Source organism: Suncus etruscus, chromosome 2, assembly GCF_024139225.1.
Source record: "Suncus etruscus isolate mSunEtr1 chromosome 2, mSunEtr1.pri.cur, whole genome shotgun sequence".
In the NCBI taxonomy this organism is placed as follows: Eukaryota; Metazoa; Chordata; class Mammalia; order Eulipotyphla; family Soricidae; genus Suncus; species Suncus etruscus.
The window spans coordinates 95,397,436-95,685,793 of record NC_064849.1 but is presented as its reverse complement, the minus strand read 5'-3'; the positions used below and the strand labels follow the sequence as shown (position 1 = coordinate 95,685,793).

The following is a 288,358-nucleotide window of genomic DNA, read 5'->3' as shown; positions in this document are numbered from 1 at the left end:
GTTGGGATCCTTTGGGTCTCTTGCATCTCAATGCCTGTCTTCATGAACTCTGGAAACTTTCTTTTTTTTTTTTTATTTAAACACCTTGATTACATACATGATTGTGTTTGGGTTTCAGTCATGTAAAGAACACCACCCATCACCAGTGCAACATTCCCATCACCAATGTCCCAAGTCTCCCTCCTCCCCGCCCGACCCCCGCCTGTACTCTAAGCAGGCTCTCCATTTCCCTCATACATTCTCATTATTAGGACAGTTCAAAATGTAGTTATTTCTCTAACTAAACTCATCACTCTTTGTGGTGAGCTTCCTGAGGTGAGCTGAAACTTTCTATCTATGATTGTGGGGAAGGGTTGGGCCACACCCAGCTGCACTTAAGGGTTACTCCTGCCTCTGCATTCAGAAATTACTCCTGGCAGGTTTGGGATACGGATGCAGGGGATCAAACCTGGAGAGGCTGCATGCAAGGCAAATGCCCACCCATGGTGCTATGGCTCTGGCCCCATTTCTTTATCACATTTCCTTCCTGCTCTCTAGGGACTCCAGTGATTCATATATTGTTCCTCTTGAACTTATCCCATAATTGACTGGTATACTTGTCATTTATTTTCAGGCTCTTCTATCTTCAGTTGTTTTCTTGAAGTTTTCTTCTTGATCTTTATACAAAACTGCTGTTAATCTGCTGCACAGAATGTCTTATCAGTTTTTTATATCTTCTACTATATTCTTCATTTATTATTGTAGAATTTTTCTCATTTTGACTCATGTTTTCTTCTGCTTTGCTAACTACCTGTGCTATTATTTCTTTGAATATATTGAATATCCTCATCATAGTGCCACTAAAGTCATTGTTGGAGGATTATCTCAGCTGGTTTTGTCTCCTCAGATGATACTGTTTTTTCTCATTGAATTTTGTGGGCTTCATGGTGTTTTCCTCATTGTTTTTTTAGTATGCCTGCTGTGTTGGAGGTGAGTCTTTGTTGTTAAACCTCAAAAATGCTAAGGGATTATGCTGGCGGTTGCTCTGTTTCTTCTCTGCCTATCTCCACCAACTGACAGTAAGTATAATTGTGAGCAGCAAGTAATTTGCTAAGTATATCTGTCATTGCCTTAGGAGCTGTGCTGTGGCCAGTTAATATAACACAAATTGGGTAAAGAGGCTGGAGGGACCAAGTTGGAAGGGAGACACTGTGTCTTGTGTTCTGAAAAAGGCCCAGTGATATAAGCCAGTGACTAGCCTCACCTGGAATGGTGGAACAATATAAACTAAATATTTTTAAAGACAACTCAAAATGTAAAATGGTGATGGTGGTGGTGATGGTGTGTGTGTGTGTGTGTGTGTGTGTGTGTGTGTGTGTGTGTGTGTGTGTGTGTGTGTGTGTGAGCACTTTCAGGTATGTTCTATCAGGACTCAAAAGTTAAGATATAAAAATAAGTTAACCAGGGCCTAGAGAGATAGCACAGTGGTGTTTGCCTTGCAAGCAGCCGATCCAGGACCAAAGGTGGTTGGTTCGAATCCCGGTGTCCCATATGCCCCCCCCTCGCCCCCCCCCCCCATGCCTGCCAGGAGCTATTTCTGAGCAGACAGCCAGGAGTAACCCCTGAGCACCTCTGGGTGTGGCCCAAAAAAAAGGTGACCACAATAAAGACCAGAAAACTAATCTTTGAAATAGAAAGATACTGGGGGCCGGAGAGATAGCATGGAGGTAAGGTGTTTGCCTTGCATGCAGAAAGTCGGTGGTTCAAATCCCAGCATCCCATATGGTCCCCCAAACCTGCCAGGAAGCGATTTCTGAGCATAGAGCCAGGTGTAACCCCTGAGTGCTGCCGGGTATGACCCAAAAACCAAAAAAAAAAAAAAAAAAAAATCAAAAGATACCTGAAACTGAGGATATACTCTCTTGACTTTATTATTTGGCTCCTCAACCTCAGAGAGTTTCCCACCAACTAGAATGCATTTTTGTGCTTCTTATTTTTATTTCCAGAGAGCAACTATTGTTAGGCCTACAGTGTGGTCTATAATGGGCCCTCTTAGTGTCCTGTGGAATAATCACTTATATCAAAGGAAACATGAGCAGAAAAGTTATACACACATTTGAATGATATCTATATGTATAGATAATTGTTACTTCTATGAAACATTAATAGTTTGTAGTATATTTAAATGTTTACTTTATCTTCATCAAAGTTCAAATAGAAAGCAAAAAATTTAATACCCCTGCATTAAAAGACATTTTATATAAGAATTTATATAAGCTCCCTTACTAAATTATTGTTAGGTACTGATATGGGAGTGGAAATATAATACAGTGGGTAATGTGCTTGCTTTGCAAGAGACAACCCAGGTTTGATCCTTGCACCACATGTGGTTCTCCTGAGCCCACCAGGAGTCATCCCTGAATGCAGTGCTGTTGTGTATGTAAACATTTTTATGGGATTATTATGTTACTAACCCTACCCTGATTGGTGATTGTGCCCTACCCTAGGGTGTGACCTGTCATTCTGCTCCCATCCTAGGGTGGTACCTGATTCTGCTCCCACCATTGGGTGGTATCTGATCCCACCATTGGGTGATACCTGATTCTGGGGCATAAAAGCAAGGGTCTGTCGAAGGTGAGGGTTTTTTCCCTAGGACCTATTCTTAGGCCTTTTGGCTTCAGCCTCTTTACAGAATAAAGAGCTGTTTTCTTCGGAAGCCTGACTGCCTGTTGGCTTTCTTCCCACCACTTTCACCTCAGAACTGCTGGCTGAACAGGGTAACAGATGCATGGTCCGAGCTGGAGGAGAAAGGCCTCATCCTCCATCCCTCCATCAGTCAACCTCATCAGGGGCTGATTTGCAACACAGTGCCAGGAGTAAGTCTTAGTCTAGCAAGGCATGGCCCCAAACCAAAATCAAATAAACAAACAAAAATAAACTATCAGTGTTGAGAGAGATGAAAGCAAATAGAAAATAATAAAACAATTCAGTACCTAAAAAGCTACTAGAACATCTATTCTGAAAGGCAAAACGAAGAGGATGTGACATAATTCATGAACCAGTCAGAATTTCTCAGCTGAGAATAGAAGCATAGGTAGCTGAGAGCTGTTTTGAAAGAAGCATTACTGCCCCTAGAGATATGACCGAGAAAGGAGTTATATAATCTTGGTTTTCCCTTCCTTCCCAATTTTCAGCCTCCTTTCAGACATGTTATTGACCTGATGATCTTCACCCGGGTACTTCATGCCATAGACAGCCAGGGCTTCCATAATAGATAACAGAGATTGTGTACTTTAAAATATAAAGGTTTCCCTCATAATTCTGGAAGCTAGGAAGACCAAGAGCAAGGTTCCAGATTGGTGCCAGTTTCTGGTAAGGATTTTCTCCCTGGCTTGCAGATGGATACTTTCTTACTATGTCTCTATAAGGGATGGGGAGAGAGAAAAAGATTTCTTCTTACAAGGCCTTAGACCTAATGGAATAAAATATTATAGCCTAGTCTTATCTCCACTACCTGCTTAAGGACCCTATCTCCAAGTAATGTATCACCTTAGGAACTAGATCTTCAACAAATGTACTTTCCAGGACACAACTTAGTCCTGGCATCTCAAAATGTGACTATTTAGCACTTCCATTCCACTGTGATACAGGAAGGGCAAGAAATAGGTCAGAATTCAATTTGACAAAGACAAACACATTCCACAACAGTACAAGGTATATATTATTATTATTCTTACTTTACAATTTAAGAGACAGAGGCCAAAGCCAGAGAGCACAGCGGTAGGGCATTTGCCTAGCACGTGGCCAACACAGGACAGACCCCAGTTCGAATCCCGATATCCCATATGGTCCCCCAAGCCTGCCAGGAGTGATTTCTGAGCACAGAGTCAGGAGTGATCCCTGAGAGATGGCGGGTGTGACCGAGAGAGAGAGAGAGAGAGAGAGAGAGAGAGAGAGAGAGAGAGTCAAAGACAGAGACAGAGACAGAGACAGAGAGACAGAGAGAGGTCAGTTACCTAAATTTGTTCAATGTCATTAGGAAACAATAGCATTAGATTCTAATCCAGGTTTTGTAATTCCAAATCTGACTGGCAATTGCTTCTATTGAGTCTTTACCATTTATTTCAACCCCTCTGGATCTGCTTCCTCTGAAGTCTTGTACCACTTATATTTTTCCTCTTGCAACTCATCAACAAGTATAAGATCTTATTTTAATGAAAAACATTATTTTTAGGAGTATTCTTCTATTTTCTTTCTCTCCAAGTGATTAAAAAATACATTAACAAGGCCGAAGTGGTGGCCCAAGCGGTAAGGCATCTGCCTTGCCTGCACTAGCCTAGGACAGACCATGGTTCAATCCCTCGGCATCCTATATGTTCCCCCAAGCCAGGAGTGATTCCTGAGCACATAGCCAGGAGTAACCCCTGAGCATCATTGCGTGTGGCCCCAAAAACAAACAAAAAATACATTAACATTAAGATACAGGTATCTAGCTCTACAAACAGCAACCATTACACTATCTAGGTACACATAGGTGCTAAAACCATATTTCAATTGATTGATTTTTTCCAACATTTGCTACAGTATTATTGAGATTATGTTATTTCTCATAAATAAAATATTTCACCTCTTTCACAAATTCCATAGTCTTTAAGCAAACTACTCACTAGAACATTTTTCATTGACTGAAGAAAATGATCTATAAAAATGTTGTGCTCTTGTCTCGCAGTCTGGCTTTTGCCAGCATGGAGGTGGCAGGAGAGATGGCTGACAGACAAGTACAATGCAGGGCTGAATAGATATACAGCATAAACGGTTATGAAATAAGCCACACCATGGGCTGGGCCAATAAAGATGTTATCTCTCTGGAAAAAATGTTGTCTATTTTGATGTATTGCCACAAAGTTTTGCTTATTGGTATAAATTTAAGACCTTTAAATACTTTCCAGTTTCCCTCTTTATTGAGTTATCTGTTAAGATTATCTTCTACCTTCTTCATTATTTATTATCATAGTGAAACCCCCATACTATTTTGTCATAACTTTCAGAGGTCACTATTGGTCATAGTATCCTTGGTAGATAGAATTTATAGAAAAATATGAGATTTCTTTGCACCTGAGGGTTAAATGATAAGGATATTTTTTTTTCAGTTGAGCAAACATTTGTTTAGCACCTAATAAGTGCAAGGCACTGTGCTAGGTGCCACAGGAAACACAAAGAGTGAACACAGATGGTCCCTGCCATGAGGAGCTCACAGTCTAGGAGGGGCAATTAAGAAACAGTCACAATCATCTTCAGTGACACCAGTCAACATGACAAGTGTCAAGCAAAACACATTCACTGAGGGGGCAGAAAACATGGAAGGGGTGCCTCTGGTTAGTGGTAGTGGGCAAGGGTACAGAGAGAACTTGGAGCTGGGACATCAAAGGGGGTAAAACTATTTCTAGCAAATAGGAAGTTATGAGGAATTGTGTATGGCTACCCTGCACATCTGATTATGACTATACAAAGTAGGCTGTCAAGTATGGCTGAAGAGTTGGACAGCCATGAAAACCACGCTTAGGGAATAAGCAACAGATACTCTGGTGGAGAAGGCCACCAAAGATCCAAAACAGACGTGATAAGGATTTTTTATTGTCACCATCTATGTTATAAAATACTTCAAGCATTTTAAAGTTATACGTACTATTATAATGGATATAATAATCTAATGAGCTATAAAATTAGATCATATTTTATAATATTTATATATAAAATATCAAAGTCTTATTACCTTTTACTTTGTCCAATTTTAACTGCCAGTTCCCAAATCTTGTCATGACTAGCACATGTTTTCATCAAGTATAACTCTCTTAAAAAGGTACCTGACAAGGGGCCGGAGCGATAGTGCAGCAGTAGGGTGTTTGCCTTTCACGCGACTGATCCAGGACAGACCTTGGTTCAATCCCCGGTGTCCCATATGGTTTCCCAAGCCAGGAGTGATTTCTGAGGGCATAACCTGAGCATCACCAGGTGTGGCCCAAAAACAAAAACAAAAAACAATGGTACCTGACAAGATGTCAGGCTGAGAGTGGAAGGTTTGGGAAGGTACCTGGGAACACTGGTAGAGGGAGGTTGACACTGGTTGTGGGGTGGAACTGGTGCTAGAACATTGTACTGTATTTTCTGGCATATAAAAGGACTGGGAGTATAAGGCGATCCCCTAATTTTGCAGTTAAGACATAGGTTTAGGCCTATATTCGCTGTATCAGACAGAACGTTCCTGCGCTGCAACTGTATCTTCCACAGTGAGCCAATCACAACAAGCAAAGGTTCAAAGGTCATACTGTAATAGACTTTCTCTCTGACTCTGGCCAATCTGAGCAGGCTTTTTACAGTGTAGAGTCTGGTCCAGAACATTGTCTAATTTGCATGCATAAAAAGCCTGCTTGGGATGGCTGAGTTAGAGACTTGGTCCGAGCAGCCTTGCAGTGATTGGTGCAGGATCGAGTTGGAAAATTCGTTTTGTGGCAATATTTAGACAATTTTCGTTTATCGGCATATTGAAACATTTTTCGGGATATACTCGGCATATAAGAAGACCCCCGATTTTCAGTTGACTTTTTTTTGTTTCAAAAGTCGTCTTATATGCCAGAAAATATGGTAAGTCTAAAACTCAACTAGGAATAACCTTGTAAGTCATATTGTTTTAATTAAAAAGAATTTAAGTTCTAACTCCCTGATCATCAACAAGTTTTCCTTCACATGGTTCCTCTGGTCCTCTGAAAAAACTCTTCATCTTCCTGAGCTCTCCAGAACAGTGAACCCCTGCTTCCTCTACATGTGCTACCATACACCTCATCGTTTTCAAGATTTCATACATTCCTTTCCCAATAGGTTCTTTGCTATGTGCCTTTATTCAAGGTGACAAACATTACTAGAGAAATAACATAATCAGGCTTAGTGGTTTTGTCTTTTCAGGGACAAGTTGTGTGTGTGTGTGTGTGTGTGTGTGTGTGTGTGTGTGTGTGTGTGTGTGTGTGTGTGTTTTGAGTGCTTGCTTTTTGTTCTTATTTTGGTAGAGATGATATCTCAGATTCTCCAAGTTTTCGGGAATATTGATGGTTTCAAAATACATGTTTTTTTTAAAAATGTATACACTCATAGTTTAAATTCTCAAGTAACATGAGACGTATAGAAGACAAAATAGGACTCCCTCCGGCCCTTTGTCTCTCCAGGAATAACTAGCGCTTCAATTTTCATTTGTCTCTTTCATGGAATTCTATTATACAAGTCAAGATAAGCAGGTTATCCCCAAATCTCAGTGGAAAACATAACAAAGATTTTTTTTTTTTTTTTTTTGGTTTTTGGGCCACACCCTGTGACGCTCAGGGGTTACTCCTGGCTATGCGCTCAGAAGTTGCTCCTGGCTTCTTGGGGGACCATATGGGACACCGGGGGATCGAACCGCGGTCCGTCCTAGGCTAGCGCAGGCAAGGCAGGCACCTTACCTCCAGCGCCACCGCCCGGCCCCCATAACAAAGATTTTTATTCTCTTTAAGGTTGATGTTTATGCAGCATTACATTTTAGTATCATCAGCTTAGCATGTAGCTTTAAAGAAGGAACAGCAGGAAGGTCACTCAAGATGTTTTGTTTCCTACCTGAACTCAAATTGGTCAGAAATAATCATACAGTGCAATTAACTGTGAAGAATAATATATGTGCCCACAATGCAGATGAGAGCCAGATATTAGCAAACACTAGTCACCTCCATCACCCATACATTTACACATTTGACAGTATTCACACTTTCTCTACTCTTTACTTGCTTTATTTACTTTCCAGCATATATTTGACATTATTGTCCCTTTATGTGACCATACTCTGGTGTCTTCTATTTAAGTGCTGATACTTAGGCCATTTCTCATCTTTAGCTATGATCAATAGTAGCTTTAAAAAATATTCTACAATAGAGGCTAGATCAATAGCATAGCAGTAGGGCACTTACGTTGCACTCAGCCAACCCAGGACAGACCTGGGTTCAATTCTTGGCATCCCATATGCTCCCCTGAGCCTGCCTGGAGCTATTTATGAGCACAGACCCAGGAGTGTCAGGCTGGGAGTGGACACACCCTGAGCGCTGCCAGGTGTGGCCCAAAAACAAACAAACATATAAACAAAAATATACAATAAGGGCTGAATAGATAGCACAGCAGTTAGGCTATTTGCCTTGCATGCAGCCAATCTAGGTTCAATCCCCAGCATCCTGTATGGTCCCATGAGACTGCTAGAAATGATTTCTTTTTTTCCCAATATCTTTTTTTCTTTATTTAAAAATCTTGATTACAAATATGATTGTGATGAGGTTTCGGTCATGTAAACAACACCCCCTTGACCAGTGCAACATTCCCACCACCAATATCCCAAATATCCCTCCATCCCACCCCACACCCACCTGTACTCCAGACAGGCTTTCCAGTTCCCTCATTCATTCACATGATTATGGTAGTTCTCTGTGTAGTTATTTCTATAGCTGTACTCACCACTTTGTGGTGAGCTTCATGGAGTGAGCTGGTGTTCCAGCCCTCCTCTCATTGTCTCTGAGGATTGTTACAAAAATGACTTTTATTTTTCTTAAAACCTATAGATGAGTGAGAGAGACTATACTGCGTCTCTCTCACTCTCCCTCTGAATTATTTCACTCAGCATGATAAACTCCATATTATACATCCATGTATAGGAAAATTTCATGACTTCATCTCTCCTGACAGCTATATAATATTCCATTGTGCATATGTACCACAGTTTCTTTAGCCATTTGTCTGTTGAAGAGCATCTTGGTTGTTTCCAGAGCCTGGCTATTGTGAATAGTGCTGCAATAAATATAGGTGTGAGGAAGGGGTTTTTGTATTGTATTCTTGTATTCCTAGGGTATATCCCTAGGAGAGGAATAGCTGGGCCAAATGGCAGCTCAATTTCCAGTTTTTGGAGGAATCTCCTTATCGCTTTCCATAGAGGTTGGACTAGACAGCATTCCCACCAGCAGTGGATAAGAGTTCCTTTCTCTACACATCCCCGCTAGCACTGATTGTTCTCATTCTTTGTGATGTGCGCCAATCTTTGTGGTGTGAGATGGTATCTCATTGTTGTTTTGATTTGCATCTCCCTGATGATCAGTGATGAGGAGCATTTTTTCATGTGCCTTTTGGCCATTTGTATTTCTTTTTTATTAAAATGTATATTCATTTCTTCTCCCCATTTTTTGATGGAATTAGATGTTTTTTTTTTCTTGTAAAGTTCTGTCAGTGCCCTGTATATTTTGGATATTAGCCCCTTATCTGATGGGTATTGGGTGAATAGTTTCTCCCACATGGTGGGTGGCTCTTATATTCTGGGCACTATTTCTTTTGAGGTGCAGAAACTTTTCAGCTTAATGTATTCCCATTTGTTTATCTCTGCTTCCACTTGTTTGGAGAGTGCAGTTTCCTCCTTGAAGATGCCTTTAGTCTCAATGTCATGCAGTGTTTTACCTACATGTTATTCTATATACCTTATGGTATCAGATCTGATATCTAGGTCTTTAATCCATTTGGATTTTACCTTCGTACATAATATTAACTGGGGGTCTATGTTCGCTTTATTTTGCAAGTGGCTAACCAGTTCTGCCAGCACCACTTGTTGAAGAGGTTTTCCCTGCTTCACTTAGGATTTCTTGCTCCTTTGTCAAAGATTAGGTGATTGTATGTCTGGGGAACATTGTCTGAGAACTCAAGCCTATTCCACTGATGTGAGGGTCTGTCTTTATTCCAATACCATGCTGGTTTGATAATTATTGCTTTGTAGTACAGTTTAAAGTTGGGGAAAGTAGGGCCCGGAGAGATAGCACAGTGGCATTTGCCTTGCAAGCAGCCGATCCAAGACCAAAGGTGGTTGGTTCGAATCCCGGTGTCCCATGTGGTCCCCCGTGCCTGCCAGGAGCTATTTCTGAGCAAACAGACAGGAGTAGCCCCTGAGCACCGCCGGATGTGGCCCAAAACCCCCCAAAAAAGTTGGGGAAAGTAATGCCTCCAATTTCCTTTTCCCTAGGAGTGCTTTAGCTATTTGAGGGTGTTTATTGTTCCTGATGAACTTCATAAGTGTTTGATCCACTTCTTTGAAGAATGTCATGGGTATCATTAGAGGGATCACATTAAATCTGTACAATACTTTGGGGAGTATTGCTATTTTAATGATGTTAATCTTGCCAATCCATGAGCAGGGTATGTGTTTCCATTTCCATGTGTCCTCTCTTATTTCTTGGAGTAGGGCTTTATAGTTTTCTTTGTATAGGTCCTTCACATCTTTGGTCAAGTTGACTCCAAGATATTTGAGTTTGTGTGGCACTATTGTGAATGGGGTAGACCTGTCAGTTTTTCCTTTAAGGCTGGTTTTTCATCTGTGAGGTTTCTGAACTGTTGTTTATCCATGAAACTATGTATCTTTCCTTCAAACCTGAACGTGAGTTGGGCTTGTTGCAGTATTCTCAGTGTGTCACCCATTTCATTCAGTCTTGTCACAATATCCCACCACTGTCTTCTGGCATTGAGAGTTTCTTGTGACATGCCTGCTGTAAGTCTTAGGGATGCTCCTTTGAATGTAATTTCCTTTTTTGATCTTGCTGTTTTCAGTATTCTATCTCTGTGGGATTTGTCATCATAACGAGGATGTGTCTTGGGGTGTTTTTCTTTGGGTCTCTTTTAGCTGGTATTCTTCAGGCATGCAGGATTTGATTGCATGTAGTCTTTAACTCTGGGAGTATCTCTTTGATGATGTCTTTGACAGTTGATTCTTCCTGGAGATCTCCTACCTGGGCCTCTGGGAGTCCAATGATTCTTATGTTGTTTCTGTTGAGTTTATAAAATACTTCTATTTTCATCTGTTCACATTCCTTGAGTACTTTTTCCATTGCCTGATTGTTTGTCTTAAGGTTCTTTTCCAATTTCTTCTGCTGTGTTGAGTTTTTCTGCATCTCATCTTCCAGCGCACCAATTCTGTCCTCAGCTGCTGTTACCCTGCTGGCGAGGCCATCCACTGAGGTTTTCATTTGAGCTACCATGTTTTTCAGATCTGTTATTTCAGTTTGGAGTTTTCTGATTTCTGTCTTTGTGTTCTGTTCAGATCAATCTATGCTTTCTTTGAGTTCTACAAACATCTTCCATATTGCTATTCTAAACTCCTTGTCTGAGAGGTTAATCAGATGGTTGTAATTTTTTAGGTCTTCCAAGCTATCGTCTTCATTCTCTGTGCATGGTGTTTGCCTGCGGGGTTTCCCCATTGTCACTCTTCTAGTGTGATTTTTTTTCTGCGTGTTGTGGTGGGGTTCATTGGTTAGAAAGAGTGCGCAGCCGCAAAGCAAAGTGGAGTGGCCATGCTTTTCTGGAGCCTTTGGGAGAGCTATTTTTCTGGGCCCTTTTCAGCCCACTCCCAAGAGGTTCAGGAAACAGGACAGTGGAAAAACACACACAGGCAACACTTTCAGTTTCTCACAGTCGGGAACCACTGGGCAGGTGTAGATATTCCCAGCCTGATGTCACAAACAAGGGACTTTCCTTTCTGCAGAATACTGCAGATAGCCGGTTTTCATGGTCAGACACAGTTCCTTGGCATTCCAGCCTTTGGATGAGCCTCTGGGAGAGCTATTTTTCTGGGCCCTTTTCGGCCCACTCCCAAGAGGCTCAGGAGACAGGACAGTGGAAAAACACACAGGCAACACTTAAGGTTTCTCACAGTTGGGAAGCACTGAGCGGGTGTAGATATATCTAGAAATGATTTCTGAGTGCAGAGCCAGAAGTAACCCCTGAGCACCACCAGGTGTGGCCCAAAATTAAAAAAAAATTCTACACTGACATGCATAAGACCTTACTATATACATTAACATTGTTTAAAACATATTATACATTTTAATGTAGTTGGCACTCATAGGCAATAATATTGAGACATATCATAATGTGTCTTATAGATACCTCATTTACAGTGGGTGCCTATTCAAACCAAGGCATTAAGCCCCAGAATTTGCCTAATTGAAATGTTTAATGTACCCACAAACAAAAGTATCCCATTAGTAAAATTTGTGAATCATATAATATTTACAGTTTAAATTCTTTCTGATATTTCCAGACTTTCTGAACTTTCTGTTGGCCTTTCAAATCTATTCTGAGGTAATATGTCCCATACAGGTTTCTGGAAACTTTTTGACAGTTCAAAATAGCAGCACATTTTCTTGTTCTCAAACACTGCTGCATGAATACACAGAAGCACGAGGAAATTTAATGCCTCTAAAACCATTCAGAACCAAGGGGTGCCAACTGATAATTGAATCTCTCTTTTAATTCCCCAGGTAGAAATTTCTGCAAAAGATTTCCAACACTCCTCTAATGCCACAGAATTGAATAGCAGTTGCCCAAAACAACAGCTCACTGAAAAGTATATCTTTGCATTGACTTTTATTCTCTTTCATTTTTCTGTTCCTCTCTCTTGCTCCCCACAATTACTTCCAAATCCAGTAGGCCCTTGACAAGCACAGATTTGAATTGCACAGGCACACTTATAAAAATACAGTTGGTCCTACATAGCTTTGATTCTGCATTTACAGTTGGTTAAACCCATGACTATATAACCTCAACTAAAAGGAACTGGAGTTTCCTTGGAGTTTGGTATCCATAGGGTGGACTTAGGAAATTTGGTCCTGAAACCAATCCTTCCATACAAAGAGACAGCTATAATCTTTTTTTTTTTTTTTTTTTTTTTTTTTGGTGGAGAGCCTAACCTTGTCTCTTACTTTCTGACCCAGAGCTTCTCTGAAAGTATCAGAGTAATCTGCAGACATTCACAAGTACACAGCCCAGACATTTAGGGAATTAAATAATGTAGAGTCATTTTTGACCAAAATGGACTACTAACTAATGGATGAATGTTTATTGTCTCTTATGAGGACTTTTATTTTTTAGTGAAACAAGAAAATATTTTACTGAATGAAACTTGATTGGTAATTAAGGAGAGAAAGAGAGAATATGGGCGTCTCCAATGTGAAAAAAAAAAGCAAAGAAACAGAGACAAGTAAGCTAGATATGTATTCAGGAAGAACAAGAGTTTGAAGATCAAGAGTAGGAGGACAATTTAGAGATGCATTTCCTTAGGCCATTCAGAAGGCCATGTGGACAAGATTCTCTTAATGTACTTCACTTGAGAAAGTATTCTTACATAGACTTTCTCTCTGTTCACCCTCCTCCATCATTCTTGCTTTCTGAAATTATTTTTCAAATAAAACACCTAAAACAAACTTCTCTACTCTGATTATGGAGACATGGGCTAACACATTAATTTATCTTGAAAAAAAAAAAAGGTGTATTGGGCCAGGGATGTAACTAAGTGGTAGAGCACTTGCCTTGCATGTGTGAGGCCCTGGGTTTTATCTAAGTATCACACACATACACACACATGAATTGTGTGTTTGAGGGATGTAGTGATAGTACAGAGAGGGTAAGGCACTTGCCTTGCAGGGAGCCAACCCAGGTTCAATTTCTGCCATTCCATATTGTCTTCCCAGTACAGCCAGGAGTGATTCCTTGAGCTGAGAGCCAGGAGTAAACCAGAGCATCACTGGGTGTGGCCCAAAACATAAAGCAACAACAAGAATTGTACCACTTCCAGATTTCCACTAATAATATATGAAAGTTTATGCATCACTCCATTATCACCATCATAACTATCATAAATACATCACTGGTGGAGGGATTGGTATATAACCTCCCAAAGATACCTCAATAATTGCAACACTGTTGTGCACTCTGATACTGCAATAAAAATGTAATATCAGGTATGCCAATATTTGTACTAATATCACCAGGACTTTGTTCGAGTTAGTGCAGGCACTTCCCCTCCTGCCTTTTTATACTTCTGTAAGGTCTCAAAGTCAAATCCATGTCCCACAAATGCTGACCTCATGTTTGCATTCAGCCAGTTCCATAAGTTCACACTATTCTCAAAAGAGATGTATATTAAGCTGTGAAAAATCATGTGTACACTGGCCTTGCAATTGAAAACAGGCAAGCTTGGAAGGAGAGGTGGGCCAAGTCCACACCTTGTTGAAGCTTTGTCAGCTTTTTGTATCACTCACAATTGCATTTCACCAATAGCTCAACCTCACCACTTAACCATTGATACCTCCCAAGATGCCAAACTGACCCAATCTCCAGGTATGTTGGTATTCGGGCTGATATCATCAGAATTTTGTTGGAGTGAGTGCTGCCACCCTCTCTCACTCCAACTCTACACCCCACATATGCCAAAATATCAGCCTCAGAGCTTTTAATTTCTGGGCTGCACAGCTGCATGAGTGCCCATCCACAACTCTAAATTTTTCAATACTGTCATCCCAGTAGGAACACACCAATTTAGATGTCAACATAAATTCAAGGTCACCTAATGTTCAAAAACAGAGCAAATAACAGAAAGATTAACTAGCAACAAAAAGCTTAGTAAATTTTCTGACAATGATTTAATGACCTCATTGTAAAATACAATAATTGTTTACAAACTTTCTCTTTACTGTACATCTGTACACTCACTCCTATCAGATGATTTTTTTTTTTTTTTGGTTTTTGGGTCACACCCGGCAGAGCTCAGGGTTACTCCTGGCTCTACGCTCAGAAATCACTCCTAGCAGGCTTGGGGGGGCAGTGGGGGGAACCATATGGGATGCCAGGATTCGAACCACCGACTTTCTGCATGCAAGGCAAATGCCTTACCTCTATGCTATCTCTCCGGTCCCTCTTTACTGTACTTTAAAAAATTAATTTCATTATCACTTACCTGTAAACAAACAATATAAAATATATTATTTTGTGCCTGCCAAGAGAGCAGGTTTGGGAATGGGTGGAAATTCAGGAACAATGGTAAGGGAGTTTTACATTGTGGTGGGATTGGTGTTGGAAGGTGTGGCAGAAACAATTGTATTATGATCAACTGTAAAATATGGTCTTCAAATACTTTTTTTTTGTTTTTTTTTTTTTTTGGTCACACCCTGCAGTGCTCAGGGGTTACTCCTAGCTCTACACTCAGAAATTACTCCTGGCAGGCTCGGGGGACCATATGGGATGCCGGGATTCGAACCACCGTCCTTCTGCAGGCAAGGCAAATGCCCTACCTCCATGCTATCTCTCTGGCCCCTAAATAAATATTTTATAATTAAAAATAAATTAATTAAAGTGATATCACAAGTAATTTTTTCTTTTATTGACATTTTTAAAAATTTATTCAATCACCATGAAATTACAGTTATTCATGATTGGAGTTCAGTCATTGTTTCAACAACCATCTCTTCACCAGTGTCCACTTCCCTTCACCAGTCCCACCGTCAATTTGCCTCCCACCCATCAGTCAATACCTCAATAATTGCCAATCAAAGGGATACATTCTCTATATATAAGCTAATGGACTAATGGTTTATAGCTCATAGTTTTATGTATGTAATAAGTTTATAGCTTTTGCACTAATGGGTTATAGTTTAGTGGTTTATAATGCTGTTACTGATAGGGTTTTATAGATAACATTTTACCACCTTTCAGTACCACCTCCTCCTCCTCATTGAATGCTTCCCTCCATCATAGTCATGGCCTCCTCCTTGTCCTATTTACCTGCACTCTCAGGTGGCTTGTTTCCTACTAAATACCAGTTCTAATACTTTTTGCTTCTGTTGTCTTTGGGTATTCATTATTCTATGATCATGTTTCTTTTTATCCCCTATAAAAGAGATCATTCTGAGTCTCTCTCTTTCTAACTTCTCTCAGCATGATACTCCCCAGGTTCCTTCATGTAGCAGCAGATTGCATAACTTTATCTTCTTTTGGTCAAGTACAAGTAATATTTCTTACTTTTTGCCTAACCAAGAATCCTATATATAGTTATTATAGCTCTTATATTTTTAGTGAGTTTATACACATTTTTAAATGTTTAAAAATTATATTTTATGAATAGTTTGTTCCTGATTTAGGTGACATATTTTTGCATTACAAAACACTATAAAACTTAGATGCTTAACGTGACATTTTATCTTTTGTAATCCTGTGAGTTCATTGAGTCCAAATGTGGATATTTTACTTGAAAGCTTGATTGGGCTAAATATTGCTATAGGCTTCTTCTCTTATGTGTGTGGTGCTTCACTGATATCTTTATAGCTTTTGGGTGCTTATATACCTCTCCCTACAGCAGCCTTTCCATATAGCTATCTGGGGATCCTTCACAATATAGTTGATTCAATTAGATTTCTTACACAGCAGTTCTCTTCCTGAGGCTGGTAAGAAAGGGAGGAGCCACAGGTGTTCCATTTTATAACTTGATTTTAAAATATTCAACAATGATGTTTCATTTTATAATATTGACTTTTTTATAGCATCTTTATACATAAGGTAAATGATAAGGTGTCCATTTAGAGTCTCTTTTAAGATACATTATTTCTCTAAGTATGAAAGTAGTAGCTTTGAAATAAAATGTTCAATCATTGATAGCTTATAAGATGTCTGGTTATGGAAAAAATAGTAACAGTGTTATGAAAATATCAGAAAACTAGAAAACTATTCAAGAGAATTTAATGTCGTCTTAACTATGTTAAACACTATATATTTTGACAACTCCCAGATTTATAGTTCTATTCCAAGATCTGTGAATCTGAAGTTTAAAAGGTAGATCTTGGATAGAAATATAAAATTTTGACTCCCTGGTCAGTACTTCTTAGACCCAAATGTATCCACGACAATGGAAAGCCAGTGTATCAGGCAACTCAACAAGTCTGTTTGATCTTGGCACAGATTTATCACAGGGTAACTGTGACACATCCTGTTCATCATGGGAGCCTGCACCAATGTAGCATTGTAGCACCTACATTCACCTAAACATACCTGATTTTGAATATCTGGTGGCAATACTCTTAAAATCAATACACTTAAAATCAATGCTAGAGGCTTTGCCAAATACAACTGTTACACCACAAGTCTCTACCCAGATCTCCTGAACTTTGGCACCACAATTGTTACCAGACCTGGAAATCCCCTGCTAGGTACAAGGTCAGCTCACTGAACAGCTGTAGTACAGGAGACAAGTCCCTGATCATTGACTAGGCCAGATGGACTTTGACATCACATCTGCTACCCAACACCAGTAACTATGAACTTGGGTCAGAGTCTCGGTTACCTAGACCTGGGAGTGCTATAGCTGCTACAGGGCATTTGTGAAGGCAAATTACTACCAGTACTGCAAACTTAAAGGCACAACCAAAATCTCAAATGTGTGATCATAAACCCCAGGCCAACACCCAGGCTGGGCTTGAACTCACAATCTCCCTTGATTGTCTTCATGTAGCACCAGCTATAATGAAGAAACAAGAATTGACCTGTATCCACGTGTACTTCACACATACCAGAATTTTCTAAACTCCCTAAGGAAGACATCTAAGCAAAAATCTCATCAATATTCACTGAAACGAAGAGCTCAACGGATGAGAACTTTGATAAGAATCAAGAATGTATGAGGGAGGGGCTGGAGCAGTAGCACTAGAGGTAAAGTGCAAGTGCTAGCCTAGGGGGGACTGAGTTTCGATCCCCCGGCGTCTCATATGGTCACCCCAAGCCAGGAGGGATTTCTGAGCGCATAGCCAGGAGTAACCCCTGAGCGTCAAACGGGAGTGTCCCAATAAAAACAAACAACTAACAAAACAAAACAAAGAATGTATGAGAGAAAATACAAATTAAAAATCATGGGCCCGGAGAGATAGCACAGCGGTGTTTGCCTTGCAAGCAGCTGATCCAGGACCAAACGTGGTTGGTTCGAATCCCGGTGTCCCATATGGTCCCCCGTGCCTGCCAGGAGCTATTTCTGAGCACACAGCCAGGAGTAACCCCTGAGCACCGCCGGGTGTGACCCAAAAACCAAAAAAAAAAAAAAAAAAAAAAATCATTACGCTAAAGAGTACATTGTTGAATTAAAAAACACCACACCATGGCTCAAGAGAAGAAAAGAAGCTGACTATCCAATTTGTGAGCTCAAAGATTAGGTAGAGGAAATCAGAAAAGAACAGAGAGTTGAAGAGATAGCTGAAAGGACTGATGCACAGACTTTGCACAAGGAAACCCTAAGTTCAGTCCCTGGCATTCGTCTCCTGGGCACTGCCAGGAGATATACCTGAACAGTGATCTAAGAGAAACATTCTGACAACTGCTAGGTATGGCCTCCCCCTTCTTCGGGCCTCAACAAAAAAGAACAGGGAAAAATTGTAAAGGCTGAACAAAATGCCCATAAGATTATTCCAACAGTTTTCAGAGGAGTATCATTTGTTTTATATAGAATTCTAAAAGAAAGGGAAAGAGAAAAAGAAAGGAATTATTATCTGAAGAAATATAGTTGAGTATTTCTGTAGTTTGAGGAAAGAGATATACCCACATCTGGGAAGTCAAAAAAGTTCCAAACAAAATAAACCAAGATATGTTATAATTAAAATGACAATATCCAGAGAGACAGACTCCTAAAAGCAAAAGGGGAAAACAAAGAATCACAATAAAGGAATTCCTAGAAAACTTACAGTACTTTTGTTTCATGGGACTTTATAGGCCAAAAGAAATGGAAAGATACATTCAAAGGGTTGAGTAAAAAAGATGTGCACTCAGAGAGGCTACAGAGATAGCTGAGTGGGTAGGGAGCTTGCCTTCCATACAGCTAATCTAGGTTTAAAAGTAAGTCAAGAGTAAGGTATTGCCTGGTGTGCCATCTCAAAAAAAATGGGGGCCTTTAAAATTAAACCTCTTTTTTGCACACCCTTCAGCGGTCAGAAATCGCTCCTGGCAAGCTCAGGGTACTATATGGGATGCTGGGATTCAAACCACCATCCTGGATCATCAGCATGCAAGCCAAACGCCCTACCACTGTGCTATCTCTTTGGCCCTGTAACAAAGAATTTTCTATCCAACTTGATTATCACTCAAGAAACAAAAATTTTTTTTTAATTTTAAAATTATTTAAAAATATTTTGTTGTTATTAGTTCTTTTTTTTAATTAAGTAATTTCTTTATTTAAACACACATAGATAAGTGAGACTATTCTGTGTGTGTGTTTCTCTCTCCCTCTGACAAATTTCACTCAGCATAATAGATTTCATGTGTAGGAAAATTTCATGACTTCATCTCTCCTGACAGCTGCATAATATTTCATTGTTTATATATATACCAGTTTCTTTAGCCATTTATCTGGTTGGTGAAGGGCATCTTGGTTGTTTCCAGAGTCTGGCTATTGTAAAAAGTGCTGAGATGAATATAGGTGTGAGGAAGAGATTTTTGTATTGTACTTTTGTTTTCCTAGGGTATATCCCTAGGAGTGGTATAGCTGGATCAAATGGGAACTCAATTTCCAGCAAAAAGCAAAATATTAAGACAAAAAAAAAAGAAAGAAAGAAATTCATTGCCACTATACTGGTTCTGTGAGAAATATTAAATGATTTTTTTATTAAAGGCAAGGATATCCCACTCAAAAGTAATTATGCAAAAACCTTAAAATGGGGTCCTTCTGGGGCCGGAGAGATAGCACAATGGCGTTTGTCTTGCAGAACCTAACGTGGTTGGTTCGAATCCCGGTGTCCCATATGGTACCCTGTGCCTGCCAGGGGCTATTTCTGAGCAGATAACCAGGAGTAACCCCTGAGCACTGCCGGCTGTGGCCCAAAAACTAATAATAATAATAATAATAATAATAATAATAATAATAATAATAATAATAATAATAAATAAATAAATAAAATGGAGTCCTTCGATTTTTTGTTGTTATTGGGTTTTGTCAGTGTTATAGATCTTGTTAGTTCTTTCTCTGGTATACTGTTGCAAATATTTTCTTCCATTCAGTAGGGTACCTTTTCACTATACTTTGATTTTCTTTGCTGTATAGAGGTTTTTTAATTTGATCAACCCCTTTTGTTTGGTTTGGTTTGGTTTTTGTCATCTTTGACTCTGTGGTCATCTTGTGGAAGATACTTTGGCAATCAATTTCTCAGTGTTCACCAATGTTTTCTTCAACATATTTTATGAATTCTGGTCTAATCTTGAGATCTTTACTCACTATTTTATCTTTATGAATAATGTGAGGCATTCTGATGGTGGGGGCACAACAAGCAGGTATCAGGGATTACTCTATGCTCAGAGATCACTTTAAGTGTAACTCAAGGTTGGCCCTTCGCAAGGCAAGCATCTTGCCCACTGTAATAACTCTTCAGCCCCAATAAAAAGAAAGTAAAAGAAAATTGGAAAAAGGTTTCATTATCACCATTTAAATTTTTTTTTTTTTTTTTGTGGTTTTTGGGTCACACCCGGCAGTGCTCAGGGGTTATTTCTGGCTCCAGGCTCAGAAATTGCTCCTGGCAGGCACGGGGGACCATATGGGGCGCCGGGATTCGAACCGATGACCTCCTGCATGAAAGGCAAACGCCTTACCTCCACGCTATCTCTCCGGCCCCACCATTTAAATTTATAATACTGGTTGTAGTTCTGGAATTATGTGCATGAGATACTATTATTTATAGTATTGAAAACCACAAAATGTCCATCAATAACAATTTTTAAAATGAAAGAAAGACATCATAGTCAAACTATTTTGCTCTTACAAAACATTCAAGTGAGGGGCCTGGAGAGATAGCACAGCGGCGTTTGCCTTGCAAGCAGCCGATCCAGGACCAAAGGTGGTTGGTTCGAATCCCGGTGTCCCATATGGTCCCCCATGCCTGCCAGGAGCTATTTCTGAGCAGACAGCCAGGAGTAACCCCTGAGCACCGCCGGGTGTGACCCAAAAACCAAAACCAAAACAAAAAAACAGGGCCCGGAGAGATAGCACAGTGGTGCTTGCCCTTGCAAGCAGCCGATCCAGAACCTAAGGTGGTTGGTTCGAATCCCGGTGTCCCATATGGTCCCCCGTGCCTGCCAGGAGCTATTTCTGAGCAGACAGCCAGGAGTAGCCCCTGAGCACCGCCAGGTGTGACCCAAAACCAAAAAAAAAAAAAAAAAAAAAAAAACAACATTCAAGTGAGGAATATGTTTTCACCTCAGAAGATATTAAGCAGGAAAAATCAGTTAGAGGAATGTAGCATTTTAAGGATAATACTTGTCCTAAAATATCTGTAGAAACCTCAAAGCCTCAAAAATAAACAAAATTCCGTGGAAGTGGGGCAAGATCTGAAGGTTTGAGGTAAATTTTGTTCATTATTTTTTGATTCAATCTTTACAAAAAATATTTTTCTTTTGACTTACAGAACAAATAAAGCATGATCTTTGTTTCACATTTACATAGTCTCTTTTGTGTCTTATCCTTTGTGTCTTTCCTATTGCTGAAAACGATTTCTTCTTTGCATCTTAATGGTATATATTCGGGTCACAATACTTGGTGTTTAGCACTCACAAAATGGGTTCAGCTTCTGAACTAAAGATCAAGGACCTGTTTCTTTTCTTTCCTTATCTTCACCCTTCTACTTGTGATGACCACACACTCTTGCTCATGATATTCAATGCGATTGCACTTTTTATTTTATTCTTTGATCTCCTCCTAGCAGTGTGAGTGCCTCCAAGGCCTGAGCTCATGTGAATGCCATGCATGCACTCCAGTCCTTTGAGGGGGGATTGGAGAGTTATTATATTAATGAATACAAAGTTTCTGTTTGGAATTATAAAAAATTCTGGAAACAAAGGTAGTATAATAGTGATATGTGATGCACTTAATATCACAAAATTGTATGCCTCAAAATTTAAATTATAAGTGTTACAGCTCTTTTAGAATTTGTCTAGCAGGCTTTCTGGTTGCTACCAAAAGGGCCCCCCTAAAAAAATTAAATTATAACAGGTATATTTACAGCAATAGAGTATGCAAAAATAGGTTGAAAAAAAAACACAGTTACAATCTTTCTCTTTGTTATGTAAAACATGTTCACAATAAACTAAAGTTTTCTAATTTTGTTCAACTTTTTTTTGTTTTTTATTTTTTGAGCCACACCCAGCAGCTCTCAGAGATTATTCCTGATTCTGCACTCAGAAATTGTACCTGGCAGACTCAGGGGACCATATGGGATGCCCAGAATCTCATCACTCAACTTTACATACTATCTTTGGAAATGAGACAGAATTTTGTTAGCCTTATCTGAATTTGTGTTGTTGAAATAAAAATTCCAATGATCGTAAATATCAAAGTTATTGCACCTTAGAATCACAAGGCTTAACAAGAACTCATTAATATATTGGTCTCACAACTGATTGCGCTGGGGCCCCTTAGGACAGGGGTAAGGCAACCCTCCACCCCAGCCTTCTGAAGCCTCTATAGTTGCACACATATCCCATAATTGCCATCACATTAATAATCCATGTCATCACCTTTTCACTAATCTTTGCAGACACCTAGTCACCAAAAACTCTAAGTATGCCATTTTGGAAGCTAGGATTTCAGGTCTCTTTGAAATCAGAACAGGCTGCCTCTTCCTGCACCTTCATACTTCAGGAAGCCACTGCAGCCATGCCCACAATCCACAATCACCATGTCAACTCTGTCCTAGCTCCACAGATAAAATTCTGAACTGTGCAGTGGCATATGCAGCCATTGAATGACACCTCCCTATTTTTCAATACTGACATCTCAGTAGGAATGCACCAAATTAGATGTGAAATTATCATAGGAGCTACCTAAGCTCAACAAACAAAACCAACAACAGAATGCTCTACTAGCAACAAAGAGTTTAGTAAACCTTCAATGACATAATGATCCTATTAGAAGATATGAAAGTTTTCAAAAATAAAGTTTTTTCAATCATTTCATTACCATTTAGTTGTAGCAAGCATTATTAAGTAAATTTTTTTATATCTGCCAAGGGGCAGAGTTGGGGGAGGGTGAGAAACTGAAGTCAATGGTGGAGGGAATATTATACTGGTGGTTGGACTAGTGTTGGAATGTTGCATGCCAGAAATAATTGTATTAGGAGCAACTTTGTAAATCACAGTGTTTAGATAAGAAAACATATATTTAAAAATATTTTAAAATCACACAAGTCTTAAATGCATGTTCAGAGAGACCACTCTGAAGATGTCATTCAATAAAAATCTTTCCAGAAGTTTAGCATTTAGCTGGCCTTATTAGCACCATCTTTTCATCAGCCTTGCTTGTGGAAAAGTATTTTCGCCCAGTAGCAACAAGTCAAAGATAAAGCAGTCCACCACATTTTGTTTTGAATTTGATACCATGTTCTGTTGCCTGTTATCAGTTTGAAGTTATCAAATTATATTAATTAAATCAAAGGGGGCTAAAAAATTTAAAATATATATCTATATATAATTAAGTCAGCCAAATCATAGCTGTTACATTCCATGTTAGAGCTGTGTTCTGTGATTACATAGGCATAAGAGTTCTATTCTCTTCCAGCCTACCTCTATAGTATTTGGGCAAAATTTGCTTAGTGACAATTTTTCCATTGAGAATCTGGTTGTTTCATTCTTTTGAGGGGGACGGGTGTGGATGACATTTATCTATGCTCAGGAATTACCCCTAACCCTGGGATCAGGGATCACTCATGAACACTCAGAGGACCATATACAGAGCTAAGGAGTGATTCTGGGTCAGGAAATTCCTTGACTGCTATTCTCTCTCTCCAATTCAAATCTGATTGTTTTAATATATCAGGTATTAAATTAAAATCATACAAAAATTAAATTTTATCATTGATAAATTAAAATTTCTGCAGGTAAAATTTGAATTCAAATTATTCCTCTTATTAAAGTATTTTGACAACCTTATACTAATGCTAAGATTGGCTATTTTCTGACTGCAATGTTTACTTTAACAATATGAATTTTAAAAAGTTTATTTTAAATACTTTGTGGAGTTTGTGTTAGGGTGTGTGTGTGTGTGTGTGTGTGACAGGGTTGCTCCTGGTTCTGTGCTCAGAAATCACTCCTGGAAATGCTCAGAGATCCATATATGGTAGTCGGGATTAAACTGGAATTGGCCATGTATAAGGCAAGTACATTTACCCCTGTTTATCTCTCCAGTTCCAAAGATGGTTTTTAAATAAACAAAAATATTTTATAATTTATTGATTTGTTATTCATTATTACATTCATTTAAAAATTAGACTTTAAATAAATGCTTAACTTCTTTAGATTTATATATAATTTTTACATAGAAGACATATCAAAACTTAAAATTTACTTAGGTATCAATTTAGCTAAAGGAAACAATAGTTAGGAAAAACAAATTACAGCTTAATTTCCTAGACATTTTAGTAGTTGGATTTGTTTCCTTCAAACAATTCTTGAATTGTTTATTTAGTACTAAATAAATACTACTATTACTACTACTACTAATAATAAATAAAATAATAAGCAATAAAATAATATTATTCTTAAAGTTCTATCCAAAATATAAAAAGAACTGTCACGGGAAACAGCAAAAACCAGTATTGCAAAAGAGAGAGAGAGAGAGAGAGAGAGAGAGAGAGAGAGGAAGAGAGAGAGAGAGAGAGAAAGAGAGAGAGAGAGAGAGAGAGAGAGAGAGAGAGAGAGAGAGAGAAGATCCCCAATATTGCAAAGTTGTACTCTTAACTCTAATTTTCTCTTAATTTGTTTGTTAGTTTGTTCTAGGGTTGCACAGACAGTGATCAGGGCTACTCCCAACTTTGTGTTTAGGAGTCGATCCCAATTGTGCTCAGGGGACTGGGCCTCCTCCATGCAAAGCATCTGTTACAGTCCAGCAAACCATCACTCTCTCTGGTTCTGTTCTTTTCTTTTAAAATAAGAAACAGCCCCCTTACACACACACATACACACACACACACACACACACACACACACACACACACACACACACACACGCACACACACAAGAGTTTAGAATATACTACAGCACCAATCATGGGGGAAAAGAACTTTTTTATTGAACCAAAAGGATTTAATACATTGGGTTAATAACTACTTTGTTAACAGTCTATAAAATGCTGATAATTATATTTTCTTCCTAAAGATTATATTATTATTGTGCTAATCATAGAATATTTGTGTAGGAGTTCTGGCATATCTTAATAAGCAATACCCATTATTATTGTAAAGCAAATGTAGAAATGTTTGAATAAATCTTGTAAATAAGTCTTGATCTATTTTAAGAAAGTTTTTTTCCCTAGTTCTATAATGATTTTTACATTTCTCACTGAACACCTTGGTTGTTTTTTTTTTTTTAACTCCATAGTATAGTAAGACTTACCTTATTTTCCAGAGTATAAAACGACTGGGCATATAAGATGACCCCCTGCTTTTCCTGTCAAAATCTAGGGTTTGGGCTATATTTGCCATATAAGACTACATTTCTTTTAATGCACACCAAATGGAAATTCAAAAACATAAGAGAAAGAGTAGAACCCTCAAGGGTTAACAGTATATGTTTAATAAAGCTAGACTTTGGAGTACCAATATTTATCATTTGTAGTGATTGTGATCTTTTAATTGTGATCTACATTTTAATTGTGATCTACATTGAGAACAGGGAGAGGGGACTCCTCCAAGAGCAGCTCTCTGGGGGTGCAATAGTTAATAGGACAGCTAGAGGGAGACAAAGCACCTCCTCTGTGTCCCATAAAAGCTGAACAGAGGGGGCCTTGCATGCAGAAGAACAGTGGTTCGAATCCGGACATCCCATATGGTTCCCCAAGCCTGACAGTGTAGAGCCAGGAGTAATCCCTGAGTGCTGCTGGGTATGACCCCAAAAAGCAAAACAAAACAAAACAAAACAAAAAGGCTGAACAGAGGACTGAGCACGGGAAAGCTATATACCTGGCGGCTGGACAAGATGCGGTTCTCGGTAACTCATCTTATTTATGTGCTCTGAAAGATGAATCAGGACAAGCAGAGGACTGAGTGATGATGCCTGGCAGCTGGATGGAATGCAGTGGTAAGAAGAGAGCGGATCACTCAGATTCAGCATGCCCTATACTGGCTTATAAGACGATCCCGGACTTTTAAGAAGTCTTTTCATGGGTTAAAAAGTCATCTTATACAGTATTTAGAATTAGTGAAATGGTTCACATTACTAGAACTTCATTATCACCTAGTGACTACATTAGTTTTGTATAGTAAATACATAAAGTGCTAATCCAATTACATTTACACATTTAAGGTTATAATATTCTTACCTTATTGTTTTTATCTGCAGAGGATTTCTTATTTCATACCTAATTTCATACCTATTAATGAAATGTAATTCTTTCTTTTTTTTTTTTAAGTTTTTTTTGAGGGGGGGAGGGTTTAGGTCACACCCAGTGACACTCAGGGGTTACTCCTGGCTATGCGCTCAGAAATCGCTCCTGGCTTATGGTAGAAGAGTCTTTCGCTTTAGAATTCATGTTAGACCCAAGTCAAAAGGATTGTTGGACTTGTTCCCTCGGCTCCCCAGAGGCACCAATAATACATTGTGGCATTGTTATTCTTTTGCATAGGCACATTAAAATGGGAAAATACTACATATTCAAACAAGTTATTATCTAACAGAGACAGGAACACAAATTTTGTAATGCAGTTAGGCCTTCTATCCTGAACACTGGTATAATGACTTGGCTCAGGCCTCCGAAGAATGGGCATTCATTGCCCATACACCCCTGAACCATTGACCATATACGGAAACAACCACAATTGTCTACAGCATCATCAGGAGGCAAACCTCTACCAGGGGAGACCCTGCCTATACCCTGGCATTGAGTTTACTCCAAGGAGTGTTCCCTTGACACCCAGATGACTCAGCGACAGCAGCAACTTGCTTGCAGGGCAGGACGCTTCGCATCTGATGGTGAGGTGAAACTGGAGGATGCTTCACATCCTGACTTCGATGAAACAGAAACCAGAATCCTTCTCGCACAGAAACCAGAATCTTTAACTACATAAAACGGACAATAACAACAGCTAATGTGTGAAAAAATTTCTCTGTGTCCACAGAGAATGAATCAGGGGTTGGACAACCTAGGATGACTGGAGCCCAGAGTCAGTATTATGCCAGAGAACTTCAGGGATAAGGTCTCTTTGTATTTAGGACAAGGTTTTATTTTTCCATGTTACACATATTTTGCTGGGCCTATGAAAACAACAACACTTGCCACTCTCACACTTAATGCTGTATTTTTTTTTAACTCTTATACTTTTTTTTTTTTTAAAGAAGAGCTTACTAAAGTTTTTGCTGGTGTTTCAATGAATTTATTGTGAGCCAATAGTTTTAAAAAATATTCTTTCCTTTCTCTTCCATCTCTTTAGTTTTTCTTTCAACTTTTGTTATTTAAAAAAAAACATGTTGCTTTTAGTATTCCTAAAATGTACTAATATCAGTTATGTCAACTATGTAATGCATTTTCTTAATAATTAAATAAAAATAAATAAATCATTCCTGGCTTGAGGGACCATATGGAATGCCATGGGATTGAACTGCTATCTGTCCTAGCTTAACACGTACAAGGCAAACGCCTTACTGATTGTGCCACCTCTCCACCCCATCTTATTATTATTTTTAAATAAAATTGCATTGTATATAAAGGATATTTGAAGTGCACATATAAATCACTGATTAAAACTTATCTACATAGTACCCATGCTCAATATTTTTTATTTTGTTAGGAAGCCAAAAGTACTCTGAGATTATTCCTGGCTCTGTGCTCAGGAATCATTCATGGTAGTACTCCAAGGACCATCTTTTCAGCTCTGAAGAGTTTTAATGTGAAACTAACCTAATGAGGACAAAGTCATATTCATCCAAGATGAAGAAGGATCTACAAAATAGGTAGCTTGGACAGTTCTATGAGATCAAAGTCTTTAAAAACAGAAATGGCTGTTGAAACGTTCATATTAATAGGGACTGAGAAAATTGCCTATTAACTGTGGTGTGATATTTGAGAATGGATTCTGAAGCAACATTAAAAATTACTTATACTTGGGGCCGGAGAGGTGGCACTAGAGGTAAGGTGTCTGCCTTGCAAGTGCTAGCCAAGGAAGGACCACGGTTTGATCCCCTGGTGTCCCATATGGTCCCTCCAAGCCAGGGGCAATTTCTGAGAGCTTAGCCAGGAGTAACTCCTGAGCATCAAATGGGTGTGCCCCCCCCAAAAAAAAAACAAAAAAATTACTTATACTAGATATAGTAAAGCAATTGGCATCATTAAAAAATAGACTGCATGCCAGAACTTAATAATGAACTATGATAAATTTTTAAACTTATAATTGGTTTTCTTTTTTGAGAGGGGTTTGGGCCATAGCCAGAAGCGCTCAGAGGTTACTCCTGGCTCTGTGCTCAAAAATCACTCCTGGCAAATTCGAGGGACCATATGGGATGCCGAGGGTTCAACCCAGGTCAGTCCCACATCGATCGACGGTCAGTCCCAGATCAGTCCCAGGTCAGTCCCAGGTTAGTCCTAGTCCGGCCACTGTCCAAGGCAAACAATCTACTGCTGTGCTATAGCTCCAGTCTCTGGTTTTTATTCTGTAGAATATCCTTGTTCTAGAGAAGTGTGTTGAAGTATCAGAATGTCTGCAAGTAAGTTTTAAAAATTAAATAATGTAAGAAGAGCATATGGCAAAAGGTTAAGTTTGAAGCTATGTAAATACATACTGTTGCTTATTGTATTGTTATTTCAACTTTATCATAGTCTTAAAATGTTCAAAATATAAAATTGATAGCTAAAAAACTCAAAAGTACCCATTTTTAAAGTATACTAAATGTGGCGACAAATAAAAACCCACCTCTTCTCTCACACATGTCTTCCAATCTCCATGTCTCCAGTGGTACAAGTTGTCTGCAGCTAAATTGTCCTGTCATTGCCTGGGATTTCTGGTGTCATCCAGAAACCACTTACAACACAATAGATCCACTATTGATATAAACTTCCCTAAGAGGATTTCGTTCTCAAGTGCACTTAATTTATTTAGTTCAGACCACAGCAAATGTGCTTTTTTTTTTATTCTTTTACTGTTCAAACTTGAATTTTAATGTTATTTGAATAAAAATTAAAATTTTAAGGACTGGAGAGATAGCATGAAGGTAGTTCATTTGCCTTGCATGCAGAAGGATGGTGGTTCAAATCCCAGCATCCCATATGGTCCCCCGAGCCTGCCAGAAGTGATTTCTGAACATAGAGCCAGGAGTAACCCCTGAGTGCTGCCGGATGTGACCCAAAAACAAAAAAAAATTTTTTTATAAAACTTGGGGCTGGAGTACCGCTAGCAGGTAGGGTGTTTGCCTTGTACAGGGGTAACCCAGATTTGATTCCCAACATCCCTTATGGGCCTCTGGGCCTTCCAGGAGTGATTCCTCAGTACAGAGCCAGGAACAACATCTAAGCAGCACTCAATATGATCCAAAAACAAAAAAAATATTGTTCAATAAAATAAAGAACAGTTATTAAGGAAATTCTTTGCTTCTCAATGTTCTACTGCAAATTAAGGGAACTCATAGTATTGCAATGAGAATTATGTGTACAAATGTATGAAACTAGTTAAGAGTTTGACATTCAGTACATTTATCTATATTTCAGTTTGTGATAACTATTATTACCCTAACATTTATTTAAAGATTTCTACTCTGATCCAAATGACTTATATTATATATGTACCTAAAGAATATAAATAATATTATATAAATTCAAAGGCAATATTAAAGTACTATAAGTTATTGTAGCTAACTTTAACTTTTATTATATACTAACTTTAAACCTAAAATCTTTCTTAGGGGCCAACGAGACAGTACAGAGCGTAAGGTGCTTGCCTTGCATGCAGCAGGCCCGAGTCTGTTCTGCAGTGTTACATATGGTCCCTCAAGCTCACCAGGAATGATTCCTAAGTGCAGAGCCAGGAGTAACCCTTGAGCACTGCTGAATGTGGCCACAAAACAAAACAAAAACTACAATTTTTTTTGTTGTTGTTATTGTTTTGTTTTTGGGTCATATCCAATGGTGCTCAAAGTTTACTCCTGGCTCTGACTCAGAAATTGCTCCTGGCAGGCTCAGGGGACCACATGGGATGTCAGGGGTCAAACCCTGAAATGTCCTGGGTCAGCCGTGTGCAAGGCAAAAGCCCTAGCACTGTGATATCACTCCGGCCCTCCAAAACCAAAATATTTCTTAGAAAAGTTTTACTTCTGGGGTCAGAGAGATGGCATGGAGGTAAGGCGTTTACCTTTCATGCAGAAGGTCATTGGTTCGAATCCCAGCGTCCCATATGGTCCCCCATGCCTGCCAGGAGCAGTTTCTGAGCACAGAGCCAGGAAAAATCCCTGAGCACTGCCGGGTGTGACCCAAAAACCACAAAAAAAAAAAAAAAAAAGAAAAAGAAAAAAAAGTTTTACTTCTAACCTGCAGGCATAGTTTACAAGGTTTTTTTGTTTTTGTTTTTCTTGCATCCAATAGAAGTACTTAGAAGTAATAAGTACACTTCCAGATTGAAGTAAAGTGAAAGAAAGTAGAACATTTGTATAAAAATTGTGAGAGAGGGGTAGGAGCAATAGCGAAGTGGTAGAGTGTTTGCCTTGCACATGGTTGACCCATATCGGACCTCGGTTTGATCCCCCAGCGTCCCCGATAGTCCCCCAAGCCAGGAATAATTCCTGAGCATCACAGGGGGTGACCCAAAAGCCAAAAAAAATTTTGAGAGAGAGAAAATTGATTATATAAAAGAGGACAAATTGCTGGCAATGTAGTACTTAACTGACAAGAGAAGATGAGATTTTGCCTGTTTTGTTAATCTAAAAAGTAATATTTTCTTTCTTCAGGATATGAGAGAAGATATGGGAGGGGTGAAAAGAGAAAAGAAAGTATGAAAGCAAGCGGGAAAATAAATAGACTAGAAGAATATGAAACTATTCTTATAAATCACCAAGAATCCAATGAAGTTTATGATCATAAATTTAAATTGAGACCAAACATGTAATTCCAGAACTGTGTTCAATTGTGTGGGTGCCACCACCCAGAAGATTAATCAGGGTTGTGCTTTTGTTAAGGGAGTATGATGAAGTAAGAGAGAAGGGGAGAAGAGATATATATGGGCCATACAGTGGCAGTGCTCAGGAGTTACTCCTGACTCTGCACTCAGAAATTACCCCTGGCAGGCTCTGGGACCATATGGGAATGGAATGCTGGGAATGAATGAAACCAGGTCAGCTGTTTGTAATGCAAACCCACTTGCTATATCACTCAGGCCCTAGCAATACTTCTGGTTCTATTTGGGAGGAATAAAAAGTACTTGATCACGGTGTGTGAACTTTTTTTCCCCATTTATTTCTACATTTTATTTGTTTGTTTTCCCTTTGACTTTTTTTAAATGTAATATATCTATTGAGTTAGATACTTCTGTGGTTTCAGGAATCTGCTGAGACATTTGAAATATAACCCTCACAGAAAGGTGGGCTATTGCATTATTTATTTATTTATATTTATTTATTTATTTTTGGGTATTATTTTGGGTATTGCAGGGTATCACATCCAGCAGTACTCAGAGGTGACTCATGGCTCTGTACTCAGAAATTGCTCCTGGCAGGCTCAGGGGATCATATGGGATGTTGGGAATCAAACCTGGGTTGGCTAAGTGCAAGGGAAATGCCCTACCTGCTGTGCTATCTCACTCTAACCCCTCGTTCGTGTTTTTTAAGTAAGTAAAATTAAATCACTGTCATATGCACAGTTACAAAGTTGTTCATGATTGAGTTTCAGTCTTACAATGTACAATACCTTTAATCAGTGCATGTTTTATGCTTCTCTGTCTGTCTGTCTATCTGTCTATTTATATCTATTTTACCAAGTCATCTCTCACCTCGGGCACAATTGACCAGCATACAAATATAGTCAACTTTTTTTTAGGTCATTTCTACATGCACACTCCAACTCAGCACACCTCCCTACTATTCCCAAAAGCAATTCTAAACATAACTAAACATAAGTAGTTTTGAAACTAAGCTAGATATGATTAGTTGCCTCTCTATTGGCATTTCCCAACTACACATCAATTAAAATGTTGACTTCCTTTAGAATTTTCAGATAGTTGGCAGTTCTCCCAGATTAGAGCATGAACCATAGTTGGTATAAACCATAATTTAGTTTAATTCTTCTTTGCTAATATTCAATTTGACTGAGTTCTGATTAGTTCATTTTCATGAAATAGGGGAAGAGTATACCTGACAGTGCTCAGAAACTACTCCTGGCTCTGTGATTAGGAATATTTTCTGGTGGTGCTCAAGAGATTATATCTATTTCCAAGTATCAAGTCTAGGTTGATCACTTAACATCTGTACACTCATTCCTATCAGATTTTTTTTTTTTTTTGGTTTTTGGGTCACACCCAGCAGTGCTCAGGGATCCCTCCTGGCTCTACACTCAGAAATCACTCCTGGCAGGCTCGGGGGACTATATGGGATGCCAGGATTTGAACCACCATCCTTCTGTGTCTAAGGCAAACGCCCTACTGCTGTGCTTTCTCTCCAGCTCCCAGATGACTATTTTTTATCAACATAATATTAGAAATCTTCATGGTACAAGTTGGACAAGGATTTTGCTTCTTGATGATCCTTTCATTCTTTCTTGAATGTTTGAAAATGCAGTCTTCTTCCAACACAAAGGTTCTATACCTGGGACAACGTTCTGAGAATGACAGGAAAGAGTGAGCCTGGATCACAAAGCAGCATGACTAGAATCCTCAGTATACAAACTTCTTGTTTGTGAGAGAATTTTTTGTGTTGTTTTGGGGTCACACCTGGCAATGCTCAGGGTTTATTCCTGACTTTGCTCATTGGAATCACAGCTGGCAGTGCTCAGGGACCATGTGGGATTCCTGGAATTGAACCCAGATTGGCTGTGTGCAAGGCAAGCACCCTACCCCCTCTACTATCACTCTAGCTTAAATTTTCCAATTTTCTAAGGGAAGTTAAAAAACAAATAATTCATGGGAAATCTCTTAGTTTCTACATATTGACTTAGAAGAATTTCAAAAATGGCGTGGGTCAATAAAACACATTTTCAGGTTGGAATTCGACTTAAAAACCTAGAGTCGCCAAAATAGATATTTGTCTTCAAACGCAAATAAAAGAATAAAAGATTATTGAGATTTAACTGGGGATGGGAGAATCAGGCATGTTTTGAACATTATTCTAGTGCTTTATTTGTTGCCACTAAGCATTTAAGATTGGCTCTAATAGACTTAAAATATTGAATTATCCATTAACCTGGGAGAAGGACTAGAAAATTTTCACAAAAAAAACATAAGGTAAATGATAGTTAGAAATGATCACTCTGGACAAGAATTGGGTAGCTGGTAGCTGAAAGAAGGTAAAGTGATATGCATTATGCCCCTTCAGTAACAATACTGCAAACCATAAAACCTGAGAGAGAGAGAGAGAGAGAGAGAGAGAGAGAGAGAGAGAGAGAGAGAGAAGAAATATGTCTGCCATAGAATCAGGGGTGGGGGGGTGGGAGGGAAACTGTGGACATTGGTAGCGGGAAATGTTTACTGGTAAAGGATTGGATATTGGAACATTGAAACTCAATCATAAACAACTTTTTAACTATCTCACCATGAATTAAAAATATATTAATTAAAAAATAAGGTAATATTCAAGCAGAGAGTAGGCATAGGTAGAGATAGTAAATTGATAAGCTTAAAAAATAGTTAATCTTGGGGCCAGAGCGATAGCACAGTGGTAAGGCATTTGTCTTGCATGCGGCCAACACAGGAGGGACCCCAGTTCAAATCCGAACATGATTCCTTGAGCCTTCCAGGAGCAATTTCTGAGCACAGAGTCACAGTCAGTAGTTACCCCTGAGCACCACCAGTTGTGACCCCCCCCCCAAAAAAGGGGGGGTATTTCCACAAAGGTAAATGTAAATGAGCCATAGAGAATTTAGCATGTTTTCTCACTCAATAATGCATTTTCATATCAAACAAAATTCTTCTCTAGTACACAAAAGCCTAAATAATTATTGAATGTTATGTCAAGGTGTACTATTTGAAGGGTAATTTTAGTTTACAGGAGCAGTTTTAGTGAGAGAATCAGGCAAAGGGGCCCATATACAAAATCAACAGTTCAGGAGCTGAAGTTCCAAGCAAACAGAAGTCTAGAAATAGGAAGTCATATTATAGCCAAGTAGTATATACAACAGGCAACAAAGTAGATTGGCATCACCAGGTCTCAGAAGTCAACAAAACTTTGCCCTTTCTAACAGGATAACCTCTATCCACATGTACTAATGAACACTTGAAAACTGTCTACATTAAAACACATTTTGAATATAAAGTTGATACTAGATTTACACGAGATCATAAAATAAAAATGTACGGAGTTTTACATTAGTGATTTGACATTTTGATTACATATTGATATGAAAGTGGACATATAGATTGGGTTAAATAGAATACGTTGTTAAAATCCATTACATGTATTTTTATTCTATTTTCCACTTTTCCTTCTTAAATTTGCTCACTAGAAAATAGAAAATGACATGCATTTTGTAATTTTTTAATTTAATGTCTAGAGTGTAAAATATTAAGACAAGAGGAAAATGCCAATATTCAAGACCTCAAAGTCACCCTAATGATAAGTCATGCAGCTCACACTCTTCTGTATTTTCTGATAAAATGAGGAGGGAGTAAGGACGGTCTTAGTTTTTCAAACACAAGATAATATGTTGTTGAAAAAGAGAACTCTAGTTCTAGTTATTCTTATTAAAATAAAAGGAGAACAGCTATTTTAAATGTTCTTAAATTTGGGTGGGGTGACCTCCCTAATGGTGCTTTGAGGACCTGGGGGCTATTGCTAGTGATTTCCAAACAATCCTGTAATTAGTACAAGGGCCTGAAGATGCAGTAAGTGCTGCTGGGACCCTGCAGTGCTGTGGATTTTTGGGCCACTCTGACTATACTCAGGGACCTCCACAAGAGCACCCTAAGAAACTAAGTGGCCCTTGGGCTCAAACTGGGGTAGGCATGCTTGTTGGTTCACAACTTACAACTTGGTTCCATCCTGGTTTCTTTGTATCTGTTTACAACTTGGTTTTGCCCAAGACAGAGACTTTTCTACTTAACATTTTACATGTCTCAAGCAAACCTGGGCGGGACTGGATCAGGATAGGCCTTCTGTCCTTACTTTCCCACCCAGGGGTGGTCTCTGTACTCAATAAAAAACTGCAGTTCTGGCAAGCAGCTCTCGCTCTAGGCTTGAAGAGATTGCTACTCAGCCCAATTTCACTCTCAATTTTGTTTGGATTATTTCCTGCATTGACCCCTTTCTCCAGGTGGGCTTTCCCTGGTTGGAAACACGGCTTTGGGACCGTTGCACATGCTTTTAACCCCTATAGTATTATCAGAGTCCCCTTAATTTTTTAAAAACTTAATGCAACATTGGAAGGAATATAAACACCTCTGGTAGAACTCTAGGAACCATTTATTGTGCAGGGATTGAATCCAGGTCAGGCACATGCTAGACCTTACCCACTGTACTATCTATCCAGCCCCCTAAATTTCATCAATGCTACTTTTGAAACACATACAAATACTAACCCTTATCTCATTTCCCCAGTATCTATTAACCTCAACACCTTTATGCCTTTGGCCCCTCCAGTAACAGCCTGATTATTCTTTAATCTTTCACTCTGGTTCTTGAAACACAGCAGACATAGTGCTCCTTCTAAAAGTCATAACACCCCACCCCACCCCCATTTGTTGGAACCCCTTTCAGTGATAACAAATCTAAAAATTTAAAAGCCCCAGGCAATTCTGCCCCCTTGACTTTGAATTCAGTCTCTTTATCATTTTTCTTTTTGCAAAGTCTCATCTAGACTCTTTCCTTTCTCTCTTAGCATCTTCTCAGGGCCTTTGCACTCAGTTTTCCTGCCTTCGACTTTCTTTCTAGATGTCTGTGAAGGTCATTTTCTCTGCATTGGTGGTGCAGCTTAAGTATTATCTTCTCTAAGAAGCGCGCTCTCTCAACAACTTATCTAAGACTGCACTTGGTTTTTTCTCCTCCCTCTTCTTTTGATCTGCTGTATGTTTTTTTTTTTTTTCATTGCACCATCACCACCCACTATGTACATGTAATAGCTTAATCTTTTTATCCCCTCTTGCCCTGCTATGATGTAAGTTTCCAGGAGCATTGAGATAGTTCCCTTTTAGAAACTCTCTTTTTCCAGAAACAGAATTACTTTCTTGCTGTTCCTGAACATGCCAAGCTCTTACTCATCTTGGCCTGTACTCTTGTTTTCCTTCTGCTTGGAAAATGGTTCCCCAGACACTCACTCATGCAGCTCATTCCTCACTTCATTCATGTCTCTCCTAATATGCTAACTCTATACACAGGCCTTGTCCTGACCATCTGCCATCATTCTCCATCCTCTTTTTCCTTCACACTTATGGCACTTGTAATTCAATATTTATTCTTGTATTTATTGATTGCTTTTACCCACTAGAAATATGAGCCCTTTCTTGTTTGCTATGGCATCCCCAACATTTAATGTGGTTCTTCAATAAATATATTAGGTCTTCCATACATATTTGTTATGTAAATGAATAACTATAAGAAATGCCTTGAAAATAAATTTTTGGATGCATAGACACAGTGTATTCTCAACTATTTCTAATTTTTGAAGGTGACATCCTTAATAGATTTATTTTACTTTGAGCATCAAATAGAATAAGCTTTTGTATGGATACAACTTAAGCAATTTAAAATTAAAATAATATGGGGCCAGAGCAATATAGACTATGTAGTTATCACATCTAATCACTTAGCTACTTTTATTGGAAAATGCAATTGACCTATAGGAATTTGTGTGTTTATAGCAATAGGGCATTTGCCTTGCATGCAGCCAATATTGGACCAATGGTGGTTTGAATCCCTGCTCCCATATGGTTCCCGTGCCTGCCAGGAGCGATTTCTGAGCACAGAGCCAGGAGTAACCCCTGTGCGCTGCTGGGTGTGACCTCCCCCCCAGAAAAGAAAGAAAAGGGAAGAAAGAAAGAAAGAAAGAAAGAAAGAAAGAAAGAAAGAAAGAAAGAAAGAAAGAAAGAAAGAAAGAAAGAAAGAAAGAAAGAAAGAAAGAAAGAAAGAAAGAAAGAAAGAAAGAAAGAAAGAAAGAAAGAAAGAAATTTGTGTGTTTAAATGTAAGAAAGGGAAAAAAGAAGAAAGAAAAGGAGAAAGAAAGAAAGAAGGAAAGAAAGGGAAGAAGAAAGAGAGAGAAAGAAAAAAGAAATTTGTGTGTTTAAATGTAAGAAAGGGAGAAAAAAAGAAAGAAAAGGAGAAAGAAAAAAGAGAGAAAGAAAGAAGGAAAGAGGGCCCGGAGAGAGAGCACAGCAGCGTTTGCCTTGCAAGCAGTCGATCCAGGACCAAAGGTGGTTGGTTCGAATCCCGGTGTCCCATATGGTCCCCCGTGCCTGCCAGGAGCTATTTCTGAGCAGCCAGCCAGGAGTAACCCCTGAGCACCGCCGAGTGTGGCCCAAAAACCAAAAACCAAAAAAAAAAAAAAAAAAAAAAAAAAGAAAGAAGGAAAGAAAGGAAAGAAGAAAGAAAAAGAAAGAAAGCAGAAGAAAGAAAAGAGAAAGAAAGAAGAAAGAGAAAGAGAAAGAAAGACAGAAAAAAAAATTTGCAAGCAGCCGATCCAGGACCAAAGGTGGTTGGTTCAAATCCCGGTGTCCCATATGGTCCCTCGTGCCTGCCAGGAGCTATTTCTGAGCAGCCAGCCAGGAGTAACTCCTGAGCACCGCCGGGTGTGGCCCAAAAACCAAAAAGAAAAAAAAAAAAAGAAAAAAGAAAAAAAATTTGTATTTTTAAATGTAACTACTAGCCATAAGAGAAAATTTAAGCAACGTGTACAAGCAGGGATCAGACCAATAACACAGCGAGTAGGAAGTTTGCCTTACATGTGGTCTACCCTGGTTTGTTTTCCAGCATCCCATATGGTTCTCCGAGCCTGCCAGGAGTAATTTCTGAGTGCAGAGCCAGAAGTAACCCCTGAATACTACCAGGTGTGTTTCAAAAAGTAAAAAAAAAATGTGTACAAGCAATAGATGGTTTTCCAAATAAAAATATGTAAATAGCATAAAATGTCAGAAGATAAAATGTAAATAGACAAACAAAACTAAGTAAAATATTTTCTTTAATTAATAACAAAAGAAATTTTAAAAAAAGAAAAGAAAAAACTGGATTGTATATCAGTATGTATTGTATATAATTTTAAATAACTTATATAACTCATTGTTGTTGAGGAATTGATAGTCCTTTGTTTTGACGTTATGGTAATTTGCTTCCAAATTTTGGGGAGGTAATTTGAAGATAAGTACATGTGAGGGACTAGGCAGGATATATATGGTGGTCGGGAGAATGCTTTAGTAAAGGGTATAATGTTGGCATATTGCATGTATGAAAACCTATCATAAACAGTACTGCAAACCTAAAAAAAAATTTTTTTTTTGGTTTTTGGGCCACACCCGGTGGTGCTCAGGGGTTACTCCTGGTTGTCTGCTCAGAAATAGCTCCTGGCAGGCACGAGGGACCATATGGGACACCGGGATTCGAACCAACCACCTTTGGTCCTGGATCGGCTGCTTGCAAGGCAAACGCCGCTGTGCTATTTCTCCGGGCCTGCAAACCTAAAATTTAAAAAGAGAAAAAAAAATGTACCAAAGTTTCCCACATCCCTTCTTTGTTGCTGCTGGTATTTCCAGGTTGGGGAGTGGCATATGCTTGACTGTGATACTTACAGAGGTTGCACATCTGGTTTCAGTGCTAACATACTCGGCAAAGCTGCTTGAGTGGGTCTGTGTGCTCACATACATGCTTATACAAAAATCTTTGGTAATATTGCACTACATTAATTGTGGTGATTGCACATAGCTGTCTGTGCAACAGGAATCCCAAACTTATTGCAGCATTGGGGTCCTGGCAACAAAATTGCCAGGACCACATTCAGTATATGACTGGCACTAGGATGCAACTCATAGCCTACAAGGCAAGTGTCTTTTAACACTGAGCTATGGTTGGGCTTTAATATTAGTAATTATAGTTTATATTTATTTAGTCAATAAATTAATATTAAAATTGTTTTCTATTTAATAACTTAATAGTAAATTATTGATACATTAAAATATTAAATTTGAAGGCCGGAGAGATAGCACAGCAGTAAGGTGTTTGCCTTGCATTCAGAAGGACTGTGGTTCAAATCACGGCATCCCATATGGTCCCCCAAGCCTGCCGTGGGCAATCGATTTCTGAGCATAGGGCCAGGAGTAGCCCCTGAGCGCAGCTGGGTGTGACCCAAATACAAAAACAAAAAAAATTTAAATTTGGTTCAGGACTGCTGAACAACATTCTTTTACTTTTTCTTTTTGGTCTAGCAACTTAACTTCTTTAAATTTACTTGAAATATTCAAAATTGTGTATACAAACAAGTAGTCAAAGATGTATATGCAAAAATATTCTGTAATGTTATATATTATATTATAAAGATTGTAAAGCCTTTCATATAGCATGATTAACTTAAAAACCAACTGTTCAACTATAATACCCAGTCATGTAAAACAATAATGTAGACCCATATTTGATGGCATAAGATGTATAGAACACAGCAAAAGCAATATAAGTACCAAATAATTCAATCTATCAAATCAAATGTAAATGTGTTTATGTGCAGTATTAGATAATTGTTTAACAAAATTTTAGCAATGTTTATCCAAGTATGAAATTTCAGGTTATTTTATTCTTTGCCTTTGTGTAGTGTTTTGATTTCTTATATGTCAATCATGTGTTATAATTATAGTGAGAAAAACAGTCTCATTAAAAAGTATACTTCACATTTAACTTGTATATTTACCACTTTCCATTTAGAGAAATATCCATGAATTCACTAAATTACTATGGTTGTAAATTATGTTAAAAGTTAAGACTGCTTCATTGAAGTTGATAGTATTGTGATGCTAATGATGTCTTTTAAAATAGTATTCTCCTGTTTTCCTCATTTCCCGTTTAGAAATTCCAGAAGAGTACCAATTCTTCTTTGTTTTGGGGTCTCTGAGATACACCACACCGCCAGGTTTACTCCTGGCTCTGTGCTTCAGGAATCACTCACTCCTGGAGGTCTTGGCGGATTTTATGGGGTGCCAGATTCGGAACTGGGTCAGCCATACAAGGCTGGTGCCCTGCCTGCTGGCTCCAAGAGTCAATTCTTTACCTAAAAATGTATCTTTGGGCCAGAGCAATGGCTGTGTCCCATATGGTCCCCTAAGCCAGGAGCAATTTCTGACCATACCAGGAGTAACTCCTGAGCGTCACTGGGTGTGGCCCAAAATTCAAAAATAAATAAATAAAATGTATCTTTGTTGGGGCCCGAGAGATAGCTCACCTGTAGGGCGTTTGCCTTGCACGCAGTAAAGGACAGATGTTGGTTCGAATCCCAGCAACCCATATGGTCCCCAACCCCCACCGCAGCCTGCTAGGAGTGATTTCTGAGTAAAGAACCAGGAGTAACCCCTGAGGGTCTCAGGGTGTGACCCAAAAACCAAATATATATATGTATGTATGTATGTATGTATGTATGTATCTTTGCTCCAGACTATGAGCCCCTTGCTCTCCTTCCCTCAACACACATACACACATACACTGTCAGTCACATATTAGCCACAGCGCCTCACAGTCCCAAATAGCCACAGTTGCATGCGCTCACACACACAGAGCAGAGATAACCCACAAAGCCACGGAACACCTACACACACACGCAACCCTACTCAGTCACAAACAACCATAAAGACATATAAGATCTTTTTTATACACACAAATTCACACATACGTGGCAGGCACACACACACACACACACACACACACACACACACACACACACACACAGCCATTAGCAGAGCACAGTCACGTGCTGAGCACGAGGCCAGTCAGCTGCGCCATCCAATCAGATGCCGAGCAACGCCATCCAATTAGATGCCGAGCACGTGGCCTGCGACTGGGGTGCCATCCAATCAGATGTCGAGCAATGCCATCCAATTAGATGCGAGCACGTGGCCTGCGACTGAGGTGCCATCCAATCAGATGTCGAGCAATGCCATCCAATCAGATGCCGAGCACGTGGCAGTTGGCTTCGCCGCCCTGTCAGCTCCAGGCTCGTGCACTCGCCCAACGGTCGCCTGCTCTCGCTTCTGAGAGAAGCAGCCGCGTCCTTTCGCTCCACGTTCCATCCCAGAACTGCGCCACAACCCACTTAGTTTGTCGACAGACAGATCGATAGAATTCGAGGCCGCAAAGCAACAGGAGCCAAAAAGCAGGGATTCTTGAGGTGAACAGTTGACTTCAGCGGCTTTCCTAGCCTGCCGGGAGTGGGCTCCGAGGCGCAGTCTCAGGCCGCTAACTCAGGTAGGTTAGTGAGTGACTTCTCCCATGTGCCAGGATCCAATGTTCCAGCCCCAAGCAGGTTCTAGAAGGCCTCCCTCGAAGGGCTTGAGGGCCAGGCCGCATGGGCCTCACCTTCCAGAGCCCTTGGCGCCCTTTTGCCCCCTCAGGAAGAGGAGGTGTTCCTCTCAGCGTGCCCCCCCCCCATGGGGTCATCCCTCAGAGGTGGATGGGGAGGGACAGCGTGGGCTGAGGCGGGCTTGGGAGGTTCAGGGTGTTGAGGGAAGAAGATTCCGCTTCTGGGTAGCGAGGCCCGGAGTTCCACCCCTGTGGGGGAGAAGGGCGGGAAGGAAGGGAGAGAAAAGGTGAAGGGAAGAGAGAGACGAGAGGAGGCGGGAAGAAAGAAGACTGAGGGGCCCGAGAGAGAGGACGGAGGGAGGGCGTTTGCCCTGCATGCAGGAGGACGGTGGTTCGAATCCCGGGAGCCTGAGCGTAGGTAGAGCCAGGAGGAACCCCTGAGCGACTCCAACAAAAATAAATAGGAGGAGGAGGAGGAGGAGGAGGAAGAAGAAGAAGAGGAGGAGGAAATAATGAAGGGGAGAGAAAGGGGAGAAAGGAAAGAGAGGAAAGGGAGAAAGCGAAGAGAAGACGGACCAGAAGAGGAAAGAGGAGGGAAAGGGAGGCGGGAGGGGGCGAAGGGGAAGGAGAGCCCTCAGGAGTGCTTCCGAAGTGCAGAAGCAAAAGCGGTTCCTGAGCACCTCGGGGTGTGGCGCCCAATCCCCCCCCCCACACACACACACAAATTGGAAACGCATCCAGGGAGGGCCCCCAGTTTGGGTTCCCAAAGAAAAGGACGCGATATCCGCCCGAGTTTTGGTTCTCAGAGAAAAAAGGCGCAGTTCGCTGAGCCCGGGACCGGGAGCGCCCCCCCCCCCCCCAACCACCCTCCAGCTTGTCCTCCACGAGCGCTGGCCCGGAGCCCCGGTCGCTTGGGGAACTTCCAATCGCCGCCCGGTCCGGGGCTTCGGCGCGCAATTAGCTTCCACCGTACCTCGGGGTCTCTATCGCTCTGCAGTCGCTGCGGCGAAGCCCTTCGAGCAGCCAGGAAATTTTAAGACCCCTATACTAACTGCTGGCAGAGCCAATCTGAAAGACTAAGGGGGTGCTCGTACTCTTTTCCTTTATTTGAAGCAGCTGTAGTACCTCTAATGTTGGTGCGTGGCTGTGCATTGGGCGAGGGACCTCCCTACCTTCTTTATATTTCTTCCCCTTCCTTTCCTAGTCCCTTCTTCCCCTTCCCCCTTTTTTCTCCTCTCTCCTCTCCCCTTCTTTACTCTTGCCACCCCCATTCTCCCTCCATTCTTCCCACCACATCCTTCCTTTCTCCACTCCCCACCCTCTCTTCCCCATCTTCCTCGATACCTCTGTAATCTTTTCCAAGCCCCTCATTTCTCTCTCACCCTCACCTCTCCCTCTAATCTTTACTCTTCAGCCTGACTGGTACTGGTGCCAATTCAGGTTGACTGCTAGGGGGACCATGATGGAGCTGGGAGCCTGGAGTATGCTAGGCATGTGCTCTATCCCTCTGAACAAATTTCCTGGCTCTTCCTTGTTCTTTATCTGGGCCAAATCAAAATGAAAGACTTGAACAGTAGTTTTAAATTCTTTTAAGTCCACCGAAGTCTTAACAAAATTAATAATGCTTTTTCTTCTAGATCATATAATAAGCAGTAGCAAATAATGCTGCAGAAATAGAGCATTATGATAATTTGGGTGTAAGGAATTGTGCTTAAGCCCGTTTTTATTTTTGTGATAATGAACTGATATTAGGATTTAGTTTATCTTTACTTTTATATCTCTCTTTTTTTAATTACTTGGGTCATTATTTTGTGGGGGGTTTTGGCTTATTGGTTTGTTTTTGTTTTTGTTTTTGTTTTGGTTTTGGGGCCACACCCTGCGGTGCTCAGGAGTTACTCCTGGCTGGCTGCTCAGAAATAGCTCCTGGCAGGCACGGGGGACCATATGGGACACCGGAATTCGAACCAACCACCTTTGGTCCTGGATCGGCTGCTTGCAAGGCAAACGCCGCTGCGCTATCTCTCCGGGCCCGGCTTATTGGTTTTTTTGTTTTGTTTGTTTTGCTTTGTAGAGGGACTTCCAAACAGTGCTCAGGTGGCTGGGCTAATTCTTGGACCAACTGGAGGAAGGGGAAGCAAGGGAGACCAATTATTTTCAAATTATTTATTAGTGAAATTGATAAACTTTGTTTTACTATAGACAGAGCATTCATATCGTAGCAAATCTAAGGTTGTACTTGGTTTATATTTTTAAAAAATGAAAGTTTTGAAAGGTCTGTGAAAAAGTTACTGGTAAGGAAGGAATTAAATTATAGAGAAAAAAAGATTTAAATTTTTCAAGTGGTATTAAAGATTTTATTAAATACTGGTCTTTCATGGTTAAATATACATAAGTGCTTTGAGCTAGATGGTATTTTATATTTGAATGAAAATTTGAAATAGTTCAAATAATCACATTTACATAGAAATGATTATAAATAAGGCACTGCCAAAAACTTTTCAAGTCTGACTCCTTTCATTCATACCTTAGTGCAGGGGTCTCAAAGTTGCAGCCTGCATGCGGCCCTCCGTACAACATTTTGTGCCCCTGCCCTAGAGGATCTTTTTTTGTTTTGTTTTGTTTTAGTTGTTTGGGTCACACCCCCCAATGTTCAAGGCTTACTACTGACTTTGCACTCAAGGATCACCCCGACTTTGCCTCCTGCGGCCCCCAGGTAAATTGAGTTTGAGACCCCTGCCTTAGTGTCATATGTTAGCCATATCTATCATTTCAAATTTATAGACAATGAACCAGCGGCTTAGGAGAATGAGGTACCTTACTAAAAGAATTAAGTGATTATCTCAAGTTCTATCAATTACTTAATCAAATGTAAATGTTTTGAGGTGTTTGTTGATGAAAAATTATTTAATATAAAAATAAAAATTTTAATAAGGGTAAATGTTATATATGAAAACGTGACTTTTTAGGATGTATTGTTTGTAAACATGGGCTCAAATAATACTTAACAAATGTATTGAGTACCTTTTAAAACATTCAATGTTGATAAGCATGATAAATCTTTAAGAAGAAAATATTTTATTTCTGGATTATTTTGCATAACTATCGTTCTGTAAAATAATTTGACAAATACTTGGGATAGTGACTGAGATTAATTCGTGTTAAAATAGATTTAGTAAGAACAATACATTGTCAGACCTATTAAAAGTGATTTGCTCTGGCTGGAGTGGTGGCGCAAGTGGTAAGGTGTCTGCCTTGCCCACACTCGCCTAGAACAGACCGTGGTTTTATCCCCTGGCATCCCATATGGTCCCCCCAAACCAGGAGCAATTTTTGAGTGCATAGCCAGGAGTAACCCCTAAGTGTGGGTGTGGCCCAAAAACAAACAAAAAATGCGATTTGCTAAAAAGAATAATTCATTAAATGTATAGTGTACTACAGCCTGTTTCAATTTTTATAGACCATATATTTCCTTCCTAAAATCTAATTTCAATTAAAAGCTATAGGATTTTTCTTACACTATTGTGTGAAAGAGGAAATACATTAAATATTTTTGTTTTGTTTTGGGGCCACACCTGCCAGTGCTTAGGGCTTACTCCTCACCTGCATTCAGGGATCACTCATGGCAGGTGTAACTCTTAGTTTTTAATAGAATTATGATAATTCGGGGGTCATTCACTTAATAGAATGCCTAGCCCAGGTGTTACTGCTGAAACTCTTAAGAGTTAGAGGAAAAATACATTTTTTAATTGAGTAGACCCGAAAGAGAAAAGTGCACTTGCTTTAACATGCTGCTGACCCCAGTTGGATCCCTAGTCTTTTTTTTTTTTTTTTGGGGGGGGGCACACCCATCTGACGCTCAGGGGTTACTCCTGCTATGCGCTCAGAAATCGGCCCTGGCTTGGGGGGACCATATGGGACGCCGGGGGATCGAACCGCGGTCCATCCTACTCTAGCGCTTGCAAGGCAGACATCTTACCTCCAGCGCCACCTTCCTGGCCCCGGATCCCTAGTCTTGCAAGGTCCTCTTGGTCTTGCAGCATCCCTGAGCATTGCCAGGAGACATGAAGAGAGAAATATGTTCATATGTGACCCCAAAATCAAAATGCAGGATAAAATGTCCTGGAAAATGATAAGTGAAGACAGTTTGATTTATTATTACAAAAATGGGATTAGCTTATATCAGTAGGAATACTAGAATATAATGATTATATTTTATCACTAAACAAGGAAAAACGATTTTCTGTTCTTGTGAATATTATAACTTATTTTTGTGAATATTATAACTTATTTTTGTGAATATTATAACTTATTTTCCATGGGCCAGCGGCCTTTTTGTCCGGCCTAGGGTCAGGGGGGCCCGGACTTGGGTCACCCGACCCTCCTCTCCCCCATTCCTCCGGATCTCCAGGTGGGTTTCTGGGAGGAGCTGACGGGGCACCCTGGGTTTTCCCCACTCCCAGGCCGGGCCGGGACACTGGCCTAGGGTGGAGCTTAGGGGGTAGAGTTCGATCTGGTGGGTGGCAGATAGCTGCTCAGCTATACTCAGGCTGTCACTGGTAATTTCATACCAGTCTACATAGCGCCCCCGCGCGAATATTTGCTCCTTCCAACCATTACTACCCCAGATTTACCCTTCTTAACTTCAGTAACACATAGTTCTATTCTCTGACCTAAGACATACAGTATATCTAACAAATCACAGAACTATTTAGAAGGACACAAATTGAACACATATATCTTTTGAATTTTTTATTTTCTTTAACTGATGTAACTCTCTATATATTCTTCTACCATGATGTTTCTATTCACTTTTCATCTTGTCTATTCTTTGTAAGCTGTACAGTAAGGATTGTTGGTGGAACTGTCCCTCAGTTTGATGCCTATGATTGAACTATGTCATGGAAATTGCTGGTCTTGTTCCTATTGCCTCCAGATGCACCAATAACGCCCCATGGCATTGATCCTTGTTTGCATAGACACATTAAAATGGGAAAACACCATACATACAGATAAGTTCTTATCTAATAAATCTCAGTACAATGTACCTTACACCCTGAACATTGATATAATGACCTGGCACAGGCATCGGAAGAATGGGCATCCTCCATTCACGCCGGAACCAGGCAAGCTATCTACGAAACATCCAAGGTCTTTTACAGCAACAGCTGGAAGCAGTCTTCTACCAGGAAAGACACTATCAAGGGTCTGACATCGACCCCCTAAAAAGAGACTTCCGTTTACACTGAGAAGACTTGACAACATCAATGACCTGCTCTATAGGACATGGTTCTCTCTAGTGCCCCTTAAGTGTGAGGTGAAACGAGAGGAAGCTATGCACCATCCTGACTGCAATATGGGATATGCAGACTCCAGGATCTTTAATACAGAAGTATGATACCAACAACAGAGACTATGTGAGGAATGGAGGTGTATTGCCACTACAGACGATGACTCGAATTGGACAAACTAATTCGCCTGGAGCCTAGAGTCAGTCCTGTGCCAGGAAACTTCAGGGTTAGGGTCTCCTTGTATTTAGACCATAATTTGTCTTTCCATGTCCCTTATGTTTTGATGGGCCTATGCAAACAAATGCCACTTTAATACCATTTTTTATTATGTTCCCTTGACTCTAATTCTTAAGAAAAACAAGCCACTAAAACTTTTGAGGTTAACTTAAACTAGTTTGTATGTACATGGAACTAGAGAAATGTACTTTGCCCTCAATGTGTAAGGAGCTACATAAGTATAATGTCTTTAGATTATATTGTGTGCTGCTAAGAAATAGTATGTACTACAACTGGGGATTTGAGGGACAAGGAATTGTATTGTACATGGGTTCAGTTTTGTTTTTATTAATGCTCTTTGGCTGAAAGTTCAAGGCTGGGATATCGATGGGACTACCGAGAATTCTGTTTATGGGTGATTGGGCTTTCACTGTAACTTTACCCTGTCCTCTTCTTTACATCTTTGTTGTCATAATTAAAATAAAAAAAGAAATAAAAAAAAATTTCCAAATATTTTTAAGTTATAAAATTCTTTCTAATTCAAAACTATTATAAATCTTTTAGATTTTTTTTCTTATTTTACTGTCTGATTTTTAACTTTACCTGTTTAAAATAGCTAGAATTCAATATATTGAGATAAAGGAGACAGTAGATATTTTTCAAATTTCCAACCAGTTTATTTTTATTAAATTTTAATTTGTATTAAGATACTGTTATTTGGGGGCCGGAGAGATAGCATGGAGGTAAGGCGTTTGCCTTTCATGCAGAAGGACGGTGGTTTGAATCCCATATGGTCCCCTGTGCCTGCCAGGGCCGATTTCTGAGCCTAGAGCCAGGAGTAACCCTTGAGCACTGCCAGGTATGACCCCAAAACCAAAAAAAAAAAAAAAAAAGATACTGTTATTTATAATTTTATTGCGTTTTAGTCACACAGTGTCCCAGCACCACTGTCAACTCCTTTCTTTCTACCAGTGTGTCCAGTCAGTATAATTGAATTATTGTCTACTTGCCGTGACTAGTACATGCCAATTGTTTTTAACCTTATTTAAAGAAAATGCATCACATAGTTGATCATAATACATTTGTTTCCAGATAAGTTATTTTAAAAAATAGAAAGGAGCCAGAGTGGTGGTGTAAGTGGTAGGGCATTTGCCTTGCATGTGCTAACCTAGGACGGACCACGGTTCTATCCCATGGCGTCCCATATTGTCCCCCAAGCCAGGAGTGATTTCTGAGTGCATAGCCAGGAGTAACCCCTGAGTGTCACCGAGTATGGCCCAAAAACTAAAAAATAATAGAAAGAAAAAAATTTTAAGCAAAGAAAGAAAAAGTACAGTAGCAAGCATATTTGTGAAAATTAACTTATCTCCAATGACATCATTAATAATAGCAGAAGGTTTAAAAAGTTCTTGTTAGCTCTCCATTTTGTTAAACTGGTGTGTTCCTATAGGAATGAAAGTATCAAACAAATGAAGTTGTCCAGTAATTCAAAGCATTGCTACTGAAACTGAGGCCTTTGTGGGATGTGTTCTCAACTGCCAGAACTCCTGGAATAATGGGGAGAGATGCCTTTACTCACTCCAAATTTTGCCTTGGTGATATCAGCCAGAAACTGGCATACCTGAAATTTGGTCAGATTGGTGTCCCTGAAGGGAATCATTGAAGGATGGAGAGGTGAGGCCATTAGTAAAATGGTGATTCTGGATGATGATTCAGCAGGAATAGCTTCAGCAGGGTGGGAGTTTGACCTCTCCTCCTGAGGTTATACCTAGTTTTTATTTTATTTTTGGTTTTGGGCCACACCTGGCGGTGCTCAGGGCTTATACCTGGCGCTCAGAAATTGCTCTTGGCAGGGTAGGGGGACAATCTGGGATGTCGGAAATCAAACCCAGGCCTGTCCGTCAGCTGCATGCTAGGTAAATGCCCTACTGCTGTGCTATCTCTCTGGCCCTATACCAAGAGTTTACATTTTATTTTGTTTCTGGGTCACATCTGGCAGCCCTTGGGTTTCTCCTGACTCTGTGCTCAGAAGTCGCTCCTGGCAGGCTCTGGGGACCATATAGGATGCCGGGATTCGAACCAGGATCCGTTCTGTGTTGGCTGTGTGCAAGGCAAACAACTTACTGTTGTGCTATTGCTTCAGCCTCCCATTTTTTTGTTTTGTTTCTGGTACCAAGAGTTTTAAATGCAGTGGATTGTTAAATAGGTTTGGAGAATCTACTGAGATGATTACATATATTTTCTGATGTAACTGCTTCATATATTATATATTAAATTCAAATTTTTGCAGTTCTGTTATGACATTATAATTTACTTTAAATTCCTTATAATTATTTAAATTATTTAATTATAATTCCTTGATATGAATTACTATTTTAGTAGGAGATTTTGAAAATATTAGTTTTTTAATTGAATTACCATGAGATATAGTAGTTACAAGGTTGTTCATGATTGAATTTCAGTCATACAATGTCCAACACCCATTCCTTCACTGGGGCACATTTCCTGCCACCAATGTCTCCAATTTCCTTCATGCCTGCTTCTATGGCAAACATTCCCTCCCCCTCTCTTCTCACTTTAGGTTCTGTCTTAAGAAAGACATAGTCGGGGCTGGAGAGATAGCATGGAGGTAAGGCATTTGCCTTGCATGCAGGATGGTGGTTCGAATTTCGGCATCCTATATGGTCCCCTGAGTCTGCCAGGAGCGATTTCTGAGTGTGGAGCCAGGAATAAAACCTGAGCACTGCCAGGTGTGACCCAAAAAACCAAAAAAATAAGTAAATAAATAAATAAAAACAAAAAAAATCAAACAAAAAGACATGGTCATGTTTCAGTCTCATACTTTTATAGTGTAATAAAAAAGAACAGGGTAATTCTCAGTTACTTTTTTTTTCCTCAATTACTTTTAAGTTCTAAATATATTATAAGGCATGGAAACTCTCCATTCCATGAAAGTTTGAGATTATCTTTGGACTTTTAATAATTTTAATAACATTACTAGGTTGTTCTTGATCAATAATAAAAGTTTTAGATTTTAAGAAAAGGATGAGAAAATTATTCTTTGATAAATAATATTTTGGTATATTTCTATACAATTTATAAATTGGGATCAAATTTCATAAGCAATATTTTCCTTAAAAATCTCTTCAAATTATGAATTCTTTTTACTCATATATTCTACAATTTACCAGATGAGCTTATTTTGTCTTTACATTGTTGTGGTTTTTTTTGGGGGGGGCCACACCCGGCAGTCCTTAGAGGTTACTACTGGCTCTCTACATAGGAATTATTCTTGAAGGGCATGAGACCATACAGGATGCCAGGGACTGAACTCGGCTTGGCCACGTACAAGGCAAGCATCTTAATCCATTGAACACTGCTTCAGCCCCTCTTTTGTCTTGTTACATTTTGAATTTCACCTATGGTTTATCTTTATGAACATTTTTATCTACCAATTATTAAGTTATTCATATGTATCAAATATATATTCTCTGCTGATACTTTTTGTTTATTTTGGGGGGGGCACACCCAAAGGTGCTAGAAGTGTTGTGTCTGTTTTAAGTGGAACATACATTTAAACAGTAAAGATAGTCACAAATCAAATAGTTACACCATTGAATGTATACTTGCAAATTGGCATAGTGCTCAAAAAATAAAAAAAAAAAGGATTTATAGGATCTTTGGCTATAGCTAGTGTATTATCATTCAAAGCATTTTTAAGAGTATTGGAGCATGGACTTGCAATGTTTTTGTTTGCTTGTTTTCGCCACATCCTATTGTGCTCAGGGCTTAATAATGGCTCTACACATAGGGATCACTTCTAGCAGTGGAACATATAGGGTACTGGGGATTGAATCCTGGCCAGCCACATGCAAAGCAAATGTCCTATCCTCTGTACTATTGCCCTGGCCCCTAAAAATAAAAGGAATAGTGTCTTGTTGGATTAACCAGACCCTGCCCTATTCTTCACCTCAGGTCCCTCTCTATTCTCCACCCCAGGGCTCTCCCAATTCCTCACCCCCAGTCCCTTCCTATTCTCCACCCCAGGGAGTGGTCTAGCTTCTTTCTAGGTCTCAGGAAAATGCTCTTTCATTTCCAGCTTTCCTCTACTGAACTATCTGCTTCTTAGGAGCGGTAGGCTTGCATGTTGGAATTCCTGAACCTGTTTCACTTACTTCAGTATGTGTGGATTATTTCCTGCACTGGCATTTGCTTCCAGACCTGTCTCTCTCCAATGTCCTGGTTTGGAATATGAGGCTTCCATCATAGACTCAATCTTAGAAATATTATTGATACTGCTTCAGTGTTGGCATAAATAAGTAAAAGATTTAATAAATATCACTATGAAAGTAAAAATTTAATGATAGAACATTCAATAAAATGAGACTTTAAGGGCTTATCTTGCACTTGGTTAACCAGGGTTTGATTGCCAGAATCTCACATGGTCCCTCAGGCCCACCAGGAGTAATTCCTGAGTGCAGAGCCAGTTGTGACCTAAAAACCAAACACAAACACAAAATAAAAACAAGATTTTAATTTATTTTTGAAAATATATAAAATCCTTTAGAAGCTAGTAATAAATATACCTTTCTTAATCTAGTAGAAGGCAACTATAAATGCCACAAGTGAGTGCTATATTCGTTGCCACGTGCTGGGAAGTTTATTCTAAAATTTAAAGAAGCTTCATGAAACACTTGCAAAGCTGGTTTCAAGCCTATGAATTACTTAAACTGTTGCCTTTCCATGAACCTTTGGATCATTCTTTCAATCCTTAAAGAGAATCCAGCAAGATAGACTATTCTTGACGTGTTCATTTCATTGAAGTTTTTGTACTATATCCCTCATCCTCTTCTGGCTCATAGAATCTCATTTGATAGATCTGATGTGAATCTTATGGATTGTCTTTTGTATGTAAGTTCTTTTTTCCTTCTTGCTACTTGAAATATTTTGTATGTCTTTGGATTTTGTCATCCTGAACACATGTCTTGGAGTTTTCCTAATTGAGTTTATTTATGTTGGGACCCTTTGGCTTTTTTGTATTTGGCTGTCTATATTCCTGAACTCTGGGAAATTCTTATCTATAATTTTTTCACATTCATGGTTTTTAGGGACTTCAATAAAATAAAGACTTATATTGTTTTTCTTGAACTCATCCCATAGTTCTCTGGTGTACTTTTCATTTCAATTATTTTCTTCTGTTAGTTTTTAGAGATTTCCTCAATTTCATCTGGGAACTTCTTAATTTTTTCTTCAGATGCTGTTATTCTGCTATTTAGAGTTTATGATATAATACCATTCACCATACTAGTTTGCCATTTCTGCTTAGTTTTCTCATTTTAGCTCTACTTTCTTGTGCTTTGCTAATGACCTATGCTATCATTTCTATGATCTCATTAAACATACAGTTTTTGAGAGAGGGAGAGTAAAAGAGAAGAGAGATGGAGAGATCATAGGTTTTTAAGCAGGCAGCAGGGAATACTCCTAATGTACACATTTAAAAATAAAAAAAAAAAAAAAAAGGGGCCGGGCGGTGGCGCTAAAGGTAAGGTGCCTGCCTTGCCTTCGCTAGCCTTGGACGGACCGCGGTTCGATCCCCCGGTGTCCCATATGGTCCCCCAAGCCAGGAGCAACTTCTGAGCGCATAGGCAGGAGTAACCCCTGAGCGTTACCGGGTGTGGCCCAAAAACCAAAAATAAAATAAAATAAAATAAAAATATATAGATTTTGGGGCTGGAGAGATGGCACAGCAGCAGGGTGTTTGTCTTGCATGCAGCTGACCCATGACAGACCTCAGTTTAATTCCTGGCATCCCCTATGGTCCCCTGAGCCTTCCAGGAGCAATTATTGAGTGTAGAGCCAGTAGTAACCCGATTGCCGCCAGGTGTGGCTCCCAAACAAAATATATTTCACATATTTTCAATTCTCACTAATATTTTTGCCATGTGCATTGGTGTTCAGATGGCACTTTCAACATGTTTAGGTCACTATAAGATGCTGGAATTCAAACATACATGTGCTCCAACCTTTTAAATCATGTCTGTCCCCTTGTTAGGATTATTTAAAGTACCTAGGAAAGACATGGAAAGATAAAAAGACAGCTCAAGGGCTACTGTGCTTGCCTTGCATGCTGGAGTACCAAGTTTAATTCCTAGCACCATATGGCCCTTGAGAATAAGGAGCAACTCCCTCAGTCAATGTGCCATAAAAAGGCCCTGAGTACTGCTGATTATGGCCCAAAATAAAAAGTATTGTATTTTTATTGTTGTCACTCAAATGAAATGGATTTAATATATTTAATAGCCTTTTAAATGTCAATTAGACTTTTTGAAGAATTATATTGAGGATTTTTGTGATCTAAAATGGTTAGTAATCAAAGGGACACCACTTTGAGACTCTTTTAGTCATCTAAAACTAGATTGAACAGCTAGGACTATTATAACAATTTGCTGCAGATTAGATACAAATAGACATTTCTTATAGTTTTGGAGGTTGGGAAGTCCAAGATCAAGGAGCTAGCAAATTTTGTTCTTGGAAAGGGCCATTTTTCTGATCTGTAGGTGGCTAAATTCTTAGAAGCTTTAATATCTTTCTTTTTTTTTGTTTTTGTTTTTTGGGCCACATCTGGTGGTGCTCAGGGGTCACTCCTGGCTGTCTGCTCAGAAATAGCTCCTGGTAGGCACGGGGGACCATATGGGACACCGGGATTTGAACCAACCACCTTAGTTCCTGGATCAGCTGCTTGCAAGGCAAACACCACTGTGCTATCTCTCCGGGCCCTAATATCTCTTTCTTTTCTGGCAAGGATGCATATCACATCATATGGCCTCATAAACTCACCTAGACCTATTTATTATTTCTCAAATAACTATATCTCCTAATACCACCATAATGAGAGATAGGGCTTCAATATGTGTTTGAGAAAAGAACACATTCAGTCAATAGTTTATCTAACCAACATGATTATTGTTCTGCTTGGTGTTGCAAGTAAGATATCTTAATACACTGAATTTAAGACTAGTGAAAGAACAAAAGAGCTGATGAGTTAATTATAAAGTAACTTAGTTATTAATAGTCAAACAGGAACATGGGTATTGGGAAGAAGTTTCTTGGAGTGTGCATTCTCATACTAAATCAGAATTTTCATCTAACTATGTTCTTTTTATTGATATTGCAATGATTGAGGATCACACATATATGGTCGTGGTTGCATACTGTATTCATATGTTCACTGGGGATTGTACTCTTCAGTTTGAGTATATTGTTTGTAGTGTTTGCTGGAAACCTTCCACTTTGTGATACTTAAAGTGTTTGCCAGCAAGACTAGGGTGTGTGTGTCACATTTCTGGGTTCATACTATTTTAGTTGTGATTCTTGTTGGGGGTTATACCCTTTAACAGCAGTTCTTAGATATGACTTTCTATAATGGGGATCACAGACTACACAGCTGTCAGGCACAGATTTCCAAGATCATGCTCAATGTGCAATATTAGTATTTCTAAAAAATTTCATTAGGATAAATCAGACTGTTTCTGCTTAGAGACTTTAAAGTGATGTATATTTGTTTGATTGTTTTGGGCCTACACCAGAGATGCTTAGAGCTTACTTCTGGTTCTGCACTCTTGGTGGTATTTGTAGTGCCAGGGATTTAACTTAGATAGGCTATGTGAAAGGCAAATGCTCTCCCTCTGTACAATTACTCTGGCCCTTGTATTCAACTTTTTTAAAAGTATCTGTATTGTTAACATAACTAAAGGGGAACTATTTAAGCAAATTATATCTACCAAGAACTCTTAGTAGCCTTAGTATATTGAGGATGATTATATACAATGTACATTACTGTTCTGAAATTTCCAACATTGTTGCCAAATTCCTATATTTGAATGTTCCAATACTATTAATTTATGCTGTGTCCCCCCCCCAAGACTATGTACAGTGAATCTGAGGGTCACTTTTAGTAATTTAAATCTGAATTGTAAGATATGCCCTATATGTTCTTCTCTAAAATAGTTTTAAATTAATGTACTGTAATGTTTGCCCATTTAAAGTATATAACTCATTTACAGGTATTAGTTATTACTCAGCTTATAGAACATTCTCATTACCACCTAAAGAAACCTTTGCACTATCACTTCTTCTGTCTACTTATCACCCAACCCAAATCACCATTAAGCAGTTGTTAATCTACTTTCTATACCTATAGATTGCCCTATTCTGGGCTTCAGATGTATGAAACCATATAGTATATGATCTTTTGTGGATTTAGTAAAGTGATTCAAGATTAATTCATGTCACATGTCTATATCTCATTCATTTTTGTGGCTAAATAATATACCATTATATGGAAAGGCTACATAGTAACTTGTTTGCATAGCTAATGGACTGTTTAGGCTATTTCCAAGTTTTGGTGACATTTTAAAAAGAGATTTGGGGGGCCATACTCAGTGTTTTTCAGAAGCTCCTCCTGGCCTTGTTTTTACATGTCACTCCTGTTAGTGCCTGGGGAATCATCTGTGGTATGGGGATCAAATCACTGTTGACTGTAGGCTAAAAAAGTACCTTGATCCTTGGTCCCATTCTTAATAATGCCACTGTAAACATATGTGTAAAAGTCTGCATGGAGATACTGAGATCTCTAGACACAGAGGTCTGATTGTATCACTCAGGACAGAGCAGAAGTCTTCCAAACACCACAAAAGCACCACCGGGAGAGTAAATGATCCTGAACAGAGTCTATAGCTAATCCCATGACAATATACTCCAAGGACAGAGAAACCCCATATCTCTTAGGCCAAGTGAATTCCTTTTCGAATGACCCCAATATTTACTGTGCCAGGGCAGGAGGGAAAAAACAAAAAGCACAAAACATTGTTTATTTTTTATATATTATTTTTATCTTTATTTATTATTATTATTATTATTTTTACTTACCTATCTATTTTTGGTCGATTTCTCTGTTTGGGTGTGGTTATTGAAGTTGTTGTCCCCAGTTATACTTATTTTTTTCTCTTCTTTTCTTTTCTTTCTTTATGTGCTATGCCATGTTTCTTATTTCAAGACCATGGCGGGTTTTTTTGTTTGTTTTGTTTTTTTTGTTTTGTTTTGTGGTGCTTATCGTTATTGTTGGGGTCCTCACTGGATATTTGACACTTCTTTTTGTACTGGTGGAGTGTTTCACCTTCTTTTTTTCCTTTGTCTCTCAAATCGATGATGAGAGCCTCTAGAAGGATTCCGCCCATTTTCGGCATATTAGACTTTTACCCCAGTTTATTACTTTTCTCTTCTTCAAACAAAACCACGCAACTTGAACTAGCTAGTCCTGCCTCCCAGTTAAGGGGGGAAATAAGGGAGGCACCAAGACCAAACAGGTGCAAGACTACTAAGTAGTAGGCTAGATACAGAGGGGACCACATATTCTAGCAGCCCTGGGGTGAGGGAAGAGGATATGGGAGGTAGGACAAAAACAGAGGTGTAGGGAGGACAGTTTGGTGATGGGAATCCCCTGAGTTTATGTAAATATGTACCTAAAATATTATTGTCAACAATATTTAAGCCACTATGATCAAAATAAAAATTATATTAAAAAAAGTCTGCATGGATGAGTTTTCATTTCCCAAAGATGCATGCCTAAGAATAGAATTATGTGTCATATGATAACCATGTATTTAATAATTTGATGAACTGCCAGACTTTCTCAGAGTAGTTACTCTAAATTATACTTACAATAGCAGTGTATGAAGTTTCCATTTACACACATTTACCTATGCTTGTTATCTGATTTTTGAGTTTTACCTATCCTAATAGATATAAAGTGATATCCCATTGTAGTTTTGCTTTTCTTTGTATATTGAGCATTTTTTATACTGTGACAATTTGTATATTTCTCTTTGGAAAAAAAATCTAAATCTTCTGCCCATTTAAAAATTGTTATTTATAGGAGGATCTGATAATTCTAGATAAAATCCCTTATTAGATACAGGTTTTGAAAATATTTTCCCCAATTTTGTGGTCTTTTATCATCTTTCTTGATGGTATTCTTAGAAACAAAAAGGTTTTCAACTGGGAGGAAATTCTATATTTATGTTGCTCACGCTTTGGTGTCCTAAGAATCCTTTGATGAATCCAAGATCACAAATATTCCTGTTTTCTTCTAAGAGTTTTGTACTTTTTGCTTATATTTAGATAATTGATCTAACTTGAGTTAATTTTTACATATGAAATAAGTTGAGTCTAATTTCATTCTTCTTCAGGAGGCTCTCCAGATGGACAATGACTGTTGAGCATCTTTTTTTTTTTTTTTTTGGTATTTGGGTCACACCCGGCAGTGCTCAGGGGTCACTCCTGGCTCTACGCTCAGAAATCGGTCCTGGCAGGCTCAGGGGACCATATGGGATGCCAGGATTCGAACCACTGTCCTTTTGCATCTAAGGCAAACACCCTACTGCTATGCTATCTCTCTGGACCCAATGTTGAGCATCTCTTAGTTATTGGCCAGTTTGATGTATTGTATGAAAGCCTCATGGAATTTTAAGTCTTGATTTAATACTAGCAATTGGCCAATAATTACCTTTTATGAATAAAACATTAAACTATTTGTCACTATTGTTCCAGGATTCCTCTTTAGCCTCACTTCCTAGTTTGATTGATCATGTCTCTATCTGGAGCATTACATCTGTATTGTTAGTAAAATTTGCATCCTCTACTCCACTTACCTATCACTGGTTCTGTAAGTTTTAAATTCTAATATATGTTACATTATTAAATGTGCTTAGTCTAATTTTAGAACATGAACTATAAGAAACTTTTCTAGAATGGAGGGCCGGAGAGATAGCATGGAGGTGGTGCATTTGCCTTGCCTACAGAAGAACAATGGTTCAAATTCCGGCATCCCATATGGTCCCCCATGCCTGCCAAGAGTGATTTCTGAGCATAGAGCCAGGAGTAACCCCTGAGCGCTGCCAGGTGTGACCCAAAAACCAAAAAAAAAAAAAAAAAAGAAACCCCTAGAATGGACGATTTTTTCCCTCAGCTTGGAAAATTATCTTTTGCTAATGCTCAAATTTCAAAACTGCTTTGACGTTTTCCTCAAAATATTCTCTTTAGTACTTTCATAACACTTTTTTTTTTTTTTTTTTGGGTTTTGGGTCTACCCGGCAGCACTCAGGGATTACTCCTGGCTCTATGCTCAGAAATTGCCCCTGGCAGGCACAGGGGACCATATGGGAGGCCGGGATTCAAACCACCGTCCTTCTGCATGAAAGGCTAACGCCTTACCTCCATGCTATCTCTCAAGCCCCTTCATAACTTTTGATATAACAAGTCATATGTTATTTGAAAAACTAAGGTTTTTCAAATGTATTTAATATTTGAGTTGTGAGCTATGCATGTAAAAGAAAAAGATAAGGTTATTCATCAGCAATCAGTTTGTACATAGGTGCTGGGCTTACATGCTTGTTAAATGAAACAAAATTGTTTATAATAGCACCTGTGTATTCAAAGTAAACAACTTCTCCCTCAATTTTGCTTATAGGCCACATCCAGTGATGCTCAGTGCTTACTCCTTGCTCTGTACTTAAGGATCACTCCTGGTTTTGCTTGGAGGACTATATGGGATGCTGGGGATCAAACATGAATGGGCTGCATGCAAGACAAATATCCTATCTGCTGTATTCTTTCTAGGTCCTTCTCCAACTTGTATATACATTTCAAAATTAAGAAGCACAGTATCTTCTGGTACTGTTAAATACAATAAAGTCCCTAAAAGCATAGAGCATGAGACTCATTCACAGGTCATTCTTTTTTTTGAGGTGGGGAGGCACACCCATTTGATGCTCAGGGGTTAATCCTGGCTAAGCGCTCAGAAATTGCCCCTGGCTTGAGGGGACCATATGGGACACCAGGGGATCGAACCGCGGTCCTTCCTTGGCTAGCGCTTGCAAGGCAGATGCCTTACCTCTAGCGCCACCTCACCGGCCCCTCACAGGTCATTCTTAACTACATTTATCTAACATATTGAATAAAATAGTTGAGTTGTAGTTAGAATAGTTTGAAACTAGTTCCACGGTATTTCTTAAATAACTATATTTAACAAATATAGTATGTGTATATGTGTGTGTGCATAATTATACCTGATGAATGAATACCTGGCAGCATATAGGGGACCATGTATTTCCAGGTAATGAACTCATAATTCCTTATGCAAAGCATGAACTCCAGCCTATTGACCCACCTTTTTGGCTCCAAATATACAGCAGTTCTGAAAACAAAGTCCCAACCTGGAAATTGAGCTTCCATACGACCCAGCTATATCACTCCTAGGGATATACCCAAGGAACACAAAAATTCAAAAATCCCTTCCTCACACCTATATACATTGTTGCACTATTTACATTAGCCAGACTCCGGAAACAACCAAGATGCCCTTCAACAGATGAATGGCTAAAAAAACTGTGATACAAGCTCACTACCAAGAGTGGTGAGTGCAGTTATAGAAATAACTACGCTGAGAACTACCATAACCATGTAAATGAATGAGGGAACTGGAAAGCCTGTCTAGAGTACAGGTGGGGGTGGGGTGGGATGGAGGGAGATTTGGGACATTGGTGGTGGGAATGTTGCACTGGTGAAGGGGGGGTGTTCTTTACATGACAGAAACCTAATCACAATCATATTTGTAATCAAGATGCTTAAATAAAGTTATTATAAATTAAAAAAAACTGTGCTACATACCGTATTTGCCGGCATATAAGACGACCCTTCAACCCATGAAAAACTTCCTAAAAGTCGGGAGTCATATTATATGCTGGTATACGGTATGCTGAAAGTTGTTCCAGCTTCAGGGACGAGTGATCCACACCCCTCTTACTTTTAAGACTTTTAAGAAGTTTTTCATGGGTTAGTGTCGTCTTATATGCCGGCAAATATGGTATACACAATGGAATATTATGCAGCTGTCAAGAGAGATGAAGTCTGGAGTTGGATAGACTGGTATGCCTGGAACCCAGAGTCTGTCTTATGCCAATAAACTTCTGGGGTGAGTCCTTTTTGTAATCAGGTCAAGGATTTTTTTTTCCATTTTCTCCATTTTTCTGGACCCATGCAAACATTGGCAATTGCTACTATCACACCTTTACTATATTTTTTTACTCTTGTCCTTTAAGGAAAAAAATACAACTTACTGAACTTAAAAACAAATTACTGTAGTAGAATGCCTGTCTCGAATATAGGCATGTGGGAAGGGGGGGAGAGGGTAATGTTTCACTGGTGAAGGGGGGTGTTCTGGTTATGACTGTAACCCAAATATGATCATGTTACTTAAATAAAAAATATATTAAAAAAAGAGATGACGTCATGAAATTTTCCTATACATGGATGTACATGGAATCTATTATGCTGAGTGAAATAAGTCAGAGGGAGAGAGATAAACACAGAATTGTCAGAATACAAATATTCCCCTTTACATCAAGTAAGTTGTTTGCCACTTTGACAGTGAGAAATCTAAATACTGAAGAAAACCAATATTGTTGATTGTAGAATCAGGAATAATTTAATATCAAGAGAGCTACATAGAGAAGGGTGATTTAAAAAGAGATGCAGATGTTGATAGTATAAGATAGAACAGAAAAGTTAGTGGGACAGAGAACTAGTAGTGGGAACGGTACATGTAGCCTTGCATTTAGCCCACCTGAATTTGATCCTTGGCACCACATATGGTCCCCTGAACTATCCAGGAGTGTAGACCTGGGAGAATGGTAAGTCCTAAAATCCTGAGCACCACTGAGTGTAGCCCAAAAATGGTAACACTGGAATTCTGACTGTTAAATCATGATTTTATATTCACAAATCCCTAATTCTTCTATATTTGAACCTTCAGGAACTTTTCCTTCAACCCACTTAAATTTACTCGTGGAAGTCAGTGTCTTGCTGCTTTTCCTAATCTGTCACCATCTCTCAGCTGGAATAAGACAAGGTATGAGCTCTTTTATTTTTGTTTATTGGATTTTGATTTATGGCTATAGTTAGACTTAAAACCTTATTAAATAAAAACTAGACAAAACACAAAAACTTGTTATATATTTTAGACTGAAAATGTTGACTTTGATGGCAAGTTTAATAGTTCTTATTAGACTTCAATATAAATTAATCCATTTAAGGAAATGGTTCAGAGCAAAGCTATTGTCATTTTATTAATACAGTTTAAAAAGGATCATTACAGGGGCCAAAGTGATAGTACAGTGGGTAAGGTATTTGTTTTGTACATAGACCACCCAGTGGTCTCCTAAGCACTATCAGTAGTAATTACTGAGTACAAAGACAGGAGTAATACTTGAACATTTATCAGTATGCTCTCCCCCCAAAAACAAACCAAACAAAAAAGATCATTACAGCATTTTTCCATGAGTGCAAAAACGATAAAATTTTAAAGTATAATTTAAAAGGTCATGCTGTTTATAAAATTCTAATAGTCCCTATCCATCACAGTTTATATGTAAAAGTACAGTGTTTTTGGGCAAAAACACTTTTTTGTTTCTAAGAGTTGGTGAGAAGATAAGTAAATAAAGTTGGAGAGAAAGCAGGTAAAGCTCTTGCCTTGCACATGTAGCCTTGAGTTCAATGCACAGAACTGCAGATAGGCCCCAAGTACCACCAGAAGTCATCCATGACCACAGAGCCAGGATAATAAGCCCTGATGACAGCTGGGTATGACCCCAAAACAAAACAAAGTTTCCAACATGTTATTAAATGAATTTGATTTCTTGAATACCATTACTTGATTAATTTATTTTGTATCGGATTCAAACACAATACCATAAGTAATATTAAGTATGGCATTATAAAAGAACTGACCTCAGGTTTATAATCTACCTATTAGTGCAATTAAAATATTTAGTTCTGAGGCAGGAAAGAAAATACTTTGGATAAGGAGGTTGCCTTGCTCATGGATGACCTAAGTGATCCTAGCAACCCCATACTGCACTAAGCCCTGCTAGTAGTGATCCACGTGCAGAACCAGGAGTATAGGAATAAGCTCTGAGCACCAACAGATGTGAACCCCAAAATAAAAATAAAAACAAAAACAAAATATACACATATAAACCAAAACACTCCCCATCCCCCAAAACTAAAAAAAAACCAAACCCAACTAAAACACCCAAAAATAAAACTAGTAAATATTATCTCCTTGAATATCATGGTTTTGCAGATAGAATTTTCTATAACCATAGAAATTTATGACATATTTCAAAAATGTTTAAATATTTTGGGCTGCGGCAATAACTCAAATGGTGGAACACTTGCCTAGCATATGCAAAATACTAATTTGACCTATCACCATTTGCCCAGTCTCCAGCACTCTGAGGTATAGGTTGAGTAACAACCAAACCACTGCATGTTATCTTAGTGGCCTTAGAGTATTTTTAAGTATTGCCCTGGTAGTCTCCTAGTAAAACGGGGCACCAGCCCAATCCCTACAATTATACTTTGTGTATTCTCAGGAATGGCACCTATAAATTTTCTTTTTTAATTAAATTTTTATTAATAATTTAATCTAGCTCAGGAATCAGATAGTACAGTGGGTAGGACACTTGCCTTGCACACAGCTGGTCATCTTTTTGTAAATTATACCACGTGTTTGTTTATCTTTATTGATTTTGGGGCCACACCAAAAACGAGTGATGACCAGGAGGTTCTGCACTCAGAAATCGCTCCTGGCGGGCTCAGGGGACCACATGGGCTGCCAGGAATTGAACAGGGTTCACCCCAGTTCAGCTGCGTGCAAGGCAAATAAATGCCTTACTGTTGTGCTATCTCTCTCCCTCATTCCCCCTACCCCCCACTGGCCCCAGGCTCACCTGAGACTACCAGAAATGATTCCTGAGTCCAGGGTGGTCTCAGGTGCACTGGTGATGGTAAAAAAAAAAAAAAAAAAAAAAGACAAAACTAAATATCCAAGCCAAAGGCAACAACAGTGGAATCAAGAGACCCAAACTTTAAAAATCTACATTAAAAAAAAAAATCTACATTTAAAATGAGCCTTTATACTGGAAGGCTTGGGGGGGGGAGGGCTGTGGTATGGAATGTACTTGGTAAACATTGGTCGAGAGAGGTGTACAATGGTGGTGGGATTGGCCCTGATTCATTATATCTGATTTATTATTGTTGTATCATATATTCATTATGTATCAGATTATCAGAAGATATTAAATAAGTTATAAGTTAGCCACTAAATTCCTTCAAATAATTCTCACCAAAAGGGTAGTGGGAAACGTTCCAATTATTTTCCTGAAGCAAAATTGACATGTTTTAAATGTCCAACATTTGATATTTAAACATATTGTGAAATGAGCATCACAGTAAATCTGATATACACTATGACAGACTTTTATTTTATGACAAGAATTTTATTTTTGTGTGGCTTTTGGCTATATCTGGCTGTATTCAGGGATCATTCCTGATGGTGTTCAGGGGACCATATGTGTTGCCTTACCTTCTATCTCTTTGGCCCATTATAACTTTCAGATATATGGTAGTGTTATTAACTATAATCATTATGCTTTATATTATCATGCTTTACTTTGTAAATGAAAATTTGTTTATATATGATCCCCTTTACTTATTTTATCCATGCCCTACCACCTGCTCTCTAGAAAATTCCCATCTATTCTGCTACTATGAGCTTGATGTTTTATTTAGAATCCACATGTAAGTTAGATCATTTAATATTTGACTTTAACTTATTTCACCTAGTGTAATAAAAATCTAGTATAGGGGCTGGAGTGGTGGCACAGGCAGTAGGGCATTTGCCTTGCACACACTAACCTAGGACAGATAGCGATTCAATCCCCCAGCATCCCATAAGGTCCCCCAAGCCAGAAGCGATTTCTGAGCGTATAGCCAGGAGTAACCCAAGTGTGGCCCAAAAACAAACAAAAAAACTACTATAAGCTTATTTTTAATTAATTAATTAATTAATTTTGGTTTTTGGGTCACATCCAGCAGCACTCAGGAGTTACTCCTGGCTCTACACTCAGAAATCACTCCTGGCAGGCTCAGGGGACAATATGGGATGCCGGAATTCAAACCACCGTCCTCTGCATGCGAGGCAAATACCCTACATCCATGCTATCTCTCCAGCCCCTATTTTTAACTTATTTCATCTAGTGTAAATAAGATGCCCTCAAGATTCATCCATTCTTATATATAGCAAAATTTCATTGACTTTAATGGTTGCATATTCTTTATGACCTATTTTTAAAAGGAAAGTTACTTCCTTATATTACTTCACTATGTCATATTCCATTTCTTAGATTGTAAAAGTACATGTAAATTCAATATTGGTCAATCTATTTGTTTGCACCAACTTTAAATTTTTTAATTAAAATTTAGATATGGTCACAGTAATGTTTAAGTACCAACTTCATAATTTAAAATTTTATGTTTTAGAGTTTAAGTTAATTTGAAATAAAAATGCAATCAATAAGAAACTGGTCACCATCAAACTTGACTCATAAGTTTCACAGTGCTGAAGAACTACTTTCTATGATCTCTTCAGCTTAATTTACTTACATTTTTTATTTAAAATTTTTTACGTGACTTTCTGCTGCACTGTGGTATTTAAATCTTATCACTGGCTTTGCTCAGTGGCTTTTGATCACAGGCTTCATCAACTGTAGTAGAAATACAAATATATGGGCTAGTGCCATAACACTGCTGTAGGGCATTTTGCCTGGCAGGATGGACCTGGTTCGATCCTGGTGTTCCATATGGTCCCCCTAGCCAAAAGCGATTTCTGAGCACATAGCCCTGAGTGTCACTGGGTGTGGCCCAAAAACAAAAACAAAAATATTACTGTTTACATAGTTTACTTACTCAATATTTAAAATCATATTTCAGAATTCAGTCACATATTCTTTCTTGGGATGTCCTTAATTTGAATAGATTCTAAGATGCTTTGTTTGCTTCCTGCAAGGTAATTTTGACAGTTGTTACTTTATCCACATCTAATACATTTGGTAGTCTTTTTACTTGGCTTCTTGTATAGTAAGTGCAGAACACCTGCCACAACAGTCACTCAAAACAGGAAGTCATGTGGTCTTCCTTTGTACTCCTCTTTCAGAACTGACTTGTCTCCCTCTGGTGGTTAGTTATATAATTCTTTTATGTATCACATTAGCGAGATATTTGGTTGACTAACTTTGGTTCAATAATTTAGAAATTCTTGTTTGTCCTCTAGAAAATGTGTTAGCTAAGATTCAAAACAGCCTATTCCTTACATATCTGTAATTTAAAGATAGCCAGCATCATGTATTGGGAAACTTATAAGTGCTCTTAGACTTGCTAACATTTATTACTGATATCTATACTGAAATAAGGTAAAACAGTAAGAAAATAATTTTTACTTAAATGTCTATGCCTGATTTAAGTATAACTTAATTTTTACCTTCCTTTTACATTCTCTGAAATTTTCTTTAAATGTTCCCCTTTCAATTCTGTACACAATTCTAAGTATGTTTATTTATATATGTACATATATAGAATTAGTCAGCTAGTAATGAAAGTTCATTGAGATATTATTTACTTTGGCTTGAGGGAAAAACCGTATTGAAAATTTACTTTCAGAAGAAAGTGGAGTTCCTATCATTTTCAAGGAATGACTTGTTCTTTTAATTACTCTGCAAAGGTAGCTGTTGTTTGTATTATGAATGCTTAATAAACACCTGTTGCTAAGATTGAAGGGATGGTGGCACTAGACAGAAATACTTTCTATATATTTTATTCATTTTATAAGGAAATGAGAAAACATGATCTGTAGATTGAAAGGAACAAAAAAAACTATAAATGCTAATTACAACCTACTAAATTTATTCCAAGGTACGGGACCTAGTCTGTAGGAGATAATTTAAAGTGAGGCCCATAAGGTCTCCCTTATCTCTTATTACCTATTTTAGATTTCTTTTTAATGAATTTTGCAGTCTCTATTTTATAGACAAAATAATTTTAATCAGTATTGTTCCAGATTAGTATTAAAACAGTTGTATTTTATTGACTCACATTCAATATATGTGTAGGTTTCATTAGGTTAAGTTTTCATGGAGATTTATTATTCTAAATAGTTTTAAGTTAAAATTATTCATAAATACACTTAAAAACTATTTCAATACTTTACTCTGCAACGTACAGTGTAACTTAAAGTATTAACTCATAACTAGTCTTGATTTGAAAATAGGGCATACAGACATAAAAATGTGTAACAACATAAAATCCATAGGCTTATAATGAATGAGAAAATGAGAAAAATAATTAGAGGTGAAAGTAATGAAAGGAGAGCTGGAGCAATAGTGCAGTGGTGGGGCATTTGCCTTTCATGCAGCTGATCCAGGACTGACCTCAGTTTGATCTCCAGTGTCCCCTAAGCCAGGAGTGGTTTCTGAGCACATAGCCAGGAGTAACCCCTGAGAGTCACCGGGTGTGGCCCAAACCCCCCCCCCCAAAAAAAAGGAAATTAATGAAAGGACAAAGTTTTCTTTTTTTGGGAGGGGGGGCTTTTGGGCTTTTGGGTCACATCCAGCGGCCTTCAGGGTTACTCCTGGCTCTATGCTCGGAAATCGCTCTGGCAGGTCAGGATTTGAACCACAGTCCTTCTGCATGCAAGGCAAACACCCTACTTCCATGCTATCTCTCCAGCCCCAGGACAAAGTTCTTAACCATCAAGGTATCTAGGAGAAAAATAAATTATTTCCATTATAACAAAAATAGAAAAAATATGCTGAATTACCTTCATAAATACTTTTACAAATTAATTTACCTTGAAGTTATAAAATAGGTACATAATGTCATTTGATATTTTTGTAGCTTATTCTCAAATCAACATCAATAATTAACTTTTCATAAAAGTTTGAGATAAAATTTTATTCAAAGTAACTTATCTAAATATGAAAGTTTTAGAAGGTAGAAATAATCTCTGAAACATATATAACATATCCTTTACTTTTTCCAAACAGAGCTAATTTTATCACTAACAAAGTCTAGGGCTGGCTTAACTCTTGAAAATATTCATTTCTGTAATTTCATGACAAATGTATTTATCTTCAAGATAAATATTTTCCAATAAAGATAATTCAAAATTTGTCAACTATAATAATTTTGGTGATATTATATTGCTCTAATCTATTAAAAATAATTTATTGTATCTTCTGCAATCAACTGACCACTAGTTATGAATTGTCCAGGAATATCCCTGGCAAATCAAGCAATTCAGTACGTAAAAAAATTCTTGGAGGCAATTAATAAGTCAGATTAAAGGTTACTGAGATTCCCTACAGATTAAGACCAAACAACTCAAACATTAACAGTGAAAAATAATGACATAGTAAGTCAACTAAATTTGGACATACATGTTTTAAAATATAAGAACAGATGTGCTGAGGAAATGAACTTTTTTTTTTTTTTTTTGGTTTTTGGTTTTGGGGCCACACCCGGTGACGCTCAGGGGTTATTCCTGGCTATGTGCACAGAAATCCATCCTGGCTTGGGGGACCATATGAGACGCAGGGAGTGGGGGAAGGGAGGGATCAAACCGCAGTCCATCCTAGGCTGGGGCGGGCAAGGCTGACACCTTACCCCTTGCGCCACCACTCCGGCCCCATGAAATGAACTATTAAGAAAAAAATCCCACAATATAAAAACCAAGAAACCTGACAATGAAATAATGAAAATATTATTAAATTCTTAGAAAATCTCAAGTTAGATTTGTAAATTTAGGCAAGGAAACACTAATTGACCTAATTAAGAAATATTTTGATGTGCACAGAAACATCCTCAATGATTTGCAAAAAACGAGATAAACTACAAGATAGAACTGGATTCTCAGAGGTAGAGACTGTATGTTTTCATTCGCTTATTTACAGAAAATGCCTATAATACAGAACTCTAAGTAAATGAAAGAAATTGAAAAATAAAATAATCCAAGATGTAAATGAATGCTATAATAATGTCCAAACTTTCATCACCTGGACATGCAAAACTGTTTACCAGTATAATTTAAGTGGGAAGCTAATTGTTTGCTTAATCAAAATATTAGTCTTAATTAAAATATTGAATGATTATTGCGTAATCAAAATTAATAAGTTCTAAGCCATCTGTATTTTAAAGTTGTTGGATTTACAAAATGTCTAATCGTGTATCGCCAATTATAAAGTACCTCTCAAAACTTCAATATTTTATACTTGATTATATGTAATAACCTAACCAAACATTTATTGTAGATTTTGTATTGATTAACTCCCATTAATTTATTGGTATACCCGTGCTATCAGAAGTAAAAGGTAAATTAAAAGCTGACAACATATTCACACAAAGCCTGCCCTCAATTTTATTCAACTTTTTCTTTAAAAGGAAACTGTAAAAATAAATCCCACTAGCTTTTGCTTTTTGCATGACAGCATAATTGAGTAGTAATCAGCATGGTTCTATATACCTGGGCGCAGAAATTCATACTGTTTGATTCAATGTGTCAGGCACATGTGTAGGGCCCAATAAACACTTGCTGAATGAATTTTTCCAGTAATGTAGCTTTGGACTAATTCTTAGACTTTAGTAGTGAAATAGCATGTATTTTGGAAGAAAGTGGAAAGACAGGTTGAGGGCAGCAGTTTGTGCTTTGGAAATCTCAAAGTTAGTCCAATATGAATAGGATCATGTGGTCTACTAAAAGACTGCCCTCTGGCAAGCCCATCTAAAGAAACCTAGAAACATTTTTATCACTAGTTTATGGGCTTCTGCAAGAAAAATTTTTTTAAGTTCTGTAACATACAGAGACAGACTGGGTCCTTACAATGGTCACTCATTCATCATAAAGATTAAGCATTGTCAGGCATTATTCTCGGCTTTGGATAAAACACCAAGTAAGGGACGACTTTTAGCCCACCTGGAGTTTATGTTGTACAGGGGATATTGGATAAATGACGCACGTTGTATGCTTGAAGGATAAAATGGGAAAAGTTTGAGTGGCCCGCAGAAGCTAAAAAGTGATAAGAGCAAAGCCCAGGAGGTGAGGACCTGGCGAGAGCGCCCATCAAAGGTCCTATCATCGGCGAGGCCTGGGATAGGGAACCCCACCTGATGGAGCACCTAGGGCCGAGTGGTCAAGGTTCTGCCTTTGGAGAGCCTGGAGCAAAGGAATTGATCAGTATATACCCTAAGTAACTGTTGATGACAAACAAAAAAGCAAAACCCGAAAGCCGCAGGCAAAATTCCCACTTACTACTCACGTACTGGTGCACATAGAACTAACTAAACCATACAGCTAACGTAGAATTTAACCATATTGAGGGAAGAAAAACACAAATCGCGTCCTGTTTGAGTCAAATTTCGCTAACCTATTACCTTTTTTAAGCTTAAGATCAAAAATCCCCCTCTGACTCACTCATAAACATTGTATCAATACCTCCCTGTTACAGTACAATTACATGCCGCACGGTCAGGTACACACAACCACGTTTGTCCTCCAGTCTCGTCCAGTCACGTTCAAAGGGAGAGAGGGAAAAAGGTCTTGAAAAGGCGCCGGCATCTAGCCCCCCACCCCGCCTCCGCCCCGAGTCGGCGGGGGTCCAGCGGGGCGCACTCTCAGCTCCACCCCCGCTCGAGAGGGCGCAGGCCAGCTCGCTCCAGGCCTCTACCGGCCGCCAATTCACTCCAACAGCGTCGCCTACAGGCCTTCGTCCCGACAGGGAGGGACGAACCCAAATCACCGCCGACAAAAAGCAAGGCCCGACCAGATCGCATATTTCCAGAAATAGGTGCATCGCAATATACGATTCCAAATCAATCCGGCCAGGAAGCTTCTTCATCTCCAAGGGTTGCGTCCTTCCTCCGCAGAAATAATGCAGAGACAATAATGCGTAAAGAGCGACCTCACCAAAGGAGAAAAATAGTGTACGATACATCCATCCACCAGGTTGCAGGGACACCATTCAAAAAAATGCACCGTCGCCGTCGGATCCCGTGCGTCCCGCGCGAGGCTGCCACGGGCTCGGCTCCTTAGAGCTAGCCAGGACAAGCTGGGGCTGTCAGCGCGGCCTGCGAGTACCCAGTGCACACGACCACCGCGAAACCCGGACACCGCGGCGGTCGACCTCCGGGAAAATAGAGCCCGGGGAGGGCTCGCCCGGGCAGCAGCGCCGTCGCCATCGCCATCGCCGTCCCCAGCGGACCGACATTAAAAGGCCAAGGCAACATCCACGGCCACCCCGAGGCGAAGGGCGCCGGCCGGGCAGAGTGGCCGCCGCCCGGCTCCCAGCCCCGGGCGCAGTGCGGAGCCGAGCGGCGGAGGACGCGAGGCGAAGTGGCGGTGGCGGCGCGGCGGCGGCGGCGGCGGCGGTGGCGGAAGTGGAGTGGGGAAGAGGGGGTGGTTGTTAGTGTTTGGCGCCGGCGGAGGGAGTCATTCCTGCAGCTGCACTTCCGGTCGGCATTTTGTTCTGAGAGGGAGAGACGGAACGAGAGAGAGACACACACAGGGCTCCTTCCCCCCGCCCTCCCCCCCTCCCTCCGTCGGTACCGACTCACCCGACACCACCAAGCCGCAGGGAGGGACGCCCCCGCCGACTGGAGGATTGGTTCCCGGGCCGGCGGCGATGCCCCCCCGGTAGCTCGGGCCCCCGTCGGGTGTTTGTGAGTGTTTCTATGTGGGAGAAGGAGGAGGAGGAGGAAGAAGAAGCCGCGATTTGTCTTCTAGGCTGGTCTCCCCCCGGCTCTACATGTTCCCCGCACTGAGGAGACGGAAGAGGAGCCGTAGCCACCCCCCCACCCGGCCGGGATTATAGTCTCTCGCCACCGCGGCCTCGGCCTCCCCTCGGATTCAGACGCCGATTCGCCCAGGTAAATTCCTGCTCTTTATTGCGGCGGCGGCGGCGGCGGCGGCGGCGCCAGGTCCTCAGCGTCTCTCCTCTTCGCTCCCCTCCCCGCCGTTTCCTCGGCGGCCCCAGTCTCCTCCACGAGCGGGGCTAGAGTTCGCTCCTCCGGAGGCAGCCGCCCTGGGTGGCGGGGATTTTGCAGCCTCGCCCGGCCGGCTCTGGCGGCGGGGCTCCTGCCGGGCGGCCGGGGAGGCGTAGGCCCGGCCCGGCGGAGAGTGCAGGCCGCGGGCCAGCGGAATCACTTGAGCTCGGGGATTAGGAGAGCTCCGGGCTGAGCGGAGCTACTGCTGGTCGGTGACAGGCCTCGCCTGGGAGAAGAGCCGTAGCTAGTGAGGAGGCGGAAACAATACAACTAACAGCAAATGTGCCCTGAACGTCCCCATATTTACAACTTTCCCGGTCCGGGAGCGGGGAACGTCCCGGTGAAACAAACAACCCCCCTTCTTCCCCCTGTGACCCCATGAAGGGAGGAAGTAGTTTCAGTTAGTGAGGCAAATGTAAATACTCAGACACGGACCCAGTGGTGAATTCTAACTCGGTGTAAAACTTGTTTGGACGTTGGAAAGTTGATAAAGACTGGTTTCTTTCTTTTCTTTTTCTTGGAAAGAATTCAATTGTCCACATGAATATTTAATACAGAAAACCATAGTGTAGACACCGCATGCTAGTCACCTCTGCAGCTTTTATGTTGTTTGACAGTATGTATGCACATGGACTTTTATTCAGAAACAAGCATAAAGTACTTGACAGGTTTGCCCGGCCGCTTTATGTTGGTACGCGTTATATAAGGACAATATTAGGCGACGATACATAGAATTCTCAGGTACTCCCAGATCTAAACTTGTAGAAGCTCAACAAAATTTCAGATTTTAGAATTGGACGCTGAGATAGAGATAAAATTAATTTTCTTCACAAGGGTAGAAATTACGTTACGATTAAAACCCTTTGGAGGTTTAAAAAAAAGTAGAAAGTGCCATCCTTTCATGTCAGGGCAGATCTTCTTGAGGTCCCAGGATTGTCATTGGCTGTTTGTGTCCATGATGTTTGACTGTGTAATGAGAGAGGTGTCATTTTAATAGGTCAAATGTATCTGTAAATGTTGGAGAAAAATACTAGTTCTTTCTTAACAGCATGCATTTCCGAGTGAGTTAAGTGTTTTAAGAGTTTGTTTATGGAGGCGTTGATACTTTAGTTCATGTAGGGAAAGGAAATCAGTTTAAAAGTTTTTAGTCTTAAAAATCGCCTAGAAAAAGAAATGGGTAAGACTGTTTTTGCTACTTTGTCTAACATCCTCTAAAGAAAAACTCTCATTGGTGAATCTGAAGCAATACTGCTTAAAAAGTCTCTTGTTTTACGAGTGGGTGTTACATTGGTTCGATTTTTTTTTGTGTGTGTCTCATTAAATTATTACTGTCATTGTAAAATAAGTAACTTTTCTGAAGAATATTTTCAGGTTTGGCACTCTGGTTAAACCAAATTGTTCCATATTTCCTGCTCACGTATGGATAAATGTTTAAAAGAGTAAAGTTAATATAGCTGTCACGTACTCGGCATGTTTTTAATGCTATAAATCCGTGTAGTAGTCAGTAGCGTGTCCGTGATTTGTATTGGTCAGGGAGCAGTTTGAATTTTAAAAAGCCTGAAGCTCCTGCTGAGCCCCAATCCCGGCCTCCCTCCCTCCCACTAATCTCCCATTCCTGTCTTTGTGCTGCCTGCTCCTGTTAGACACTGTTTGCTACAGGGCCTCAGGCCTCCACTGGGTGGGGGGCATGCGGATGGGGTGTCTTATTTGGGGGGTTGGTAGGTGGATACTGAAGGGAGGAACATTTATTTAGAAAGAGGAGGGCTTAAGGGGGTGGCTTTGATATAAATGTGAAAAGTCTTTACGACTTTTATTTGGATAAAATACTGAGACATTATAGGGATAAACATATTTATATTGGTGGTGAAGAGTTCTGCATGAACTTAGTTTTTATCCACAGAGAAACTTATTTTAGAGTTAAAGGGAACTTTTGAATAGATGTTTGAAAAAAGCAACGTATTTGATCTGTTTACACCATGATTTGTGCTGTGTGTGAGATAGACTTAGAATTAAAGTAAACTAGTTTTTAATATATTTTAATAACTGTATATGTTTAGTAATCCACAAGTAATATATATAGGTTGTGCGATAACTTTCAGTAAGAAGCCTCTCAAAGTAGGTGGAAAAATATTTTAAAAAGAAGACTTTGTAAAATTCAATAAACTCATTTTAAATTTTGGTGATTTGAATGGAAGGAATTATTTTTGTTTGCTTATTGACTATTAATTGTCTGCGTTACCTTCTGAATTGGTGATAGTCACCACTAGCTAACCATGTACATCCTTCAGAAAAAAATCAGTGAAAGAAGATAGCCATATTATCTGGAGGAATATTTCCTAATAAACTAAGGGAAATTTTAACAACATGGTTTATTATTTCTTGAGCTTGCAAAGTTAAGGTTTACTTGAAAACTTTTAAATAGTGAATCAGTTAAATATTGAATAATTGAGTAAGTTAAGGATTCAACAGTTTGTTTCAAGTTATTTGAAAGCATATGAACCTGTGGTAGGGATCATTATAATGTCTACTTTTAAGAAGAACAAAATTGAATTTAAAGACAAATCTTTGGGGAATAAAAGTGAAAGTTTTCAGTGTTGTAAATCTAGTTTTGTTTTCTACAGTGATCATTAGTAAATTAAAAAAATGTGATAATTATATTGAGTCATACATGAAACTCTTTGGAGCTAGACTAACAACTAAAAATATCTACTTTCTAAGTCTTCCTAACTTAATTTCATATTTATTATAGAATTCATCATCAGTTTTCTTAGAAACATGTAAACCCTTCTGTGGTATAGTTTGGCCTGCCCTAATATGGTATTTTTACTTTCAAAATAAGACATAAAAATATTAGAAGAGTAAATAAAAACAATAAATTGATACGATTTTAACGTTCTATTGCTTATTAGTAAAACTATAAATTTTAAGTAATTCTGAAATTTTAAATTAGTATGTATTCAGCTTTATGTGAAATGATTGGCGAGAATGAGGTAAATTAAAAATTAATTTTAGAGAACGTAACTTCATTCTTATCACCTTTCTTTGCCACAAAATAAATTACTGACTAACTAGGAAGTTTATAGAACTTAAGTTAGCTTTGGTCATTTATGGCTCTATACTTAAGCAAATCTTTTTTTCTATTTTTTTATTTATCTCTTTTGTATTTTTAAATTGGTCCTATTTCAAGGTGACATGAGTTCATTGAAATATATATGTATATATACATATATATATTCTTATTTCCCTGTGAGATAATGACATGATTTTCATATTTTTAATGAAAAATTTGACACTCAGAGGTCATATGATTTCAGTAGATTTGTGTAGTAAGTGGAATTAATAAGTATTGCCTGACTTCTGTTTAGATTTTATTAGATTATGTTGCTTTAAGAAATGTTTGAGCTTTGGTCGTGAAATAAGGTGATACTCAGTGCTGTCACTGACTGATACCATTTTTGACTTTTTCAATGATTTGAGCCCAAAGTGCTTTCTCTCTTTGCTGTATTTGCTTTGTATGAAAGTAATACTCTAATAGTAAAACTTCTGGCCTTGTGTTTGACATTTGGTTGATGTTTGATTGAGTTTATTTACTTATGTCTCTTAAATATAAGTGGCTTAACTGGTATAGAAGTAAAGAGTAAATTTGTGAATGATAAAGATGGATTTTCTGAAAGTTTTTAAAATTATTCTATTAAAATCTGGAATTTGGGGCCTGAGAGATAGTACAGTGGTAGGGTGTTGATCTTGAATCTGGCTGGGCTGACCCAGGAGGCACCCAGTTTGATTCCTGGCATCCCATATGATCCCCCAGCCTGCCAGGGGTGATTTCTAAATGCAGAGCCAGTAGTAACCCCTGAGTGCCGCTGGGTGTGGCCCAAAACCCAATCAATCAAAATAAATAAAGTAAAAAAATAAAATCTGGAGTTTTAGTGTTTCTCATTGATTTAAAGTCAGTTAAAAAAAATCTCTAAGCTCTTCATTGTAATGTTAAATAAGGGGTCTTTTATTTGCTTAGAATTTTTGTTCTAGTAAATATAATGGAAGTGCTTTTACGTTTTTCTCTTGTGTTTTGGTGTAAATTTGGGGCCAATTTAAATTGAATGGAGGTTTTGTCAGGTCACATGTCTTTAGGAGTCCTTATGTTGAATCTCAAACTAATATTATTAAGAGAGATTATTTTTGATACATTGCCATTTGTACCTTTTAAGGGCTCATTATTCACCAGGAATTGTGTTAAGTACGTTACTGTGGTATTTTTACTTTCTTTACTTTCTTTAATATGCTCACAAAGTAAGTTAGTTTGCACAATTTACAGATTTGGAAACCAAGATACTAAAGGTTAGAAAATTGTCCAGTATCATATTGTTTAGTAAACGTTTGATAAGATTTTGGATTCCACGTTTCTAGTATAAGTGAAGTGACATAGTATACTTTGGATGCTTAAAAGGTTAGATACTTAAAAGTTATGTATTCAAGGAAATTGTGTGCTTAAGGCCAACGACTAAGAAAATTGAATCTGGGGTCCAGAGTCATAGCTTTGCACGTGGCCTACATGGATTCAGTCTCTGACTTCCCTCCCATATGGTTCCCTGAGCTCTCCAGGAGTGATTCCTGAGCTCAGAACCAGGAATAATCACTGAGCACTGCCCAGTGTGTTCTAAAACAAAACAAACCAAAAAATTTGAAACTATATATCTAGAATATAGTGGTTTTGAACTCAGAGTTTTACTGACATTTTAAATGTGAGTTTGTTGAATTTTTTCTTTTTCTTTTTTAATAAAAGCATATATGCCAGTTTAATAGTTGGTTGAATGTACAAATTAATATGCCTGGTAACATTTTTAATTCAAGTGTGTATATGGTCAGAAAATGTTTTGCACCTTTCAATACTATTAACCTCAGGGGAATTGTCTACTTATTCCAAATCTATCATCATTACGTAATTATGGAAATTCTAAATATCTTTAGAATCTTTGAGATAGACTTTTTAAAATCCTTAATGGTAAATCTTTAGGGTGGGGGTTGTCATAAGGATTAATTTATAAGGTAGTTTAGGAAAACAACTATTTCACAAACTTTGTTGCATATGAGACACTGTATGAGCACTTTTATATTAATATAGCAGTAATATGACTTTTTGTGAGTTATTTGTATGGGCCAGAATCTGTGGAAGGAGGTTTTGTTGTTGTTCTTCAAGGTATACTTTGAGTTTAGTTATACTGATGATTCTATATATAGAATATAGAATATATATATTCTATATATAGAATATAGAATAATGGTTAAGTGACTAATTCCAGGTCACCCTGTTAACAAGAGGAAGAAAATGGAGAAACAATTTCAAAGTTTTTATGCAATTTCTATGATTCTTTATTCATCAATCTGAACTACTACACTTTGTATCATGATTTAAACCTCTCAATTATTTAACAAGGTGTTAGTGTTCTCATTTAAAGACAAGGACATTAAGACTCATCTAAGAAATTTGTCCTGGATGACACATCTAGCAAGTGTTCAAGATACAATTTCAACCCCAAGACTTGTTTCCTTTCTACTTCCCTTTATCTCCCAGGACTTACAAATACAATTTTTGATAGGGAGTGTAGATTTGGTGGTGTTTATCTTTTAAAGTAGATTCTTCCTTTTTTTGTTCTTCGTTTTTTTGTTTTGTTTTGTTTTTTTGTTTTGTTTTGTTTTGTTTTTGGAATGACTTACAATGAGATACAGGAAAAAACTTTAAAAAAAAAAACAGGAGATTATATTGCTTGCCTTGGATGCAGCTGATCCTGGTTTGATGTCCCCAGGACCCTCAGGTGTGATCCCTGAGCTCGGAGTAAGCACAGCTTGTTGTGGCCCCAAACCAAACAAAATTAAAACACCGAGAGATATTCCAAAATGTTTTGGTTAGTTACAGCTGATTTATTTAATAATATTGCAGATCTTGAAATTAAATTATATTTAATTTTTGCTTTGGCACAACACCTGGCGATGCCCAGGGCTTCCCTCTGTCTCTACTCAAGCATTGCTAGGGACCATTAAAGGTGCTTAGGGTAAACATTGTGCATGGCAAGTGCCTTACCCACTGAACTATATATCAGGCTCCTTAAGTTATTTGCTATAAAAATGTTAAAGATTATTTTTAAGAATATACTAGATATCAGGCATTAATATATGGAGGTAAATTGTTATTTTGTAACCTATCACCTTGACTAAAACTGTACATACATGCAGGCACACTTGCTTTTTGATTGAAAGGAGAAATTTTTTTAGTGTGTCAAACATGGACTTAGCAACATTATTAAATTATTTTTGGCGTTTTGAGCTGGAAGAGCGTGGGAAGGGCTACTTTGGCCTCCTACATACTAAATACTTCCTTACTTTAAGCTTGAGGTTACAGGTTCTTGAAAATTTATGTTTTATGTATAACAACAAAGTTAACTAGAACGAAAAATTATCACATGCTAAAATGTTATTAAACTGAAATAGTGATATTCTGATATTTTTTGAAAAGTGAGGTTTATTACAGTGTAATAGAACTCAGTAATATCACTCTTTTAGTAAACATTTTGGTGAATTTCAACACACATAGTTTTGCACTTATTCCCACAGTCAAGTAAGGTATCCCCACCAAGTTTTCCCTAATGTGCTTTTGTCATGTTTCTACCCCAGCCTCTGGCAATAAGATCTAATTTATTCTATAGTTGTTTCCTTTCTAGAATGTAATACACATGGAATCATATAGACCTTTTTTTGCATGTGTTTTGTTTTTATGAGGGCCTTCCAGAGCAGGATTTAGGGAACCTGAGGACCACTTTTGTTTATTCTTAGCCAACAGGCCAGCAGGTTTGGGGCTGGAGGATGCGTTTTGCTACTTCGGCTACTCAGGAGGGTTTTCCCAGGTCACTGCTGTGGTGCTCAGTGAGTGTTGAGTTTTGAGATATATTCACATCCCAAATTTGGATTGTTGTATGTACAATTAGTTTGTTGGTCACTAAATTTTGAATTTGACCTTTATAAACAATTAAAAACATCTTTTTTTCTTTTGTTTTTTTGGGCCACACCCAGTGACGTTCAGGGGTTATACTCCTGGCTATGCTCTCAGAAATTCCTCCTGGTTTCGGGGACCATATGGGATGCCAGGGGATCGAACTGCTATTGCCATGCACGGCAGATGACTTATCTCTTGCGCCACTGCTCCAGCCCCAATTTTAAAAATATGATGCTGCTGTCAAAAATCACTTTGAGTAGCTATCTTAAGGCATTCTCTCAGATCTTGTACATTATTGAGCGTGATTTTACTTGTTCACTTATACCCCAAATGACACATTTCTTAAATAGTGTTTATATTAATTTTGCAGGTTACATAATATGGATCAGGGTTATTGCTCTCTTTTTTCACAGAAATAAAATAGACATCATGTATTTTAAATATAGTTTAAAACATTCCAGTTTCTGGAAATGGAATAAGAAATGAGGGAGGAATGGTAATATAATACAATATTATCCAAAATGAGTTTATATTTTCTCTCACTGTTCAGCCAGGAGAGATGCAGAATGACCTCTTTCAGATGTGGAATGTACAGAAGCATGATATAGTGAAATGGCCCAAAGTATTAGAATCTAATAATTGATTTATAGAAATGAATTTATCATGCCAGTTAGTTATTGGGGAGGGGTGTTGGGGCTGGGGATGTGTGGTGGTGATGATAACTGACACAGTGGTGAAGGGAAATGGACACTCTGGACGCAGGGGAGGGGTGAATGTGAGGTTGGAATGTTGTATATGTGAAACCCTAGCATGTCAATATTGTAAAATAGTATACTGACATGATAAAAATATTTTGTTTGTATCTTTGGGTGACCACACCTGGCTTACAAGTGAATGACTGCATTTAGGGATCACCCTTGGTAGGTTTAAGGGGCATAAGTGGTCCAGTGATCAAACCAGATAGGCCTTGTGCAAGATAGGCCTTGTGCAAGGCGAATACCATATCTGCTGTACTATCTTTTCAGCCCATAAAATAAATGTTTTTTTTTTTTATCATTGGTATATTCTAATATCTAATAGAGGATAGGTTATATGAAGTACATCATTATTCTAATTGTTTAAGTTAGAGAAGCAGGGATCAGCAATTAAGGCACTTGGTGCAACCTACTCTTAAATTTCCAGCTTCGTATTGCCTATCAAGTATTACAGGGTACAGCTCCAGAGGGCCCTGACCACCACCAGATGTGCCTTGGGGTCCCTCAGCACTATCAGAGTGGCCTTATTTATTCCATCATAGGGACTGAGCATTATTGTATCCTCAGACACTTGCATAGACCCACTGTTCCCATTGACTGAGAATTATTGTGCCATATGACCTCCTGAGTCCTGCTTGGAAGCTCCTTTCCCCATACTCCCAAAAGTTAGAAGCAATGCTTTACTGAAAGTTGAAACAGATGAGGAAAGCCTTTGTAGAAAAAAACAAAACATTTTTCCCACCTTTTTTGCTTTTCCTCATTCCCTTTTTGAAATAGCTCTTTCTTTCTTGGGTTCAGCGCTATTAGTCTGTTAATTGCCCTGTACACCTCTCAGTTGTAGATTCTGTTGGCTAATTCTTCTCTTCTGCCATTCATCCCTTATTTTCTCTCCTCCTGTTTCCTCTCATTTACTCATATGATTCATTACATTTCACTACCTTAATACTGATAACTCATCTTTTCTATTCTTACCCATCTTTCACTCCAAGAGAAAGAAAACTTCTGTGTGTGTGTGTGTGTGTGTGTGTGTGTGTGTGTGTGTGTCACAGTTTTTTTAATACCTAAAATTAAGGGGGCCAACCTATAGGATAGGGACTTGCTGCTGTAAGAAAACAAAATCAGAAGGGGGCCATGGTTAGAAAAACATTGAGAAAAACAGTTTTAAGTACTTCCAATCCAGTTCACCCAGTTTTGACATTCATAATACTTCCCAGAATATCACTTGCATTTATACAATTTTCTGAGAATGGACATAAACTTCTAGTTTATCATATTAAGTAAGTTATAGCCTTTTGGGGATTGGGACAGTCTCCCAAACAGTGTTCAGAAAACCCAGTTCTCAGCCAACCAGACCTATGGTTCAGTGTAAGGGGTGTAAGGCCATTGTGCTCTTTTGATACTATAGTGCCAGGGATTACCTTGACTACCTTGCTTGTGCTCTGGACCTTCCAAGACTATTTGGTGATGCTTAGAGGACCATGAGGTGCATTGAGTTGAACCAGGGTTGACTTTTTTTAAGGCATATGCCTTACTTCTATAAAGGTATAGTATTTATTATAGACAGTTATGCTGTATAGCTTTACTGTAAGTATTTTCATAGGTTTTCTTTATATCTAAAATTTAGAGTTTCTGATTGACAACTCATTTTATCAATTGGAATAGTTTGAACACAGCTTTAATCTTGTATACCTTTTACTGCAGTTTACTTATGTGTATATTTCAATATTGCTTGTTCATTCAGGATTAGTTTGAATGGAGAAGAAAAGGGGAAACTAGGAAAGGCAAATAAGGACTATTTTTCTTATTATTCTTTTGGTTTTTGGGTCACACCAGGCAGCACTCAGGGGTTACTCCTGGCTCTATGCTCAGAAATTGCTCCTGGCAGGCACAGGGGACCATATGGGATGCTGGAATTTGAACCACCGATCTTCTGCATGCAAGGCAAATGCCTCTTCGGTCCCAGGACTTTATATTTATAATTGATTTTCTTCTACTGGAAAACAAGTTCACTTGAGTAATATTTTCATTTTTATTGTAAATAACAAAGATAAATAGTTTGAGATATCATACTAGTCAATTGATAGGCATACAAATATTTTTAATGGCAAGAGTCAGATATGTTGTAACTGGATGACTTGTTTGTTCATTTGAAAATTATTGCTCAGTTTTGTATAACCTTGCAGAGCTCTTCCTTAGAATATGAAATTACTCTTTTATTCCTCAGTTCAATAACAAGGACCACTTAGTGATTTAAATAATCTTGAGGTATATCTTTTATGAATGGCATCTTAAAATGTAAAACAAAGTGAACATTTTTTTTTTTTTTTTTTTTTTTGGTTTTTGGGCCACACCCGGCGGTGCTCAGGGGTTACTCCTGGCTGTCTGCTCAGAAATAGCTCCTGGCAGGCACGGGGGACCATATGGGACACCGGGATTCGAACCAACCACCTTTGGTCCTGGATCGGCTGCTTGCAAGGCAAACGCCACTGTACTATCTCTCCGGGCCCAACATTTTCTTTACTAGTTTATAACTAAAGGAATAATAGTTGCTATATTTTGTTCTAAAGCTAATTACCTGTTTTTGAGAAAAAAAAATGGGTTGAATCTAAAGGCAGCTTACAAAGACTGAAAAGGGGAATCCTGTCTAGTTAGTGAGTTTCTGGTGGCCTGTACATAGTGAACACTCAAGTAGTTGCTGAATAAACAAATTTGAATTTGTGTTTAAGTTTTAGGATCTAGGACTAATTGGAGTGTCAGAAGTTGTTGGAGAGCTACTAAGTTTTGAGCAAGTTTGATGAAAGAAAAGAAGTGTAGAAAGGGTAAAATAATCTTTAAAGGGGAGAATTGGCGTAATTCAGTTAATTATTTGTATTTGTTTGGAATTAGGTTTTTTTTACTAGATAGAAGAGAAATCTGTGTACAGATTTTTTTGTTAGTTTTGTTTTTGCATCACACCCGGTGGCACTCAGGGGTTATTCCTGGTTCTGTGCTCAGAAGTTGCTTTTGGCAGGCACAGGGTACCAGATGCAGGGATTTGAACTACTGTCTGTTTGAATCAGCTGCATGCAAAGCACATGCCCTGCTGCTGTGCTATCTCTCTGGCCCCATGTGTGCAGATTTTTACTCTTTTATTCATACGGCACTGTAGTCTCATTTTCTTTTCCTTTTTTTTCTTCCTAATTTTTTTTTGGGGGGGCACACCTGGCATTGCCAAGGTTTACTTCAGCTCTGCACTCAGAAATCGCTCCTGACAGGCTTGGGGGACCATGTAGTATGCTGGGGATCGAACCTAGGTTTTTCCTGGGTTGGCAGCATGCAAGGCAAACACCCTACCACTATATCTCACTCCAGCCCACACTGTAGTTTCTGATTCTATGAGTTATCTTTGGACTTCATCCTCATTGCTGAAGGACAAATTATACTTAAAGTAACCTGTGTAGTTGAGCTATACTTATTAGAACTTGAAGAGGGTGGTAAGGAAGTGAAGGGGAAGTTATTATAGTTCTTGAGTCTTTTCTAGTATTTTGTGGTTTGTACTGTGTTTTCAAGGTGTTTTGAAATGTTTTTGCATGCTCTCAGTATTAGGTGTGGGGTCCTAAAAACTACGACAACTGAGTTAATGGCAGAAAAAGTACCCTACTTCACACAGTTTAAGAAGTTTTCTTTGGAGTGGAAGATGGCTAAGAATAGAAAAGATTAAGAATATTTGTGATATATTGGATGTTTGGTAAACAGGTCTTTTTCAGGAAAAATGTATGTAGGAGCTATAATTTTGAGTTATCAGCATTAAGGTAGTGAATATATAAGTCATGTGCATAGATGAATGAAAAATGTTTAAGGGATGAGCTGTAGAAGAGCTTTAGAAGCTTGTGATTATCCTAGAATGAAATCCAGTATATGAATATTCCTAGTTGTATAGTAGTATTGTTATCTATACTAATTGTCATATGGTTTTATATGAGTCTTATATTTGCTCTGAGAAGATAGTAATAAGAATCTTAGCATTCTATAATTTATAAAGAATGTTTCATAGCCTAGCCAGTCACTTTCCATTCTCTTAATTTTCTTGAAAACCAAAATGAACAGTTTTCTAGTATGTTCCGGTAAAGATAATTGTGAAGCTTGTAACTTAAATATTTTTAAGAATCTCTTTATGAACTTTTGTTTTTCCCAATTAAAGAAGCCAGTTGGAAAGGGTAGGGGACAGAATCTATTATCTTATATTGTATTTCTCCTGCTAGATTTTTGTTGCTGCTGCTCAGAGGTCAAAAATAGCAATGCTCTGGGGCCAGGTGGTGCTGGGGTTGAACTCAGGGACTTTAATTTACAAGTCATGTACTCTCTACCATTTGAAGTACCTCCCTGGCCCCTTTCCTCCTAGATTTTTAATAAAAATTAACCCTTAACAGCATTAGTCATGTTTACATAGGTATTACTGGTATAAATATACATGCATAGTTTTGTTGTATTATAGGTTGATCATCTAAAGGTTGTATCATAACTTTTTTCCTCATTTCCATAATGTTTAACTTACTTAAATACTACCAATATTTCGTCAGAGGATAAACCATAGTTTTCTTAATCATTCTACTGATGGACATTTAGTTTGCTTTCTTTCTTTTTTATTTTGGTATAAAAATGAGGATCAAGGTATAGCTTGGTGGGTGAGCCACTTTCTTTGTATTTGTGCATCTTATGTTTTTTATCCCATGTTCTATAAGAACGTAAGTAATAATAAAATTATGAAGTGGTGAAATGTCTTTATGTGTATAGCTTTCCTCCTGTGGCTTTCTCCCCTGCTTTATTTCATCCGCTAATAGAGTAGGGTCCTGTAAGTATTAATTAAATAGTAAATAAAGCGATAGCATTTTAATTTAGATTTAAGCTTCTTGTTGATAATGATTACAGATTTAGGAATTTGAAAGCATTAAAAAAACAACTATTAGTCAGGTGATATCGAGAACAGTCATTTCTCAGATATTTCTAGCTGTAAACTGTGAAGAAGTGGTTCTTGATGGTTTTCAGGCTTTTGGGGCTTTATGGACAAGTAAAATTCAGGGAGGGGGCGGGAGATAGTAGAAAGAAATCTAGGTAAGAGTAGCTTCTAGTGATACAGTTGTAGATAAGGGATCCTGTGTCCTTTATCTGCAGGAAAAAAAAGTGACATGAAGATTCTAGTTTGGACTATATTAAATAAGTCATCTTACTTAATCTTGATATGTTGTGATATGAAACATCTAATGTAATATGGACGTGGATATTGTATTTTTTCTCTCATTCATCAAATATTGAGGGCTTCTTTGGCCTCAGAAACTATAAGGTATTTTAAAGGTGGTAAAAAGACTCTGACCTTGTCTTCAGATATAAAGATGGTTTCAATGTTAAGATTAATGGGTCTAGAGAAATAGTACAGTGGTCAAGGCATTTGACTTTTAGGTGTTCTACGTTTGATTACTGGCACCACATATGGTCTCCTAAGTATTGCCTAGAGTAATTGCTAAGGACAAAGCAGTAAGCTTTATGCACAAAAAATGATGGCAAATTCAGAAGAAGCACTGAGGGGGTATCTTCTAATTTATACTAGAAAGTATATGTAAAATAAATGTTGAAGTCCAGTTAGACTTTAGTCTGGGGCATCAGTTTGATTTTGAAAACTGCAGAACCTTTCTGATAAATGGATTGTAGCATTAGAGCAGTATCTCCAGACTCAAGCATAGTCTAACTTATGAAAGAATGTATAAGCTCCATTGGTTGGGTTTTTGCTTATTTGTTTTTGTTTTAGAGAAACCAAGAAACTCAGTCATGAGGTTTATTTTGCCTATGAAGATTCTGAAGGCAGCAATACAAAGTTGAGGGAAAAAATCATTCATGAACTTATCTTAGTTGAGGCAGGAAGATGGAAGAGGAAATTTATTGAATTTTAGGGAACTGATAATCCTTAAAGTTGGATGCTATAGGTAAATAGGTTGGGTAACGAATGCCTTCTTTACATTCACACTTTACACTTTTTGTTTTTGTTCTTTTTGGGGGGTCATACCCAGCGGTGCTCTGGAGTTGTTCCTGGCTCTGTGCTTAGAAATTGCTCCTGGCAGGCATGGGGGATACCTGAATTTGAATCGCCATCTGTCCTGGATCAGCTGTATGCAAGGCAAATGGCCTACTACTGTGCTGTATGTCTGGCCCCTTACACTTTATACTTTTAAGTCTCAGTTCTGAGAGTGTGAAATGTTCTGTTCACCAAGACCAGGAATATAGATCCTTATAGACTAGGACAGTAACAATATTAATACAACAATTTTAGGCATGTTGAGTTAAACTGGAGCACACATTTATGTGGACATAGTAATCTTGTTTTTGTTTTTGGGCCACACTCAGTGACGCTCAGAGGTTACTCCTGGCTATGCACTAAGAACTCGATCCTGGCTTGGGGCATCATATGGGATGCCGGGGATTGAACCGCAGTCCATCCTAGGTTAGCGTGTGCAAGGCAAACGCCCTACCGCCTATGCCCCAGGATATAGTAACCTTAAATATTTCAGGTTCCCAGAGTCCAGAAAACATTAGGCTATTTATTCTTAGATAAAGTACATTATTATGAATTAACTTTATTGGGGGACTGTTATCATGAGGAAGACATTGCTAATCTATGTAGTCTTTTAAAGAGATAATTTAAGCCAACTACAACAGAAACGATACCCAATCTACAACTGGCTAGACACAGAAGGGACCACTTGTACTAGCAGTCCAGGAGGCAAAGGAGGGTCCATATGGGATTCGGGCTGGGAACAGGAGTGGAGGGAGGACAACATTGGTGGTGGGAGTGCCCCTGATTCAATGTCACTATGTACCTGAAATACTACTGTGATTTGTAAACCACTTTGGTCAAAATAAAAATTATTAATGTATAAAAAAAATGTAGGATGGGGCAGTAAAAAATGGGACTGCCCACAGCAGTTGTCAAGGAGAAACTGAGGTTTTCTCTTTCAATATGAGAGTACAGAGAAGTACCAATAGCAGTGAGTTCAAACTAAATGAATTCTGGGAACTGAATTGTAACTCCTTTGAATGTGTATTTGGGGAGTGAGGAGAAAGTAATGAAGAAGCATGAAAATGTGAACAGATGAGCATGAGGATATGAATTAAGGACAACCAAACTTTTGCCCTAATAAATCAATTTAAAACACACACACACACAAACACACAAAATAGATAACTTTAACTTTATGACCATGGTGAAATCTAACAATTCTTTATTTTCTTAACTGGAATTATTCAATATAATATTCAGTTTATTGCTAAAGCTCTGGTATAGATAAGCAGATTAGAGTTAACATGTAACTTAAAGTTTAAATTACTTTCTTACCTAAAATAATTATAATAATTCTAAATATACCATCAATTTTTACATTTTGGATGGAATGGTTATTGAAAAAAATCGGTAGTTTGGTCAAATTGTTGTGAACACAGATAGTCATGTATCAGGGCTGGAGAGATAATACTTTAGGTCTGTGATTTATCTTGCATTTGGCCAGTGTGCATTTGTTCCTCTGCCCTTATTTGATCCCCACCACAGGAGTAATCCCTGAATTCAGAGCTAGGGAGTAAACCCTAAGTACTCTGGGTATGACCAAAAAAATTTTTTTTATTTTGTTTTGTTTTGTTTTGGGGCCATACCCGGTTGCATTCATGGGTTATTCCTGGCTCTATGGTCAGAAATCACTCCTGGCAAGCTCGGGGGACCATATGGGATGCTGGGACGAATCTGGGTCCATCACAAGTTGGCCGCGTGCAAGCAAATGCCCTACTGCTGTGCTATCGTTATCGCTCCAGATCTGTAAAAAAAAAAACCTAATTTTAGTGTTTAAAGTAGTATATAAATACTTTGTGTTGTTTTGCTTTTAACTATTATTTGTTTCAAAATTACCAGAAGTTATAATGTCATTTCTTTCTGATGCTTAGTGTTCTTTATATTTACAACATTGCTATTATGGTCATAAAATAATTAAAGGTTCTTGTACAAGGCGGCTCTTTCTAGATAAGGCCTTCCTTATGTATTTGTTTATCCAGATTAATCTGAAGACTATCTTTTTCCCTTTTCCTTTAAAAATTTTCTTAAGCAGGGGCCAGCGCAGCAATAGGGTGGTTGCGTTGCATGTGGCTGACATAGGATGGACCTGGGTTTGATCCCCAGCTTCCCATATGTCCCCCAAGCCAGGAGCGATTTCTGAGCGCATAGCAAGGAGTAAACCCCTGAGCGTCACTAGGTGTGGCTCAAAAAAATTTTTTTTTCTTAACCAGGGATATGACACACTAGTAAAGAACAAGCTTGCATATGTGAGGCCTGGCATTCATTCCCAGCACCATTAAAAATATTCTTATACTTAAAAAATAAGCATTCTTCTGTCTTTTATTTTCTGTCATTTGTTTATAATAGTATGGAAATCTGCATTTAGTTTAACATCTTGATATGTATATGCATAATGTCACTCTTAACAATAAAAATTCTAGTGATATTCCACTGCTAAAAAACCCCTCTACTCCTCATCACTCTTTTTTCTCTTTTTTATTGCTGCTTGTACTAGTTTTGTTTGCTTTTAGTTGCTCATTCACGTGAGTGAAACCATGTAAAAAACCTTTCTTTGGTTAGTTTTCTGCTAAATCCATACCCATATAAACACCAAATTTTCAAATAAAATTGTCAACTCCTCAAGGATATATGCAAAAATAATTATAATGGAATCAAGCTTATTTATCAAAAATTATTGAAAAATGAAAATTGAAAAGTGAAAATGCTTTACTAAGTTTAAGTGATAGAAGTTTCCAATATACTTTTTGCTTGTTTAGATAGGTTAACACATCAGAAGTACCTTAATAGTTTTTCTAAAAACTACTTTTTCAATCTTTTTCTGGATATGTTAGATGAACCTATAAGTTTATTAGTCCCTAATTCATTGTTTACTCAACTAGAATCAACAAAATAATTACTATGTGTTTAGCAATCACTTGTAGGCATTTTGTGCTAGAATTTTTTTTAATACTCCTAAATTTTAGGGGACTACCTGAAAAATCCCTCTGTTATTTTCTCTACTGTAAGAATATCATCTGTAGGATATTAAAGAGCAAGGTACCACAGTAAGCAGTTTAGTGAATTAAAATTCAGTGTAGAGATAGACTGGAGAGTTGTGTTGGATTCTGAATTATGAAGGACCTAGTGAAGTCATAATAAATTGAGGAAAGAAGAGGAGCAAACACTATGAATTTGGCAGAATTGCCAGAACATTGAAGCTGAAAATTGAAATACAAATTGGCAGTAGCATTAAAATAACATTAAAGATTGTAAATTTAAGAATTTACAAGAGTGCTTTTACATTTAAAAATTTTTTGTTCAATATTCAGCATATCTTGTATATGTTAGATACACAGCTTAAGAATAACATGTAGGAACCAATAATATAGCAGGGGGCTTTGCCTTGCACATGGCCAACCCTGGATCCATCTTTGGGCTCCTCTTTTGGGAATCTGAGCACTTTCAGATGTGGCCCAAGAGCCTTTGGGGGAGGGAGGGAGGCACAAACAAACAAACAAAAACCACACACACATAAAATGCTTAGAACTATAACTATATTCTGTATTTCCAGAAAGCCCTTAAAAAAGACTTGTCTTTTTTTTAATCAGCAAATGTTCGTTGATTTTATTAGTTGTCAACTACTACCTTTCTATTTGTGATTTGATCAAAAGAAATTCTTAAGTGTTTTGAAATGAAATATGCTAACTTGTGATATTTATAATGATTGTTAAGAAAAATTTGATAACCAAAGAAAAAGTAATCAAATCAGTGCAGATTCATTTGGTATTGAAATGTAAGTAGTGTGTGTGTGTGTTTTGTGTGTGTGTGATTGAAATGTAAGTACCATGTGTGTGTTGTGTGTGTGATTGAAATGTAAGTACCCTGTGTGTGCGTGTGTTGTGTGTGTGTGATTGAAATGTAAGTACCGTGTGTGTGTGTTGCCAGAGCCTCACACACATAAAACTTGTACTCTGAAATGGACCACAGTCCTGGTACATAAATACTCTTTTATAGGAGATAGTTTTATTCTATGCCCTAGATCAGGTAAAGTATCTAGATGAGTTGGAATGAACTCGGCTCTAAAATAGTTATATTTTCATAGGTTTTGTATTAGTGTTATATATTAAAAAATTGTATTGTATAGGTGCAATTACATATTATTGTCATATGATATTAAGTATAACTATATTATGGATATAATGATAGCTATATATGTTAGGCTGTGATATTTTTGGTACATAATTTCCTGCTTTACAACTTTTAATAAAAACATTTTCCCTTCATTTTTTCTTCATCTGTTATCTATATCAGAAGTTATTTGACTTATTTGGCTCACTACCTTTTCAGGGGGAAAAAGACATTTTCTCAGGAGGAAAAAAGACATTTCCTCAGGAATTATTTTCTGCTTACACCTGAGGATTCTACCACCCCCATTGAATTGTTCAGCGTCCTCTGGGGGTGTGTTACTCAGGTAACACCTTGAGAAACACTAATCCTACTTTCAAGAGCCTAGGTTTTATTTTGGTGGTGGTGGTGGTGGTGGTGGTGATGAGGATGATGGTAGTGGAACATATCAAAATATGCTAGAATTGGGGCCAGCGAGGTGGCGCTAGAGGTAAGGTGTCTACCTTGCAAGCGCTAGCCAAGGAAGGACCATGGTTCGATCCCCCGGCGTCCCATGTGGTCCCCCCAAGCCAGGGGCAATTTCTGAGCGCTTAGCAACAGGAGTAACTCCTGAGCATCAAACGGGTGTGGCCCCAAAAACCAAAAAAAAAAAAAAAAATGCTAGAATTGTTTTTTCCAGGAGTATAAAATACTGTCCTACTTTCTCTTGCCCCAATTTATATGATCTCTTCTTCTAAATCATTTAAGTATAGGAGTTAGTGACATAAATTAATATGATGACTTGTTCATTTTTATTGCATATCAAGTCATGATTTGTATTATTTAACAGTTTGCATTAATAACCTCTGATTATAAACTCTTTGAGGGCAAATTCTGCCTGCAGTACCTGGCAGTATCTTCACCAGGTACAATTTGGAAAATATCTAATGTCCTAACTGACCTAAAAGTTACTATTAAAAAGTCTACTGGGGTGGGGTTGGGGACACTGGAACAATAGCATCCTAATAGTGTGCTTTCTTTGCACATGATTGATCGGGTTTGATCCATAGGGCCTTAAATGGTCACCAAGAACCACCAACAGTGATCCCTGAGTGCAGAGCCACTAATAAACCGTAAGCATTGCTGGGTGTGGTCCCAAAACTAACAAATATTAAAATCTTTTAAAATATATAATTGTAAAAATTCAGTGATATTTAGTATATTTACGAACTTATGCAACTATTTCCAGAATATTTCACCATTTATGAAAGGACAGTCAGACTCTTAACAGACCCCAATCTTCCTTCGTTCTTAATCTTGGCAATCACTATTAACCTTCTTGTAGTACAGATTTCCTTATTCAGAAAAGTGGAATCATATAATGTAGCTATTTTGTATTTGATTTCTTTCTCTTGGTCATATTGTAGCTTGTAACAGCACCATCTTTTTTTTAATTAAGATGTTTTTGAACACCATGGTTACAAGGTTGTTCATACTGCAGTATTTTTACCCCCACAGATAAAGTTGTTCATGATTGAGTTACAGTCATACAATGGACAACAACTGTCACCAAGCACTATCTTTTTTAATGGCCAAATAATACTCTGTTGTTTGGGCATACCCCACTTCTTACCCATCAACCATTAGTTGATGTAGCCTTTGGGTTTTCACCTTTTGGCTATTACAAATAATAATAATCTAAGTATTTATGTGTAGGTTTCTGTATAGACTTATGTTTTCCATTCCCTTGCTTACAAATTGAAATAAGATTTCTAGATCATATCAAACCTCCAAAGAGGTGATGTGGATTTCTCTATTTCTTTTTTTTTTTTTTTTGGTTTTTCGGGCCACACCCATTTGATGCTCAGGGGTTATTCCTGACTATGTGCTCAGAAATTGCCCCTGGCTTGGGGGGACCATATGGGTTGCCGGGGGATCAAACCGTGGTCCTTTCCTTGGCTAGCGCTTGCAAGGCAGACACCTTACCTCTAGCGTCACCTCGCCGGCCCCAAGATTTCTCTATTTCTATTAACAATGTTTTAAGGGAAAACTTTACATTTTTCCTAATGACTGATAATATCAAACATCTTTTCATGTGCTTATTTGTTTATATATTCCCTAGATATGGTTATTCATACCTCTTATCCATTTAAAATAACATTTCCTTTTGTTCTCAACATTAAGTTTTTAATATATTCTGAATATAAGCTTCTTGTCCATATATATAGTTTACAAATATCTTCTATAGTGTGGTTTGTTTTTATACCTTTTTGAAAATGTCCTTAAAAGAGGTTTCATTTTTATGTTTGATTAAACTTTTTTCCCCCTTTTGGTTAGTTGTTTGTTTGTTTTTTTTTGTGTGTGTGTGTCATTTTAAGATATAATTGCCTAACCCAAGATCAGTTAGTTATATCTGTGGAAGAGCATGACACTCTTAAGTTGAAATCATTCAGATCTCTGATTTTTGTTTTATGGTTTTTTTTTTTTTTTTGGTGGGGGGGGGGCGGTGACACCCAGCTGTGTTCAAGGTTTATGCCTACCTCTGGGATCTCTCCTGAGAGGTTCAGGGGGGAACCATAGCAGGGATCAACCCTGATCAGCTGTATGCAAAGCAAGTACCTTACCCAGTGTACTGTCTCTTTGCTCCAAATCTGTGATGTAGTCTTAAGTTTTTGCATATAAGGTAGGCATCCAAATTTATTCTATCTTCTTCATGGGATTGTACAGAGATTTGAACCAGTTTGCTATCCATCTATCATTATATGAAAATTCATTTTCTCACCACCTTTGTTGACACTTAATTGTTCTGGTGTTTTTTAAATATAGGCCATTCTCACAGGTTTGAAGTAATACTGATTCTGGTTTTGATTTTCATTTTCTTGTTAAAGAGATAATGAGCTGATCCCTCCCCATACGTATGTGCATTCATACATACATACATACATACACACATGTCTATTGACCTTCTATTTGACTTGGAGTCTGTTCAGCTTATCTGCTCTTTTTTGGGGGGGTGGTTTGGGTTACACCCTCTGACGCTCAGGAGTTACTCCTGGTACTGTGCTTAGAAATTGTCCCTAGCAGGCTCTGGGGACCATGTGGGATGTTGGGAATCAAATCAGTGTCCTACTAAGGTTGGCTGCGTGCATATAAGGCAAACGCCCTACCTCTGTATTGCTCTAGCCCCCCACCTTTTTCTTATTATTATGGGAATGTTGCACTGGAGAAGGGGGGTGTTCTTTACATGACTGAAACCCAACTACAATCATATTTGTAATCAAGGTGTTTAAAGATATTAATAAAAAAGTTTTTGATGGTTGTTCAGCAAAGTTCTTGGTTTATCTTAGGTACTGGTTTATTTTGGGGTGTATGATATGCAAATATTTTCTCATTCAGTTAGATGCCTTATTGTTTTAATGCCTTTTTTTTTAACCGTTTAGAAGCTTTTAATATTTATGTAATCCTATTTCATTTTTGTTTCCCTTGCCATTGGGAGTCAAGTACCCCAAAGCAGAACTGAAGTCAGTATTGTGGAGTAGGTTGTCTTAATTTTCTTATATGAATTTTGTGGTTTTGAGCCCCTTTTTCATCCCCAATCATCTAGGGCCACACACAGAGATGTGTACAGAAGTAGTAAATTCAGGGCCTCTTGCCTTTCTAAGCATGCACTGTACCACTTTGAGCCATATTTCTGACCCCTGGTCTCTGGTCTTAAATCCATGTTTTTAATTGGCTGTGAATTAAATGTTATGTATGATATATCAGTCCAGTTTTATTAATTTGTGTCTGGAAGGTGAGGGACACTCCTGATAATACTTAGCTAACTGTGCGAGATAGTTCAGTGCTTTGTCCCAAGATATGAAGATGTTCTGGTTCTTTAGTTCCAGGGACCTCTAGTGCTATCCATGTGGTGCTTAGAGGGGGTAGTGTAGTGTTGGAGTGCTTTCTTCAGTAACATGTATAATAAAAAAAATTGGAACAAGCTTAGGTCCTAGTAGTCACAAATGTGTTCTTAACCATATGTTCTTAACCACTTAAATATCTTCTTAGACCCCAGATTCATACTTTACATAGTTACCACCATTTTTCTGCTTATTGAAACTTGGTTTCTTTGTTAGATTGTTTAAACATGTGTGGGTTTATTTCTATGTTCCCAGTTTTATTCATTGAGCCATTTATCTGTTTTTATTCTAATATTGTTCTGGTTCTGGTTTCTTATAGCCTGTTGGTTTCTGTTCTGGTTTCTTATATCTTATTGTATAGTATAAAGTCAGAGACTATGATATCTCCTTTAGATTGCTTTGGCTATATTTAGGGACTTTTATAGGTCCAAAGTTCAGCAGTATGTCTATTTTTTAAAGAAAGTCATTGAAATTTTGTTGAGGATTACATTGAAGCTGTATATTGCTTTAGGTAGGATGGTCTTTTAACAGTGTTCATTCTTCTAATCCATGAAAATGGAATTTCTGTTTCTGTCCTCTAGTCCTTTTAGCTATGTCTTAGATTTTTTGTTGTATCAGTCTTTAACCTCAGAAGTACTTAAATGCTTTTAAGTATATATGTGATTTTTTATTGTTGAGTTCTTTCTCATCTGGTTTTTTGTTTGTTTGTTTGGTTGGTTGGTTGACTTTTTTTGGTTTTTGGGTCACATCCGGCAGCACTCAGGGGTTACTTCTGTCCTCAGAAGTTGCTCCTGGCAGGCTCGGGGGACCACATGGGATGCCAGGGTGCAAACCACTGTCCTCCTGCATGCAAGGCAAATGCCCTTCCTCCATGCTATCTCTTCAGCCCTCATGTTGCATTTCTCAGGTCTAAAGAAATGTGGGAAGAGTTTGAGAATCCCTGATATATGCATTACATATATATAAATGTCTATATGCCATATCTACATTTGTGATAAATATTACACACATTACATACTATGAATCACAGTATATACCATATAGTAGTCTTTACCATAGCTCATGATACCACTACCCTTGGTGATATCTGGAATGACTCAGGGCTGGTGTTAGTACTTTCAAATTCAGTTGTATGCTTCCTACTTATTTACTTAAATTACCAAGAGGGTACAGAGTAGTATTTGTTTCAGAAAGGGGGTTGTAGACAAGCCTCTGTTTACAGTATATATATTTTATACATATTGAATAAGATATATATGTTCAATATAAGCTACATTAGTTATAAGACAAAAATTTTTCTATTTGTCTCATCCTGAACCTTTGGGACTAATTTTACTCTGAAAAGTAAAATTAGACAACTCAGAAAGTAAGTTATGGCTTTTTTTAATATTTTTTTTACTGTAGCGTAGGATGAAAAATGGAGAAATTGTGCTTTACATAGTAATATTAAAGATCATTCCAGTGTTTGTGCAGGAGTAAATGCTTGTGTAACAAGGTATGTATAAAAAGCAAAATAAGTTCTTTTGGTCATTAATTGTGAAATGTTTCATTTCCCCCTATTTATAAGTAATTTGAATAAGTGCATCTGACAATATTGTCTTGTGAAAAAGTATTAACTAGAAAAGATAAAGCAAAGTCACTATGTTCTTACCTGTCCAGCACCATAGACTCTTTTCTTGAAAGAGATGTAAACCAAGCTGTGAAAAATCATGGGTACACTGGTCACACAGCTGAAAGTTGGCAATCGAGAGGAAAGGGTGGGCCAAGCCCTCACCCTGCTCAAGCAATGCAGTCAGTATTCATCACCGATAATTGCTGCTTTGCATATGGCCCTACTCATCATTCCTCTACTATTCTCTGCAGACACCATATTCTTCTTAGGCCCAAAGTGAACTTATCCACCTATGTTAGATTATACATAATACTCTTTGTCCTTAAACTGTAACTATTAAGTGTATATAATATATATATTATATACACTTATATATATACACTTAATATATATAATATATATTAAGTGTATATTAAATATATATATGTATATATATATATTTTTTTTTTGCCCAGTGGTGCTCAAAGATTACTCCTGGCTTGATGTATGGGGTTTCTCCAGGCATGTTTGGAGGCAAATGGTACCAGGGATCAAACTTTTAGTTCTTACATGCAAAAGTTGCACTCCAGCCCTTTGCACGATCTCTGTGAACCTAAGATTTAATGCAGAATTTGAAGACTGAATTTTTATTTTATTCAGAAAAGTTTCAAGTCTTTGCATTTGGAAATCAGTATTTACCCTTTATTTTTTAACTTTTCATACACTTTTATTTTCTCCCTTCTACCATAATAATATGATAACCAAATTTAGTCTTAATTGGAGGGTCTGTAAACACAGGTTTATCTAGACCACTCACAGGCGAGGCAAATGCTGCTTTTTGAAATGGTCCTACCATAGAGCCTCTGTCCAACCCAAGTCACTTCCTTGCCAAGCTTTATCTTCACTACTTCATTGAATCGGATTCCAGACTTTAACTTTTTTTTATGGCTTCCATGATTCTTCCATGTTTTTCGCACAGAATGTGCCTGACCTTTACTGCATTGCCACCACCTTTGGGATCCTGAGCCTTCTTGTCATCACTGTTACTCCCAGAGACTCCTCCCCTTTTCCCCGCTTTACCAGAACAGCTTTTTTCCTTTGGGAGGCATTTCCAAAACTAGCTAATGTATTTTCAACTGCTTAGTAGGCTTTTCCCATTCTTCTTAATGTATTACTCAGTTGTCATGGTTTTAGGAATTCCCTTGGTCTTCCAGTTTGGAAAACTGGCTTTTGAAACTCAGAGTCAAATTTTGGGTATGGAATCTAATAGTTTCAGTATAAACACAAGTCATGAAATATCTTTTTGTTTATTACACAAGTAGGAGCCCCCTTTTTTAGCAGTTAGCCCTTTTATTTAATGCCTTAGCCCTCAATAATACATTTTTCACATATATAGCCCCTTTGAGCCTGGGAGGGGATGGGTAGAGAGAAAGGTAGACAGACCATGGGCCCTGGTTGAGAAACCCTGGCTAAAAGATATGGCAAGAGTAAAATGACTCATTTCCTTCTGTAGTGAGGAATTAATTTTACCTTATGAGCCTTAAACAAATTTAATGTGCCTTATAGTTGCTCAGAAGTTAGGGTTTTATTTTTAATGAATCTTGATGGAAATTTTATGTCGTTTGGTCTTTTGTGTTGGGCCTTTTTTAGGGAATGTCAAATTCATTGTAATCTATGTATTTGTTTGGTTTGTTGAATTTTGAACTACTGGAATTCATAGGTGAAAATTTGACTTGAAATATCCATAACGATGATATTGTGTTCTTTTAAATGTGAATCTGGTAGGGGGGTAGGATTGGGCCACTGGCTCTCTGTTAAAGGATTACTCTTGGCAGTTTTTCAGGCACTGTATCAATATTTCAGGTGCCAGGGATCAAACCAGGATCAGGCTTTAACTATACTATACAGCTCTTAAAAATTAATTTTAAAGCAGATTTTAAAATACAAATAATACAAGAACTATCCCGAGAGTTGTTTCCTCAGTTTTGGGTCGAGATTTGTTTTATATAACTATATATATACATATATATATATATATATATATGTATATATATTGGATTTTGGGTCACATCTGGTGACGTTCAGGGGTTACTCCTAGCTATGCGTTTAGAAATCAGTCCTGGCTTGGGGAACCATATGGGACACCGGGAGATTGAACCACGGTCCATCCTAGGTTAGCACATGCAAGGCAAGCACCTTACCACTTGCGTCACTGCTCCAGCCCCATATAACTATATTTTTTATATAAAATCTTAAAGCAACATGATTATAAGCATGATTGTAGTTGGGTTCCAGTCATAAATAGAACACAGCCCCTTCACCAGTGCAACATTCCCACCACCAGTTCCTCCCCTCCCTCCTTCCTAACCCCTGACTGTATTTGAGACAGGCATTTTACATCTCTCACTCAGATAGTCATGATAGTTATTATAGTCATGATAGTTTTAGTGTAGTTATTTCCCTAACTGCACTCACTACTTTCTATGGTGAGCTTCATATTGTGAGCCGGTCTTTCCGGCCCTCCTCTCTATTGTCTCTGAACATTATTACAATAATGTCCTTAATTTTTCTTAAACCCATAGATGAGTGAGACTATTCTGTATCTATTTCTCTCCTTCTGACTTATTTCACTCAGCATAATAGATTCCACGTACATCCATGTATAGGAAAATTTCATGACTTCATCTCCTGACGACTGCATAATATTCCATTGTGTATATGTACCACAGTTTCTTTAGCCATTCATCTGCTGAAGGGCATCTTGGTTGTTTCCAGAGTCTGGCTACTGTAAACAGCGCTATGATGAATATAGGTGTGAGGAAGGGATTTTTTGTATTGTATTTTTGTGTTCCTAGTGTATATCCCTAGGAGTGGTATAGCTGGCTCATATGGGAGCTCAGTTATCAGTTTTTTGAGGAATCTCCATATTGTTTTCCATAAAGGCTGGACTAGATGGCATTCCCACCAGTAGTGAATAAGAGTTATTTTCTCTCCACATCCCGCCAGCATGGTTGTTCTTTGTGATGTGTGCCAGGCTCTGTGGTGTGAGATGGTTTCTCATCACTATAACTATATTTTTACTTCACAGCATTTTATCTCCTTTCCTCTTAAAAAAATTTAGTAATTACAAGTTTGTTCATGCCTATCAGATCTAATGTATCTCAACTATTAATTTTGGTATATTTTATATCTGAGACCCAAAGTGAACTAAAACTTTTTTAAGTTATTGAGTATCACTTTCTTATTTTTTGTTTTTTGTTTTGGGTCACATCTGGCAGCGCTCAGGGTCTACTCCTGGCTCTCTACACTCAGAAATTGCTTCTGGCAGGCTCAGGGGACCATATGGGATGCCGGGATTCGAACCACTGTCCTTCTGCATGCAAGGCAAATGCCTTTCAGGGGTCTCAAACTCAATTTACCTGCGGGCCGCAGGTGGCAAAGTTGGGGTGATCCTTGAGTGCAAAGTCACTAGTAAGTCTTGAACATTGGGGGGTGTGACCCAAACAACTAAAACAAAACAAAAAAAGATTCCTCTAGGGCAGGGCCACAAAATGTTGTATGGAGGGCTGTTTGCAGCCTGCAGGCTGTGTGTTTGAGACCCCTGCTAGCTCCATGCTATCTCTCTGGCCCTTTCTAAGTAAACAATTAAGAGTTTAAAGTACCTAGATTGAGCCTAGAGGCTATCCTGTTATGATCAGTGCCTCATAGCCCCAGTTTAGAGCATAATGATAAGACTTGTGTAGTTAGTTGTTAGTTACATTTTTTTTTTTGTTTTGTTTTGGTTTTTGGTTTTTGGGCCACACCGGGCGGTGTTCAGGGGTTACTCCTGGCTATCTGCTCAGAAATAGCTCCTGGCAGGCACGGGGGACCATATGGGACACCGGGATTCGAACCAACCACCTTAGGTCCTGGATCGGCTGCTTGCAAGGCAAACACCGCTGTGCTATCTCTCCGGGCCCTAGTTACATTTTTTATATCAATAGATTCTAGAAGTAACTAAACAAAGTACATCTGTCCCGTCCTTTTTTATGACTTAGAAATAGAATACCTCTTCATTTAAACCTTCAGTGTCTGGCCTATTTTAGTGGTATAATAAATAGCAGTAATTTCTAATATTCATTAAACTCACAATTTTGAGTAATTTTACTTACATTGTTTAACCATCACCGATATCTTTCAGATATGTAATGGGTGTGATGTTTTTTCCACTTTTAAAAATAAAATAATAACTCTTCTAGGGTAAAGAGAAATTCTGTGATTCGTTCCTCAATTTAGTTGACTCCAAACTTTCTAAGGTCAAATTTTAATGCTGTTGTTTTATTCTTCTTCCTAATACCGTATTTGAGTATAATAAAAATGTTAGATATATGATATATGCTTATATATATATTTTTTTTTGTTTGTTTTTGGGCCACACCCAGCGGTGCTCAGGGGTTACTCCTGGCTGTCTGCTCAGAAATAGCTCCTAGCAGGCACGTGAGACCATATGGTACACCGGGATTCGAACCAACCACCTTTGGTCCTGGATCGGCTGCTTGCAAGGCAAACACTGCTGTGCTATCTCTCCGGGCCCATATGCTTATATTTTTGAATGAAGTTTTGAGAGATGGATTCATTAGCTTTAGCCATGAGTCTAATGCATAAAAATACAGGAGACTTATTTGCATTGCATGACTTTTATTTTCTTGAAAACTTTGTTAATATTTGTTATATTTGTCAAGATAACTGGTAAATTATTACACATTCAAGTTCTTAGCATCCCCGTCTTTTCTGTGAGACCTCATCTCTTTTGTTAGGATGTGTGATTCTCTTTACACTTCCACTCTTTCAACTACACCTATCATAATCATTTTTCCCTGACCTGGGAATTTCTTAGTATGTAGAATATGAAATAAATTATATGTGACATATAAAGAAATTGTCATTTTAGACCACCTCAAATAATTTATTAAACAGTGGCAGTAATTACAATATTTGGGACTGTTTTAAAACTAATTCTAACAAGGTTGTATCATGTTAAGTATTATCTTGATTTGTTTGTTTACATGGCTTCATCTTGTTAAAATTGTGTGCTTTTTTCAGGTTTTTTTTCCTCTTAATTAAAAGAGATAAGCTGCTAGTGCAGTGGCTTTATCTTTTTTTTTTTTTTTTTTAATTTATTTGGATTTGGGGGCACACCCAGAGATAGATACTCAGGGGTTACTCCTGGCTATGCGTTTAGGAATCACGTCTGGTAGTACTCCAGGGACCATATGGGATGCTGGTAATCAAATCCCAATCGGCCATATACAAGGCAAGTTCCCTTCCCACTCTTATCACTCTGGTCCAAAAGCAGTGGCTATCAAATTATTTCTGTATTCATTAAACGAATCCATAAAAATAACCACAGTATTGATGACTTTAAAATTCTAAGATGTTATTTACTCTGAATTTTATCTCCACAAAATTTTTGAATATTTTAAACATTGTGGTTACCAGGTTTTTAATAATACAGTTGGAATTCTTTTCCATTTACAAAGTTTTTCATGATTGAGTTTCAGTCATACAGTGTACAACAGCCTTTACCAGTGAACATTTCCCATTTCCCCAATTTCCCTTTCGCCCTGCTCTCTGCCCTCTTAGAACTTGCCTGCCTGCCTCTGTGAGAGACATGTTTCTTCTCTCTCCATTTTTTCATTTTAGATACTCAGGCTTAAAATATTCCACAAACAACTTTTAAAGTTATTCAGTAATTGGCTTTTTCTTTTCTTTTTTTTTTTGGGCGGGGTGTCACACCTAGCAATGCTCAGGTTATTCCTGGCTCTACACTCAGAAATCGCCCCCCCCCCCCCGCAGGCTCAGGGGACCATAGAGGATGCCAGGATTCGAACCAGCGACCTTCCGCATGCAAGGCAAATGCCTTACCACTGTGCTATCTCTCCGGCCCCAGTGATTGGCTTTTTCTTTGGAAACTTACCTGGTGCTACTTACTGCCTTCTGTTCCAGGTTTTGCTCCAGAAGGCAGTCTTATATTGGTAAAATGATTTATATCTTCAAATTTTAGTCGGTGACAGTGATTGTACAATGGGTAGGACATTTGCCTTGCATGCAGCTGACCTGGGTTCAGTCCCAGGTACCTCATCTAGTTCCCCAAGCCTTTCAGGAATGATCCCTGAGCACAGAACCAGAAATACGGTCAACACTGCGAGATGTGGCCCAAAAACAAAACCAAAATTTTTCTGAGTTTTTTACCCTCAACTTCCAAGTACAGAATGAAACGTACTATCTATTATAAAGTTATATAGCTTCATTAGCAATTTATAATTTGTTTTTCTGAAGTCAGTAGCCCTCCTAGATAAATCTTTCTTTTTTCCTTATGACTAGTACCAGTGTTTTTTGTGGACCCTGAAAAAGAGCTTTTTCTGGTTATTCTTGGTTTTCTTGGTTCTTTTTGAGAGTACCTGGGTGCGTAAGCCTACTACTATGTGAGTTCTGGCTCAGTGATGCTCAGGGTTTACCAGAGTCAGACCCATCAATGCTGAGCAGCATGGGGTAGGGTGGGGCATGTGGGTGTGGGAGGAACTGGCTTTATATGTGGTAGGAACGTGCTCCACCACTTTCACCTGTCTCTGGCGCCTGATCATTCTAGTATAGTCACACTTCGAATATTTTTTCTTTCCTTTCTTTTAAGTTTTACTCCTTCCCCCTTTTATTTCTTCCCCTCCTTTCCTTTTTTAAAAACATATTTGTTGCTTAGCATATTTTTGTTTTACTTGTTAGTAGTTTTAGATACTTGGCTTACAGAGGAAATGAGGTGAAAATTTGATTGCAGTGGACAGTCTTTGTACACCTATTGATTTTGGTTGAAATTAACTGAGGCAGAGGCTCCCAAATTCCTAAATTTAGTCAAGTTATATTTGCCCTTTTTTAGGGGGAAAATTACTCACCTCTCTGAAAATCAGCTTCTTTAGAAAAACAAACAGAAAGTGCCCCCTCTTAGTTTCATATTGAGGATATTACCACTGAAATGCCACTTAAGGGGACGTATCTCTTATTGCAGTTAAGGATGTGGCTCAGCTGATGAGCTTGTCTTTCATGTATGAGGTTTGTTGTTTTTTGTTTTTGTTTTTTGGGCCACACCCGGTGACGCTCAGTGGTTACTCCTGGCTATGAGCTCAGAAATCGCTCCTGACTTCGGGACCATATGGGATGCCAGGGTATTGAACCGCAGTCTGTCCTAGGCTAGTGTCGACAAGGCAGATGCCTTACTGTTCCGCACCACTGCTCCGGCCCCCATGTGTGAGGTTTTGAGTTCTATTCAAGCCCATCTCCCTATATCACCACTCCTCCAAAAGGAATGGAAAAATGCCCATTTAAAACAGTGGTCTTTATTTCTCCAGATATTTTTATCTATGTCTAGACCTTACATTGTATGAAGACTGGATATCTAGAGATTCTTGCTAGAAATTGTTAGTAAGTAAGGTGTCCTTGAGAGCAGTTTGTCTTTTTTAGGAAGTAATGGGGAAGATATAACACCTTCAGGGCATTCCCCTAATTTGCATTAGATTCTGAGAATGCAGTCCACTTTGTACTGTTCTCAGAGGGTCAATTTTAACCAGCCATTTCTGTTATATGAGGGCAGAAAACTAATGTGGCATTGTTGCCTTACAAAAAGTGGTTTAGGGTCTGAGCAATAGCTCAGCAATAGGGTGTTTGCCTTGCATGTGGCCAACCCAAGACGGATCAGGGTTGGTGGACCCAGCATCCCATTTGTTCCTCTGAGCCTGCCAGGATCGACTGAGTGCAGAGCTTGGAATAACCCCTGAGCACTGTCAGGAGTGCCCCCTCAACACCCCCCAAGAGATTTAGCATTAACTATGACTGCTTTTGTTACACTCATATATTGACATAGATTGACTGCCACCTCTAGGAAATCTCTTGATTTTCTTGTTTTTTTTTTCCCATTCAAAAATAGTCTCTCCCTCATTTGAATTTTATTAGGTCTTGTTTATTGACCCTGTGCTTTTTTTCTTACCCATAATTGCTTTTTCCTGCTTATAACCTTCATGTGCCTTTTAAAAATATGTGCATTTTATACTAGCAGTGCTTATTATTAAATTAGGATATGTCTTAACTTTTCTGTTTTTGTTTTTGGACCACACCCGGTGACACTCAGGGGTTACTCCTGGCTATACACTCAGAAATTGTTCCTGGCTTGGGGGGACCATATGGGACGCTGGGGATCAAACCGAGGTCCACCCTGGGTCAGCAGCATGTAAGGCAAACATCCTACCTCTGAGCTATCACTAGGGCCCCTATCTTAACTTTTCTTTTTCTTTTGTTTTTTGGATCACACCCATTTGACGCTCATAGGTTACTCTCGGCTATGTGCTCAGAAATCGTTCCTGCCTTGGGGGACCATATGGGACACCAGGGGATCTAATCAGGGTTGTCCTACCAGGGGTCTCAAACTCGTGGCCCACGGCCTTCCACACAACATTTTGTGGCCCTGCCCTAGAGGAATCTTTTTTTGTTTTGTTTTGTTTTGTTTTAGTTCTTTGGGTCACACCCCCCAATGTTCAAGGCTTACTATACTGACTTTGCACTCAAGGATCACCCCCGACTTTGCCTCTTGCGGCCCCCAGGTAAATTGAGTTTGAGACTTAATAAGTGTGAGCAAGACAGATGCCTTACTGCTTTGCACCACCACTCTGGCTCCCCATCTTAACTTTTCTTATGTCTTTCATAGTGCTTAATATAATATGCACATTGTATGAAAGGTAAGCATCTATTTCCTAATATGTTTGTTATGGAATTTATTTGGAAATTTAGTGAATTTTAGATGTCATTTTCTATCCCATGAGATGTCTTTTATTTTGAGAAGATTAGTAAAAACTAAAGGTGATAGAAAATAGGCAAACACTATATATAAAGATGATATTAAGTGACTACAGTTAAGAATACAGTGCTGGGCCCGGAGAGATAGCACAGTGGCACTTGCCTTGCAAGCAGCCGATCCAGGACCAAAGGTGGTTGGTTCGAATCCTGGTGTCCCATATGGTCCCCCGTGCCTGCCAGTAGCTATTTCTGAGCAGCCAGGTGTAACCACTGAGCAACGCCGGATGTGGCCCAAAAACCAAGAAAAAAGAAAAAATACAGTGCTACAGGAAAAAAAAATCTAATGCTAGTCAAATAACTAGAGCTATGAATAAGCAGTGAATTTTGTAAAATTATGTTATCTTTGAACTATAATATGTTATTGAAGGGGAGCCACTGAAAGATTTTTAAGAGGTCTAAAACTTAGTATAACTATAAATAATTTTTTTAGTTTATTAATTCAGCAGTGCCAGATTGCCTGTATTTCTTCACTTTTACCTCTTCCCCAAATTTGTATTTTTAAAGTGTTAGTTTAATACTACCTGGAAGCTGTGTCTAAAGATGGAAGTTGACACCCACATTTGACCTATTGCAAGATTCTAGGAAAGTTTTAAAAAATCCTTCAATTCTAGAACAAAGCAGTAACAGAATAGAAAAGGATGGATTTTTTAAATGTAGATTAAATCAATAGATTTCTTTAGTGTCTTATTTGATGTTGAAAAATGCAGAGGGAAGTGTCTTTAGGAGGCTTTAGGGATTCAGTGAAGTACTGATGCATAAATTAGAGAAGGAATCTGGGAGAAAGAAGAGTAGTGTTAAGTTTTGTGGCTGAAATAAGATTTTAACAGGTTATATTTGAATGGTCTGAAACCTAGCTATCAATTGTATATATAAATAAGCTTCATATTTAAAAGTTAAGTCAGGACAGAATCATTAGCATAGATCATTAGACAGAATGATTAGTTTCTAAAATCAGAGTGAATAGTAATGATATTATAAAGTAAAGAACCCCTTTCTTTATTTCTCTGGTGTACCTACTAGCCAAGATTTATTATGATTTACTGTATATAACTGGGTTTACTATAAAGGCATCCTGAATCTAGTTATGAGATAAAAAAAGAAATTCAGATTTGCAAAACAATTGATACTGATTCTTCCTAAATAACTCATGTTTAGAAAGATTAAAGATTAGTGAACTAAAATATAACCAAGTACTGTGTGACATTTACTTTATTAATTTAATAAACCAATCATTTTTTAGAGGACATTACATGGGTACTTAGTGAAAATTTAAATATGGGATATATATTAGATATTAAATTTAGCTGTGACATAATTTATTGTGCAGGAAAAATACTGGTTGTTGTTTGTTGTTGTTGTTTTGTTTATTTTGACCCTAAGTAAAATTTCCTTCTCTTTCTTTACATATACATGTTGTACTATCTCTGAAAGGTGGTTTTATGGGGGTGGCACACATGACAATGCTCATTGGTAACACTTCTAGCTGTAAACTCAGGGATTACTCCTGGTGTTGCTAGTGGGACATTTGGGATGCCACAGTCAAACCCAAGTTGACCACATGAAAGGCCAGCACTTATCTGCTATACTATCGCTCTGGCCTCTAAAGGTTTTTGTTTAATAGAAAAATTGTATCTTTTAGAAGATTTTGCTTTTAAATGAATTTCAATTGGCTCATTACATTTTAATTTAAGATTACTAGCTTTTTATGTTACTAGAAGAAATATTAAGATAAAAAATATAAAACAAAGGAATAAATAATAACACAGATAGCTCTGCAGTCCCTGGGCACTGCAGGTGTGGCCACCAAAACCAAAAGATAAATAAAAGATAGTTCTATTTGTTAGTTGACTATGAAATTGATATGACATCTTGTAATACCTATATTTCTCATTTTATAATTTGCTTTTGAAAGTTTTTATCCTTATTTAGAAACATTTTACATAACCTGTAGTGATATTTACAGTACAGCAAAAGAAAAGGAATGCTAAGGAGAGATAGTTCAAAGGGTGGCCTAATTTCAGACCCTGGCACTGCTTCATGGCCCTCATCACTGTCCTCTACACAAACAATATCAGGTATAGTTCTGGTGGTCCCCAGCATCTCTGTCAAGTGGTACCACATCTCTGACCTGAGCACTGGCCTAACAGACCTCCACACACAGGCCAGGTAGTTATTACTGGAAATGACCTTCAAGTTCTCAGAGCACTGTTGAAGGGATCCTTCTCTACTGCAAAAAGATTTTAAAAAATAAAAGAATTTTTTTGGATTTTTTTTTATGGGGGTATACATGCAGTGTTCAGGGGTTATTCCTAGCTATGCACTTTAGGAATTACTCAAGGACTATATGGAATGCCAGGGATTGAACCTGGGTTGACTGTGTTGTAAGGCAAGTGTTACTACCCATTATACTATTTATCTCTCTAGCTCAGAAAATTTTGATCTTTAGGACAGTTTTTATGTGGTAGTATGATTTGAAAGAAGATACTTTTGTTTGAAGTTGATTTTTATAAGCACCTAAACAATTTTTCTGATAAATCAAATTGATTGATTTAATAACGAAAAAGACTAATGACATTGACATAGATTCTGGTTACTTGCATGTTTATCAGAATAGACTTTTTCCTTTCCTTTATCCTTGGTGTTGCTTTGTCTTAGGACCTTACTTGGTTGTGATGGCCAGACACTTGGTTGCGCTTAGGCATTTGGATACAGTTCTCTTCAGGGGTTGTATACACTTGACTCTGATGCCTAAGAATGTACACTTTTCATGCCCAGAAACATAAGGGAGGGTAGTGTACTAGGTATCTCACGCTGCAATGTGGGGTGGTGCCAGGGATCTAACTCATGACCTCAGATCTGTAAAGTATGTACTCCACCACTGAGCCACATCTCTGGGCCCCATAAAACAGAATTCTTTTAAAATAGAGACCACTCCCAACAGAGGAGAAGCCACCTCAGATAGTGGTGCTGGGCAGGGCTTCTTGATATTAGGTATAGGGATATTGAATCTCTAGGCCTTGTAAATGCAATACTTATGCACTTTCTTTTGCCTTATCTCCCTGTCCCAGAATTAGAAAAAAATTTTGAGTGGGGGATATTAGACCACATCCAGTTGTGCTTAGTCATACACCTGACGCTACACTCAGAGATCACTCCTGAGCCCAGAGTTAGGAGTGCATAGGGGCCATATGAGGTGTTGGGGATTGAACCTGGATCAGCTATATATAAGGCCAGTGCCCTACCTGCTGTATGAATGCTCCGGTCTCCAGGATTAGAATTTTTATAATACACACAAACATGTTTGTGTTTGTTCATTAATGCCAAGTAACTCATTTAGCTGAATACCAAACTTTATGGATATCTTCTAAAATTAAAATCATCTTTTGAGACATGTCTGATATTCTTATTTATCTTAGAATTCTAAAGTGGATTGTGACAGGGTCTGAAGCATATAAACTATATAGAATGCTTAATTGGATTGAGGATTCTGGGGGTGGGGAGGGTTTGGAGCTGGCTCTCTGCTTAGGGATCACTTTTGGAGGGTTCAGGGAACATATAGGATACCTAGGATCAAACCTGGGTTGACCACATGCAAGACAAATCACTCTGGCCCAGTTTCCCACATTTGAATCTCAACTCTGCCACTTAACTAATTTTGAAAGGCGATAAAATGAATTGAATTGTTTTAAAACTCATTAGTCTTTTCTTTCTTTTTTCCTGGTGTTTATATTATTGCTATTCTCACTCAAATTATGTCACATTATTTTGGTATTGGGGAAGGAAAGCTCTCTTAGGTGTGTACGCAGGGTGCGCATAGAACATTCCCAGTTATATTCAATCTGTCAGTGTGGTCTGACTTTTCAGTGCTAGAGCATGGCAGTGCAATACTGAGTGATTCTAGAGGCTTTCATCAGGACTGTACCTAACTATGCTTTGGGAAAACTAAAGAGCTACATAGATTAAACTCAGGAGTTTCATACATGCTGTGCAATCCCTTTGAGCCCACTCAGCATTATTTGTTTTGTTTTGTTTTGGCCACACTCAGTGACACTCCGGGGTTACTCCTGACTATGCACTTAGAAATCACTCCTGGTTTGGGGTAATCACATGGAATGCCAGGGATTGAACTGAGGTCTGTCCTGGGCAGCCACGTGCAAAGCAAACGCCCTACTGCTGTGCTATCGCACCAGCCCCCCACTCTTAGCATTTTTAAGTTGTATCAAACTACTTGTGGAGATGACTAAGCAATAAAAATAATACAAGTGTACATTACGCCTGAGTTATTAGGTAAAAGATGTTAAAAAGAAGAAAAAGGGGCTGGAGCAGTAGCACAGAGCGGTAAGGCATCTGCCTTGCTGGTTCTAGATTAAGACAGACTGTGGTTTGATCCCTTGGCATCCCATATGGTTCCCCAAGCCAAAAGCAACTTCTGAGAACATAGCCAGGAGTAACCCTTGAGCATCACCGGATGTGGCCCCCCACCTAAAAAATAAAAAAAGAAAGAAAAAGAAGAAAAAGCTGCTCAACTCAAAATGAAAATGTTTTCAGATTATTGAGGTATAAATTGGCATAATTTGGATGGTGGCTTAGCTTTGTATGACACAATTTTCATTTTGTATAAACACCCTATTAATTTTACAAGCATTTCAATATGTACCCCTCACCCCTTTTTAAAGGCAGTAAATAATGGATTGCAGAGTTACTTCAGTATGATGACGTATCAACCTAGATCTTGAGTAGTGAAACTCTGGTTACTCAATTTTTATTTTTATTTATTTTTTGTTTTGTTTTTCGGCCACACCTGGTGGCTATGCACTCAGAAAACGCTCCTGGCTTGGGGGACCATATGGGACACCAGGGGATTGAACCACGTGTGCAAGGCAGATGCCTTACGGTTTACGCCACCACTTCAGAACCCTGAATAGATGAACTTTATCTCTTTTGGGGGGAGGGTCACACCCTTCGGCGCTCAGAAATAACCCCTGGCAGGCTTGGGTACCATATGGGATGCTGGGATTCAAACTGCTGTCTGTCCTGTTGGTTGTATGAAAGGCAAATGCCTGACTGCTGTGCTATCGCTCTGGCCCCCAAAATAACTGGTTATTCAATTTTCATTATTTATAAGTATAGCTTTAGAGTTACAACTTTTATTTTATAAATTGAACCTGGGAATTAGTGAGTGATATTTTTTAAAGTATGTTATTTTGGGGGGGGGGAGATTACTCCTGACTGCATTTAGTAATTAGTCTGGTTTGGACTTGGGGGTGGGGGCTGTATAGGTCAGCCACATGTAAGGTAAGTGCTCTAGCCACCACTGAGCTCATTCTTTAGCCCTGTTCAATCTCATTTTGATGTTATCTAATTTAAGAGTTTATTCTTAGAAATCTTTTAGTCCTGGAAGACAAGCAGATCACCAATAGGCATATGAAAAAATGCTTACATCACTTATCATTTATTAATAGGAAAATCCAAGTCAAGACAGCAATGAAATATCTTCTCATACCAGTGAGAATGGCACATATCAAAAATAGCAGAAACAACTGGTGCTGGTGGGGATGTGGTAAAAAACAAAACAAAAACAAACTCATTCACTGTTGATAGCAATGTTTTCTGGTTCAGCCCATATGGAAAAATGTATCAAGAGTCCATAATAAACTTTGAATGAAGTTGACATATGACTCAACGATACCACTTTTGGTTAATATAAAAACATTCATTTAAAAGGGCATATACACACCATTATCGCTGAATTTAGTATAATAGTTAAGTATCGAAGGACAAATGAAAGGATTATGAGGATATGGAATATATACACAATGAAATACTATTCAGCTTCTGGAATGATGAAATCATCTAATATGCTACAACCTAGTTGGAACAGGAAGATACTATATTAAGTGAAGTAAGCCAGAAGAAGAAAGATACACAATGGATAATCTCACTTATCTGTGGTATATAGAATCACTGGATAAGGAAATGTAATGTAGAAAGGGAGTTGCCTAGATCACCTTTAACCCCAGTGTGTAAGGAGAAGGACAGAGAAGGAAAGAAATTAAGGGAGAATGAGAAGGAGTAGTAATGGGAGGACAGGGGTTTGTGGCTTCAGTTACATTGGTGATGTGGAGAGCGGTATAGATTATATATTTATTCTAAAGCATAGGCTCAACAGCATTGTAAACATGGGATCTAAGCTGCAACAACTGAACTTTGTAATGTGCTTGCCAAGGTAGCAGACTGGGAATGCAAAAGAGTGAAGGATGATTTAAAAGGTTTAAAAATTGTTTTACTCCATATACCTTATATGGAAAAGCAAAATGGATTTTGATTTTCTATTTTGAATAGAATTGACCATTAGTAAATATACTTTTGGCTAGACAAGGACATGGGATGCATTAAGCTTCTTTTGTTGGTATAGTGCATTATGTTGATTGACTTGTGTATGTTAAACCATCCTTGCATTCTTACAGGATGACTCCTACTTGGTCCTGGTGTATGAATTTTTTATGAATTGTTGAATTCTATTTGATAAACTTATTGAGGATCTTTACATTTGTGTTCACTAAGGATATTACTATAATTCTCTTTCTTTCTTTTTTTTTTTTTTTTTTTGGTGGTGTCTCTGTATCAGAGTGATATTTGCTTCATAAGAACAAGGAGTGTTTTTTGTTTTTTCAATTTTCTTTAAGAGCCTAAAAAGGATCAATTGTAGGTCTTTTTTAAAGGTTTGAAAAAAACTCAGTAGTGAGTGAATTCATCTGGAACCGGGCTTTTGTTTTTGTTTTTGGCACATGCACATGTGTACATGTGTATGTGTGTGAACTATCTCTTGGTTTCATTAATCTTTATGAGGTATATTTTGAATTCCAGTTTATTTTTATTTTTGAATTTCATATATTTTATTTTTGAATTCCAGTTATTTCTGCTCTAAGTTTTATTATCTCCTTCCTTGTGCTGTTTTGGGCTTCTTTTGTTGGTCATTTTCCAATTTATTAACTTACATTGCCCATTTATTTATATGGCCCTTTCTTCCTTCTTCATGAATGCTTTCATAGCTATGAACTTTCCTCTTAATCCTGTTTTTGCTGTGTCCCACAAGTTCTGTAGTTTGTGTTTGCATTCTCATTTGATTCCAGAAATCTTTTTATTTCCTCTTTCATTTAGTCACTGATCCACTGGTTGTTCAGTATTATACTATTTAGTTTCCAGGTGTTTGAGTTGTTTCTCCATTTCTATTTGTGCTAAACTTCTGTTTTCAATGTATCATGGTCTGAGAAGACAGTTGGTATGCTTTCTTGAGTTTGTGGAAGTATATTTTGTGTTATAAGATAATAGTCTGTTTTAGGGAATGTTCCCTCTGTAATCGAGAAAAAGGTGTATTTGGCTTTTTGATGAATGCTCTCTCTCTCTCTCTATATATATATATTATATAGAGAGTTTGTAATGTGCACACACACACAGACACACATATACACACTAAGCCCTTCTTTTTCATTTCCTCCTTCAAAGCAAGCAATTCCTTATTTAGCTTTAGTGCAGTTGATATATCCAGAGGTGACAGAGCATTGTTGAAGTCTCCTGCTACTATAGTTTTGCTATCAATCTTTGTCTTCAAGACTAATAGCAATTGTTTTAAGTTTTTTAGTGTCCCTGTGTGTGTCTATGTTTAGGAGTGTGAATCTTCATGGTGTACATGTTCCTTGATCATTAAGAAATGACCTTTTCTGTCTTCTTTTTCAGCCTGAAATATATATTGTCTGAAATGAGTATGATCTTTTTGAGGAGGTTGTTTGCTTGAAGAATTGTCTTCCAACCTTTGACTTTGCGTCTGTTTGCTTTGACTGTTCAGTTTTGTTTCTTGCAGGTAGCAGGATTTTAGGTTCTATTTTCTAATCCATCCTTATACTGTGTGTCTTTATTGGTGCATTTAGTTAGTCCATTGACATTGAGAGATTATTGCCATGAGTTTTGTGTCATCTTTCGGCAGAAGTTTGTGTTCGTGGGATTCATCTCAGTCTATGAAGTTCTTGTGCTATTTTATCCGTGATGTATCGTTCCCTCAAATCTTAATGAGAATCTGGCTGGGTAAAGTGTTCTTGATGAGGCATTTATTTTATTGAGTGTTTTCACTATATCCCGTCACTGTCTTAATGCCCAGGAGGTTTCCTTTGGTAAACTTGCTATAAATCTAGAGGATGCTCCTTTGTATGTAATTTCCTTTCTTGATCTTGCAGCTTTCCGTATTCTCTATAGTTTTTGTCCTTTTAATTAGGGTGTGTCTTGGAATGTCTTATTTTGATCTCACAAATGTGCCTCAGAAATCAAGTGCCTCAAAATAAGTTTAACTGAAGAAGTGAAAGACCTATACAAAGAAAGCATTTTCAAGTTTGAAATACCTCCACTGACCAAGAAAGTGGAAGCAAAGATAAACAAATGAGACTGTATTAGACTAAGGTGCTTTTGCAGCTCAAAGGAAATGATTACCAGGATATTAAAATAGCTGGATTGGAAGAAATTATTTACCCAAATCCCACCTGACAAGGGGTTAATATCCAAAATATAGCAGGTACTGATAGAACTTTAAAAATAATAACCAATCCATCAAAAAATGGGGAGGAGATGAAAAGAGATATCTTCAGAGAAGAAGTAAATTCACCAAAAGGCATATGAAAAAGTGTTCTGCATCATTAATCGGGGAGATATAGACCAAAACATTAATGACATACTATCTAATGCCACTGAAACAGGCATACATCAAAAAGACCACGAACAATCAGTGCTAGCATAAATATGGGAAGAAAGGGACTCTTGCCCATTGCTAATGGAATGCCAACTGATCTGCCATCTCTGAAAAACAACATGAATGTTCCTAAAAATCTAAGAATGAACTTCCATATGACCCAACAATTCCACTTTTTGGAAATGGCCCAACAGCCCAAACAAAATGGAGAAAAGATATTGGCATCTTTCTGTTTTTACAGCATTTTCCAACATAGCCAAAATCTGGAAATAATTCAATTATCCAGAAATAGATAAAGAAACTAGATATATACACACAATGAAATGTTACTCAGCTATAAGAAAAAAGTTATGCAATTTGCTATTACATGGAGGTACCTGAGAGTATCATGCTGGATGAAGGTAGAGGGAGAACCCAACACAAGAATGATCTCTCTCATATACAGGGTAGAAAGAAACATAATGATGAAATAACAAATACACAAAGACAATGGAAACAAAGTACATGAAAATTTATATTCATGGGGCCAGAGAGATAGCACAGCAGTAGGGCATTTGCCTTGCATGCAGCCGACCAGGGAGGGACCCGGTTCGATTGCCAGCATGATCCCTCCAGCCTGCCAAGGGCGATCTCTGAGTACAGAGGCAGGAGTAACCCCTAAGTGCCACTAAGTGTGGCCTCCCCCCCAAAAAATAAATAAATAAATAAATAAATAAAGTTAAAAAATAAAATTCATCTTTAGTAAGAAAAGTGCCTATTGAGCTATGGGATAAAGAATAGGACAGGAAGAAACCACGGTCTATGGTGGAGGGAAGCATTCATTCAGGAAGAGGAGTGAATGAAAGATGGTAATGTGTTATGTATAAAAATCTGTCAGCAACACAACTGTAAACTACAGTGTAAAATTTTTTTTAAAAGAAAAAATAAAAGCACCTCTTATAGATGCACACTAGTGTGAGGGGAGGTGTACAAGGGTGCAGGATCATTGGTGAGCACTGGTAAAGGGATCAGTATTGAAACATTGAATACCTGAAATCCATTCATAAAAATTTTGTAATTTCACAGTGACTAAATTTAAAAACTAGAAATTTTATTAGTGTACTCCCTTGTGTCAGTAATTATTGGCCATTATCATGATTAATAATCATTATCATGATTATCATGATTAATAGGGGTCACAGTCAGTGGTGCTGCCATGGTGGCAACAAAGGGTAGGGAAGTGACTTCCAGAAATGGTCTGCTTTGTATTTTAAAGCTAAGGATACTTAATATGTGCTGGGGAATTTAGGACTTCAGACATGCTATATTTGTGTTTTGCCATTTGGCTTTTACAAACCCTTTTCTGGGGGACATTATCTTTATTGTTGTCTTAGGTTTTCTTTCTTTCTTCTTTCTTTCTTTCTTTCTTTCTTTCTTTCTTTCTTTCTTTCTTTCTTTCTTTCTTTCTTTCTTTCTTTCTTTCTTTCTTTCTTCCTTCCTTCCTTCCTTCCTTCCTTCCTTCCTTCCTTCCTTCCTTCCTTCCTTCCTTCCTTCCTTCCTTCCTTCCTTCCTTCCTTCCTTCCTTCCTTCCTTCCTTCCTTCCTCCCTCCCTCCCTCCCTCCTCCCTCCCTCCCTCCCTCCCTCCCTCCCTCCCTCCCTCCCTCCCTCCCTCCCTCCCTCCCTCCCTCCCTCCCTCCCTCCCTCCCTCCCTCCCTCCCTCCCTCCCTTCCTTCCTTCTTTCGGTTTTTGGTTTTTTTGGTCCACACTTGACTGCAGTGTTCAGGGGTTATTCTTGGCTCTGCGCTCAGAAATCACTCCTGGTAGGCTCAAGGGACCATATGGGATGCTGGGGATTGAACCCAGGTCCATCCCGGGTCAATAACATGTAAGGCAAACACTATCACTTCAGCTCCCAAGTTGTCATAATTTTTTGCTTGTTTGTTTGGAGTCACTCCCTGCAGGGCTCAAGTGTTACTCCTGGCTCTGTGCTCAGAAATTGCTTCTGGCAAGCTCTGGGGACCATGTGGAATGCTGGGAATCTAACATTGAACCGGGGTCCATCCTGTGTTGGTTGCATGCAAGGCAAACACCCTACCATTGTGCTATTGCTCTGGCTTCCCAAAGTTGTCTTAATTTTTAAATAAAGTAATACTTTCATTTTGTTGGTAAATAGCCTTACTATAAGTACTAAGATTTCTTTTTGTAAAATTGACCAGTTTCTCATTTTTTTAAATGATGTGAATAGTATTGGTTATATTACTGAAAACAGGTATCATAATAAATAACAGTAGAAAATTTCATTTATGAGAAACTTTTTTTGCAGATGAAGCTACTTATAGCTTAATCTTGACCTTTGATTGTCTTGGTAATTGGGGTTTAACAATTTACTCTGTAAAGTGTTCACTACTGTTTGTAAGAACTTTAAAATATGGTATATAAGTTTTTTAAATGAAATCTAGCCAGATTTTTAATTTTGTAAATGTTCTAGGGTGATATTCAGTTTTTGTTATTTATATTTAATATCTATAGTTAATATAGATTAACTTCAAGGCTGGAGTGATAGCAAAATGGGTAGGATATTTGCATTGTGGCCAACCCAGTCATAGGGTCAGTGAACATACCAAGAGTAACACCTGAGTGCCACTGGGTGTGGCCCAAACACACACATACACACACAAAACTTCTATTCTGTAAATTACAAATGAATATGTCCAAGAATTATGTTTGTAAATTTTTTAAGAATTTTTTTTAAAATATTTAAGCACCATGATTACAGTGTTTGTAAATTGTTGGTTGTTTGCATTCTACTAATTCTCCAATAGATGGCATTGTTATGATTTGTGTGCTACTCCCTCTCAACAAATATCCAGCATTGTTTCATGTTTAGGATTAGCATTACAATTATTGCACCCATAAAAGATGGTAGTGCTTTTTTATATAGTCATGTAAACCAAAAGTATAAATTAGCATTATGGATTATTGGAACCTGTAGGCGTTTGTTAAGCATGGGTGTTTTTTTGTTGTTTTTGTTTTTGTTTTTGTTTTCTTTTGCAATGTTGGTAATCAAACCACAGCCTCACATATGTAAGGCTCTACCACTGAGCTACATTCAAGCACGGACATATTTTGATAGGATCAAATATAAGGAATCTTTTGGCATGAGCAACATGTCTTAATAAACTAACCATGTGTCTGTAATTTTACCTTTGTGTCAACAATGAATAAGCTTACTGTTTCCACACATAATATCTGTATTTGTTACAGCCTATATAGAGATGTGTCATGATTCCTCATTGTAATGTTAATTTGTATTTTTTTTTTTTTTTTTGGTTTTTGGGCCACACCCGTTTGACGCTCAGGGGTTACTTCTGGCTATGTGCTCAGAAATCGCCCCTGGCTTGGGGGGACCATATGGGACGCCGGGGGATCGAACCGAGGTCCGTTCCTTGGTAGAGCTTACAAGGCAGTCACCTTATCTCTAGCGCCACCTTCCCGGCCCAATTTGTATATTTTTAAGGTATATAATGCTGAATACTTTTGTGTTTAAAGGCATTTATTTGTCCTTTGTTAAAATAGCTATTTGAGCATGTCCTTTGCCCTTCTAAATTGTATTGTTAGCATTTTACTCAATTGCAAATGTTCCCAATTGACATTGTAAGATATATGAGTGACTAAAATTTTCTCTTAGTCTGTGGTTTATATAACTTCTTGTTGGTGTCTTTTATGTTTGGTTTTGGGCCACACTCATTTGTGCTCAAGGATCACTCCTGGAGGGTTCAGGGGAATCATATGTGATGCTTGCTGTCTCCCAGACCAATAACACTATCTTGCTGTAGTTTCAATTCACACTGCTTTGAAGCTGGCTGTATAAGTTCTATAACTTTCTTTGATCATTGTTTTAACTATTGGAGGAGCGTTATTTCCATTTATAGTTAGTTTGAGGACCACATTCAGTGGTCCTGAGGGATGAACTACTGGCCCCGTACACAAGAATCACTCCTAGTGCTGTTCAGGGAATCAATCATATGTATGTACCCAGACAGACTGGGGTCACTTGCTGAACTAGTGCTTTAACCTCAACCTTAACCTCTGTATCTCTTTGTGCCTTAACACATAAAGGTTTCAAGTGCCTTAACCTCTGTATCTCTTTGCCCTAGCTTATCTCTGTTTTTATGAAATCAACTCGGTTTTTTTTTTTTGAAGATTGTGTTGAATTAGTTAATTTGAGGAAAACTTCAATAGTTAACAGTTTTGAGCCCATTATATTTATCATGAGCATGACTGTATAATAGTTACAATTCAGGGATCTCAAACTCAGTTTACCTGGGGGCCGCAGGAGGCAAAGTTGGGGTGATCCTTGAGTGCAAAGTCAGTATAGTAAGCCTTGAACATTGGGGGGTGTGACCCAAACAACTAAAACAAAACAAAACAAAAAAGATTCCTCTAGGGCAGGGCCACAAAATGTTGTATGGAGGGCTGTTTGCAGCCCACGGGCCGCGAGTTTGAGACCCCTGATGTACATTTTATTTTTCTGAGTGATGTTTTTGTAACATTGAACAACTCTTGCATTTCTTTCTTTTTTTAAAAAAAAAATATCCTTGGGTGCTGTTCCCGATGGAATTGCTTTCTTAATTTTATTTTCATGTTTTTACTAAGGTATAGAAATAACATTAGTTTTTGTGTGTTAGTCTTATATTTACAACATTACTGAGCTTGTTTATTAGTTCTGGTAGGGTTTTTTTTAGTGGTTTCTTAGGATTTCCCACAAAACAGGATAATGTCATCAATAATGTCATCAATGTCATCAGTAACTTTTTTAATCTGAATTCATGTAATTTAAATTTTGTATTATTGTTGTTGTATTCCATTCCTAGTAGTTGCCTGATGTGTAATTTCTTGTACTCTTGTCAAAATTTACCCTTGATTCTCTCCCCACTGGATAAACCCATATTTTCTTTATTTCGTCCACCTTTCTCTTTATCTCACTCTCCCTTTTCTCCCTCCCTCTTCATGTTCCCTAAACAAAATTATTTTACTTCACAAACAAAAATTTTTGATTGTCTTTGTTTTTGGTATTAATACAGTAGCTAGAACCTTAGAAATACTATTAAAAAGACTGCTGTGTGGTAGAAAGTCTTTATTACTTAGTATGATGATTGTGAACTTAAGTGCCTTTTTAGTAAATTCACTTGCATTTTCTGTGATTTTTATAAAGAATAAGCATCAAATATTGACCTTTTATTGCATCATTGAAATGAGCATGCAGGTTTATTTTCCATGAATATAGTTTGGTTCTCCAACCCACACAATATGTTATGCAGTCTGATAATTTTTTGAGTGGCATATTAATCTACTTGCATTTAATGTGATTAGTGATTGGATTTATGCCTACGTTCTTCACTATCTACTTTTGTGTATGTGTGTAAATAGATAGATTGTTTAGTGTATCATTTAAATTAATCTGTTGGAGATTGCTATAAAGATTACCATATGTTCAATTTCACAATCTACTTTTATAGTTGAATTTTTATTCCAGTATGGTGGTAGCAAATGAAATCTAAAATAGTTTTGTTTTGAATACCATCTTTTAAGTATACTATTGTTTTCATAGCTATAAATTCTTGTACATTCATCAATAATTATCTTAATTTTTAACCAGTTTTATTGTCAGTTCTAGTATGTTTCTTTCCCATAGTAGTTAACTATCCAACTAGTACTTAGAATTTATATCTGTCTAAATGTAATAATAGAATATATGTTGTTTTTACTATTATTATTTTTATTGTTACTTAAATGTACAATTTCTCCATAAAACCTATATAAAAAGCTATAGTAGTGATACATCTTTTTCTTTTTGTGATTCTAACATTTTATGAATTGCAGAATCCTACTTCTATGTAAAATAAGCAAGTTGAAGTAGTAAGCCTTAAATTTTTTCTGCTTTAAAAGTCTCAAGTTCTGGGGCTGGACCAATATCACAGCGGTAGGGCTTTTGTCTTGCACTCTGCCAACTCTGGACAGACCCCAGTTCAATTCTTGACACCCCATATGGTCCCTTGAGCTTGCCAGGAGAGATTTCTGAGTGCAGAGCCAGGAGTAGCCCAGAGTGCCACTGGGTATGACCCAAAACAAAACAAATAAGTCTCAGGTTCTATTTGGTCAAAAATATCTGTGGAAATTACAATATTTAATTTGATATGTTTGTAGTGTATTCTTCCATTGTTATTTGATGCGGTAGTAATAAAGACTTTTCATTCTGGACTTTGATCTTAGAGGGCTGAGAATTTAATTTCAAAAAGGAAAGGGAGACTTCAATACAAGGAGCCATACATACAGAAAGTAAAAGTTTGGTTTTGGGGGGGTTTTTGGTTTTGGTTTGGCTTGGTTTTTGCGCCACATCCTGATGCTCAGGGGTTACTCCTGGCTATGCGTTCAGAAATCGCTCCTGGCTTGGGGGACCATACGGGATGTGGGGGGATCGAACAGAGGTCCGTCCTAGGCTAGCGCGTGCAAGGCAGACACTTTACCGCTTGCGCCACCACTCAGCCCTGTAAAAGTTTGTTTTAATAATTTAATGTCAGTTTTTATAAAGAATTTATTACTGCAATAATTTAAGGGTGAGATTTTAGATTATGGTGTCTAAAATCTTAAAATTAACCAGATTGCATTTAATTCAGCATGAATACAGATTCAAAATAAATCAAAAATTAAAAAAAATTTGGCTTTAAATCAGAACCACACAGCAATGCTTATCCCATTAGTGTTCAACTGACTGTTTTATGCTTGGCAATGTGGACATGTGGTGCTCAGGGTTACAAGGGCTATGTCTAACTGTGCTGGCTCACACACAGTTGTGGCTAGGACACACACTTTATTACTTGAGATATTTCTTGACACCTGACCATTTTTTATTTCATTCTTGTTCCTTCATCAGTTGGAAGTTCTGTATGGTTTAACTTTGTTTTGAAGGTTTCCCAATTGGTATTTAGGCCAGGGAGCCACCAGTAATTCTCAGCCAATCCTGCAATTTAATACAAGGGCCAGAGATGCCTAATTTCCCATGCAGTGTCAGAGAATTCAGCCCAACAAAATGGTGCTAAGGAAGACCTCTAGGCTTGCATTCTATGATATGTATTGGTCAGGTCACCAGCTGGATTCAGAATTCGAACTTGGCTTAGGCATAAGTTAGCTAGGTATCCACCCTAATCATTGTACTGTCACCAGACCCTTAATTGGGTTTTTTAGTTCATTTAGTTAATTCTAGATTTTTACGATTGTTTTTGGGTTTTTTTTGTTTGTTTGTTTTGGTTTTTGGTCAGATGTTGCTCCTGCCAGGGTCGGGGACCATATGGGATGCCAGGATTCTAACCATCCTCAGTCCTGGATCGCTGTGTGCAAGACAAACTCCCTACTACTGTGCTATCTCTCCAGCCCCTCATTCTAGATTTTAAAAGGTTTTTTTTTAGTAGCTAAGCTATATAAAATTTGAGTAACTTTTCTACTTTTACTTGAAAGTATGGGGCTAGGTGAGTTGGTGGAGTTTTAACTGAGGTGTTTCTGTTAAAAATGTGGTTCCATTTTTAATTAAACGTAGACTTCTAATGTTTGACACTTGAAGATCATGGTTTCAGGATCACATGGTTTATCATGACTCATATCATCTTAAAATAAACTTGCTTAGCATCCAGATTTCAAATAGTATTTAATGTTTTTAGCCTGAGTTTCTCATACATTTGTCTATTTCTACCTCATTTTAACTATCATATGACTATATTAAAGGAAGATGAAAAATATTAATGAGTGCAGATTTTGCCCTTAAGCTGCCAATAGCATAATTAGAGCGAATATAGTTATATGCATAGCCAGATTCTGATTTATGAGGGTTATAATGCAGAAGTTCATTAAAGGAGAAAGTAAAATAAAATGTAATTTCAGGGAAGAACTAGTAACTTGAAAGATGGGTATGGATTGACTATTAGAAAAAATATGCACATTTATTGTCTCGAGAATTGAGCGCAGCATGCTTGCTTACAGGATAGTGAAAGAACAACTTGGCAAGAAAGGCAGGAGTTTTGGGGAGAGTAAGGGGCAATATAATTAGGAGAAACTACATTATGGGATTAAATGTGAGAATGTGTTAGAATTAAATTTGTAGATTATTCTTTATTGTAATTAGCTATAGATGTGACTAGTAAAATTAGTTTCAGAATAATTTATTGGGGTATGGGGGTAAAAATAGCTCAAAGGCCTGGAAGTAACATGAAAAGGAATTTTGGAGAAAGTATATATAGGCAAAAATAGTGTAGTTTGGGAAATGATTAAAGACAACTATTGGAAAAAGTAGAATAGTGACAAGAGAAAAAAAAACTATAGCACCATAGGATTATGCTGTTGCAAGATAAAGGATTTATTTCAAAGCAATGAAGATTGTGTTGTTGTTGTTTTTGTTGTTATTTTCTTTAACCTCAACATCCCTATTTATTTTTGTGCCTTAAACTTAGAAATTAGTTGTAGCCACTCAGTATGCACATCTTCCTTTGCTCCCTTTTATCTTGTTGAACAGATTACTGTGAGGCTCCACAGGTAACCCAACCCAGGAAAGCTATAATCCAACTCCAAGGAAAATGAGTATGACAGGAAATAATCCAAACCAAACTGAGTAGTGTGAAGTGTAGTTGAAGCAAGAGATGGAGGGCAGCCAAAACTGCAGAATTTACCACAGCAGGTGGGAGTGGGGAAATGAATAGCAGACAAAAGACTTCTACCTAGGTATAGCCCTGGTCCTATCTAGGTAGTCTTAGAAATGTAAAGAGAGAGGAGGGACCAGAAACCAGCTTTCTTTAGGGTGAAAACCGATTGTAACCCAATAATTACCATGATCCAAATAGGACTAGTGGACTTCCATGCTTTCATTGGTGGGTTGTGGGGGAGGGAGGCTGTCTCTGATCTCTGAGACCTTTGGAGAAACCCATTATTCTTTCTTTCCTCTCCCCTCCCTCAGTACCTTCAAATAAAACCAAATTTTAATTCAAAATAAATAAATGAATAAAACCACACTGACAAATTCCTTTTAGCACTTTATTAGATTTACTTTGAGTTTCCTCATGCATGTCTTCTAAAATTTCTAGCCTCTTCAGTTTTTGTGATGAACTTGTTTCTTGTTTCAGTGAAAGTCTGAGACAACCAGAAGAGTTTTCACAAGAGCCTACTATCACATTAGCATATATATTATATACACACATTATGTTATATAACTATATTGTTATATTTTATATTCATGTTATGCAGCTCACTATATAACATTGTGTATACTCTACTTTTCTTTCTGCTATATAGATTTCTTTCTGTTAATTGTTTCTCAGAGATTTTTTTTTTTTTGCAAGGGGAGGGCAGAGGCTTACTCCCTACCTTTCTCAGGGATCACTCCTGAAACCAGAGCTCATAGTGCTCAGAGGGCCATATAGGGTGCTGGGATTGAACCTGGGTTAACTGTGCCTACCTGCTGTACTATCACTCTGACCTCATGGGTTTTGATTTTTAAAATTAGTCCTACTTTTCGCTTGTGTCACTTGCTTGCATTCTCAGATATCACTCCAGTTAGTCTCTCTTTTCTCTTGTATTATTTCTTTTCTGGTTGATCATTTTCTTAAGCACACAAATGTTATTTCTCCCATATTAAATTTAAACTTTTTGCTTAATTTTTTTACAACCCCCCCCCTTTTTTTTTATCTATAGTCCTACTTTTCTTATTCCAAAGAAATAGAAAACTTGGTATATTTAAGCAAGTTTTGACTGTACATGTACCACTACTTTAAAAGTTGTGGTCACTAATGACTTCCCCTTTACAACTTTAATGACTAGTTTTCAGATTTTAGTAGTTAAATAACTTAAAGGTTCCTTTGTTCTTGAATACTTTCTTCATATAGCTTTCAAAACCATTTTGGGGGTAGTGGTGATGACACAGCCAGCAGGATAAATTAATTCTACACAGAATTTAAGTGAGATTAAACATCTTTTATTTTGTTCAAAAACCATTTTATAATTTTTTGTGTCTGATATCTGAGTTCTGAGTTTATGTATTAAATTATACTTGGTAAAATTGTTTATTTTTCATCTCTAAAATGAAGATGAGAATTTATTGGTTTATTGTGAAGATTACATTAGAAAACAATGTAAAGCAGCTAGCTTGGTGCCTGGCATACAACTAGCATGCACTATGTGTAATTTCTTCCATCTGTATCTCAGAATGTAGGTTAAATACTGCCTACAGATTGGTTGCCTTGTAAATTCATACATACATTATGTCTACTATAAAAATGTGTGTGGCTAAAGAGATAGTATAGCAAGTAAAGCAGTTACCTTGCATGAGGCTTCAATCCCACACATTGCATATGGTCTCTGGAGCATCACCTAACCAGAACCACAAATAAGCCCTGAGCACCTCTGGGCATGGTCCTAAAACAAAAACAGAGAGATAACTTGTGTGTTTAACAGTATAGGAAATAAATGCCAACTTTTTTGGTGTTCCAGTTCTAAAGACTGCATTATAAAATCTTTGCACGGGTTCTGAAATTTGTTTTATACCCTTATCCCATGAGTTAGAGCAGAATGCAACCTCTTGTTTTATTGTTTTAAAATATTGTTACAGGACTCAGAGAGAGTGTCAGTCTTAATGCTTGCCTTGCACGTGGTCAGCCCAGGTTCAGTTTCTAGCACTTTATTTAGTACTATACATGGAACTCCCAATCCACACTGGATGATTTCTGAGCACAGAGCCAGGCGTAAGCCAGGTATGGCTCAAATTCCCTGCAATTTAACAGGTCGATGGCTTATAGTTTTGATGTACAAAGTTACTATGCAAAATTCTTTACCCCTTATGTTACTTCTAGTCTGATTAAGGCTTCAATGCAGAAGTGAAAAGTAATTTTGGATTAGGCATCTTAAACTTAATAAAATTGAGCAACTGTGTAATACATGGTCTTTAAATAAAATAATTTATAAAAAGTCTTCATAAATTATCTCTTTCATTATCCGTATCTTGATTGATTGAATGAAAAAGAATTTTTCTACCTTTAGTAATACAAATTATTTGCATATAACTATAGTTTATGCCATCTCAGTTTTTCAAAATTCCTTCGTTGAGAGAATATAGGACTACCCTCGCTGATGGTATTCTGTCCATTTCTTTGAATACCTGAAAGATTACTCATAGGTTATACTATACCATTAGAGATCTGAATATCTAGGTTATATTTCAGCTCTTTATAGATTTACCTTTAGTGAATTTTATGTCTAAGGTATGATTTTTTTTGTTTGGTTGTTCGTTTGTTTTTTTTTTTTGGCTACACCCATTTGACACTCAGGGATTACTCCTGGCTATGTGCTCAAAAATTGCCCCTGGCTTGGGGGGACCATATGGATGCTGGGGGATTGAACAGCAGTTCATCCTGGGTTATTCACATGTAAGACAAAGGCCCTATCACTGTGCTATAGCTCTGGCATCATAAGATGTGAATTTCTAAAAAGTTTTCAAGAGAAGGAAAATAACTCAAGATAGATTTTGTGTTGGTTTATATTTAGAGTTTTTTGTTTTGATTTGGGGGTGGAGTTTGGGTTTTGGGGCCACACCCAGCAGCACTCAGGGGTTACTCCTGGCTCTGCACTCAGGGATCAAACCCAGGTCCATCCTGGGCTAGTCGCATGCAAGGCAAACACCTTACTCTGACCCCTGTTTTGAACCTTGCAGTTCTCATGGCTTTTACTTAGGTCTCTGTGCTCAGGGATCACTCCTGGCTGTGCTCAGAGGACCATATGGGGGGCCGGGAATCAAACCTGGGCTGACTGTGCAAGGCAAACACCCTACCTGCTATACTATTGCTCCATAGAGCACCATATTTTGTGTCTTTTAGAAATACTTTCCAAGTCTTTTCTCATGAAGCCATCCATAATCTTAACTTTTTTCTTTATATTTTTGCTGACTAGAAATCTTAACTACATTGAAACACTCAGAATTTTGGAGACTAATATAAAGTGTTATTCCTATGTTATTCCTTTTACCCCTTCTATTCCCTTTTGTTGTTTTGATGCCTAGGTCACACACTTTGTTATAGAACTCGCCAGAGATTAAGCTCTAATAATTGTGCTTTGTTTATTTGTTTTTGTTTGTTTCATTTTGGGGTCACACCTCACAGCGCTCAGGGGTTACTCCTGACTCTGGGCTCACAAATCGCTCCTGCCTGGCTTGGGAAACCACACGGGATGCTGGGATTTGAACTGCCATTCGTCCTGAATTGGCTGCGTGCAAGGCAAACAACCTACCATTGTGCTATCTCTCCGGCCCCTCTAATTGTTTTAACACATATTGCAAGGATCATGCATATACACAAAGCTGAAACATGTTTAGGGCTTTTCACTGAGGAGCAAAGACTGTAGCTGGGCCTTGCATGGGGGGTAGGGGAGAGGGAGGGAGGGAGGGAGGGAGGAAGGGAGGGAGGGAGGGAGAGAGAGAGAGAGAGAGATCTTTTTTTTCTTTTTTTTATTTCTTATTTTTTTTGTTTTTTTGTTTTTTTACTTTTTTTTCCTTGAGAGAGAGCTCTTTACTATTTTTATTTATTTTCTTTATCTGTATGCACATTTTATTCTGAGCCCTGAGCAGCTATTTTACATCATAAGTAATTAATTCTATTTTATTGAAACCATTATGATTTACAAAGTCCTTTATACTTAGTTGCGTTTCAGGCATAAAATAAATCAGGGCCAGTCCCTGATTGGCCATCACCAGTGTCCACCTCCCTCCACCAGTGTTCCCAAGAGCATCCCATAACACCCCCACTGTCCCCCAGCCTGCCAGAATAATAGGCTCATTTTAAGTCTTGATTCCATTGTTGTTGCCTTTGGCTTAGGTATTTAGTTGTTTTCCTTTTTAACACTACCAATTCACCTGAGACCATTTGGCCCCTGGCCTCCATCCTTTTATATTTGTTTTTTTACTCTTCCACTCAGTTTCTTTCCTTTTCCTTGCTATACTATGGTGCCAATGGTGTTTGAGACAACTCCCTTTTAATCCATTACGTTTCTTCATGCAGTTATTCCAAATATCACATATAAGTGATAACATTTTGTATTTATCTTTTTTTTTGGCTTTACATCAGTATTTTAAAACAACCTTAAATAACGGCAAGAAGGTAATTCGTGATATTGGGTTGTGAGTGTACATATGTATATATATTATATATATATATATATTACACATTTAATACTTAAAATTAGAAGCTGAAAGTTCCCCTACATACTTCTCTGTCAGTTGTCTTTGATATCCAAATAGTGAAGTTTCTTTTATATCTGTTTTTTCTCTTTGTTACCTTGTCTTTCATTGCTTCATTAGTACTTTTTTTTTTTTTACCTTGTTATTATTTCTGCCTCAGGACACAGGGCTTATTCTTGGCTGTACTCTGGTACCACAACTAGTGGGCTCAGGGGACCATCAGAGGAGCCAGAGATTGAATCTGGGTCCGCCACTTACTACTTCTTTTGATCCTTCATCTGACAATGTTTATAGAGAGTGTGGCTTCTAAACAGTGTTCATGGAACCTAGGGGTCACTCTTAGGAATACTTGGCCAATCTGGCTGTTGCTTCAGTGCTAGAATCCAAGGATAGGTTGCTGTACAGGCCTTGCTGTGCTGGAAACCACTAGCCCGTACCAGTAATGCTCAAAAGGCTTCTAGGGATGTACTTGGCAATGCTAAAATTTGTTAGTCATGGGTAGGCATGTGCCCTAACTTCTATGCTATCTTCCAGCCTATCTTAACATTTTCTACCAAGCTATCAAAATTCAGTGCAGGTAGAGTCTTCTTCAATATCATTTCTTGTGGCCAAGCTCTTTAGTTTTCCATGTGGCCCAGGGATCACTAGTATCATTTTGGAAACTTGTTAGAAATGTTAATACTGAGGCTTGAATGTACAGTGGATACAGTGCCTTGCACACAGCTGATCCAGATTTGATCCCCATAACCCATGTATTCCCACTAGCCCATCAGGAGTAATTCCTAAGTGCAGAACTAGGAATAGGCCCTGAGCACCACTAGATATGACCCTAAAACAAAACCAAAGGTTGGGCCAGAGTGATATAGCACAGTGGGTAGGTAGTCTGCCTTGCAGACAGCTGATCTGGGTTCAATCCCTGGCATCCTATATGGTCTGCTGAGCCTCCCAGGAGTAACTTCTGAGTGCAGAACCAGGAGTAATCCCTAGTATCACTGAGTGACCCAAAAACAAAAAAAAAAAAACAAAAAAAAAAACCAACCTTGGATATTACTCAAATTTTACCACATTATAAAGGGGTGGAGGGGCTGATGGTGAGGTACAATAATCTGTTGGACCCAGTTTCTGAATTTTAGTATGTATTGGAATAACCTGGGGGACTTGTTAAAATTCCTGTTCTCTTTCCTGCAAACCTTGGGTTTGGCAGGTGTTTGTAATAGATTGCACTAAGAGCTTCACTTCTTTGAGAGCTGGAGTTTCATTCCTCTCCCCATATTTAAGCTCTTCCTGCTGGATTTTGGGAATTCTCAAAATCCCCAAATCACAACTCCCAAGAAGCCCAGGAAATTATTTTATTTCCTCCTGACTTTATCAGAGGTTATTGGACATTGGGATTTTTGAATGGACATGACTAAAGACTTCCAAGTGCTTACAGGTTTTGGTTTATGCTTTCGTGTCATTGCCATCTCTAAGAAACAAATATGAGGGCCGGAGAGCGACAGCACAGCAAGCAGTAAGGGCACACAGTCGACCTAGGACACAACCCGGGATCCCAGCATCCCATGGGTCCCTCAGGCCTGCTAAAGGATTTCTTGAGAGCAGAGCCAGGAGTAACCCCTGAGCACCCATGGTGTGGCCCAAACCCCCCCCCCCCCCATTTTATTTTAGTTCAATATTTATATACCACTAAAAAAGAGGAGATTCTAAGAGAGACTAGTTTTAAGCAACTTGCATCTTCTACTTGGTATAAAATAGGAGCAAAGATGGCAGGACCTTTAGCAAATAATGTCAAATTACTTCTTAAAATAGTTGTACCTTTTTCTTTTTTGGTTTTTGGGCCACACCTAGTGACTCTCAGGGGCTACTCCAGGCTATGCGCTCAGAAATCGCTCCTGGATGGGGGCCATATGGGACGATGGGATATTGAACCGTGGTTGTCGTAGGCCAATACCGCAAGGCAGACGCCTCACCACTTGTGCCACTGCTCCGGCCCCAGTTGTACCAATTTTTTGCACATCGTTTTTTATGCATCATATGAGAAATACTGTTATTTTCCATGGTTTCAGTTGTTTATTGGATTACAACCAGTTTCACTCTAAACAAAACTGGTTTCTGGTCCCTCCTGATTTTGTTTATTTGAGTTTGGGTTTGGGGCCATACTTGACTGCTTAAGGCTTACTGCCCAGGGATCACTCCTGGTGGTCCTGAGGGTAGACTATATGTGGTTTGAGAACTGAAGCTGGGTCAGCCCTGTGAAAGGAAAGTGTTCTTGCACTGTTTTCCAGCCCCTCTTCTGTTTTCAACAGTAGAAATTATTAGTCTTTTTCTTAGCCCCAAGCCATTTCATTGTAATGATATGTCATTGTGGTATTAATTTACATTTTCCCTAACACTATGTTGTAAAACACTTACGCAAAATTAATCCAGTTTTCTTGTATTGTGATCAAAACGTTTTAAGGGCACAGGCATTGTTATCTGTCTCATTTGTTATCAACATTCTCAGCCACAGCTGCCATTCACATTGTAGGCACTCAGTACTTGTTGAGCATGAACAGAGCTTGAGAAACATTGTCTTGAGAATTTGCTGTCCCAAACCAGTAGTAGTACAGCAAGTAAGGTGTTTGCCTTCCACTCACCAACCTGGATTTGATTCCCAGCAATCTATAAACTTCCAAGCCCATCAGGAGATGATCACTGAGAACAGACAAATTCAGGAATAAGCCCTGAACACACCAGTGTGGCCCCAAAACAAAAAATAATCAAGAAGAGAATTTGCTGCCTTCGGTTATTAGTTAATACAACATCTCTTGGTCTGAATTTGATTGGCTAATATTTTAATACTTTTTAGTTCAATATTCATGCCTCATTGATTATAATATTTTAAAATGAATCTACTTTAATTAATTTATTTATTTATTTTTGGTTTGGGGGCCACACCCAGCAGCAGTCAGAAATTACTCCTGGCTCTGCACTCAGAAATTGCCCCTGGCATGCATGGTAGGAGGACCATATGGGATGCCGGGAATCGAACCCAGGTCTGTCCTGGGGTCAGCCACATGCAAAACAAACGCCCTACCACTGTGCTATTTTTCTGGTTCCAATTATAATATTTTAATGACTTTATTCATTTTATTATCTTTATGTCAGTCTTATGATTTGGGATATTAAACTGTATAGTAACCAAATTAGTGTGCTGTTATCAGGATAGAGGATATATTTATTAACTAGGATAAGATATTAAGAAACGCACCTAGTTATATAAAGAAAATGCTTTACAACACTTGAAAGGCCTTGAAGCAGTGTGAATATTGATAGTAACTACAGTAATTATATATTTATACCCATATTGTTACTCCAAAATGAAGTGATATTAAATATACAAATTTCTAGGAGAAAATTTTTATTGTGAGTTTGGAAAAGATTTCTTGTAAAAACTTAAAAATTACAATCCTAAAAACAAATTGGGCCTCATCAAAAACGTAGATTTTATCAAAAAAATGTAGAAGTAAATTTAGAAAATATAAAGGCAAGGAAAGTAGTAAGGTGAATATATGCAATATATGAAATAAAGAATTTTTGTTCAGTGTATAATATATCCCCTAAAATCCATAGTAAAATTGCTAACTTCTCCTTATTGGGTTTCAATTGGAAATATTAGGATTCATACAGGAACAGAGTTGAAATAGGTATAAATATGGGAGTCATTAGCATACAGGTGCTATTTTTAAATCATGAGATTAATAAGATCAACACCAGAGTGAAGATAGGAAGTTGACATGGAATCAAATTAGGATTCTGGAGTCAGTTAACAATGTAACATGAAGAAAAATCCAGAGAATGTTGTTCTAGAAAGCAGAATTGTTTGGAAAGAAGAAAAGTGATCAACTGTTGAAAACTCAGCTAATTTTAATCACATTACATCTGACATTTGTCCATTACATTTGGCAACATTAGGTGTATTACTAGCCATAAAAAGGACATCTATGATTTAATGAGAATAAAAGCACAATGATTATGAGAAAAAGTAGAAATGTAGTAGTAATAGACAATTGATGAAATTTTTGCTACAAAAGCAGCAGAAAATTTGAGCAGTTGGTAGTGAGTAAGAATCTAGATTTTTCTGTTTGATGGGGTAAAGGAAGTTCTCAGCATATGAATGTTTATATGATTATTAATCCATTAAGGGGGCAAGTTGATGATGCAGGAAATTGATGGTGAAGCATTGCTGGAGTGATCTTTAAATGTGAGCAGGAAATGGATCAGTATGTAGACCATGCATACATGATCCATGACATTTTTTCTTTTGTTTTTGGGCCATACTCAGTTCAGGGCCTGTGCCTGATTCTGTATTCCAAGCATTACTTCTTGGCAGCATTCAGAAGACCATATAAGATGCTGCGGATCAAACTCTGGGGTTCACCAATTCATTCCTAACTTACTCTCTGACTTCCAATAAGTCATTATTTATGCTTAACCCTTCTCAGTTACTCTGTTAGATACTTGAATAATGTTTGCAAGGAAGATCTATTATGACCCTGGTAGTGCGTGAGGGTTTCTCCTGACTGCTAGAGAACCATGTAGTAGTAACAGGGACCAAATCTAGTATTCCTACATATAAAGCATTTCAGCCCTAGCCCCAAGTAATGATCTTAACCAGGTGAACTGGAATTTTTTTTTTAAACATTTAATATGTGTTTCATTTCTCGGGGCTGGAGCAATATAGTATAGAAGGTAGGGTGTTTGCTTTGTCATCCTGAGTTTGATCCCCAATATGGTCCCCAAGCCTGCCAGGAATAACTCTTGAGCATTGCCACGTCTAGCCCCACAACAACAAAAAGGTTTTTTCATTTCTTCTCCTACCAAATTGTTAAAAAGAAGTTATTTATCTGAGGACTATAAAATATATGAAGATAAACAAAAAAAACTTTTTGGTGCCTAAACAAACAAAAAAATATGAAGAATCAAAAATCATAGTAGCAGAATTTCTTAAATGTAATTTTAGGGAGTTAACTTCCAGATAGCTGATAATATTACATACTTTTTAATTTAATATTAATATAGAGATCCTGGCATATAAAACTTAGGATCTTACCTTCTTAGAATGTTGAATAATTAGTTCAAAAAAACTGTCCAACTTTGACTGATTTGTCCCTAAAGAAAAGCTTAATAAAAACAATTTTAATACCACCAGAGTAATAGTACCTTAGGTAGTATATGTAACTGACTGACCTGGGTTCTATTCCAGCATCTAATATGGTTTCCTGAATCTGCCAAGAGTAATCTTTGAGTACAGAGCAAGGAGTTAGCCCTGAAAACCACCTTATATGATCAAAATCCAAAAAAACAACTTGAATTTTTAGTAATTGAAAGTGTGCCCTCTTGTGGACTGTTAAGTAATCTCACATGAACCATCTGAAAAGTCAGATAAACTTGTGTATCATCAAATATAGTACGGTCAGAATTTGAGATTTACTTCTAAATAAATGTTATATCGTTCTTAAAATTTAAATATTACTTAGTATGAAATAAAATTATTTGCTTTTTGAATTTCTAATAATGTACAGGAAATAGTTTCATGGTTCAAACTCTAGTCTGAGTCTTTATGAGAAGTTTATATGTTAAGCTTTTTATTTTTTCCCCCAGTGGGAAAAGTGGTGGCATATAAAATGTTTGGTTTAAGGGACTGGACTGGGAATCCAAATAATTTATAGCTGCACTTAGAAATTCTCCATTGTCTTTCCAAACTAAATTTATTTATTAATAATCAAATTTTAGGACTTATAACCTTTTTTGTATTTATCTGTATACGTGTATATTTTTATGATTAGATATCTTATAACTACTCTTCAGGTGTCTAAAAGCCAGTTTATAAAAGCTGGGTGTGTAATATGAATTAAACAGATACAATCTAGAAAGGAAAAATTTTACTTCTCAAGTAACATACACTTATCCTTTAAATATTTTTGAGCTCCCTAAATCTCATCCTGATTTATGTATCATTAAATTTTCTTTTTCTTCATATTGTATTAATAACATACACTCTATTCATTACATATTTAATGAGTAAATTGATATATAAAATTATATATGTGCATGATTGAAATATACATAGCATAGTATGTTAGTTGTAATCCAGAATTATGGATACAGAGTTTAGGATTCCAAAAGAGGTTTGTTTTATTTTATATATTCCTTATTTAGTAGAAATAAGAAAACAGTTGTTTTAAAGAAGTGAGAATTTTTACAGTGTAGGCTATTGGGAAATGTTTGCTTTTAGTTAAAATTTGAGGAAGAATTTATAGAAGTATGTTAATGTAAAATTTTTGTTTTAAGCAGTAGGAAGTAAAATAGAATCTGAAGATATTTTGACCAAAGGAAATGGATTCTTCTAGGGAGATGCCACTCTCTAGATGACTCAGTTTAATGTTCAAAATAATAAATAATATAGCAAAGTTTATTTACATAATTTTCTGGCTATTTAAGTTTCACATTCTATATTTTTTAGTACTTGTTCCAATCTATACTATTAAATGTGATATAGGAGAAATAGTACAGCAGTTAAGGTACTTGCCTTGTTTATGGTACTTGCTACACAAATGACTGTTTCAAACCTCAAGCACTAGCAGGTGTAGCCTCACTGGTAGGTATGGCTCATCCCCCCAAATCCCACTTAAATAAGTTTAATAAGTTGAATCAATAAAAATGTTAGCTTTATACCCACCCTTTTTGTTCAAAATATAAAATCAAGAAGAGTATTCACTAAATATATGGCATATGTAAAATTTTTGGCTTATTCAAAATAATGTTAGGATAACCTAAAATGACAACATAGTATAAAAAAACTAAACTAGGTTATTTTAATTACTACCTATATAATCACAGTTTTTTTAAGGAGCAATTTTTCTTACTTTTTATTGAATTTTTGGTTATTTTACAAGCTTAGATGCTTCAAAATTTTGTTTTTTCAGATATGCATGAGGGATATAAGATTTGGTTTTAAACACTGAACTCAAATTTTACCTATGCTGTGTATTTATTGTTTGTATATATATATATATATATCAAGGCAGTTAGACTCTTATATATGGAGGAAATAATGGTTTGTACTTAAATAAATAGGCAAGATTTGGGAGGATTGGGCCACACTAGGGTTATTCCCAACTGCTCTCAGCAGTCACTCCTGGCAGGGCTTGAGGAACCATATGGGATGCCAAGAATTGAACTCAGATTAACTATATGCAAGTTTAGTGCCTCCCTACCTGCTTGCTGTACTATCTCTTTGGCCCCTTAGGAAGGTTTATTAATTAAATATCATTATTGGAAGATAGCTTAGACATCAGTAGCATTGGACCTCACTTTGAATCCTTTGAGCACTACCAGGTTATGGCCATAGTGGCCTCTAGCATCATTGGGCTTTATTAAAAGGCATAAATAAGCACTGAATCATGTATTTTCAGGAGTGGCCCCCTTAGATCCTGACAACAGCTTGGATGACTCAAAAATGAAATATGTTCATTTTTATGAGAGGAATTATAAATTCAATGTAAAAAGTAACAGGGTATTTACTTAACAGGGTATTTACAACCTTTTGTCCAAGACTGATTTTCTTGCACTACTCTATAGTGTAGATCAAGAAGAAAGGTGGAGTTGAGATACACAGACAAGTGAACCACATATTAGTGTGGTTATAAAATAAGGAGCTTGATTTCAGAAAGTCACAGCTTCCTTTTTTTTTTTTTTTTTTTTTTTTTTTTTTGTTTTTTGGCCACACCCGGTGACGCTCAGGGTTTACTCCTGGCTTGGGGAACCATATGGCACACTGGGGGATCAAACCGTGGTCTGTCCTAGGCTACCGCACGCAAGGCAGATAGATACCTTACGCCCTGAACCACCGCTCTGGCCCCAGAAAGTCACAACTTCCTTACTAGGTAGCTACATAATACAGTTTACTGAATTTCATTTAAATTTAGTGTTTCAGTAAAATTGTAGTGCTTGTAAGAATAAGACATATCTGCATTTATAATTCCAAGTTGGGACCAGAATAGTGTAGTGTCATAGAGTTTCTGCCTTGCAAGAGTATGGCCCTGAGTTTAAATCCAAGTCTAACATGTACCTAATACAGATCCTGGCAGTTCTCTACAATCTTAGATGCAGCTTACAGTTTTTGTCTTTAGCACACCAGGTGTGAATGAGTGCCACAAAAAGGGAGTATAATCCTCATCAAGCACCTGAACTAAAAAAATATGCCAGCATTATGACCAAGAAATAAGAACTTTGATATGAATATGAATAAGCACCATAGTAACCCCAGCATGCACCATAACCATAATATTTGTCTCTAAACCAAGAGCACAAATCCTGGAAGAACTGCAACTTGTCATTATTTGCAACCTCAGACTCCACCACAATAATAGTACTGCCTTTGATCATTTGCTGTTACATGAGAGAGAGGGAGATAATTTTCGAGTAAAAACACTTCTACCAGGCATGTGACGTATTTGCAGAGACATGCCCTGCATGTGGAAGGTCTGGATTCAGTCACTGCCCCACCTCCAAGGGGTGTGGAAAAGGGAGAGAGGAAAGGAAGAAAAGAGGGAGGGCGTTCTTTTGAGGCACTATCTACAGCCAATAAAATGAAACATAATGGTAGAGTAACAAATGCTAAAGACAATAGAAACAAGGAACTAGAGAATTGGTTTTCAATCCCAAGCATGCCACTTTGGAGGGGATAGTGGATAGGGAAGAGAACATTACAACAGTGTTCAACTGGGAGGAAGAGGGATCTGAAAAGTACTAAAGTATTGTGCACAAAATCCTGTTGGCAACAGTACTGAAAAACACAGTGTCAAGTTATCTTTAAAAGTGCCTCTTATAGAGGAACGGGAGAGAGGGGGCCATTACTAAAGGGAAGTAGACATTGGTGAAGACTAAAACACAATCATAAATAACTTTGTATTTCACTGTGAATTAAAGAAAGAAAAGATTTCTAAATTGCTGTTCATAACAAAAGCAAGATGTAAAATTAAGTAAATAATAGCAGTTTGCATCTGTTGAGCCCCCCACCTTTGGTTTTTAGGTTACACCTGGCAGCACTCAGGGGTTACTCCTGGCTCTGCTCTTAGAAATCGCTCCTGGCAGGCACTCGGGAACCATATGGGATGCCGGGATTCAAACCACCTTCGCTGTGTGCAAGGCAAACGCGCTACCGCTGTGCTATATCTCCGGCCCTGTTGAGCCACTTTTATACATGCCCATCACAGTTCTAAGTACATGTGTTAACTCACTTTATACTTCGAATAAAATCAGAATCAGTAATATTCCTGCCTCATTTCACAAATGAAGAGGTTGAATTGCAGAGACTCATGTAATGTTTTCAAGTCTAGATAATAAGAAGCTTCAATTCAAATCTTTTGTTCTTTTGAGATGATTTCTTTTCTTAAATCCATCCTGATTGTGCAATATGACTCAGTGTGTGGGCAATCATTTTTTACACATGTAACATCTGTTATACCAAAGTAGTTAATGTTATCATATATTTTTTGTTACTCTGTTACAATTAAGTCAATACTTCAACAGACTTAACTTGTCCAATATCATCACTTAGTAGCATAAGAATTACATGAGTGTTCATTTAAAAATATTTACAGTCATATATACATATATATTTGGAGGGTATTTTTGTTTTTGTTTTGTTTTTATTTTGGTTTTTGGGCAGCGGCCTTCAGGGGCTACTCCTGGCTCTGTGCTCATACGTCATTCCTGGCCGGCTCTGGGGACCATATGGGATGCTAGGGATCAAACCAGGTGGGTCTGTCCTGGGTCAGCAGCATGCAAGGCAAGAGCCCTACTGCTGTGCTATCTCTTCGCCGCCCCCCCCCCCCCTTATCACACCCAGTGATGCTTGGAGTTACTCCCAGCTCTGCATTCAGAAATCACCCCTGGCTCGAGGGACCATATGGGATACCAGGGATCGAACCCACATTCATCCTCAGTCAGCTGTATGCAAGGCAAATGCCCTACCACTGAGCTACCACTCTGGCCCCAACAACCTTATTTTTAAACATAATTTTTGTTCTTGTAAATGTTACGTTTAAATGTTAAGTTTACTTTTTTTTCACTACTAAAAAGTGAAATGGTCAAACAAGCCAAACACGTGTAAAATATATGTTGCAAAGTGACCGTTTATCTAGGGTCACTTTGCAACACAGTGGATAGGCACATCTACCAAAGTTTATCTACTGCTGGATTATGTTGATATACCTAACAATGCTATTTTATTTTCACTCCTTTTGTTTGCATGAAGTCAATGAAGTCAATAAATTTTAAAGTGGAATTAAATGAACAAAAAATTAGGGTCTTTAAAAAATCTTGGCACATGCTTTAAAAGTTCCCTTCAGAATAATTATAATGGGTTAAAATGAGAGTTTACTGTGATATCTTTCCCTAATTAAGCACATTTTAATTAAATCTCAAGTCATTCTAAGATTACTTTGAAATTATTTTTATTCATTTTTTTGGTCTGATAGCATTCTATAGTTATAATTTCTCTTTATTGCTAGGTATATTATCAGGTAAGTAATGTTAACTACGTAAGTGGTTGTGTCTAAGACACGAGCAATTTCCAATTATAAGATATCTTTTAGAAAAACTGAAAAGTTAACCTTTTCCTATTTCACACATTCTCATAAATCTGCATTGTTTAGTTAGCAGTATCATTTAACTTTCTGCATCATTTATCATGTGACAGCGTGTCAATACTTTAGTTTTTTTTTAACCATACTGTTTGTTCTCAGTGCTTGGTTCACCTTCTAACACAGAATAACAGTATTTCCAGAAAATTATTCGTGTTCATCAGTCTATTACTTTAAGACCACAAGTTTATTTCTAATCAGTTTTCTGCTTTTCTGAGAAATCTTAGATTCTAGTGAAATCAGCATAGTTTAGCAGTGACGTATAAATTTATTTGTCCATAGTCATGTATCAATTTGTAATTTAAACCAAAAATGCATTATTACTTCTTTTCCTTCTCTTTTGGTGTTGAATTGACTTTACACTCTTCAGCTTTTTGTTACATCACTGAAAGCAATCATATTCATGTTTAAATTCATGTAATAATGATGTAAATTAAATTAGGCTTTAGGGGCCAGAGCAGTGGTGCCAGTAGTAAGGTGTCTGCCTTGCCCGCACTAGCCTAGGACGGACCGCAGTTTGATCCTGACGTCCCATATGGTGCCCTAAGCCAGGAGCAATTTCTGAGCGCATAGCCAGGAGTAACCCCTATGTGTTACCGGGTGTGGCTTAAAAAAAGAAAAACAGAAAAATGGCTTTAAAAAACCCTGTTGCAGAGCGATAGCACAGCAGGTAGGGAGTTTATCTTGAATGTGGCCTACTCAAGTTCTATCCCCAGCATCCCTTATTGTCTCCTGAGCCTGCCAAGAGTAATTTCTGATTGCAGAGCCAGGACTTTTGGGCACAGTGTGGCCCCCAAAACAAACAAACGAACAAAAATCCTCTTGTTTAGATGTGGATCTTATTTACATACGAGCAGAGTTGTTTTTGAGCTCTTCTATATAGATTTTTAATAATATCTCCCCCCCTTCAGTTATTAGAACAAATTGGAAGGTACTTATTAGCCTAAACTTAGAAGGGAAAAGCAAAAGCATTGTGTTTTGGTGTCCTCTGTGAGAGAGGCCCTCTCTCCCCTACCCACCCTTTTCCCTTCCCTTTTGTTACAGTGAAGGGGTGTCATATATACTTGGTTGCAGTGCTTGCGCTCTTGGTAATCATCATTAGAGTATGCCAAAGATCATATACTTTGTTGCTGGAAATGACAAACAGCCAAACCACTAGACCCACCTGGTCATATAGGATGGAAATCAGGCTGTTGTAAAAATATTAATTATAGTCCTGATGGTTCATGGAGTGAATGGGTGGTGCCTGCCGCCCCTCCAGCCTAGCAGGTCTGTAGGTATCAGGGTGACAGCGAGGAAATGACCCACAGCAGTCATGAAGTTTTAGGAGACATGAAGTTTTATTAATATAATGTGCTTCTCTCATATGGCTTCTGAGCTAAACCTTTTTAAGCAGCCTCCTTCAGCTGCCCTTCATCCACCCATCCTGTCTCTGATCGCTCCCTCCTGAGACTTCTTGCTCAGTCTCCTCTCACCTCTGAGGCAACCCCTTTATTAGCAACCACAGATCCCTCCCATCCAGGTAAGATAGACAGGAAGTTGTTTGGGGGGATTACATCAGACTTAAAGCCTCATACTTACAATACAGGGCTATTCTACTGAGCTAATCTATCTGGTCGCTGAGGCTTCTATTTTTTTTAAACAAGCACTGGATTGCTAAATATGCAGTCTCTTTCAATTTCTTTAGTTATTGAGAATTAAATAACTGCAAAAAGTAAGGCTACAGTGTAGCAAAATGACAAATACACCATTAGCAGTTATAATTATATCTTATCTATTGTATTTCCTGTGCATTTTCTTTCAGGGGGCTTCATTAGGAAATGTTAATCAATCATTTAGCATTGATTTTTTCCCTTGACTTAGGTATATAATTGTTACCACTAAGAAGAATAAGCCTTCTGAATGGTTTTTCTATGGGTGCTTACTTGATAATTGTCTTTAAGTGTTTTACATACTATAAAAAATGTATCATATCTGGGGCCAGAGCAGTGGCGCAAGTGGTAGGGCGGTAGGATGTTTCCCTTGCACACAGCTAAACTAGGATGGACGGCGGCTTGAACCCCTGGTGTCCCGTATGGTTCCCCAACCCAGGAACCATTTCTGAGCACATAGCCAGGAGTAACCCCTGAGCATCACCGGTTGTGGCCCAAAAAGCAAAAAAAAGAAGGTATATTTAAAAAGAGAAGAGCTGGGAAATAGCATAGGGTCAGAGATATAACCTTTATGTGCAAGACCCTGGTTTAATCCCTACACCATGTGTAGCCCTCAAGGCTCCTTAGCACCACCAGGTGTGACGCTGCTGGTCCTCCACACTGCAGGGCTCAAGCAACACTTCTTTATTTCTAGCCTTGAATTGCCTGACTCATTAGGCAATCCCATGAGCCCGCTATTCTCCCTTTTCAAATGAAGAAAAAGAAAAATTCATCATTTGAACTATAACTTTAAAATATTTTTGCAAAATTCCACTAAGATGTAGGAATAGAGAAGTTATTAATATTCCATCATTTCACATTGAAGTTTACAACTCAGATACTCATTTAAGTGAATGGCTAACAAATACAAGCTTAGAAAAAAATGTTTAAACACCTTACACTAAAAATCACAATTTTAGTTTTTTTTTGTTTTTTGGTTTTTTGGTTTTTTTTTAGTTTTTGGGTCACACCTGGCGGTGCTCAGGGGTTACTCCTGACTGTCTGCTCAGAAATAGCTCCTGGTAGGCACGGGGGACCATATGGGACACTAGGATTCGAGCCAACCACCTTTGGTCCTGGATCGGCTGCTTGCAAGGCAAACGCCGCTGTGCCATCTCTCCGGGCCCAATTTTAGTTTTTTTTTTTATATTAGTACTACACACTGGATAGTTGATGTAGACTCCTTAGTTGATTAGCATTAAGATTATTTAATATGGGCATATGCTTGATTAATAATGCACAGTACTAAATTCATGTTTTAAAAACTTATATGGAAATACTGTTAAAGGAAATACAAATTTTCCAAAGCTGCGCTTGAATAAGATTAAGATGAGAAAAATGTGGGAATATTGAATACACTGAAAAAGAAATTTGGTGATTTTACTGAATGAATACAGAAAGAGGGGGGGAAGAAAGAATTTCCAAATAGGAGGCCAAAGAAGCAGTACCACTGGTGGGCATTTGTCTTGCTTGTGGCCAACCCGAATATGATCCCCAGTATCCCAAATATGGTTCCTCAAGCATCACTGGCTGTGTTCTAAATAATAAGTGAATAAGGAAAATAGTTTTATAATAGAACACTGAATATTTTATTTATTTGCTTAGATTTTAGTATGCCTGGCATACTTTCTGAGCATACAGAGGACCTTAAAGGTTGTTGGGGATTGACCCAGGCCAGCTGCATGAAAAGCAAGCACCCTACCTGCTGTGCTATCACTTTGTCCAAAGCTCTGAATATTTAAGTACCTGAGACATATAAAAATAAAATGTTAAGAGCTAGGTCTTTGATGTGGTTGATGTTAATGAGCATGTAATGGATAACAGGGAAATGCATGAACATTAAATAATTAACCAAAAAGAATATAAAGATTTAGCAATATTTGGTTTGGCATTAGCTGTGATTAAGTTTTGACACCAAAGCCAGTGGGACTTCATTTTAACCATCCACTCATGTTGCAAGATGAAACTCAGACCCCAATGTATCACAGTTTGACTCTTAACAGTGCCTGTGACTTCTTAATCATGGCACCCTCTTTTCCCTACAGGACACTAACAGGACCCAAGCCTGAGAATGCACTGGCAAGGACTTGGATGAAGAGTGGGAAGGGGAAGGGGTGGTAGCAGGAAAAAAAGACGAGTATCAGAAACTCCACATTTATTTATAAAAGAATGAAAAAAATAAATATTTCAAATTTAGATTAAGATAAGGGTAGCTTTTAACTGAATTAGTCTGAGGTCATAATAGGAACTTGCCCTAGATCTTTAATTTAAGATTTAAAATAAATAATAAATGGGTTACTTAGGTATTGTTTTAAAATTTTTAATAAAAGCTCTCTAAAATTTTACATAAAAGTAAAATGGATTTGGAGCCAGAGAGATAGCATAGAGGTAAGGCATTTGCCTTGAATGCAAGGTTCGAATCCCAGCATTCCATAAGATCCCCCGAGCCTGCCAGGAGAGGTTTCTGAGCATAGAGCCAGGAGTAATCCCTAAGCACTGTGGGTATGACCCAATTCCCCACCCACCCAATGGATTTATGGAATTTCATCAGGTTTCTTGGAAAGGGTGATTTAAATGATTTGGGAAACATAGCCAAGGCTAGTTTAAAAAAGCTAGATTTTAATGTGTTTATTATCTGGAAAAGAGCAACATCTGTTGTCAAAAATGAGTATGTTAAGTCATATTGCTTGAATTCTGATCTTTGTTTCATAAGTTGATTTCAACTTCCTGTTAACTAATTTCCTCATCAGTAAAATACAAAAAGCAATACTATCTTTCTTGCTTAGTTGTTATGAAATCTAAGTGAATATAATAATGTGAAGAGTATTTTTCTTTTTTTCTATTTTATTGAAACCATTATGATTTACCAAGTTCTTCATAGTTGGGATTTAGACATACAATGAATCAGGGCTAATTCCACCACCAGTATTGATTTTCTTCTACCATGTTGCCAGAGTATATTTCATACCATAATACTCTGCCCCCTCAGTCTGCCAATATTACACACCCAATTTCAGTTAAGAGTGTTAGGGCCTCTTGTTTCCATTGTTGCATTTGGCTTGGATATTTAGTTCTGTCCTTTTTTAAATCTACACCAATGGACCTAAGACTGCTTGGCCCCTGTCCCCTTTCATATTTGTGTTTCTCCTCCTCCTCCTCCTCCTCCTCCTCCTCCTCCTCCTCCTCCTCCTCCTCCTCCTCCTCCTCCTCCTCCTCCTCCTCCTCCTCCTCCTCCTCCTCCTCCTCCTCCTCCTCCTCCTCCTCCTCCTCCTCCTCCTCCTCCTCCTCCTCCTCCTCCTCCTCCTCCTCCTCTTCCTCCACACAGTTTCTTTCCTTCTCCTCGCTATATTCTGGGGCCAAGGATGTTCAAGATAACTCCCATTTAGACCATTGCATTTCTTCATGGAGTTATTCTGAAGTGTATTTTTCTTCATATTATTTCATATTTTGCTGTCTTCCATACAGTAGGTATTTTATTAATGACTTAATTATTATGTAGGTTGAATAAATTAAAACAAGATTTTTACAAACTTTTATAATGATTAAACATCTCCTTAAAAGTAATATATTAATATATTTAACAAATAACTTTTTATTTTGCAGTGTTTGGGAAATGGGAAGTAATGACAGCTGGCACCTGAATTAAGTACTTTTATAGGCAACACCATTCCAGAACTTCAGGATGAATGGGGATATGCCCCATGTCCCCATTACTACTCTTGCGGGGATTGCTAGTCTTACAGACCGTAAGTTTAGTTAATTTATCTAATTTTATATTCTGCTGTTATCAGTGATGTTTAGAGACTTTAACAAAAAATACTTGTGTGATTAAAATTACATTGATGGCACATGTGCTCCCTAGTTCTATGTGTCAGTTCTGTGCACATATGTACTGCTGGCCCATGTAGATGGTGCTTGAACACATGTTGCCCTACAGCTCCCCTCTTGAGATGTGTACTTTCTTATTTTTATGATGGATCATTTACCAGGGCTTTCTGCCAGTGGAGAATCCTGTATTCTCTCTTGAACACATTATTCTCCCTTTTTTATCCTCTCCCTCCCCTTCCTCAGAATTTCCAAATAAAAAATTGTTTTTGCTTCAAAAAATAAAAATTAGAGTGAGTCTAGATTTTGACTTGCAACATTTCCTTTAATTTATTGACATCTATATGAAATAGTTAAGTCCGTTAACAACGGATAAGACCTTAATTTCCATTTAATTCTAGGCTCTATTAAATAAGAGGTTTTTTTTGTTTGTTTGTTTAAAAGAATTAAACAGGCCAGAAATGTGGCTCAGTGACTCTCATATACTTTGCAAGTACAAGACCTGGGTAACTCAGGGACTTCAAAAAATAGGTATCAAAAGATTCTTAAATACTAAAGGGACAAATGCAAATTAAAGACCAAAGATGACACAAAGCATTAAGAAAAATTAAAGCTAAAGAACAATAAGCTTGAATATAGAAACTATATTTTAAAGAATTCATTTAAAACATTTATAGAGGGACTGTAGAGATAATACAGGCAGTAGGACACCATGCCACACAGCTGACTGAGTTCATGGCGCACCCAGATAGTTTCCCAAGCCCAACCAGGAATAAGCCTTTGTAAACCACTTGATGTGTGACCCCACAGTATAAACAGACCTCCAAAATTGCCTTCTTATATAGTGCTCTATTGTTGTCAGTGTCTTTTTAAACACTTAAAATTTGAGATTTACTTAGTTTAACACTACTTTTTAGGAACTTACTATTTTGGTTATCAATTCTGATTTTTAGTTCTTTGCAGTAGAAAAAATATCCACTGACTCTCTTAGTCCCCATGTCATTCTACCTGCATAAGTAAAGATAAAAAGATAATACTGGGGCCAGAGAGATAGACTGGAGGTTAAGGTGTTTGCCTTGCATGCAGGAGGGTGGTTCGAATCCCGGCCTCCTATATTGTCCCCCGAGCCTACCAGGAGCAATTTCTGAGCGTAGAGCCAGGAGTAACCCTGAGCGTTGCCGAGTGTGACCCAAAAACCAAAAAAAAAAAAAAAAAAAAAAAAAAAAGATAATACTAAGACCAGGGGGCCAGGAGATAGCACAGCAGTAGGGCTTTTACCTTGCACATGGCGGACCAGGACCGCTGTTGATTTGAATCCCGGCATCCCATATGGCTCCCCCGTGCATGCCAGGAGTGATTTTAGAGCACAGACCCAGGAGAAACCCCTGAGTGCTGCTGGGTGTAGCCCAAAAACCAAAAAAAAGGGGGGTTACCATAAATGATTCAGTGAAAGATTTGTAATGTACTTTGGTCACAATAAAAACTAAAAAAAATAAAAATAAAAAATAATTTTATTAACTGAAAAAAAGGGGGGGATAATACTAAGGAAGGAGAGAAAGTTAAAAGATGGCATACTTTTCTTTATGAAACATAAGATTTGGGGCTTTATTTTGAAAGCCCTATAAGAAAATTAATGTTTTTATTTTTGCTTAATCCCCCAATGCTATTTTCTGTTAATTTTAAGCTGTTTTATTGGGAATAAAATAGATAATAATTTGACTAATTTATGATCTCTAATAGGAATGCATTTGATAGAGGGAACTAGGATAAAGTAGCTCATTAAGAGATAGGCTTGCAAGTTTTATTTTTTTATTACTTAAGTACAAGGCATAAGCTCATTAAGTAAGCATACAAAACCAGATTTATTATCAAAGATTATTATTCTTTTGTCTTCCCATCATCTTAGCTATACCATATCTTTTTTAAAATTATTTTTGAGGTTCTGTAGTTTATAATGATGGCTTCTTGTGCACTTAATTCCAATGTCACACCCTTCCATCACCACTCCCATCACCAATGTACCCAACTCTCTAACAAGGACCCCATAACCCCTCCCTTTTAAATCACCAATCCATTACCAATCTCACAACTTAGTTGTGTAAATCAGTTCGCCAGTTGATTTGCCTTTTGGACCTTCATTGCTACCTAGCTGTGTAATCTTTAGGCCCACATATTAGAGAGATCATTCCATATCTATCCCTTTATTTTTGAATGACTTTGCTAAGCATAATGTCCTGCATGTTGCTGCAAATTGGATGATTTTTGGTTTTTCTTAGAGCTACATAGATGCTATTGTTATATCACATATTTGAAAAGTTTGTCTGCCCAGTAAACCCTGTTTCTTAAACAACAATTTGTTTACTTGTGAGGAGTAGCTTTGGAGTTTTTTTGGGACCCCCTGCTATCATGGGTGTGAACAACACTGTTGCCAGTCCAAGCCTTGGCCTGAGTACCATCAGAGCAGCACTTCCATCACTGGATTGAGCCCCTAAGCATCAGACCTGATACCTTCAGGTCAAGAATTGCTGGGAAAGGTCTCAACGGCTCCCATGCACACAGCAGATGGCATCCCCAGCCTCACTCCACCCCCAAAATAATTTTTAAAATTTTAAGGAGCACAATAGGGAGCTAAATTTTTTCATAGGAAGTGATATAATTAGTTATAATTCAATTGATATTTTGGAGGAGTCTGCACTGCTCATTTCTTTTGAATTGTGGTTTATTGGAAAAAGAGGAATGCCTTTTAATGGTATGTGGATATGTATAATTGTATTTTTAACCACAAACTATATATATGCTTTAGAAAGATACCTAATTTCTAATTTCTGTCCATTCTAATTGTATGATTTTTATTCCACTTAGTCCTGAACCAGCTGCCTCTTCCATCCCCTTTACCTGCTACAACTACAAAGAGCCTTCTCTTTAATGCACGAATAGCAGAAGAAGTAAACTGCCTTTTGGCCTGTAGGGATGATAATTTGGTTTCACAGCTTGTCCATAGCCTCAACCAGGTATCAACAGATCACATGTAAGTACAATCATTTTCACATTTTAATAGTTTATTATTCTTGCTTTTATTTTTTTAAGTATAAACAGTTTATATTTTAAACATATAAATCTCAGAGTTAGAATATAGCCTTATCTATAATGATATGATTGAGGTTTAGGGCATATTATTTTGAGATGATAATTTCAGTAGTTCATGAAGATCTTCCAACTTACTTGAAAAATTATAGAATTCATCAAGTTTGTAGAAGTTTTATGTTTTTTGTGGCTGTCCCTACCTTTTTTTTGTAGTATTTTTATAGTATTAGAGTGGTTAGAATTCCCAGGCAAAGGGAATGATTCTGCTTGATTTATTTGGAAAACAAATAAAACACTACATGTTTGGTTTTAGTTTTTGTTTTTGGGTCACACCCAGCAGCGCTCAGGGATTACTCCTGGCTCTGCCCTCAGAAATCACCCCGGGGGACCGGAGAGATGGCATGGAGGTAGGGTGTTTGCCTTGCATACAGAAGGATGGTGGTTCGAATCCTGGCATCCCACATGGTCCCCCGAGCCAGCCAGGAATGATTTCTGAGTGTAGAGATAGGAGTAACCCCTAAGCTCTGCCGGTTGTGACCCAGAAAAAAAAAAAGAAAAGAAAAGAGAGAGAGAGAGAGAGAGAGAGAGAGAGAGAGAGAGAGAGAGAGAGAGAGAGAGAGAGAGAGAGAGAGAGAGGAGAAGAGGAAAGGAAAGGAAAGGGGAAGGGGAAGGGAAGGGAAGGGAAGGGGAAGGGAAGGGAAAAGGAAAGGGAAGGGAAGGGAAGGGAAGGGGAAGGGAAAGGAAAGGGGAAAGGGAAGGGAAAGGGAAAAGAAAAAAGAGGGGAGGGGAGGGGAGGGGAGAGGAGAGGAGAGGAGAGGAGAGCTTAGCTTAGCTTAGCTTCAGGGGCAAGCCTCAGGGGACCATATGGGATGCTGGAACCAAACCACTATCTGTCCTAGGCTTGTCGTGTGCAAGGCAATGCCCTACCGCTGTGCTATCTCTCCAGCCCTAGAGAACATTTTCTATAAAGAAAACTATTCATTTTATCACATGTAAGGGAAAAAGTATATGCCAACTTCTGTGCATAATTGTCATGATTATTTTGACTGGCTTTTGAGTAAATCCTATTTTCTACTTTGAAACTAATGTGAATAATTCTAAAACTCATGTAGTTTAATATCTGGGCTTTTTCTTTCTCAACAATAGAGGGTGGGATGGGAGGGAAATTCTTAAAAGGACTTATATTTTTTTTGCCTTTCCTATTTTCTATAATTCTGCTACTTTCAGGAAAAACATCTTCAAAACTCCTTGATGCTGTTAGACATACTTACATGATTTGGGGGGGGGGTTGGGTTTTGGGTCACACCCCGCAGCACTCAGGGGTTACTCCTGGCTCTGCGCTCAGAAGTCACTCCTGGAAGGCTCAGGGGACCACATGGGATGCCAGGATTCAAGCCGGGAGTCCGTCTTGTATTGGTTGCATGCAAGGCAAATGCCTTACTGCTGTGCTATTGCTGCAGCCCCCAAATGATTTATTTTGATAAAAGTTTGATATTTTTTTCTACCACAGCCTTTTCTGAATTTCACTAGTGAATTGTCACTTAGATAATGTTAGATAATTAAATTGAAAAGTTTAATTAAAATTTACTTTCAATTTTTTTTCAATGCCAGAGAATTGAAAGATAACCTTGGCAGTGATGATCCAGAAGGCGACATACCAGTCTTGTTGCAGGCCATCCTGGCAAGGAGTCCTAACGTTTTCAGGGAGAAAAGTATGCAGAACAGATATGTACAAAGTGGTGAGATTCTTAATTCAAATTCATAGTATAAATTTTATGGATTTCTTCTCAAATTTAATTCCCATGTAATTAAATTCATGTATGCTTTAGCAAGCTAAACTATCATCTATGAACGCCATCATGGTCATTCCTTGTATTATGTCATGAACAGGAGGGAAACTAAGTGGGTATTTATAGTCTTAAAGTTTAATATGTAACAATTCTTTGTGAATTAGGTAGTTTAATGTGTGTACTATTAGATGTTTCAGAATGCATTAACTTTTTCAAAGAGCTTCAGAGTATTTTTAGAAAAGCATAAGATTATGAAAGTCATTTTAAAATTAATCATATAATTTAAAACATTCAGAGCTTTTTAATATTCAACCCATTTATAATTGTATTACTAACTTAGTTTTAATTTTAAAACTTATAGTAATACTATTGTTAGTTAATAGTTGACTTAATACTTTCATTGCTTTGGTAAGAGAAAACTGTTTATAATAAATAATTAAATAAAGCCCTACTTTTAATTATTTAAAAAAAATCATTTAAGCCTGATTTCTAAAACAAGTCCAAAGCTTATAGAATTAAGAAGGACCATTGAAATCAGTGCATTGTTCTGATTTGTAGCTTATTCTTTCTAGCAAACCCACATACTTTTACTGACTTTTAAGATTCTTAAAATAGGTAGAAGTGTCTGGGTTAGAGAACTCTGGAAGGTTTGACATAATTGATTAGTTGTATTGAAGATGCCATCAGAACATCCCATTGCACCTCCACCTTTATATTTTATTTGTTTGTTTGTTTAGGTTTTTTAGACACACCTGGTGTGATACTCAGGTTACTCCTGGCTGGGGGACCATATAGGGCACCAGGGATAGAACCAGTTTCATCCTGGATCTGCCACGTGCAAGGCAAACGTCCTACCACTGTGCTATCATTCTGGCCCCTATTTATTTGTTTGTTTATTCATTTATCTTTATTTAAGCACCATGATTACAAACATATTTGTAGTTGGGTTTCAGTTATAAAAAAAGAACACCCCCCCAAAAGTACACCCCCTTCACCAATGCAACCTTCCCACCACCAATGCCCTCCATCTCCCTTCTCCCCCATCCCTTACTTCAAGATAGGCATTCTCTTTCTCTCACTCACTACCATTGTATGATAGTTGCCAGTGTCGTTATTTCTCTAACTGAACTCACCACTCTTTGTGGTAAGCTTCATATTCTGGGCAGGTCCTTCCAGCCCTCATCTCTACGGTCTTGTGTATTATTACAATAATGTCTTTTTTTAAAAAACCCATAGATGAGTGAGACTATTCTGTGCCTATTTTTCTCCCTCTAACTTATTTTACTTAGCATAATAGTTTCCATGTCCATCCATATATAGGAAAATTTCATGACTTCATTTTTTCCTGACAGCTGCATTGTGTAATATGTACGACTGTTTCTTTAGCCATTCATCTGTTAAAGAGCATCTGAGTTGTTTCCAGATTCTGGCTATTGTAAATAATGCCACAATGAATATAAGTATGCAGAAGGCATTTTTGTGTTGTGCTTTTGTATTCCTAGAGTATATATCCCTAGGAGTAGTATAGCTGAATCATATGGTAGCTCAATTTCCAGTTTTTGAGAACTCTCCATATTGTTTTCCATAAAAGCATTCCCACCAACAGTGAATGAGAGTTCAGTTCTCCCCATATCCCCACCAGCACTAATTGTTCTTGTTCTTTGTGATGTGGCATGAGATGATACCTCATTGTTGTTTAGATTTGCATCTTCCTGATGATTAGTGATGACCTTCACCTTTATTGGTAGCACCAAGAACTGCATGTTCCATTTCCTAGTTTTGTTTTTTTTTATTGCTAACGTGTATCTTTTATGTTCTTAATTAAAGACTTAATCTCTATTCCTCCAAAGTGAATTCATAGGAATTCTTCCTAAAATCTTTAAGCAAATTAAAGTCAGGTATGCAGATCAGGAATCTGTCTTCACCAAAATTAAGACAGCTTGTAGTGGCAGAAAAACCAAAAAGACTGGGGGAAAAATGGAGTTACACATACGGTAGTTTGTGAAAGATTGTAGGAGTGAATGAATACATAAAGGAAGACAGATTGATTGAAAGATTAATATAGAATCTGAGTTAAAAAAAAGAATGAATAAAGGATGTCTTCTAAGAACATTTATACTTTATACAAAAAGTAATTTAATATTTTTAACTTAAGTTGTTGTTGTTATTGTTGGGTGAAACTTCCCAAGCAGCACTTCAGGGACACGGAGGGCCACTCCTGAGAAAGTATATGGCTCAACTAAGCCAGTGCTTGGTCCTGGTAATGTGATAGTTGGAAACCAAAAGGGCCTTCCCCAGCAGTGCTTCAAGAGGAACATGTGGTACTAGGATTAAATTTAAGGTTTGGCCTGTGTTCTGCCTCTTTGAGTCATATTTCTGGCCCATTATTTTTAATGCTTAATCTGAGTAGTGAATTACTCTAATAAAACACCTTTATGGGAATATTTGATTTAGTCGCATATTTTGTTTTGTATTTATATACTTAATTTTTAAGCTAAAACATTTTATGTCTCTGTGCCCTACTTTACAAAGACATTTACAGATTCACAATATGGCAGATTTTTTCATTTTACTGATGATATAACTTTAAAATATAAAGCCAGAATCTTATTTGCTAAGTGTAAATGTGAAGTGCACATTGGAAAAAGTAATAATATATAAACATTTGAATCATAGTTGCTTAGAACTTTGAGATAGAAAGAACTGTTAGGATTTAATTATCCTTTTGTTTATTTTTAAACCATTTTTACTGGGGTACTAGAATTTGCAATATCACACTTTTCATAGATAGAGCATTCCAAAATCACACCCATCACTAAAGTGCCCTCTTCCCTCCACCAGTGAGTGTCCCAAACTTCCCAACATCCCTTGCTCCCAGGTAAGCTCACTTTGTTTTGGAACCCACACCAGTAGTGCTCATTGGTTACTTCTGGCTCTGTGCTCAAGAATCACTCCTGGCAGCTTCAGGGGACTATATGGGATGATGGGGATTGGGATGATGGAGATTGAACGCAGGTCGGATACGTGCAAGACAAATGCCGTAATCACTGTGTTGTCACTCCAGCTCCTGTAAACTCAGTTTTATAGATTAAAAATCTTCAGTTCTGTTGTTTTATTGGTTATTGTTCCCTTACTATGTTTTTTTTTTTTTATTTCATATTTGGGATGTCTTTCTTTATTGTGGAGATGGTAACTCTTAAACATATATGTGAATAGAACTAAAATCAATTCCACAAAATCATATATCAGTGATAAATTGATAAAGTAAAAAAATTTCAAAAACTAGATTTTTATAGACATAATGTTACAAAATTAACATTGTGAACCATTTTGTGCTAATAATTTTAAGATTTACGTGAAATAAATAAATCCTACAGATGTAAAATTTAGTAAGAGTGAAGTGATTTAAGAAAAATTTTAGGGGAGAATCTGAATACTCCCCAGAAAAAGGCCAATTAAAATTGACTATTTCAAAAGGAAAACTTAGTGATACATTTTGAGCCCTTCATTCATACACTGTCTTAGAGCTAGAATTTCCTCTGTAATATTTCTGGCATCTGAACATGTAAATACTATTTGAGTATTTCATGTGAAAATCAGTTTTATTAATTGCAAGAAATGAAATTTGGGAAATAAAAGATAATGCTTAAAGTACCCTAAAAGAGATTGGCTATTCAAATAAAGTTCAGGGACCAGGGTTCTCTAGGCTCAATTCCTGACCTCACATGACCTATCATGTGTTAAAGGGTATATTCCTGGAGACCCCCAAGTATCTCTAGTTGTGGCTTCAGAGCACCACTAGATGGCCCTGAAGTTCTTCAGAAGCATTGTAAAACCTGAGCATCGATACATCCTTGGACCCTAACATTGAACTGCTGGCCTTTTTAACCAAGTATTGCCAGGATGAGTACCCCTTGGGTGGCCCCCAAAAAATATCAGGGTTAATCATAGATTTTTATCTTTGAGTCTAAAATTCTAAATATCAAACATTATGCATCTTATTTAACAGTTTTGTGATGCAAAAAGAACTGTCAAAATCATAGTTATCCTCTTTATTCAATTATTTTTTATTATCAACTCTTACTATGTTGTAAAGAATTATTGTGATTAAAAAATAGAAGCATTCTTTTTTATATCAAAAATACTTTCACTTTCTTTGGCGGAAGAAGGGGCCCACATCCAGCAGTGCCTGGGTCTTTCTCCTGACTCTGTACTCTGGGATCACTTTAGCGGTGCACAGGGACCATGTGGCATGCTGGAGATCAAACCCTGGTTGGCTGTATTCAAAGCAAATGCCCTACCTGCTGTGGCCTCTGTATCAAATGCTCTGGCCTTTATATCAAAATACTTTCAGATGAAAGTTGCAGAAACTCTGTAAGCTCTAAATATAGTGCTTTAAAAACTTAAGGACTAAATCATAATGTAACAAATAGCACTGTGAAATTAAGTTCTTAAGGACAGAAGATATATGTAATGAATGGAACAAGTTCTTACATAGGCCTACAGTAGAAAATGTATATTTGGTCAGGTATTAGATAAAATGATTATTTTTTTAAGTTTTATGTTTTTTTTTTTGTTTTTTTTTTTTGGGCCACACCCGTTTGACGCTCAGGGGTTACTCCTGGCTATGTGCTCAGAAATCGCCCCTGGCTTGGGGGGACCATATGGGACGCCGGGGGATCGAACCGCGGTCCGTTCCTTGGCTAGCGCTTGTAAGGCAGACACCTTACCTCTAGCGCCACCTTCCCAGAAGTTTTATGTTTTTTAAAGAAAATTTTTGTTTTGGGGCCACCCCCATCAGTGCTTAGGGTGTACTATTTGTTTTTTTTTGTTTGTTTGTTTGTTTGTTTGTTTTTGTTTTGTTTTTTTGTTTTTTCGGCCCACACCCATTTGATGCTCAGGGGTTACTCCTGGCTAAGCACACAGAAATTGCCCCTGGCTTGGGGGGACCATATGGGACACCGGGGGATAGAACCGCAGTCCTTCCTTGGCTAGCACTTGCAAGGCAGACACCTTACCTCTAGCGCCACCTCGCCGGCCCCAGGGTGTACTATTTGTTCTGTGCTCAGAGATCACTCCTGGTAGGTTAAGGGACTATTGTGACAGGTATTAAACCCTCTCATCTGCATGCGAGGCAAGTACCTTACCTGCTGTACTGTCTTTCCAATCCTGTTTTCCTTTTATTTTTTTTTTTTAATTCTTAAGGCTAAATAATGGGTTGTTGGGTTTTTTAGTTATTAATCCTGATTACTTATCTGATACAGGGTGTCTGGTTGAACTTGAAATCTATAGTTTATTTTGATTTTTAAAATGAAAATGTTTTAATAAAAAAAACTAGAATTTTAAATTTGTAAAGCTTATAAAATATTTGTAAAACATGTTTATTTAAGTCACTTAAAGGATATTTTAGCATTTGAAAGGTAACATGTTTATAATTTTTGTATTGTACAGGAATGATGATGTCTCAGTATAAACTTTCTCAGAATTCCATGCACAGTAGTCCTGCATCTTCCAATTATCAACAAACCACTATCTCACATAGCCCCTCCAGGTAATATTAATATATATACACACATATTAAAATATTATATTTGTTTATTAAATGCTATAGAATGTAATAAATATACTTGTGAATATATAGTGCATGCATGTGTTATGCATACAGCATCATTAAAATTTGAAATGTTTATTCTTAATGTAAAGTAACTGCATGAATATTTACCTTCAAATATTACATGTGGATTGCCACATCTAATGCCATTTGGTGGAGGGCGGAGCATTGACAAAACAAGTAAATGTGTGAATATTATGTGGATTGCAGTATTGCTTAACAACAATGTTTTTGTTAATAACAATGTTATTGTGCTGAAATTGTGGCATTCTAGTATACTTATTTAAAGTAGCCATCTTTATAAATTAATTTTATAAATAATATGTTCAAATAACCTATGTGTTTGAGATAAGTTCTAGAGTAGAATATATTTTCTTTTGTCTAGCTTTATATTCATTAAATAGCTAAATTCTTACGTAAGTAAGCTTTTTTTTTTAATAGTTTAGTCTACTTTTGTGTGTGTGTGTGTGTGTGTGTGTGTGTGTGTGTGTGTGTGTGTGTGTGTGTGTGTGTGGTTTTTGGGTCACACCCGGCAGTGCTCAGGGGTTATTCCTGGCTCCAGGCTCAGAAATTGCTCCTGGCAGGTACGGGGGAACCATATAGGACGCCGGGATTCAAACCGATGACCTCCTGCATGAAAGGCAAACGCCTTACCTCCATGCTATCTCTCCGGCCCCAGTTTAGTCTACTTTTTAGGTATTTTTTAATTACTTGGTTTCTAAAACATTCTCATAGATTATACACAATTTGGGAATTTTATGGTGACATTTAAGAATATTTACTTCATATCATGATAGACTTCATATGACTTTTTGCCTTTTAGCCGGTTTGTGCCACCACAGACAAGCTCTGGGAACAGATTTATGCCACAACAAAATAGCCCAGTGCCTAGTCCATACGCCCCACAAAGCCCTGCAGGATACATGCCATATTCCCATCCTTCAAGTTATACAACACATCCACAGATGCAGCAAGGTAAGAAAACAGTGTGATTATATAGAAAATGACTAATTTCAAGAAAAGTATGTATGTAACTCAGATTTACACATTACTCTGTTTATTAAGATAAGACTTAAATGATAAAAAACATATTACACTTATCATTTGGGAGTTCTTTATTTGGGACATAAAAGGATCAATATTCATTTGATTCTTTAGATCAGGGTCTTCAGACACCAGTCAACAGAACCCAGGTGTAGAAAAGTTTTAAAACCCACTGGTGTGACTGGAGTGATAGTACTGAGGGGAAAGGTGCTTCCCTTGCATGTGGTCAACCTTAATTCAATCCCTAGCTTCGCATATAATCACCTGAGCTGCTCAGAGAGGCAGGAGTAACCCCTGAACACTACCAGATGTGACCATAAACATACAAACAAAAAAATCACTATTTACTACTCTGAATTATAACTGCCAGTCCATTGATCAGTATACAAGACAATTCCCACTTTGTAGGTGTAAAAGGATCAAAAAAATGGGGTTTTAGATTATCTTTAAAAAAAGGAAACCAGTCTAATAATTGGTATTTTGTTTTATTTTAAATTTGACTTTTTTCCCCTTCTTCTTTGGTTATAATAAACATTGGCTTTGGTATCAAACCAATTAGTTCCTTTTTATTCCAGTGTTGGGCATTCATTAGTAAACTAAGGATCTCATGGTTACTAGGCATAAGTTCTATCACTTGAGTTATTTTCAGCCCAATGAAAGCATTTGGAGGAGTGCAACCAGGATGGAGGGTTGGGTTTTTGGACAGCACCAACAGTTCTCAAGGGGGATTTGTGGTGCCAGAGCCACAGCAAAGCAAATGCCTTATCCTTGGTCCCAAGAATTGTAATTTTTGTTTGTTTGTTTTGGGGCCACGCTGGGCAGTACACAAGGCTTACACTTGACTCTATGCTCAGGAATCATTCCTGGCAGTCTCGGAATATGGAAGGCTGAGGGGAAATTCATGGTTGACTGTGTGCAAGGCAAGCAGGCTGCCCACTGTAATGTTGCTCCAACCCTAAGAGTTACATTTTAATTGACAATGGTATGTAGCATGAAAATTGCACTATAAAGTGAATTCACAAGTAGAGAAAATTTAGATTTTTTTTTTTACTGGTTCTCAATTGAAGTCAAAAGTTGATATTGGTAATTATACACAATTTGAAATTTTATTGCCTTGGGTTACATGTCAAGGCTAAAAAAATAATATTTAAATTTATTTGTACTTTTGAAGACAAAATATGAGAACATCAGTGTATTTGTCCCCAATAACTGCAAACTTTTTTTTTTTTTTTTTTTTTTTTTTTTTTTGGTTTTTGGTTTTTGGGTCACACCCGACAGCGCTCAGGGCTTACTCCTGGCTTTACACTCAGAAATCGCTCCTGGCAGGCTTGGGGATCATATCGGATGCCAGGATTCAGACCACCACTCTTCTGCGTGCAAGGCAAATGCCCTACCTCCATACTATCTCTCCAGCTCAACTGCAAACATTTTAACGTTTGTTGTCAGTTCGAATGTGTGTCTTGTTTCTTATTATGTGTAGAATGTCATTTATAAACTTTTTGAGGGAGTTGCCTCCTAAGCAGTGCTTAAAAGGCCCAGCGGGTCACTCCCAGTAATATTTGTCAGCTGGACTCACTTGGCCAATTGAGTCATAGGTGGTTCAGTGCTAAGTAAGACCTGGTGATGAGGCATGAGAGAATGCTATGGAGTTGGAGTTAATTTTTTTTTTTCTTTTGGTTTTTGGGTCACACCCAGCAGCGCTCAGGGGTTACTCCTGGCTCTATGCTCAGAAATCACACCTGGCATGCACAGGGGACCATGTGGGATGCCGGGATTCCAACCCCCGTCCTTTTACATGAAAGGCAAACGCCTTACCTCCGTGCTATCTCTCCGGACCCTGGAGTTAGAGTTAATTTATTTTTTTATTTTTAGGCCACACCAGTGATGTTCAGGGGTCTTTACTCTTGACCCTGCAGTTAGAAATTACTCCTGGTGGTACTTTAGAGACCACATGAGGGGATCAAACTTGGTGGGCTGCATGCAAGGCAAGTGCCTACCCTTTCTACTGTCATTCCAGCCCTATAAACTTTTAAACTTAATAAACTTATCAACTAACTCAACGTAAAACTATAAGTCAGCATAAATGCCTTCTGGGCCCGGAGAGATAGCACAGCGGCGTTTGCCTTGCAAGCAGCCGTTCCAGGACCTAAGGTGGTTGGTTCGAATCCCGGTGTCCCATATGGTCCCCCGTGCCTGCCAGGAGCTATTTCTGAGCAGACAGCCAGGAGTAACCCCTGAGCACCGCCGGGTGTGACCCCAAAACCAAAAAAAATAAATAAATAAACAGAATAAATGCCTTCAAAGTTATAGAATCTGGTGTGGGTACAAAACATTATGTGTGTGTGTGTATATATATATATATCAGTGTCTTTTACTTAAGTAATATCCTCTGAAATATAAAAGTCTGAGGAAACTTTTAAACGGAATTAATACGATAAACATGTTTAAATAGGTACATTTTAAAAATGGAAATATTTTCACATAGATATTTGTGAAAATGAACATATATATTTGAAATCATAGTGGTTATATAGCAGGTTGAGTGCTTGCCTTGTACACGGTTGACCAGGGCTCAATCCTAAGCAGCCCATGTGGTCTCCTAAGCACTACCAAGAGCAATTCCTGAGTTAGAAAATAACTTGGTAAGTACAGGAGTAACCCCTGAGCATCACAGGCTGTGTGGAATAAACAACAAAAATGAATACTTTGAAATACAGGGAAAGATAAGAAAATTTCTTTGCAAGCAACTCACCCAACTTTTAGTCACTGGTACCCCTTGTCATTTCCCAGAAGCAGTCTCTGAGCACAAATCAGAAAAATGTATTTCCCACAACTGGGTTGTGGAATCCACAGGGTAGAAAAACAATGAATACCGTATTTTCCGGCATATAAGCCGACCCCCTAATTTTGCAGTTAAAACTAGGTTTAGGTCTATATTCGCTGTATCAGACAGAACATTCCTGTGCTGCAACTGTATGTACCACAGTGAGCCAATCACAACAAGCAAAGGTTCAAAGGTTATACTGTAACAGACTTTCTCTCTGACTCTGGCCAATCTGAGCAGGCTTTTTACAGTGTAGATTCAGGTCCAAAACATTGTTTAATTTGCATGCATAAAAAATCTGCTTTGATTGGCTGAGTTAGAGAAGCAGTCCGAGCAGCCTTGCCGTGATTGGTTCCTTATCATAGGCACCTTTTCTGGCAATTCCCTGGTGGCGTCAGATGACCCCCGATTTTCGGTTGACTTTTTTTGTTTCAAAAGCCGTCTTATACGCCGGAAAAAACAGTATATTGAAATCAAAAGAGAAGTACTGTTTTAAGGCCTTTTGGTAACATAATATTTTTTGAGAATTCTCAGACTTGAGGAACTGAAAATGTTACTTAGATATTATCCCTATCCAGATTGTGAATTTATTTAAATAACATTTTGTGTGGGGCCGGAGAGAAAGCACAGCGGTAAGGTGTTTGCCTTAGTACAGGGGTCTCAAACTCGTGGCCCGTGGACGTTTGCGGCCCTCCGTACAACATTTTGTGGCCCTGCCCTAGCCACAGGGGTCCTCAAATTTTTTAAACAGGGGGCCAGTTCACTGTCCTTCAGACTGTTGGAGGGCCAAATTATATTAAAAACAAAAATTATGAACAAATTTCTATGCACACTGCATATATCTTATTTAGAAGTGAAGAAACAAAATAGGAATAAAAACAATATGTGGCCCACGGGCCATAGTTTGAAGACTCCTGCTAGAGGAATCATTTTTTGTTTTGTTTTGTTTTGTTTAGTTGTTTGGGTCACACCCCCCAATGTTCAAGGCTTACTACTGACTTTGCATTCAAGGATCACCCCGACTTTGCCTCCTGCTGCCCCCAGGTAAATTGAGTTTGAGACCCCTGCTAGACGCAGAAGGATGGTGGTTCGAATCCCGACATCCCATATGGTCTCCCGAGCCTGCCAGGAGCGATTTCTGAGCATGGAGCCAGGAGTGACCCCCTGAGCGCTCTCTGGTGTGACCCAAAGCAAAAACAGAACATTTTGTTTATTAAAGATCATATGGATAGGTAGATGAACATTTTGTTTATTAAAGATCATATGGATAGGTAGATCAAATACAAAGATCCCAATAAAGCATGTATACACTTTGAGGAAGGAGGCTGGGACTCCTGCCAACTTGGAGGTTCTCAGAGCTTATTATTGGTGTTATGCTCAGGGATTAGCCCTTACATTGCTCAGGGTACTATACCTGGTACCAGAGATTAAACTGTTGTCTGACTTATACAAGGCAGTATATTAAACCTTCTATAATGTCTCTGACACAAATAACATACATAAATTTGCAGGTATAGATTTCTCAGCACCATTTTTTTTAATTCGTCCTTGTTAAAATATGGTACTATCATGTACTTTCCATTTGTTGCTATGTTCCTTGGCTCCTTATCAAATCTCACTTCATTATAATATTTCTTTTCTTTTGTGCCTTCACAGTATTATAAAAAGTCTTTATTTCTTTAAGGCAGTTTATATCATTTCTTTTTTCAAATTATTTGACCTATTTTGGGGCTTTTATTCTTCAGGATGAATTTTTAGAAGTTAGGGTGTATAAACTTACTGCTTGGAGTTTCTACTGATTTTATGTTGAATTTAAAGATTTGAGGGAAATCCCCATTTTTACTCAGAAGATACATCACCTAAAAGTGATACCTTAGCAATAGAGAATCCTTCATATTGACTAAGGTATTACCAATGCTCAATGAAAGTGGTGATTGATTATAGGAACTCATGCCTTCTCTTTATTCAAGGAGGGGAATAATATTTCTAATTTTTTTACTTTTAACAAATTAAATGTACCTGCTTAAGATTTGTTCAGTGAAAAGTTAGGAATGCAGGGATAGGAGCGATATCACAGTGTGTAGGGCATTTGCCCTTGTACATGGCTGATTCAGATTTGATCCCCGGCATCTCATGTGGTCCCCCAAGTCTGCCAGAAGTGGAGAGCCAGAAATAAAGCCCTGAGTACAGCCAGAGGTGGCCCCCAAAATTAAAAAAAATGTTATTAAAAATATTTGGAATGAAGGTTCAATTTTTTTAATAATATCTTTAAAGACACACCATGATTACAAACATGTTTGTAGTTGGGTTCAGTCTTAAAAAGAGCATACCCCTTCACCAGTGCAACATTCCCACCACCCCCTATGTCACTCCTCCCCCACCTTCTGCCTTCTACTTTTCTCACTCATTAACATTGTCATAATATTATATTTCTCTAACTGCACTCACCTCTCTTTATAGTATGCCTTATATTTTGAGCTAATCCTTCTAGCCCACATCTCTATTGTCTCTGGTTATTATTAAAAATGTCTTTTATTTTTCTTAAAACCCATAGATGAGTGAGACTATTCTGTGTCTCTCTTCTTCTGACTTATTTCATTCACCATATTAGTTTCCATGTACATTCATGTATAGGAAAATTTCATGACTTCATCTCTCCTGACTGCTGTATAGTATTTCATTGTATATATGTGCCATAGTTTCTTTAGCCATTCATCTAGTTGTTTCCAGAGACTTGCTATTGTAAATAGTGCTGCAATGAATATAGGTGTGAGGAAGGGATTTTTTATTTTCCTCCAGCCTTTTATTTTGAGTCTACGTTTGTTCTTACTATTCAAATGTATTTCTTGTAGACAGCAGAATGTTGGATTCAGCTTTTTGATCCATTTTGCCACTCTGTGCCTCTTAACGGATGCATTTAGACCATTGATGTTGAGAGAGATAATTGTCATGGGATTTAGTGTCATCTTTGTGTAGATGTTTAGTGTGTCAGTTTGTCTTTTAAGGCTGGTTTTGAGTCTGTAAAGTTTCTGAGCTGTTGTTTATCTGTGAAGACATGTATACTTCCTTCAAACCTGAAAGTCAGTCAGGCTGGGTGCAGTATTCTAGGTGAAGCTATCACTTCATTGAGTTTTGTGACTATGTCCTTCCACTGCCTTCTGGCCTTGAGGTTTTCTTGTGACAGGTCTGCTGTAATTCTTAAGGATGCTCCTTTGAATCCAATTTCCCTTTTTGATTTTGCTGCTTTCAGTATTCTGCCCCTATCTATAGGATTTGTCATTGTGACTAGGATGTATCTTGGTGTGCTTTTCTTCGGATCTCTTTTACCTGGTACTCTTCTGGCATGCAGGATTTGGTTGCACGCTGTCTTTAGCTCTGGGAGTTTCTTTGTAATGATGTCCTTGACTATTGATTTTTCCTGAGGATTTTTCTTCCTGGGTCTCTGGGACTCCAATGATTCTTTTTATTTATTTTTTTTTGTCCCCCAATTCACAATACAGACCAGGCAAAGGGCCTGTGTTGAGGTGTATATGGGATGCATTTACTGTACCTCCTCTTTCTATACAATCAGTGTAAAAAACACAGCCTGTGGTAAGAATTGGGAGGCCTTTTTTTTTATTATATATATATATGTGTGTGTGTGTGTGTGTGTATGTATGTATGTATGTATGTATGTATGTATGTATGTATATAAATTATAAAATCCTTAACCAGTGCAACATTCCCATGACCAATATCCCAAGTGTCCTTCCTCCCCACCCCACACCGGCCTATACTCTAGACAGGCTTTCTACTTCCCTCTTTCAGTCACATTTTGTTATGGTAGTTCTCAGTGTAATTATTTCTGTGACTGCACTAAATGATCCCTGTGGTGAGCGTCATGTCGGGAGCTGAACCTCCAGTCCTCCTCTATTTTGTCTCTGAGAATCATTACACAAATGTTTTTCATTTTTCTCAAAACCCATAGATGAGGGAGACCATTCTGTGTTTATCTCTCTCCCTCTGACTTAATTCACTCAGCATAATAGATTCCATATACATCCTCTGCACCTCAAAAGAAATAGTGCCCAGAATACAAGAGCCACCCACTGAGTGGGAGAAACTATTCACCCAATACCCATCAGATAAGAGGTTAATATAAATATTATGTACTACAATCTGGGGACTTGAGGGACAAAGCAATTGTACATAGGTTCTGTTTTATTTTTCTTAATGTTCTTTGGCTGAAAGTTCAAAGTTAAGATATCAGCAATAGGACTACTGAGAATTCTGTTTATGGGTGATTGTCCTTCCACTGTAACTTTACCTTGTCCTCTTTCTTTGCCTCTTTGTTCTCATAATTAAAAATAAAAATAAAAAGATAAGGGGTTAATATCCAAAATATACAAGGCACTGACAGAACTTTACAAGAAAAAAGCATCTAACCCCATCAAAAAATGGGGAGAAGAAATGAACAGACACTTTGACAAAAAAGAAATACAAATGGCTAAAAGGCACATGAAAAAAATGCTCCACATCACTAATCATCAGAGAGATGCAAATCAAAGCAACTGTGAGGTACCATCTAAGCCACAGAGATTGGCACACATCAGGAAAAACGAGAACAAGCAGTGCTGGCGGGGATGTGGAGAGAAAGGAACTCTTACTCACTGCTGGTGGGAATGCCGTCTGGTCCAACCTTTGTGGAAAGCGATATGGAGATTTCTCCAAAAGCTGGAAGTTGAGTTCCCATACGAACCAGTTGTACCACTCCTAGGGATATATCCTAGGAATACAAAAATACAATACAAATATCCCTTTCTCACACCTATATTCATAGCAGCGTTATTTACAATAGCCAGACTCTGGAAACAGCCTAGATTCCTCTCAATAGATGAATGGTTAAAGAAACTATGGTACATATACACAATGGAATATTATGCAGCCATCAGAAGAGATGAAGTCATGAAATTTTCCTATATTCCAATGATTCTTACGTTGTTTCTGTTGAATTTGTCAAGGACTTCTGTTTTCATCTGTTCACATTGAATATTTTTTCCATCTCTTCATATTCTTTGAGTATTTTTCCATTGTCTGGTAGTTTTTTTTGTTCTTTATTAATGTCTTTATATAATTTTATTACATACATAATTGTAGTTGGGTTTCAGTCACATAAAGAACACCCCCCTTCACCAATGCAACATTCCCATCACCAATGCCCCAAATCTCCCACCTCTCTACCACCCCAGCCTGTATTTGAGACAGGCTTTCTACTTCCCTCATTCATTCACATTATTATGTTAGTTGTCAGTGTAATTATTTCTCTAACTGCACTCATCACTTTTTGTGGTGAGCTTCATATTGTGAGCTGGAGCTTCCAGCCCTCATCTCTATTGTCTCTGAGAATTATTACAAAAATGTCTTTTATTTTTCTTAAAATCCATAGATGAGTGAGACTATTCTGTCTCTCTCCCTCTGACTTACTTCACTCAGCATAATAGGTTCCATGTACATCCATGTATAGGAAAATTTCATGACTTCATCTCTTCTGACGGCTGCATAATATTCCATTGTGTAAATATACTACAGTTTCTTTAGCCATTCATCTGTTGAAGGGCATCTTGGTTGTTTCCAAAATCGAGCTATTATAAATAGCATTGCAATGAATATTGGTGTGAGGAACGGATTTTTGAATTGCATTTTGTGTTCCTCAGAGTGGAATAGCTGGATCATATGGGAGTTCAATTTCCAGTTTTTTTTAGGAATCTCCATATTGTTTTCCATAAAGGTTGGACTAGACAGCATTCCTACTAGCAGTGAGAGTTCCTTTCTCTCCACATCCCCTCCAACACCTATTGTTTTGTTCTTTGTGATATGTGCCAGTCTCTGGTGTGAGATGATACCTCATTGTTGTTTTGATTTGCATCTCCCTGATGATTCATGATGTGGAGCATTTTTTCATGTGCCTTTTGGCCATTTGTATTTTTTCTTTGACAAAGTGTCTGTTCATTTCTTCTCCCCATGTTTGATGGGATTAGATGTTTTTTTCTTGTAAAGTTGTCAGTGCCTTGTATATTTTGGATATTAACCCCTTATCTGATGGGTATTGGGTGAATAAATTTTCTCATTCAGTGGATGTCTCTTGTATCCTAGGCTTTATTTCCTTTGAGGTGCAGAAGCTTCTCAGCTTAATATATTCCAATCTGTTTATGTCTGCTTCCACTTGTTTGGAGAGTGCTGTTTCCTCCTTGAAGATGCCTTTAGTCTCGATGTCATGGAGTGTTTTACCTATGTGTTGTTCTATATACCTTATGGTTTCAGATCGGATATCAAGGTCTTTAATTCATTTGGATTTTATTTTTGTACATGGTGTTAGCTGGGGGTCTGAGTTCACTTTTTTGCAAGTGGCTAACCAGTTGTGCCAACATCACTTGTTTAAGAGGCTTTTCTTGCTCCTTTTAGGATTTCTTGACCCTTTATCAAAAATTAAATGATTGTATGTCTGGGGTTGTTCGTTTGCTTTAAGGTTTTTTTTTTCCCAGTCTCTTTGTCTGTATCTCACCTTCCAGCTCACTGATTCTGTCCTCGGCTGCTGTTACTCTGTTTGAGAAGCTTTCCATTGAGTTTTTAATTTTATCTACTGAGTTTTTCAGTCCCGTCATTTCAGTTTGGAGTTTTCTGATTTCTATCTTTATGTTCTCTTCAGATTGATCAATTCTTTTTTTTTTTTTTTTTTTTTTTGGTTTTTGGGCCACACCTGGCAGTGCTCAGGGGTCACTCCTGGCAGGCACGGGGGACCATATGGGACACCGGGATTCGAACCAACCACCTTTGGTCCTGGATCGGCTGCTTGCAAGGCAAATGCCGCTATGCTATCTCTCCGGGCCCCAAGCTTGATCAATTCTTTTTTGAGTTCTATAAGCATCCTCCATATTACTACTCTAAACTCCTTGTCTGAGAGGTTAACTATGTGGTTGGTACTTACTGGGTCATTAGAGCTGTCATCTTCATTCTATGCATGTTGTTGTCCTGCATTGTTTCCTCATTGACACACTTTTAGCGTGGCTTTCATTGTGTATTGTGAAGTTCATGGGATAGGAGATGCTTGTAGCCTGATAGCAAAGTGCATCGGCCGGGCTTTCCCTGTTTCTCTATTTCCTGGCTGACAATTGTTGATAGGATCAAGTTTTCTGGGGTCTTCCTCAGCAGTCTCCCACAGGGATCAGGAAGCCACTATAGTCTTTATAAGGATATAAATTCTTTATTTTTAAGAGAACAGTTTGATAATACCTATCATGATTTAACTTGAGTGTCTTCCTCCCTTGTTGTTTACAATATCGCAGGAGGGAACATAACTTGCTCAGTTTTATTCTCAAAATCTATTAAACATGGGCCCGGAGAGATAGCACAGCGGCGTTTGCCTTGCAAGCAGCCGATCCAGGACCAAAGGTGGTTGGTTCGAATCCCGGTGTCCCATATGGTCCCCCGTGCCTGCCAGGAGCTATTTCTGAGCAGACAGCCAGGAGTAACCCCTGAGCAAAACCGGGTGTGGCCCAAAAACCAAAAAAAAAAAAAAATCTATTAAACATTCAGCATTCTAATCTTAAAATTTTACATGCTGAGTGTGGTCCAGAAATTAAAAGGAAGTATGGGTGAGGGACGAGAGAAATGACCCATTGTGCTGAAATATATATTTTGCAGAAACCTTGCCTTCATTTCTGAGCACCACTTCTTCCCTCAAGCACTGAGCCAAAAGTAGCAAGCATGCTTCCTCCCTCTAGCACAGGCAGAAGTGGCCCAGAATCTAAAAATAAAGGAAATATAAGACTATCTTTATTTTATATCAAGGAATTTGGAATGACCAGCACATATTAAAAGATGCTTTCTTTCACTTTTAAGGAAATTAAAATAACATTCAGAGACAAAAGTTTGGTGGCAAATATTTAGAGCAGTGACAATTCTAATCACATGGAGAACTGGTCAACATAAATAATTCAGAAAACTATCAATGTTTATAATGTTTAAAAGCAGGCATTTTTGTTGAAAGAAGACAAACACCATATGATTTCATTCATAATTTTATGAAGGTATGAAGCCAAAGGGCCAGAGAGATAGTACAGCAGGTAAGGCAGTCACCCCAGGTTTGGTTCCAGGTACCTAATATGATCTCCAAGCCACTCCAGGAGTGATCTCTAAGTGCAGAGCTTTGGGTGTGCCTCCCTCCCCACAAAAGGAAAAAAAAGTGAATCAAAGAAAACAAATACAAACCTTAGAGTGCAATACCATATTAGTGGTCATAAGAAGAGAAGGGGAAGAAGAATAAGTAAATCGGTCAAAAGGAGTCAATTGTATTAATGAAACAAGAGACACTTGATGAAAATGCTGTGTGTGTATAAATATATATATATATAGAACATTTATTTATAATATGATTCTTGAAACAGTTTTCTAAACTGGTATTTCAATTTTTTAATTAGTAAAATAAAAATGGATTTTTAATTAGTATAGAACACAATTTCTTTGCAAAAAAGATCCTGTACAAGAATATGTGGGCCAGAGAGATAGCATGGAGGTAAGGCGTTTGCCTTTCATGCAGAATCCGGGCATCCCATATGGTCCCCAAGCCTGCCAGGAGCTATTTCTGAGCATAGAACCAGGAGTAACCCCTGAGTGCTGCCGGGTGTGACCCAAAAACCAAAACCAAAAATAAAGAATATGTATGATGGCATTTTTTAAATTTTTTTTGGCTTTCGGGCCACACCCGGTGGTGCTCAGGATTTACTCCTGGCTGTCTGCTCAGAAATAGCTCCTGGCAGGCACGGGGGACCATATGGGATACCGGGATTCGAACCAACCACCTTAGGTCCTGGATCGGCTGCTTGCAAGGCAAACGCCATTGTGCTATCTCTCCGGGACCGTGATGGCATTTTTTATGACAACAAAAGTATTGCAACATTGTAAATATCCATTATATGGAATGGAATGTATGGATTGCATGCATTACACAGCAAAATGTCATAATTCAATAAAATTTAAATACATTTGAAATTTAGTAAATTTTAACATAATAGTGAATCTAAAGGAAAACTATAAAAGAACATCCACAAAATATACCACTTATATATAAAATACTGTATATTATTTAGTAATAATTTACTTATAGCAAAAGCATAAATAATTATGGTGGAACTAACCAAATATATTAATATTTGGAAGGGGGTGTTGGATTTTGGTACTACAATGACAACAGGCAATATTCAGGCTCTGCTGTGTTCAGAATCACTCAGAAGTTCTGGCACCATTTGTGTGTAAAATACAATAATGTTTATGAATTTTCCAGCCCTGGGTTGCATAAATTTACTTTGGGGTGGGAGGACACCTGGCATTATTCAGGGGTTACTCCTACCTCTGCACTCAGGAATCTTTTGTCACAGGTTCAGGAGGTCATAAGGCAAGTATGCCTGGTATTGGATGGGTTAAGCACCTACCTACTGTACTATCTCTCTGGCCCCAAATTTAATAAAATAATTGTATATTTCGGAAATAGTGGGAAAGACTAGAGAAGAAAATACATAGGCAAATGAAGTTCAGTACATTGACCATATATAATGCTTCACTATTTTTCAAAAATACTTGTTATGATAAATTGTTAAGACTTGATCAGTCATTATAAGAGTTCTTCTGATATTCTATAATTTCTCTATGCCTAAAATAATGTCTATGAACAATTATTACCTTTTTTTGTTTGTTTTTTTAAATTCTTATTTCAGCCTCAGTATCAAGTCCCATTGTTGCAGGTGGTTTGAGAAACATCCATGATAATAAAGTTTCTGGTCCGTTGCCTGGCAATTCAGCTAATCATCATGCTGATAATCCTAGACATGGCTCAAGTGATGACTACCTACACATGGTGCACAGGCTAAGTAGTGACGTATGTAATATATTATGGTTAAGGTAATAAAATGGTTTAATAATTGTCTCATAACCTAGTATTTTTGTTTCCCAATTTTAAGAATTTTTCTATTTATTAGAGATTACACTAGTTCTGAAAAGCTATAACTGTGAACTGTAAAGTTCTCTTTTCTCTGGCCACACATCCAATGGTGCTGGGGATTTCTTCTCTTCATTTCTTAGAGAACTGTTCAGTGCTGCTGATTAAACCTAGGATGTTCACATAGAAAAAGCAGGCACTCAGCCCTTTGATCTATCTCCCCAAATTCGTAACTAAGATTATTTTTACTACAAAACCTAATCCAGTACAGGGTTGTATATTGGCTAGTACTCACACAAATATATACTCAGTCTCTTAAACTCAATGTTACAAAAGATGTGATAGAAAGTTGTGTCTCCAGAGGGGACCACTCATTCTAGCAGTCCAGGGATGAGGGAGGGAGATATGGGATGCAGGATGGGAACGGGGGTGGAGGGAGGACAGGTTTGGTGATGGGAATTCCCCTGATTCATTATTAATATGTATCTAAAATATTACTGTGAAAGATATGTAAGCCACTATGATCAAAATAAAAATTATATAAGAAAAAGAAAGTTGAGTCTCACAAAGTCTAAAATATGTCATTTGTCCTACAGAACAAAAGTTTTTATCTCCTGTTTTGGGAATTATATAAACAGATGTAAATGCATTTCAAGATATTTTTAAATGCTCTTTTAAATAATGAACTTCCTTTATAAATCACAGCTCTTTTTTCAAGTAAAACTTGTGTCTGATATGTGTCACTTTTATGTTATTGAAATATTTCAGTAGGGCAATTTCTTTTGTCTCTGCTTTGATCTTATTAAGTTACATATAGCTAAGTATAATAGGGATTACAGTGAACTTTGCTACAAAGACATGGTATAATTGTATACATGTCTACTGCTCCTTTAATAAAAAAATAACAAAGAAATGGAGCATATTAGTAACACCAATTTTCTCATTCATTGCAATTCTTAGGCTATTGATTCTTTAGGTTACAATTTTAATTCTAATATATACCAAGAAAATATCTTTCTGATTTTTTCTTTCTGTGGTATACAAAAGCATAAAGAAGAATTATGCTTTTGAATACCAACACTTTTACTTCACAGTAATTTGCCTTTTATTGTTTCTCTAAGATTTCCATAGCACTTCTTATCATTTTAAAACTTATTTATTTTTAGGATGGAGATTCTTCAACAATGAGGAATGCTGCATCTTTTTCCTTGAGATCTCCACAACCGGTATGCTCCCCGGCTGGAAGTGATGGAACACCTAAAGGTAATATTGTCACTAAAATTTTCTTCAGCATTTTGTATTATAAGTTGAGTAAAAAATTTAAGTCTTGGACCAGAGCTAAAGGTTCGATCCCCAGAATCCTATATGATCCCCAAAGCCTGCCAGGTGCAATTTCAGAGCGCAGAGCCAGGAGTAACCCCTGAGTACTGCCAGACTCAAAAACAAAAAAAAACACTCAAATCTTCTTAATGCTGGCACCAAAACAGTGTTCTCACTTGGTTTTCATTATTATGGACAAAATAAGCTTTACTTATTCCTATAAAGTATTGATAATGCTATTCGATGTGTCATATTATTTTTCTACCAGTAAATTCATTTGTCTTTTCTAACCTTGACTTTCTTCTCATAATTTGAAATTGTCAGCGTTCGCCATTTTCTAATCCACCTTAAACAGCATATTTCATTACTTCACCTAACTTCTTCTTTTTTCTTTTTTTTTTAGTGATTTTTTTCCCTTCATTAGCTCTACTGCTCTCTTATTTTTCTAAAATGTCTATCATTAAATATTTTAAGCTCATTGTTTTTTTTTTTACTCAGTTTTTGTAAGAACATTGATTTCTTTTTTATTTTTCATGTTTTGATTTTTGGGCCACACCCAGTGACACTCAGAGGTAACTCCTGGCTATGCATGCTCTCAGAAATTGCTCCTGGCTTGAGAGACCATAAAGAACGCTGGGGATTGAACCAAGCCTGGGCCAGCCTTGTACAAGGCAAGCGCCCTCCAGTTGCGCTATCACTCCTGCCGCAGAACATCGATTTCTTAAGTGAATAAACTTGAAATATGTTATGACTACATCTGTTTTAATCTTTTAATTTTGAAATCCTTTCTATTCAAGATCTAAGTTAAATGGGTGATCTTCCAGGCTTCTGTCCTAATTTTCTTGAGCCCTTAATTTTGTTGTTTGTTTGGTTTTGTGCTAATAACTTACTCTGCATTGTGAACAAAAGTTTATAGCTAATTTTTCAAATTGCCACATCATTGCTACACCTTTCAAAAGCTTCAGTGAGGGACCAGAGCGGTGGTGCAAGCTGTAAGGCCCAAAACAAACAAACAAAAGCTTCAATGACTTGAATTTTCTTTCTTTCTTTTTTTTTTTTCGGGGGGGGGGGGAGGGAGTTCGGCCACACTCAGTGATGCTCAGGGGTTACTCCTGGCTATGCGCTCAGAAATCGCTCCTGGCTTGGGGACCATATGGGATATGGTGATCAAATGTTGGTCCATCCTACTTGCACCACCGCTGCAGCCCCAATGATTTGTATTTTCTGAGATTAAAAAAAAAAACAGCTTTTTCTCTCTCCCTCCTTTCTCCCTCTCCCTCCCTTTTCTTCCCTCTCTCTTTCCCTCTCGCTCCTTCCCTTTCTCCCTATCCCTCTCCCTCCTTTCTCCCTTTCCCTCTCTCCTCCCTCTCCCCCTTTCTTCCTTTCCTTTTCCCCCCCTCTCCCTCCCCTCTCACTCCTTTCTCTTTTCCCTCTCCCTCCCCTTTTCCCTCTCTCTTCCTCCCTCTCCCATACTCCTTTCTCTCTCCTTTCCTGCTTTCCCTCTCCCTCTCCCTCCCTCTCCTTTTTTCTCCCTCTTTCTCCTTTCTCTCCTTTCTTCTCCCTCTCTCTCCTTTCACTCCTTTCTCTCTCCCTCTTTCTCTCTCTACCTCTCCCCTTCCACTGCTCCCTCCTCTCTCTCTCTCATTCTCCCCCCCCCCAAAAAAAAAACCCACTGGGGGCTAGGGATGTTTTGATCTGGGTAATGGTGGAGGTATTGCATGCAGCTGATCCCTGTTAGATTCCCAGCACCATGTAATCCCCTGATAATCAGATGCAGCCCTGGAGGCCCTAACCAGCACTTAGAGTGGCCCAGTTATTCCTTAGCACATAAGGCCTGAGCAGCACTATATCTTTGGACACTGTCATTGAATTGCCAGCACTCTTGACTGAGAATAGTTTGGTGAGGCCCTAGCCTCCTAAGTGCTACTTGGGATATGATTTAAATAATAATTCAACCAAGCAATATCCCAATTTCTGAAAGAGAAGCACATCCAGAGTAACTCCATTTGTAAGTTATTTATCAAAGTTTAAATGTCTTAACAGTATTCTGAGTGTGTGTGACAAGTTATTCAGGCTGCCACGGAGGAATAACAGTATGATAAATGTTTGATATCTTGATAGTCAGCACATATTTTTCCTAATTCTTCAGAATGGATGGATAACTTACACTTGAGAAAACATTAGAACAGCCAGCCTTGGAAACATTATTCATCAGAAACCTCTTTCTGTTTATGAAATTATTTTTATATAAGTTTTAAGAATTAATACATTCTCGGGCCCAGAGAGATAGCACAGCGGTGTTTGCCTTGCAAGCAGCCGGTCCAGGACCAAAGGTGATTGGTTCGAATCCCGGTGTCCCATATGGTCCCCCGTGCCTGCCAGGAGCTATTTCTGAGCAGACAGCCAGGAGTAACCCCTGAGCAAAACCGGGTGTGGCCCAAAAACCAAAAAAAAAAAAAAAGAATTAATACATTCTCAAATCAATTTGATTTTTAGATGACTTGTTGGAAGTTGAAGTTAGTGTTTTTGGTTGTAGTTTTGTTTGTTTGGTTTGGTTTTTGGTTTTTTTGGGGCCACACCCAGGGGCGCTGGGGGGGGGGTTACTCCTGGCTCTTCGCTCAAAAATTGCTCCTGGCAGGCTTGGTGGACCAGATGGGATCCCGAGGATCAAACCTGGGTCTGTCCCGGGTTGGCAGTGTGCAAGGTAATGCCCTACCTGCCCCTGTGCAAATACTTCTGCCCCTGGAGTTCATTATAAAGTGTATATAATTTGCCATATAAGATTTAAATAGCAGGCACATGTATTGCCATGCCCAAGCACATGTATTGCCAGATTGTAATATTTATTTGAAAAACTTGAAAATAAAAATGCAGTATATTGTTCAAAGAAAGGTCTCAAAACCAGTGTTTAAGTGTGTATAGGGTCAGGCGGGGTACCCAGAACAGCAGCCAGTGGCCACTGGGCCTGGCCCGGGGGGGGGGGGGGGGGGCTCTTGATGAGACATGAAATCCCATTAGGGGAAAGATCCCCATGGAAATCTGGGTGAGGAGGGAGGTTAAAAATGGAAAAGAAACTGAGCCCACCCCTAGCCCCCTTAACCCAGCCACTGGGAGCTGTCTGCAAGTGGAATCCTCTTTGAATACTCATCCAGGCTTTTTGGAACTACTCTGTTTATCCCAGTGAGTAGTTAGCTACTGCTTTTAGGGCTGCAAACCTGAGGTAGTTGAGGGGTCACCTGAAAATGCCCCTTTTGTGGCACTCCACGGCAGCAGCTGGGCTGGCTTGGCTTGGGCTGATGCACCCCACCCGGTTACCACAGGGATCATGTTAGGATCACCAGTGGCTTTCAGGGGTGTGCTATGAATGTACCCTTGAGACCAGCTGGAAAGCAGCAGCTTCCAGGGGAATACCGAGCACACCAGTTGGCACAGTTGCCCAAGAACAATCGCTCCTCTCGAGATGTGGACTTTCATGCTTTTATGCTGGGTTGTATATTGGAGCTCTCTCCATCTTTGAAGAAGCCTGCACACTCTCTTAAGCTTGTTACTCTACCTTTCTCTTTTTTTTATCCTCACCTTCTTCCTGATGTTCAAGATATAAATAGCAAAGTAATGTGTTGCATTGGAATTTATACTAAGACAAATCTGGGTTTAACTTTTTTTGGAATTGCTAGTTGTATTATCTTTGACAGATATCTGAATCTAAGCTTCATGTTCTTTTTGTTGTTGTATTTTTGTTTTGGGGGCCACACCTGTCGGTGCTCGGGTTACTCCTGTCTTTGTGCTCTAAAATTGCTCCTGGCATGATTGGGGGATCATATGATACGGCAAGAATCAAACCCTGGTTGACAGTGTGCAAGGCACCACCCTAGCCGCTGTGCTACCATTTCAGCCCCAACCTTCATGTTATTTTCTACAAAAACAAGTGTACTAAATTAAGCATATAGGTGTTCACAGCACTTGAAACTAACTGTGAAGCAAAATAAATTGTCATAAAATGTTAATTTCAATTCCTAAAGTCCCATAGACAGTTAACATGTTCTGAAAATTTTTGTTGAGAGAGAGAGAGAGAGAGAGAGAGAGAGAGAGGAGGTGAGGAAGGGTCCAAGGAGAGGGGAAGAGAGAGAAAAGAGGAGGCGAGGGGAGAAGAGAGGAGAGGAAAGAGAGAAGCCTCATTTAAAAACTGAGAATTTAAAAGAAAAAAAAATTTAGACCATACCCAACTGTGCTCAGGGAGGGTTTTACGGGATCATATCAAGTTAGTTCTAGGGGTCAAACCTGAATCACTTACTGTATTATTTTTCTAGCTCCTGAGAAATTAATTTAAGACAAATCTAGGTTTAGGTTCTTTGTACTGAAGATTGACATGGAACTAAAAGCTTTTTTCAATCTACACTGGTTTTCGTAATTTCCCATAAATTTTTTTAACTTTTTAAAAAATGTTTGCTTTATTAGGTATAATTATACTTTATTTGTTCTGGAGTTTACTAATACTAACTAATGCTACTGTTCTTCATAAGAGCTTGTTAACTAGGAGAATTTTTCATTTTGATTAGCTTATTTTTAATACTTGATAGCACTTGTCAATCTAAAGCAAGCTATGCCAAAGATATTCTTTTGAGCTCTGAATTTGCTTGGGTTACATAAACTTTCTTTAAACAAAAAGATTAGGAAGCCAAATAAAATTTACGAATGATATTAAATTAAGGAAGAAAAAGAAGAAATCATAGAGGTAAAAACCAGTAATTTATAACTAGTTTGTGGAGACTAATAATTGTATTTTTCCTGACTTTTTCATTCCAGTATGTATTCGTGTCATTGTAGTAACTAGGAAATTTTAAAGATAGAACTTGACTTATTCTTGGCTTTAGATATGCAAGTTTTCCTATATTATTTAGCAAAGGATTTAATACCAAAAAAGTTTTTTTGAAGTAATGTTTTGCCCATTGTTTTATATTTATATTTTATAGTCACAAAAATCACAAATAATACTAGTCTGAAAAATGGAAACCTTGGTCATTTGCCAGCAAGCCAGAAAACCATAGGGGCAGTATTTCAACTTTGATTTTGTCTTATGTAGATCAGTGACTGATCAGTGACTTAGATTAGATGATTTAAATTTTTTTCTTGCATTACTGTATTGTCACAATATTTTTGTCACATTGTAAGTAAATAATCTGGCATAGTTGTTCAATGTTACTAAATTATTTTTCTAGGATCAAGACCAACTTTAATCCTACCATCTCAACCTCTACCTTGTTCATCACCTCGAGATGTTCCACCAGACATCTTGCTAGATTCTCCAGAAAGAAAACAAAAGAAACAAAAGAAAATGAAATTAGGCAAGGATGAAAAAGACCAGAGTGAGAAAGCTGCAATGTATGATATCATTAGTTCTCCATCCAAGGACTCAACTAAACTTACATTAAGACTTTCTCGTGTAAGGTCTTCAGACATGGACCAGCAAGAGGACATGCTTTCTGGTATGGAAAATAGCAATGTTTCAGAAAATGATATTCCTTTTAATGTGCAGTACCCAGGACAGACTTCAAAAACACCCATTACTCCACAGGATATAAATCGCCCACTAAATGCTGCCCAGTGTTTGTCGCAGCAAGAACAAACAGCATTCCTTCCAGCAAACCAAGTGCCTGTTTTACAACAGAACACTTCAATTGCTACAAAACAGCCCCAGACTTCTGTGGTACAGAATCAGCAACAGATATCACAACAGGGACCTATATACGATGAAGTGGAATTGGATGCGTTGGCTGAAATTGAACGAATAGAGAGAGAATCAGCTATTGAAAGGGAACGCTTTTCAAAAGAAGTTCAAGATAAAGGTAAAGTAATGTTATTACTACAATATACTCTAGGCAATTTATATAATTATTTCAACTTTTATATTCTTAGTCTGTATATTTTTATTAATAGTATTCACCACCTCAAAAGTTAAATTCTTAATTTCATTTTTTGCTTGAAACCACTCTGAGATTTAGAAAATCTCAAGTTTGTATGTGTCAAGTGATTTTATCTATACTTAATTTGGAAAAAAAGCGAGAAAATCATTTCTATATCACATTTCCATAAATTATCTAGTTACACAACCTCAGTGTTCTACCTAAACAAGATTAGCTACTTACTGTAGAATTATTTTTCATCAGTTTACTTAAGGAAAATTTATATGTCTACTTAACTAACCTGTTAGGTTTTTCACTTGTTTTATATTTCTACTCTTTAGTTAGATAGTCAGTTAGTTAGTTAGCTGTTTTTTGGGGGCCATACCTGGCAGCGCTCAGGGGTTACTACTAGCTCTGCGCTCAGAAATTACTCCTGGCAGGATAGGGGACCAAATGGAATACCAGGGATCTAACCCAGGTCAGTGTTATACAAGGCAAATGCTCACCACACTGTGCTATCTCTCTGGTATTATTTCTTTTCTTTACTAATAATGATTTTCAGTTTATGTTGTTCTGCAGATTGAACCCAGTCTCATATAATTTTGATTTGGGGAGAGGGGATGGGTCATACCCGGCTGTGCTCAGGAGTTACTCCTGGCTCTGCACTCAGAAATTACTCTTTGCAGGTGTGGGGGTAGGGAAGGTATGGAATACCAGGGCTCTAACTTGGGTTGACCACATGCAAAGCAAATGCTCTACCCACATTGCTATTGCTTTGGTCCTTATAAATTATTTAGTTTGAAATTTAAGAAGGAATTTTAAGATAATATAAACAGCAAGCTTTGTGGGTCAGGGCTCATTTATTTGTAGTTATATTAGGAATTCTCTTATCTGACCTAGTATAGAGTTCAAGATCTATGATATGAGTTTATAGGCTTTTTTCTTATATAAAGAGCTATAATCAAATGTACATTCTTAAGTTCTTGATTATAAAATCACTTGAAGTTTTAAAGAGAAACTAATGAGTCTCTGATTGAAATTATAGGATTTAGGAATTAGATATTTTTACAGATATAAATACACATTTGACTATCTAGGCAAAAATATGCTTTATGACAAAATCCAGTAAAATATGCTAGGTTCATTTAAAGTTTTCATGTTCCTTTTTTGGTAATTATAAAATAACTTTATTTTGGGTAGGACTAATTTTTTATGGATGGTTTTGTTTTTTATGTGACAGGATCATTTCTTCATAGTTATTTTTCTATTGTAAGAAAGTTGCTGAGTTCTCTGTCATGCTATAACTAAAAAGACTGTATTTAGTCATTGTACTATAGTATTTGCTACGTGCATAATTTACAGATGCAAAGAGATGTCTAGGAATCTTTATTAGCTAGAAAATTGGGTGTTTTATATTAGTGATATAATAGATTGTGTTTCTTTGCTTGGAGGTTCAGAAATTAAACCAAACGATTTCCAAAATGCATCTCCTCTACTAACCTATTGTCATGAAGATAGCAGTAGTCAATTTCTCCAATAACCAATACCCAATTTCTAGCTCCTCTTCCAGTTTTGCAAGAAACATGTTAACCTTTCTGTAGCTATATAGCTGGGAAAATCCAGGGCAGGCTGAAGAAATTGGATTTCTATCCTCTTCTGAAGCCCTTTAATAAAAAGCTATTTTTGCTTACTCCCAACCCACGAAATCAAATATCTTGTCCAAGAAATATTAGCTGCGTTTAGAACTGAATTTTTGTATGGCATTTTAATCTACTTTTGGAAAAATTGTGTTCTTTAAAGAAAATATAATTTTTGAATGATTTTAAGGGAAATATTGAGTCACACCTGGCTCTGCACACAGGAATCAGTCCTGGAGGTGCAGGGGACCATGTAGGATATAGATGATTGATCCAGAATCAACTGAACCTTAGGAAAGCACCTTAACTCCTATACTGTCTCCCAACCCTAAAGTTTTTCTTTAAAACTTTAAAACAGGATTAAAAAAAAAAAAAAAAAAAAAAAACAGGGTCCGGAGCAGTGGCACAAGCAGTAGAGCATCTGCCTTGCACATGCTAACCTAGGATGGATCACAGTTTGATCCCCCAGCGTCCCATATGGTCCCCCAAGCCAGGAGCGATTTCTGAGTGCATAGCCAGTAGTAACCCTGAGCGTCACCAGGTGTGGCCCAAAAAACCAAAAAAAAAAAATTAAAAAAAAATCAGGATAATAATAAAGATAGTATTATTGGGTTAATTGTTTATTAGCAAACTTGATTTTTAGTATTTACTTCCTTTGAGAAAATAAAATAGAAACTATACTTTTCTGAAGAAACTTAAATATTATAACTTAATTACCTAATAAATTTCTTCTATAATCTGTGGTGGTGTGGCTCGCACAATGATAATTGAAAAGTTGAGCAAAGTTGACTTACTTACAGTTTTGAACTCTTAATTTGATTTTTAAATGAATGTAAGCATTAAAGCAGAAAAATTGTTCATGGGAGTTACCCAACTTTTAATTTGACTTACATGTGTGTGTATTTTCATAAATTGGTTATGTCAGTTTTTCGGACCCCATATTGTTATTTGAAATGCTTCTGAAAGTCATTCCAAATTTTTGGAATTTTATTGCCACCCAACTCTTTTTGAACCTTGGCATTTTGTTTCTTGCAATGTGTGATGGGCTAGTGTTTTATAAGTAATTGTTGAGTTTTGGAGAAGAATAAATGTTTGGCATGTTGATTCTAGTTAGATGGGATTGTAAATGAAAGCAAAATATTTTGAAGTGTTAGCTTTATAATCAGCCTTTGAAAGATGAAATACATGTGTGAAATAAATTTATCACTAGTTGCCATTACATTTTAAAAGTAGATTATATATTTGATAGTTAACGCAATCTATGGCTATGTATTTAATTGTGTTTGGGGGAGATGGTGGTAATGATTATAAGGAGCCAAGCTTACTTGTCTGTGTACATGGTTTTGCAGAAAAATGCTGTAGTCTTTGAGCCTGTTCCCACTATATTTTCATTACATTTGAAGCATCCCTTTAATACAGCTGACATTTGAATGACTATTCATTGAAGATAACTGAAAGCTCAGTAATTACAGTAGTCTGTCGACTTTTTAACTTGAGAAAAGAACCTTTTAATATTTTCCAAGGCTGTTGTAGAATCTAATGTATCTCTATTCCATTCTAAAGACAATTTTCTGAATGCAATATAATATTTATACATAAATATATTTATATAGCCCTTTGACCTTTGAATAGTTTTATATACTTTGATTGGTAAACTTTGTGTAACCTAATATTTTATAGTATTTCTCAAGAACATTTTTATCTTTTGCTTGTATTTTTAATTCCTGCAGTTACACAGATTAGATAATGCTTTGCTTCTGGGATTACCTATCATAAATATTAATGTCCCCTTCATGTTAATACTTATCCTTTTCTTTTCTGCTTTTCTTTTATCAAAGGGAGTTTCCTTGTTCATCTTTGCCTATTTTCTTTTCCCAAGGTCCACTTTCCATGTTAGAAAGTGTAAGAAATGTCCTAGTTTCGCTAATGTTTTTTATAATTGACATTACTAATCTGTAACCCTTATAAAAGTAAATTACTACATACTCTCATTTGGAATTAGAGACTGAAATTTTGGAGAGGAAGAGAATAATTAACTACTTAACCTATACATGTGGTTTAGCAGTACGATGTTTTCATTTTTTAATTATCTACAATAATGTAAACAATTGCTGTGCTTTCTGCTTTTACTGCTTTTTGTTTTCACTTGTTCTAAATTTAAGGAAGTTATCGTTTTTTTTTATAAGTATGATTTAGTTCAGATTTCACAAAGGACTGGATCTTATTTTCAAAATTCTGAGCATTGGATGGCAAGTGTTGGTTTTGAAATTGTGATCTCTTTTTGTGTGCATTTTCCTCAGGAATATATGTGTTCTGATAGCTAATTATATGGTTCCCATTGCTGAAGAGGGCTTAAAGATAATCAGTGCCCCAAATATTGAAATTATTCTTCAATAGAGATGGCTTTCCATCATTAAGTGAAGTTTATTGATATAATGAAGACTGCTAGCAAAATTGGATAATCAAAGTGACCTGTACAGATTCAGAGCCCCTTTACAGGATTAAATTCATGGTGGAACTGAATCAAATCAAGTGAAACGCAATCTACATGTTCTTAACTAGCCAAGATTCTTTGCAACTGTAATGGAATTTTTCTGGGTTTTGCAGAAGAGGTGAAGTACTTTTCAATAGTTGAAAATTAAACCTTTGAAGTTAGTCATACTTTGTGCATATAGAAAAATTATAGCATCTTTGTTTTCATATACTTTATTATAAATAATTCTAGCATATATAATTTAAGATAACATCTATAGTTTAAGTAAAGCAGTTTCTTTGAACTTAAACTATTTGTTGGATTTTTATTTTAATAATGAAAGATAAATTGGAATGAGGGTAAATGTTTCATAATCTCTTAGGTATTATTCTCTAATCCTTTAAAGTTTAGAGTTCAAGGTCCAGAGTGATGGACTACATACATACAGCAGTAGGTAGGGTTTTTGTCTCACATGAAGCCAACCTGGGCTTGATCTCCCATATTCCATCCACATGGTCTCATAGGTCTCCTGAACACAGAAGCTAGGAGTAAGCCCTGAACACAGCAGGGTGTGGCCCCAAAACCAAAATAAGTTTAGCATTTGAGAATTTTACTTTTTTTGAAAGACAGAATGTTTATGTTAATTAAAAAAAATGACCCACAAGCTTCCAAAAAAAGCTTCACATGCCTGGTAACTAAGTCATTATAGTTCTTAAATATTCCTTAATTACTCTTAAATGCCTTTTAAAGCATTTCTTTTAAAAATATTAAGTTCCCTATGGCATTTTATTGTTTAAGTTCCTAAATTCTTGTCATTTTAAAAGCTTAACAGATAGGTAAAAGTTGACAAAGCATTTTATCGATAAGGTACTATAATTTAAATTGTGCTATATTTTAGGTGTGCTCTGTGATAAGATATAAAAAATTTTTGTATGGCAGAAAATTCAAAACTAAAACTTTGTAGACATAAATTTAGTTTCAGGAGTACTTTTTTTTTATCAGGGATTAATATAGAATGCCTGCTAAAATTTATACCAAGTTTAATTTCAAATTGGGAAAAAGACCTTAATTTTTATTACCTTTCATTTGTTTAATAAACGGAACATTTTAATTCTGCTTAAAGAAACATACCTCATTTTATAAAAATAGAAAATAAGGGGCTGGAGCAGTAGCACAGTGGCTACCCCAGGTTCAATCCCCAGAATCCCATTTGTCCCCCCCAAAAACTGCCAAGAGTGATTTCTGAGCACAGAGCCAGGAGTAATGTCAGTGTGTGGACCAAAACCGGGAGGGAGAGGTGGTGATTAGAAAATAATTAAATTTTGGGGCCGGGAAGGTGGCGCTAGAGGTATGGTGTCTGCCTTGCAAGCGCTAGCATAGGACGGACCGCAGTTCGATCCCCCGGTGTCCCATATGGTCCCCCCAAGCCAGGAGCAATTTCTGAGCACATAGCCAGGAGTAACCCCTGAGCGTCAAATGGGTGTGGCCCCCCAAAAAAGAAAGAAAATAATTAAATTTAAAATTAAAATTGAATTTAAAATTGGAATAACTTAAATTCTTATTTTAAAATAAAATTATGGAATTTCTACATATAAGAGAGGCATTACTAATAATTTATTTTCCAGAACTTGATTCCATAACAGTAAAAACCCATTTTCTGTTGTGATGGTTTTTTCCATGGATAGTATCACATTAATAATGAGTATTATAGGAGAATCTAGATATTCTCCTGTAAAAATGATTTTAAATAACCTTTAAACCCTTTTAAAATCTAGATAGGCAAGTCAACAAATAAATATGAAAGCTGGAGGAAATCAAGGTATTGTAACTATTCCCAGAACCTAATGTAAGACTCAATTTGTAGAATATGGCCTAGCTGCTTTCTGAGTTAGATTTAATCATATAAAGAAATACATGGCTGTTATGTTGACAATTTTGTTGTGGATTTGTGGTTGTGTGTGTTTTTTAATATTGAAGAATACTGTAAATTTATTTCTTGTTAAGGTCCTAGATGTGGGCCTGTATCTTGCTACGTGGAGAGCTGAATGCTGTGGATTTTAAGATAGGATTTTCCTATGCTTCTCAGAAAATATTTATAGCCTGCATATTTCTTTGTTATTATTTTACTTCTATTTGTTAGCTTTTAAATTTCATTTGTGCTATTGGTACCTTGAACAGAAGTTTGAATTCTAGATGAAAAAATTAATGAATAATTATTTTTAATATTCATTTATTCTGTTCTCATTTACCATTTTTCAGAGACATGATTTCTGTTTTTTAGTTTTTTTCTCATAGCAATTAAAACTACATCTCCTATTGTTAGCAAATTTGAAGCTCTAGTTTTTTTGTTAACAATTAAAATTATCTTAAATGAAAATAGTATTATATCAGGTTGCCCTACCTTATAAAGAATTTTTCTTTTCTTTTTTTTTTGTTTTTTTTTTGGAATTTTTATTTTCTTTATTAAAATTTTTAACATAAAAATACTTTTATTTAATTGCCTTTAATTTCTGTTTATTTGGGGGTTCATGTACTTAACTGTGATATTAAATTACTTTTACTATTTTTATAAAATGTGATACATAAAGCAAGAATATTTTGAATATTATCTCAAAATCTGTTTTAAAACTATTATGTCATTCATACCTGCTATATTACAAATAACACTAACATTTGCATTTGTCATTTTTTAAAATGTGACTTTAAAAAGTAGTGAAATTCCATATGGTTTTTAATAAGATACGAATATATGTCTATTACTGATACTGAATATTTATCTTTAAATTTCAGATAAGCCTTTGAAAAAAAGAAAACAAGATTCTTACCCACAGGAGGCTGGGGGTGCTACAGGAGGTAATAGACCAGCTTCTCAGGAGACGGGTTCAACGGGAAATGGGTCAAGGCCAGCATTAATGGTTAGTATTGATCTTCATCAGGCAGGAAGAGTGGACTCTCAGGCTTCTGTAACTCAGGATTCAGACTCCATAAAAAAGCCTGAAGAAATCAAACAATGTAATGATTTACCTATATCTGTTCTTCAGGAAGATATTGTTGGAAATCTTAAACCCACACCAGAAAACCATCCTGAGACTCCTAAAAAAAAGTCTGATTCTGAGCTTTCAAAGAATGAAATGAAACAAAATGAAAGTAGATTGGCAGATTCTAAACCAAATGAAAATAGATCGGTGGAGACAAAATCAAGTGAAAATACACTAGAAGCTAAAAATGAGGCACAAACAGAAGAACCTAAACAGAATGAGAACAAAATAACTGAGTCCAAACAAAATGAGAACACCACTGCTGAGTCTAAACAAAATGAAAACAAACTCTCTGATACAAAGCCAAATGACAAACAAAATAATGGCAAATCAGAAACAGTAAAATCAAGACCTGAAACCCCAAAGCAAAAGAGTGAAAGCAGACCTGAAACTCCAAAGCAAAAGAGTGATGGACATCCTGAAACCCCCAAACAAAAGGGTGATGGGCGACCTGATACTCCAAAGCAGAAAGGTGAGGGTCGACCTGAAACTCCAAAGCAAAAAAATGATGGGCGGCCTGAAACACCAAAACATAGGCATGAAAATAGGAGAGATTCTGCAAAGCCATCAACAGAAAAGAAATCTGACGTGTCTAAGCATAAACAGGATATTAAATCTGATCCACCTCGGTTAAAATCCGAACGGGCTGAAGCCCTAAAGCAGAGACCTGATGGGCGATCTATTTCTGAGTCATTAAGACGTGACCATGATAAACAAAAATCAGATGACAAAAATGAATCAGAACGACATCGAGGGGATCAACCTAGGGTTCGAAGACCAGAAACATTGAGATCTTCTAGTAGAAATGATCATGGCATGAAATCTGATGGTTCAAAATCTGAAAAACTAGAAAGAAAACACAGGCATGAATCAGGGGACTCAAGGGAAAGACCATCTTCTGGGGAGCAAAAATCAAGACCTGACAGTCCTCGTGTTAAACAAGGAGATTCTAATAAATCAAGATCTGGTTTTAAATCACCAAATAGTAAAGATGACAAAAGGACAGAGAGTAACAAGAGCAAAGTAGACAGTAATAAGGCACACCCTGACAATAAAGCAGAATTTCCAAGTTACTTGTTAGGAGGCAGGTCTGGTGCATTGAAAAATTTTGTCATTCCAAAAATAAAGAGGGATAAAGATGGCAGTATTACTCAGGAGACAAAGAAAATGGAAATGAAAGGAGAGCATAAAGATAAAGTAGAAAAAATGGGATTAGTTGAAGATCTAAATAAAGGAGCTAAGCCAGTAGTTGTCCTGCAAAAACTGTCTTTGGATGATGTTCAGAAACTTATTAAAGATAGAGAGGATAAGTCAAGAAGTTCCCTTAAATCCATCAGGAATAAACCATCAAAGTCTAATAAAGGTAAGAATACTTATACCAACATCATCTTTATTCGAATCAGTTTTCTTTTTAGTTTTGGAGTTACTGGGAAGTTAAAAAAAATGAAAATTTTCAAAATTGGGCTGCTGTATATATATATATATTTAGGTAAAATAAGTCACTTTTAGTGATATATATTGAAAGTTTTCAAACCCCCCCCTCATTTAAGTTACCATAATGAAAATATTTTTACTGTCATTTGGTGTACAAATGGAGATGCTCTATTATTTATCTTGTGTGTCTAAAAGTTGCTATAAGTGAATGATTAGAATGTATGATAGAATGAATATACTTGCCTTTATAAAAAGATTCTTTTCTAGGGAACGGAGCAATAGCACAGCAGTAGGGTGTTTGCCTTTCACGCAGCCGACCAGGGACGACTTGAGTTAGATTCTTGGCATCCCATATGGTCCCCAGAGACTGCCAGGAGTAATCCCTGAGTGCTGCCTAATGTGGCCATAACCCCCATACACACACACAAAAAAGATTCTTTTCTATATACTATGTGAAATCCAAGTTATAAATTCTATTAAGAACATTGTTTGAATATTGTATTTTTATAGGCTGTTTTCACCATTACTTAAATGTTTCTCCTTCCTTATATTTAGGGAGGATAAAGTTAGTGATAAAATATACATTTTGTCATTTTATTCTGTTTGTTTTGTTTAGGGACCAGAGACATCAGTACTTAGGGGCTACTTCCAGCTCTATGTTAAGGATTCTGGAGAGACCTGAATAGGGGGACATTTTAGGTGCGGGGGAGCACATCTGGCCTCTTGAATGCAAATCACTTATGCACCAGTTCATAAAACTCTTTCTGGCCTTGAGATATTTATTGTAAATAGATAATTTTGTTCTTTCCTGTAGAAAAATACTATTTACCTCTTAAGAAGGTTAAATAATTAGTTTGTAAGTTTTTGTTTGGTTTGGTTTATTTTACACAGTTGCTGAATTCAATTTTCTGGTTATCTGAATAATGATATTTTCATGGGGTTAGATCTTTTAGTGCTAGAAATACAATGGCAGTTTGTTGAGAAAATATTTTGTACTCCTCTATGTTTTAATATATTTTTGATTATAATGTTTTGAAATGTCTATAGTTCATGAAATAGAAATTTTGAGTTAAAGTTCTTCACATTAATTTAATGAGTTTGATTTTAAAGATTTGATTCCATAAAGGTTTATTGTGAATTTGTTTATATTTATAAACAAAAATGCAAAACTCTATTGTTTAGTATGGTAGTGACTACATTCTTTAGGCTAGTTGTCTTATAAAATGTTGTCAGACATTATCTCCCCAAAGTTTATTAAATCATATTACTACTAAGAATTCTTTATTCAGAAAAGTACATTGTCATCATGACTAATGTGTTTTATTCATATTTGGTCTTTATAAAATGTTTAGATTTTTGTAGTTTTATTTGTTTTTTATCTTTCAAAATAAAATAATTAAATACTTGTGCTTGGTGTTAGTGAAGTTTTCAGATTCTAAGTTATAATATACTTTATTAATTTTTATTATAACTGTTATTTAATGCATCTATTCAGAATTGCATATTTATGCAAAAGACTTATATTACTAGCATTAGAATGTATTTCCTTTTAGATAAAAATTGTCTTTAAAATTGTCCATTGAAAGTTTGGAAATGGTTTACACATCGCAATTACATGGTATAGATTTAAAGTTTTAGAAAAGTCAGATGAAATGATGGAAAGTGGTACCCTTTTGCTTCCTGTTTCTCGTCCCTGGACTATCTTCTTCCCTGCCCTCTGTCAGTTTATACTAGCCTTGCATCCTAAGCACTTTTCTAAAAAAGACTGAACATCAAAAAATATATATATGGCTACTAATTAGTAATCTCCGTTTTCTGACATGATTTCATTGCTTATGAATATATAATCTATGTTTCCTAAGTGTACTCCTAACACAAATGTGCATGTTTTATGTGCTCTGTGTAGCTAATGCATTGGCTGTGGATATCTTCCTATTCAGCGTAGATACTTGTGTGTATGCTTGTGCTTACATATGTATGTACATATACACATACATATAAGTGACCCTATTTATCAAAAAATTATTTGATTCTTTAGGTTCATTCTGAGGCTCCATGTAGATACCTTTAGCTTATACTTGGGTTTATATCTAAATATATCAATAATTATTAATTTTGGTTTTTAAGTCTATAATAAGCAGTGGCAGAGTTACATAATTGTGGATCGTAGTCATTGTTTGGGAAGCAAAGCTGTGGATTACATAATTGCCCTTTGTAGTAAACATTATTTAGAAATTTTTTTCTTCTCTCCAAGTGGTATTCAGGAAGCCTGGGACTTTTCCAGTGACTCTCAGCTTGCCCAGCATTTTGATGTGAACCCGAGGATACCGTCCTGCTGGGGTCCTTTTGATACTCGATATAACCTAGGCTATTCACAGTGGCACTCAGAGACTCTAACCCTACACTTGGCAATACTTAGGTGGTACCAGAATTGAACCATAGTCAGGTTCATTTAAGGCATGTACCTTAACTCCTGTACTGTCTCACGTTCCCTTGGAATTGTATTTGTAAAGTCATAAAAATTTATTTTGTCATATTGGTGCTTTTTTTAAAGTTAAGTATTTTAGACTCTATGGTAGGGTAGTTTTGTGGTTGAATTTTGTGGACCAAAATTCTTGGTAGATCTTCCCTCACGCCTTCTCAGAAGAACTATTCTTTAAATATATAAATATACTTAATATATAAATATATATTTAAATATTACCTGCTGACCATATTTAAGGTATCCATTCTTTTTGATAATTGAACAGTATAGATTGCTTATTTTGTCCTTTATGTGAGCAAATTAAATATAAAGTGACAGTTACATTAAATTTTATTTTTATGGAGCTATATCCAGACCCTTAATACCTAGCATAATGCCAGGAACATAATAAGAGCAAACTTAATTTCTCTTGATTAAATAAAGAGTAAATTGCCATCATGTTTATAAAATTTTGTATTTATTCTTTTTGTGCCCACCAATAAACCGTAAATCAAGAATTGCATAGTTTCAAACTTTCTGTTTCTCAAACTTCATAATGGCTCTTCTTAACTAACAACCCTCTACAATTTTTTTAAGAATCCAAAAGAAATCTCTTATTTATGTGTTTCATTTATTCTACCTTTGTTATGCTCTGTAGCTTTTACAAGATTGGCCCCAATATCTGTCTCATTCAGTTTTCTGTTATTTGAGTATTGTCCTTCCTTTCTATGAACCTTTAATTTTTTTCAATTAATGCCCAGCTGGGTTCTGGACTAAATGATGCTGGAAGCCATTTGGTACCAGAAATCAAATGCAAATACTTGAGCATGCTATATCCTTGCAACTATCTCTTAGTCTTCAAACAACTAAAATATTCAGGCAGATCGGGTGTGATTGAGCCATACCTAGCTGTGGTCAGGGTTTATTCTTGGCTCTGTGCTGAAGTATCATTCTCATGTGGGGCTCCATATGTGTGTGGTATAAGAAATTGGATCCTAAAAAGAAAAAAGAAATTGGATCCTAATCAGCCACATGCAAGGGAAGTACCTTACCTGCTGTACTATCTTTCTAGCCCCTATTGGAATGAATATTCTTTAGAGATATGGAAAAACCTGGTTTTTCCATAAACCATAAAAGCTGGTTGGAAAAACCTTAGTTTCAATCCCCAATACCCTGAGCACCATAAGTCAGCTTCAAGTAAAGACAGTTTTGTTTCTTGCATTCCAGTTGGGATATCTTTAATTTCTATTTTTCTAGCCTAATTAATTAATCTGGCTAGAATTTATAGTACTGTGTTGAATAAAAATGGTAAAAGTGGGCATGATGATACTATAGACTTGCTATATATGTTTAGGTATGTTCCTTAATACCTTATTTGGTGAGAAATATTGTCTTGAATAACTATTGAATTTTTAAATGCTTTTTTTCTTCATCTAATGAGATTATCATGACTCCTGTCTTTCATTTTGTTAATTAGGAAATTACATAGATACACAAATGTTGGTCATTTACAGATACTGAACTTGCATCTTTGTAATAAATTTTATTTAATGACAGCACAGGATTCTTCACATATACTGTTTAGTTCAATTTGCTAACATGTTGAGGATTCTGGGCCTATGTTTATCAGGAATATTGGCCTACTTTTTGTTTTGCTTAGATAGGAATTTATCTATAGTAGGTTTCCTAGTAGCCTCTTTGCTATCCTTTGTATTTATATGCTGTCACCTGAGTTATTTTTTATTTTTAATTTTATTGGAGCCATTTTTTTCTTGTTGTTAGGGGTGATGGTCATCACCCTGCTGTGCTTAGGGATAAATTCCTGCCTCTGCACTCAAGGATCACTCATTTTGGGGGTCTTTGAGATTATTTGAGATTCTAGGGATTTAACAGGAATTGATTAAGTGCCCTACCAGCTATACTGTCTCTCCAGCTCTTAGCTTTGGGAAAATATTAAACTGAGGACTAATTGTCCTTATCTTTAAACTTTAAGTCAAGGTCTGTCATCCTTATCTAATATTAATATTTTTGCCCAATTTTACAAGTACTGTTTTATTTATTTATATCCTTTTAGTTTTTATTCTACCTTTTGTTTGTTTGTTTTTTGGGGTCACACCGGGCAGCACTCAGGAGTTACTGCTGGCTTTGTGCTCAGAAGTTGCTCCTGGCAGATTCGGGGCACCATATGAGATGCTGGGATTTGAACCAAGATTGATCTATTGTTGGCTAAATGAATACACCTTATTGCTCTGGCCATTCTACTTATTTTCATCGTGCTTATTTTCTTATATTGTACTTGTGGGGTTTTTTTTTTAATTCCTTAAGATCTAAAGTTAGGTTATGCCATTTTTCCCCTTAAAAATAGTAGTTCTTTCTGTATATCCCTGTATCATACTTTATAGAGAGAGGTAGAAAAGTGTCATTGATGAAGTAAATGACATGCTTTCTTAGAAAACATGTTTTTTTGTTTTGTTTTGTTTTTCAACCACCCAGGTGGTGTTCAGGAGTTTCTCCTGATTCTGCACTTGGGTATGTCTCCTGGCAGTGCTGTGGTACCATATGGAGTGCTAGAGATCAAACCCTATTGAATTGCATCAAGGCAAGAGCCCAGAAACATTTTCTTTTCAATGGTGCTTCTTTTTTTCTTTTTTTGGTAATTGGGTGTGTTTGCATATTGATAAACTCATTTAAGTGGTGAGTCAGTATCATTACTATGGTGCTTAAAATTAATTTTTCCGAGTCTTCTGCCAATGTTATTTGCCATAGTTATTTTTTTTACACTTGTCACAAACCAACTCCTTGGCAGTATGTTTTCATTGTTAACCAATTTATACAGTAAATAAATTTGCAGGGTGGATAACACCGTAGTCCATTTTGAATAAAGCATGACATGACGTAGATAAGAGGTCAGACAACTTTCTGTTAAGGACCAAGTAATAGATTATGCTACGTGGACTTCTTACCTCTAAACATTGTAGTACAAAAAAAGCAACTGTAAGATAATGTGTAAATGAAATGAGCTTTCCAATACTTACTATATATTTTAAATTATAATTTTGTATGTAAAAATAGGCATTTTGATTTAAAAAATGGGGTTAATGAGCATGATGTAGTTATAAGTAGAATTTCTGTATAATTCAATATGAAAAGTAGATATTTTTTGGAATTTTTCACTGCCATATGATTTATATATATGTAAAAGGTTGATCTAATTTTGGATTATTTTTTAGTTTTTTCTAATTCTTGAAAAGTTAAATTTAAATTAACTTAATATATTTTGGCAGGTTGTTAAATGTACTTATTTTTATGTTTTAGGATATGATTATATATAATATGCAAGATATATATATTTTAATTGCCTTTAAAATATTTTATGCTCCTAGGTGTTGGTTATATATATATATATATATATATTTTTTCCATTTGGGGGGCACACCTTTGTAGTGTTTAGGTTTCTCCTGGCTCTGCACTCAGGAATCATTCCTGGCAGACAATAAGGGATGCCAAGGATTGAACTCGGATCGGCAGCATGCAAGGCAAATGCCCCTACCTACTGTGCTATTTATTGCTTTGGCTTCAGGTTATGAAATCTTTAGCTTTTCATTTTGTGATTAAGTGTTTCTATCATTATCAACTAAAAAAAGAACTTTCGGGACTTAATTTTTGTTTGGATTTGGACCACATTCAGCAGTGTTCATGGCTTACTCCTGGCACTACACTTTAGGATCACTACTGGTGGTGCTCAAGGAACCATATGAGGTGTCAGGGATTGAACCCAGGTTGGACACATGCAAGACAAATACCCTACCTGTAGCACTGTTGTTCCACTTAAATTTTAACTGGGAAATTTTCTTGAAAGACTGCAAATTAATTTTATACTAAGCATTCAGTACATATTTCTTTCTCTTAAATATTCAGTTTACTTTTAATATTTATAAGAAGTCATGTGGTTGAATTAATTTATGACACTTTATAAAAATGAAGCAAGAAACAAAGGTAGTTAAAGGCATGAAACACCTAAATCTGTGAAATTAAACATTTTTTTTATCCAAAATGAAACAGGGCTCACTTTGGGAATACAGTGCACTGAGATATTGACTAACCATTGCTAGATTTTAAGTTGGCCACATGTACAAAATAAACATTTGATCCTGGAATTATGTTACTGTCATATGTTGCTGAATTAGACTGTTATCACTTTTGGGGCCAGGATTGTGACTCAATAGTAGAGTACTTGCCTTGCATGTGTAAGAAAGAAAGAACAATTCTTAAATCTGATTGTATTCTTTATCTTTATGTTTTAGTTAATTATTTGAATTAAATTTTTTTTCCATTTCCAGGGATCAAACCCAGAGTCTTTCAACAAGGCATGTGCCTTTAGTTGTTTTTTTTTTGTTTTTGTTTTTTTTTTTTTTTTTTTTTTTTTTAGTTGAGCTCAGAATTTTCTTCTGGCTCTGTGTTCAGCTATCTCTCCTGATGGGGCTCATGGGAGCAGGTTTCTTAGGAATAGTATTTCGAATATCACTTCTTTGAAGGAAGGGAACAGGATGGAGAAATAGCACTCTTGCTGATTAGTACTTAGAGGCTGTTCTTGGTGATGTTCAGGATTGAATCTCGCTTTCTGCATGTAATGCTTATTCTTCAGTCCATTGAGCTATTTCTCCCAACCCTGGAATAAAACATCTTTCAGGATAAAATGCTTAGTGCAAATTCTTAGGAGCATAAAAAACTGAAAAGTTACTGAAATAACTCCTCCATAATGATTGGTATTTCTGAAAAGATTAAAAAGACTTTTAGTTGATTGAAATTACATGCATTTTTATATTTTTAAATTGTTGTATTTTATAAAGGTTTTGAAGTAGTCTTTATAGTACTGTTAATATTTGAATATTGCAATGTTAGTGTTGATTCTAATTACTAATATTCCCCGCTATAAGCCACTAAGGAATGCATTGCTCCCAACTGCTAAATAAAATTCAGGAAGGATGGTTAAATACATTATTTTTATACATCCACTTAAAACAATATAAGGGTAAGTAAATGAAAATTGTCACCTTTAGTGATTAAAGTTTTTGCTACTTAAACTTTGTTTATAGACTACTAATGATGCAGAAAAACATTAGTAGTTTATGGTTTGTGTCTTTCTGTGTAGGATTAATTATTATGCTAATAGTTCTTACAATGTGTTAATATATATTCAGTTTTTACTCATACTCATATGAGCTTATTTCATAACAGATGTTGATTTATTATCTTAAGCATATTTGTATTTTTGTGTGTTATCTTCATTTAAATTGCATGTATTTATTTGTCAATACAAAGAAATCTTTGATAATTCATGCCTCTCAAATAGTCAGTGATAATAAAAGCATATAAATCTCTTGCCTCAAACACTATACAACCAACATTGTTTTAGAAAGGATTATTGAGGGGCCGGGTGGTGGCGCTAAAGGTAAGGTGCCTGCCTTGCCTGCGCTAGCCTTGGACGGACCGCGGTTCGATCCCCCGGTGTCCCATATGGTCCCCCAAGCCAGGGGCAACTTCTGAGCGCATAGCCAGGAGTAACCCCTGAGCGTTACCGGGTGTGGCCCAAAAACCAAAAAAAAAAAAAAAAAAGAAAGGATTATTGAAAGAAATCGCTTACATCATAGTGAAAGAGGAGATGAGCAGCCTTGTTTATTTATAGTGAAAGGTAACGTTACTTTTAAATTAATTGATTTAGACCTCAAGCAAATCCCTGGCTTCCAAGAACATACCATATACCACCTACTTATAAATATATTTTATAATGTCAGTGAATCAGTTTTTCATAGGACCCACACCAGGAGGTACTAGGAGAAGCCCTGGAACTACACCTCGCAAAACTTATCCAGACCTGAACATTCTTCACTAGTGCCTGAAGTTGTGGTCTTCAGGAACCACCAAGGCTACATTTAGTTGTACTGGGGTAAAAGAGAGTTATTTAGTGTATGGATCAGAGTTGGCCTTGCATGTGCTGTCATGTGTTCTACTTTGAGCCATATGCCCAGCCCATGACTCCCCATTTTCAAACTTTTTTTTAACCTTTTGTTTTGGGCCATGCCCAGCCATCCAGGGCTTACTCCCATCTCTGCACTCAGGGATCATTCCTGGTTGACTCGGGATCATATACAGTGACAGGGATTGAACCCAGATCTGTTGTATATAAGGCAAGTCCTACCACTCCACTATCTCCCTGGCCCCTTGTGGAGAATTTTTTTAATCAGTACAGACAAAGGTGATACATTAAAAAATAATAACTACCTTCATTACTATAGTAATTAGTATCATTTTAAAAGTTATCATATACAATAGAAAATTGAATCATTGGTTTGAGACTGACCTATTCTAAATGTGGTTTATTAAAATACAAGGATGACTTTAGAAAATGTGTATTTCATTTTTATTCCAAAAATTTTAAATTTCCCTTTATCTTCAGATATAAATGATTTTCTTTCTTACCTTTCATTAATAGGTAGTATAGATCAATCAGTGTTAAAAGAATTACCCCCTGAACTCCTGGCAGAAATCGAATCCACCATGCCACTTTGTGAACGTGTGAAAATGAATAAGCGCAAGCGTAGCACAGTTAATGAAAAGCCAAAATATGCTGAAATCAGTTCAGATGAAGATAATGATAGTGATGAAGCTTTTGAATGTAAGTACCCTATAAATTTATTATTACTTTAGAATTAAAAAACAGATTGACATGTTTGTCCTAAAAAAAAAAACAACATAATTTTTGGGTGAACCAAAGTAAAACCCTAATTCTTAATACAACAAGTTTTTTTCTTGATACCTTAAAAATGTGTCGATTATGAGCTCTGTTGGCAACAAGAAAAGAAATTTAACTAGCTGTGTGATTAATAACAAATAACACAGATGGGTATCTGTACATTTAGCAAGATATTTTGATTTCTATTATTATATAAAAGGCACTTAGAATAAAATACTGTATCCCCTGTCTTTGAAGAATCTAATGGGGAGGAAATGTAAGCCATTATAGTACAGTGCAAACATTAAAATGATAATAAGTAAATGTAGGGTGCTATGGAAGCACATTGAATTGTCATCAGAATCATACTTGGGGTGCAGGGCACACTGGTAGAGGTGACACGTGACTTGAAGGACACGTAGGAGATAGCCGGGTAAAGAAATATTTTAATCCATACCATCACTAAATTATGAATGGATTAGCCACATTGTCAATTATCTGTATGGTTTGGACCTGGCTTCTCGTTTTTGCCCAGCTGTGTCCTGGAATTCCTCCCTTGTTTCACTGTTTTCCAGAGCTGGCTTCTTCACTACACAGCTACCTCTCTACAACACTGTGATCACCTGTCTTTGCACTAGACTTGCTATACCTCCGCCTGTCTTCCTACTGGTCCACTGAAAAAGTTCTTCTCTTTTATCCCTATCTTCCTTCTTCTGGAACAAGAGAATGAGCCTAGCCAAGAGGGGTCAGCAACCTTGTTTGACTTAAACGGCATTCAGTGGAAACAGACTATGGGAGATCTTCACTTATGTGCCAGATGTCTTAGTCATTATGACCAAAAGAAGTGGGAAGATCACCAGTGTGTTCTACCTTTTTCACCTAGTGTCCGTAGATTGAGGTGTGGCAAGCAAGGCAGGAAAGACAGATGCATGCTGCAATTTTATATTGTATTTGCTGATGGAAGCCTTCACCTCCAAAGTTTTTTAATCTCTGTTCATTAACTATGATCTTAAAACTGTGAGCTCTTGAGCTATGAGCAGTAGTACCTGAATATTGAACGATCTGAACAGTTTTAAATTGAAATAAAATACACAGCAAAGTTAATCTGACATGTAATTAAAATATGTATAATTGTTGTTTTGTATTATCATGAGATGTATTTACATGCAGTATATTTCAATGACTAAAATTAATGGTTTTTTATTATAATCAAACATTTTGTTTGTGGGAAGATATACTCTGGAAAAAGAGGAGAAGGAAGATTTGGTGACTTTAAATACCTTTATATGCATGCTTCTCTTTAACTTCCTCCTTTCCTTAATATATAACCCATTTCTAAAGGGAATAAACAAGAAGAGGTTCCCTAATTGTAGATATGTTCAGATCACACTTTAATGTAAGTTAATTGAGAGTGACTGCCTACATTGCTAAGTTAATAAAGATTCTGAAGCTATCCCACATTACAGTGAATGGAATGGATAATATAATCTGAAATAACAAAATTTGAAAGGAGAGAACCACATATTCCTCTTTTGTTATCAATTCAGGCACTTTTCTTTCTTTAGTTTATTTTGCCTTCTGACTTACTGTCTTACCTTTAAAGTATCTTATATATAGATATATCCCCATGTATTGAAAGCTAATTGTAGAACATGAACTATAATCCTTTTCAGAAAAGAGAAGTTTCTATGAATTTTAAGAAATTCTGAATAGCTTCCTGATTTTCTTGTATTATTTCTATATAAATAACAATAGAAAAGTATTTCTATATTCACTGATTTAAGCAATGGAAGCATTTTAGTTGGTAGGGGGCATGAAGGACCAAATTGTCATTACCATCCCCCCAAAGAAAAATATAGTAAAAGTAGAGTTCAGTACAAAGTATTATAAGAACATATGTAGCAAACATATGCTGTTTTAAAAGTGTCTTTTTGAAATCTAAAGTTTATTCTTTAGTTTAATCAGATTACTTTTCTGAAAATCAAAAACTAAAGAAATGGCCTTTAAGCATATTAGGGGGTGGAGGACTTAAGGGGCTATTGGGAGTGAGACCATGCAGATTTGGGTAGCCATTATATAAACTGAGCTGTGAGGAAGGGAGATAGAAAGAGGATCTAGAGATAAAATTCATGAAAGGAACATGGGAAAAAATACCCGTTATATTTTATATATCTTTTTTTGTTTTGTTTTGTTTTTCGGGCCGCACCTGTTTGATGCTCAGGGGTTACTCCTGGCTAAGCACTAAGAAATTGCCCCTGGCTTGGGAGGACCATATGGGACGCTGGGGAATCGAACCGCGGTCGCAATCTTTCCTTGGCTAGCGTTTGCAAGGCAGACACCTTACCTCTAGCACCACCTCGCCAGCCCCATATTTTATATATCTTGCTGTTGAGTTGCTCCTCTGCTTTTTGCTGGGTAATGAGAGAAATCTTTCATAATGAACCGAGATTAGATCCTGATAGGCTTATTGCAATATACAGTGTATTTAAAAAGTTGGGTTATTTTTTCCTAAGTTGCCATCCCATTTTTATCTAAATTGCTTAAGCTTTAATAAATGTGAAATAAAAATCTTTAAGACTTATAAAGATTTATATCTATACAGCTTATTATACTTGTTAACAGCTCTAAGATTTTCAAGTATTTTCTGTTAAGAATTGAATGTTTGAAAGGATTTCTTTTAAAGTTAATTAAAATAAGAAAGAACAATAGGGCACATATTGACATTCCACTGGGTATTTGATCTGATATTCACTACTTGTTGAAAAAACATTTAGTGAATGCTTTGTTTTAGTAACCTGTTTCTCCATCTTTTCCTATTCTCTTACTCCCCTACTCTCTTTATCCTTCTCCCTCCCTCCCTCTCTACTTTTACCCTCTCCACACTACCGTACTTAAAATTTTATAAGCAGTTCTTCACCAAGAAAATATACTAGATACCCTACTTCTTACTCCTATTTCATTGTCTATACATAATTAAGAAAATAATTGAATATTTAAATAAACCATTTGTATTTCTCCTTTTTAATGAGCAGTCTTGTTATGTCATTATACATCTCCAAAATAAGGAAACAAAATGATCGTTTTCAGTCTTGTTATTAGTACTTCTCCATTGTATTTTCTCGGTAGAAGATCCCAGAACTACAAAACAAACTGCATATTTGAATAGTACTAGCTAGGGCAGCATCTAAGAATAAGATAAGCTGGGTATGTGTGTGGATTACCTACATAAGGACTCCTAACATGGGCCAAAGATTGGCATCTTTAAACCTAAGCTAGATGGACATGAGTATTCCCTTAAATATTTGGCTATTGATCATAATAATTCAAAATAGATGGCAACTGCAAGAAAACAAGGAAGTCAAGCAGGCTACAGAGTATTTCAAGTTAAAAAGTGGACATTTGTTTCTGTGGGAAAAAAAAAGTGGACATTCCCGGGCCGGAGCAATCGCATAGCAGTAGGGCGTTTGCCTTACACGCAGCCAATCCAAGTCAACTTTGGTTCGATCCCCAGCATCCCATATGGTCCCTTGAGCCAGGAGTGATTTCTGAGCGCATAGCCAGAAATACCCCTGCTTATCACAGGATGCGGACCAAAAAGCAAAAAATAAATAAATTTTTAAAAAGTGGACATTTCAACAGCATGTGATCCCAAGGTATAGGACATACCAGTTCTTTAGTGTTTTAACCTGGTGTAATATTTGCATCCTGGAGCAGATCTGGAAAATATTTGTCACTTGTTTTGCTCTTGAGCTTTCATTGGACAGGCATTCCTAATCAGCTGTCTTGCCAAATTTATGCTTTCTCAGAGTTCAGAATTATTTTCAACACAGTGCTCTAGGCAGCTTTTATTAGTTCATTATTAGAATTGGTATGTCAGGAAATAATGTTTGCTCATGCTGCCTAGAGGCTTCTTTCAGTATGATGGTCTTAGCAGAATGTATAGACCTGCAAAGATGAGGAAAGGATTAAAGGTAACACATAAATATGCTTGTGTAGCATGCATAAGCTGAAAAGCTTTTCTTCTTGGGTTTAGACATGTCTGTTCTTGGTGAACTGAATTCATTATATGAGTATTTACAATTACCCAGATTTATTCTGTCTTTGTGATAAAAGTTAGCTAAGACGGTAGAATTTATGACTAAGTGGTGGGTTCAATTTAGCTGTTAATTGATGGTGTACATGGTTACTCATATCCCAGAATCTTTCTCAGTAGTTTTTTTTATATGTGTGTATACACATGTATGTACATACGTATGTACTTGTACAAGGGGTTCAACCCAGGTCTTCTGTGAGTTCATCTCTTTGGTTCACTTTTTTAAGTCGAGCTATCTGTCTAGACCATTTTGTTAAATGGTCCTCTAGACCTCTTTCTCAATAGCTTAAATGTTAAGGTTTCCTATTTTTTCAAATGCTAGATTAGCCTAACATGTCATAATTTATATTAAAATTTAGAGTTACTAACTTAAAGAATACTTTTCTTAGAAATAAAAATGAGTTTAATTCTTGAGGCATTCCTATCTATATTTATTAGAAGATAATATCATTCTTGAAAAACCTTTAGGTCTAGACAACTAATGCCAAAATAATTGACATCACCTCTGTATGTCAGAATTTAAATTTCTGATTAAACAGTTGATTCAGAATTTTTTAAGCCCACGCAACAAAGATTTCCCCATTTGTAAAATACAGATTTTGTTGTCTTTTTAAATGAGGTAAATTATTTGTCATGGAATTTGCTTCTAGCTTCTAGGAAACGACATAAAAAAGATGATGATAAAGCTTGGGAATATGAAGAGCGTGACCGAAGAAGTTCTGGGGATCATAGAAGAAGTGGCCACTCCCATGAAGGAAGAAGGAGTTCAGGTGGTGGTCGTTACCGAAACCGAAGTCCGTCCGATTCTGACATGGAAGATTATTCTCCTCCTCCCAGCCTTACTGAGGGTAATTCATCAGTGTCAACAGTTTTTTTACAGGGGCCAGAGCGATAGCACAGCGGTAAGGCGTTTGCCTTGCATGTGGCTGAGCCAGGAGAGATTTTTGAGCACATAGCCAGGAGTAACCCCTGAGTGTCACCGGGTGTGACCCAAAAAAACAATACAAAACAAAAAATAGTTTTCTTTTCTTAAAGCCAATTTAAATTTAGGGTTTGGGCTTTGAAGAATAGTTTATATCTTTTTACGTATTAACTTGTAAGTCAGAATTTTAAATTACGTAAAGCAAAGGCATATATCTTGTTCTGAAAGAGATCATTGTTAAAAGAATGTTCAGAAAGAAACTGGGCATAAAATTTAAAATATTTTAAGTTGTCATTATTGCTTTCCAATATTTCTATTTAATTTTAGTTGCTAGAAAAATGAAGAAAAAGGAAAAACAAAAGAAGAGGAAAGCTTATGAACCAAAACTCACACCTGAAGGTAACATTTTATAGTTTGTATATATAATGTTCAACTTTTATTTTTCTGCTTCGTATGAGTATATAAAATTTTTAATTTTATTTTGTCTTTTGCAGAAATGATGGATTCTTCAACTTTTAAGAGATTTACAGCCTCTATAGAGAATATTTTAGATAATTTAGAAGATATGGATTTTACTGCATTTGGTAAAATACTTTTTAAATATGTTCACTTTTCTCTAAATATAGAAAAAATTAAAAATTATTAGACTAGATATCTAGCATTCTGCCAGTTTTACAGCATTGTTTCACAGAATGGGTATTACTTTCCACTGAGTAATAATATTCTTTTTTTAATAATAATATTCAATTTTTCAATATAATATTGAATAATTCAGGGTGATATAGTGGTTTTGGTACAGGGATGTTTTCTATTTGTTTATTTAACACATTGACACTAGCACTGCAAACTTTTTTAATCCACATCTAAGTATAGGCAACTGGTGATACATGACAACATTAAAGAGTTAAGAAAGATTTCTATAATATCGCTCGTTTGTGGGATATAAGAAAAATAAATGACATTATAGTAATAATATTTAGAGACAACAGAGCTGTGGGACAGGAGGACGAGTGCTTGGTAGGAAGCTTGCCTCAAAGAATAGTAAGTGCAGTTAGAGTAGAGAAAGGTTCACTATGACAATTACAGTTGGAATTTATCACTCTGGAAAGTACTGGGTGATAAAAGAGGATAAAGTGACATGCATGGCCCTTTTAATTAATGATAATGCAAACCACAGTATCAAAAAGGAGGGAAGCAAAATCCCTGCCCCAGAGACAAGCAGTGGGGATAGGTGGATGGGAGGGGAATCTGGGACATTGATGGTGGGAAAAATAAACTGTTGAAGGGTGGTATACATTCTGTGACTGAAACTTAAGTATAAAGAATTTTGTAACCACAGTGCTTAAATAAAGTATTCATTTAAAAGTACAAAGAAATTAGGGGCCGAAGAGATAGCATGGAAGTAGAGCATTTGCCTTGCATGCAGAAGGATGGTGGTTCGAATCTTAGCACCCCACAAGCCTGCCAGGAGCAATTTCTGAGCATAAAGCTAGGAATAACCCCTGAGTGCTGCCAAGTGTGACCCAAACTCACCCCCCCCCCAAAAAAAAAGTAAAAAGAAATTAAAGGCACAAAAACACACAAAAAGTTCTGAATTAAAAAAAAAAACCGGGGCCGGCAAGGTAGCGCTAGAGGTAAGGTGTCTGCCTTGCAAGCTCTAGCCAAGGAAGAACCACGGTTCGATCCCCTGGTGTCCCATACGCTCCCCCCAAGCCAGGGGCAGTTTCTGAGCGCTTAGCCAGGAGTAACTCCTGAGCATCAAATAGGTGTGGTCCGAAAAAAAAAAAAAAGCAACAACCACGATTTCTAGGAGAGAGTTGAGTGTTTTTGTTGTTGTTGTTGTTGTTTTTCCCTGAAAAGGGAATGATAGGCCTAAAATATTTATGAATTTCTGTGCCAGGGGAGAGAAAATGATCAGTGCACCAAGAAATGAGATCTAGGACTGGAACCATAGTACAGTGGGTAGGGATTACCTTGTATGCAGCTGACCTGGATTCAATCCTTGACATCCCTTATGGTCAGTCCTCTTGAGTCCTCTAGGAGTGATCCCTGAACACAGAACCAGGAGTAAGCAACTTACTTAGGGTATGGCCCAAAAACCAAAAAAGAAATTGATGTAGTGTGACATCATCTAACCTGTGTTTTCAGTGAATTAGATCTAATTTAAAAAATCAAGTATTACATTAGTGATAGTATCTTCTTAAAACAGTTGCTAACTTGCCTAAAATCTAGCCAGAAAGATAATACAGGAGTTAAGATTCTTGCCTTATAGCCTGCTTGTCCCAGCTCAAATGCTTGGTACCACATATGGTACCCAAACGTGCCTGGGTCTCTTCTGAGCAGAGTCCTGAGCAATACTGAGTATGGTCTCAAAATCAGGGTGAAAGGAAGAAAGGAAATGGAGAAGTGGGGAAGTAAATATTAGGAATTCAGTGGTTTTTAATTTACAGTGTTGTGCAATAATAATCACAATCAATTTAGAACATTCTCCCATTTCCCCCTTACCCTGACAACTACTTGTTTTCGTATATTTAGATTGGACATGTATATTTTTAAGAATTTAATTTATACGATGTTGGGGATATAATTGAGATTGCATTAGGCTGTGTTAAGTTCTAGATTTCTTCCCTCCTAGATAATTTATACAAAACATTCTTCAATCATAATACAATTGAAATTAAATTAATAACAAAAAATGGCTAAGTCTTACAATTACTTAAATATTAATACATTTCTATTGCATGGATAAAAGAGGAAGTTTCCTCCAAGAGAATTAGAAAGTATTTTGAACAAGGTTTTTAGAAATAAATTCATAGTAAGGTTTATAGATTATTTTTAACCTGCATTTTCAAATTGGTAGTCAAAAGTTACAAATCAAAAACTTAGAAAACTGGGGCTGAGTGATAGTACAGCAGGTAGGGTGTTTGCCTTGCATGCAGCCCAACTAAGTTTGATTCCAGGCATCCTATATGTCCCCCTGATATGTCAGGAGCAATCCCTGAGCATTACTGTGTGTGGCCCAAAAACAAACAAAAACAGAAAACTAGAAGAACTGGGGCCAGAGCCATAGTACAGCAATAAGGGCACTTGCCTTGCATGCAGCCAATCTAGGTTCAGTTTCCAACATCTTCTATGTTCTACCAAGACCTGCTAGGAATAATTGCTGAGCACATAGACAGGAGTAAGCACTGAACATCGCCTGGTGTGTGCCAAGAAAAAAAGAAAAAATAATCTAGAAAAGACTGATCATTCTACTTAAGTAAAATTATAAAATAGAATATTTAAATTCAAAAATTAGTATTAAAGCAAAGACCAGGGGCCAGAGAGATGGTACAGTGGGTAGAGTAATTATCTTGTATGCAGCAAAACCAGGTCCAATCTCGGTACACCATATGGTCCCCTGAGCACCAACAAGAGTAATTCATATGTACAGAGCCAGGAGTACCCCTGAACACTGTTGGGTGTTGCCCGGAACACAAACAAAACATAAAAAGTCACGGGGACTGGAGAGATAGCAAAGGTGTTAAGGAACTTGCCTTGCATTTGACTGACTCCATTGGATCACTGCTTAACATTCCCAAGAGCATTACTAGGAGTTAAGTCTAAGCACCTCCAGGTATGCTCCCCCAACACCAATCGAAAATGTTTTTTGTCAGAAACCAACAGAAGAAGGAGGGAAATGATAGCACAGCAGGGTGCTTGCTTTGCACACAGCCAATCCAAGATCAATCCTTGGCATGTTATATGTTTTCGCTGAGCCCGCTGGAATGATTCTTGAATGCAGAGACAGAAATAACCCCTGAACATAGTTAAGTGTGGCTCAAAAACCCAACGGGAAGGAGGAGGGGGCAAAACAAGCTCCAGAGAGGTAGTACTAGATAAAGTCCTGAGCAGCTCAAAAACTGTGAGTAAGGGGCCGGAGAGATAGCATGGAGGTAAGGCATTTGCCTTGCGTCCAGGATAGTGATTCAAATCCCAGCATCCCATATGGTCCCCTGTGCCTGCCAGGGGCGATTTCTGAGCGAAGATCTAGGAGTGGCCCCTGAGCGCTGCCGGGTGTGACCCCCCACACACACACCAAAAAAAATACCTATGAGTAAAAGTCAGCAAAAAGTTGAATAAACCACAAAACTGTAATATGATTGAAATAATAGTGTTTTAGGAATCCTGAGCATGCAGCTGCCAGGTCGATTTGAATAATTAAGGGAGTCCTTATGCAAAACAACTTGGATAGATTGTAGATCTACTAAGGTACTAGGATCTACTAGGGTATTAATATGAGCAAGGATATTGTATAGCTTCTGTATGTCAATAATATGTTAAATGATTTTTTTTTTAGTGAAGCAAGCAAGTTTTAATAGTACAAAATTTAGTTAGCAAAACATGAGGGAAAAAAAAGGAATATGGTTCAAGAGAGAGCAAGGACTTTTCCATAGTGGGAAAAAGCAGAAAGAGTTTCATTTTCAGAGAGATCACAGACTGAAAGAGCAAGTGTATGTAAAGTGCTTTAATGCAAAAGTGAATAAAATTGTATTATACAATTTTACAATAATTGTGTATTATACAATACATTATGTTGTATACATTATACAATACAGAGCATTATACAATACATTATACAGTATACATTATACAAAACAGAGCCTAATATGGAAACCAAAACAAGCCAATTAGGATGATTATGATTAATGAAGTATTCATAAATTGGCTTTTGCAGTTATAAGGATCTTACTTATAAATACTAACCGATATTTAGAGCTAGTTTTAACATTTTATGCTATCTTCACTTGGTGCAAACGCTGGTGTTCAATTTATACAAAAGCCACACAGTATGAAATATTTCCAATAGAGCCCATCATCTTAGGGAAAATTTTCTTAGAGAGTTTATAATTGCCCTTTTACTTAAAATTATTTGTTTGGGGGCCGGAGCGGTGGCACAGGCCGTAAGGCATGTACCTTGAGTGCACTAACCTATGACGAACTATGGTTCTATCCCCGGCATCCCATATGGTCCCTCAAGCTAGGAACAATTTCTGAGCGCATAGCCATACCTGAACATCACTGGGTGTGGCCGAAAAACAAAAAAATTATTTATTTGGCTAGAGAGAGTATAATGGTAAGGCACTTGTCTTGCAAGTGCCTGGGCCAATAGCAGACATCACGTATGTTTCAATGACCACCAGGAGTGATTTCTGAGTACAGAACCAGTTGTAAGCCCTGAGCACACTCAGGTATGGTGCAAAAGTAGCAGCAACAAATGTATCTGCTAAATGAGTTACCTACCTAAGTTCCATAAATGAACTGTTCTGTTGTTTAAACTACCAGTTTCATAATTTATAGAACTTTCTTATTCTTTGCTGAGAACCTCAAATAATTTTATGTCTCAACTTGAGGACCAGATAGATAGCTCAAAGGGATGCGGAAATGCTTTGTATATAGGAGCCATGGGTTTAATCCCAAGCCCCTAAGAGGCCTTGTCTCTGGGAAATAAATATCATTAGAAAGATAGGTCTCTAGAGTCAGAGTATAATGAGTAGTTACTTACAAATTAACCAGTTACTAAAATAAAGTGAGGGCAGAGTAGTACTGGAATCTAGAATTAAGAAGAGGAACAGTTAACCATGTCTACATCCAGAGAAACAAATAAAAAAGCAAGCTGTCCAAACTTTGTTGGAAAAAAAAAGTTACAGAACAGGCTACCTTGAAAAAAAAAATGAACTATTTGTTAGAAGACATGAGCATCCTGAGAAGAACTTGCAAAGAAACTATGAAGTGAAGGATACAAATAATTTGTCATTTCTCTCCTATTGAATCTTCTGACTGGGTACCCCACTGGCTGAACTCAAATAGAAGCCAGAGGGCAAAGACCGTGGTGGAGAAAGTTTATCTGTAAATCTAAAGTAGTGCCATTGGGATGTCTTATATCTTCATCTCATTCTAGTCACAGTTATTCATTTTAATTCCTGTCCTCTTTGATTCAGGGTTTGTTTGAGGTTTAAAGAGGTATGATAGGTTATTTAATTTCTATATATCTGTGTCTTTAGAAATTTTATTTAAACATTAAGTTTGATATTTCTTAGACCTAAACTGTGTTTGTTTGGTTTGGTTTTTCAGGTGATGATGATGAAATTCCTCAGGAACTGCTATTAGGAAAACATCAGCTTAATGAACTTGGCAGTGAATCTGCTAAAATTAAAGCAATGGGTATAATGGATAAGGTATCGCACTATAAAGTAAAATTTATAATTGACTTACTAGCTAATATATTTAATTAATATCGTCAAAATTAATTGTAGTGCACAAAAAGCAGTAAAAACTCATGGTTGCCTTCTGAGAGTCTAGCTGAATTATTTAAAAAAAAAAAACCCTTGAATCAAAGAAATATTCTGCTACTATTTCCAAAGAAAATCATATTACCACATTGAAAAATCATGGTCCTGGGTTTAAGTACTCATATATTTAGATTACTTAGACATTGTAGAAGTTACTCTAGATGTTTCTGCAGCATTTCCTTTCATCATTTACAGTGGAGAAATGTACAGTTCAGTACATTGATGTAGTCTTTATAGCTGTTCTGTTCTTTACCCCGCATAAGCTCTTTGTAAGTTTCATTTTATTAGAATATATTTTTAAATAACCTCAAATAATACTGACATCAAGAGATAGTTTCCCTTGATCTTTTTCAACAACTACTCATACCGTAAATTATTAGATGATTACTATGCAACTAAAATTAATTTTAAGATGAATTATTTTATAAATCAAGTTTCTCTTTTGTAACTATTGACTTCAAGTCATTAAATTTCATCTTCTGGGGCCAGCGCAATAGCACAGCAATAGGACGTTTGCACTCAGTTCAGTCTCCTGCATCCTAATGGTCTCCCAAGCCTGCTAGGAGCGATTGCTGAGTGCAGAGCCAGGAGTAACCCCTGAGTGCCACCAGGTGTGGATCATAAATAAATAAATAATAAAATAAATTTTGTCATCTAAATACAGGTATAACCTTCCAAAATAATAAAATAACTAAGAAAAGATTATGTTTACCTATAAAGTTTATTCTGGACAATGAAAAATATTTCTTCTTCCCCAGTTTTTTTAGTTCAGACTGGAACATATTTTATTTTTAACCAAGTTATTACTACTTTTCATTTTCTGCTTATATTCCAAGTAAAAATATATTATAAATTATTTTTGTTTGTTCATTTGTTTTTTGTTATCGGGCCACACCCAGCTGCACTCGGGTTATTCCTAGCTCTTAGCTCAGAAAATGATCCTGCCAGACTTAGAGGACCATATGGAATGATAGGAATCAAACTCGGGTTGGTCCCGGGTTGGCTGTGTGCAAGTCAAATGCCCTACTACTGTGCTGTAAATCTTATTTTTTTTAACGTGTTTTTGTTTGTTTTTTTGGGAGGGCCACACCCAGTAGCACTAAGTAGTTATTCCTAGCTCTGTGCTCAGAAATTACTCTTGGCAGGCTCAGGATGCCAGGAATCCAGCCTGAGTCTGTCCCAGGTCAGCCACATACAAGGCAAACGCACTACCACTGTGCTACACTTTCAGCCCCTAAATTTTATGTTTTTTATAATTTACACATAACATTAATTTTAGATTCATAAAGTAACAATTCAGTATTTTGTGAAATGATCTTTTTAGTAAACATTTACCACCACCATTATAAAATTTGTGTATGTGATGACTTTTATCATATCAGTAAATATCAAATATATAAAGCATGATCATTATCTTTACAAGAAATTATAACTTGGGGCCAGAAAGATAGCACAGTGGTAGGACATTTGTCTTGCATGCAGCCAACCAGGGAGGAAACCAGTTAGTGTCCCATATGGTCCCCAGCCTGCCAGGGGTGATTTCTGAGTGCAAAGCCAGGAGTAGCCCATGAACAGCACCTCTGGGTGTGGCCCAGAAACCAATCAATAAATAAAAGTTTAAAAAAAAAGAACTTAGAACTTCCATGATCTACTCTAGCAGTTATCAATACAGAATTACTATGTGGTCATTATTCTTATTTGATGAGATCTTATAACTGAAAGTTTATGTCTTTTGATGATCTTCACTCATTTCATCTACCTATAGTCCTCAACCTTTACTGTTCTTTAATTTTGACTTGTTGTTTAGATTTTGCATGTAGTAAAACCTTATAGTATTTTATTTTATGCCTTGTGCCTCTTGACATAAGAGAAATCGGGACTAGAAAGATTATACAGCAGGTAGGTTGTTTGCCTTGCATGCGGCAAGTTAAATGTTTCCTGCATCACATATTGGTTCCCCAAGCCCCACCAGGAGTATTTTGTGAGTGCAGAACCAGGAATAAATCCTGAGATGTGGCACAAAAGAGAGAGACAGAGACAGAGAGAGAGAGGGGAAGTGAGGGAAGGAGAGGAGAGGAGAGGAGAGGAGAGGAGAGGAGAGGAGAGGAGAGGAGAGGAGAGAGAATCACCATGCCCTCAGAGAGAGAGAGAGAGAGAGAGAGAGAGAGAGAGAGAGAGAGAGAGAGAGAGAGAGAGAGAGAATCAACTTGCCCTGAAGGCCCACCCAAAGTGTTTTAAATGACAAAATTTTCTTTTTTATCACTGAATACTATGGCCAGAAATCCCAGCTGCTGATTTTTCGCTCTATAAGACACATCTGACCATAAGATGAAATATAGATTTTAGATGCTCTCCTCTCTTGCATTCAGGCTTTAGCTCCAAGCGGCATAAGTGACACTTTTGGAAGGGGGCGGAGGGAGTGCATCTTATGGTACAAAAAATATGGTATATATAATTTTATGTCACTTAATGAGTAACACTTCCTGAAAAATCCTTTGTCAGATGATTTCATCATTGTGTGAAACTGGATAGTAAATGATAATAGCTTATTACATATCTGGGTTATATGGTATAGCCTGTGGTGGCCACTATAATATGTGTGGTCCATTTTTTACTAAATGTGTCATCAGTTTCTAATGTGCCAATGCCAGTCTTAGGTGTTTATATTTGGGGACAGAGGGTGATGGTTGGTTAATCTCCCAAGCAATGCTCAGTAATTGTTATACATCTGAGCTATCAATTTTGTGTAGGGGCCTAAAAATATAATGATAGTTGAACCTTGTATTCCCAGGGACACTTGAGACCGCCCTTGCAGTGCTGAAGGTACACTTAATAGTGCTAGGGGGAACCCCTGTGTTGCACTAAGCAGTGTTTTTGTCAGGATTTAAACCCAGACTAGGCACATGCCTAGCATGGATTAATCACTATTCTCTTTCCTTGCCCCCAGTTAGGTTGTATTCATAAGCTAACTAATGCAGTTAATAATCATAACTTTTTCAAAAGTTGGATTTGCTGATAATTTTTTTAAAATAGATGTTTTCCCAGAAATCTCTAGTTCCATTCATCTTAAAATTATATAAAGCTTGCAAAGAGATGGAACAGCGGGAAGTGCACTTTACTTACATGTGGCTGACCTTGTTTGGATCTCTGTAATCCCATATGGTCCATCAAGCCCACCAAGTGTGGTTCCTGAGCACCAAGCCAGGACTAACCCCTGAGCATTGTTTCATGTAGCCCCCCCAAAAAACAGTATTACATAAGGAAATAATTTGGATAACTTCTATACTCTAGCTTGAGTAATAAAAATGCACTTAATTGCAGTAACTATTCATCTTCCCTAACCTTAACCTAACCCTAACCCATGTAAATTTTCTGACTCTTAAGGTTGGGAGTCCTGGATGCATACTGGGCATTTGAAAGGACACCTATTTAACCAAGAGAATTTGTGTCTTACAAGAAACTAATCAACTACTTTTTTTTTAATTTAAAAATAATTCTTTGTAAGAAATTAAATAACAGATGTCTGCTAAGCTGAACAGTGTGTCTTCACTTTTATAGCTTTTATTCATTTGTATTTTCATGCTTTTGTTACTTAAGATACACTTAGATTTTGAGAGACCTGCTGAATAACAGTGTGAAAGGATAATTTAAAATGGCAAGTGAAATCTTGAAGAGAATTTTCTATTAATTTCATGTTCAGTGTCACTGTTTAGTAGGGGGCCTTCTATATGTTAAGAATTGGCTTGATAACATGTACACAGTCTATATTCATTCTTCTGTCTTGCAGAAACAGTACATTTACTTAATTCAGATTTGAGTGAAGCATTTTCTTTGTCTTTTCCTGTTCTTCTGAAGAGTGATAATTCCACATATTAAGTAATTCAGGGAGAATAATTATAGGAAATGGTTTTTAAAAAATTATTTTAACTGATGATTAATAAAAGAATTTTTGGTTCTATCTTAGCTTTCAACAGACAAAACTGTGAAAGTTTTAAATATCTTGGAGAAGAATATTCAGGATGGGTCTAAGCTTTCCACCTTGTTAAATCATGTAAGTTTAAATTCGTATTATTGTACTGTTACTATTGTTGAGCTAATGAATTTTTCATTAAGAATGATGAGTTTTAGGAAAAATTTCAAATTTCATTAGTTTTTATTATCAGTGGTGTTAGAATTTCATTTTTAGTAATTCAAAATTAATGTTGCACACTTTCAGATTGTAGCATTAACAGTAATAATGACAAATGTAAATTCATTAAATTTAAAGATTATTTTGTTTTGCTTTGTTTGGGGACTACACCCAGCATTGCTCAGAGATTACTTCTGGCTCTGCACTCAGGAATCACTTCTAGTATGCTCAGGGAACTATATGGGATCAAACCCAAGTCATCCACTTGCAAGGCAAATCCCCTACCTGCTGCACTATTCTCCGCCCCTCTCCTCAAAGAACTGTTCTTTAATGCTCTTCTTGTGTGCATGTATATATATATATATATATATATATATATATATATATATATTATTTGTTAATGTTAATAAATACATGTGCATATGTATTCATTAATATAGATTTTAGTAATTATTCTTGACCTTCCTAAAGATGAAGCCATAGTCTGATTTTTCTAATGTGTTCTGAAACATTGGTTCCCATGTACTATCTTTATACTTACCTCAAAAGTATACTGCAGTTTAATTTAATTTTTAAATTATGTGAAACACTAAAGACTCTGGCAGTTTTAATATCTGGTAAGTTATTACAGCTCAATACATTTATATCAAAAACAATATTGCACTCTAGTAATTTATAAATTAGCAAATTAACAAATTGCAGTCTTCCTTCTTAGCATTGTACTAGTGTTTCAAAATCATATGTGTGTTCAAATTAATATTAGTGTTTATCATCAGTGAATATAAACTATTGATAGGCATTTAATAAAAGAATAAGGTAAAAATTTAAATTACTTAATTGGATCACATTGTGATATGCAGTTACAAAGTTGTTCATGATTGAGTTTCAATCATAAATGTCTTAACACCCATCCCTTCAGAATAAGGCAATTTTTTATTAATGTTTTGTTGTAAAAATCAGATTACAAGGGCCGGGCGGTGGCGCTAAAGGTAAGGTGCGCCTGCCTTGCTTGCGCTAGCCTTGGACGGACCGCGGTTCGATCCCCCGGTGTCCCATATGGTCCCCCAAGCCAGGAGCAACTTCTGAGCACATAGCCAGGAGTAACCCCTGAGCGTTACCGGGTGTGGCCCAAAAACCAAAAAAAAAAAAAAAAATCAGATTACAAAGGTTGTATGTTTATTATAGAAAACTCCCCAAAACACAAAGAAGTCATATTCTGTTGGCACTTTGTATATAGATCTGTATATATCTACTAGATAGATACTTACTTGTACTTATTTTCTAATATACATATAATATGTGGGAAAATAATATCTTAGGTGGTTCTTTTAGTGCTTTGTTAATTGTCCATATATTCCCAATGTTCCTTGTTAAGTTAGTTCTTGAATTTATAGAAACAACGTGCATTACTGGCAGTTTGTTCCAACATTATAATGTCTGAGAGTTTTATTTAAGACACACTAACTGGAAATGTGATTATTAATTTCAAGAATCTAAAATTCCCACAACAGGTAACGTAACTTGTCTTGTGTGGAGCTGACTTGGATTCAATCCCTAATATCACAGATGGTTTCTGAATCCTCCAGGAGTGATTTTTTTTATTGCAGAGCCAGGAGTACACCCTGAGCACCTCTGGTTATGACCCCAAAACCCAAAAGAATATGGAATTCTCAAGAGCTGTCAGACACAGTGTACTAAAAATACTTAGATTTTGGTTTGAGCTCACACAGGTAGTACAGTAGTCAGTTCTCAGTGAACCATATGCACTATTGGGGATCAAACCCAAACTCCCTACATTAAGAGAGCATACTTTCTAGATTATTAAACTGTCGAGCTCTAAAAATACTTTTATTCCTGATAATCTTAGCACTGTTTAAAGTGATACATTGAAAATGGTTGTGATCTTTCACCAAAAAAAGAAAAAAGGGGGCCAGAGAGATAGCGTGGAGGTAAGGCATTTGCCTTTTTTGCAGAAGGATAGTGGATCGAATCCCGGCATCCCATACGGTCCCCTGTGCCTGCCAGGGGCGATTTCTGAGCATAGAGCCAGGAGTAACCCCTGAGCGCTGCCAGGTATGACCCAAAAACCAAAAAAAAGAAAAAGAAAATGGCTGTAATCTTTTACATGAATAATGAACCTCCTTTTTTTTATTAAAAAGCAATTTTAATACCTAAGACAAGCTATATTATATACTAAATTTTATTGTTAATATCAAATAAGTTGTTACATGTTTATATATAAATTTAAGTTTTTTATAAGGACTTCCCCCAATGGTATTGACAGCCGATACAAATAATGTTCATTCTTGCAGTTGGCATTCAGAAGGAGTGGCCATATAGCAACAGACAGTATAGGACTTTACATATGTCAGGCATGTATTCCATCTCTTAGAGCTATCATCCAGCCCTAAGTTATCTTATTTTCTAAATAAGGTAAACAGTAAAATGAATGGTAACTGATAAGTTTAGGGAAAGAGTAATCAAGTTTATAGGCATTCTTCTCTACATATTTTACTTTTTAATTTGTTTCTTTTTCTAATGTTTTGAATGTCATGACTATAAAAATATTCTTAAGATATAAAGGGATATTTAATAACTAAAGATATGATAGAAGAATTTTTACTTTAAGATTAGAGAGCTGGAGAATTAGTACAGGATAAAGCACTTGCCTTTCACACAATTGCCCCATGTTCTATTCTCCAACAGTACATTAGATTCTCCACACAGCACATAGTCCCCAAGCATCACCACAGAATGATCCCTGAGCATTGCCAGATGTGTCCACAAGCAGCAACAAAGTAACATTGCATTGTAATACAAGTTGCTGATGTATAACCTAAAGTCTTACGTTAGTTTTTTGAATTCACCATTATAGAAAATATCTTTTTTTTTTTTTTTTTTTTTTTTTTTGGTTTTTGGGGCTACACCCGTTTGATGCTCAGGGGTTACTCCTGGCTAAGCGCTCAGAAATTGCTCCTGGCTTGGGGGGACCATATGGGATGCCAGGGGATAGAACCGCGGTCCTTCCTTGGCTAGCACTTGTAAGGCAGACACCTTACCTCTAGCGCCACCTCACCAGCCCCTATAGAAAATATCTTAAATCATCTGCATAATCACAATTAAAATGACACTAAATTAACTTATTGAAAAACTGGTATTTCGGGCCCGGAGAGATAGCACAGCGGCGTTTGCCTTGCAAGCAGCCAATCCAGGACCAAAGGTGGTTGGTTCGAATCCCGGTGTCCCATATGGTCCCCGTGTCTGCCAGGAGCTATTTCTGAGCAGACAGCCAGGAGAACCCCTGAGCACCGCCGGGTGTGGCCCAAAAACCAAAAAAAAAAAAAAAAACACCTGGTATTTCTACTGGTATTAGTAAATTATTCAATTAACATTTTATTACTTTTAGATAACATTCCTTTTTTCTTTGTTTTTACTGTTTCATTCTAACATCAGCAAGCAGAATTTACAGTTTTCTCAATGTTGTGCATGCCCAAACACAATTAAATATAGTTGCAGTCTTTAGCAGAAATATGTGACTTGAGTAAGAGATACAGAAGCCAGAGTATAATTTTGTCAGTAGGGTGTGATCTCATAGCAAAATTCAGACAACAAAAAAAATTATGTTTTGACACAAGTGCTGTCCATATTTTTACTTTATTACTGATATTTTTATTTATTTTTTTCTTTTTTTGGTTTTTGGGTCACACCCGGCAGCTCTCAGGGGCCACTCCTGGCTCCACACTCAGAAATCACTCCTGGCAGGCTTGGGGGACCATATGGGATGCTGGGATTCGAACCACCGTCCTTCTGCATGCAAGGCAAATGCCCTACCGTCATGCTATCTCTCGGGCCCCTATTACTAATATTTGTGAAATACATTTTTTGGAATTGTTTACAATTCTTGTATTTCCACTAGTGAAAATTCAAATGTCATTTTTATTTTAAATGTACAAATATGTATGTTTATTTTATTTATTAACAATGTGCTGTTTTAATAGAATAATGATACTGAAGAAGAAGAAAGATTATGGAGAGACCTTATTATGGAGCGAGTTACAAAATCAGCAGATGCTTGTCTTACAACTATCAACATTATGACATCCCCTAATATGCCAAAAGCTGTATATATAGAGGATGTAATTGAAAGAGTTATACAGTACACTAAATTTCATTTACAGAACACACTTTATCCTCAATATGATCCTGTTTACAGATTAGATCCTCATGGAGGTTAGTTTACGAGTCTGTCTATATTGATAGATTTTTAGTATATCAGTTATCTGTATTATGTTTTACTGTATTGAAACATTAACGTAGTATACCCAACTTCATAGATTACTGAATGTAATACTATTTGGTTTGACTTTAGACTGGCTAGACTATAGAACTTCTACAATGTCTGTTTACTTATATGAGAAGCAATTTTTACTAATTAGGGAAAAATCTCAGATAATAATAACTTCTAGTTCCATATATCGTTTTTCCTTGATTTATATTAACCCAGAATATTAGTATCTGAAAAATCTTTTATTTAACATATTCTTTCTCTTACTTAAAACCTTTATAAAGAAGTATGAGATAGTTGACATTGTATGTATTTAAAGAAAGAAGGAAAATTTAGGTCATAATATTAATATTTTATATAAGAATCCCATAACCTTATACTTTTATCATTATCTCTAGATATAATTTTCTCATTTAATATGTTGTATTTTTATATAGGAATCCCCCACCAAGAAAGTTTCTCTTAATTCAGAAAATAGTAATGTATAAAAACAAATACTAAGTTGATTTATTTTTTTATTCTAAATACCTTTTCTTTTAGGAGGTTTACTAAGTTCGAAAGCAAAACGAGCTAAATGTTCTACACATAAGCAGAGAGTAATAGTAATGCTTTACAATAAAGTTTGTGACATTGTTAGCAGCTTATCTGAATTACTAGAAATTCAGCTTCTTACAGATACAACAATTCTTCAGGTGAGTTTTTTTTTTAAAGCAATTCATATATTCCTAGACAAAACAATTTGAATATAGAGTGTCTAATTGAGTTCAGAATAGTCTCACTCAAATAGCAGCACTTTGTTACTTTTTCCGTTCAAAGTATTTTAGTTGAAAACATGAGAACAAGAAGTTGCAAAACAAAAAGATGGAGATTACTGAAAACAAGTGAATATAATGTAAATTCTAACTTCTTGTAAAGATAGATTTCCGCTCCCCCTTAGGACAGAGAAGTATTACAGGGATTAGTTAATTTTCTTTCCTTGCATGTAGTCAACCCCCACACCTCATGGTTTCCCCAACCACTTTTGGAAGCACAGCTGAGAATAACTTCATATCAACAGCACTTACAGCCCAAAATCAAACAAAAAAGATACGTTAAAGAAAATTATAATTATGATTTTGCATTGAAAATAGCAAACATGGTTTCAATGTTTTTATAATATTCATATGACAATTATCAATCTAAAAGTTGGAGATTAGCAGCATACCATCTGTGAAGGAAGTGTGTGCCAATGTTGATTGAGGAGGAAAGGGAGCAGATAAAGAACTAGATACTGATTGGTAAGGGGAAAGAATGTTTTCTTAGTGTTTTCCAGTAAGTTCATGACTGTTTTTAGAATTTAGAATGTTCCTGAAATCAACTAGAGTTAAATACAAGTTACTCTTCATTTGTGTGTACAGGTATCATCAATGGGAATAACACCATTTTTTGTGGAAAATGTCAGTGAACTACAATTGTGTGCCATTAAGTTAGTTACTGCAGTAAGTAAAGAGAATTCATATTTTTATCCACCAGAAAAATATTTGTTTTACCCAAATTTCCTAAAATTAATGTAAATTCAGGTTTTCTATAGATTAATATTTTAGCTCATGTCATAATACTTACGGTAAAAACAGAATCTTTTAAATAAAAGTAATATATTCTTTGAATTCTACAGGAAAATGTATTAAGGTTTAGCAAAGTAAGCTTTATTGAAGATACTGAAAACAGCTTCATTTCTATTTTGCAGATAATTTTGTCACATGGTATGGTTTTATTTCAAAATTTGGTGTTTTTAAAATAATTATAATAAATTTACTTTATAAACAGGTGTTCTCAAGATATGAAAAGCATCGGCAATTAATTTTAGAGGAAATTTTTACTTCTCTTGCAAGATTACCAACCAGCAAGAGGAGTTTAAGAAACTTCAGGTAACTAGATATTGCAGAACAAAATTATAATGAAGAGTTCCACTAATACTGTTAAACTTTTTTTATCATTTCTGATATTTCAGTTATATTAGTTAAAATTAATTCAACCAGAATATCAGGCCGGAGTGATAGCTCAGTGGTAGGGTATTTATTTTCCTTGCACACAGCCGGCCCAGGACCAACGTTGATTTGATCCCCATCAACACATATGATCCCCCAAGCCTGCCTGGAGTGATTTTGAGCGCAGAGTCAGAAGTAATCTTTGAGCACCACTGGGTGTGGCCAAAAAAACTCAAAAAAAAAAAAAAAATCACGGGTATTTCACACACATATATGTGAAATGACCATGCTCATTTGGAATGTGTAAAGAAGTTCAGTGATTTTAAAGTGTAATGCTTTTCAGTCTTAGCACAGTTAATATTTTGTACAAGATAACTTCATGGGGTTGTCCTGTGTGTATATTGCAAGATACTTGTGTCATCCTAGACTTATCTACCTTGTTTAAGAATCACTCTTTGAGGGGCCGAGTGATAGCACAGTGGTAAGGCATTTGCCTTGCACATGGCCAACAGAGGATGGACCCTGGTTCAAATCCTGGCATCTCATAAGGTCCCTTCAGCCTGCCAGGAACAACTTCTGAGCGCAGAGCTAGAAGTAAAGCCTGAGTGTCGCTGGGTGTGACCCAAAAACCAAAAAAATTTTTTTAAAAAAATCACTCTTTGAGAGGAGAAATAGGAATAGGGATAAAAGGAGTCAAAGGCAAGTCAAGGAGAATTGTATATGCAAACTAGTAAACTTGATCTTAACCTTCTATACAATAGGAAGTCATTAAATAGTTTCATTTTGGGGGGAATACTGAAAAATTATTTTTAACAGTAGTATAATAAGGGAATGAAGGAACAGGGATGTGAGTTGTGTGTGTCCCTGAGTTTCATCTCGTGTTCTACAAAAGAAAAGAATAGGCACAGAGTAAAAACTGATAAATCTAAACTCACGGTTAATAAGGAATGTTAATTCATTGCTATGGTTAGAACTATAGCCTGTACTTTTTCTGTTTGTTTGTTGGGGGGTCCACACCTGGTGACTCTCAGAGGTTACTCCTTACTATGCGCTCAGAAATCGCTCCTGCCTTGGGGGATCATATGGGACACCGGGGGATTGAACCGAGATCCATCCTAGGCTAGCGCAGGCAAGGCAGAGAAGCCTTACCACTTGCGCCAGTGCTCCGGCCCCTAGCCTATACTATTATCAATAATTATTACCATAGCTATTATCCTATTTCTGATTAAATGAATTGACTAGATCCATAGTTTACACTTAGATTACTTGAATAATCTTTCATAAAATAATTTTTCTTTATTTTTTACTAATGTCTATTGATAAGCATATATTATTTAAAGAAAAGCTATCAGCATATACAATATCTTTAGTGTAAAAGACATAAAAGTTGATTTTTTTGATCTTTGTTTTTTGCCCTGACCACACTAAAACAAATGATTAAGAGTTGTGGAGCCAGAGAGGTAGTGCCTGAGGTAAGGTGTCTCTGCCTTGCAAGCGCTAGAGTAGGGCAGATCACGGTTTGATCCTCCGGCATCCCATATGGTCCCCCCAAGCCAGGAGCGATTTCTGAGCGCATAGCCAGGAGTAACCCCTGAGCGTCAAACGGGTGTGGCCCAAAAACCAAAAAAAAAAAAAGAGTTGTAAGGGGTCATGATTTGGGAAAAGTTCAAGATACATTCTACATTATTTAATATTTTCTTCTTCATTAAAGGTTAAATAGTAGTGATATGGATGGAGAACCTATGTATATTCAGATGGTTACTGCACTTGTTTTACAACTTATTCAGTGTGTAGTACATTTACCATCATCAGAGAAGGACTCTAATTCAGAAGAGGACTCAAATAAAAAAGTAAGTACCTATTCCCAAAAATTATACTTAGAAGTTGTAATGGCCATTATCTCTACTTTTAATAAATTAGGGGGGGAAAGATCATTGATACTTCTAGCTGAAGAAAACTTTATACCCTACAAATTCCTGTACTTTATATGCGTTACAAATAAAAATTTTATACTGAAAAATTATCATTATTTCTTAAAAGTGATTGGCGGGAGAGGGGTAACAGAACAGCTGGAAGTGTTCAAGGATTACCCTTCTGAACATGATTTGATAATATACAAAATCTTGGCTGAAGAAATAGTAAATGGGTAGAGCACTTGTCTTGCGTGCAACTGACCTGGGTTTGATTTCCAAATACCATATATGGTGTCCTGAGTCCCTCCAGGAGTGATCTCTGAACTCACAGCAAAGAACAAACTCTGAGCACAATTACAATTGGGTGTGGCCTACAGCAACCCCCCCCCCCAGTCAAAGACTCCCACATTTTCAAACTCCCATGCAATATGGGTATTTTTATGTTAAAATCACTATTCAGATTACTTTGGGGGGAGCGTTAGAGACAGTACCAGGATGAAATTAAAGACTTAACATGTGGAAGTACTCAATCTTTTATAAGTTTTATAGCTTCATTTTTGTAGAAGAAGCATCATTATTTTCTGTTCTTACCTTATAAAACTGAATTCCAGAAATAGGACTCTTTTACTTAAATTTAGAATCCTTATAGGAAGTTTTTAAAAAGCTAGATTTTGGTTTTGTTTATTACATCTAGCAATCATGAAACATCAATATCATTTTAATCTTTCTTGAGCTGCAAAGGACATGATAACCTCTGAATTATAAAACTCATTTAAATAATGACTCATTTAATTTAAAGGTGAATATTATAGCATATGAAGTCTACAGTAGTATATAATGATTATAATAAACTCATGTGGAATATAAGTTTGTACTCTATGGAGTAATTTTATAGCTAAGACTGGCTTTTAGTTTAAAGTTGATCCATGAACACTTAGAATTTTTTCAGGTTCTGTAGTATTGTTTTAAAGTTCATAAGAAGCAGGAATTGGTTAGGAATATTGGGGATATTGCTCTAACTAAATGTCTCACTTCTGGCTACAGAAACAAAAGAAACAGGAAATATATTTCTTTAGTCTTTTATAGTAAAATATGTATGTTTTTACATATATAGCAATTTTAGTTTAAAAGACTGCATAGCAAAAAGTTTCTTTGTGTTTCTTACCTTCTCCTAATCTCATTATTCCCTTTTCAGTCTTTCTTGACCAGGGACATAAAAACACATACTACCTCTGCCCACATAATTTTTAAGTTACAGTGACATCATAGCAATGTTTTCATTCACCTTTAGTTTTCTTTTCGTGGTTGCTCAAGGATTACTCCTGTCTCTGTATTCAGGAATTACTCATACAGTAATACACAGGGAGCTATATGGGATATTAGGAATCAAATCTGGGTTGACTGCATGCAAGACAAGCACCCCACCTCCTGTATTACACTTTCCAGCACCACACTCACCATTTTTAATATGGCTTATACAAGATACGTTTTGATTTGGGTTAATAAAGAATTTATTATGTACAACTATATCACAACATGAAGCAAGAGTTTCTGTAGATGTACTTTTGGGTTTTTGTTTTTGGTTTTTGGTTTTGGTTTTTGGGCCACACCCGGTGATGCTCAGGGTTTACTCCTGGCTATGCGCTCAGAAGTCGCTCCTGGCTTGGGGGACCATATGGGTCGCCGGGGGATCAAACCGCGGTCCATCCAAGGCTAGCGCAGGCAAGGCAGGCACCTTACCTCTAGCGCCACCGCCCGGCCCCTGTAGATATACTTTTATAGGCTATTAGAAGTATAATAGAAATAAGTTAACTAAATTGTAGTAGAGGGGGATTTTTTTTTGTTACTGGAGGAAAAATAAAACCTTTTTTATGGTAATGGAACTTGATGGCTGCTCAACAGAATGATGTTCCAATTTATATATTTACTATTTTTTTATTTTACTGAGTCTTGGTAAGTTTAAAATCAGACCATGTTTTTAATTAGCTTTTTTTTTGGGGGGGAGGGTCACTTTTATTATTGGAACCTACTGGTATTTTGGATGCCTTGTGGGACTAGGATTTATCTAATTAAAGAGTCATGATTTACAAAGTTATTGATAGTTAAGTTTTAGTCATATAATACTTCAACATTTATCTAGTCACCTTTTAAGTTCCCATAATTTAGAATTACTTTTACCTAATCTTTAAAAAGATATCTAAATCTTTAAAAAGTTGTATTTTCTTTATATCTTTCCTACTTCAGTACTTTGTAAACTGTGAGCTTGGGGTGTGTTTGTTTTAGTTTTCAATCAAAACATTTCTTGTTCTGGCCTGCATGATTTTAAGCAACTGTTAAATTTGCTAATCACCTTATTCACTCCAGTACAACTCTAATATATTTAGTATGTTAATTATGATTTCTTTTAGATATAAACACACAGCTTAAGCATTTTAGTTCTTAAATATTTCATAGGATCAGAGCAGTAGTACAGTGTGTAGGATGCTTGCCTTGCACGTGATTGATCCAGGTTTGATCCACAGCATCTCATATGTTCCCCCAAACCCGTTTAGGAGGGATCCCTTATCAACAGTAAGCCCTGAGCACATTCAGGTGGTCCCAAAAAATGAAAAGTTTTATTCCTAAATAATTTGTTGCTAAATTTTTGTATCTGTATAAATTTTTCTTAATTAGGTTGACCAAGATGTTGTTATTACCAACTCTTACGAAACAGCCATGCGAACAGCCCAAAACTTCCTTTCTATCTTCTTGAAAAAGTAAGTGTAATGAACATTTGCTCAATTTTATTTCTCCCAGAATAGAATTCATATTATTTAAGAAGGTTGTTCCCATTTTGCTGTTATGTTCAAATTAAAATTTGAACCTTTAATACCCTTGATTTATTGATATTTAAAACATTAGGCATTTAGACTACATCTTAAACTTGAGATGTATATTCTCTATTGTCTCCTCTCTAGAGAAGCCCATATTCTTTCTTGATTTCCTCATAATCTCTCTGGATTTTACTATCAAAATTTATAATTATAACAAAAATTAGATACTTAGATGTTAAAAATGAAAAATTTGTGAACGTATATATTAAGATTCCAAAAGTTTAAGTGCTAAATTGAAATTTTTATAAATTTGATAAAAATAAATTTTTTCCAATATTGGGACATTCTAATTGAATAAGAAAGTTTATGAGACTCTTACTCTTTCTAAGAATATTTAATGTATCTCTACCCTGTCTTAAAATATAAGAGAAAAATTTCATTAAAACAGTTTCAATCATATTACTAGATATATTTCTTAAACTCACAGACCTTTTTTATTACGTATCTTTGAACAGATGTGGTAGTAAGCAAGGTGAAGAAGACTACAGACCACTATTTGAAAATTTTGTTCAAGACCTCCTTTCAACAGTCAATAAGCCTGAATGGCCAGCTGCTGAACTACTCCTTAGTTTGTTAGGGAGACTGTTGGTAAGAGAATAGCATTTAAAGATTATTAGATTACTAGAAGACAACATAATGAGGATATACTCTGATTCACAGATGATGAATTCTTTAAAAATGTGTAAGGAACTATGACAATTGCATCTCTACTTTTGCATGTGCATAATTGTACATAATATTGTCCAACCTAAAGAAAAGTGAAATGTAATTTTGGTCCTTTATATTGTTACATAAGAAAACTTTAAGAAAGCTTTTGGGGGATTTGGTAGTATTTCTATTTAAAATAGTCTAGAGATTAAGTTATAAATTACTGTAGTTAATTCATTGCAAAGCATGAAACTAATTTAAATTTTTGTGTCATTTTTAATATTATACTAAACTTTTTATTTTCCTATAATAGAGTAGGAAAAAATCGTGAATGTGTGTGTGTGTGTGGTGTGTGTGTGTGTGTGCGCGCGTGCGCGCGTGTGTGTGTGTGTGTGTGTGTGTGTGTGTCCACATCCAGCAGCTCTAAGGGTACATGGGGGTTCTAGGGATCAAACTCAGATCAACCATGTGCAAAGCAAGCAACTTATTTGCTATAATTCTTTTTTGGGGTTTGTTTGTTTGTTTTTTGTTTTTTCGGGCCACACCCGTTTGATACTCAGGGATTACTCCTGGCTAGGCACTCAGAAATTGCCCCTGGCTTGGGGGGACCATATGGGACGTCGGGGGATCGAACCATGGTCCTGATCCTTGGCTAGCTCTTGCAAGGCAGACACCTTAACTCTAGCGCCACCTCACCAGCCCCAATACTTGTATACCTTATTTTAACATACATTTGGACAAATTAATTGCACAGCTTTTGGAACCAAACATTTGTGAACTGGAAAATATACTCTTCTGAAATCAAGATATTTCAGAGAAATCAAAATTCTAGTGTAAAGAACTTACTAGTCATTTTGTTTTAGTTTTCTTTGTAATTTTTCGGCATGCTTGGCAGTATTTAATAGCTCTCCCATATCTGTCTGTGCTCAGGGCTCACTCAGACCAGGCTCAGATATGCAATGCCAAGAATAGAATAAGCCTCTTCTATATAGAACAATACTCAACCCTTTGAGCTCTCTCTCTCTTACCCAGTAATAATTTTTATAACAACTGAGAAAACATCTATTCTTAAGAAGGTTTGTTATTTTTTTTAAATGAAAAGTTCTAGGCTCCAGAAATTTAAGTCACTTTATAAAATAGTATTAAAAGGAAAATGTTTTAAATTTCAAATAGTACAACATAGATTTGAATTTATATAAGTTGCTATTAAAAGTTACTAAATTAAATCAAAATTATTCATTTTTAATTTCAGGTACATCAGTTCAGTAACAAGTCAACAGAGATGGCTTTAAGAGTGGCATCTCTTGATTACCTTGGAACTGTTGCTGCTCGATTGAGGAAAGATGCCGTTACAAGCAAAATGGATCAAGGTTCTATTGAACGAATTTTAAAACAGGTATTAAAATAACGATTAAAGTTACGGGGATAAATAATAGACTATATTTCTGTTTGGTTGGTTCTTGGGTCACACCCAGTGTGCTTAGGGCTTATTCCTAACTACTTTACTCTATGTGTGCAAGTCAGCTGGTTGCAAGACAGATACCCTAAGCATATATACCATTGCTCCAGTTCCTCTATTAGGTTTTGGTTGATTGGTTGGTTGGTTGATTTTTTACATTAGTGTTGACCATTTTGAGGATTTAAAATAAAATCTATACTTATTTAGGTGGTAGGCTTACAAAAGCACCATATAGAAAGTAAAGACCTTCAAAACAATTATGACTAATAGAAACTTTTAAATTATTTATATAAATTCTTAGTTTATTTTTATTTTGCACACTATTGTTGTAATACAATTTTTTGAGCAAATAAATTTTTTTAAGTTGTAATTTTGTATGCCCAATTCAATTACTTTGCACTTTCAGATGTTCTTTATCTTTTTTATTGTGAAAGGTAAGAAATGCCCTGGCAGGCTCGGGGAACCATAATCGAACCCCGGTTCATCCCAGGTCGGCTGCATGCAAAATAGCTGTCCTACCGCTGTGCTATCATTTTAGCCCAGGAAATGGTTTTTCATTTTGCTTCGTTTAAGTATCTCATCACTTCACTTTGTGGGGGGGCCACACCCAGAGGCACTCGATTACTCCTGGCTCTGCACTCAAATTTCGCTTCTGGCAGGCTTGGGGGACCATATGGAATACCAGGGATCAAACCTGAGTCGGTCCCAGGTCGGCTGTGTGCAAGGCAAATGCCCTACCACTGTGCTATCCAGCCCTACTTCACTTTTTATAATTAAAGTAAGGGTGATATTAATATTGAAGGTTACTTAAGAAAATGAGTAGGTTGCTAGAGGTAAGGTGTCTGCCTTGCAAGTGCTAGCCAAGGAAGGACCGTGGTTCGATCCCCCGGCATCCCATATGGTCCCCCCCAAGCCAGGGGCAATTTCTGAGTGCTTAGCCAGGGGTAACCCCTGAGCATCAAACGGGTGTGACCCAAAAAAAAAAAGAGTAGGTAAATAATCATTAATCATACCATATAAGTGTTCACTTTCCTTCTATACCCATCCATTTTCCCATTGGACTTTAGAATTTTGCCTCAAATGACTCTATAATTATACCTATAAAACTTAATAATTACAGGGCCAGAGCGATAGCAGACAGGGTGTTTGCCTTGCATGTAGCCAACCTAGGTTGGCTCCCCCACATCCCCCAAACCTGCTTGCTAGGCGTTATTTCTGAGCACAGAGCCAGGAGTAACCCCTGAGCACTGCTGGGTGTGCCTCCCATCCCCAAAATGTACTAATTACAAATGAAAATATTTTTCTAGCTGTTCTTTTTAAATAATATTCCCAAAATACCTGTAATATATAAGATATTGATAAAAATATATTTACTAAATACTTTTATTTAAAAGGAAAACAAGAGGCCAGAGAAATAGCTCAGTAACACGTGCTTTGCATGTAGCATACCTGTGTGCAATCCCTACCTCGTGGTTTCCCAAGCATCATTAGAAGTAACAGCTGGGAATCTTTCTGGTCACTGCCAGATATTCTTCCTCACCTTGGTAATTGAGTTGATGGGTGGATGTAGTGAAGGATCACCCAGGGTCTGATCCCCTCTTCTTATAGCTTGGGGTTTCCTTCCAAAAATGCTTCAGAGGATCATGTCGTTCTAAGGATCAAACTTTGGTCTCACAAAGCATGTGCTCCAACCTTTTGAGATGTCTCCTCTTTCCTAGTCTGATATTGCTTATATTAGTTACTGTATGCTTCAGTATGTATAGTTTATAAAATGTGCCAATTGGTCCCAGGGAGATAGTACAGAGGTTAGAGTGTATTACCTTGTATTCACATGACTGTTTGTGATCTAAGACCACTTGGCTTCTTAAGTCTTGCCACATATAGTTATTGTGGCCTTCAAGCACTACCAGGTGTCACATGAAAAGCACTATATCCTCACATTTTTTCTTATCTGACATATATTTTAGGTTTCAGGAGGAGAAGACGAAATCCAGCAGTTGCAAAAAGCGTTGCTTGATTATTTGGATGAAAACACTGAAACTGATCCTTCGTTAGTGGTAAGATTTTCTTTAGTATGTGTGTGTGTGTGTGTGTGTGTGTGTGTGTGTGATACCACACATTTCTTCAAATTGAATTTAAAAGGAAATTGAGAGGTATCAAAGAGAAAAAGTTGGGCCCGGAGAGATAGCACAGCGGTGTTTGCCTTGCAAGCAGCCGATCCAGGACCAAAGGTGGTTGGTTCGAATCCCGGTATCCCATATGGTCCCCCGTGCCTGCCAGGAGCTATTTCTGAGCAGACAGCCAGGAGTAACCCCTGAGCACCGCCGGGTGTGGCCCAAAAACCAAAAAAAAATAAAAGAGAGAGAGAGAAAAAGTTATTTGAAATACCATTTTTTAAATGAAGAGTATACAAAATTCTGGTTCAATTATACCAATATTTTAAAGTTGTGTGACACAGAAGATAACTTGAAAATCTTTCAGTTGGTTGCCTTTGATTTTTAAGACCACATTGAGCTGAGTGAGGGCTTATCTGTGGCTTTGGGCTCAGGGATCACTTCTGTCATTGCTCAGTGGATCATATGTGATGCTATGAATGATAAATTCAGTATGGCCAGCTGCATGATGACAAGTACCCAACCCACTGTATTATCTCTCTAGCCCTCCATAGGTTATCTTTGAGTCTAGGCTAGTTCCTAACTTCTTCAACTGAGTTGCTGGTCTACCTTAAATTGAGTTCTGTGATTGAAGGGGGATTCATGGAAAATCTTAAAAATTAATTATTGGGGCCAGAGAGGTAATACAGTGGGTGGGGGTACTTGCTTTGTATGCTGCTGACACAGGGTCAACCCCCAGCATTTCATATGGTCCCCCCAAAATCTCTAGGAGTAAATACTGAGTGCAAAACCAGGAGTAAGCCCTGAGCATTGCCAGGTTTCTCCTAAAAATGAAAGGAAAGCAAGCTATATTTCTTTTTTATTTATTATAAGTAGATGTTTGACTTGCATATCAGCTTTTCATGCTTGTGTATTTAGGATCAAATAAAAATTTCTGAGACAGTGGCCCAGAGACATGACTTAACAGGCTGAATACATGCTTTGCTTGCAGGAACCTTTGTTCAGTTTTCAGCACTCTATGGTCAAGTGACCCAGCACCATCAGATGTATTCCCTAAGCACTGCTAGGTTGGCATTTTCCATCCTCCAACTATTTTTAAGGCAAAAAGGGATCTATAAATGAAAAAAGTTTTAGAAGCTCTGGGAAGGTCCTGAGAATTTATCCTCACAGTGGGTATGATCCAAATTAACCATGAAATACTCTAGTAACACATAAGAAGAAATCTAGAATTATATTTATTTTTAAATATAATCTTTAATTCTACTTGATGTATGTTATATATCTAATATTTGAAAAATAAATTTATAAATTTTCTGGAAGCAATTTGCATATAATGCAATTTTTTATTGTTTACTGATGAGGAATATATAATCAAAATAACTTGGAAATAACTAAGCTATTGAGCTAGCTGCTATATATTTTCAGTCTGAAAGGAAAGGAAAGGAAAGGCATAGATTGGATATGCCATAGTGTAAAGTGACATTTTGAAAAGAGCTATGTCTTTTGCCTAGCATTTGTGTGTTTGTTCTGTGGTTTTTGGTCTTTTTATACTTGCAGACCAGCATTTGAAAACCACTTTTAAAACTTTTCCAGTTGACCCCATCATCTGATTTTACTGATGTGTCATACTGTTCTTAAGCAGTTCATAGCTGCATTCTAGATTAAAGTGTTCATATTTATCAAATTACCTTTGATATGATCAAAATATCAGGACAAATAATGAAAACAAATTTTCATTGTTTAAATAGTCAAAGCTTTTTAATGTTGAGTCTTTAATATTTTTATTTTTCATCTACTATTATTAGTTTCATACTGTTATAGAATTCCAGATCTGGAGAGATAGTTTATATGCCTTGCACGTGGCTTGCCTTGGCCCCTGACCTTATTTCAAATCTCCAACTCTGCTTATGGTGCCTTGAGTACCATTGGGTTTTGTCCCCAACCCTGCCCCTCACAAAAAATGATACCTCTATTCCTCTCAACCAGTGCTTTCCACTTTGTAATACTGTATTTTTTGCTGAGCTTATGAGTTTTACTGGTTTTTGCCAGTTCATTTGATTTAGCTATTTATATTTCACAGTCAACCGTTAATTTTCTTCTTTATTCCACTTAGTATAATTACCTCAAGACTATCCATTTTGTCTTAGATGATTTCATTTCATCTTTAAAATTTATTTGTATCTGAAGCCACCAGGCAGGGTGTTTGCCTTGCTCACAGCCAACCCGGGATCAACCCAGGTTCAATCCCTGGCTTCCCATGTGATCCCCTGAGCCTGCCAGGAGCAATTTTTGAGAGCAGAGCCAACAGTAACCCCCTAAGTACTGCCAGGTGTACCCCCCCCCAAAAAAAAAAACAAAGGAAAATAATAATAAATAAAAATAAAATTTATTGTGTTTTGAGAGGGTCTAATACAGGGAAAAGTAGAACAATAAAATAGAATTTGCACTTTAAAAAATAACTTAAATAAATGTTTACTTGATAGAATAATTTAGAAAAAATTATTTCTATATTTTATGAAGAAATAAAATCAAAATGTGCAGAGTATGGCCCCAGAGTATAGCAAGGAGAATGAAAGAAACTGACTGGAAGAAGAGAAACACAAATAGAAAAGGATAGAGGTCAGGAGCCAAGTGGTCTCAGATGCATTGGTAGTGTTAAAAAAAGGATGGACCTCAATATGCAAGCCAAAGGCAACAAAGTGGAATCAAGAGACCCAAACTTAACAGTCTCACCTTAAAATGGGCCTGTTTTTCTGGCTGGCTAGGGGTCAAAGGTGATGGTATGGGATGTACTTGGGAAACATTGATTGAGGGAGGCAGACACTGGTGGTGGGATTGGCCCTGATTCATCAAAATGGTTTCCATAGGGGCAGGAGTGGTGGCACGAACAGGAAGGTATCTGCCTTGCACATGCTAGCCCAGGATTGAACGTGGTTTGATCCCCCTGGCATCCCATATGGTCTCCCAAGCCAGGAGAGATTTCTGAGTGCATAGCCAAAAGTAACCCCTGAGTGTCACCGGGTCTGGCCCCAAAACCTAATTAATTAATTAATTAATTTTTAAAAATAAAATAAAATTTATTTTCATCTGATGTTTAAGATATATGTTATTCATTATTTGATTGGGAGTACTTTTATAGTACTTTTATCAGTCTATTAAAGTTAATAAAACTTAAGTCTACATAATTTTTTCCAGTTTTCCCGTAAATTTTATATAGCCCAGTGGTTTCGTGACACAACATTGGAGACAGAAAAGGCAATGAAATCACAAAAAGATGAAGAATCATCTGAAGGAGCACATCATGCAAAGGAAGTTGAGACAACTGGTCAAATTATGCATCGAGCTGAAAACCGGAAAAAGTTTCTTAGAAGTATTATCAAAACCACACCTTCTCAGTTCAGCACTTTAAAGTAAGTTCCACAGAGAAAAACATGTTTACTTTTTTCAATTATTTTGATATTTAACTACTTTGTAAAAAAATATTAAATAAAAATGTAATGACTTTATGTTGTAGGATGAACTCTGATACCGTGGACTATGATGATGCTTGTTTGATTGTTCGATACTTGGCCTCTATGAGGCCTTTTGCCCAGAGTTTTGATATTTATTTGACACAGGTAATCTAGACCAGAATTCTTATACATTGATTCTTCTCATTTTGAAAAGTGATGGGGTATAGTATATTCATTCTTGAAAACAAATATTTTTAAATATTAATGTAATATTTTCTTTTACATGTTACAGATATATACACATGATAAAGTAATATAAAGATTACCTAAATATCACATGATATTTTTGATTTTACACATTGTTGCATTTGGAATGATAGTACAGCAGGTAGGGCCCTTGTCTTACATGTGGCCAAATCAGATTCAATCTCCTGTAACACTTAATGGTGCCATGTGCTTGCCTTAATCATTGCCTGTTGTGACTCTAAAATTAAAATATATTGCAAGGTTTTGTAGGGCCATTATTCTCAAAAATAAAATACAGCTATTTAAAAAAAAAAACTTTAATTGAGAAAGCCTGCATAATAAAAAGAGCACAGTTTCCCAGATTTATTTTGCTGCACGTCCCTGTTTGGAGGGGTTCATTCAGCACCCTTTAGAAATACACCTTTTCTTTTTAATATTTTTATTGAATTCTTGTGACTTACAGAGTTATGAAGTTATTCATTATTAAGTTTCAGGCATACTATATTTATCCCCACCAGTTCCCAGTTTCCCTCCCATGCCTCTCCCCAACCCCAGTTTGCCTTTGTGGCAAGCACTTTTTCCCTCTATCATTGTACTAGTGTTACCCTCCTAACTTATCCTTCACCCACCCCTAGTAGCAAGTTTCCTACTGAAGACCAGTTCTGCTCTTTATTTCTATTGCCTTTGAGCATTTATTACTCCCCTAAATTTCTTTATATGAGACATATCATTCTGTGTCTGTTCCACTTCCTCTGACTTCACTTATGATAGTCTCCAGATACATTCATGAATCAACAAATTGCATGACTTCATCTTTTCTTATTTCTAAGTAATATTCCATTGAGTGGAAATATATCTTCTTTAAGCAAACAGAAGAAGCTGCATCTGAGGCTAATACCTTATTATCTATACCCACCCCCCAACTCTGCCCCTATCATTTCAGAGCTAGCTTGGAAAAAGCTAGGACTTAGAAAGTCTCACTTAGGGGCCTGGAGAGATAGCACAGCGGTGTTTGCCTTGCAAGCAGCCGATCCAGGACCAAATGTGGTTGGTTCGAATCCCAGTGTCCCATATGGTCCCCCGTGCCTGCCAGGAGTAACCCCTGAGCACTACCGGGTGTGGCCCAAAAACCAAAAAAAAAAAAAAAAGTCTCACTTAGCACATGTACTTACTTTTAATTTAAAGTTTTGGTTCTGTGAGATAATAGTTCTTTTTACTGAATTACATAAAAATTTAAGAGATTAAAAATAGATTTGTTTTTCTTTATTTTATATTTGTATGCTCTGCTTTGTTAAATGTTACCTGTCTTAAAATTTACAAAAATATGAATGTTTACTTGGCAGATCCTACGAGTTCTTGGTGAAAATGCTATTGCCGTAAGAACAAAAGCCATGAAGTGTTTATCTGAGGTTGTTGCTGTAGACCCCAGTATTCTAGCAAGGGTAAAAAGGAGCATAATTAGTCTTTTAATTTGAATTTTCTATTTAAATTACAGTATTGGCTCTATTAGCATAAATTTTCTATTTTGCTTCTTTTAGCTGGATATGCAGCGAGGAGTTCATGGAAGATTGATGGATAACTCTACTAGTGTCAGAGAAGCAGCCGTAGAATTATTGGGTCGATTTGTCCTTTGTCGACCTCAGCTTGCTGAGCAGTATTATGATATGTTGATTGAAAGAATATTGGTATGTTATCTTTTATGATTCATAAATACAATTTAGACATTATATTAACATTTTGATGTTGAAAAATGAATACCAACTATGCACTAAAGACATTTCTAAAAATGATTCTTTTAGGAGTGCTACTTAATATTATTTTTTTCCTTTATTTAAACATCTTGATTACATATATGATTGTGATTAGGTTTCAGTCATGTAAAGAACACCCACTTCACCAGTACAACATTCCCACCACCAATGTCCCAAATCTCCCTCCATCCCACCCCACCCCACCTGTACTCCAGACAGGCTTTCCAGTTCCCTCATTCATTCACATGATTATGGTAGTTCTCTGTGTAGTTATTTCTATAACTGCACTCACCACTCTTTGTGAAGTGAGCTGGAAGTTCCAGCCCTCCTCTCATTGTCTCTGAGGATTGTTGCAAAAATGACTTTAATTTTTCTTAAAACCCATAGATGAGTAGGACTATTCTGTGTCTCTCTCTCGCCCTCTGACTTATTTCACTGAGCATGATAGATTCCATGTACATCCATGTATAGGAAAATTTCATGACTTCATCTCTCCTGACGGCTGCATAATATTCCATTGTGTATATGTACCACAGTTTCTTTAGCCATTCATCTGTTGAAGGGCATCTTGGTTGTTTCCAGAGCCTGGCTTTTGTGAATAGTGCTGCAATAAATATAGGTCTAAGGAAGGGGTTTTGTATTGTATTTTTGTGTTCTTAGGGTATATCCCTAGGAGTGGAATAGCTGGGTCGAATGGGAGCTCAATTTCCAGATTTTGGAGGAATCTCCATCTCGCTTTCCATAGAGGTTGGACTAGACGGCATTTCACCAGCAGTGGATAAGAGTTCCTTTCTCTGTGGTGTGAGATGGTATCTCATCGTTGTTTTGATTTGCATCTCCCTGATGATTAGTGATGAGGAGCATTTTTTCATGTGCCTTTTGGCCATTTATTTCTTTTTTATCAAAGCATCTGTTCATTTCTTCTCCCCATTTTTTGATGGGATTAGATTTTTTTTTTTAAAGTTCTGTAAGTGCCCTGTATATTTTGGATATTAGCCCCTTATCTGATGAGTGTTGGGTGAATAGCTTCTCCCACTTGGTGGGTGACTCTTGTATCCTGGGCACTATTTCTTTTGAGGTGCAGAAGCTTCTCAGCTTAATGTATTCCCATCTTAATATTATAAGACAAATGTTTGTTAAAATAAAACTACTTGAAAATTTTACTATTTATATTCAAGTAAATAGCTTTAAATGTTAAATAAGTTTCAGATGTACAGCATACTTTGACATCTTTGGGGGGATTGGTTTGGGGGGGGGTGTTTTTGGGGGGGGGGCTCTAGGGGGGTTGGACCACGGGTTACTCCTGGCTTTGTGCTCAGAAATTGCTCCTGGCAGGCTCTGGGGATTATATGGAATGCCTGGGATTGAACCCGGGTCCATCTCAGGTCTGCCGCATACAAGGCAAATGCCCTACTGCTGTGCTATCACTGGCCCCAACTTTGACATCTTTTATACTGTATTATGATCCAACCAAAAGTTATTTTTCATCCACCAAATAACATTGACTGCCTTTATTTTTAAACTTCTTAGGGGCCACTCCCATTTATGCTGGCATCTCAGGGCATCTCCCTAACATGTCATTGCTTGACCTAACTGTATGGACAAGGGATATGTGATGGGGATTGAATTCATGCTAGGCCTGTTCTCTACTAGTTGAATGCTGTCTCCTAGCTCTCCATCACTGTTTTAAACTACCCTTCATCCTTTGTCCCTTTGGGAACAGCATTCTTTTCTCAGAATCTGTGTTTTTGTTTTTTGTTCATCTGTTTCTTAATCTTCCAGTTGAATAAAATCATGTATTTGCCTTTCTCCATCTGTCTTGTTTCACTTAGTACACCATTCTGTCCTTATCGTTTATTTGTCCTTATTTGTTTGTTTATTTTATTCAGTTTTTCTTTTTTTGTTTTGTTTTGTTATGTTTTTTGTTTTTGTTTTTGGGTCATACCCGGCAGCAATCAGGGATTACTCCTGGCTCCACGCTCAAAAATCACTCCTGGCAGGCTCAGGGGACCATATGGGATGCCGGGATTCGAACCAGTGACCTTTTGCATGAAAGGCTAACACCTTACCTCCATGCTATCTCTCTGGCCCCCAGTTTTTCTTTTTAAGGTTAGCTTATTTATGTTATTATTTTGGTTTGGGGGCCACATCCAATAGTACTCAAGGCTTACCCCGTCCCTGCTCAGGCATCACTCATACAAGGTTTAAGGAATCCTATGGGGTGCCAGATATTAAACCAATGTCAGCAACATGCAAGGCAAATGCTCTACCCTTTGTGCTATAATTCCAACACCTACTCTGTTTTATTGCTGCAAATGCTGGTTTTGGTAGTTTTCTGTCGCTTAGTATTGTGGGGTGTATATCAGATATTTAGGGGACATAGTAGAGGGAAGAACTGCCATACAGAGCTCATGTAAGCTAGGAGGTACTCTCAGTGATTCTTGCCTTTGGTGGTCCAATCTGGCAATGAGGTAGTATTTAGAACTAGTGGTGCTGGGAGCCATTAAGGATTCTATGCTCAGGGGACATGTGTTGCCCTTTGAGCTTTTCCCCTGCCCCACATCTTTCTTTTATTCAGTCATTTATAATTAGGCATTTAGTTTGTTTTCATTTCATGACTATTGTAAATAATGCCATAGTAAACATAGGGGATTCACTATCTTTATAATTAGTATATTAGTATTATTTAGATAAATACTCAGAAATTCAGCAGCCAAATTAAATGAGGTACTTTCGTTACATGTGGCCAACTTGGATAGATCCCAGTATGGTTCCCTAAGCACTGCCACAGTTGTTGACCCCAAAAAAATTAGTTTTGAAAAAAAACATAGTTGTAACTATTGTAAAACATAGTTAGAAAAACAGTTATTATACCTTCACCACCAAAGTGTGTAAGACTCTACCATTATAGTCACGTCATTTTTAGTCTGCCTCTTCTCCTCAGTTTATTAATCTTGGATTTGTAAATCATGGGTTGGTCATCATTTGATACAATGTATTCATTTGTTTCTCTGTATACCATACATGAGTGAGATCACTAATTTTCTTACTATTCTTTATATGAATTGATGTTTTTTTAAGATGATTCCCATCAGTTCCACCAAGGTCACAAAAAACTGCCAGATATCTTTTTTTCCTTTTTTTTTTTTTTTTTGGTTTTTGGGTCACACTCAGCGGCGGCGCTCAGGTGTTACTCCTGGCCTTGAGCTCAGAAGTCGCTCCTAACTGGCTCCAGGGACCATATGCGATGCTGGGATTCTAACCAGGGACTGTCCTGTGTTGGCTGTGTGCAAGGCAAAAGCCTTACCACTGTGCTATCGCTCCAGCCCCAAGATTTCATCTTTTCTTATACTGAGTAGTAGTAGTTCATTGTGTGATTGTGTGTATGTGTGTATATACCACTTTTTAATTTTTTTTTTGGCATTAAGATTTACAATGCTATTAAAGAGGATATCATGAATGCAGTAACTCAACACCATACCCTTTACTAAAGGGATTTTCCCCAGTTGCCACCAAAGCCTCATTTTTATCCATTTGGTTTTCATATCCTGGCCAGGGAACCTTGGTGTGTGTATGTCTTTTTGAATGTTTTTGTGTTCTGGAGGTAGATTACAAGAAGTGGAATTACTGTGTCATGTAATCTTTTTTTTTAATTTATTTATTTTGGGGGGGATTTTTGGGTTTCTGGTTTGGGGGTTACACTCGGTGGCGCTTAGGGGTTACTCCTGGCTCTGTGCTCAGAAGCCACTCCTGTCAAGCTCAGGGGCCCATATGGGATTCGAACTGGGGTCCGTCCTATGTTGGCCGTATGCCAGGAAATGCCCTACCGCTGTATCGCCCAAACCCCCTGTCATTTAATCTTAATTTTTTTTTTTTTGCAATCTGTGGATTTAAAGTACATATGTGAGATATGTGCCTTACCTGTGTATATTGTGGCTCTTTTGTTTTTAAGCAGTCTCCATACTGATTTTCCTTAGTGACCAGATATATATATCATTTTCGGTGAAATTATTCTCTATCTTCATTTTATCAAATGTCATGCATAATCAATAGCTGTCTTGATTTTCCTGACACTTAAAAATTATTTTCTGTTCTTAGGATACTGGTATAAGTGTCAGGAAAAGGGTGATAAAGATTCTAAGAGACATCTGTATTGAACAACCAACATTTCCAAAAATTACAGAAATGTGTGTAAAAATGATTCGCAGAGTTAATGATGAAGAGGGCATAAAGGTAAGCTAGAACATTTACTGCTTTTAATTTTCTTTTTTAGTTTTTTAATGATATAATTGTGTATTACCTAATTTTGTTGACATATAAAAATTTTACAAGTGGGGCTATGGAGAGATAGTAAAGTGGGTATGGTGCTTATCTTGTAAATAGCACCCAGATTTAATCCCTAAAACTACATGTGATCCCTCAGACCTCAGAAGGTCTGATCCCTGAGCACAGCCAGGAGTAAGCCCTTGTGGTTACCACACCCCTGCTTGATATGGCCCAGATAACAAAAATAATGTATTTTTATAAGTGAATCATTATTTTTGCTTTATAGATTCAATAAATACATACTTTCATACTTATATATTTATATTAATAAAAATCTTACTTTTTATAATCATTTCAGCAATTGCAATGTTTAATTTTATTTTAAGCATTATATTTATTACCAGAAAAATTAGAAGTAAGTTTCAATTTTATGGGGCTGGAGCAATAGTGCAGTGGTAGGGTGTTTGCCTTACATGAGACTGACTCAGGACAGACCTCAGTTCTATCCCCGGCATCCCATATGGTCCACCAAGCCAGGAGTGTTTTCTGAGTGCAGAGCCAGAAGTAACACCTGAACGTCACAGGGTGTGGCCCCTCCCCCAAAAAAAGACAAGAAGTAAGTTTAAATTTTTAAATGGTGTGCACTTGTTTTTCTAAATTATTAAATACTTCGTTGAAAATTTAATCCTGGTTTAGTGAATTACATAGAGGATTTTCCATGTTTGTTTTTATTTCTTTTAACTTCTCAAATTAGTAAAAATAACGTGTCTGGGTGTTGTTGTTTTGTTTTGTTTTGTTTTGTTTTTTGGTTGGTTAGGGTTTTTTTTGCCACACCAGCACTGCTCAGGGGTGACTCCTGATTCTGCATTCAAGAATCACTCCTCGTGTGCTCAGGGTTCCCATGTGAAATGCTGGGGATCAAATCCAGATTGGCCACATGCAAGACAAGCACCTTAAACGCTATATCACTCCAGCCCCATAAATTAGTAAAAAAGTTTTCAAAACTTTTGAGAGACTAAAGAGATACTATATCAAGTGGGGCATTTGCTGTGCCAGCCAACCCAAGTTCAATTCTTGGCATCCAGTACAGTCACCTGATCACAGATTCAGGAAATAAGTTCTAACACTACCAGTTATAGCAATAAACAGACATTTTTTTAATTATAGTACTTTTATTTTCTTTTAATTTAAGCACCATGATTACAAAGATGCTTGTAGTTGGAACTCAGTCAAAGAAAGAACACTCCTCTTCACCAGTGCAAATTCTCACCACCAATGTCCCCTTACTCCCTATTTCCTACCCTCTGCCTATATTTGAGACAGGCATTCTACTTCTCTCAATCATCAACATTGGACAGACAGACTTTTAAGTGTTGTACCAGACAGAACTTCTGAGATAATCATAATATCACTACCATTGATTGTAAGTCTTTACCAAATTGAAAAGAATTAGTTTTGAGCTATTAATCATTGCAGAAAAGAATCATTCACACCAAAAATTTTATAAGTGCATATTTTGATTTATTATAGTTTTGTTTAGACTCTAAGAATTTGTTATTGAGATTTTTGATGCTATACTTACCTAGTTAAAATTTTTTTTGTGTCTAGAAATTAGTAAATGAAACATTCCAAAAACTCTGGTTTACTCCTACTCCACACAATGACAAAGAAGCAATGACGAGGAAAATTTTAAACATCACTGATGTGGTAAGGACTAAAACAAAGATGTGATCCTTGTGGGTGCAAATTTACCTGATTTTTAAATACTTAGCATTTAAAGGGGAAGTGACAATTATGGGATAGCTTATCTTTTAAAATTATTTTTCTTGTGGGTACTCTCAAATGATGCAAGTCAGATAAGATCGGTTTTCCTACATAGTCCACTTTTGGGCATTCATTATTAAAATTCTTTCAATTTCTCCAGTAATTGGAAACTGAAAGTGAACTAATAGAAATTATAGTCCAGGAAAAAACTATTTGTAATTAGATAGTAATTTCTATTTTTCAGAAAATACGGTTTGACCCATTATGTTTATTCATTTTACTCAGATTGTGTTTTATATTTTCAATACTAATTCTTTACAAAGTCTTTAAATATGGTATTTAGAAAAATTGAGGAAATACTACATATTTTATTTTAGACCTTACATAGTTTTCTGACAATCTGATTTATGTAATTGATTAAAAAATAATCACAGGGCCGGAGAGATAGCATGGAGGTAAGGTGTTTGCCTTGCATGCAGAAGGACAGTGGTTTGAGTCCCGGCATCCCATATGGTCCCCCGAGCCTGCCAGCAATGATTTCTGAGCATAGAGCCAGGTACTCCAGGAGCGCTGCCGGGTGTGACCCCAGAAACAAAAAATAATCTCAACACATTCTGATTTTTATAAGAATAATTTTTAACATTGATGAATCATTTACTTACTGAAAAGTTTAAACACAAGTCTCTCAATAAGACCACTGAGAAAAGTTCTACTTAAGGTAAAAGAAAAGCAAAACTGTATTTTACTCAGCTTTTATTTCTAAACTTTTATTTCTGCCGCATTTCCTTCTTAGGTTGCTGCATGCAGAGATACTGGCTATGACTGGTTTGAGCAACTCCTTCAAAATGTGAGTCTCATTTTGATTTCTAAGAATGCATAGCATAGAATGTATTAATCCAGTTCTTTGTAGATTTGAGTTACAAAAATTTTTTGTTATACTGGATAATTCTATTAATCTCCCTATTTAATTGCTCCTTATAAAAATGTCAGGAACTTTCAGATAAATAAAAGTACGTATTACTAAAATATAAATTCATAACAAACCAAAAAATAAAGTACATATTACTCAGCTTTAAAAGTTGATAAAGACTGGAGAGGTATATAGTGGGTAAGGAGGCACTAGCTTTGTATGTGGTCAGCTTGGGTATCTAAGCCCTTCGCATCTCCGGATGTGACCTAAAAAAAAAAAAAAAAACATGCTCGACTTTTTCAATCTTAATTTATCCTTCCCTGCATTTTTATTTATATTTTTCTCTTTAATATTTTCTAAAGCAACTCCTGCACTTTATATCATTTCACCTATACATATGTACATATGCCCTATATTTAACAGATGTGACTTTTCAAAAAAAAATTACTTGAATACCACTGTCATCTGAATAGATCTCACTGATTCCTAGTCAGTGATCACAGTATTCCCTGATTGTGTCTTAAGATGTGTTTTTATTGTTGGTTTGCTGTTTTGGTTGATAAAGCTCTTTAAGACTCACTTATTACAGAGTAAGTTCTTCACCTCTTTTTTCATACCACTTAAATGCTTTTCTGTAAAATATTCCACATTCTAAATTTCACAGATCTCTTCCTTTTGGTGTTACATATAAATTATTCCTTTATCATCTCCCATTTTTTTCTTTTTCTTTTTTTTTTTTCCCCCAACCTGTAAACTCTTGGTTAGATCTAGAGACTTAATATCGAAATTTAGTTTTGGGGATAGAGGCCCCAAAACTTTCTTAAATGTAATTTAAAGTTTTAAATTACTAAATAGAATTGTATCACCACAGGAGGCATATTTGTCACATTCAGTGATTTTTTTTTTAGTTTTTATTTTGTTATGTCATTTCTATTATAAAATTTTATTTTTATTATTATAATATTTAAGCACCATGGTTACAACATGCTTATAGTTAGGTTTCAGTCATAACAAGAACACCCCCTCTTCACCAGTGCAACATTCCCACCGCCAATGCCCCTCATCTTCTCCCCCACCCCTACCTGTATGCGAGACAGGCATTCTACTTCTCTCACATATTAACACTTGTCGTAATAGTTGTTAGTGTAGTTATTTCTCTAACTGTACTCACCACTCTTTGTGGTGAGCTTCATATCCTTAGCCAAACCTTCCAGCCATCATCTCTGTTGTCTCTGGGCATAATTGCAATTATGTCTTTTATTTTTCTTAAAACTCATAGATGAGTGAGACTATTCTATGTCTATCTCTCTGCATTTGACTTATTTCACTCAGCAATATTATAAAATTTAAAGTTAAAGTGCTAAATCCTTTTTTCAATTAGATGTTTTTATTTTTTCTAGTTATTTTGTTACTTATTTAATGAGCTAGATAGAGTTCTTTATTAAATAAGAATTTTATTGTGGTTGGGCATATAGTATATGGGCATATAGTACAACAGGTAGCTTGCCTTGCATGTGGCCAATCAGGATTCAATCACTGGTTTCCCTTATGGTCCCCCAAGCCTGCCAGGAATAATTCTTGAGCACAGAGTCAGGAGTAACCTTGAGTACCACCAGGTGTGGTCCAAAAACAAAGACTCGTATCTCAATTAACTAATTAGATAGGAAAATATGGGAAATAGTAGGTTCATTTCCAATACTTTTCAATATTCAGAATAATGAGCTTTCTTGTTAATTTCAAAAGCAATTGGTATATTTTAATATTATTGATATTAGTATATTTATAATATCATTTGAACTAAAGTTTTTGTCTTTAATATTTTGTACTTATAATTATTTTGTGTCAGGATGCAGTTGACCCTGAATCCTTGACACAGATTCATTTCACACACACACACACAAACACACGTGTAAACACACCTTTACATTTGTTGTTACAATAGCTGGTAATTATACGCTTGCTTGTGATTTTTTTTTCACTTGGTTGTAGTGCTTGCTTAGAGTCACACAGGTTCCAGAGATCACCTGTTTTACCTATGGTGTCAGAAATCACATTTGATGGGTACATAAAAATAGCTGTAGATTTGTTCACTGTGCAGAGCATTTACTACTGAGCTATATCCTTTGCCCCTTGATACATAAAAATCAAATTGTTTTAGGACTAGAGAAATAGCTCACCAGGCAGAAGCATACCACATGCTTTGCATGAAGGAGGCCAGAATTTAATTTCTAGCACTATGTCAATCCTTCACACTGCCAGGAGCACTCAGCTGGGAGTAGCTAGGAGTACTGCCAGGAGTACCTTCTTGCACAAAAGAATCATTTTAAAGTTCTAATATTAATTGCTTTAATTCCAGAATATGTCTTCTTTGATATATGATACAATGTAAGCAATGACAAAACTTAAGTAACTTATATAGCACTGTACATTATAAAGGATCAAGTAGAAATATATGCAGTAACGCTGATAAATAATAGAAATACTTTGCAGAAAGGAAACCCTGCACAGAAGAGTACATACTATAATTCCATTTTTATGAAGTTCTAAGAGAGGCAAAGCTAATCTACATTAAAAACAAATCAGTAGAATAGTTTTTGGGTATTAGAGATTAACTTGGAATGGGGTTATTTTATGGTTGTCCAAAGAAACAAATTCAACCTGATTTTTGGAAGAAAGAAAATAATTGTAAAGAATTATCTCATATGATTGCAGCAGCTTTGAAAACTCACAGTCTGTCATCTGCAAACAGAAGGTCCAGAAAGCTGCTACATCAAGATAAGTCTATATCAAAAGGCCCAAACCAGAAAGTCTAATGGTTTAAACTCCCAAGTGCAGAAGTTTGAGGACTCAATTCATATTTACAGTATAGTGAAGGATGCCCAGCAAATGGGAGAGGGCAGTTTGCTGTACTGAATCTTCTAATTCAAATGATAATCTCATCATGAAAATAGCCTCAGAAACACACTCAGAAAAAATGTTTAACTAGGTAACTGGACTTCCTCTGGGCCTGGTAAAATTGACACATAAATATATTCAACACCTTCCAATTTTGAACTTCACCTTAAACTTGTACTTAATCTCCAGTAACAAGGACATAGTTCCTCTAGTATTCAGCCAACTTGCATAAAACTGAAAATGTGGACCACAGCGACAATAGCATTAATACAGTGGTTAACATTCTTGCCTTGTATGTGTCCAACCAATGTTCAATTCCCAGCACCAAATATGGTCCCCTAAGCACTGCCAGCTGTGAATTCTGAGCATTAGAGCCATGAATAAGTCCTGAACACTGCCGGTGTAACCCAAAAAAACTGAAAATGTACTATCCTCTTTTCAGAGTAATGATCACTCTTCTCTTTGGTGTGTGTAATAAAATACTATGTAATCAGATTAATAGTATTTAAATATTCTAATAAGGGATTGGAGAGATAGCATGGAGGTAAGGTGTTTGCCTTGCATACAGAAGGACAATGGTTTGAATCCCAGCATCCTATATGGTCTCCCGAACCTGCAAGGAGTGATTTCTGAGCATAGAGCCAGGAATAACCCCTAAGTGCTACTGGGTGTGACAAAAACAACATAAATAAATAAATAAATATTCTGATATGAAGTTGGTATGTCTAATGTTCATTGTAAGTGAATAAAACTAAGATTATATTTGCATGCATGTTTTCTGTTTCTCTATGAGTATACGTGTATAAATATTATCACAATGCAATAGGTAAGAGGTAGTTATAACAGTTAAAGTCTTGATCTTCCTTTTTATTTTTTTGAAGGAGAGCACACCCAGCTGTGCTTACAGTATGCTTAGGGATCATTACAGTGGTGCTGTGGATTGAAATAGGGTAGGACACTTGCAAGGCAGATGCCTTCAGACCTGTAGTATCTCTCTGATCCCAAGACCTTCATTTCTGCAATGTAATTTCATAGCTTCTATTCATAACTACCTTCTGCAGTCTAACTCTGTTCCTTTTATAACCATCTCACCTGACTATGGTTCTTTTTCTAAAGAATCTGTGCCTTTAATAATTCTGCTTGGATTGACTTGTGCTTTTCCACTAAACTTATTCACAAGATATGTTAATATTAAAAGATAGGAAAGAATTCCCTGTATTTGAGATAAATCCTTCATTGACTATTGAGTGTGAGGCTTGATGAGTCCAAAGTAGATGGATGTTAGTCTTAACTTCTGGTTCAGTAAAGTCATTGTTGTTATGGACTGAAAGAACAAAAGGCAGTCTGGCAGGTACAGAGATTGAAGGCATTTTAGGTACTCTGTAACTTCTTGTAATTTTACTGTTCCTTTAGGTCTGCTGTTCCTTAATCACATGTATTACTTATATTTGGTGATGAAGTGAAGCTCTGCATGCCCAACTTTATGAATTGATAGGATTAATAGTGACTAGTTCATGAATTGGTCAGATTACGTGATATTTTGATAACACATGGTTGAGTTTTGGGTATTTACATAGAGATATTTGCATAGAGATTACATGTGGAGGATGGTAGGGCTATTTTCTTAAGTTGTGTCCTGCCCAAGGCTTCAAGACAACATCTTTGACTGCCATTACCATTTCAGGAACCAGTGGATCTGCTGGATCAGATGATCCAAGCAATAAAGCAGCTTGGCTTACCATCTGAACCTATTGCAGAGCCCTCTTATTACTGGCAGCTTTGGAGGTCATTCATTAAAAGGACCAAAGTAATACTCCCAAGTGAGGGATTTGTTATTCCAAATTTTAAAGATATCTACTAGACTTTGTACCTCTTTTAGATTATATGAGTTTGAGGGCAGATGTAGAGCTTTTCAGCTTCATTTAGAATGGGACTTTTTTAATTGTCCCAATACCACTTGGCCCCTAGGAATTTTTCTGAAATAGATAGTCCTGGGTTTTTATTTCTATTTCTCTGACACATACATACCCTGATAAGTTTCAGGGAATACACACGTTTTGCTCACTACATCCATTTATGACTAATCAATACTACCAATGCAGTTGACCATGGTAATATTTAGACAAAAATAATAGCTTACAACCATTTTTGTAACATAAGGATGAAATTTTCACAGAGTTCTTCTAATAATGAAATTTTACTTTTTATACTCTTTATTTCTAGTAGCTTCAAATATCCTTTTCTAGTGTAAACAAGATTCACTCAGCAGATTAAATGAATATGGGAATTCTGTCAAATGCTAAGCATGTCTATTTCAGTTGTACATTCTGGTACTAGAGAAATAACTCATTTTGAAACAATTGACTGAGTTGTTCTCCACTGATAACCTACCTCCATAATCCGATTCTGATTAGTGGGCTACAGTGATATTTTGAGTCTCTTGGAATTAGCATCTGAATAGAGCCAGTGTCAATTAAAAGGTCCGATAATTTCTTTACCTCTATGTTCAGTTGATATAGTAAGGGGTTGTAGTTTCCTTTGGGGGAAATTAGGAGAAAGATTGGCAATGTAATTTTTAGAAGTGTAGCAGACTCTTTCTTGGGTTACAAATTAACCAAAATTCATGTGTTAACATTTGATTCTTAAAATGAATAGTGGTAAGTGGAAGATAATCAGATAAGGATAGAATACTCAGAATTGAATTTGCCCTTCAGCGAAAAACGTGAGGTATTATTATGCTCTCTTCACTATGTTGATCACACAAGAAGATAGCCATCTGCAAAACTACAGAGAATCTTTTTTAAAAACTATTTATGGGGCCGGAGAGATATCGTGGAGGTAGGGCGTTTGCCTTTCATGCAGAAGGTCATTGGTTTGAATCCCAGCATCCCATATGGTCCCCTGTACCTGCCAGGAGCAATTTCTGAGCATGGAGCCAGGAGTAACCCCTGAGCACTGCCAGGTGTGACCCAAAAACCACAAAAAAAATAAAAAAAAAAGAAAACTATTTATGCTGGCACCATATTCTTGAACTTCTCAGCTTTAGAACTCTGAGATAAAGTTTCTAGTATATAAGCCCAAAAGTGAATAGCATTTATTAGAGCAATTCAAAGACAAAAATTGGTACGAAGAAGTATGGAGTTACTAAACAAATACCTAAAAATTTTATGAAGTGGCATTGGAACTGGTAGAGAATTGGATCTTGAATCAGTAGAGAACGATAGAGTTTCCAGTAAAGAGCCTTTTAAAGCAGGTCTGGTTAGTAATAGGAAATATAATGGAGACCTTATCTTTTTATGTATAAAATTTGTATCTTTGAAAAATCAGAGGTGCCGGAGAGATAGCATGGAGGTAAGGCATTTGCCTTTCATGCAGATGGACGGTGGTTCGAATCCCGGCATCCCATATGGTCCCCCGAGCCTGCCAGGAGCGATTTCTGAGCATAGAGCCAGGAGAGAGAGAAAAGAGAGAAAAGATCATAATCATGTAAGAATCTTGATAGACACTTAATTGGTAAAAGTCATTCTGATGACATCTCAGATAGAAACAAAAAACATTGAACAACAGAGATAAGACAATCCTTGTTACAAAGTGGCAGAGAATTTTATGCTGTTGTCTTTTTGTTCTAATATTTGGTGGAAATAGAACTTAAGGTGATAAATTTGGATGTGTAACTGAGATTATTAAGGAAAGTATTGAAGGATTAAGTTGATTTCTCCCTGATTTACAATAAACTCCATCAAGCAGTGAATGTTTTGATTTTTTTAGCTGGTAATAGTCATATAGTTTATAGTCTTCCACATCAAAAGTAATAATGTTGATACATACAGAACTTTGGTGAATAATCAAGGGACCAAAGCAATGGCATAGCGGTAGGGCATTTGCCTTGCTGACCCAGAACTGACAGCAGTTCTATCACCAGGTGTCCCCTAGGGTCCCCCAAGCCAGGAGCGATTTCTGAGCACATAGCCAAGAGTAACCCCTGAGTATCACCAGGTGATATTTTTTGGTGGCCCCAAAAAATTTTAAAAAGTAAAAAGAATAACTGGTGAGTAATCAAAACACAATGGAGAGCGAAGGCAGTCTTGTACAAAATAGCATTTAATATGATGGCCTTTATGTGAAATTCTAGGAAAGGTTTAAAAAAATCAGAAGAATGGTTCCTAGGGGCCAGAGATGGGCTAAGAAGAAATATTCATGAGCCAGAGATATAGCCCAGCTTGTAGAGCATTTGCTTTACACACAGCCAACCTGGATTTGATCCCCAGAATTATATATGATCCTCTGAACCTGCCTAGGAGTATTTTTGAGAGCATAACTTTCTGCGAGTAGGGGCTGGACCAATAGCATAGCAGTAGGGCGTTTACCTTGCATGTGGCCCACCCTGGACAGACTGTTCAATTCCTGGCATCCCATATGGTCCTCCGAGCCTGCCAGGAGTGATTTCTGAGTGCAGAGCCAGGAGTAACCCCTGAGTTACTGCTAGGTGTGGCCCAAAATTTGAAAAAGAAAAATATTAAGAGACTTTCGGGCCAGAGTGGTAGAACAGTGGTAGGGCGTTTGCCTTGCATGCAGCTGACCCAAGACAGACCTCAGTTCGATCCCCAGCGTCCCATATGGTTCCCCAAGCCCCCAAACCAAGAGCGATTTTTGAGTGCAGATCCAGGAGTAACCCCTGAACGTTAATGGGTGTGGCCCAAAAAAAATATTTAAGAGACTTTCAAGAGTAATCTCTATCAGAGGTTCAGAAATATTATAGATTAAGATTTTAGTAAATCATTCTAAAGATGGGGCCCAATACTTTATTCGGGGGTCTCAAATTCTAGGCCCGCAGGCCGCAAATGGCCCTCCATACAACATTTTGTGTCCCTGCCCTAGAGGAATCTTTTGTTTTTAGTTGTTTGAGTCACACCCCCCAATGTTCAAGGCTTACTACTGACTTTGCACTCAAGGATCACCCCGACTTTGCCTCCTGCGGCCCGCATGTAAATTGAGTTTGAGACCCCTGCATTATTAACTGTTCTAGATGATTCTGATGTAACCCTAAAGGTAGAGAACCACTGTCCTCTATCTCATTAGTAACTTGAGTTATGATGATAAATGTTCTTAACAAAATTTAGCACAAGAGTGCTGTGAGATAGTACAGGTTAGGGCACAAGCCTCGCATGCTCTCAGCCTGAGTTCAATTCTCAGTGTGGTATTGTGTTCTCCCATATCCGAAAGCAGTTGCACTGAACTGCCAGCTGGGGCGGGGAGGAAATTTGCTAAGGGGAGAACAATTGGGCATTTGTGTTGCATATTGTCCATTCCAGTTCTATCCTTGTCACAGCATGTGGTCCCCTCAGTACTGCTGGATGTAGCCCTAAACCACTCTCGAAAAAGAGATGCTGATGGAGTCCCCAGACCACCTGAAAACTGGCTGATTTGACTTGAGATATTTAAGATTTTGGGGGGGGGGTAGGCCACACCCGTTTGATGCCCAAGGATTACTCCTGGCTAAGCGCTCAGAAATTGCCCCTGGCTTGGAGGGACCATATGGGATGCCAGGGGATCAAACCACAGTCCTTCCTTGGCTAGCGCTTGCAAGGCAGACACCTTACCTCTAGCGTCACCTCTCCAGCCCCAAGATATTTAAGATTAAGAAATATTTTAGTCTAAGTATTAGAGTGCATGCTTTTCATAGTGAGGGGTCAAATTTAACCTCTGATACCACATGGTCCTCTAATCATTGTTTTTCAACATTTTTGTGCAAAGGCACACTTTTTTCATGAAAAAAAATCACAAGACACACCACCATTAGAAAATGTTAAAAAAATTTAACTCTGTGCCTATATTGACTATATATAAAGTAATTCTCTTGAATAGGAATCAAATAAACACAAAGAAATTATTTTATAATTACTTTATTATGAAATAATGATGATAATGATTTGGTCTATTTGTGAGCCGAAGCAGTATGTTACGAATGAAGTTGGAATTTTTCCCACAGCATACCAGACAATATCTCACGGCACACTAGTGTGCCGAGGCACAGTGATTGAAAAACACTGATCTTATCCCAGCACCTGATCCCCATTAGATTGGCCTCAAAAAGAAAAAAACTAAGTAAACAAGGATGAAAGGATTAAGAGGCTTGCTTTGCATGCTACTGACCCTTTAATATCCCTTATAACTGCATGGATCATACAGTACTGCTATAAGTGGCTCCCATTATCATCAGGTATAGTCCAGTCCCCCAAGACACGTACGGACACATACACACATGTGTTTGTGGCCAGAGATAGAGGACAGGAAGTAAAGTGTTTGCATGATGCTTGCCTTGAACATTGCCAACACTGGTTCAATCACCAGCATCTCTTATTTGTTTGTTTTTATTTTGGGGCCACACCAAAGCACTTGGGGGCTTTTTTGGCTCTGTGCTCAGGAATCACTCCTCTCCTGGCATTCGGGGACCAAATGGGATGCTGGAGATCTAAACCAGGTTGGTTGCATGCAAGGCAAATACCTAACCCACTATGCTGTTGCTGCAGCTCCCATCAATCGCCAGCATCTTTCAAGATCCCCCAAACCCCTCAGATGTGATCTCATCGCACAGAACTGGGAATAAGCCCTGAGTATATCTGGGTATGGCCAGGGGGAAAAAAGAGAAAGAAAAAGAATATGGTAATAATCAGGACAGTGGAACCAGACAGAGACACCACTGCAGATTAGGTAGAAATGCTGAGCTTTCTGTAATAGGGCTAGGACAATTGATTGTCCTAGGAAGTGCTGACAGCTTAGTCGTGTCCTCAGTCCACTCTTACTGTGTTCCAAAATAAACAATAGGGGAATTCTTTTTTTTTTAATATAATTTTTATTTTAATCATAGTGGGTTAAATATCTTTCACAGTAATATTTTAGGTACATATTAACATTGAATCGGGAATTCCCATCGCCAAATTGTCCTCCCTCCACCACCACCACCCCCCACCCGTTCCCATCCTGCCTCCCATCCAGCCCCCTAGGCTGCTAGAATGAGTGGTCCCCTCTGTGTCTAGCTTACTTCTTAGTGATCATACAACTGTTTGGTCTTGGTACTCTCCATTATTTCCCCCTCTATTTTGGAAGTGGGACTAGATAGCTCAAGTTATGTAGTTTGGTTTGAAGAAGGGAAAAGCAATAAAATGGGGTAAAAATTAAATACGCCAAAAATGGGCAGAGTCCTTCTAGACTAAAGGCTCTCATCCTCGGTTTGAAAGACGAAAGGGAAAAAGAAAGTGAAATACCACAACAATTCAAAAAGAAATATCAAATAAAATACCCAGTGAGCACTACAGCAATAAAGATAAGCACCACATAATAGCCATGGTCTTGAAATAAAAAACATAACAGAGTGCAAAAAGGAAGAAGAAAAGAAGAAAGAAAAAAATAAGTAAAAAAAAATGAAGACAACTTCAATATCCACACCAAAACAAAGAAGTCAACAAAAAATAGATAAATAAATAAATAAATAAAATTATTTTGTGCTTTTTTTTTTCCCCTGCATAGGCACTGTAAATATTGGAGTCATTGAAAAGGAATTCCCTTGGCCTAAGAGACACAGGGTTTCTCCACCCTTGAAGTGTACTGTCATGGGATTAACTATAGACTCCTTTCATGTTCATTTACTCTCCCCTTGGTGCTTTTGTGGTATGTGGAAGACCTCTGCTCTGTCCTGAGTGATAAAATCAGACCTCTGTATCTAGAGATCTCGGTATCTGCACAGGTCAAAGAGTGGAACTTATGAAGTCTTTCTTTGTGGTTCTAGAAATTCTGTTCCCTCGGAATCATTTTAATTCGTCTTCTGTAGTTGGTGGTCTTATTTTGTCAGACTTGCTTCTTTTTTGCCCATTCCAGCTGAAAATGGTAACGTGTCCTCAAGTATTTAGGGCTGCAAACAGAGGGAGAGAGCTCAGCCGAGTGACTGCAGGAGCCAAGTCCCAGAGACAACAAGCACTCTCTTTCCCAAGGGACATGGTTCTGGAAGGGACCTCTCGCCCATTTGGCCTCTGTTTAATTTTTAAAAATTGGTTCCTACTTCAACTTAGTAGTTAACCCCATAGATGAAAGGAAATGGGCGGGCCCAGAGAGATAGCACAGCGGCGTTTGCCTTGCAAGCAGCCGATCCAGGACCAAAGGTGGTTGGTTCGAATCCTGGTGTCCCATATGGTCGTCCGTGTCCGTCCCCCCCCCCCCCCCCCCCGTGCCTGCCAGGAGCTATTTCTGAGCAGACAGCCAGGAGTAACCCCTGAGCATCGCCGGGTGTGGCCCAAAAACCAAAGGAAAAAAAAAAAAAGGAAAGGAAATGGGCAATTGAATGGATGAATGTTGGGCTGAAGGATAGCACAGTGGTAGGGCATTTGCCTTGCACGCAGCTGCCCAGGACAAACCAGGGTTCAATCCCCAGCATCCCATATAGACCCCCCAAGCCAGAAGCAAATTCTGAGCGCATAGCTAGAAGTATCCCCTGAGCATCACCGGGTGTGAAAACCCAAAAAAAAAAAAAAGAAATGGGTGGGTGCGTGCATAGGTAGATAGGCAGGTAATGTGGGATACATCTGGCTAAGCTTAATGGCTACCCCAGATTGATGCTCAGGGGGCCAAAGCCAAGTGCTCTAACTCTAAGCTATATTCTTGACATTTCAAATACAGTGGGGATATTTGTTTTTGAACCATATCCTGATAAGCTCAAGGACTAATCTTGCCTCTGTATTCAGGACTGACTCCTGATAGTGCTCAGGGTACCCATGTTCAGTTCGTGAGATTAATCTAGATTCTGCTGCAAGCAAGGCAATGCCTTGCTTCCTGTACTCTCACCAACCCTGTATTTATTTATTTGTTTATGGAAGAGAATTTCTGAATCAAGTCAAAAAGAAACTGAATCAAGTTGGGGGGGAAGAAGAGAGAGAGAGGGAGGGACGGAGAGAGACTTGTAATGCAGATTTATTTTTTTCTAACTCCCTTGTCACACTAGCTATAATTCAAGTTTTTATTGGCTACAGGTACCTTGTGGTAAGCATTAGACAGCATAGACAAAACATTTTTCTATCTTTACAGAATATTATATTACATAATACTAGACCTTCATGGAAATCAAAAATATATTTCAACTTTAATTTCTCCAAAATTATAATATCTGGTTTTTATTAAAACAAATTGTACCTTATATAATTTTACTATTAACCTGTGATTGTGAAGATTAAGTTTTTTAAATTTAGTTTGAACTGTTGTTTTTACTCATTCGTTACACTTTTCTACAATTTATTAATAGTATGTAAAGGGATAAAAGAGAAATAGCCTTATTGTTGCAAAATTTTAAGATGAAATTAAAATGTATATGATTACATAAAAATGTAGTAATTAATGCATAATATTTTGAAATGTTAAAGGACTTGAAATAATGAGAAATGGAATTCTACTTCAAAATAACTCAACTACCATTTAGTGGTACTCTTAAAAGAAAATTACCTCTCATTTTTCTCATATCCTACCTCAAACCATACACATAGCAGTATAAATACTTCATGCTGAAAGTATTTGAAAGTATTTATAAATTACTCTTTTATAAAAATCTTTAAAACATTTGTCTCATTAATTTGTATTTTAGTGTCAAGTTGTTAATGGAAAATTGAATGTTTATTATTTAGGGACACATTTAATGCATATATATTGTCATTGCCTAATGAATAATTATGCTGGGATTCTTTTTTTTTTTTTTTTTCACATATATATATATATAGTTGTTGAAGTCTGAAGAGGATTCCTCATATAAACCTGTGAAGAAAGCTTGTACTCAACTTGTTGATAACCTAGTTGAGCACATTCTTAAATATGAGGAATCTCTAGCTGGTAAGATATTTTATATTTTGGTCATTAATTGAGTTTATAAGATATATTAAAATATCAGCACATTTCTGACTTTTTCTTTGACTTTCCTTAGTCTACTAATTAATGACTTCACTTTTTTTTTTTACTTAACCAGTGAAACTTTATTGGGATATTTTGATGACAATTTTACACCATGCCAAATATTTAGATTTTAGAAATATGTTAAGGTATGACTCATTGCAAGAAGACTTCCTATATGAGTCAAATCACATTTTCTAGATCAAAATTTAAACAGAGGAATTTTGCTGCAACATAGTATCCTCAGAAAGTATGTTAGTCATTCCCTCAGCATCATCATTAGAGGATATCCAGTGTATAAAGAAGTGACCACATTTTTCTGCTTTAATATTAAAATCTAATTTAGACATTGCCACATATATATACATATATATATATATATATTCTTCCCTAGAAAAAGAAAAATTAGTCAAAATGACTTCACTTTTAAATAAAATTTTTATTTGATGTTGCAGCCTAGATTATATTGTTATAGTTGGCTACAATTACTTTAGAGCTGTGTAACAAAGGATGAGTCTGTATCTTTTCACTCTTTCAATGACATAAAATTTTGGGTATCTCATTGAGCAATAATTAAAATCCAGAGGCCAGAGAGATAGTACAGGAGGAAGAGTGCTTGCCTTGCTCACGGTCAACCAGAAATCATTCCTAATTCCATAGGGTCTCCCTTTTCTTCCCTTCCCCCAACATACACACACACACACACACCAGTACCATCAAGAGTGACCCCTAAGTCCTGAGTCAGATATAGACCTTGAGTATCATCAGATGTGTCACCCAAAAAACAGTTCCTGGGCCTCATATGTGTTTACTAATAACATTTATCAGAAATATTCACACTTTTTAAAACATAGAAAAATTTATTCTAAAATTATAGTCTTATCTATTTTGAAACATTTTTCAAAAGATTTGTGCTAATACAATTCCTAATATTAACAGTTATTGAAACTTGCTTATTGTTGATGTCCCTTCTATTTTTAATGCAGTTTTTCTTTTATTTTTCTCATGTTTACCTCTTTCTTTTTATCTCCATTTTCTCTTTATCCTATTTTTTTCCTCTTCTAGATTTTAAGGGTTATACTTGTCAGTTAATGTCATAAAGTTCCATATTTCTGAAAACTAATTTGCCTCCTAAGAACCATTGTACCTCTTAACTAGCAACTTCTACCAGTATTTTTCTTACCTTTCTAAAGTTTACCTTCAAATATTCTTAATTTTTCATTTCTATTCTTAATTTATTTTGCCATAATACCGTCTCTTTTATTCCCTAGTATCTATAAACACAACATCACCTCACCTAAATATATTTCCATTTTGACTTTTTTCCCATCATCACTTTCATTGTTTTTTTTAGATATAACCCGTTTATTCCCAAAAACTTCACAAATTCCATTCTTCTTTAACTTCAATTTTACTTCTTCAAAGTAAAATTTGCCTTCCATAATGCAGACTCGCTGTCCCTTATTTTTTCTCTATGTAATCATTAAAAATGAAATTCAGGGGCTGGAGCCATGGCGCAAGTGGTTCAGGGGCTGGAGCCATGGCGCAAGTGGTAAGGTGGCTGCTTTGCATGCGCTAGCCTAGGACGGACCACGGTTCGATCCCCCGGCATCCCATATGGTGCCCCAAGCCAGGATCAATTTCTGAGCACATAGCCAGGAGTAACCCCTGAGTGTCACTGGGTGTGTCCCAAAAACAAAAAAAAAAAAAGAAATTCAGGAAGTATATACTAATTTATGGGATATACTAATCTTTTTATTGACAAATATATTGACTTTCGAGGACATACATAATCTTGAGTAATTTAAATAATATTCTGTATTATTTTATTGCCTAGCCATATATTTGTGTCTTATTTCTTTGTTTGTTTTTTCAGACTCTGACAATAAAGGTGTGAATTCTGGAAGATTGGTAGCTTGCATAACCACTTTATTCTTATTCAGCAAAATAAGACCCCAACTCATGGTTAAACATGCTATGACTATGCAACCGTACCTTACCACTAAATGTAGTGTAAGTATAGCACTGCCTTATTTCTTGTGTCTTAATATTAATCATGTATATTAAATTAAAAATTTATATATATTATCAACATAATTTGATCAGCTGTGTCACATGCTCAAATATGTTTTAATATTTATGGCATCTTATTAATAATCACCATATATAAATTATTAATGGTGATTATTATAATCACCATATAATATGTATATATGGTCTAATATATTTCCCAAGTTCTGGTTTTCTGTAAGGTAAACTAATCTCAAAATAAATACTTATAGAAAATCTAACTCAAAGCATCAGAGGTATGGTGTAAGGGCCCGGAGCAATAGGTAGTGGGGGGTAGGGTGCTTGCCTTGCACGCTGCTGACCAAGTTCAGTCCCTAACATCCCAGATAGTTTTCCAGGTACCACCAGAAGTAATTTCTTAGTGGAGAGCCAGGAGTAACCCATAAGCATCACCGGTTTGGGCCTACTCCTCCAAAAATGAAAAAAAAATCAGAGTTGAATAAAGCAGAGTACTTATTGCAAAACTACCTTTTGGGTTTTAAATTTGCTTTCTCACTGTCATTTTAAAATGTATTGTTTAAGAAATATTTTTATAATATAGTACATGAAATGAGTATCATGTCAGAAATATTAGGGAGTTTTCAATTAACACAGTTTCTCTAAAACCAAATCTGAAAATTAAACATTGATTAAAACTAGCAGCTTGAGGGGCCGGAGAGATAGCATGGAGGTAAAAGCGTTTGCCTTGCATGCAGAAGGTCGGTGGTTCGAATCCTGGCATTCCATATGGTCCCCCAAGCCTGCCAGGAGCAATTTCTGAGCATAGAGCCAGGAGTAACCGCTGAGTGCCGCCAGGTGTGACCCAAAAACAAAAACAAAACAAAACAAAAAAAAAAAAAAAAACTAGCAGCTTGGGCTAGAGAGATACAGAACCATGGGTAAGGTACTTTTCTTACTCATGGCTGACTTGGGTTTGAGTCTTAGTTCCCTAATTGAGCTTTAGTAAAGTGAAGCATAAACAGGAAATAACAAGTAAAAACATTGTCTAATACTTATATTTTTACACATAATTAAAAACTCTTAATATAGGGAGAAAACGAAAAGGAAAATGGAGACCAGAGACTGAATAGGGGTTAAGGTGCTTGCCTTACACATGATCACCCATGAATTGATCCCCAGCACTGTATTTGGTTCCCAGCACAAAATCAGGAGTAAGTTCTGATGAGCACAGCCAAGTATGGCCTAAAATGAGTCAAAGAGATAGTATAGTGGGAACATTTGCCTTTCATGCAGTCAATTTGGATTTTATCTCCAACATCATCCCAAATGGTCTCCCAAACATGCCAGGTATACCCAAACAATAAAAACAAAACAAAACAAAATATTTTTTTAATGGAGAAAGGGAACCAGAGCCATAGTACAGAGGATAAGGCACTTGCCTTGCACTTGTCTAACCCATATTTGGTACCTGGACCTCAGAGGGTTCATCAAGAGTGACTCCTGAGAACAAAATCAGGAGTAAGCCCTGAGCACTGTCAGGTGTGATCCAAAAACAAACTCCAAAAATGGAGGAAGTTGAACAGACATTTCCTCAAAAGAACACAATTAAATGACCAATAGGTATATGAAAAAGTGTTTGTTCAGCATCATTTATTGTCAGTGAAAATCACAATAACAGTGAGATATTTCACATCAGCAATTTCAGTCCTTGGTATCTATTCCAAGAAAACAATTTATAAAAATATCTGCACACATATATTCGTAACAGCAGTTGTTTGAATTTACATGTTTACAATAGCCAGCATCTGTAATAACTGAAGTACCCAACAGCAGATGAGTAGATAAAAAGGTGTATGTGTGTGTAAATGGAATATTACTCAACTCTAGGAGATGAAACCATGGTTTATATGTAATTGATTGGAACTAGAGGAGGTCATGTTAACTGAAATAAATCAGAGGGGAGGACAGGTACTGGAACATCTCAATTATAGTTCTATAATAAATATGAATTTATTATAATAAACAAATTTTACTATAATTCTGTATATTATAATTAAAATAAATATACTTATTTATTTAAATAAACACGTTCAAGGCAAATGCCCTACCACTGTGCTATCGCTCCTTCAGCCCTAGGATTCATCCTTTTTTTCTTTATTATTATTTATTTTCTTTATTTAAGCACCATGATGACATACATGATTGTAGTTGGGTTTTAGTCATAAAAGAGCACCGCCTTCACCAGTGCAACCTTCCCACCACCAATGCCCCCATCTCCCTCCACCACCACCCCCTGCCTGTATTTGAGGCAGGCATTCTACTTCCCTCACTCATTAACATTGTCATGATAGTTGTAGTCATCTCTCTAATTAAACTCACCACTCTATGTAGTGAGCCAGTCCTTCCAGGCCCATTCTGTTGTCTCTGGGCATTATTACAATAATGTTTTTTGTTTTTCTTAAAACCCATAGATGAGTGAAACTATTCTGTGTCTTTCTCTCTCCCTCTGACTTGTTTCACTCAGCATTATAGATTCTATGTCCACCCATGTATAGGAAAATGTCATAACTTCATCTCTCCTGACAATTGCATAATATTCTATTTTGTGTATGTACCACAGTTTCTTTAGCCGTTCATCTCTTGAAGAGCATCTTGCTTGTTTCCAGAGTCTGGCTATTGTAAATAGCGCTGCAAGGAATATAGAGATGAGGAAGGCATTTTTGTATGGTGTTTTTATTTTCCTAGGGTATATTCCTAGGAGTGTCAACCTATTTTCTTACTCTCACATTTATATATTTGATTAAATCAGGTTCCTACCTTTATGGAATGATTGCTGTAACATTTTGATTTGGGGAAGGTGGACAGTTTGCACACCCAGCGATGCACAGGCCTTAATCCTGGTACAATGCTCAGGAATTCTAGAGTCATTCATGAAAATATTGAGGTTTCAGGAATCAAGCTCAGGTCAGCCACGTGCAATATTGAGGTTTCAGGAATCAAGCTCAGGTCAGCCACGTGCAAGGCAAGCTTCCTACCCACAATACTATCTCTCCAATTCCAAAATAGACAGCAAAGTATTGATGATCTTGATTTTGAACGATGACTTGATAGTATTTTTTTTTTTTTGGTTTTGGGTTTTTTTGGGGTTTTTTTGTTTGTTTGTTTTTGGTTTTGGTTTTGGTTTTGGTTTTGGGCCACACCCGGCAATGCTCAGGGGTTACTCCTGGCTATCTACTCAGAAATAGCTCCTGGCAGGCACGGGGAACCATAAGGGACGTCAGGATTCGAACCAACCACCATAGGTCCTGTGTCAGCTGCTTGCGAGGCAAACGCTGCTGTGCTATCTCTCCGGCCCCTGACTTGATAGTATTTAATACTGGCTAATTACTAGGCTTCTAAGTTTTGTCTTTTATATGTTAAAAAGTGGTACTTTTATGGGGCCGGAGAGATAGCATGGAGGTTGAATTTGCCTTGCATGCGGAAGGATGGTGGTTCGATCCTGGCATCCCATATGGTCCCTGAGCTTTGCCGGGTGTGCCCCAAAAAAAAACAAAAAAAAAAAAACGAACAAAGAAAATGGTATTTTATTTTTTATTACAAAAGGCTCCTTCTAATAATTTTTCCACTGAAACTTTGCATACATACTATTTCATCTCCTAAATGCATAAAATTGCATGCGGTTTATTTTTAGATTTTTATGTTCATAAAGTACTGATTTTTTTTCCTTGTAGACACAAAATGATTTCATGGTTATCTGCAATGTTGCAAAAATCCTAGAGCTTGTTGTACCACTAATGGAGCATCCAAGTGAAACTTTCCTTGCCACTATCGAAGAAGATCTAATGAAACTTATCATCAAATATGGCATGACTGTAAGCATTAACTTTGCAATCTATTGATATATATAGTTCACAAAATATAACATCATGTTTTACCATGTCTTTAACTTATTTTTAAATATTCTAAATATTTCTATATTTCAGGTAGTACAACATTGTGTGAGTTGTCTTGGCGCAGTTGTAAATAAAGTTACACAAAATTTTAAATTTGTATGGGCCTGTTTTAATAGATATTATGGTAAGTTTATTGGTTTGATTTTAACATTTTTCCATTGGTTTCTGTAGTAAGTCCATCTCATTTTAGCACACTTTGTTAGTATTGGGGAAGTTTATCTCCTGATAAGCATGTTTTGCTAACTTCTCTGCCAACTATGTAAAATAAAATCTTAAATTACCTTTTTTTAAGACTAATTCTTTTAGGCTTTTAAGGAGTACTCTCATAATAGGCATGTTACTACTTAGAAGCACTGATAGAATTTAAACAATTCACTGATAAGAAGTATTCAAACTTAAAAATCTGAAGTTTAATTGTCATATAAATATTTCTTAAGTTTATTTCATCTGTTATTAAATAGGTGCCATTTCAAAATTAAAAAGTCAACACCAAGAAGATCCAAATAACACTTCACTTCTAACAAACAAACCAGCACTTCTTAGATCCCTTTTCACTGTTGGAGCATTATGTCGTCATTTTGATTTTGATCTGGAAGACTTTAAAGGCAATAGTAAGGTAACAGTTCTTATTATTTAGTATATTGTAAATATAATTCTGTGACCTTGTGAATTGAAAATGGGTGGGGCTGGAGAGATAGCATGGAGGTAAGGTGTTTGCCTTTCATGCAGGAGGTCATCGGTTCGAATCCCAGCGTCCCATATGGTCCCCCGTGCCTGCCAGGAGCAATTTCTGAGCATGGAGCCAGGAGTAACCCCTGAGCACTGCCGGGTGTGACTGCCCCCCAAAAAAAAAACAACAAAAAACAAAAATAAATAAATAAATGTTGTTCTTTGGGGCCGGGCGGTGGCGCTAAAGGTAAGGTGCCTGCCTTACCTGCGCTAGCCTAGGACGGACCGCGGTTCGATCCCCCCGGCGTCCCATATGGTCCCCCAAGCCAGGAGCAACTTCTGAGCGCATAGCCAGGAGTAACCCCTGAGCGTCACCGGGTGTGGCCCAAAAACCAAAAAAAAAAACAAAAAAAGAAAATGGGTAATGACTCAGGATGAAGACAGGTTGAGAGTTCTCTGGTTTAATGCCAATTTTAAAACAGTGCTCCTCTAAACATGTTTTTTCATACTAGCTTCTAATTTATGAACTTTGTTTAGAACAAGATCAAGTTTATATCATTTTAACATTAGCTATGTGTTGTAGATACAATGTTTTTGAGTACTTCTGGCACAGGCTTTTTTAATACAAAATTTTTTAATACTAAGTGTTTTAAATTATGGATTTATTAACATATTGGTGATGCTCACATATAAGTTTTTACTGTTAACTTTTTTGTTTTGGTTTTTAATTTTGGTTTTGAGCCACAGGAATTAATTACTCCTGGCAGGCTCACGGGAGCTATAAATATGGAATACCGGGTATCAAACCTGGGTGATCTGCTTTCAAGGCAAACATCCTACACTCTCTGGCCCCATATTACTACTATTAGCTTTTTAGGTTTTATTTTCCTTTATTGTTGAAAATTGTTCTAAACATATTCTTTACATACTTTTTTTTTCTCCCTCAGGTAAACATAAAGGATAAAGTTCTGGAACTATTAATGTATTTTACAAAACATTCAGATGAAGAAGTGCAAACAAAAGCCATCATTGGTCTAGGTAAATTAAGGTGGTTTTTTTTTATAGTTGGAGAGGCAGAACAAATTTTATATTTTGAGACTAAATTGTTGATTGATTTATAGTTTTAGTCATTTTAAAATCGTATATAGAATAAAAACTAGCTTAAAAGTAATATGAGCTTCATTCTAGGCTTAGCAAGATGATTTCTTGGGTCACCTTGAACAGTCAGATAACTTGAATCAATATCCTCATACTTTCTTTAGTTAATTAGAGTTAGCAGTGCCGTCTCCTACCTTTGGTGTAATAGTTTCTTAAAAGTCGGGAAGGAGTGCATCAGTGCAATAGGTAGTGCATTTATTTGCCTTGCATGTGGCTGATTGAGGTTTAATATCTGGCATCCCATATTGTTCTTCAAGCACTGTCAGCTGTAATTCCTGAGTGCAGAGCTAGGAGTAACCCCTGAGCACAGTCAGATGTGGCCTAAAAAACAAAGAAAAAACTCATTAAGGCACTTTGTAAAAAAACGAAAGTGATCTAGAAAAATTTCATGCTGTTGCATATTGTTGCCTTCCCTTGAAATTATTGCATGTATCTACCGTTGCTATTAAAAACAATAACAGTATGGATTCAGAGAGCTAATACAGTGTGTAGAGCACTTGTCTTGTACATGGTTGACCCGAGTTAAATCCCCAATCCCGTAATGGTTCCCAGAGTACTACTGATTGTGGCCCCCTCTCACACACACACACAAAATGATGATCTACATAAACTTTAATTATATTGAAACACAAAAAGGTAGTTTTATTGCATACTTGCTGCACTTCATTTATCCAGAATCATTGATATTCTTGCAGACAGTTAGCTCTCTGTGACTTATCTGGAATTTGAGAGAAAGAATCCAATTTAAATAATAAATTAGATGCACTTTAAATATAAAAACTTTTTTAAGTTTTGGGTTTTATTTGGAAGCTTTATTTTGGTAACATTAGCAGTGTTATCATTTAATATTCATGGATAGCCTAATGTACAAATAAATGAATAATAGTGGGGACTAGAGCAATAGTAGGGCACTTTTCATGCACACAGCTAACCCCTAGTTCAATCCCTGGTATCCTGTATAGTGCCCCTACATCATCACAAGTAATACCTGAGTGCAGTCAGGAGTAAGCCCTCAACAATACAAATAGTGGCACAAAAAGCAAAATACAAAAGGAAAATTTAATAAAAGATTCTATATCCCAAACTTCATCATTAAATAATGTTTGTAAATTTCTTTATAAATTTAAATCTTACTATCTTCTTTCTTCATCCTATTCATAGAATCACCTATAACAAATATAATAAAATTCCCAATAGTACTTTATTATGCAATTAATTGGTGCAGTATTACCTTTAAACTGGTGTAGCTTTCTCTAAACATCAGTTAAAGTAATAAAATGAATAGTTTATATCTAATAATGTTATATCAAGGAACACATAGTGGAATTTGGTGGGATGTTGGACTTTTTGGTTTTTTTACTTTGCGGTATCAGGGATTGAACCCAGGACCTCATGTGCAAAGCAGGTAACTACTTCATGCTCCATCTCCAGCCCTTGGAAGCTTTGACTAGAAAATACTACCTCTAGATTTATTAAGAGACATCTTGCTGGGGCCATGATTACCTGTTATTTTGGGCTAGTTATCTATTTACTCTATGTTCTGAATTTAGTTTTTTCATTTGGTATCCCTAATACTTAATAATTTCATGAATCTTAATTGTATCTCACAAAATGAAGATTTTTGTACAACTAAGGTTGTATAATTCTGTTGTACTACTTATAGAATTCAGCATTGTGACTTCATATGAGAAATAAGTTACAAATAATGTTTGCTCTAGCTAGAATTATTCTATTTCATCAAATGAATATATTTTAGTGCTTTAAAATAATGTCAGTGTAACATCTATGAGGTATTTTAAAAAATGTTTGCAGACATTACCTCTTAAATCCTAAAAACATCCCTTTAAGGTAGGTGGGTGGTAAATATTATTGTCCCCATTTTACAGATGGAGAATTGAGGCAAAGAGATAATGTGACTCACCCAAGGTCACACTACAAGTCAGTGGTGGAGCCAGGAATAGAACCAAAGACTCCTGACTCCTAATCCACTCCCCTAGCCACTAGGCCCTGCTCCCTCCTCAAGGTTTCCTCTTGTGTGAAATTCTCCTTTGAAATGCTATTTCTTATTTTTAATTCATGGGGAAAGAAGTGCCTGCTCTAATACTTCTCTAGGTAAGGCCACTAGCATATTCTTCCAGTCACTTTAAGTTTTAATTTTTTAAATAAGGTGCTCTATATATAATTTATCAACGTTGTTAAATATTATACATAGTCTATATATATATTAAGATTTTTTTTCCTTCTTTAGGATTTGCCTTTATTCAGCATCCAAGTCTAATGTTTGAGCAAGAAGTGAAAAATCTGTATAATAATATTTTATCTGATAAGAACTCCTCAGTGAATTTAAAAATACAAGTGCTAAAAAATCTCCAGACCTACCTACAAGAAGAGGATACACGTATGCAGCAGGCAGATAGAGATTGTAAGTCAAAATATATTTTTGTTGTTGTTCCGTGTTTTGTTTTGGGGCCACACCCAGAGGGGCTCAGGGCTTATTCCTGGCAGGCTTGGGGTATCATCTGGGATGTCGGGGAGGGAATCTGGGTTGACCACATGCCCTGCCCACTGTGCTATCTCTCCAGTTGTTGCAATGTAAATGCAATTCTGGCACTTTATGACTCTTTTCAATTCAGATATCTGAATTTGCTTATTTTGCCTGCTCCCTTTCAGAAAAAAGGAAAGAAAATCATTCAAGCGCAGACCCCTACCTCCAAAAAAATTTATTTTCCTTTATCAAGTATGCAGAAAGTGCCTTCCAGTTGACTAAATGCTCCTACGAGACCCCTGGACCATTTCAGTGCACCCAAGGAGTGATATTACTCACTTTGGGTGAAAGAGTTTAGAACAAGTAGAGTTCTTAAATCCATAGTTAAATTTTTTTTTTTTTTTGGTTTTTGGGCCACACCCGGTGACGCTCAGGGGTTACTCCTGGCTATGCGCTCAGAAGTCGCTCCTGGCCTGGGGGACCATATGGGAAACCGGGGGATCGAACCGCTGTTCATCCAAGGCTAGCGCAGGCAAGGCAGGCACCTTACCTCTAGCGCCACCGCCCGGCCCCCTCCATAGTTAAATTTTAAGGTATTCTTGTATTCTTCAAAATAGTTTGTAAATTTGAATATATGTCCAGATAGCACTTTTGGAATTTTGTTTGTTGGTTTTGGTTTTGATTTTTCCCATACTTGCTGTGCTCCTGATTCTCTGTTCAGGGACCACTCTTGGTGGACTCAAAGGACAATTTTAGTGCCAAAGTGCCTGATACAGAGTGCCAGGGATCATGCCAGGTTGGCCATGTACAAGGCAAACATCCTATTCACTATATTAACTCTATTTCCTATAGATGTCTTTCTTTTTTGGGGGGGGGGGGGGTTGGGTCACACCCTGGCAGCACTCAGGGGTTACTCCTGGCTCTATGCTCAGAAATTGCTCCTGGCAGACTCGGAGGACTATATGGGATGCCGGGATTCGAGCCACTATCCTTCTACATGCAAGGCAAACACTTTACCTCCATGCTATCTCCAGCCCCATAGATGTCATTTTGATGGAAAAGAGGATATTATTTTTACCAAGTTTCTCTAAAATAGTTTGTGCATTTGGCTCTGTAGTAGTTTGATATATTTAGTAAGGTTTATTACTTGTGTCCTTTTTTTTATCCCCCCCCTCCCCCGACATAGATGATCTCCCTATTATTTGTTCTTAACGTGTTTACTTCCTTTTATAGGGAAGAAAGTTGCAAAACAAGAAGACTTAAAAGAGATGGGAGATGTTTCCTCAGGGATGAGTAGTTCCATCATGCAGCTTTATCTCAAACAGGTGCTTGAGGCATTTTTTCATACCCAATCAAGTGTACGACACTTTGCTCTAAATGTCATTGCATTGACTCTAAACCAAGGTCTAATTCATCCAGTTCAGGTAAGTACATTTTCTAGTAGCAGTACCTATTTAAAGAGCCAGATTTTGTTGAAATGTGATGATTTATGACTTAAGAATAAGTGATTAGTGTTCACAGAAAATTAAGTTATTATAATTTGAGCTCAAATTTTTTTCAGGGGTTATATCAATTATTCAAAACATTGATAATGAGAAAATATAATAAAGACATTAGATTGAGTCATACATGTCATGTTACATATTCAGAGTACTGCTATAGACTGCCAAATTGAACCTCTTAAATAATAAAGTGCTATGTCCTTTAAGATTTTTATTTTAGGTATTTACTATTTATTCAGTTCTTTCTAAAACCTGTTTTAAAAATGCTATTTATTCCTATTTCTTTAGCACACCAATGTCCAAAGCACATTAACATATATATATATATATATATATTTAACCTGTTTTTCATTACTCAGGGTCATAATCACCAAAAGAAATAATGTTAGAGGGAGCCAGAGAGATAGCAAAGCTGTAGGATGTTTGCCTTACACGCAGCTGATCCAGGACCGATGGTGGTTCGAATCCTGGCATCCCATATGGTCCCCCAAGCCTGCCAGGAGGGATTTCTGAGCTAAGAGCCAGGAAGAACCACTGAACGCTACCGGGTGTGACCCAAAAAATCAAAAAGAAATAATAATATATGTTGGAGCCAGAGTGATAGAACAGCTGGTAGGGTATTTGCCTTGCATATGCCTGACTTAAGTTTGATCCTCAGGATCCCACATGGTCCCCGGAATACTACCAGGAATAATGCCTGAGTACAAAGCCAGGAGTAATTCCTGAACATTGCTGGGTGAAGCCCTCCCCCAAAACAAATTTTTTTAATTTAAAAATAATAATAATAATAATATGTGTTAAGAATCTTGTTTAGTTACATATGGCTGGAGATGGGTAATTCAGGGGCCACACCCAGTAGTGTCATGGCTATTTCTGGTGGAGCTTGGGGGACCATATGAGCTGGTGGGGATCAGTCCATATCCAACCCCCTTTGTAGTCACTCTCCACCCTTGTCCAGCCATTGATACATCGACCCCTTTACTCTAAATGAATGGCTGGCCTTAGGTAGTTTGTGCTTTTTTTTTTAATGACGTCACACCCAGTTACGCTCAGGGATTACTCCTGGCTCTGTACTCAATAATCCTCCTGGCTTGGGGGACCATATGGTACACCAGGGGTTCTAACTGCGGTCCTTCCTGGGTCAGCCTCGTGCAAAGCAAACGCCCTACCACTGAGCCACTGCTCCGGCCCCACTAGTTTATGCTTTTAATATTATATCTTTTTTTTAAGTATTTACATCTAGTAAAGAAGATTGCAGTGATGTTATAAAACATTTTCTAGATTCTTCGTATAATTTGTGAACATTTTACTTTAACTTTCGTCTCATATGAACATTTATTCTGTCTCATTTAATAAAAAGAATTAGATACTCCTCCAGTATTTGAACATGTATTTTCAAAGAATAAAGATATTCTCTTCAAAGTCATGTTCATTAAATTTAGGAAATTCAACATTGATTAGCTAATACTTAGTTCATTTCCAAATTCTTGCCACTTTTTCCCCCAAAGCCAGGATTTTATCAGTGATCTCCCATTACAAGTGATAGTGACTTTTGGTGCCTTGTCTGCTTTTTCTAAATTTTGGAGGACTGGAACTGTGTAAAGATCTTGCCTGCACACAGCCCATATTAATATCTAGCAGCCCTTATGATTCCCCAAGCCCTACTTAGAGAGCACAGAGTCAGAATTAAGCCATGAGCACCACTGGGTATGGCCACAAAACCTAAAATAGTTTAAATTGTTTTGTTTGCCTTTAGTGACCTCCTCAGTGATTCATCTGAATCCTGATTCAGATTCATAAAATGTAATAGTCATGTTTCTTAACTCTAAGTATAGTGAACAAAGTTGTTTCAATAGATTTTTTGTTTTGTTTTGTTTTGTTTTTGTTTTTGTTTTTGGGCCACACTGGCGGTGCTCAGGGTTTACTCCTGGCTGTCTGCTCAGAAACAGCTCCTGGCAGGCACGAGGGACCACATGGGACACCGGGATTTGAACCAACCACCTTTGTTCCTGGATCGGCTGCTTGCAAGGCAAATGCCGCTGTGCTATCTCTCCAGGCCCGTTGTTTCAATAGTAACTAATCAAATGATTTATGAAGCCATTTCTAAAATCAGATTTGTAGGGGTAAGACATTTTCATAATTTGGGGGCAAGAGTGATAGATAGTACAGTAAGTTGGGTGCCTGCTATTTATGTGGCCAACTTGAGCAAGAGACAGGAGGAAGCTCTTAATTCCACTGAGTGGCCAAAGGAAAGAGAAAAAAACATGGTGTTAATAGGAAGGCCTGTAATAAAGCTAAATTCATGTTCCAGATATGTAAGCATTAATATATATCAGGGGACATACAGAGATTTTATCCCCGTGATACCTTAAAGTTTTTTCTATGTTTTATTTTTAGTGTGTACCTTATTTAATTGCTATGGGCACAGATCCAGAACCAGCTATGAGAAACAAGGCCGATCAGCAACTTGTGGAAATAGACAAAAAATATGCTGGATTCATTCATGTATGTATTCTGAAATCAAGTAACCTAAAATACAGAAAAGAATTATTTTCTTAGTACTTTCTTTTAAACATTAATAAGTTGGCTTCCTAATATGTTAATTTTTTAAAAAATAACTAATAAAGAAGCCTGCAATTGAAACCTGTGTTCTCCCTTGAGCACATATCTTGCTTATTCATCTGTTTCTTTGCTTGCCTATTTCCACTATGGAGAAGTCTGTATTTTCTCTTGAACATACACTTCTTTCTTTTTCTTCCATCACATCTTTCTAAATAAATTTCAATGAAAATATATTTTACTTCACAAAAAAATATAAAATAAAACCACTGTCAGGGATACATAGGTTCTATTGTATATTGTGTGATCTTGGTGGCCCACTCTGAGTCTTCGGTTTTCCTTTTCCAAAATGAGTAGATGGGACCAAAGCAATAACAGAGCTGATAGGGCACTAGTCTTGCATGCAGCCAACCTGGGTTCAATCCCTGGCATCAGTATGGCCCCTGGCTACAACCAGGAGCGATCCCTGAATGCAGAGCCACTGGATGTAACTCAAAAAATAGAACTTTTTTTCTTTTTTCTTTTTGTTTTTTGTTTTTGGGCCACACCTAGTGGCGTTCAGGGGTTACTCCTGGATATACACTCAGAAATCGCTCCTGGCAAGCTTGGGAGACCTTATGGGATGCCAGGGGATCAAACACGGGCATCCTGGGTCCCTGCACACAAGGAAATTTGCTGTGCTATTGCTCCAGCCCCTAACCAGAAAAAAATTTTTTTTTTGGTTTTTGGGTCACACCCAGCAGTGCTCAGGGGTAACTCCTGTGTCTGGGCACAGAAATTGTTCCTGGCAGGCTCAAGGGATATGGGATGCTAGGATTCGAACCATTGTCTGTCCTGGATCACTGCATGCAAGGCAAACGTCCTACCACTGTGTTCACCCTACCGCTGTGCTCTCTCTCCAGTCCTAATCAGAAAATTTTTAATTATACTTGTAGCAACAAGTTTACAATAGTGGCTCTTTTGGGGTTGGCTGGTTATTTGTTTTGGTGGTTTGTTTGTTTTTTTCTTGCTTTTTTGGCCACACCTGGATATGAATAGGAGTTACTCCTGGCCATACACAAGAAAGCATATTTGGGTGTTAGAGATTGAACCCAAATAGGCCTTGTGCGAGGCAAATGCCAAAACCCACTAAATTATCACTCAGGACCCATGTAGAAGTTTTAAGTATTTTGTTTCTTTTAATTATTGTAGTTTAGGTTATATGTTTACAGTAATCCAGAGAAAAGATAATATAGTATTCATATTTATTGATTTAAAATGTAGAGCCAAACCTCACCACCTCTATAATGCCTAAAACTTCCACCAACGTTTTTGTTACCTCTTGTCTCTTTATTCTTCCCCACCTCAAAGACCAAGAGTTTTTCATTTAATATGATCTGTTCCCTTGCTTTGTTGTTCTGTGTACCACAAATGAATGAGTACGTCTTGTATTTGTCCTCCTTTTTCTGACTTATTTTAGCATGAAAAACTCCATACTTAACAGTAACACTCTTAGAAGTTTTGGGAATACATCTTCATATCCCTTATGTGTATTTTAAGACTCTTAATTTGCAGACAAAAATGAGGCATCTATTAATTTCAGATGAAAGCAGTGGCCGGTATGAAGATGTCTTACCAGGTACAACAGGCTATTAACACGTGCCTAAAAGATCCCGTAAGGGGTTTCAGACAAGATGAGTCCTCTAGTGCTTTGTGCTCACATCTTTACTCCATGATCCGTGGAAATCGCCAACACAGACGAGCCTTTTTAATTTCTTTACTCAACCTCTTTGATGACACAGCAGTAAGTATAAATACCTTATTACTTTAAGAAAATAAATGTAATTTTATGCCTATGTAATTATTGCTTAAATGTTATCATTTTAGTAAATAATAATTGAATCTGTAATTGTCTTCTGTTTATATAGTAAAAATTGAAGGGAAACTTTTGCAATAAAGTAAATGTAGATAAAGAATAATTTATACTAAGTGTCATAAATTTTGTTAGTATTTTCTCTAAGCACACTTTCAAATAAATTACATTGTCAGACTCATTTAGGGCAATAGATTTTTTACTTAAACAAGAAATCTGTTGGACTCAAATATATTGTTAGAGTAGCTATTCTTAGATCTTTTACTGCTTAGATTTGTTCAGCTTGACTTTATTGTTTTTGGGTTTGGGGCCACATATGGCAATGGCAGTGATAGCATTAGGGGCAGCTACTCCAGTTTTGTGGTTGGAGTAACTTCCAGCAGCAGTACTTAGGACCATAGGATGCCAAAGATCAGTCAGACCTTCTGCATGCAAAGCATCTCTCAGTCCATTGAACTTTTTCTCTAGCCCTCAACAGTTTCTTAATGGAGAGAGCCTACTTTTGTGTAATTACAGTTTTTGACACTTTGTGCTTTGTACAAGTTGCACTGACCAGTTCCATGAGCCAAGAAAACAGAATGTGCTAATCTTTAAATTTACCTCCTGATTTATTCATTTCATTTATTTACCATATTTTCCGGCGTATAAGACGACCCCCTAATTTTGCAGTTAAAACATAGGTTTATGGCCCGGAGAGATAGCACAGCAGTGTTTGCCTTGCAAGCAGCCGATCCAGGACCTAAGGTGGTTGGTTCGAATCCCGGTGTCCCATATGGTCCCCGTGCCTGCCAGGAGCTATTTCTGAGCAGACAGCCAGGAGGAACCCCTGAGCACCGCCGGGTGTGACCCAAAAACCAAAAAACAAAACAAAAAAAAAAAAAAAAACATAGGTTTAGGCCTATATTCGCTGTATCAGACAGAACGTCAGAATGTTCCTGTGCTGCAACTGTATGTACCACAGTTAGCCAATAACAACAAGCAAAGGTTCAAAGGTTATACTGTAATAGACTTTGTCTCTGACTCTGGCCAATCTGATCAATCTTAGATTCAGGTCCAAAACATTGTCTAATTTGCATGCATAAAAAGCCTGCTTGGATTGGCTATGTTAGAGAGGCGGTCCGAGCAGCCTTGCAGTGATTGGTCCCTTATCATAGGCACCTTTTCTGGTAATTCCCTGGTGGCGTCAGTTAATCTCCCCCACTACATGAACCAAATAACACCCCATCCTCAGACCCTAGCACTGAACCACCAACACGGTTAGCTGGGTTTTGCCAGAAGTGGTCTTCAGGTCTCCTGAGTACTGTTTGGGAGCCCCCAAGAAAGAGATTTGGAAACTCTGCAGCCTGATTTTTGTTTGTTTGTTTCATTTAGAGGCATATTGAAACATTTTTCAGGATATACTCGGCGTATAAGATGATCCCTGATTTTCGGTTGACTTTTTTTTGTTTGTTTCAAAAGTCTTATACGCCAGAAAATACGATAACTATTTTTAGCACATCCTGTGTCTTAGCCAGTGTATAAGGAATGTTAAATAGAAATAGAACAGGTGTGTAATCTATCTCTCTTGAGTCTAAAAGAGCAAAAGAGGTGTCAGGGAGATGACTTAAATACTAGTGCCTTGAGCGTGATATCTGACACCATTTGCCCCAACCTCCACTTAATTCCTCTAGCATCATATGGTATGCTCTTAATGGCCATCAAAGACCTACCAAGCAGTCAGCCTACTTTATCATACTGAATATTTCAGGGTGTAGACCTAAATACCTCATTAGTGGGTATGACTTTGGGCTGGAACAATAGTACAGTAGTACATCTGCCTTACACACAGCAAACTGAGTTTTGATATCCAGCATCCCATCTATTCCCCCAAGTACACCAGGAATGATTTCTGAGCACAGAGAGGAGTAATCCTTGAACACTATTAGGTGTGATCCAGAAACATGAAACGTACTGGTATGACTCCTATGTTTGAAAGAAAAAAAACCCTGCTGTTTTTATCACTTTAATCAGTGTATTGCCATTTCCATTTAGAGCAAATCTAAATTTTCCAAAGAAAAATTGTTTATTTTTATCACTTTAATCAGTGTATTGCCATCTCCATTTAGAGCAAATCTAAATTTCCAGAGTGTGCATGTAATTTACTATTCCTTTTTCTAGGGACTACATAAATTTTTTGAAGATTTGGTCTTGCAAATAAATATTAGAAAAAATCTATTTCAGGAAATTCTAAGAGGGAGGCATAAATGAGTCAAAGTATAAGTAAATTATTTTTTTCTGAACATCTTCAAACATAGTATTTTATTGTTAAAAAGTAAATTGACAAAGAATATAGGCTTGAAAATCCCATAGGAAAAAAAAACAGTTATAGGGATAAAAGAATAGGGAAAGAATAGAGTGGATAATAGTGTCAGGTGATGTTCAGAAATGAAGAAAAATGAGTTTTTACTTTTAGAATGGGATATTTGTTATTTAGAGTGGAATATTTGATGGTTAATCAGTGAGAGTTAAAGAAATGGAGAAGGTGTAATGAGCAACTCTTTAGAATTTTCAGAAGTTTAATTTTGATGAGGGCACAATATAGGACTTAGTTATGACCAACGTTAAAGAAACCTTTTAAAATTTTATTTATTTGGAGGAATCCTAAACATTTTCCCTTTCAGAAGGGATATATATTGTAGTGTTAAAATAAATAGGTAGGTCTCTTTATCTGCATTTCCTACCTTCACATTTAAGTGTTGATATGTATTTAAAATATAGGGTCAGTATGGTCCCTCAAGTCTGCCAGGACTGATCCCTGAATACTACCAGGTGTTAACCAAAACAAAAAAACAAAATAGTCTTTATGAAAACAGAATCAAATTATACTTTTGTTTTATTATTTACTCTGTTATAAAATTTCTCTTAATTTACTGCAACTGATTTCTATGCTAAAATATATCTATTTTTAGTTTTGCCATCAAGCTCCACTCAGATTTTATTCTGGGACATAATAAAAATGGTACATGCTTTTTTTCAAAGATCAAAAAAAAAATTATGCATAGAGGTACAGCGAGTAGGGCCCTGCCTTGCCTTGCACATCAAACCCAGGTTTGATCTCCAGCACCCCAGGTGGTCTCCCTAGCTCTGTCAGGAGTGATCCCTGAGTAAAAAGTCAGGAACAAAACCCATCACCACAGGGTATGCCCCAAAAACAAAAAGTACAATAAGCATATCCTGAATATTATTAGCAAGTTTATTTTGTCTTGAGATTTTTTTCTTGCGCTACTACTGTTGAGTTTTATTCATTTAATAAGATAGCAGAATAGGAGAATATGTATTCTGATTGCTAGTTTCATTTCTATCTTTTTTTTTGTTAACCTGTAATTTTTTTTATTTAAATGTTAACATGGCCTTTCTATTTCTGTTCATATATAAACATGAAAAATGAGTCTATTCTTACGGGAGGAGGGGGCAATACTGGTTGGCGCACTGGATCTGTTCCTAACTTTGTGCTCAGGTTTCATACTTGGCTGTGCTGGTGTGGAGGTCTATATGTGGTACCAGAGATCATACCAAGATTGATTCCACACAAAGCTAGCCTCTTGACACCTGTGCGGTCCATCTGGCCCTAATCTTAGTTGTTAAGGCAAGAAACTACTATCCACCATAATTCTTCTCTAAATATAATCGTCTCAGAATTGTTGCAGTGTCAAGTTGTTAGCATAATCAGAATTAAGTTATATGTATATAGAAAACATATAATTTATAATTAGGTGAATCTTTTTAAACCATAGTACTATAATTACTACCTATTTTTGAAGGTAGAATAGTAACTATAATTTCCATATGGGTTAAATTCTTAGGCACACCATAATAATTATTAATTTATATGTGGTATAGATTTATCAACTTGAGGCATTTTTACTTGTACACTAATAAACTTTACTTCTTTCCTACTTGAGGCATCATGATATAAAATGATATAAAATCTTTTAAATGAGTATGTTTCTTTTATAATAATGAATTTTGTTCCCTCTCTTCCCTTCTAACCTTCTACCTCTTCTGTCTCTTTCTGAAACATTAACTGAGGAGAAAGAACCCTATAATATGTTTTATGAAAAGAATTTTGGCTGCATTTCTAGATTATCTATTAACTGTGTACTTTTTTTAATTTCCAGAAAACCGAAGTGAATATGCTCTTGTATATAGCAGACAATCTAGCCTGTTTTCCATATCAAACACAAGAAGAGCCATTGTTTATAATGCATCATATAGATATTACACTTTCAGTTTCTGGTAGTAACCTACTGCAGTCATTCAAGGAGGTAAGTTACATGTGTTATTATTCTGTTTGTTTGTTTGTTTGTTTTTGGGCCACATCCGGTGGTGCTCAGGGGTTACTCCTGGCTGTCTGCTAAGAAATAGCTCCTGGCAGGCACGGGGGACCATATGGGACACCGGGATTCGAACCAACCACCTTAGGTCCTGGATCGGCTGCTTGCAAGGTAAACACCGCCGAAGTACAGGCATGTTATTTTCACTTTTTCATTTCTCATTGTTCTCTTTATTCATTTCACAAATATATAAAATCTTTGTAAAGAACTTAGTGAAATATGAATATGAAATATTCATACTATGAATAGTATTTGATTTGAGAAGAGGAAGTGGGTTGATATTTTATTTCTTTTATAAAAGCATATGGATTTTTCTAATGATAAACATCCCACTTTATTTCTCTTTTTGTTGTTGTTTTTTGGTTTGGGGCCACACTCATGGTGCTCAGAGATTACCTCTGACTCTGCATTCAGAAATCACTCCTGGCAGTCTTCGGACCATACGGGATGCCTGGGATCTAACCTGGATCAGCCACATGCAAGGCAACTGTCCTACCCACTGTGTTATCACTCCAGCTCTATTTCTCCTTTTTTATTTTTTTTTCTTAGAGTATGAATTTTAGGTATTTGAGGGTGCTCATTTGTATATTCATCTAAACACTGTTTTATAAAGAAATTTGCAGGGGCCGGAGAGATAGTATGGAGGTAAGGCGTTTGCCTTTCATGCAGGAGGTCATCGGTTCGAATCCCAGTGCCCCATATGATCCCCTGTGCCTGCCAGGAGCAATTTCTGAGCCTGGAGCCAGAAATAACCCCTGAGCACTGCTGGGTGTGACCCAAAAACCATAAAAAAAAAAAGAAAGAAAGAAAGAAATTTGCATTCTGGAGAGATAGTACAGCGATTGAAGCTTTTGCCTTGCATGCAACCAACACCATGCAGTTCAATCCCCAGCAGCAAGCACATGGTTTCCCCCCCCCCCCCAGCACTTCTAGGAAAGACTGCTGAGATAGTCAGAAGTGACTCCTTCCCCTCACAAACATGACTGGGAGTGACCCCGGTTTTTTTGTTTGGTTTGGTTTGGTTTTTGTTTTTGGGCCACACCCAGTGACAATCAGGTTGTAACTCCTGGCTATGCACTCAGAAATCTTGGGGGACCATATGGGACACTGGGGTAGCAGGGATCAAACCGCAGTCTGTCCTAGGTTAGTGCGTGCAAGGCGCCACCACTCTGGCCCCCCTGCATTTTAAATATATAATAAAAAAGTAAGATACACATGAGTATAAATATAGAACCAAAATATAGGGCCAAAGAGAGTATAGCAAGTATGACACTTGCTTTGCACTCAGCTGGCCAAGGTTCAATCCCCTGCATCCTATATGGTCCCCTAAGCTTGCCAGGAGTGATTCCTGAGTGCAGAGCCAGGAGTAACCCCTGAGCACTTCTGGGCATGGCCCAAATAAATACAGAGCTTACAAATAAACACAAATTTTGTAATACTGTTTTCTTTATATCCTGCATAAGCATCATTATGAAGTTGTCTTAATCTATGCCCCAAATCTTCACTAATTGATTACTGTATTTCACATTCATAGAAAGAAATATATTTAGCTTCTGGGGCCAGAGAAATAGCATGGAGGTAGGTTGTTTGCCTTGCATGCAGAAGGACAGTGATTCCAATCCCAGCATCCCATATGGTCACCCAAACCTGCCAGGAGTGATTTATGAGTACAGAGCCAGGAGTAACCCCTAAGCATTGCCGAATGTGACCAAAAAAAAAAAAATTTAGCTTTAATATAATAATACTTGATGTATTACTAGGCACATGGTAGATAATAAGTACCTCTTTATAAATTGTAATAGTGCCTGATGCTACAAAAAGCCATAATGATCAAAACTCAGCCTATTGAAATCACTAAATCAGTAAGGTTATTAGAGTAAGCATTATGATTACAAAGGTATCTGAATCCTTGTGACTTGAAGCATGGATCAATACCAACAACATCGGTGTCACCTGAGACGCTATGTAGAACTATAGAAATTCAGAACCTGTCCTAGACTGCTGAATCAGTATCAGTGCAGAGGGGATGTAAGGCTACTCCTGGCTCAGTGCTAAGGAATCTCACCTGGCTGTGCTCAGTGGACCAAATGTAGTGCCAGGGATTGGCCCACAGGCGGCCACATGCAAGATAATCAACCCCTGTAATAATCTCTGGCCAAAAATCTGCTTTTTAAAGAAAATGCTGTTTTAATATATCAATATAAATTTGAGTTTATCCTTTCTCAGAAGCGTTAGCCATAAGTTATATCTATATATGTTTATAATTACTTCTCCTATTTTATGTAACTATTACATTTGAATAATTCTTAGTAATCCAGTGTTACTTTCTTCACCCTTTCCTTAAAAATTACTGTGGAGTCTGGGGAGAGAGAGTACAGTATGTAAGGTTCTTGTCTTACACATGACTGACCAGAGTTCAGTCCCTGGTGCCCTATATGTTTCCCCAAGCCCTTCCAAGAGTGATATCTATACCAGCAATAATTCTTGAACACCAAAAACAGACAAAAAACTAAACAACTTTGCATTTTGTTATTTGATGCTGAGCTAGATTTGGTGCTCCAGCCAGTGTTAGGATGCAGCTGTGGTGTATAAGATGGGGAGCCGGGGGGGGGGGGGGGGGGGAGGGAACTAAGGACCTCTGACATGCAAGGTATGGTATGTACACCACCTTTTGAGCTATTATGTGTTGTAAAAATTTAGCACTCATCCATAGAGACAGTATAACGGGATAAGATGCTTGCATTCAGCTTACCCTAATTTAGTTCCCTAACAGTGCATAGGTCCCCAAGCACTGCTATTTTTGACCTCCAAATTAAGTACTTTGGGCCACAAATCTGTTTTTCACTTCACTGTCATAAACACACTATGATTATGAATGAGTGATACCAAGTGATTGTTTCCTTCAGATTGATTCCTTCATTTGGTGACTTTTCAGATGTGTATACTGATGCACTAGGAATTTTCACAAGGGAAATGAAAGGGCAAGGTTAGATGTAAAAGGCTGCAGCATATGCTTTTACATGCAAGTAGCACAAATTCAGTTTCCATTACTGTATGGGTCGCCAAGCCCCACTACATGCGGTCGTGGGGCAAAAAGCTTTATAGAACAAAGAAACAGAGCTGAAGTATTTGAGAAAGACTATGAGGCCAGAGCAATAAGCTCAGAAAACTAGAGCTGTGCCTGCAGCCAGAGGCCCCAAGTTCAGCTCCTGACCTACCCTTAACTTCATTTAACCTAACACCTCCAAATATAACCCTGTGACACCCCACACACACACACACCATAGGGTGATCTTAACACAAATTAAGCCCAAGCATTGAGCTATTGAACATTCAGTTGAGTATCACCAGAAGTGGCTACCCAGTTCCCTAAACACTGCTTAAGCAACTCCTACTCTCCCAATTTTTAGAAAGGTCTTGGAAGGAGAATTTGATAGACGCTATTTAAGTGTATATTATTCTCATTTAAGTTAAAATTACTATTTGTCTTCATTACTGACTTCACTGTATTCTAAAATGATACTTTTCTGGGGGATGGACAGTTCTGGAAATGGTACCCTAAGTCTTATACATATGTATATATAAATATAATCATATATATGTGCGTATTTTTATTATTTTGTGTTGTATGTGTATTATATAAAGTCATGTACTCTATGGTTGACTCAGCCCCCAAAATGATGCTTAAATAATTTATTTTTTAATACTGGTCCTGAAACCTAATTCCCGCCCTTCCCAGGGTTACAACCCCAGTTGTTTATGAAAAGTAAGATTTCATGGGGCCGGGAAGGTGGCGCTAGAGGTAAGGTGTCTGCCTTACAAGCGCTAGCGTAGGACAGACCGCGGTTCGATCCCCCGGCGTCCCATATGGTCTCCCCAAGCCAGGGGCGATTTCTGAGCTCATAGCCAGGAGTAACCCCTGAGCGTCAAACGGGTGTGGCCCAAAAACCAAAAAAAAAAAAAAACCAAAAAAAAAAAGATTTCATTATATTGAATATTAATCTAAAAGTGCTTTTTGGGAGCGGTTATTTGGAGATCATGTTACTAGTGGTTTTGATTTTATAGTTTTGCTTTATTGTCTCTTACACAGAATAATCTTTTTTTCTTTTAATTGTAGTCCATGGTAAAAGACAAAAGGAAAGAGAGAAAGTCATCTCCAAATAAGGAAAATGTGTCAAGTGAGAGCGAAGAAGAAGTTGCCAGGCCTCGGAAGTCACGAAAACGAGTGGATTCTGATTCTGATTCTGATTCTGAAGATGATATAAATTCAGTAATGAGATGTTTACCAGAAAATTCAGCTCCTTTAATTGAATTTGCAAATGTCTCCCAGGGTATTTTATTGCTTTTGATGTTAAAGCAGCATTTGAAAAATCTTTGTGGATTTTCTGATAGGTAAGGTGAACTAAGCAACAAGATATAATGAGCATTGTGTATTTATACAAAAAAATCTCAGAGCCAGAGCCTGAGAGATCTAGAAGAGAGAGAGAGAGCTAGCACAGTGGTAGAGTATTTACCTTGCACCCAGCTGACCTGGGATGTACTCGCATTTGGTTCCCCTAGCCTGCCACGAGTGACTTCTGAGCACAGAACCTGGAATAACCCTTAATTGCTGTCAGGTGTGGCACAAAAACAAAAACAAAAAATACAGCTTAGTTTTTATTTAAATTTGAACTTTACTTCAATGTAATGCTTCATTAAATGAACAGGAAGTTTTGGGTATGGATAGATGACTCAGTGGTCTAGCGCACATGCTTTGTTCGTACTGGGACCCAAGTTCAAACTCCAGTACCATGTGTCCTTCTGCCCCCTACCCCCATCTAGGAGTCCTAAATTACTACTGGCATAGCCCTACTGGTCCCTTGAACAGCACAACAGGGCCCAAGTTGTTTAGCATTCTTTGGCTTTAGCAGTGAACCACCAGGCCATGTATCAGCCAGGAGTTATACCTGGGCCCTCTGAAAACTCCCCTTCTGAATACTATCTTCAACGAAGAAAGTTTTTCTTTCTTACTACTATATAGTATGCTTTAATATGACCCATAATTCATTCTGTTATTGGATAAGACAAACATTCCTTTACTTGGTGATAATGTATTATATATTAAAGGATTTACTTTATTGAGTACCATTAAAAGATTGTATTAGGGAATTATGCTTATCTTAAAATAAATTATAGGGCTAGAGAGATAGTATATAGTTCACATGCCAGTTATTGTGAATTCCTTATAATTTGGGGAACAATTTTTGAGGGATGCAGCCCTCATCTAGCAATGCTCAGAAATCGCTTTTGGCAGGGCTTTGGGCTTGGAATTCCTTGCCATTTTAGTGATTATTACTCGATATATAGTTCTTTTCTGCTTTTTACCCATGGAATTTTGGTCATTTTCTATTTTAATAGAAGCTTTAACCTTTGAGTTTTGTGACTCCAATACAGAGGACAGATAAAGTAAAGTCGACCTGGTAGGAAGTCATTGGCAAACAGACTTTTATTTATTTTATGTTTATCCTCTTGTTTTTGCACAAAAAAAAGGTTCACACTATATGGACTTGGTTTTCTTTCCTTCCACCTGTGCCTAAGAAAAACTAGAATCAGCTATTTCTTTTTTCAGTGAGAAATATTTGTGTTGTTAAATATTGGCAAGTAATTTAAGACCTTGTAACATCTTGAGTCAATGCTAAGAAATTGGACTTTTTTTTTTTTTTTTTTTTTTTTTTTTAGTTTTTGGGTCACACCGGCTGTGCTCAGGGGTTACTCCTGGCTGTCTGCTCAGAAATAGCTCCCGGCAGGCACGGGGACCATATGGGACACCGGGATTCGAACCAACCACCCTTGGTCCTGGATCGGCTGCTTGCAAGGCAAACGCCGCTGTGCTATCTCTCCAGGCCCAAGAAATTGGACATATTTTTAAGAAGTTAATATTCAGTAGTTTCCAATATTAAAAGTTGGGAGGCAGGTAGGGCATTTGCCTTGCATGTGGCCAACTTGGTTCCAATCCTCAGCATCCCATATAATCCCAGGAATGAATTCTGAGCACAGAGCCAGGAGTAAATCCTGAACACTATCAGGAATGGCCCCAAAATAAAAACAAAAAACTGTCCTACAAGCCTGAGATTAATTACCAAGCATTGAGGAGAGGTGGTAGAATCGAGAAGAAAGAGGTAGACTCCGAGTGATATAAGGACATTGGTCGAAGGTGAGGTTCTTGCACTTTGGAAATGGTGAAGATGCAGCATTTTGTACATCAAAACCATAACCATTAACATTATTATAACCATGTTACCTAAACTACAATTAAAAACTTTAACAAAACATATCTTAGACCTGATACTAAAAATGTAGGCATGGAGGACATGAGACACTGATTTCATTCAAATGATATCTTCAATCAATTTTTTTTTAATTTTGTGTCCAGCTTACTGGTTGCAATTTATTTGGATTTTTTGTTTGCTTGTGTTGGGTTTTGGGGGGATGGGAGGATTTTTTGGCCACAAGCGACACTGGGTATAACCCAAAAACCAGAATTTTTTTGTTTGTTTGTCTTAGGGCCACACTCAGTTACACTCAGGGGTTACTCTGGCTCTGCGCTCAGAAGTCATTCCTGGCAGGCTTGGGACTATATGGGATGCCAGAAATCGAACCCAGGTTCGTCCCAGGTTACCGTGTGCAAAGCAAATGCGCTTCTACTGTGGTTGCAATTTATTTGACAAAAGTTTACTAGTAAATTGGGGCCAGAGCAATGGCACAAGCAGTAGGGCTTTTGCCTTGCACACTTTAATCTATCTGGACAGACCTCGGTTCCATCCCCCAGTTTCCCAATTGGTCCCCCCAAGCCAGGAGCGATTTCTGAGCACATAGCCAGGAGTAACCCCTGAACGTCACCGGGTGTGGCCCCAAAACAAAAAACAAAAAAATTATTAGTAAATAGAATCTAAATAAATCTAAATAAGAATCTAACTAAAATAAATTTAAATGTAAATTTAAATTTAAATGTAAATACCTAGGAAAGTACCTTAAGCTAATGGTTTTATTTTTCCAAAACAGTAAAATTCAGAAATACTCTCCATCTGAATCTGCCAAAGTGTATGATAAAGCGATAAATAGAAAAACAGGAGTTCATTTTCATCCCAAACAAACACTGGACTTCTTGAGGAGTGATATGGCTAATTCCAAAATCACTGAAGATGTGAAGAGGAGTATCGTAAAACAGTATCTAGATGTGAGTAGTAAAGCTAGATATATTTTCCTCAAATAATGAATTCTTGAAAACTTAATTCTTCTCTGGTGGGGAAATAGCTGTTTCTCCTTTACACTGAAGGTAAGCTTAATGAATGAACTGACAAGATTACTTTCTCTAATGGATTTAACAAGTTACTTTTTTATGTTTTTCTTTTAATGAGATCAACTGCAAAGTCACATTGCATTGGATCATGAAGAGAGGAGTGGTTATTAAGAACTTAAATCTAGAACTTTTTAAAAAGCAATTTGATATAAATTTAAGTTAATTGTTACTTTTTAGGTTGCCTTCTGAGGGTAGAGGAAGTTTAGAGGATAGGGTGCTTTCCTTGCTCGTAACCAATCCAGGTTTGATCCTCTGCACCCCTTATGGCCCTCAAACACCTCCAGAAGTGACCCCCAAAGCACAGAGCTAGGAATACGCCCAGAGTACAGCAAGGGTGGGAACTCCCCTCCCAGCAGGAAAAAAAATTTTTTTTTCATTATATCAACTGTTAATGTATTTTTCTCAGGAAGTGCTCTTTTTTTTATTATTTTTAGCAAAATGGAAAGTTTAGGAAAAGGTCTTCTATGGGGGTTGGGAGAGTCAGTACAGAGGATAAAACACTTGCCTTGCATGCAGCTGTCCCTGGTTTGATCTCTGGCACCACTCATGATTCCACCCCTCACCCCAACACTTTCAGACTCACTCCTGAACACAGAGCGGCTGAACAATTCCTATTGAGTGTCCTAAGGGTATGGGAATTGGGGGCAGCATAATGAGTCATTCTTTCTTTTTGAGGGGCCACACCCATTTGACACTCGGGTTACTCCTGGCTATGCGCTCAGAAATTGCCCCTGATTTTGGGGGACAATATGGGATGCCGGGGGATTGAACCATGGTCCATCCTAGGCTAGCGCTTGCAAGGCTTATCTCTAGCGCCACCTCTCAGGCCCCAAGTCATTCTTTCATTCATGTAAAGCAAAAGTTTTAATTCTAGTTTAATTTTAGTTTACTATAAGAGTACTGGTTATTTTTTGTTTGGTTAAATAAGATTGAAATCTACACAGTGGATTTCATATATTCCATAGACTGATAGGTAATCTTATACTCTATAAAGTTGAAAAATTAGCATGCAGTTTACCCCTCATTAAATCCCCAGCACTACTGAGTACCCTTGGGAGTGAACCACTGAACACTGCTGAATGTGACCCAAAACCAAAAAAAAATGAAGAGAAGAAATGGATTTTAGTTTCTCTTTTTAAAAGCTTCAATACCTTGGGGACTGGAGAAATAGTATAAAGGGTAGGTGCTTGTCTTATATGCAACCAAAACAGATTGCAGCTCCAAGACCTACCAAGAGTAATCCCTGAGTGCAGAGCCAAGACTGACTAAACCTAGGGCATAGCTGGGTATGGCCCAAAGGCAAAACAACAAAAAAGTTGCAGCATCTTTTGGGGGGGCAGGACACAAGAAAATGGCTAACAGTAATATTTCAATCTTTTGGCCATATCTGGCCCACCCTCCGTTTTTATAGTAAATATATGTTTTACTTGGACCAGAGTGGGTAGAACTTTTGCCTTGTACGTGGCTGAGGCAAGTTCGGTCCCCAGTATTTCATATGGTCTTCCAAGCCTGCCAGGAGTAACTTCTTAGTGCAGAGCCAGAAGCACTGCAAGAGCACTGCCAGGTCTGACCCTCGACCCCTCCCCCAAATACAAAGTTTTATTGGGTCTGCATGCTTGCCTTGGTTTAATCCTTAGCATTTAGTATGGTCTTCCAAGCACTCTGAGGAATAATTCCAAAAAAAAGTATTGAAATTAAAATAAAGGCTTTCAAAGGGCATTTTTCACCACATCCAGTGATACTCAGGATTATTCCTGGCTCAGCTCTCAAGGATCACTCCTGGCTGTGCTCAGTGGGCTCTATGGAGTGCCAGGGATTGAACCAGTCAACCACATAGAAGGCAAATGCCCTATCTGCCTAAAAATAAGATTTATTGAAAATATGCTCATGTATTTATATATTTTTTAGAATTGCCTTCATTCTGTAGTTTCATGTTTATTGTGTAATTTAAAGTGTTTAAAAGTGTTTGGCTGGCTAAAGTAGCTGAAGTCTTTTTCACCCATACCAGCTACTTATTGCTTTATAAAACATTTGGAAAAAATATTTAAAGGAAAATATTTAGCAATTTGTTAAGTCTTGTTTGAAAATATTTATTTAAGCCAGTAAATTACTTCTGTTTTTTTTGTAGTTCAAACTTCTCATGGAACATCTGGACCCTGATGAAGAAGAGGAAGAAGGGGAGGTGTCAGCTAGCACAAATGCTCGGAATAAAGCAATTACCTCGCTGCTTGGCGGAGGCAGCCCTAAAAATAATGCAGCAGCAGAAACAGAAGATGATGAAAGTGATGGGGAGGATAGAGGAGGAGGCACTTCAGGGGTGAGGCGGAGGAGGAGTCAACGTATTTCGCAGCGTATTACGTAAAATGATTTTTATGTGCTTATATATGTCAGTCTATTAAATGTACATCAAGTAATGTAATACTATTAAGAGAATATTTTGTAGATAGAGATTCTCTACTTAACCATTTATAATACTTTTTGTAGAAAGTTTAACATAAAAGACAATAAAAATGAAAAGCAGAAATGAGATTTATCCAATATAAAGGGGTATTAATTTTCCTTGAATTGTATTAATGTGTGTTATCCTTTTTTATTGTTGCTAAGTTTTATGTAGCTTTATGGTTCATATGTATATATAATTTTATATATCAATAAGAGTAAAGACGGGTACAAAATTAAGAGTTATATGGTTTTACAAGTATATGTTAACCCCTTGGCGCTGGCGGTCATGGTGCGTCTCATTGCCGGCAATGGAAGTGTTCTGGGAAATCCCAGCTCCCGGCGTCAAGGGATTAAAAGCAATAAAAACAATAATTTCACTAAAATTCTTTTGTGTAACACTTGGTCTTTTTTCCCCCCCCCCTCCCAATGTTTTAGTCATTGAGAAGGTCAAAACGAAATTCAGACTCTACGGAGTTGGCAGCACAGATGAATGAAAGTGTTGACGTCATGGATGTCATCGCTATTTGCTGTCCAAAGTACAAAGATCGACCACAAATTGCAAGAGTAGTACAGAAAACCAGCAGTGGCTTCAGTGTTCAGTGGATGGCAGGCTCCTACAGTGGCTCCTGGACTGAGGCTAAGCGCCGTGATGGCCGCAAACTGGTGCCTTGGGTAGACACTATTAAAGAGTCAGACATTATTTACAAAAAAATTGCTCTAACGAGTGCTAATAAGCTGACTAATAAAGTTGTTCAGACTTTACGATCCCTGTATGCCGCCAAGGATGGGACTTCCAGCTAATGAATTTGTACATGCAGCCAAATTTACAGGAATTTTTTAAAGGCAAAAAACTTGAAATATCAACTTCTGGCAAAAAAAAAAAAAAAATAGCAGTTTTATGAAGAGTGAGAATGCAACCTGGGATACAGGAACAAAAGAAGGAAATGTTGGGCAAACATTTTGTGGGAGCTCCCTTCGCTGTTGTGCAGCAGAAACAGATTCTCAGTTCATTTTTACTCCCACTGTATTATAGTTTAACAAAAATTGTTTATATCTTGGAAAAAACTTTCTGTTTAAAAAATAAACAAGTGAATGTTGGAAATTAGTCTGTTAATGTTCTTAATAAAGTGTTCTTGGAGTTTAACCTAGCAGCGGATGGCTTTCTTTAGCTTAGCCCAGTTTCCAGGGAAGCATTGTTTTTTCCAGGCTGTAAAATGGCAGAATCTCCTGGATATGGATATATAATTTATTCTGTTGAAAACAAAACAAAACAAAAAAAAAAAAGCATGCAGTATCTATGACCTATCTGCAGAAGGAGTTTTTGTAAATGTAGATTTTGATGTATTAGGTCACCCTGAAAACAATACAAGAAAAGGGATCCCCAGGCAATCTGGTGGAGCAAATACTGCAATAAATTTTTTTACTTCTCTTTGTTACTTGTCTGTTTCCATTTGAATTTCTTATTGTAAAGATCTGTTTAAATCCATTTATATTATTTTGCAGTCTTATGTAAAATTTATTATATCACTGGTTTTAAAAGCAAAACAAGATATTGTTTATACAGTTTGTATAGGCTGACTTCTGAATAATTGGTATCTATTATTTTCATTCCCATATGAGGGTGTAAACAATTAACTCCAGGGTTTTATTGTATCCTGCAATATTTAGTATTAACTATATGATTTTAGCACTGTGCCAAACACATTTTCAAGAGTACATTTTGATATAAAAAGAAACTATAGTTTATTCTTTGTATGTTTCAATTTCTTTCAAATAATGTCATGATGGTAGTATTTATTTTATAAGCCTCGGGAAAAGGTAACAATCTTGGGGAAAAGTAACAGCCATGCTATTTTGGGAAACGCATTTATCTTAGTTAAAATTATGCCATGTGTTATAGAAATACAATGAGATGAATATAATGCTTCGTAATTACACTTTTCACAAGTTATTTTTTAATGCTGATAAAGGAGTAATTTTTCTAGTTGAGGTGTTTATCACTTTCTATTCTAAAATTTTTATACATCTTTTGGAAGTAGTTTTCATTGCTACTGCAAGTGGGAGGGTGGGATTTAATCACTTAATTCACATAGTTGATGTCTAAAATATACAGGGGATGAGGTATGTTTTAAACGTAATTCTTTTTACATACATTTTTAAAAATTGACATCAAATATGCTGTTTTATTAAATTGGCCAGTAAATAAAGACCACTCAATTTGTAACAAAGTGATATTGCCACAAAATACCTTTTTTGTGAATACTTATTAAAAACACAGTGAAAATAACTTTCTAGGTTCTATTTCCTATGTGGAATTCTTTCAGGACATTTTCTTGAAGGAAATTTTTTTTCTCACTCTTCTCTTCTGCTTAATTACATGTTTTCTCTTTTTTCTACTGTGAACCAAATGAAATTGGGTCCTTACTTGGAAACTTATTAACCTATGATTTGTTTTGAGGTGGTTTATGAAAATTATCAGTGACTACAGCATCAGTTTATAAAAATGATGACAAAAGCCCATTGTTAGAGTACTAAAGAATAAAAATGCGGATTTTTAAAATCCTATTTCGAATGTTTTATGAGCCTGACACTTAATATTGCATGCTGTTCTCTAATTCATACAATTCTACTTATCCCCAACATGTAGGTAAAGACAAACAGGCTCACAAGGAATCATTAATTTACTAATAAATGTTATAATAGATACTGGAATTTGAAATTGAGAAATTATGTCTCTACTTCAATATCAGACACTAAGGAGATGATTTTCTGTTGCGTGTGCATGTGCACCAGGGATTGATCCCAGTTTCACACATACCTCTGAGTTCTGTCCTTTACTCTTTTAAAAGAGGTGATTATTAAAAAAGTAAACCAGTTCTAAATATTAATTGGGTATCCACATTAACAGTAATGCCTGTTTCCTCAGTTGATCATAGGTGAATTGCTGTGTTTAGAAATTTTTGAATATTTGATGTAATATTTTAGCTACTAATGTAAGCCAAAAGTTAATCTGACTCAAACAAGCAAGCTTAACTTCGAAATATGCAAGCCACATTGCAAAAAAGATGTCTCAAGAATGATTATTTTAGCTCTTGGCATTAAAATTAATTAGAGCCTTAATCAAATATATAAAAAATGTTTTATTGGAAATTTATAAAGTTCAATATAAATTTGTAATTTAATGCCACAGTTGGCTTTTATTTAAAATGTTGTATTTTATATAAAATTCCAATTACATTTTAACTAATATGTAATATGAAATATTAGTATTTTCTTATTTTAAATATTTTTATGGTTTAAGTTTTATTATCCATACCAAAATTCAAATGCAGGAAACAATTTGGTATTCTTTAGTAGAAGAAATGCTAAATTTTTAGATTAATAGAGATCCTCTCTGTGGTTTTTCGGGGGTGGTTTGTATTTTTGTTTTTTGTTTGGGGTTTTTTTTTGGTTTTGGTTTTGGTTTTTGGGTCATACCTGGCATGCTCAGGGGTTACTCCTGGCTCTGCTCTTAGAAATCAACCTTGGCAAGCTCAGGGGACCGACCATATGGGATGCTGGGAATCGATTCTGGTCAGCCGAATGCAAGGCAAATGCCCTACAGCTGTGCTATCTCTCCGCCCCCAGACCTCTCTTTGTGGTAATTGATGTATTTAAATTGTTGCCAGGTAGCAGGTACACGGGCATTTTTGATGGCCTATATATTATTCTCATGAAAACAGGTGAGTCAAAATTTTTGTCCAGTGTTGAACTCAACCAGGAAGCAAATTTAACCTGTGTTTAGAAATAAATTTAATGAGCAAAGTGTAGTTTTCCCTCCACCACACATTTTGTTATACAAAAACTAATACTGGTCACCATTCCAATTTCTACAAGTCTGCATCTTCAGAACAGTTTACTCATTTAAAATAGTATGATTCGATAATATTTTCTCCACAAACCTTCTTGTTCGTTATCTATTGCCCTTTGCCCTTTAAGATTGTATAGTTAATTTGTCACAAAGCATTTTACACATTGATTTTTATTTGAAATTTTTTTCTAAATGAAAGCCTTGTTCTATTTATCCTATCTGAAAAATATTTGAATGCAAATTGGTTTGAACCAATTTGACCAAACAAATTAGTTTGATTAGTTTATTGACTAAGGTTTTAAAATCCCTATGTTGTTCTATGTCAACTATATACTAAATCACCTTTTGTACAACCTCAGTGTATATGACTTTCCTTGTTCAGTGTGATACAGTACACAATTTTTTTCTTAAACTACTGTAACTTGGGGGCCACACCTGGTAGTTCTTAGGGATCACTCCTGATTCTGTACTCAGGGATTACTCTTGGTGGGCTCAGGACTATATTTGATTCTGGGTTTCAAGCCCAGCTTTTCTGCATGCAAGCAGAAAAGGCAAGCACCCTACCCGGTGTATTCTCCAGCCAAAACTATAAGTGATAGAAACACCATGCATCTATCAATTCAGTTATTTCTAGTTTTGAACTATGTCATATGTACTTTCTTTTTTACCTAACAAGTTGGGTAAATGTTTTATACCTTATTGTATCAAATATCCTATAAATACAAGTCAAGTCTTTTTTATGTGCCTTTTTTTTTTTTGGTTTGTTTTTGGTTTTTAGTTTTTGGGTCACACCCAGCAGCACTCGCATGTTACTCCTGGCTCTATGCTCAGAAATTGCTCCTGGCAGGCTCAGGGGACCATATGGGATGACGGGGTTTGAACCACCTTCTTTCAGCATGCAAAGCAAACGCCCTACCTCTATGCTATCTCTCTGACCCCTCATGCCCCCCCCTTTTTTTTTTTAAGTTCTTACAGGTTTCTTTGTATCTTTTTGTTCTTTTACCATACCCAGCGTTGCTCAGGGGTTACTCTTGGCTCTGCACTCAGGAACCACTCCTGGTGGTGCTCAGGGGACCATACGGGATACCTGGGATTGAATCTGGTTGGCTCCGTGCACAACCAACAACCTACTTGCTGGACTATCTCTTGGGACCCTGCAATTTTTTAATTAAAAATAAATCCTTGGGGCTTGGGAGGGATGGGGGTTTTTTGGTTGGTTGTTTGGAGGCCACACCCAGCTTTGCCAGGGCTTACTCCTGGCTTTGCACTCAGGTATAACTCCTGCCCAGCTTGGGGAACCATATGTGTGGTGCCAGGAATTACTCAGGTTGGCTGTGTGTAAGGCAAGCACCCTACCTGCACCCACCCCTATCCTTAAGTTTCTTTTTGAAAAATTGACTATATGAAGGAATAGTCATTTTCTGGTTTGTCTTTTTTAAGTCTAAAATTTAAACTTGCAGGTTTGAGAGGCATTGTTTCTCATAAATGATTCTTCATATACATAATGAGATCCATAGGTTATTACTGAAATAATAAAGTTAGGACGTAGGTGCCATCTTTTTACAAAGGTCATATAAGTGTTAAGGCTTTAATTACAGTTGACATGTGCTAAAGCAGCTAGCTGCCAATAACTGAAGTAACAAAAGTAGTTTGAATAATGGTGCTCTGTGGGCAAACATTTTGTGTTAATCTGATGTATAAGAACTACAGGTTGTGATTACTATATAATTCCTAGACAACATTTTTTTTGTTGGATGATACAGTATTTTGCCTCTAGTCTTTGTATTTGTGACTTTACTTGGTCTTTATTTAATTTCAGTAACAAAACCTTGGAAATGGATTTTTTTTGTTCTAATGGCATCTCTACTAAATTATGAAAATATAATGGATATCCACAATATTTTGTTAACTATTTACAGAATTATATAAAATCAGGAATAATTTAATTTAGATGTTTAACCCCTTTGGAAATCATAAACCTCTAAGAATAATTGAAAGCCATGAAACTGCCTCCATAGGACAATTTCTTTTAGAATTGTACTTAGGAGGTTCAAGGAATTTATAGGCACAGCTGCTTCAATTCTGTATTACCTAATAAATCCATGAACTACAGACTTGAGATCCTTTCTAAACCATGCCCTGCCATTTTATTATTTTTCTTATTTTGGGTCACACCCAGCAGTGCTCAAGGTCAAGGGTTACTACTGGCTTTATGCTCAGAAATTGCTCCTGGCAGGCTTGGGGGACCATATGGGATGCCGGGATTCAAATCACCGTCTTTCTGCATGCAAGGCAAACGCCTTACCTCCATGCTATCTCTCCGGCCCCTAGTAGTAGTAGTAGTAGTAGTAGTAGTAGTAGTAGTAGTAGTAGTAGTAGTAGTAGTAGTAGTAGTAGTAGTAGTATTTTAGGGGCTAGGGTTAGAGAAATCTGGCTAAGGGAACCATATGTGATATTGAGGATTAAGGCAGGCATCCCTTTCCATCTCTAGCCACAAGTCCCTCTTAAATTAGATGAAATTGAGGCTATGGAAGGTAAATTGCTGCTTACAGGCAATATATAAGTACCAAGCCAAGAATAATCCTCAGTTTTCTTATCTCCCAGATCAGGGACTACATTTTTTCATTAGCAACCCCTTTATACTCAATTTTTTTTGGGGGGCCACACCCGGCAGTGCTCAGGGGTCACTCCTGGCTGTCTGCTCAGAAATAGCTCCTGGCAGGCACGGGGGACCATATGGGACACCGGATTCGAACCAACCGCCTTTGGTCCTGGATCGGCTGCTTGCAAGGCAAATGCCGCTGTGCTATCTCTCCGGGCCCTATACTCAACTTTTTCTGTGATCTAGATACATATGTATATAAATTAGGTATAAGAACCAATCATTGGGGCTGGAGCGATAGCACAGTGATAAGGCAAACGTTTGCCTTGCACGTGGTCAACACAGGACAGACCCCAGTTCGAATCCTGGCATCCCATATGGTCCCCCGAACCTGCCAGGAGTGACTTCTTAGTGCAAAGCCAGAAGTAACTCCTGAGTATCACCGGTGTGACCCAAAAACAAACAAAAAAATCATTTAAAACAGATTTTTGAAAAGTTAGCTACCCCATGTCCCACAAATTTAGTTAGATCCTCAGTTCTTAAAAGATTTTATCTGCAAAATCCTTGTTCAGTCACCTTTAAGATCTGTATGTAGACTACCTAATTTCTAAATGTAGACTTTTATACCTTTTCAAAAGATATGCTTTTATATTTTCGGTTTGTAATGCTCTAGCCTCCTGTTAGAAAGGTAAACAATATTTTGTGTTCTGTTTCTATTTTAATTATCTTCTACATTATATGGTTTGATGTAGAAAATTAAAACTTGGAAAGAGTATTAATTTTGGAGTCAGAAGACAGTCTGAAGCCATGTTTCTGAAATACATGTAATATGAAGTAAATAAAATTACTTAGCATATTATGTGAGAGCTTATTTAAAGAAATTCATACTATTAATTTTGCATATTTGTATCAGAGTGGTTAAGTGGGAAATGGGAGAATAGAATTTTGTAATTGTGAGCAGCATTATGTTTGAAATGGAACCAACGTGACTAGGACAGTATCAAAAGATAAAACCAGAGAAATAAGGGGTTAAATAGACACTCAGAGCTTAAATTGCATTGTCTATGTTCAGAATAGAAGGATTTTAAGCTAGAGGGTAACGAGGAGAGCTCACTGGATGTTATAGAGATAGATCTAAGGGTATCCAGAGAAGAAGATTAATGAAAAAAATGGTGGTGGGGTAAGACACAGATGGTGGAGCTCAGGAATTACTCCTGGTGAGCTTCAGGGACCATATGGGATGCTGGGAATTGAACCTAGGTTGGCCACATTCAAGGCATGTTCCTTACCTGCTCTACTATCTTAAGCCCCCTGAAATTATTTTAGAGATGATTATGATGATAGGCATGAAGGAAAGATTAGAAATTTCAGTTGTGATACAGATAAAATAAGATATGCCATGGAGAACTTTTTTTTTTTAATGACATAGTTGGGAATGGGGCAGGCCACCTGAGGGGTTACTCCTGGTTCTGCACCCCAGAATTAGACCTGGCTGGCATGGTAGATCTTGAGGGGTGCCAGGGATCAAACCCAGTCAGCTGCCTGCAAGGCAAATGTACTCACTCTACTATGTCACTCTGGCCCAGTAGATTTCATTTTTAAGTAGTTAAAATGAATTCCTGTAGTATGTCTAGGTGATTTTTAGAATATTGAATGACACTCTTCAGGATGAAAGTACTTTAGCACAAATAATGCAAACTGCAGAATAAACCACAAAAAGCCAGAGAAACTTGGTGATTAGAAGTTGCACTAATGTGCAAACGATACAGTGCGAGGAGAGGAAAATCAGTCAATGGAAGAGACTAGGGCTTATTCAAGGAATATGGAAAGAATCCAAAAACAAATCTGAGTTTCAAGAAGGAGGTATAATGAACATGGAAGGGAGCAATAAAACTAAGTTGTTTTATTTTAATCTTATCATTAGTGTCTAAATGGTAACCTTAGGTGAGCTGTTTCAGAGAGGATAGAGTAATCCTTATTGTGACTGAAAAATGAATGATAGGGGCTGGAGAGATAGCACAGTGTTAGGGCGTTTGCCTTGCATGCAACCAACCTGGGAGGGACCTTGGTTTGATTTCTGGCATCTCAGTAGGGCACAGCAGTAGGGCATTTGCTTTGCATGCTACCAACCCAGGAGGACCTGGGTTCAATCCGACATCCTATATGGTCCCCTGAGCCTGCCAGGAGCAATATCTGAGCGCAGAGCCAGGAGTAATCCCTGAGTGCCTCTGAGTGTGGCCAAAAAATTTTTTAAAAAGACTGAGAATCTTTTGGCAGAGCAGGAATAGAAATAGGTATTAAAATGCTAATAAAGCTGGAGAGATGAAATGCCAGGCTTAAGAGTTTGAGTATATTTAGGATAGCAGCAAAAAGACCATCTACTACCTAGCTGCATTGTGGGAAATTGTGATGCCAAACTGCACTGTTTTGGTTTTTCTCCATCAGTGCTAAAGTACACAGAAAGGTGATTTGTTTTTTGGAAGGTTTGGGGGGCTTTTTTTGGTTTTTGGGTCACACCTGGCGGTGCTCAGGGGTTACTCCTGGCAGGCTCGGTGGACCATATGGGATGCCGGGATTTGAACTGGGGTCCGTCCTGTGTTGACCATGTGCAAGGTAAAACACTTTACCACTGTGCTATCACTCCAGCACCCCAGAAAGGTGATTTGTGATGTGAGCCAAGATTGGGAATTTAACTGAAGGTGCCATTGAGCTAGCCTGAGAAAACTGGAGGACCTCCATGAAGAGGAGAAGCTGTAATGGGAGTAGCAGAGATAGTATAGGGGGATGAAAATGTCAGGAAGGTAATTTCTGAGGTACACTGGCTCTAGAATCAAGTTAGTGTGACTGAAAGATTTGTGAGGAGGTGACAGTTGGCATTGAAGAAATCAGGCTTCCTGAGCTAAAACACTGGATTATTCTGTCAAAATACTAAGTTTGCTTTAGAGATAAGTTAGTATTGCCACTTACTTTCTTCCTATTTCATCAGTTGACAAATATTTGCTAAGTGCCTAATAAGAAGCAATTATCTCTCCTGGACCCCTTGGAGATGAGCTCTGGTAGAAGACGGGAAATGAATCACAAAGCGCACAATTACACAGTTATTATATTGCAATTGAAATAAGTTCTCGAAAAAAGTAACAAACCATGAAAGTATGTATTGTGACATCACTAAAGTAGGAGAATGTGTTGGGGACTGACTTGTTTGAGGACATTTTGCTGTTCTCTCTGCCATAGCCCAGCTTTTCACCTAAAAGCAATATGCAGTCTTGCTGTAAAATTTTGAGCTAAGAGAAAAGAATGTACAGCTGCAGGACATAATTTAGCTCTTAGCCCGGAGGAGAGTAAAAACTGCCTGGTACAGTTATCAGAAACTAGGCCCCATTCCTTAAGACCACATTCCGGAGTAATTTAGGCTGTTATCAATAAGTATATGCTATATTGTCTGTTCAAGATCACTTAGGCAAGCACATATTGCACCATTTCCTGATAGTCAAGCAATTAGGAATGCAGCTAGTAGGACACTAGAAGTTTCCATTGAAACAGCACGTTCAGCATAGCTTGAAGGTCATCCTGCCCCTAGCCCACTGCCCACTTCCTTATGAGCCTTCGCGCCAAAAGTATGATTGACATCACCTTTGTACTGCCCCTTTTCTCCTTCACTATTTAAGAAGGAACTGTAGCCAATAAAGACACCCTTGAACAGTGAGACGCTGCCTTGGGTCTTTATTATTAACCTCTCTCAGATTTTTTACAGTGTGGTTGTGCTTCTACTCAGCAAAATAGAAGTGCGGTCGTCTGAGAAGCCTTCCCAGCTAATTCCTGCTGGCCGGGCCCCCCTGGGGGGCTTCTGGACCCTGCAAGAATGTGGGGCCAGAGGCAGGATGTTTGCCTTGCGTACAGCCAACTGGTTTTGATCCGCAGCATCCTATATGCTCCTCAAGCCTACCAAGAGTGCTTCCTGGGGGCAGAGCCAGGAGTAACCCCTGAGTATGGCTAGGTGTGACTCAAAATCAAAACAAACAAAAATAAGGTAGAAAGATGTGGAACTTCAGCTTTTTTTTCTCCAAATAAAGTTTGGAGAAGCTTTGGCCAAAGTCTGATATATTAGATGAATAGATACCAAGTCATGGTGGCTGGTCAATCCACTGAGAAATAGAAATGAGGGGTGGGAGGGACTAGCACAGCAGTAGGTCATTTACTTTGCATGCTACCAACCCAAGAGGACATGGGTTCAATCCAGCATCCTTTATGGTCCCCCGAACCTGCCAGGAGCAATTTCTGAGCACAGAGCCAGAAGTAATCCCTGAGAGTTGTTGGGTGTGACCCCAAAACAAAACAAAACAAAAAAATGTTAAAAATTGAAAATGATGTTTTAATCATTCTTAATAATCCATTCATTACAGGGATGATGAGTGGAGCTCTGAAGACTAAGTGAAAAAATAAAAATAAATGAAGTAAAAGGAGAATCCTTTTACATGCATAAAACAGTGCATACAAAGGCCCCAAAAAGGAGCATATTCTTCAAGAAAATACAGTTTCTGTGAGTAATAGAATGAAAATGAGAATATTATGATGCTCATGAAATAAATGAGCCAAATCATGCTTTTTGTAGGCTATATGAAGGATATTTTTAACACGCAGTTAAATTAAGATTTTTATGAGTTAAGTAGAAATTTCCATTTGTGGAATAATTCACCCTTTAAAATTTTGGTCACACCCGTCACTACTCAAAGCTTAAACACCAGGATCACTCCTTGCAGTGCCTGGGTGAACATAGGGATGCCATAATTGAACTCAAGTTGGCTCTTTATCAGGCAAGTACACTATCTCCCAGACGCCTGCTTTTTCACAGCATTGCATACCTGGCAATGCTCAGGG

The 288,358-nt window shown here is 37.3% G+C and overlaps 1 protein-coding gene, 2 non-coding genes and 1 pseudogene across 3 annotated transcripts; 2 read left to right on the top strand and 2 right to left on the bottom strand.

Annotated features, from left to right (window-relative positions):
* The first annotated feature begins 21,773 nt into the window (after positions 1 to 21,773).
* Positions 21,774 to 21,836, top strand: LOC126002414 (U7 small nuclear RNA). The gene has a single exon (XR_007493126.1). It is a non-coding gene; the product is annotated as a U7 small nuclear RNA (small nuclear RNA).
* A 48,707-nt stretch (positions 21,837 to 70,543) lies between these two features.
* On the top strand, positions 70,544 to 278,464 carry NIPBL (NIPBL cohesin loading factor). The gene is made up of 47 exons (XM_049768359.1): positions 70,544 to 70,836; positions 141,200 to 141,342; positions 144,284 to 144,449; positions 146,117 to 146,244; positions 151,747 to 151,846; positions 152,730 to 152,881; positions 165,524 to 165,684; positions 166,911 to 167,007; positions 172,281 to 172,907; positions 179,865 to 181,475; positions 190,504 to 190,686; positions 195,487 to 195,684; positions 196,086 to 196,157; positions 196,253 to 196,342; positions 201,873 to 201,976; positions 206,055 to 206,141; positions 210,218 to 210,449; positions 211,045 to 211,196; positions 211,902 to 211,982; positions 212,311 to 212,411; positions 214,183 to 214,321; positions 217,058 to 217,140; positions 217,713 to 217,845; positions 219,158 to 219,301; positions 221,332 to 221,421; positions 224,674 to 224,888; positions 224,993 to 225,095; positions 226,520 to 226,618; positions 226,715 to 226,861; positions 231,026 to 231,160; positions 232,802 to 232,900; positions 233,751 to 233,804; positions 246,521 to 246,629; positions 248,563 to 248,699; positions 252,428 to 252,568; positions 252,680 to 252,773; positions 253,111 to 253,265; positions 254,266 to 254,356; positions 256,725 to 256,898; positions 258,195 to 258,385; positions 260,861 to 260,968; positions 262,605 to 262,805; positions 267,032 to 267,178; positions 271,365 to 271,639; positions 274,289 to 274,463; positions 276,715 to 276,903; positions 277,464 to 278,464. The coding sequence occupies exons 2-47, from the start codon at positions 141,279 to 141,281 to the stop codon at positions 277,827 to 277,829; spliced, it is 8,400 nt and encodes a 2,799-aa protein (XP_049624316.1). The 5' UTR covers positions 70,544 to 70,836; positions 141,200 to 141,278; the 3' UTR covers positions 277,830 to 278,464.
* On the bottom strand, positions 95,088 to 100,983 carry LOC126001809 (peptidyl-prolyl cis-trans isomerase NIMA-interacting 4-like; annotated as a pseudogene).
* Positions 159,250 to 159,382, bottom strand: LOC126002560 (small nucleolar RNA SNORA51). The gene has a single exon (XR_007493247.1). It is a non-coding gene; the product is annotated as a small nucleolar RNA SNORA51 (small nucleolar RNA).
* Positions 278,465 to 288,358: the final 9,894 nt, after the last annotated feature.

What these genes read in the sequence shown, in the direction of transcription:
- NIPBL (XM_049768359.1), top strand. Translation starts at nt 141,279, where the DNA reads ATGAATGGGGATATGCCCCATGTCCCCATTACTACTCTTGCGGGGATT. An exon ending in CTTTCTATCTTCTTGAAAAA is followed by an intron (nt 217,141 to 217,712) that starts GTAAGTGTAATG and finishes ATCTTTGAACAG; the next exon opens with ATGTGGTAGTAAGCAAGGTG. An exon ending in ACCTCTTTGATGACACAGCA is followed by an intron (nt 262,806 to 267,031) that starts GTAAGTATAAAT and finishes TTTAATTTCCAG; the next exon opens with AAAACCGAAGTGAATATGCT.